Source organism: Vanessa tameamea, chromosome 2 (assembly GCF_037043105.1).
Source record: "Vanessa tameamea isolate UH-Manoa-2023 chromosome 2, ilVanTame1 primary haplotype, whole genome shotgun sequence".
In the NCBI taxonomy this organism is placed as follows: Eukaryota; Metazoa; Arthropoda; class Insecta; order Lepidoptera; family Nymphalidae; genus Vanessa; species Vanessa tameamea.
This window is the reverse complement of record NC_087310.1, coordinates 12454850-12743207: the sequence shown is the minus strand read 5'-3', so window position 1 is coordinate 12743207 and position 288358 is coordinate 12454850. Positions and strand designations below refer to the sequence as shown.

At 32.1% G+C, this 288358-nt stretch overlaps 13 protein-coding genes across 27 annotated transcripts in view; 8 read left to right on the top strand and 5 right to left on the bottom strand.

Annotated features, from left to right (window-relative positions):
- LOC113402132 (chromatin accessibility complex 16kD protein) overlaps nucleotides 1-126 on the top strand; it is a 738-nt gene extending 612 nt beyond the window's left edge. Inside the window, exon 2 of the mRNA XM_026642286.2 lies at nucleotides 1-126. This exon is cut by the window's left edge and continues 304 nt beyond it. The gene's annotated coding sequence lies outside the window, so the exon portion shown is untranslated.
- A 14448-nt stretch (nucleotides 127-14574) lies between these two features.
- Nucleotides 14575-35792, top strand: LOC113402149 (uncharacterized). 2 transcript variants are annotated; one of them, XM_026642318.2, is made up of 6 exons: nucleotides 14575-14827; nucleotides 32211-32378; nucleotides 32887-33084; nucleotides 33472-33614; nucleotides 35129-35242; nucleotides 35659-35792. In XM_026642318.2, exons 2-6 carry the CDS (start codon nucleotides 32217-32219, stop codon nucleotides 35714-35716), a joined length of 675 nt encoding a protein of 224 aa, XP_026498103.2. In that variant the 5' UTR covers nucleotides 14575-14827; nucleotides 32211-32216; the 3' UTR covers nucleotides 35717-35792. The 2 variants fall into 2 exon arrangements, with proteins under 2 accessions (XP_026498103.2, XP_064071464.1); XM_064215394.1 differs by having other exon boundaries at nucleotides 14591-14831.
- A 1885-nt stretch (nucleotides 35793-37677) lies between these two features.
- On the top strand, nucleotides 37678-43083 carry LOC113402124 (uncharacterized). The gene is made up of 6 exons (XM_026642260.2): nucleotides 37678-37845; nucleotides 37945-39391; nucleotides 40501-40567; nucleotides 40744-40867; nucleotides 40953-41090; nucleotides 41174-43083. The coding sequence occupies exons 1-6, from the start codon at nucleotides 37837-37839 to the stop codon at nucleotides 42881-42883; spliced, it is 3495 nt and encodes a 1164-aa protein (XP_026498045.2). The 5' UTR covers nucleotides 37678-37836; the 3' UTR covers nucleotides 42884-43083.
- A 1489-nt stretch (nucleotides 43084-44572) lies between these two features.
- Nucleotides 44573-49191, top strand: LOC113402140 (peptidyl-alpha-hydroxyglycine alpha-amidating lyase 1-like). The gene is made up of 9 exons (XM_026642298.2): nucleotides 44573-44855; nucleotides 44941-45022; nucleotides 45097-45334; nucleotides 45911-46039; nucleotides 46282-46433; nucleotides 46981-47178; nucleotides 47757-47871; nucleotides 48078-48292; nucleotides 48861-49191. The coding sequence occupies exons 1-9, from the start codon at nucleotides 44772-44774 to the stop codon at nucleotides 49001-49003; spliced, it is 1356 nt and encodes a 451-aa protein (XP_026498083.2). The 5' UTR covers nucleotides 44573-44771; the 3' UTR covers nucleotides 49004-49191.
- Nucleotides 49192-56959: 7768 nt separating this feature from the next.
- Nucleotides 56960-61000, bottom strand: LOC113402385 (methyltransferase-like protein 25B). 2 transcript variants are annotated; one of them, XM_026642622.2, is made up of 6 exons: nucleotides 60836-61000; nucleotides 60303-60754; nucleotides 59767-60181; nucleotides 59564-59673; nucleotides 57760-57935; nucleotides 56960-57054 (listed from the first exon to the last, which is right to left on the bottom strand). In XM_026642622.2, the coding sequence occupies exons 1-6, from the start codon at nucleotides 60926-60928 to the stop codon at nucleotides 56975-56977; spliced, it is 1326 nt and encodes a 441-aa protein (XP_026498407.2). In that variant the 5' UTR covers nucleotides 60929-61000; the 3' UTR covers nucleotides 56960-56974. The 2 variants fall into 2 exon arrangements, with proteins under 2 accessions (XP_026498407.2, XP_064072077.1); XM_064216007.1 differs by lacking the exon at nucleotides 60836-61000 and having other exon boundaries at nucleotides 60303-60440; nucleotides 60673-60801.
- A 1155-nt stretch (nucleotides 61001-62155) lies between these two features.
- Pig-z (Phosphatidylinositol glycan anchor biosynthesis class Z) lies at nucleotides 62156-66359 on the bottom strand. Its single transcript, XM_026642314.2, has 3 exons — nucleotides 66063-66359; nucleotides 64697-65636; nucleotides 62156-64618 (listed from the first exon to the last, which is right to left on the bottom strand). Exons 1-3 carry the CDS (start codon nucleotides 66226-66228, stop codon nucleotides 63754-63756), a joined length of 1971 nt encoding a protein of 656 aa, XP_026498099.2. The 5' UTR covers nucleotides 66229-66359; the 3' UTR covers nucleotides 62156-63753.
- A 24-nt stretch (nucleotides 66360-66383) lies between these two features.
- Nucleotides 66384-79527, top strand: LOC113402142 (histone deacetylase 6). Of its 3 annotated transcripts, none has more exons than XM_064216748.1 (19): nucleotides 66384-66451; nucleotides 67075-67206; nucleotides 67791-67880; nucleotides 67993-68123; nucleotides 68896-69079; nucleotides 69285-69484; nucleotides 69897-69965; nucleotides 70046-70238; nucleotides 71043-71102; nucleotides 73467-73684; nucleotides 73923-74173; nucleotides 75048-75126; nucleotides 75666-75812; nucleotides 76033-76156; nucleotides 76241-76468; nucleotides 76866-76991; nucleotides 77431-77560; nucleotides 77866-78599; nucleotides 78923-79527. In XM_064216748.1, exons 2-19 carry the CDS (start codon nucleotides 67189-67191, stop codon nucleotides 79142-79144), a joined length of 3204 nt encoding a protein of 1067 aa, XP_064072818.1. In that variant the 5' UTR covers nucleotides 66384-66451; nucleotides 67075-67188; the 3' UTR covers nucleotides 79145-79527. The 3 variants fall into 3 exon arrangements, with proteins under 3 accessions (XP_064072818.1, XP_064072785.1, XP_026498091.2); XM_064216715.1 differs by lacking the exons at nucleotides 66384-66451; nucleotides 71043-71102 and adding exons at nucleotides 66797-66999; nucleotides 71140-71199; XM_026642306.2 differs by lacking the exon at nucleotides 66384-66451 and adding an exon at nucleotides 66798-66999.
- Nucleotides 79528-82375: 2848 nt separating this feature from the next.
- Nucleotides 82376-88678, top strand: LOC113402145 (mitochondrial intermediate peptidase). 5 transcript variants are annotated; one of them, XM_026642313.2, is made up of 13 exons: nucleotides 82376-82527; nucleotides 83088-83235; nucleotides 83648-83907; nucleotides 84109-84360; nucleotides 84587-84775; nucleotides 85097-85235; nucleotides 85346-85523; nucleotides 85906-86069; nucleotides 86183-86404; nucleotides 86484-86597; nucleotides 86709-86825; nucleotides 87088-87270; nucleotides 87818-88678. In XM_026642313.2, exons 2-13 carry the CDS (start codon nucleotides 83110-83112, stop codon nucleotides 87938-87940), a joined length of 2067 nt encoding a protein of 688 aa, XP_026498098.1. In that variant the 5' UTR covers nucleotides 82376-82527; nucleotides 83088-83109; the 3' UTR covers nucleotides 87941-88678. The 5 variants fall into 5 exon arrangements, with proteins under 5 accessions (XP_026498098.1, XP_026498096.1, XP_064072981.1 ...); XM_026642311.2 differs by having other exon boundaries at nucleotides 83084-83235; XM_064216911.1 differs by having other exon boundaries at nucleotides 82377-82592; nucleotides 83084-83235.
- A 53-nt stretch (nucleotides 88679-88731) lies between these two features.
- On the bottom strand, nucleotides 88732-96322 carry LOC113402144 (cullin-4A). 2 transcript variants are annotated; one of them, XM_026642309.2, is made up of 13 exons: nucleotides 95933-96322; nucleotides 95715-95857; nucleotides 94919-95139; nucleotides 93530-93718; nucleotides 93245-93391; nucleotides 92795-92984; nucleotides 92417-92609; nucleotides 91866-92167; nucleotides 91410-91631; nucleotides 91007-91114; nucleotides 90329-90499; nucleotides 89954-90106; nucleotides 88732-89824 (listed from the first exon to the last, which is right to left on the bottom strand). In XM_026642309.2, the coding sequence occupies exons 1-13, from the start codon at nucleotides 96180-96182 to the stop codon at nucleotides 89729-89731; spliced, it is 2385 nt and encodes a 794-aa protein (XP_026498094.1). In that variant the 5' UTR covers nucleotides 96183-96322; the 3' UTR covers nucleotides 88732-89728. The 2 variants fall into 2 exon arrangements, with proteins under 2 accessions (XP_026498094.1, XP_026498095.1); XM_026642310.2 differs by having other exon boundaries at nucleotides 91410-91613.
- Nucleotides 96323-99462: 3140 nt separating this feature from the next.
- Nucleotides 99463-170397, top strand: LOC113402147 (neurogenic protein big brain). 2 transcript variants are annotated; one of them, XM_064220716.1, is made up of 6 exons: nucleotides 99463-99954; nucleotides 109781-109907; nucleotides 165319-165529; nucleotides 168565-168935; nucleotides 169322-169530; nucleotides 169782-170397. In XM_064220716.1, exons 1-6 carry the CDS (start codon nucleotides 99621-99623, stop codon nucleotides 169907-169909), a joined length of 1380 nt encoding a protein of 459 aa, XP_064076786.1. In that variant the 5' UTR covers nucleotides 99463-99620; the 3' UTR covers nucleotides 169910-170397. The 2 variants fall into 2 exon arrangements, with proteins under 2 accessions (XP_064076786.1, XP_064076790.1); XM_064220720.1 differs by having other exon boundaries at nucleotides 168565-168911; nucleotides 169782-170396.
- A 2292-nt stretch (nucleotides 170398-172689) lies between these two features.
- LOC113402152 (ras-related protein Rab6) lies at nucleotides 172690-194358 on the bottom strand. Of its 2 annotated transcripts, none has more exons than XM_064220977.1 (6): nucleotides 194129-194358; nucleotides 193734-193792; nucleotides 192263-192422; nucleotides 180537-180742; nucleotides 180180-180246; nucleotides 172690-174366 (listed from the first exon to the last, which is right to left on the bottom strand). In XM_064220977.1, exons 1-6 carry the CDS (start codon nucleotides 194196-194198, stop codon nucleotides 174296-174298), a joined length of 633 nt encoding a protein of 210 aa, XP_064077047.1. In that variant the 5' UTR covers nucleotides 194199-194358; the 3' UTR covers nucleotides 172690-174295. The 2 variants fall into 2 exon arrangements, with proteins under 2 accessions (XP_064077047.1, XP_064077085.1); XM_064221015.1 differs by lacking the exon at nucleotides 172690-174366 and adding an exon at nucleotides 174814-177296.
- Nucleotides 194359-195577: 1219 nt separating this feature from the next.
- Nucleotides 195578-197797, bottom strand: LOC113402150 (protein FAM8A1). The gene is made up of 4 exons (XM_026642320.2): nucleotides 197335-197797; nucleotides 197118-197256; nucleotides 196865-196991; nucleotides 195578-196764 (listed from the first exon to the last, which is right to left on the bottom strand). Exons 1-4 carry the CDS (start codon nucleotides 197669-197671, stop codon nucleotides 196441-196443), a joined length of 927 nt encoding a protein of 308 aa, XP_026498105.1. The 5' UTR covers nucleotides 197672-197797; the 3' UTR covers nucleotides 195578-196440.
- A 3867-nt stretch (nucleotides 197798-201664) lies between these two features.
- Nucleotides 201665-285795, top strand: LOC113402151 (beta-arrestin-1). 4 transcript variants are annotated; one of them, XM_064220732.1, is made up of 13 exons: nucleotides 201665-202024; nucleotides 236207-236270; nucleotides 269851-269917; nucleotides 275091-275186; nucleotides 276540-276600; nucleotides 276683-276825; nucleotides 277245-277471; nucleotides 277841-277973; nucleotides 278283-278443; nucleotides 279925-280068; nucleotides 280181-280267; nucleotides 280660-280779; nucleotides 281309-285795. In XM_064220732.1, the coding sequence occupies exons 4-13, from the start codon at nucleotides 275115-275117 to the stop codon at nucleotides 281394-281396; spliced, it is 1236 nt and encodes a 411-aa protein (XP_064076802.1). In that variant the 5' UTR covers nucleotides 201665-202024; nucleotides 236207-236270; nucleotides 269851-269917; nucleotides 275091-275114; the 3' UTR covers nucleotides 281397-285795. The 4 variants fall into 4 exon arrangements, with proteins under 4 accessions (XP_064076802.1, XP_064076799.1, XP_064076793.1 ...); XM_064220729.1 differs by having other exon boundaries at nucleotides 276665-276825; XM_064220723.1 differs by lacking the exons at nucleotides 201665-202024; nucleotides 236207-236270; nucleotides 269851-269917 and adding an exon at nucleotides 270951-271259 and having other exon boundaries at nucleotides 276665-276825.
- The last annotated feature ends 2563 nt before the right edge of the window (nucleotides 285796-288358 follow it).

The following is a 288358-nucleotide window of genomic DNA, read 5'->3' as shown; positions in this document are numbered from 1 at the left end:
ATTAATATTTCTATGTTATTTAAATTTTTAAGTAAACTTGCACTTGTACGAAATGTAAGAAGTATAATTGCATATGTAAAAAAAATACTTCTGTTTAAAACTACATAATAATATATTTGAAAGAATCTAAACATAAATTATTAATTTGAACTTATTAATAACCATCAGAAGTATTCATTCAATTAGATCATTAAAATATTCTAAATGTAATTTTAAAACCTTACTTTTTGAATTTGGAGCATAATATGCAAATTCCATTGATTAGAATTTTAATAAAAAAAAAACTTCAATTTGTTAGGACAAGTTACTAAATCTTAATTATAATCCAATCAACATTAAGATTTACTTTTCTCACTAAAGTATAAACAGTTGATATATAACCAATACAGCTGTTCGTTTGGAACAAAGTTAAAGTTACTGGTGAATTCTATGTTGAATTATAACTAACAACCATTATTGGACACAATATATTCAACAACAATTAGTCTGCTCTTAATTTTTTTTTATAATGTGTCATGAGTAAAAATGAACTTTATTGTTATAATTAAACAAAAAAAAAAAAAATATAAGTGATTTAGTTTAATAAAGCAAATTAGATGTAAGTTCTCAATGACTCATTGTTAAACTGCTTACAAGTTATATTTGCATACATTTTGCATCTTGATTTTGTCCCATTTTGTTTTGTTAATGTTAGTTTAATAAGTATGAAATTAAATTAGTTTTATAATAACACATTAAATTTTATTTATTACTTTATAAAATTAGGATTATTTACAGTGAGTACATTTGTCATCTAATAGCCATGTCAAGTGGATTCATCGATTTAATTTCTAGTGATAAGGTATTATTAATTTTTACTACATTTCCATCGTCAACAATCTCTTTTTTAAATATTTGTTATATGTGCAATTAATACACAAACAATGTCTGGATTAGTCTTATTTAAAATACTGCATTAAATATTCATGAAGAGACATACTTTTAGAATATATAATATATTGAATATCATAGAGGTAAAGAAAATAATTGCCATGAATTATAATGAGTACTAATTAAGGTTATATAACTAAATTTTTATATCTATTCGTTTAATTACAACTATATTACATTTTTTATTAGTTTAGCCATCTAGTGTAAAATATAATAATTATACCTTTACAAATATATACAAGATGGTATCTAAAAAGTGCAATAGATGGCACCACATTTTGTTATAACATCTAAAACGACAACTATTCCAATTTCCAACCATACGAGGAGAAAAGCCAAATAACATTTGACAGCAAATTGACGCGATATAATTGGTCGAGTCGAGCTTGATTAATCTATGATATTCACTATGAATTTGCGAAAAAATGGTGTTTTGAACGTTGAAGAAATTTATCGGTTTTTGGAAGTAAAATTAAAGTGGATATAAGTAGTTTAGTGTAATAGTATTGTATTATAAATTAAGATAAATAATAATCATTTACTCCTAGTAGTGTTGAGTTTATATTATAGTTAGTTATTATCTTTTTTCCTACTTCCATTGGAATAGGCTATAGAAATATTTGTGCTATATTTTTTTACGTTACTTAACTTGGTTAATATAGGCAAAGCAACATAGATAATATCAAGATGATTGAATAAAATAAAAAAGTAAACTAAAATAGTTTTGTTATTGTCCAATCATATATTCAATTAATTTGGTCTTTGATCAGTTAAAATGATACAAATTTGAACGTATAAGCCATTTTCATTAGATTTTGACATTTTGATCTATCTTTCTATAATTAATAATATAATTACTATTCATATTTCTCATTTATGAAATAAATATCCGCATTTCTCAATTCAAGTCGAGTTGGTCGTGTGGTTAGAACGCGTGCATATTAACCGACGATTGCTTGATGATGTGTTCAACCCAGCCAAGCACCGCTGAATTTTCATTTGCTTAATTTGTTTTTATAATTCATCTCGTGTTCAGCGGTGAAGGAATACGTCGTGAGGAAATATGCATATATCTTACTTGAATGAAGTTCTGCCAAATATGTACTTATCCACCAAACCACATTGGAGCAACGTGGTGGAATAAGCTCCAAATCTTCCTTAAAAGGTAGGTACGAGGCCTTAGCCCAGCAATGTGTCATTTAGTAGATCTTACTTTACTTTTACATTTTAATTACTTTGTGAAGCCGGGGTTAATCACTAGTCAAGTATAAGGTATACGATTATATTATTCGTTAGAGCAAGAAGCATAAACTACTCATTACACCATCAATGGGTACATTATTCTACCATAGAACTAAGATGTTGACCTTGTATGAATATAATGGCGAAATAATTGATAGGCAGTACGCCGAATCAGGGCTGGACCGTGAGTTTAGGGGGCCCTGGGCTAATACTACTTAGGGCTACCACTTAAGACACAGTACCTGAACGTAGACTTGAATTAAATTAATGGAATGGAATCCTCTATTTTTGACTTTGGCTTAGCTGGGGGCCCCTTAAATCTACGGGGCCCTGGGCTGAAGTCCAAAAAGCCATACGGTAGATCAGGCCCTGCCCAGACGGCCTGCACAACGCTCTACCATCAAAATTTTATTTTTAGTATAAAGTTTTTAAACTACCACGTAAAAAAGCCCTGGGCGTGCGATATGTTGGACTGACTGCGCTTGGCACGATATTAAAAAAATATCTCTATAGCACAACAAAGAATAAAAAATAGAACGACAATCAAGCTTATAAGTCACTCAAAGGATGTCCACAGAATGGAGGCAAAACAACAGATCTGCGACATAGGAAAATTTAAATTGGCGGAAGGAATCTAGTTACGAGTGGTTCGTTCAGGTGTAAGTAATCTGGTTAATTTGTGCACTAATTGAATTGTGAGACCGTTTTTCTTTAAATTGCTCGTTTCTTGCGATAGCTAAAGAATTAAAACAGAAATGTTTGTGAGAAAAATCTTTGTACATAATATGGAGAAAAAATACGTCATAGTAAACTAATTAAATACTCAGTAAACGTATTATGTTTTTGATGTAGAGAGACGTTTATTTAATTATAATATCAACCTAGAAAGGCTAGAAATGGCCTTTTGTTGGAATCAGATTTCTACTTATAAAGAGAAGACTTATTTTATCTCGCTGCTCCATTGCGAGATGATGGTGCATGTAAAATATTTTTTTAGGTTTTATCAGAATGTTTTCGTTTATTGCTGAACGCGAAATTAATTTCATAAACACATACGATATTCTATAGCCAAACAGCAATATCTAGTATTGTAATGTTTCGGTTGGAAACAAAGTGTGCCAGTGTAACTACATACACAAGGGATACAGCATCTTAGTTCCCAAGTTTGGTGACGTATTGGCGATGTAAGGAATGCTTAATATTTCTTATAACGCAAATTTCTATGTGCGTTACCACTTATCCCAATATTATCTCTTTAATATTCTGTTTATCAATGTAATTGTTAATCCAAAAATTTACATCGCAATATTTTTACTAATACCATAAGGACAAAGTAGTTAATGTTAACTTTAGGGCCATTTTACAGTTTTATCATGTGTATTGTCATAAAAGTAATATAAACACAGTTTAGTCATTACGTCGCCACATATTCCCACCGATCAACTATTGAAGTCACGGAAACCGTTGTGACTTTAACTTAGGATGCTATTGCTTTTGCGCTCTCCACCCCTCTGACTGCGTCCTGAGCCGAGGTGCAATCACATAGAAGACACCATCAGGATGGACGTCTTACAGAGCCCGTGATTCTCAAATTTTAAAGCCGAGTTAATCCCTCACCACCAATCTTGTGCCCTTTTCAGACGATTTATTGATAAATTTTATATTCATTAACCCTTATAGCCATATAGCCAATATAGCCAGAGCCAATAGGATCGTTTTCGCTCCACTGAAAATAAGTCAAATTTTAGAAATGAAAACTACAAATAACAAAGCTCTCGTTGTAAAAAAAGCTAAAGTATATTATTAACTAAAATACAAAAATTGTGCCAAACAGTTATAAGCATCATTATGTAGGGTAATTTGTGAGGCGTTTAAATCCATCATCCTAGTGTTAATAATTTGCAGTGTGTACACCTAGCCTTATTCGAAGACTAAGTAGCTTGTAAATATTTTACTAACTGCACTGAACACTAAGCGTGCTAGCCGCTAGGCCGATGTTTGGTTAGTATAATAAACTCATACGTCAATTAAGGTCAAGTTTGACAAGAATATCGACAATGTTTGTTAAATATCTACGAATTATTTCAACCCTCATATCTTAAACCTATTATTTTTTTTTTTCAATCAGAAGAAAGTTTTAAAAATCAGTACTAACTGCAATTATATCTTTTTAGATAAAATTAAAACATACTTTACTTTAGTAATCAATATTTTCACAAAAAAAATCTCTTATCCTATTTAAATTTGGCCTTTAAAATACTTTATTTAATTTGAAATCATCCAACTTTACCAGCATCTCGGATTTGATGACAAAACAAAATTTTAACTGATCTCTGAACTGAAGCCGTAATAAAAATTAAGGAAAATTATTTGATGCCTTAAATCTTAGCAAGATTAAAATCTTATTAGCAGGGCAATAAGTCATATTCCTTAACATTTTTATCATAAATACAACATAAACTTTTATAGTAAAACAAACACAATTATGTGTAAACTTGAAAGTTAAATAATAACATTGTGTCAAGGTCCAGACAATGTTTACTAAAGAAGTAAAGATTATAAATGAATGATAAATACTAAAAAAACATTGCACAGGTGGGTTAGTACCATAAATGATACGATTACTAGAACTACACATTTTAGCCGTAATAGATAAAAATCTCCTACATAACCATATCAAAGTTGCATAAATAGAGCATTGACAGTAAGTTCATTGTTTGCTATAGACAAAAACATATATGTTCATGTATTGCTGTTCTATTGCGTAAAAATGTTTTAAGGCACAGATACATTTTAAATAGTTAATATAAAGTAACTTTATCTTCAATAATATTAAGTAACATAACTCAATTAATAAAAGAAAAAAAATCTAAATTTTTAAACAAGACATTACTTAAATGGTCTTAAATGTAGAAGATAAGCTTTGGAAATTTATTTTTACTTATTTTTATGTGCGCTTTCTTTATTATATCTATTAATGTCCCGGTATTCATATTTTGAAGCTATGACATGATGTAAAAATACTGCTGTAATTTTTATATTATTAAGGGAAAAAAAAAATCTTTTTTTTAAGAACAAAATAATAAACAATTAAATTTGCAAGATTTTAAATGGTACCCATAGTTTAATTTATTGTGATAAATATTCTTGGCGATCGTTACATTATGCTTCCACTGTCTATGACAGTGGGACGGTAGGAGACAGGCTAAAGTTCCTTACGAACTTTACTTTCAGAAAAACAGTACTGATTCTGAATAAACATAACATAAACTAGTTTATATCTAATAATTTTAGAAGTGAATAACAGTCTTATGTACATCATTTTTTATTCACATGCTTCATCTCATCTCGCAGCCGAAAGACTTCCACTGCTAGACATAGGCCTCCCCAAAGATCACCACAACGACCGGTCTTGTGCAGCCCGCAACCAGCGGCTTCCCGTGACCTTCACCACGTCGTCGGACCACCTTATGGGGGGCCAACCCACGATGCGTCTTCCGGTCCATGGTCGCCACTCGAGAACTCGTCGGCCCCATCGGCCGTCGGTTCTTCGAGCAATGTGCCCCGCGCACTGCCACTTAAGTTTCACATGCTTATAGTATACATTTCTACCTGCGTACCCTCTAAGAAATTGATAATTTTCTTCTTAATTAGACTCGATATTTTTGCTAAAAATGTCCGAAGGACACTTCATCATCACGTCCTCTTTAGTGATTATGACAACTAAGACTTTCATTTGATCTGTATACCGCGCAGATATTCAGGCACGAATGATCAAAACATTAAGATTAAACATAAACGTAAAGCTTGTGCTAGAAGTTGGCAAGACAATAATCCAAGTGGTCAGGATCGAATCTGCGAGTTTTAAATCGTTGAGCGAACCATAAACCGTTGCGGTAACTCAGGGTCCATATTAAATCTATCGTGCACCAATATTGACCATTTTAGTTTCGAAATTTAACAATCACTTAACACGTCATAGATACAGCTTAAGCAAAGTAAGACTATCAAGCTAGTTAAAAATAAAATTATATCAAGGCCAAAGTGTAGTTTCAAACTTTCAATGTTAAATAAAGTCCAACCATCAACCAAGAACTATTGTGACCCTCATTTATTGTCACTTCTCGCAACTCTATGCAGCAATATTTGCTTCAGCTATTATTTGTTTGTATTCAACAGTTATTCCGATTTCTATCACGTGTTATAGTTTATTTTGGCAGTACATATATAAATATCACGTTTGGGTTCCATTTACAATGTATTTTTGTGAATGTGAAGTAATTAGTTTTGATTTTAATGCAGAGTTAAAAAAACCTTCATATTTCGTTATTCCTAAGTTCATCACAACGTCGATACACAATGCGTTGTTAATTAAAGTTAATTTAAACACGTTGCAAAAATATGTCACTGCCTTAGGCTTCATTTACATTGCACATGACGCCGGAGCCGCACTGATGCCGGATCGCAATTTTGTGTAGACTAGCGACGGCGTCATTTAAAGGAAGCCTAATATTGATCTTTGTAAAATAATTACAATTGAATCTCAAGATATATGTAATGTTAATGATTCTCACATAGCTTTATATAAAATATTTTTAAAATAATGATATTTAAAATAATCAGTTAACAAGTTATATCATTGGTCTAGTGGCTCATGGCGACCATTTATTGTTAAGTGAATCCACCGTAAGCCTTGTCAGTACTGCCTACAATGATTTCCTTTCTTTCGTTCAAACATATTTAAATATCTCTCTATCTAAAATTTGATCTAAATTATATTCGAAAGCGATAACTAAAAAAATATATGTGATAAATAAATCACCCTAAATGTTTCTCTAAACTTTAAATATTATACCAACCTGCTATATACAACAGTTTTTTTTCAAAATTAGAAATTAAATGTAAAATAAAGTTTTATTAAATGGGTGTTACAGTTTCAGCAAAGTAAAACGTAGATTTATTTTTGCATGTGAAAAGTCAATGGATCTTGTCTGGATTTGAACCAGCAAACATAGGTTATTACGTGCGCGTAACTTGATCATCTTGGCTCATCTTTACTTAATGACAACTTTACTAGTGAAAGATTTATGTCAATATTATGTCAATTTCGTATTATAGGCTTTTATGTAGATCCCAAAAAACAAGAAAACAAAATAGTGAAATATTATCTTAAAAACGTTCTTCTTTCATATTTTCTATAAAGCTCGTGTTATGCAAAAACTAAATATATTATTAAAATAATTTGATATCTTGATTTGTTGAAATGATAGATAATTATCTTCATAAGAAAATAAATCATTATATATTTTTATATTAATAACATGCTTTTTAAAATATTGTACATTAACTAACATTTAACAATTTATTGCGCATCATTTAAATAAATAATTAAATTATTCGAAATACCTAATAATTTATTATTTATAATAATTTATATTTTTCAAATAACTAGGCACTTATTTAATTATTTTTTTTAATAACACACTTTTAAATGCATTTTATCTGAACTTCTGAAGTTTTAGTTTAGTATTTAATATATTCTATTGACTTGAAATACTTGTAATAGTAAGTTTATTTGTGTGATTATTAAATTTACAAGTGTAGATTAGACATGAGAGTTAATGCAGGAATCCAGTAGCTTTTTCTTCAATTTTAAAAGAAGATTCAATTCAAGTATTTATTTATTGCTTCAAAATCTTTACCATGTAGCATCTATTTGTCTGTGTAGTTTGTCATGGTGTCTGGTTGTAGTAAACTATATCGGTTTACCCATTATTCATATTTTATATATATACTATACTATATATTTATATGTACTATATACTATATATTTATATATTACTATATATTTTATATATATATTCTAGTAAGATATTGTTGACTTTAATGGGTATTGATTGGTAGCTGTAGCGTTATATAAATTTGCAATGGATCTGAAATAATAAATAAATAAATTTAAAAAAATATTAATATAATTTATTGCATAGAGTTGCGAAGTGACAATAAATGAGGGTCACAATAGTTCTTGGTTGATGGTTGGACTTTATTTAACATTGAAAGTTTGAAACTACACTTTGGCCTTGATATAATTTTATTTTTAACTAGCTTGATAGTCTTACTTTGCTTAAGCTGTATCTGTGACGTGTTAAGTGATTGTTAAATTTCGAAACTAAAATGGTCAATATTGGTACACGATAGATTTAATATGGACCCTGAGTTACCGCAACGGTTTATGGTTCTCTCAACGATTTAAAACTCGCAGATTCACTTGCCAACTTCTAGCACAAGCTTTACGTTTATGTTTAATCTTAATGTTTTGATCATTCGTGCCTGAATATCTGCGCGGTATACAGATTAAATGAACGTCTTAGTTGTCATAATCACTAAAGAGGACGTGATGATGAAGTGTCCTTCGGACATTTTTAGCAAAAATATTGAGCCTAATTAAGAAGAAAATTAGCAATTTCTTAGAGGGTACGCAATGTATAAGTATACTATAAGCATGTGAAACTTAAGTGGCAGTGCGCGGGGCACATTGCTCGAAGAACCGACGGCCGATGGGGCCGACGAGTTCTCGAGTGGCGACCATTGACCGGAAGACGCAGCGTGGGTAAGCCCCCCATAAGGTGGTCCGACGACCTGCTGAAGGTCACGGGAAAATATTAAAATAAATAATAAAAATAAACAATAAATGGATATGTTAAATAGAAGGAACTAATTCCCTTGATATAAAAATCAGCAATTATATGTTAAAGAAAAATCTTTGTTAAATTGTAAACCTCAGATCAAGGCCTTAAAGTTTAATAAAGGTTTTTTGTTCTTCTATATTTTTTATTTCTCATGAGAACTTCATTGACAATGAATTCTTAATTATTCGTTACTGCAAGATAAATATGATTTCATTTGCTTTAATGATTAATAGTAAAATTAGCTTACTTATGTATAATTTCCGAGTGATAATATCATGCCAAGGTAGCTTTATTTGGTCCTCGAACACGTTTTACATAGATTTACAGTTTTCACTTGAGCCTTACGCCACATTATATCAACTTTTAATTTGACGTATTAAGTCGATGTTAGTTTCATTTTTTAAAATCGAAATCGTGTTTGAGAATCGCAATTAATGTCAAATAATACAGTTCTCATTGAAAATTAGTTCGTATTACTTACAATCTCACAAAGTAGCGCTAGTATATCTTTAATTCGAGTATCTGAATACCAAATATAGTTTTCATTAAAAATTCCACGACGTGGAATCGAAATATGAGTTTCAGAATCACCTAGCAGCTTAAAAATCCTTTACTTTGTATTACGTAAATATTATTCAAATACTACATAAGTATTTGTAGGTTGAGTTTCACAAACGTATGTGTTAAAAAAGCAAATAAAATTATAATATGACATACGACTAGCCTCGTTTTAAAGAATAAATAAAGTACCTACGCATTGCGAGTATGGGGCAAGCCTATGGATTTAATATTTTCATCACTGTTACGTAGTTATTGAATAAGTTTATTTTATTTATAACTAGCTTCCCGTCTCCGCTTGACCTGGTATAATAAGGGCCTAAACAAAAGGTCCTAAACAAAAGTTTTATATTGAAGGACAAAATACAAAGACAAATTCTTGTTCTTTTTCTTCTCAAACGGTTGAATATTCTAGGAACGGCCAGTGGAAATCCAGACATTATTTTTCCGACAGTAGAGCTAAATGACCACCGTCCATAGACTAAAAACAAGTTTTGAGCTCCTTTCTCTTCTTTCTCTTTCTCAACTCTTCTCTTTTGCTTAAGTCTTATCTAACAGGTAAGCAGTTTTCTTTTGAAACAGTTCCAAATTACCACAACAAGTCTTCCGTCCTGGTCACACGTATAACTAAAACTACACTGATCATGTAGTAAAAAACTTTTTATAATGGATTTATTCTCTTCCACCTTCTGATCTTTCAGCATATCTTCCTGGTATTTTGACGGGTTTTATAATTACCTTAAAAGTAGCTAGTTAGCTTAAGACCCCCCTTAAATTGGTCTACGAATTGCGGGAATTGCGGAAAAAAATAATTTCTTTTAACAAACATGGGACATAGTAAATACAAAAATTATACTTATATACGGAATTGGACTAATATTTTCTCTGAAGCTGCATCGTGATCATTACATTTTACATTACATTACATTAGCAGCCTGTAAATTTGCCACTGCTGGGCTAAGGCCTCTTCTTCCTCTGAGGAGAAGGATTGGAGCATATTCCACCACGCTACTCCAATGCGGGTTGGTGGAATACACATGTGGCAGAATTTCGTTGAAATTAGACACATGCAGTTTTCCTCACAATGTTTTTCTTCACCGCCGAGCACGAGATGAATTATAAACACAAATTAAGCACTGAAAATTCAATGGTGCCTGCCTGTGTTTGAACTAGAAATCATCGATTAAGATGCACGCGTTCTAACCACTGAGCCATCTCGGCTCGAATGAATGCATAGAATGCAAAATATAATTAATAAAAAGAATATAAAAATAAGTAACAGAAAACGATAAAATCATTATACATGAAGAATAAGGTAGCTTTTTAAATTAAATTTAAATATTTTGTGACGGTATTGAATACGTTAACATTTGAGTAATACTTCGATACTGACGGATGTAGAATACAATAAATTTGCGGAAAACACAGATTAAACAATCCTCGTAATTAGCAAATGCAATACCTGTGCAACCTCCTTATTTGCTAGCTATAATAGCTATAAAGCTATTTTCTGAAACTGATATAATATTAGTATCCGTGTTATAATTATAAAATTTCGAAGGTTATTTAAAATTAAAACAAAATTAGCTTTTCTTGTGTTTTTTTTTTCATATAAAACAATAACATTATGTATTATTCTATTGTGTGTGTGCCTATCTCTTTGATTATAACTAAAATGTTAGTGATGAGTTTGACTTATGTCTCAGAACAGCTTTCATAGCCCTTAGATACAATATTTCTGTGGTATGTACTCTCCCTATTAGTAAGTAATTAATGATATTTAAGCATAATACATATATTTGCAATAATATATTTCAGCTAGTTAAAGCATTAAGTGTTTTAACTGCAAAATAAGTAGAGTGTTTTATAGCTATAATGAATAATATTGCTATAAAAACACTGTACTTACACAGAGCTTAGCAATAAACTATAGCTGTCAGTTAAAATAGATTAATGTATTAATCTTGATATTTGTTCCTACTTCTTTTTTCAATTATTAATTATGCAGCTTAGAGTTGCGATAAAATTTGATATGTTATGGATACTCGCTAGAAACTATTAATTTTATAATATTTTATTGCAAGTTGGAAAAGTTTTAATTAGTTTTTTATGATTATGCGAATTCTAACTGCTTTAGAGAGTTCCTAATTTTGTTATATATCATTTACTGTTATGCATGTGAATGTCAGGTTTGAAAATAATTTGATGAAGTTAAAAAATAAAGGATGTGTAGATATTTTTTTCCTAACCTGTTTGTTTATAATTGTATTTAAATGTGGTATGCAATAAAATATATTTGATTTAATTTCATTTATAATCGTCTTAACATAATTTGGATTAACGAAACCAACACATTCACGTGCTAAACATATAAAAATCGAATTGTGCAATGCTTTGCATTGCTAATCTTAATAAATAACTCGACGTGGCTAGAAATAAGAGACGAGCGGTTTTTTAATGCATGAAGTCCTGAGACGGACTTAGCACTTTCGGACGGCATTCATCTGAAGTACATTTTGTTGTCAAAACTAATATATCGCTTAAAAACACGCGAAGTTAAAGCTGATTAATCGTCTAACTCGTAACGTCGTAACTTCTTTCGATACGAGGTAAAGTAGTTGAGACCTTAAGTTATTGTAATTATTATACATATTATTTTAATTTAGGCTTATAGGTAACTCTTGTTTTGTATTTTTATTATAATGAAGTTTAACGTAGGTATACTCTTTTCTTCTTAGCTAATTTCTACTTACATTGAGTTGTTAAATTTATTTAAATCCTCATTGCAAGCGGTCTTCGCCTATAATTATAAAGTTTGTCATAGATTTATACAAATATTATAAGTTGTGGTTAACATATACCTACATAGTTATGCCTCTTTTTATAATCTGCTGAAATATTCACCATGACTCACTTATTTGTATCTTTTGAAATTTTTATTGCTTCTCATGAAATACAAAAAACCGTTATCCAAATAATCCTTATGCTAACTTTGTGATCAATTGAAGTGCTAAAAAATATACAAATAAATCATGAATAAACATACTTTCTTTTATAAAATAGTGACGATTTCATCACCAAACGTTTATCCTTAGATAGAAATTAATTTTGTGTCATCAGACATTTACTCGATACGCTTCTATGATAAGCGCAATGGTGAAACCTTAGGGTTGCAAATCTTAGACACAGTATATGTTCCTAGTTAATTTATAAGGGACGTCATCATTACGTTACATCAATAGAAACATATAAAATTTTTACATACCCGAAGAAATTATAACACAGCCATTTCTTTGCAATTCTTACACGACTACCAAAAAAAGGAATGTAATATTTTCAGGGTTTATGTGTTTTTTATTCAACCGTAACATTCTAATGTCAAATTTGTATGTATTACGTATAGTTAGAATAGTATCACCCCGAACGATACCAGTTATAAATTCGATGCCAAAAATAAAAGGCAATCGATTTTTTTCTAATTTCAGTTTACATAATTTCATTGTATTTTTTCAAAAAAAAATATCAAATATTTTTATCAAAGAAATGTTTGTTCTTATGCATTATTTTTATATTATAGATAAACATAAATATTAGAGTACGTAGACTTCACTATTGTAGTGAGAATGAAGCAAATAAATTTATTTGAAAAAGGGCACTTTAGTGATGATCATGATTATTATCCAAATGCCCGGTACGATTTAAGAAACTCGTCGACGTATAGGAATATTTTTAATTGAGTTTAGGTGTTTGTATCGCATTATAATTTTCCCGGAAATATTCATAATACTGGACCCGTCTCTTATAAGGGAAAAAGTGCTAAGAGCCGGAGGTAGAAAAGTCATAATATAAAAACCTTTATTAAAAGTATTTTACCTCGTCCAATTGCGTGGTTTCAATGGGGAAATGCTGCTAGGATTCTGGCCATGGTGGCTAGAATCGAGGCAGTCATTATTTGTACAGTAGTATTTGTATTTTTTTTATTTTTTATTAAGGTCTTTATGTTTATAATAATTCTTAAGTAATTAAAAAAAACTCTATTATATCATTAGTTTATTTAGTTTATTATTATATAATTAGTTCGGTTTTGTACACTTTCTCTTATTAAACGTCGCCACAAAAGTCTTGTTTCTTAAAACTCAAAAAGAAAGAAAGACGATTTTCGATTTTAAAATTTTATTCCCGTCATCTTCATGCGAGTTTCTCTTGCTATAATTCATATTAAATAATCTAAAATTAGTAACGTTTAAATGTAATTTTCATTACTATTAGACGTTTATGAACAATTAAATAATTAATTAAGTTATGTGCGGTTAAAAAATAATAATTTTAAATTGCTTAAATTTTTTTAAATTGGTTATTTAATCTCGTCAAAATTGTCATCGGATCTTTGCAAGTAAAATAGAGTAGATATAAGTAGTTAAGTGGAATAGTTATGTAGTATTATAAAAAAAAAACCATTTTCTATTATTTAATATATCAGGGCTATTACCATATCGCATGGAATATGCGAATCAAAGTTTGTTTTATTCCTTTTATGCCTTCAATTTATTAGTAATATATTCCCATTGCTGACAACCCTGAGTGGACATCGTTACGTAAACCACCGTAACAGTTATTCCTGGTATAACGTAACAGTTCCTGCTTACAAACACTAAACTATGCCCTCGATTGCAATACCTGTTTTATCTTATTATTTGTAAAGTTTAATTGATTGTTCAATACGCTCCTGCTTTCGTCAATTTGAAATTATAGTATTGATCAAGTATTTTTGGTTTTTTTTTTAAACAATTTTTTTACACATTACATAATGATTATTTTTAAATTAATAATATTAAAAGGAATAGTATTAGTTACGATTAGAATAAAAAAAATATTTTAATTATCTCAATACAAAAAATATAATTAAAATTAAATTGTATTGTTATTTTATACAGCATAATTTTAAAAAGGACTACTGTTTATTAATTTTGTAAAAAAAAAATCAAAGTAATAAATTAATAGTAACTCCAAGTCTGAAAAGAGGTTTGTTGAGGTGAAAAAATGTTTTACTCAACGAGTCTTGTAAATATTAATTTCTAGATAAAATTGTAATTGCAACGTGTAATGAAAATCGCTGGAAAATGAAGGCCAACGCTATGCATTGTTTTATTTTTTCTTGTTTCGGTTTCAACGCTAACGGAAAACGCATTCACGTGCTAGCGGTGCTTCTGAACGCACCTCGAATCTCGAGGCTGTATTGCGACCTGTGAAAATCGCGCGCAAAATTTTGACAATTTTTTTTTTAAACATTAGGCTAAGGCGCGAGTGCTAAAAATGACAATATACAGCAAAATTGTTCAAATTATATTGGTCAGTGTGTGATGAAATTGTACAATACAAAAGTTATGAAACTTCGTCGTGTATAAAAGGTGAGTTTTTAAAAAAAAATCATAAAATTAAAATGTATACTATTTCATTATGGTACCAATTATATATTTTTGTTTTGTAACATTTTTTTAATTTACTATCATTATTAGAACCCAATAACAATTTATTGCGTTCGCACAGTGGTCGAAATTCGACCATAATTATTATTGTAAATTGGAGAAAAACATAATTAAATAAATTTGCGAATTTTGAAAAAATAAATCTTTTTTTTTTAATTGGTGACACTTAAGTTCGTTAATTGCTACCAACCAAACGAAAATCGGTTGACAAGTTGAGAAGAAAACGGTACGGAACTGTTTTGTTTGTTTTAACCTACTTATACAAAAATTTGAAGATAACAACATTGTAATAAAGAATACATTTTATATAATTAGCTAAACTCAGCCTAAGATCTACGATTTTTCCGAATTGGAGCAAAAACTTGATTTTTCTCTCCTCCGAAATCTGTTTCCTTGTTAACATGCAACCCCTTCTCCTTCCTTGTGAATTGATTGAATATGATTATTATATGAATCAAATCAATTAATTAATAAAACTATCAGTATAATAAATTGTATTAGGAACTTACATTAGAAAGGATTAGGTAAAAAATTATATTCCTTTGAAAACATCATAAAATAAAATAAATAAATATCATTTGACAACGCAGACCTAACATCATATTCCTATATTCTCACCCGGGTGAGTGTAAAGTTTGTGATATGAGAGGGGATGACAATATGCCAGAGTCAGAATCGAACCAACTTTCACATCGGTTGGCGGCGGTTACAAAATACCTTTGAGCTATCGACGCTCTCGATATCAATAGATTTGATATAGTTGATCCGTGTACATAACATTGCAAATAATTACACTACATCACTAACAGCAATAGTAATAACATATAAGAAGCATTAACTAGAGATACTAACGATGACTCAAAGATAATTATTGAGGGTATTACCCGAGATCATTTTTCGAAATATGAAATAAACAAATTAATATAATACAATCAGTCTCTGTACGTCAGAGTCAGTTTGCAACTAAACACATTATTTTGTCATTCGCGAGTACAATAATTAAGGTATTATCCATTTAGGTATTACCCATTTATATTCATTTATTCATATCTTTATTTATTGATGCAACACTTTTAAGCCAATTCTATTTAAGCGTAGCTCTATTGGCTAGTTTATAAAGCTGTAGATGTTAAGGACCTAGGTGCATTGATGACCACGATTTTTTTATGCACGTGTTGTGACGGCAACTGACATTAACCGTTGACATACTCAAGACACTCAAGAAATTGTATCAGCGTAGACCTTTCTGAACTCCTAGCTGTAAAATGATTAGTCATTTTACAAAAAAAATATTATTTCATGAATAATATATTTTTTCTCTAGTTTGATTTATTATATTACTATTTTTATCGTATATTAAGCCTGAAAAGAGATATTCATTTATAAGATATTATAAAAACGTTTTGAGCTCCATTTTTTAATGCGGCGGCGGCGAGGCGATTGTTTATACATGTATACACTAAGTAAACTCGAAAATATCACGCCGAAATCAATACAATTACATATTCATAAAGCGTTTTTGAGTACCTAACCTAAGTATAATAATAAAATGTCAGATTATTAGACTATTGATATTCTTAAAAAACATATCATATAACATACCTATATAAAATAGATACAGAATTTTAAGAACGTTTTTAAAATAACATAAAATTGCTTTTATGGACTAACCTGATTTTAATTAAACTTAATTTTAAAGTTCTGGTTTGTTACGAATGTATATGTATTATATACAAATACAATCAGCATATTTACAGGAAGCAGTATCTTCGTTCGTACTCAATGTTATTACTTCTAACTGCAGATCACAAGATTTTCCTTTTTTAAATTTGACTGATTTAAATTACATTATCACTTCAATTATGATTCAACATTGACATTTTTCTGTAACGAAACACTGTCAAGAATAGCCAATGAAAAGACATCCAACAACAAAAGAACACATATTGACTATCCACAGCAGTCAAGACAAATTTAATATCGGGTTTGCGTGTCGTCCGTTATCATAATTCGATAACATCATAAATTAAAATTTAATATCCATCCTCTGTATTGAAAACCACTCAAACTCTACTAACTTCCAAAGGATGCAGAGCCGACAGCGGTACATCGAATAATTATATTGTGCAACGATAACCTATCGATAAAATTGGCTATTAAACGATAAAATTACGACGACACTAACAGGAACACGAGACAAAAGATTGTCGAGAAAGAATAATGATTTGTGACAACAGTCCACAACAACAGAAACCCACGAACACTGATGAGAACACAGCCTTATACGTCATTGAAGACAACTTGTAATAACTCTCAAAATACTAGTTCCACTCGCAATGTATACATATATATTATTGATGTTAGTATTTACGGAAAATACTTAAAATTAATGAATAGTCATTTATATTGATAATGATTGATACTATAAAATGAATCTGCAAAGCTACAGTAAGAAATATTATTCCTCGATGCTCGATACGATCGTACAATGTTGTACCTATTGTACATATAGCTACGTATGGTAACGTATAACTAGTAATCGCCCGAGGTTTTGCTCGCATTTTAATTTTTAGTGGTTTGTGGTTCGATATTAGGTAAAAAAATAGTGCTTCATACTAAATTTCATCAATTTCGGTTCAGTGGTTTGGCCGTGACATTCGAATTTATAATATTTGTGTAGATTTGATGAAATCCTTAATTTTTTTTTAACAGTTAACATTTTGTTCTTGCAGCTAATAAAAAAAATATTATTAATTGACCCAATATAAATAATTATTGCTACATCGGGTCAAGATATTTTGGGTTGCCTATAATATAGTTGGAATAGAATTTTTGAAAGGGCCATCGTTTCTATACTCACTTACCTTGATTTTAAAGGATTTTGTAGCGAGCTTTTATCGAAGTAATTTCGAAGTCTTAATGTGTTTTATAATATAATTTAGATTTAAGTCACTGTGTTGATCTTTACCTCTAACCAAATAAAGCCCAAGTAGGTACGAAAACCTAATAATTTGCCTTCGTGGAAAATTATATATATATATTAGGTACAAGTCAAATACTCATATAAATTATTATAAATATATTCACCGTTTTTTACAATGAATACTCTTAAAAAACTAAAACCATTAAAAAGCGATTAATGTCTAACTATTTATGAATAAGTAATATAAAAAAAACTGAGAAACATACCTAATATTTTTAGGAATCAGTGAACATCGTCCTTTGAATACTGCCTTAGTATGGCTTATGACGTAAACGCTTTGACGAATTTAACGACGCTGGTAGTACAAACCATAATTAACCTAACGACAACGTGTTTGTATCATTTTGTAACAGAATATTCAATTTTGAATTTACGGGAAACACATAAAAGATACCCATCATTGCTCCACATGGGTAGTATGAGGGTTTTCATAAAAAAATTATCGTAACACATATAACTCTATTGGTTCGCGTCGCACATCAAAACTCCACTCCCAGTTGGCATGATTTTTTATAACATATTCAACAATCAATGTCAAAGTTCGGCCAGTTTACACAAATCCCCAAAGAATAAGAAGCGTCAATAGAGCATTGGTTTACGGGCCGCCAAGTGTAAAAAGTCACAGGATCAATCCTAACCCCTTGGGCTTTTGGCGTCCTACTCCTAACAAGTGATAAGCTTAAAAGTAAATAGGAATATTAGTAATACTTTAATTAATATAGGGCAATACTATTCTTTTATAAATACACATAAACTTACCAAATGACTCCGTCTATAGTAGAAAAAACCTATGAAAAACCATTCGTTAGTTTTTGAGTTTATTGCGTTCAAACAGAGAGTCTGAGGAGGTAGAGTTCAAGATAAAAGATTTTTTATTTTTATTTAAAAGTGGTTTACATCGCCTTTATTTTTATGTTTATGTGATGATGACTTTGATCAATAAATATATTGATTTATTAACAATATATAATATCGTTGATCAAAGGATGGTTACAAGCGTAGTACTTATTGTACTGTGCCCTTGTCAGGCAATCAGATAACAAATACCGTCACTGTCGTCGGTGGAGGTTAAGTCCTAAATTAATTAAGTTTCGCAAAGGTACAATTTGTAGTTATAATATATTCAAGTTGACTGCCTATTTATTCTCTTGTCATTCTTAATAAACAGTAATTCTCAATAAAAACCGAAATCGATACTGCCATAAAGTAGTAAGACACATTAAAATATATTTCAGGAATAGCTTGAAAACTTCTGCTACTTCTATTATGAACTTACTTAAGTTTGAAGGTTTCAAATGTATCCACATGAGGCATCCACTTGAATTTAGCCAAATTACTTTTCGACATTTCAAAAACGGGACGAGTATCATATAACATGAGAAAATTAAACGTGAAATTTTAAACAATAGTATATTTTCAAAATACGATTTGATTACAATAAGTTAGCGTTGTCAATATTCAGAATATAAAGTGGAATTATTGACAAAAATATGAGTTATAGATTGGACACATGACCGGAAATACTAGCCCAAGAACACCGGACCTTCTAATTCGTTGAGGGCCGACTCTAACCTCCATGTAGGTTTAACGACGTAAGAAATGTATGGATCCGATGTTGATATTTCTATTTTATGTAATAATAAAATTGTATAAATTCTGGGTCAATTGGGAAATCGAGGTCGACAATTGGTTCAGTTGCATTTCTCGACCATTTCTTTCAATATAATGACTGAACTATAATAATTTGTTAATAAGTTATAATACTTTTACCGAAATAGAAAAAAGTTACATTTTCAAATTATGACCTGAATCTCCTATCTATCGATTTGATATTTGTTAAACTGCCATACTGACATTCTGCTTACATCTTTGTCTATTGTCATATTTTCTGTCTGTGCGTTTGTAATAGTATTCAATTGAAAACATCTAAATAACAATAACTATTAAAATGCAAAACGCTGGTATAATATATACCTACTCATAGTACTCATCATATATGAACTTTTTTCTGTCGATCTACTCCATACTTAAGTCCATACATAATGTAAATGAAAGCAAACTGGCTACATTATATCTTAATCGTGATGATACATCAGTATAATGTAATATTCACAATCATAAAAAATAAAATAAAACGCACGTGAAATTTTTAATAGTTAGTTTCAAAATCACACAAAATTACACTGTATGAAGCTGGAGCAAGGTTAACAGAATCGTGAAGCATAAAAGATGTGCTGTTGGGTTGCTTTGTGGGCACTTCATCTTTACCTACAAGGCTCGTTTACACAGTAAAACAAAAAAAAAACCAAGTCATGTCCACATTAGGATGTTACTCGAATGAATTCAAAGGCAGTCTAAAATTTAGGTTACACTCGTAGATAGTAGTCTAATAGATTAGTACCAAAGACAGTGAGCGACCCGCCGGCCTTGCAGCGAGCTGCGTGCACCTGTGTCATACGATTCACTCTACTGTGTGCACTTTTTTTATTTACTCTACGCTTGACCGCAGTTACACTTTTAAGTTATCGTTTATTGTTATACAAAGTATATACGACACATGACAATGAATTTGTATAATCTATCGCAGTGAGAGGTTCGGGACGTACTATTGATCGATGAACTAACTTATTTACTCTTTATTTTTTATATGGTAATTAATTTCATAAAGAACTCTGAGATGAAACGCTGTTACCTAGAAGATGTCAAATCAGTTTTGCCTAAAAATAAATAAAATTAAAAACATTTAATTGATACGACTTACGAGATATATCAATTAATCTATTTGATTGTAAATTTTCTAAAATAAACCCTTCCATTTCCCAAAAACTACAACGCGGGCAGAGAATTTCAACAACAGCGAGTTTTTTTTAATATTTATTTTGCATTACTTAGTCCCTTTATTGAAGGAGATTATTTAACTTTATTCTACCGGGGCGAAGTAGTAACCTTAAATGACTACTAATATATCAAAGTGTATGAAACAGGCTTACGAATAGCAACCAATATGAAACCACGGAATGCTGATATTCGATATTAATTTAATAATAATTCCCTTTATAAAACGTTTTAATGAAAATATATATATATATATATAACAAAAGTTAGAGATATAGATAAAAATTATACATACCATCTACATATATACCACGGGTATTTTTTATTTGTTATGGTTCGCAATTTATTTTTCTATTACCTCTATTTAAATAATTACAGTATAACACCATCGTATTCATGATACATATGTATATCGTGACTTTAAAGAATTAATTATACTTATTTCCAAATAATGTTTCTGAGCCTCTATTGTAATTTCCGTCGGTTTCCATGCATAAATCCTTAGGCCTTGTAACTGTTTATTTTATATTGATAATCACAACTATCGAAAAACCATATATATAAAAATATATATATAAAAAAATATAAATATTTTTATATAAAATGAACATATAAAATCTTGAATAATGTCTCATAACAAGAAATAGTTTATCATATTATAGGGCAATATTTTGATTTGTGTTATTTTTGGTGTGTGAAAAAAAAATTAGTAATGTATTTATATGGATTTTCATAATTAAATTCGTTTTGGGATATGTTAAATTTTATACAATGTATAAAATGGAATAAATATAAAAAAAAATAAAATAAAAATATAAACTTAATGTAAAAGTAATATTAATAATTTATAATGTAATATACCAGTCTCTTTAGGACTATGCTCATTTAACTAATTAGATATTTTGTTGTTTAGAAAAATAATGCATGAATTTATTTTACAAATAGTTTAGTGTTAGAATTTCGTAGGTATATAAAGTATTCCTATGTCCTTCCTTGAGGCTTGGGCTTTGCTTCAGTGGCTTAGCCGTGAAAGCGTTACTTTTGATACTAATATATCTACTGGCTACCCATTCCGGATAGCTTCATACGAATACAATAAGGATCTACATATATATTTTTCATTGAAGAACAACCATAAAAGGATACTTATTTTTCTCTACTATATGCATGAATTATACATATGAACTCTTGAAGCATTAAAATCAGTTGCGTTAATAGATTTAAGTATACAGATGGCGGAAACTACTTTGTGTTATACTACGTAGATATATTAATATAATAAATGCGAGATGGCATGACCATTTCGCACCACCATCGCGTAAAATGGTGGCAGGCTCCGGGTGGAAACATATTTTAACTGTATCTTCGAAACTATTAATTGTACGGACAATTTGTAAAGACATAATTTGTAGCAAATCGTTGTGGCTACAATTATATCTATATGACTTTTTACTATAAACTTAAAATTTAAAAAGTTATAAGCAAAAAAGTGAGAAAATTTGCTCAAAAATTTTCTTTTTTTTCATTTTGGTCAATTTTCAAAGCTGTTACAGCACTCCAAATGTTCAGTTTGGCCCTAAAATTGTAACATTTCAATGGACTAACAACCAAAAAGGTACGTTCGTAACAATACCTTAACAATGATCTTTAATAAGGATTTTTGTAATCGATATTTGTAGCTGCCTGTTATTCGCGTTCTACCATCCGACCGATGTAACATTGTACAAGCGTCTATTATTTTCAGTGTTTCTATTTAAATTTTATTTTGAAGCAATAATATATAATAGAAAATGTATTAAAATATTCGGATAACGCTTGAATCTTTAGGAACTTTTGTATTATATGTACTTTTTTAAAATATTTTTCAATTTTTAAAATCATTAAATTAAGAAAATAATAAGTTCGTCATTACAAAGTTATGTTGATCAGACAAATTTACATCTGTCAAAAAGATCAAGCTATCTTGGACAGGGTGTAGTGAAGACAATAAGACGAGTTGTTATATATTTTACTACAAGGTACAATTGCTTCAACTGCAAAAAACTATGTTATATAGAGATGACATTGAAGTAAGGAAACTCTAAATTATCAAACGGATGCTTACTTGGAAGATACCTACTTAGAAGTAGGTGTAATTTGAGTCATTGTCAGATCAAAGTCGACATGACAATTTTCATTGTTAACTGGGAACAAAAAAACATTTCGTTTATTTCTGTTAAATAAAACTAAGTACCGGCTAAAAAAAATCTACTGTTGGCAACGCAATCTTGTGTCCTATTGTGTGCGCTAAATAAATTTATATTTTATATATTACTGCTGCTGTGCTGTGCCCGCGACTTCGTGCGCGTTTGAATTTAAGTTATTTCGACATCGCAGCGTGTTTTTTTTTTAAGTTAAGTTATAGGATTTTTTCTTAAGTTAGAAATATGTCTCAAGTTTCTCAAAAATGTAACAACGGATTTCGATTTTATTTACACTTATTTATTTATACTTTTAACTATTTTTATAGTTGGGTGTAGTACTGTATTCCTCGCTAGGTTATAAAATAATCTGTAATAAGGAGTAACAGTCCCGTTCCCTTCTTTGAGTGTTTCTTAATCATTGTGTACATGTGAACACGTTATTAAGATTTACAAAAATTATACGATATTATATTCCATAGTTATTTTTCAAATTTTATTTTATATATAATTCTAAAATAAAAGTAGTATTACTCCTTATTACATCAGCTATCTGCCAGTGAAAGTCCCATCAAAATCTGTACAGCCATTCCAGAGATTAGCTGGAACAAACAGACAAACAGACAGAAAAAAGCGGTTATTTTAATGATGATGATATTTAGATACTCGGTTGTAAAAAAGCTAATGTTTGTATACCATAAGTGTAACTTTTCCCTGTACTGTTTTCAGATAGATAAAAAAATAACTCATTGAGAGCGAATAATAGAGGAAAACGTTTCTGTGTAAATCGTGGTGTGTTATTTTTTGTACCGTTGAGATAACAATTGTTATAAACTTCATACATTATACAAGCTATTTAATATAACCTCTCCATGACCCCTGTCTTATTAAAATTAATAAACGTTTACTTATTTGAATACATACAATACTTTTATTTTGCTCTTTATGATAAAGTCATTGAAGGCTTCTCTCGGTTTATATATGGCGAAGTCGCGCAGACTTAACACTATATACGAGTATATTCTCATATACAGCCAATCGCAGTCTCTGCTAGGCATAAGAATCTCGCATTATAATACATATATAGGCTGACTTTTGACTGACTCATTGTTCTAATGTCTAGTTATAAGGTTGCAGGTCAAAAGGTTCATGGCTTAAACTCCGGATCGGGTCACTAAAGGGTTTTTTGTCAAGATATTCTCAGTAACAACCTCGAGTCTAGAAAATTTAGCAGAGATTACACTTAGTGCCTCGGAAAGCACGTAAAACCGTTGCTTTCCGGTCGTATCAGATTATGAGAGTTAGAGAGTGCACCTGTGTTTGCGCTACACGCTAGTGTATTATATATTTCTGAGAATATCACCAACATATATGTATAAGGAAATTAACTAAATTTAGAATTTATACGATTTTTTTAAATACTAAATTAATCCGGTCTTGAGGGTTCGGTATAAGTTAGTTTATCACCAAACATCAATACTTTTATGCATCCATTCCTGTGTTTCCTCTAAAGGTAGAGTCCGTCAATGCTCTTAGATCTTAAAGATGCCGATGTATTTGCGGTTTTAAAAGTTGTATAAAATAAATACAATAGGTATATTTACTAAAAACAATACAAAGCGTAAAAGATACACAAACCAAATAATATAACAAAAAAACACAATGAGTCGTAAGAATAAAATTAAAAAAAGAACAACAATGACTTCGTAAAAAAGCTATGCCGAAATGTTTGTATAAAAAACGAGAAAATTTTGTCAGTACCACAGTGTGATGTTGTAAAGGGTCACTTAGGTAATTTTAATGTCTACAATATTAGAAACTAGAACTTAATTGAACATATACAATTCATAACAAAAGTGATGTGTTCAGTTACTATCTCGTAATGCGTAAGATGATATATGTTCATAATTGCGCGATTTTATCAAAAGAGGTTTATACTCTGAATGAAACAAAACGCAACGAACCATGAAGGTCTTTAAAAACCTACTTAAATAACTATTACCCCCCGCTTAAATTCTTATACGAAAACACCTATGTACTTTTTTTCGCAACCAATATATTTATCTCTTATATATTATATTTCATTATGACTTTCCGTCTACATGTTTGCTTAATATTCTGTTTTTTTTTTATTCTTGTGTAATGTTTTTTTTACTTTTTTTTTAATAATGTTTAAAGATTATTTAAACTTTAATATTTTTTTAAAGATTATGGTCTCCGAAGTTATTATTCTTAATTCTCTTAATAATATATTGCTCTAGTTCATTTTTAGGGGTATATGATATCATAGGAAAATTATATAAGATCTTAAATAGTTTTTTAGAATTTTTAATTTAATCTCGTGAACCATTCCAATATAATGTCGAAATATCGAGCTCCACCAAATAAAAATAAAAAACATGGTAAATATACCGTACTAAATACTTATACAAAAGAAAATTATACAATATTTCTTAGTTGTAAAAACCTGACCTAATAATTTAACTATCTTCTATCTATCTATATTCATATATATGTTTACATATATAGAATAACAAGTCCTGACTGACTGATTCATCATCGCCGAACGTAAACTATTAAAGTTGGGGCCTTGAAATTTGGTAAGTAGGATCTTTTTATTGAGTAGACACCCACTAAGAAAGGAATTTTGGAAATTCAACCCCTAAGTGGGTGAAATAGGGGTTGAACGTTTGTATGGAAGTCCGTAATTTTTTAAGTTAGGAACATGAAACTTCATTTTTGAGATACTGGTTAAACATGAGTAGATACGTATTTAAGCGTTTCTGGATTTTTGGACCCTTAAAGGGGTGAAATCGTTGTTAAAATTTCGTATAAGGTTTTATCGTTTAAAGTTAGTCTGAAAGCCCGTCATTTTTTATGTTAGGAGATTGGCGCGCCAATAATGTTACTGAGGAATTTAAGACCTCAAAAATTATGCAACAGCACCAAACTTATAGTAAGGGTTCTCTATCGTTATGTCATAGGTTACAGTTATCACTGGATGTACTAAAAGAGAAATAGTGTATATTCCATGAATATCTATGATGACATCAGAATACCCCTTTAAATTCAAGAGATTACAGTTCGCGTTTAATGTATGCTTCACCATGACAATTAATAAAGCACGAGGTCAAATTTCTATAATGGCTGGAGTAGATATAAGAGAAGACAGTTTTTTGCATAGACAGTTCTAAATAGCCTGTTCGAGAGTAAGCTCTGTAAGCAGTCATGTATCTAGCCCACGAAAATCGAACCACAAATAAGGTCTTAAATTAGCGTAATATTTTAAATTATTCTGTAATATAATCAATTTTCACGCGAGCAAAGCCGCGGGCAACAGCTAGTCTGACTATATTTTCATAAATTAATATTAAAAATGTTCATTCCATGGGTATTCCAAAAGAAAATGGACGTAGAAACAATTAATACACTTCATTCAATATTTACTCAAGTTATTTCGTTTATATAAACGTTTTGGAAGTATTAAAATATAAAAGTACGTAGCAATTATTGGTTGAGTTTAAACTAAAGAAAATTTAAGTAACTACAAATCAATATTAAATATTAATCTAGCAACAAGATATATTTTACACTTTTCTTATAAGTCAGATCGTATGTATGTAGTTAAACAATAAGATTATCAGATTTTAAAATCAGTTTTCTTAATATTATATTATGCTAGCAACCGTCTGTACCAGCATAGAATACGTTTATTTATAAAACTTTTCACCAATGATTTCAGCATTATAATTTAAGTCTCTACAAAACTTTTTACCTTCTTTCTGCTCCTTGCCTTTTATTACTCTTAGTACTTTTTTTTACTTACTTAGTTATTTAGTTTTGCCTTGCTTAATTTCTGTTCATGTTAGTTTCTTTTGAAGATGAAAAATTTATCAATCATTCTGTATTAATAAAACAGTAATAACCCTATAAAAAGGTACCAAAACGAAAGAAATATATAATTGGAACGAAATTATTTTACGCGGCTTACAGTACAATGAATCGTCATGTAAGACAAAAGCATTTTGCCCCATCTAGGCGACCTTTCCCCCTCTATCTCTCTCTCTCTCTTTCTCTCTCTCTCTCTCTCTCTCTCTCTCTCTCTCTCTATTGTAAACGGTTTAACTTAAAATACTTTTCGTTTTAATTTACACGGGATTTTTAATAACAACTTTGTCGATATCATGTAAATATTTTAAACGTTCATAATTTATTTTATTGTGTATGTTATTTAATACGTAAAATAAAGCAAAAGCAACTTCGTTCCACGACAACTCTCGATATTTTATAAAAACATTGAATGATCTACAAAATTAATGATAAAATACTACGTGATCGGTCAAGCTAATTTTAGTAGCTTAATTTAATTTTCTTATGCTCAGAGATTAAACAAAGAATATTATGTTGTAAGCTTGCCTTTAGTCTAATAATATTGACTACAGCTGCGGTTAACTCATTTAGTCACAATATGAGTTAAACGCCTGCGTTGCAGGCAAAAACGCGTATTCAGCGAGTATTGAAATAAAAACGTTTACAAATAAATTTTCAAGGATAGTTATTTTTTAATTTTAGTGTAAATAGCGAGTATGATATAAGCCTTACCTGTCATATTATAAAAAAAAAATAATCAATGTTATCTATTTGTAATTTACGAGTGTAAATGACCTTTCATATTTGGTAATTTCGATCGGTACCTACTGGCGTGATATTAAGTATTTGAATGGAATCATGAAAAAAAACCTCAGGCATTTGGTAAGATGTATTACAGCATTTGCGGTTAGATCGCTCGGCTTGTTCATTATCGTTACTTAGACTGATATAGATATTAGATTATTACGTAATATTTTGTTTAGTTCTCATTAGTTCAAAGAATATCACAGGATGAACGTCTATTTTATCCGTGTGAACCAAATACCGATACCTAATGACTAGGTATCATTAATACTAATAAATTAGCCAGATTGTTTGACGTTTGTGATCATAACTCATATCCTAAAGGTCGTAACTTCAAGTTACATAGCATAGAGTTCAGTGCCTTCAAAAATACGAGCTTGCTAGTTTTAGAATACAAAAAATATAAATATAGATGACTCGTCCAAAACAAGACTAAAATAAAAAAACGAATTCTCAAATAAATTAAGCGGTCGCTTACGACACCCAGCACTTACTTGTTTCACCACACTAAATATTACTAGACGTGAAATTATAGTAATTTTGTCGCACTTGTCTCAAAAAATATTTTTATTACAAAACATTTTAAATAATAAAAATAAAGAAACATATCCCCACCCGTTTCTTTTTGTATGTACTCGTTTCTTGTGTCATATAGTTAGCTATTGGGCGTTTAGTTTATTATTGGCCCGACTTGGGGTTTGAACCTAGAACCTCAAAATCTGTGGCCTTATATCAAGCTACTAAGACCAACGAGGCAGGCATGTTTTACGTATGCCTACAATAAACAATATTAACAAGTAACGAAAAATTATGAAAGTATACAAAATTAGTGTTTAAAATATTATTTGAAGAGACTGAATCTTTACGTCTGTCAAATAAATAGCAATAAATTATTTTTACGAATTCAATTTATAAATACATATTAATTTATGTATTTAGTTTTCTTCTTAATTATTCTTCGAATCTGGCAAAGCGTATACTTATGGTCAATGCATTCAGGTGTACAAGATAAGGGCCATTAATATAATATTAAATGTACTTTAGCATTTTGTTTGCTTACCCTAAGTCACGACATTCAATAATTGCTAAGGTTTTAAAGGGCGACATAGATTTAGATCTGAAAGCAAAGCAGTTTCCTAGTTTCTTAGTAATAAATTATTTCAACTAACAATTCTTTAGTAAGAAACATAAATAATGAGCGAGAAACTTGAACATTGTTGTAATATTCGAATAAGACAATAGTTATTAAAACAAAACCAGTGAATAATAAATCTAATGATTACTTGGTCAATACTCTGTCAATAAATAAAAATAAAGATATAAAGATATAAATAGGAATATATTTATGTCTATAATTTAGCCCATTCGGGCAATTCTTATATTTAAAAATATTACACCTGAATTATGATGCACAATCTATTGTCAAAAAACAGTTTTCAATCAATCACACAAACACATAACAAATGTATCCCTGATCTAATTTTACCCATTGAAATCATTTTCATGGAATTACATACATTTAACTACTAAGGAGAAATAATGAGGTATAATATGTAACATTGACTTAACAATGAAATAAAAAGTGTCTAAGTGCGAGTCGGACTCGCCCAGGAGGGGTTCCGCAGCTGCAATTAATATAATATAAAAGTTCTTATAGTTCGTTGTAACTTTGAGCGATGTTTTAATAATAGTCTTTTTTTTTCATTTGAGTTGATTGAATGAAAGTTAAAATGCAGTGTATGACTTATGACGTTTTTCGGTGGAAGTTTTAAAGTAAAAGTAAAAGTTTCTCTAGTGCTATTAAACTATTCCGTTTAGAAAAAAATTACATTAGAAACCTCAATATCATTTTGAAGACTAAACCATTCCATACACGTATGGGTATGATGAAAAAAAAATTTTTGAGTTTCAGTTTTAAGTATGGGGAACGCCCAAAATTTATTGTTTTTTTTTTCTATTTTTATGAGAGAAACTTAATGCGGTTCACAAAATACATCTACTTCCAAAATACATTCACTACCAAGTTTCAACAGTGCAGTTGTTATAATTTCGGATAAAAAGTGGCTGTGACATACGGACGGACAGACAGACAGACAGACATGAGGAATTTATAAGGTTTTCGTTTTTTGCCATTTTACTACGGAACCCTAAAAATGAGATATGAAACTTCAAACAATGTCCAATAGCTAGTTTTTATTATACGATTACCATTGTGCATTATAATTCTGTGCGTTAATGACTTGGTTTATAATCTACGAAAAAATATCTCAATAAATTTCACAAACTATAAGAATATTCTGTTCAGATACTCCGTGGATTGTAATAAACCTCATCAGTTGCAGAGTACTAGAACAGCGTACAGAATACTGTGTAATCATTGTATTTTAGTATCATTTTAATCATGGCTACTGAATTCTTTCTAGTAACGATTGATATGTTACTAGAGGGAATTCAGATATCAATCTACATATTCAATCAATGTGATCATCAAGAATAAATTAGATAGTGTATTTAAAATAACAAACGGTATCCCTTCTTCAACATCTATCTTAGGTCCATTGCTGGCTCCGATTTAACGGTGTATGAAGTAATATCTGAGTTACAGTATTGTAACTGGTGATGAAAAAACATTTGAAACCAGCTGATTATTGCAGAAATAATAAAGTTGGTTAATGTTAACAATTTATGTGTCCATTTCTTCTGAGTAATACCTCTTTGACGTTTTGACGTTTCATGTAAACGCAAAAGTAAAAAAAAAAGGTAATTCGCGTTCGGCGTTACGCTTTTAGTAAAGTCTATCGCAATTGCTCGGTACGTATTCTTTATTTCAAGCACATAGATTCAGTACTCTAGTTTTAGATATTGGCCTTGATGTTATTAATATTAGAAATGTGAAAGTTTGGATGAATGGCAATTAATACTCAATCACGCCAGAACGGCTGAACGGATCTGAATGAATTTTGGTACAGAGATGAAAGCACACCAAAGATTCCCTTTCCCCCCTCACATGGGGGAAAAGCCACGGACGATAGCTCATGTAATATAATTTAAAGCCTCACATACATACTTACTGGTTATTGAAATGTAGTTTTACATTACATAGTAATAAGAAGTAGACTCTCGATGGTGTGTAGTAGCTAATAATTTTAACTCATATGTACAAACCCCAGGAGAAAAACCGTTATTGAGTTTTCGGTCGAAAAATTTTCTGAACAGCACAGGATATCGAAGCTGGTAGTGTCTGAAGACAATCGCCATCGGAAAGCACGTCCATAGAATCCATTGGTCCTGCATCTACAATTAATTCCCGTCGTGTCGGATCTGCCGTCGAAGAGGTTGTTCTAAAGTAAATCTTTTAAAATTGAATAAAAAAATTAGTTATAATGCATCCATTCAATTCTTAGCTACTATAGTATACTTAATTAAAATTACAAAATATAAATAGATAAGACTTTTAACAAAAGCAAGACAAGCAATTTCGTAACAATTGTTCAGTCATAATAAAGATATCAACGCGTTACACAAACCAACCGCAAACACTATCGCCATTATAAACGTTTACAAAGTAACTGACAGGTACATAGCTGCATATTGAACAAGTTATGCCTCTTACTTCGTTCGTGTATAATTTAAATGAAAACTATAAATGACATCCTTATATAATAAACACTGAACTGAACTACTGAAGGGGTTTCCCCCGCAGTTTCAATGTTTTGTATGAATACTTAGATCAATATACATGATATTATATATTGTATATGTTTTATCCTCATTATATCTCCAAATGCCGCACCCGGGATGTAGATAAATTAAATAACTTTTATTTTTTAATCGAGTAAATACCTTAACATCGCATCCACAGAAAAAGACATGAATTGAAATCCAAAAAGTATCAATATCCAGACTTGTTTTTAACAGTAGAGAATCCTACTTATTTAATAAAAAAATATAATATATTGAAACAACTGGATTGCCAAATATACTCTATTTTAATTATATTTGTGTATTTTCTGTTGGGATGTTTTAGTTTCGTCTCTATCCCACTGTACTAGGATACATTTTATGTTATCAGTTATTGTTGTTAAGTCAATGAGGAAATCATATTTTAGGTCATTATTAATTCGCCCATACAGATTGCATAACACTTTTGCAGAACCAGCAACTTCACATTGGGATAAGATCTGACAATAATATATTTATAGGTGCTCTATTATATAAACTCCGTATAGAATTATTGTCACTTTTCGCTATACGACCAAATTTTACATATTTTTTTTTTTATAAATATTGGACAACATCACATACATTACTCTGATCCCAATGTAAGTAGCTAAAGCACTTGTTTTATGGAAAATCAGAAGTAACGACGGAACCACAAACACCCAGACCCAAGACAACATAAAAAACTAATTAACTTTTTCTACATCGACTCGGCCGGGATCGAACCCGGAACCTCGGAGTGGCGTTCCCATGAAAACCGTACACACTACTCGACTATCACTATCTTGGTAAATACTTTAGCTGCCCGTCAGTTTAGCACAGATAGCGGTAGTTCTAGATAAAACGTTTACATAACATACATATAACTGTTGGTTTATAAGGTACACGCCAGTACATATATTTTTTGTTTTAGGTCACAATGGCAGAAACTGTAGAAGCGGGCGCTGGTCTCGCTTGGCGATTACTGGCCACGCTTGAGGGCGGATCGCTTTTAGCTGTAGCCACATCTGCGCTAATTGCTTACACGGCAAGACTGAAACTCACGCAACAGAAGCAACACAAGACTGTTAACAGTGTTCTAGTAAGAGGAATAAATGAATTAACTAAGTCCCATTTAAATTGTCGTAAGCCTTTCGGAAGAAGCTTTTATTTCACCAAAATTTATTCAAAGCTAGAACTCTAGACAATTTTTTCTTGGCCTCTAATGTATTAAAAAATATTTTTATAAAATGAGTGTCATAGGGTTGCCTTTATGGAGCGTACTTGCAGTTTTTTTGATTGCAGTATTTAAAATACTTTTGAGTCTATAAATACAGTTTTAATTTTATGTAGACTGAGAAAATAAATAAGTATTTATTAGTAATCCTCATATAATAATTATAGCAATACAATAGCACATGACCTTACTGGAAAAATACGAGGAAAATGTAACGTTACAATGTTAATCTAATGTTTTTTTTCTAAATAATATTTTTTAGAGAGGACATGCATTAAAAAAAAAATAGTATATTAAAATCTATACTATGCAAAACTGTTCAGATATTCTATACTTAATATTTAAAAATAAATTACCGTCTTTCTAATTACAGATATCGAATACTACAACAATTTTAGGACGTGAATTAAAATGTAGACTAGAAAGTCATGGCTGTATCGTTTCTACGGGCACAAGTGCCATGCCAAGAACAGATAAATTTGATTCGTTGGTAGTTATTGGTACAGAATCTGAAGCAGGACTAGACGGTCTTCTAAATTTGGTCTCTCAGGACGTTAACGAAAATTTAAATGTGAGTATTTAATATATAAATACACATAATTAGAAAAAACTTATTTAAAACCACTCAATACACGTGCAAAACCATTCTACAGTTATACGTTCAAAATTAATCATACACTTCTATATAAATACAACGGCACAGCCATAGTTATCAGATAAAAAAAGAATTACAAATTACAAATATATAATTGAGAGAGTACGATTAATTAGGATCGTTGAAATTCCAACTCTCCTTATAAGGAGCTGTTTTTTTTCGTATGATGTTATCATTCCTTATTAATACAAATTAAATACTTTAAAACCTCATTTTTTTTATTTAGAATTTAATATTTCTTTAATTAGTATTGTTAATAGGTGAAAGTATGTTACGTATAAATAATATTTATATCTTGACAAGTTACTAGAGACGCTGTCCGTTGCTGTGAGAAGAGGGGGTTGCATCGCATGGGTGTGTACTGGAGAAGTCTCCGGCTCGTATGGCGGAGCGACCAGCGCCTTTGACACAGTAGTGCGTGCCAGCCTTCAGCATGTCGCTAAAATGTTAGTCAATACACCAAAACATATTTGAAAATATCTCACTGGGCTAGTAACAAGTAACATTGACTACAAACGAGAATGACTGGAGAAATGATATTTTGGCCCTGGACTATAATGTTATTTTTTTTTTTTACTTTAAAAAGAACATCCTTCATTGTTTATCATATTCTCCAGGTCGTAAGGCTTTCTGCGTGTCCTACCAGTAATATCTTTATGTGCCCTCCAATCCGTTATTCAAACATACATACATCTTTTATTGGTTTCTTCTGTCGCAAAGGTTTAGGTACTGAGAAAGAGGTTTATTTAAATATAAACAAATTTCATGGATCACAATTATTCATTAGTTTTATCTTTCCTCAAACATTCTATATTTTGTACAGGACACAAATAAATAACTAGGAATAAAAATAAAATAATCATACCAATCTTCAATCTCAATTAAATTAATTAATCGTTTTTATGGCACGGTACATGCATCTACACTTCTATAGTAATATTATGAATAGATGAAAGTGGTACCACTCACTTATCAGATATTGTAACGACAAACAGTAGTACTCAGTATTGTTGTGTTCCGGTTTGAATAGCGAGTGAACCAGTGTAACTTCAGGCACAAGGGACATAACATGTTAGTTCCCAAGAATGGTAGCGCATTGGCGATGTAAGGAATGGTTAATATTATTTAAAGCGCCATTGTCTCTGGGCGGTGGTGACTACTTTTTTTTTGAGATGTTAGAGGTGGCAAACAAGCAGGAGGCTCACGTGATGGAAAGTGACTACCACCGCCCATGGACATCTGCATCACCAGATAACACCTACTTACCCGTAGGTGGCCCATATGCTCGTCCGGCAGCCTATACCATAGAAAAAAAACAACTATAGCAATCCAAATATTTTAGTCAGATATTTTTTCCGTGGCAAAGTAATTATATGTAGTTTATAAAAAAAAATATTCAAAGAAAAAACAAACAAAGACTAACTACTGAGTTTCTACGGTTATTTTCGGCCGATTCCACATTCCGAACCGATGGTAGCGCTTGACGTTTCAAAGAGAAATAAAGAGCTTAGATTTTATTTGATTATATTTGATACATTTTTGATTTTGATAAGTTATTGCTCCCAAAGTGCCCTCGTGTCTACTATTCGTTCACTTGCCATTTGCACGTATGCAGAAAAAAAGATGATTTTGCATTAAATAACTTGTGGGCTGGTATAGAGCTATAATAATCGATTAATAAAAGTTACCAAATAATAAAAAAATATGTAATAACATTTACAATATTTGGTATTGAACACCACAATGTTAACTGACTTTTGTTAGAATCTTACGTTTATTAGCTTATGTTAGTGATACTTTTTTTCTTATTTTGAATTTATAATCTGTTAATCGAGGGCGATGTCTTAGTGATTAAGATAATTATTTAATAACATCCATCCAATATCTATGTATATGATTGAATCATAAGCGATTTTGTAATTAATAGTCAGCTAATACTTACAACATTTTTATTTTTCAGTTCGCATTGCGAACCCCTATGGATAGGTCGATGTTCTACAACGAAGCTGGCAGTGGACAAGATCCTCGCTGAACTCCTACCATCTACTCAGCATAGTCCTAGCTTCTCGATCAGGTAACTAGGAATTTGTTGTATGTAAATTATTCAAAACAAAATAATGTATATTAGTTTTTTTTTACTAAAATTACATAAAATGAAACGAACATTTTGTTACGATTACGGACGTAAAGATTCCGAAGTCCGAACCATAGTAATGCTACAATATTCCGCATGAATCGTAAAATTTGTAAAATGGTATTGTAAGATTGCGCGACATTTTTAAAAATGGATTATTCTGGCTTAGATGGGTATTAATTATAAACGATCGATTATTTGCTTTTAATAAAGTATATAATAAAAATATTTTTTAACAAATATGTCTCTTGGTCTACATTCCAAATTCCAAATTCTAATCATTCTAGGATCTGAATTGACACTATTATTCGTTTGGTACAATAAATATATGAACCTGAATAAAATATTTTTTTCAGAAATGCTGCAAACAAAGTGAGCGTATTCCTTGGAAGATGGCTGAAAATGATCACATGAATTGCTATAGTTAAATATATTATATTAGCTTAAGTATAAATATCTTGTAAATAATTTTATTAAAAAGATGACATATAATTCTGCATTTGTTATAATTTTTTTATGTATCGCAATCCTCTTCCAAGCCTATAGAATTTATTTAACAACATACCTAATTCAGGAGACTTGAGCCTACCAGCAACGATAATTAAGTTCTGATAAATCTTCGAAATTACCCGCCATTTCTTCGATGAGATCTGTCGTCGTGAATGGATCAGAAAGAAGCTGGGCCTTGAAGAAGAAGGATGAAAATAACTTGCACGTAGTTGTATATGTAGGGTATTTTGTTAACATAAATGTGTGAAGTAAGATAGAATAAGAAACAAGTATATAAGAGAATGCCTGAAAGTAACGCCAATAATAGAAAAAGTGGACGCAAAGAGGTGACACGTAAAAACACTTACTAAAAGAGTAATGAACATGAGCGTAAAGTGGGGGAGGGGAAGAAACCGACCTAGGCAAACATGGGTGGCATGTGTGAGGAGGGATATGAGAGAGATGGATGTGGACGATCAGATGAGGAATTATAGAGGAGCATGAAAAAAAAAAGACATGCTGCGCCGACCCCAAATAGATTGGGGCACGGGCAGAGAAAAGAAGAAATCTTCAAAATTAGTTGATTTAGCTTTCAAAGATATATAATAGCATGAAATTATATTAAATTCAACAATGTTGCAAACTTTAAACTACAACAGCAAGTCGTTTTAAAGATCTTTTCCTATATCTTCCTTTTTTTTATTTTTCTGTTTATAGGTTTAAGTTAGTTAAAACTTTTAATTTTCTATCTATTCAAATCTTAATAACAAATCATCACACCCAGACCATTACATTACATTACATACATACATTAGCAGCCTGTAAATTTCCCACTGCTGGGCTAAGGCCTCCTCTCCCATTGAGAAGGTTTGGAGCATATTCCACCGCGCTGCTCCAATGCGGGTTGTTGGAATACACATGTGGCAGAATTTCGTTGAAATTAGACACATGCAGGTTTCCTCACGATGTTTTCCTTCACCGCCGAGCACGAGATGAATTATGAACACAAATTAAACACATGAAATTCAGTGGTGCCTGCCTGGGTTTGAACCCGAAATCATCGGTTAAGATGCACGCGTTTTAACCACTGGGCCATCTCAGCCCAGACCATTATAAAAATATAAAAGGACAACCAGCCGATCATATGAATTATGCCATATGAGATATGAGCAGTCATGATTAATCTATTTAGAAAGTTGTTTACAATTGTTTTATTATTATTAATAATTAAATCGTATTAACCATCCTTTACGACACCAATGTCAATTCCCAAATACATTTAAAAGAAAGATTTTGTGTCCATAATGGCTGTAATATACTGGCTCACTTTCCCTTGAAACTGGAACTTAACAATACTAAGTATTGCTACTTGCCGATAAGTGGATGTTTAGTACCTACCCAGGGGAGATTCCACAAAAGTAATTAATGATAGAAGGATACTATTGCTAATGTAATCTGTTATAAAACCAACCATTTTCTTTAACGATCAAATACATACAAATTCAATTATATCATATAAACCTCGTACTAGTTCACAATACCAAACCATTTAAATAACATTTAATAATTTTTTAATCTCTTTCTTATATGACTAAATACAATTTAAGGCTTTTTCTAGAGTTAATAAGTGCATACCTACTAAACTATGTGGTAGGTGTTTTGATAGTAGTTCCATTAGTAATTTGCGTTAGTGTTTTTTATGTGTAGTCAGCAAACGCGCATCCTGCATTCGAATTGGTCATCAAAACTGAAAGCCGAGCATTATAAAAAATTTAATTTGGTAGCTGAGCTACCAAATGACTTTACTTCCCAACTTAATGCTTATCTGTGATATGATTTACAATAGACACTATTTTATTTATCTATGTGTTATCTATGGCTTCGGTCTTGAAAATTGAAATGTAGTGACAGACGTGTCTCTACAACAAAAATGTTTTTTCGTTACTTCTAATGGCTACAGGCATTTAAAATCTCTTTTAATTACAATATTTCGATTATGTTGATTTCATGTTTTATTTTATTTGACCATAATTTCATATTTAAACATGGAAGAGGTAAGTAATAGGTTACCATATTTTTGTTGTGTCATATTTCATAATATCCAGTGAGCAACGCATGCTCAATAGTTATTTTGTTATTATGTTTGATTACAGGAGCTTAGCGAAAATGATTTGGAAGACCAAATGTATGCCATGCTTCACTATGTGGACGAAACTCAGACAAATGTAAACATTAACGAAAAGGAAATAAATGTCGATGAAAATGTACCTCGTATAAAACGGTACTGGCGTACTAACGATGATCAAAATTCTATCTATAAAAAAGTAAATACCCCAAAAGAACCCGCTACAATCAATGATGTTATTGACACAGATCAACCCAAAGCAAAAGGTGAGAAAAATAGTCCTACTAATTCAACGGTAGACTTATCCATTTTTGAACAGCCAGTATCGGTTAATGTTAAAAAAACCATAGAAATACTAGAAAATGAGGATGCAAACTGTATTGTGGAACTTGAATCTAGTGATGAAGATGAGGTTATTGAGGTGGCATTGCCTCCAAAACCAACCATCACAATTGACAGTTCAGATGAAGATGTATGCTCTGTTTCGAATAACTCCCCAACAAAGATTTCAAATAAAACAACACAAGAGAAACCCAATGGTGATAGAGAAAAGACGGCAAGCCCTGTTCCTTCAGTGGTATCGTCAGTTTCAGACGAGTTTATCAGAGGTGATTGCATAGCATTGAATATTTCTTCAAAACATCCTAATAATCAAAGTTTTGACTTTAGCCTACATGCCTCTGATCTATTGGATCAGACACCTTCAAAGAAAAAAAAGAAAAAGAGAAATAAGGATGCAACATCAACCCCAATACCTAATAATTCACCTAACTCATCTACTGTCAACTCTATAGAGGAATGTTTTGCAACACCCAAGAGTAAAGCAAAAAAAAAGCGGCAAAGAACCAAATCATATAGGGCATCTGAAAAGAGTATTCCATGTGCAGATGTTTATGATTCAAGTAGCAATCAATCAATGAATGATAACAACAAAAATCAGAGTCCCTATATAGTAACAGATAAGAGCTTGCCAAATACAGATGTTTATGAATCAGATTCAAATCAATCTGAAAATATAAAAGAAGACACACCACAAATAACACTCTCAGTAATCAGGGATGAGGAAAATTCAGACAGTAGAGTGTTAGATAATACTATAACAACAACTCCTAAAACTGCCAAAAAGAGAAGCAATGAAACTATAAATAAAGTTGTGATTGTTGATCTAACAACACCAGCTTCTACAACCATCGATGAAAACATAGTAATGGCAAATGTCACTGGATTTACTGAAGTTGATGACTATTATGATGAAAATATAGTTCCTCAAAAAGATGTTGCAAAGTGTGGATCAACAAAAATACCAGAAATATTGAATGCTGATCTTGATTTTGATAACTTGAAAGGCAACAACAAAACATGCAGACTACGACAGTTCTCTCTTAATACTCTCAGGGCTGAAATGGAAAAATTTTATAATGAAAGTTGGGGTGGAGAGGAATTTAATCATCGAGAAATACAAAAAAATATGTCAAGTAAGTATTTTTTATTCCATTCTGTAATGCATATATTAAGTTAATAGTTTGACTGAAGGCAAATTTGTTATTTATCACTTAACTGTTATAATAATAATAATGAATTATGTTTTGACACAATTTCTAAAGAAATATCCATTCATAAGTAAGTCAGAACTAAAACTGAAAATAAAAAAAGTTATGGCCCTCCTTTAAAAATCACTACATAGTATAAACCAAAGTCGCTTCCTGCTGTCTGTCTGTCTCCGTGTATGCTTAGATCTTTAAAAATATGCAACAAATTTTGTTGCATATTTTTAAATAGATAGAGTTATTCAAAAGGACAGTTTATATGTATAATACATGCATAATATAGTAGTGTTAATTTTAGAGGTTTCTAATGTGATATCGTAAATAAATACCTATTTTGCGCTTACATTTCAAACGTTGGTTAAACCCTACAAGACATCAAAATAATGTACTACAGTATTGTACACATTAAAAAGGTCTACAAAAAAGTCTGTGATATATAAAAAAAAATTATCCTTTTCTTGTTACAAGAAATAATGGCTTATCTACGAAGCAATTTAAAAGAATATTTTCGAAGACATTGCAGATTTAAAATGTAGGGACATAGCGGTTTGTATCGTCTAATGACAAAAAAGCATGCATGCAAGCAGCATGTACAATGTTGAATATAATAAATAATAAATAAGATATTCTGTAGTATATTTGGTATGAGAATTGCACCCGCGCGAAGCCAGTGCGGGTCGCTAGTATTGCAATAAAAAAATTACCCATCTGTATTTTTTTATTTTTTAAATTGCACCTCAATGTCAACTTTAATATAATTAGAAATTGTCAATTTACACTATATGTCTAGGTCAAATGAGGGGTCATTTGAACAAAATGAATAACCGAACGGTTTATTTTTTCTAAAAACTAAATCATTAATATAAAAAAAATTAACTGGCTATTGAATATGTGTCGCAAAACTTTTAATAAATAATATAGTAGGTTTTAATTAAATCATGACAGATGTATCATTTCAGACTATGAGATATAATAGATAACATATTGTGTGTCTGTAGATTTTATAAATCTTTTCTTATATCATATTTTAATTTTAGGAGACAAAAGTTTGTGGGTAATAGATCCTAAAGACAGAAATCCATCAATGTCAAAACGAAAAATCACGTAAGTAATAGAGACACGAAATAATACCACTCCTACACAGTTGTCATTTTAAAATTAAATCAAAATAAACACTCCTTTAAGAGTTAAAACTATAAATAAGGACATTATTTCATTTAACATCAGAAAGCTCTCCAGAAAATGTATATATAACTACAGTGTATATTATTTAATTACAGCTGCAATTATTGTAACCGTGCTGGACACCGTGATGATACCTGTCGCATGAAGCCACCAATTTGTTTTATGTGTGGCTCAGCTGGTCATTTCGAGCCCCGATGCCCTAGAAAAATTTGCGTTAATGTATGCTTTTTTCAAAATTTGTTGTTCCATTATTCATTATACAAAACTGCAAAGTATCATTAATTTAAAATTATTTTATTTACAGTGTGGATCACCAAACCACTCATATTTTACTATGTGTCGGAATTGCTGCAACTGGGGTTCCATCAAATGTGCTGAATGTGGGCAAAATGGACATCCATCCAGCCATTGCCCAGACATTTGGCGACGATACCATAATACTGTAAGCATAACCACTATGATTTTAAAAGATTTATACCATACACTAATAAAACAATAATATTAATGATCTATGTACATTTTCAGATAAATTTGGACTCACCACTGGTCGAGAATCGTCAATTAAAGGCGTATCACCAAATGTTTTGCAGTGGATGTACTCGTAGTGGTCACTTGATTCACACGTGTCGGGTGACTTTGCCATTCTCAGGATTACCAATAAATTCTCCTTATGTGGCAGTGTACCGACCTGTTTACACTCAAAGTAACCAAAACATTCAACACAATAGTGAACAAAACAAACAAATGCATAAAAACAGAAATGTTATCCAAGATATTACCCCATCCTGTCTTACCGCATCGAACCAGAGGAGCGCACTACTCAAACGTCAGTCTAAATCACCGGTGAGTCATGACTCTCATCAAAATAAAAAGAGGTATAATAGTATATCCAATGATAACATACCATCTCAAGTTACGAAAAGTATGTTGAACAATAATTCGCAAAGAAAAAATTCTCAGAGCAGAGATCAGCCACCACCTATTAATAAGTGCACCTTAGAACCAATTAAAATCGCTAAAAAAGGCGTAGAAAATCAAATGGTTGAAAAAGCTCCAGATTTTATACCAATAACAACAGAAAATCATGACAAGAGGGGACAAATCATTCAAGACAATGAAGTATCGGATACAAGTGAAGTTATTACTTCAGCTAGAGTTAACATTACGAAAAAAATAGTAGATAAGCTTAAGATGGATGAAGGTAAAATGTGGTTGAACGAAATACTTAACAAAAACAATGTGACTCTTGAAAATGAAGACATAACTTTTTATTTGAGTGTTAGAGGAACAGTTGGTAACCAGGAAGCTTTCCAATCCGAATTCTGGGAAGGCATCAGATGTAAATATCTTACTAAAGAACGCATTATGTCTGAGAGCGAAGTCGATTTAACACAAGAACCGAATATCGTCCAAAACGATTTAAGCAATAACATACCTAAAAATAGGAATAATGTTTTGCGTAAACTGAGCAAGGCTTTCGACTCCTTGAAAAAAGAATTAGGTGATCCCAAAGCTATGTATAAGGAATTAGTTTACCTCCAAAATCGTCATCAACAATTGCTTAATCAAAAAGTTATTAGTCCGAAACAGCTCTCCAACAATAGGGACAACATTAATAGTATGCTACGAAAACTCAATATGGTACTCTTGGGTCAGGCTGGTCTCGCAGATGGCTCTATGCATATGAGTGAATTATATTCATTACAAGAAAAGTTGGCTAACTTTCGACAGAAAAATATACCGACAAATCTACGGCAAGAAATCGGAGAACACTTCCACTGTATATTTGCTGCCATTCCAAGAAGCGATTATTCTGACCTCCTTGGTGAATATTATATCAATAAACAAAAACCATCCTTCAAAAGAAAGAAATATGACAAGTCGTTTAAAGTTAGTCCCAAATCTAAAAAAAGTAAAATGTTTAATACGATTCCAAATTATCAGAAGAATATAAATTCTAGAAGGGAAATAATATTTGAGAATGACGAGAATGAATCGTCTTCATTGAATAGACCTGTGGTTAAGAAAACTAAAAACAAATTAGTTTTCTACCACAGAAGACTATTACATTCACCAACTAATGATATAATCCTCAAAAGGATGAGAAGTGATCTTATGAAAGAACTTCATATGAATATTGCTTTATTAAGCAATAAGAATCAAGTTTCTTCAAAAGACTTGAAAAAGATGAGGAAAGTTCAAGAACAAGCACAATCGTTCTTGACTAATGTTTAGGATACGAGTATAGTTTTGTGGGTCGGCGAAGTAACGTTATCCTTTACGTCGACATCAGATCGCTTTAAAGTGTTAGAAGAGTCGCTACTTTATTACATATATCCCACAAGTGGATTTTATTTATGTAATGGCGGTTTTTCGTGTAGGATGTAAGCGCACTTTCATGGTGCATGTGAAAATAAACTTCTTAGTTTAAAGCATTTCGAATTTTTTATTTTTATTCCCTAAAGTGTAATTCATAATGAGCGTGCATTGGTACATTGAAAACAAAAAATGACAAGTTATTCTCTGATGTCAAGAGGACCGGCCATTTATAATGTTCACATAAACCTTATGTATTGTGTAATTATTTTTACACTATCATTTAATATCTATTTGAATAGACATCTTTACAAAATAAAAGGTAAATAATACTTAATAATTTTCCTTTTTTTATGTATAAGCTAGTTTTTTTTTCTCTCGCTGGATAAACGCATTTACGCATTGCCCCACGGAATACCCACTAATAAACCAGGGGTACATACACCTTCTTTTCGGCGGACGTCACGGAATCGCTGGCGCATGTTACCGTACCACCTCTTGTAGAGGGTTCCCGTGAGGGAAGAATATCCCATAGACCCAGTGACGCTTACAGTAGAGGTAGAAGTTGTGCATAGCGGCCACGCCTCATCCCCGGGCATTTCTTTCCGGAGCGGCTCAACGAAAGCACTATCCTTGGCCACTTTCTGCGACATTACACTCGCAGGAAGAGACCAACTCTCCATCCAGAATAAGTTAAGATATCAGCACGTCATAAATTACATTTTTAATTCGTCCTTACCTATTCTCCATCTCCACACATTTATTGTAATGACTCTCTAGCCTCTGCTTTGTAATTATGATATTTTTTTGCTTTGCTTTCATCAGTCAAGGCGTTTCAAATTAAAACTTATAAGACAACTTTAACAGTCAACGTTAAGTCGAATCGTCCTTCAGATAGTAAAATACTTATTCAGGTAACGTTTATATATATATATATATATATATATATAATAATATATTTGTATAGTCGGTTTCCTTGCAACGGATAAAATATAATTCGAACAATTACTTATCGTTTTTTTTATTAAGGTATACACAATGACACATGTAAGTTCTAAGCCAACCGCTTTGCAAAATGAATTATGTGCGGTCTACATCCGCAAGTCGCAATTTGTACCTCCGACATGACGCAAACTGTGAATTATGATTGAAGATGATTTGCCCATGCCTAGTCACAAAATCGATATAACTCTTCTCTCAGATCAATTTTGTCAAAAATATATTTACTCTGAATTAATAAAATCGATTTGCTGTGCTTTCCTTACTCCAATATCGAATGCGAAAGGTTCTACAACTCAGTAAATATTGAAGAACCGAAATAGATAATGAAATTGTGAACCTTAAACTTTTAGCAAACAACGTATCAAACGAAGGCATTGGAAATAGAAATTGTGTTTATTTATCTCTTCCTGATTGAGAACAACCTTAATAGTAAAACTCGATATATAGAGAAAATAGGTTAAAGCCTTAACTTAAAATCAGACGGACAGAATTAAACAGATTCAAAAATGTACTATTTTTTAAAATCCTTCTATGAGAATTTGACTTTTTACGTACTCGTGTCTCATAGCACAACCTCCAATTTAAGAAATCTAGACGACTGGCAACACTGCGGCAAAGTAATTAATTGACAAAATGTTGAGTGAGATGAATCCTCAATGAAACCGATTGTTTATAAAACTAAGTAATGATAAGTGTCAAGTGATAACATTCCTATCAATATTATTTTGTAATACTACGACTGATCTTCATCACATTTTTTGTGTAAATTATAAACGTAAATAGTATACTATTGTAGACTTTAAAAATGTGCAATATCAGTTTCATTAAAAATATGTTCGAAATGTTTGTCGTGATATTGTTATATTTGACTTGTATTTTTGCAAGAAGGGTAAGATAGAAGTGTTTACATTATATAGCTGAATATGTGAGACCAATATGTGCAACTTTTTTAAAATATAGTATTTTTTTATCAGTTTCCGGAAGAAGATTACGCAGGGGGCTACTTCGATAGCCAGTATGCTAGAACAAAAACCGCGCTGGAAAAGTTAGAACACGGTTTGTATGAAAATTATTATCACTCTTAATATTTTGGCTTTTTTCATTTAAAAAAATCTGTCGTAATTTTTCAGCTCCGCAATGGGTTCCCAATTGGCCAGATTCAGCAGTAAAAATGGGTCAGGTATCTGGAGTAGCATTGGACACGTCAGGGCTACTCCTTGTCTTCCACCGGGCAACCAATTCATGGGATCTCAACACTTTCACAGACAGAAATGTGTACCAGGGCATTGGTGATCCTCCAATAGCTGAGCCAACAATACTTGTATTTAATGAAACAGGAGATTTACTTGACTCCTGGGGACAAAACCTGTGAGTGTCTTAAAGGATACTTAAATTTATAATACATATTCAAAGACAATTCAAATAAGGTCTTAGAATAATGATTTAATTGATGAAATTAATTATAAATACTAATAACATAAGTAACCGACTAAAAACATACAACATACAATTTAAACATAAGGTATTATAATATATAAATTAATGAAATAAAAACAATGATACACAATTCAAATCTTTTTATAAAAAGAAAATTGAAAACTTGTTTGTTATCTCAAAATAGTCAATATTTTATATTTGTGCTAAACATCTTAAAACTAAATTTTTATTAAAGCTTCTTTCTTATTTCTTAATTATCTTTTATGAGTAATAGCTGTGACAGATGGATCTTAATTTATAATTAAAACAAACAATATTGAAGTTAATTTATTAACAATAAAGATAAAAAAATAATTTAGCCATATAAAACTAGTTAAACATTGAAAAAGGGTAAGAACCCATTGCTATTTACACAATGTAATTAATAACTGATAACAATACAAGGTTAATGATTGTTTACAATGTTATTGTTTTAATGTAAACTAATATTGTATTTATTTGTTATAGTTTCTACATTCCTCATGGCATCACAGTGGACAATAAAGGCAATGTTTGGGTGACAGATGTAGCTCTACATCAGGTCTTTAAGTTCACACCTGACAATCGAATTAAACCGGCTATGGTGCTCGGGGAAAAGTAAGTTTTATATGTTTACTGACATTGCAACAGTATGGTATACAAAAAATTATTATATAATATAGTATTGTAAATAACATACGTTATTACCATTCAATCATTCAAGATAAAGGTTAATAACACATTTAATATAATTATTCAAAAGGGTTATTTTATTAAAAATAAGCAAACCACAAACAGTCTTTAATCAGCCATGTAAGAACACCTTAACATTCTAAATGCAAATTTTTATCTTGTTACAGATTTATACCAGGAGATGATGATGAACACTTCTGCAAGCCAAGTGCAGTGGCTGTTCACTCATCTGGTGATTTCTTTGTAGCGGATGGATACTGTAACACACGCATTGTTAAGTTTGCAGCTGACGGTACTAAGATACTGCAGTGGGGGAAACGTGAGTGAATGTAGTGAACATTATGTCTTTTCATTTTATTTACATGCTTGTTATCATATAATAATATTGTTTGGAATGAAGTTCTTTTAGGCAGCTTATTAATAATAAGGAAAAAGTGCTATGCCCCAAGCAACCCGCCCCTTTATAGAGAGGACTTTATCTTTCTATGTTACATGGTTATAAATATATATTTAATCTTATTTAAAGAACAATTTTATTTTTTGTCATTTAATTAATCTTAAATGTTGTTTATTTATTTCATTGTTTGTCCGTATATAGTGAAAGTAACACAGTTCCAACCCGGTATTACAGGACATCTCTCTCTCTTTTTCGTCTGATTATTCATTTTGGTTTAGAAAATTGTATATTACATATTTCAACTATTTCAATGTTAAATATAACCAACTATAAGGGTTATTTCTGTCCTTTAATGTTGAACATTAAATTGCCTTTCATTAATATAATATCATATTATATTGCAGTATTTAAAAATCGCAAGAAGTTAATTTAACTAATTTTTTTTTAAGCTTTGATATGTATTCATCAGGGTTCGGCGACGGCCCGTTCGTGCTGAAGGTGCCGCACGCGCTGGCGCTGGCGGAGGACCGCGGCGAGCTGTGCGCGGCGGACCGCGAGCACGGGCGGCTAGCGTGCTTCCGGGCAGACTCCGGCGCCTTCTCCGTCGCCTTCAGGCACTGGCTCGTGGGACCCAGGCTCTTCAGTCTCGCCTACGCGCCCGTGCACGGTACACGCTTTTCCATCGGTATACCGGACTGTCAACCCCCTAGACGCTACATCTGTGTCCGATTAGTCATCAAATTTTTCTGTATCAAAATCAAAATATTCCTTTTGAATATACATGTTCCAGTGTTAAATTAGGTGCAAGGCTACCGCTGGTTTAGTTTACATACATATTCGTATATACTGTAGAACTGACATCTCAAGTGTTGCTCTTTTCAACGATTTTTATTACAGAGTATTTCAATAAAACACAATTTAATCCTTATATATCCTGATTAGAAATCAACAAATATTAAATACAACATACAACAAATACTAAATTCTTGGTTTGATGACATTTGGTGTGGCGGTTAGTAACAGATTATGTCACGTAGGATATATATTCCTATATTCTATTAAAAAAAAGCCAAATAAACAACATTTGACATCGAATTGACGCGATATCATTGGTTGAGACCTTGATTAATCTATGATACTCACTATGGATTTGCGAAAAAATTGTGTTTTGAACGTCGATGAAACGAATATAGATAACAGACACAGGTGTAAAATTAATGACATGTATTACTTTTATTGTGACAGGCGGTCGTTTGTACATCGTGAACGGTCCGGCGCTGGGAGGCGGCGTGCCGGTGCGGGGCTACGCCATAGATTATACATCGGGGAAACTCATACAAACCTTCGCACCGGACGATGGGTATTGTATAATTTTCTATCCTACGTAATAAATATCGCATGTACATATGCCGTTACCGTTACCAATGGTGAAAAAAATCTGCCACTAAAATTTAATGTAATTAATTTATGATTACAATTAGTATCGTGAGGAAATCTTCAACAACAATTTCGAAACCTTCTATTCAAAAATAGATACATAATAATCTCATATACTGTGTTTTATAGGTTCAGCAATCCGCACGACATCGCAGTGACGCCGGACGGCAGTGCCGTGTACGTTGCGGAGCTGAACCCGCCACGCGTCGTGCGTTTCTGGAGCGAACCCGCTGCGTCCGCCACACGCGTCGCTGGTGACGCACGCGTCGCTGCCGTCGCGTCGGTCGCAGCCGTCGCGTCGAGCAACGTAACACACGTCACGGCCACGGCTACCGCCATTGACGGTAAGTAGGTTTGTATTTTTTTCTGTTTTAAAGATTTTTGTTATTTTTTTTATCTGTTTTTGATTTTGTTTTAATTATGTTGGCAATACATATTGGCTGTTTGATTATATTTCATATGTTTATATTGTATAGGTTTCTGTATTTAAAACGCACTGTCTCGGAGAGTACTATATTACATAGTGACTTGGCTGATCTTTCAGTAACTATAACAAGAAAATGTTTTATTTTTGTGTCTATTTTGTATTCGCTATTGGCCCCACTGGCTTCTCCAGCGTCACCGGGCTTGGAAGCGAGTACTAGACTCAGCCTTGAATTTGGGCCCCTTCATCCTGAGGTTGACTCGTATGAGATTGCACCTCGGCTTAGGACGTAGTCGGTGGGTGGGGAGCGCTTCTGCTCATAGCATTATTTAATCGACGTCACGATCGTTTTCGTAACGTCAATAATCGGGGACTTCGTTCCCGCCGGTGGAAACGCTGGAGGTGTGCGGGGTGTAGTGTTCCCAACGAAGGGAGTCAAGAAAATGTCTGTTGTATTATAGTTTATATGTGAGTTCCGCTCCCGGCAGAGGGCGCGTGGTGGGGCGCGTGGAGCGGCGCGCGGGGTGGCGCGGCGGGGGGCGCGCTGGCCGCGCTCGGCGCCGCGCTGCTGCTGGCGCTGTGTCGCGCGCGCTCTCGCGGTAAGCACGCGCGCGAGCCGCTGCTCTCGTAGTGGTATGGCTATGACACGTGACTCGATCGACTACTGACCCGAATGCTATTTGAACTGATTCACGATAAATTTGAAGCAACGTAATGCGGTACCGATACAATGTTGCTCTTATTGATTCGAGTTGAATGCAATTATTTATTAAAGTCTTAAAGCCTGCGATGGCAAAAAACTCGTTTGATTTATGTGTTTCATTGTCGACGCTATTTTGGACTCGTAGCGCACTGAATTCTTCACATTCCGCACATCTTGATTACCGATTCTGCATCAATATATTTAATTGATGCGATGGAACGTATAAGTTACAAATTTATTTATATAAAAAAAAAAACGAATGCGGGTCAGTTAAACAGTTAAGATTGTTCACAAATGACCAATTGAAGTATAATTTTCATCATCATAGTTGAAATACATCTCACTCATCTGAAATATTTTATAAATATTATAAATGACACTGTTATCACAAAGTTATATACGTAAATAATACTTTTTTTTATTATTTAAGTGGAATTAAGATATAAGTTGGTCTAAGAATACACATTATAATTACAACATGAATCAGCAGTTATATGTGATATTTAAAAATAAGTCTGTTAGTTTATTGTTAAAACAAAATTTAGAAAAGCAACATTTTATTTATTTAAAAGAGGGAAAAATCTGCATCACCAGTGTTGCCATTATAATTCCTATAAAAATAAACACAACTACATTTTACACGTAGTGATGATCTCCTTATCTTAGATCTGAAATTAATAATTGTGTACAAATATGTGCCCAATTAGGAATCTCGTTTTTATTTATTTTATTTTCGAAAATAAGAAAATAGTTTGTATATTTTGTTGTTTTCATAATTAATTGCACTCATTTTTGTTATTTATTTTTGTTTTGTGAATGTAATAATTGATGATATATTATTTTTGCTTATGTGAATAAGATGTAAAGAGCATTTATCGAAATATATTTATTTACTGCAGCTTTTCTTGTTTTTATTTTCTGCACTCCTTTATTATTCATTAAGTTACATCATCACAAGTCACCATTTACACTGCTAATAAGACTCATCTGCGTTTTTGTCATTTAATACGTACCTAAAATAATTTCCCTACAGTGCATTTTATACGATATAAAGATATATACAAATCAGTTTGAACGATTGACTCTCAAAATAATAATAACACATAATGCATTGTGCTAGACAATTTAAAAATTGCAAGAATTAAGAAAAAAGTCAGTGTAGAGTTAGGAAAATTTATTGTTTTTCTAAACGTATCGTACGTATCTCACCAAGACTGTTTTCCTTTACACTATAAGGGCGTTAATTAAAACAAAAAAGGAACGAGGATTCAAATTATCGTATTAAATAAGTAATAATAACTTGTTCATATTAAAAGAAAATAAATATATTTTATAGTGATTGTAAGGTATTGTGGATCGAATGTAGGTCGCAAATCAGGCAGCCGTCGGCGTTGGGACTACGGTCACAGCGAGTTTAAGCTCCGCCGGCTGTTGGAGCGCCGGCGCTTCACCCGCGTGCACTCCGACGACTCGGAGGACGAGCCGGCGCCCATGTTGCCGCCGCCCACCGCCTGATGCCGTATATAATCTGTCCATTGTTATGCAAACATGCGTCTAATGTAATGCACGTTATTATTGTACGTAACTAAAGGCTATTTCAATGGCAATTTATTTGACATCGTATAAATGAAACAACATCTTGCGACGTATGTTCTTCTATAAAATTCGGGTGAAATCTAAAATGAGTACCGGCCGATGATGAATAACAAATGGCTTTAATTTAAAAATACAACTAATTATTTAATAATTAATTTTCATTTCTACTGCCAAACCAAGAAACGGACATTTAAGTTATTAAATTGAACATAATGATTCGGATTATAGAGTTATCACAGAAAAAAAAACACAATGTAGTTTACATTGTGTTTTTTGGTTGGCCGAGTTGTCGGTTTTATGCGAATACTAATTACCAGATTCAACTCAACTAAGAATATTTTTTCTTAGGTACCTCCGCGGTGCGTACGCAATTGTTTCGTGAAATAGTGTTCATTACATTAGATTATTTAGTTTGATGTTTTTAATCTATCTGTAAACCTCTGTGTCATTTTATTTCCTATTCCTAGGGTATGATTCGTTGATTATAGAAATAATAAACATATTACTAACAGTATTTAAAACGGGATATTTATCATGTTTTTTATTTTTATTTGGTGGAGCTCGATATTTCGACATTCGTAGACAATGTAAATACTGTTAGTAATAAAAATAACCATGTTAATTTAAAACCTTGTAGGAATTGCATTCTACATTATTGTTCATACATGCGTCGACGTCCAGAGACGCGCTCCGACTAAATTAAAAACCAAATTCGGGAGCTATTTATACTACGCGAAAATCGGCAAGCGCATACGGCGCTTACCCAGCGCGCTCTATCGGATTTTCGTGTCAACACACGAAATGAACATACGAAATTGCGACGTCGTCATTGGTCGAAAAATCGAACATTTAATTCGTAGTTTAATTTCCAAAATATTTTCAATTCTAATGTATAACTTTTAATTGGCTGAATCATAATTTTTATCATTGTAAATTGTGTAACTTTCTATTGGTAGAAAAGTAAGCGTTTTCTTTGGACGAAATAATTTGTAAATATGCATTGTAATTATTTCATTGGATAATATTATTCCTAGTTTCTGTATATATATCGACACATTTTTAAAATAAAATCATTCCGATCCGACCAGCAAGAAAGTGTTCTTTTACTCAAGAAATATCTACGAATAGTAACAACAAGTAAGCTAGGGACCAGTACCCCTACAGTGGTGACCTGCCGACTCATAATGGAAGAAAATACTGCTCAAGACTGCAGAATCCCTGCTGAAGTGGACCTCGCTGCAATCTCAGTCCAGTCAAGGATCCTACCCTTCTGGCGAGACCTACCACGAGCTTGGTTTATACAGTTTGAAGCAGTCGTCGACCCCTTGAAGACATCTGATGACCAGAGGTTCAGATACGTCCTGCAACAGCTGCAAACAACAGACCTACAGCACGTCACTGACATACTGTATGAAACACCCGCTACAGAAAAATATAATACATTAAAGAACCGCCTACTCGCGGTATATGAAAAATCTGATGTTAAAAACTTCCAGAAGCTCATCAGCGGTCTACAGTTAGGTGATCAAAAACCTTCGCAGCTACTGCGCAAAATGAGAGAGCTCAGCTCCGGAATGATCACCAACGACGGTCTCCGGATCGAGTGGCTCAATCATTTACCCACTCAGGTACGCGTCGTACTGTCCGTCAACACGGAATCGTCACTAGACACACTCGCGGCCATGGCTGACAAGATGGTCGAATACTCCGAGCCTACGACTATAGCTGCAATCTCAACATCAACACCGACAAACGATGCCGTGTCTACTCAGTTTGCAATATTAACAAAACAATTAGAAAAACTATCACTTGAAATAAACGAGATACGCGGTCGCTCAAAATATAGACATCAATCAAGACAACATTACCGCTCACAATCACGATCTCGTCCTAGCTCGTCATATCGCAGTAAATCAGCTGTGAAGCCCGGCGACGCAACATGGGAATGCAAATATCACTACCGATTCGGCGACAAAGCAAAACGTTGCGAATCACCGTGTTGCAGGCGAATGAAAAAAGATACTACAAATCATTTAAACTAGCTCCGACATCGACGACGGCGGATCTCGATGTCCCATTCACAAGCAACCGCCTATGTGTCTACGATCGCAACTCAAATGAACGTTTCCTTGTGGATACTGGCGCAGACATATCTGTTTTAAAAGCAACAGATCGGAACAAATCACAAATTCAAAGCGCCTGCAAATTATTTGCCGCAAACAATACACCAATCAACACATATGGTGTAAAGACTGTCAAACTCGACTTAGGCTTGCGACGTAATTTTCTATGGACCTTCATCATTGCCGACGTTAAAACATCGATCCTGGGAGCAGACTTTCTACGTAATTTCAAGTTGCTAATAGACTTGCACAAAAAGAAACTCATAGATAAAGTCACTGATCTCTCAGTTGATGCTATTGAAATATCAACAGGCGCTGAAATTGAAACAAGAACATTACACGTTATCGGGACTAACCAAGCCTACTATCATATATTGAAGCAATATCCAGACGTAATTCGACCGATGTCTCTCAATCAACCTTCGAAACACAACGTCGTCCACCATATAGAAACAACTGGCCCACCTCTCTTCGCCCGACCACGTCCGCTTCCGCCGGATAAGTACAAAGCTGCGAAGACTGAATTCGAGAATATGTTGGAAATGGGCATTTGTAAACCATCTAACAGTCCGTGGGCTAGCCCGTTACATGTTGTAATGAAAAAGGACGGCGGTTTAAGAGTCTGCGGTGACTATAGGAGATTAAACGCGGTCACTCAACCCGACCGCTATCCAATACCACGCATACAAGATTTTACCTATCAACTGCATAACAAAAAAGTATTTTCAAAGCTTGATTTAAAAATGGCGTACTACTGGATACCAATCGCTGAAGAAGATGCACAGAAAACCGCAATTATAACCCCGTTCGGCCTCTTCGAATTCAACTGCATGACTTTCGGACTACGCAACGCAAGTCAAACATTTCAACGATTCATGCACGAAGTTCTCAGAGGCGTGGAAAATTGCTTCTGTTTCGTAGATGACATTCTACTATATTCAGAAAATGAAGAAAAACATATTCAATTATTACATGAAGTATTAAAACGATTACAAAAATTCGGAGTTACATTGAAAATCGAAAAATGTGAGTTTGGAAAAAACAAAATTAATTTTCTCGGTTACGAAGTCTCGGCAGAAGGAATAAAACCTACTCAAGATCGCATCGAAGCTATTTCAAAATATCCGAAACCTAAAACCATAGTCGAATTACGCCGATTTCTCGGCATGCTTAACTTCTACCGAGACTGTCTACCACATCAAGCTGAACTTCAACACCATCTCAATAAGTACTTACACAACCGCAAAAAGAACGATAAAACACCGATCGACTGGACGCCGGAAGCCGATGCAGCATTTGAAAATTGCCGCCAAAGCATTTTAGAAGCTACAACCCTGACTCATCCAGTCCCCGGTAGTGTTCTCAGTATCATGACGGACGCTTCTGATCATAGTCTCGGCGCCGTAATACAACAAAAAGTTAATAATACATGGAAACCACTCGCCTACTTCTCAAAAGCAATGAGCGCTACACAACGCCGCTACAGTGTATATGATCGCGAATTATTAGCAATATATACAGCTGTAAAACACTTCCGACGACTCATCGAGGGATGCGAAGTAAACGTGTACACAGATCACAAGCCGCTCGCCTACGCATTACATTGCCAAGCTAAGAGTACCGACACACCACGTAGAGAACGACAACTACATTTCATCAGTCAATTTTGTTCATGTATTAACTACATACAAGGCGAAGAAAACAAAGTCGCCGACGCTCTTTCTCGCATAGAAGACATCCAGTGTCCAACCATAATTGATTTTACTCAATTAGCAATCGACCAGAGTAATGACGAAGAATTAAAGTCAATTCGAAATCAACCGAACTTACGGTTTACAACTATCGCGATGCCCGGAATAAGCCAACCAATCACGTGCGAGCTGTCTACCGACACACCGCGGCCGTACCTGCCGAACACATATCGCTATGCTGCATTCAAAGCGCAACACGAACTATGTCATCCGAGCGTACGGACCACAAGAAAACAACTAACCACGAAATACTTCTGGCCCAACATGAATAAAGACGTCGGAATATGGACTAAAGCATGCATTAATTGTCAACGAGCAAAAATACATCGACACGTCGTAACACCCTTAGGCCAATTTCCACCGTCGCAGCGCTTCGAACATGTACACATCGATATAATTGGACCGCTACCACCGTCAAACGACCATCGATACTGCGTCACTATCATAGATCGCTGTACGAAGTGGCCCGAAGCAGTACCGGTGCAAGAAATTACCGCCGAGAATGTAGCTAAAGTTTTTTATGAAAACTGGATCGCACGATTCGGTTGCCCGCTACGCATATCTACGGACCAAGGCCGCCAGTTCGAATCCGAGCTATTCAAATCCTTAATGAAAAAATTCGGAATAACAAGAATTCGAACCACTGCATATCATCCACAATCTAATGGCCAAGTCGAACGATGGCATCGAACATTAAAAGCGGCACTGATAGCACGAGAAGCCATAATACAATGGACGGATAAATTACCCACCGTGCTATTGGGCTTACGCACGGCGTTAAGAAAAGATAATTTTAGTCCTGCAATAATGACTTACGGAACAACATTACGAATACCTGCCGATTTTTTCGTGCCTACACAATCAAATATAAATGACACAGAGTACGTACGCCGCCTAACGGAAACCATGGCAACGCTACAACCAGCGCCACGCAAACACACTTCTCAACATAAACCATTCGTGTACAAAGACCTAACAACGTGTACGCATGTGTTTGTGCGCAATGATATGGTTCGAGCTCCGCTTACGCCGCCGTACGATGGTCCTTATAAAGTTTTAAAACGCTACGATAAATTTTACAAAATTCAATTGCCCTTACGCACATCAGTCGTTAGTTTAGATAGACTCAAACCAGCCTACTACAATACGAATCCATCACCAGAAGAACTACCTCGTCAACCCAATACGACATCTGAATATACAACAAGATCTGGAAGAAAAATCAAACCTAAGGTACGATTTTCTTGAAGGGGAGTGATGTAGGAATTGCATTCTACATTATTGTTCATACATGCGTCGACGTCCAGAGACGCGCTCCGACTAAATTAAAAACCAAATTCGGGAGCTATTTATACTACGCGAAAATCGGCAAGCGCATACGGCGCTTACCCAGCGCGCTCTATCGGATTTTCGTGTCAACACACGAAATGAACATACGAAATTGCGACGTCGTCATTGGTCGAAAAATCGAACATTTAATTCGTAGTTTAATTTCCAAAATATTTTCAATTCTAATGTATAACTTTTAATTGGCTGAATCATAATTTTTATCATTGTAAATTGTGTAACTTTCTATTGGTAGAAAAGTAAGCGTTTTCTTTGGACGAAATAATTTGTAAATATGCATTGTAATTATTTCATTGGATAATATTATTCCTAGTTTCTGTATATATATCGACACATTTTTAAAATAAAATCATTCCGATCCGACCAGCAAGAAAGTGTTCTTTTACTCAAGAAATATCTACGAATAGTAACAACAAGTAAGCTAGGGACCAGTACCCCTACAACCTTAAATTGTTTATTTAGTATCTTTTTTTCTTGTTCTATTTAAGTACATATATCACAAATTTAAATTATTATACTTAACATTGTGACCTTCCAATACTTGATAAGCTTGTTGCAATTCGATCACGCTTTACGTTGTCTCTATATAAGAGATTAAGTTCAATTAAAAAAAAAAACTTTATTTTATCTGTGTGTTTGCTTAAAGGAAAGACCACAATGGGCGAAAAAACACAGTATAATATTGTTGTTATACAAAATCAAATCGTATAAAAACTTGAATATTTGTGAAAATAGTAGAAAGCAACAAATATTCTTTTAAAAAGCTTCAACAAGACTCACAGATGAACAGTAAAATAGGAAAAATTCACTGAAAAAAAAAATTTAAGATGCCCAAAAATACCGGTAACTCAAACATTGCACTAGGACTATAATATATATATATATATATATAATGCTGTCGCTCCACATCAACTCAAGGGCATTATAATTATATTAAATACAGTACCACAAACTGGAGAGTCCTGGGTCGTTCCTTGAATGGATATTACATAATTGCATATCACAGTAAAAACTTTAATATATTTTTTGTTTTTAAGTAAATATTTAGCAAATAAATAAAATGACCATTATAATATTACAAATTAAGACTTTATTCCAACAATTATGTGATTGCGTGGAGATATCTTCGGATCAAAGACGGGATATATTGCACAGGGTATACCTGAAAAGTATTCGTTAAAACAAAGTTACCAAAAAAATCAAGCGAGTATTATAAATATGTATAGGATACCTAAATATTTGAAAAGTTTATTTATTTAACTGAGGAATATCGACACGGACCAAAGACAGAAGTATTATTTATAAATGTTATTCTACAAAATATGTGCCAAAAAGATTTTTCGTTGTAAACCTATGTTGTCGTTGTGAATTCTTAAGTTTGAGTGAATTGTTGTTGTACATCTGTACATAATCGCGATAGATGTGTAAAATATGTAAATGTGTTTCATGTATTTTCTTCTATTAAATGTCTATACGAATGAATATTATTACTTTTATTTTTGAACCATTGTGTGTCTTGTGACATTATGTAATTAGCTTAATTTGTTATTTATATCAATCTAACTGTCTCGTTGGTCCAGTGGCTAGACAAAAGGCCGCAGATCCCGAGGTCCTGCATTCTAAACCCAGGTCCTGCCGATAAAGTTCTCTAAGTAACATTTAAGCAATACCCTAGCTATTGATACCTCATTATTTAGTCCTCATTTCAAGACCAAAGCGGAACTCTTGGCTGGTAGTTATAAATTATACTGTTATATAATTTTGATAATTGGTTTGTCATGTTATTTTTTCAATTACTGTAAAATGTACCATTAAGTTACGTAAAAGTGTGATTCGTTCATAAGAAAATATTGCATTAAATACATACCATGTTCTAAAATATATAACAGCCTGTCCAAAAGGATGACAGTTTCGACAAGTGGGGCGATCATGAGGCGCAACGTGTACAAAACAACTACGCGTTTCCATTGCTTCAATTCCTCCTCTAAATTTTTAGTTTGCAATGACTGGAGAGGAGAATGTCGAAGAGCTGCTTCACAATAGCTGGAAAGCATAACAATAATTAAAACCCTCACGGCCATAACTACAGAGACTAATAAGCTAAATTTCGCACACAGGTTGACTTTATAACATAAGCATAGCTAATAAAGGATTTTCTAAATTTCAATGTCAAGATGAGGGAAATGGTCAGTTTTTAAGTATTTTAGCCCGCACAGGCTAGGACCCAAGGCAGATAAAAAACGAACGACAAGAACGACGAAAAAATTAACAACGAGTTTCCGTCGAAACATTTGTATTACTCCATTCTGTCACTTTCTGCGATGTAATGTACTTAGTTACAAATTAGAGTAAATTCATCAAAAACTTCTGTAACTTTATCACAGTTAATATATTTCTTTTCAATTAATACATCAAAAGATTTTTGGACGTATTTCCATGCGTCATTCCTAAATCGGCCCAATAAAATATCTTCATTTTTCGGTAAGAAAGCAAGTCCACTGCTCCAGATATTCACGGCTTGTTTTATAAAATTCTGTAACAGTCCTTTTTACAAAGTCTTCATCTATGTCTGTATGTTTTTCATGTATACAATTATCTTTCAATTTCACCATTAAATGATGGACCGTAAATGGAAGAAACTGATTAGTCTGTTTCTGAGTCAAACATTTTACGTGTTTGATTTCTTTTACTGCATCATTGCCGATACGGTCTGCCCTTCAAGTTTCAATACAGCTTGATGAAAACTTTCAGACTGATCGTGTAAAAAATAAAGCCACAATTCGGATGCGGAATCTTCAAAAAATATTTTTAGTAACAGGGGACATTTTTCAATACTCAAAAAGTAGTTTTTTAATGGCAGATACATTTTTAAAACGCTTTCCGAGGCAGGCATCAGAGCAAGCTATCTGGTTTTACCATAGCCGAGCATTTGTTGGTATTCCGTTTCAGTTTCGGCGCAAAACTCTTTTAGAGCTTAAACTCGAATCGTGTAACTATAGAAAAATTTATATATCTTCACAATAATGCTTTCATAATCTAAGGGTAACCTGTCTGCAGCAGATTTTATTGCATTGTGAATTACATGGGCTCCACATCCAATACCTATTAATGGCTTTTTCAGAGATCATTGTAATTTCGTTAACACATTTTAATTCCTCGTCTAACCGTGCCTCCGAAATTGACGTTCGCATTGTTCCCAAAAAACGCCACGCCTTTTGCCGTCAAAATATTATAGGTCAACACTTGGTTTAAATAATTGACAATGTCAGAAGTCTCACCTGGTTGGTCTTGAAGATCTAAAATTTTTACTTGCACACCTACGTAAGGTTGAAAAAAGCGCACTACCGGGACTCGTAATCTTAACAAGGGACATCTGGTCATGTTAGTGATGGCATATTTTTGTAATATACAAGATAAACATAGTAAATTTTGAATAAAATTAACTATAGGCCCCCAACATGGTTAATCTGCCCCTAAGTATTATCATTCCGATTTTCCATATTGTGATGTTATATCTTTTGACTAACTGAAGAATAATTAACTGTTTTTACTAAATTTATAATAATTTAAATTCAATTCAATTCTGAGTTTAATGGCTTTTAGTTGTGCCACAGGGCACAGATTATTTCACCAATGTCACATAGGAAATAATAATTTCAATACAATATTACCTTTCAAATGACATGTCATTGGTGTGCTTCACATTTCTGATTGGCATATGCTTGAATTCTGGATCCATTTCAACCAATATTTTTTCTAAAGCAGCTCTGTAGGCATGTACCTACAATATAAATATTTCTTTTTACTATTAAATACTATGAAATTATGTGGAATAGTTTTGTATGTCAAAATATTAAAATAAAAAAACAGTTACCTTTAAATCTTTATAGTCACCTCTGCATAACTTTTGGCAGTATGTCTCTATTGCATGGCAAGCTATCTCTCTACTAACATAAGTCAGTGAATTATCTAACTCCCTCACATATGTGCTCATTGGGTAACCACAAGGTTCATTATTGCATGATAACTTCATGTAACAGCAACCAACAACACATATAAACTTCACCTTGTTACTTTTAACAAAGTGTTTAATCAATAATGGACCTAAATCTCCACATGGATGAAGACCAATTAAACCATACCTTTTAGCATTTTTTGGTAATGATATCTGATGCAACTGATCTAATGACGTCAATGTGACATTGCAATGTGTTGGTCTAACAAGGTTGGTCATACATTCATCTGTTAAATGTTTTTTGGCAGTATATTCAAATTCCAAATCAAGTTTTCTGAAAATTACTTTAAGTTTTTAAAGGTATTCTGTTTACCACCTGACTATAACTTCTCCATTTTATTTTTCTAATATTTTCATACATAAAAACTGGGTACATACATACCAATAATACAGACCTAGCTTCCTCTGTCAACTGTGTCTGCATTTCAATTCCCACGGCTGATAAGTTATATTTATAGTTGAGTATTCTTACTAGGTGTCCCAATCCAGATCCAAAATCTAGTACTGTATTACACTTACTCTTTATAGCCATACTATATACGAAATCAGACATCAAACTGATTTCATGCCTTTTTTTTAATTTAACATGTTTTAAATATAAGTTTTTTAGTTTAGGGTGGCCTATATTACGCTCTAATTCCTGATTAAGTATTGTATATTTGTATGAACCAGTGCGGGGTATGTTAAGACTCGTAATGGCTTTTAACAAAGCTAAGAAAGACAAAGGTAATATACATTTAGTTTTTTCCCCATTTATAATATCACCCAAATCTTTTGGGTCCATATCTCCAAAACATCGTTGCCATGACATTGGTAGTTTCATCCAATGATTGTCAACAAAGAAATCCTTAAAATAAAGATTATTAACAAAAAATCAAAAATATACTATACATACATACTATCTACAATCTGCACAAGCATAACCTACCAAAACATAGAGATTCAAGAGCCATTCATACATTTTTATGACTTTTAAGCACATATTCACTGCTGTTTTTACAGTGTCTTCTTGGTTACTCATACTTTATTTAAAAAATGCCTTCGAATTACAAAATAATAAAATATAACGAGATAATAATGTAACAATATTTGAAGTTCAAGTTGTTAGTTGACTTGACGTAAAGAGGTAGGATTTATGACACTTATGACATAAGAGACTAAGGTTCGTTCGAACTTTGACGTATAAAGTTACCACTGAGTAAAAAAAAAACATAAAGCACGATATTAATGGCGTAAAATTATTTTTATGGATTCTGTCCTAATCCGAATGCAAATGGACCTATTTTTGATCTCGATGGAAAAACGCATTATGCGTTTCCCCCACAAGAAGTGTGGGGATAAATGGGACTCACTAGTGCCCAGAGTGCCTAGTGCGTCCTGTTACACCCGAAATACCCACTAAAAAACCAGCGATACTCTCTCCGTTTTTTCGGTGGAGCGTCACGGGATCGCTTTCGCATGCTACCGTGACTAAAACCACAAATGCACCTGACTAACGAGACAATGACTGAAATATGCTATGCGAAATTTGTCATGTAATTTAATGTCACATTAAGGATGAAAAAAGGATTTAAATGTTCAATCTCCATTATTCTTAAATAATCATTATTACATGAATATCAAAAATTGATTGAGAAAAGTGGAACAATGTACAATTCGACGTACATAAACTTATTTCTATTTCGTCCAATAGAGCCTAAAGCTTGATCATTTAAACTATTGAATATTTTTTTATTAGAGTAAAATTATTAATGAAAAATATTCGTTTCCCAAGGAAGTTTATTTTTTTGCAGCCTAATACAGTTCATAATAAAGTCGTTGCTTTCGTGTCTGAAATATTTTAATGACAGTTGAGTTCTTTAAGATCAGTTAGGCCAGTGTGAATTAGAAAGGCTCTTGAAAAGTCGGAAAACGCAAAGCGTTGACTAAAACACAAAATAATTGCTTAAGGGAGTCCTGCAAGCGCTAACATGCCTTTTTAATTATTAATTTAGTGAGGTGGTATAGTAAAAGGGTATACAAGTATACATACATCATCATCCTCCTGGATGTACGTATACTTCTATAGCCCTTATCCCAATTTACTTGGGGTCGGCGCAGCATGTCTTCTTCTTCCAGACTTCCCTACCTGATGTCATCTCACAAAGTATATGTGAATATATATATATTCACAGTATACATACATAGTTGGTTAAATTAAAAGGCCAAATATTGTTTCTTTTTGTATAATTCATTCATTAAAGATACGTTTACTAAATTAAACAAGATATAACATAAAACAAAAAACCAACCAACACTATAAATTAATACAGGTAGGCACTTGTATATGTTTTATAGGTACATTTATATGGCATTTCATAAAATTGAGTATTTTTTGCTAAAATCGTGACTAGTGACTTTCGTTAAATTGTTAGATCTAGAGTACATTTTTCAAAATCCACTCACAACGACGGCGTAGGTCTCATATAACAAAGCCAATTTAATTGACAGTAAATGTAAAATTTAACCGTCGCAGCCGACTGGTTAATTTGGACATGAAACGATAGCCATTTCACTAAACGCCTAGCCGTTCAACGGAAGATGTCTATCAGGCCGCCGGTTGAACGGGTCATTTAGTAAATTGGCAAACATAAGCTGTTAATTAATAGGCTAATTGAAGTTGTTGGAACAACATAAACAACTACGGAATGCGAAATTAAGAATTACATAACATGGAATGTATTTGATGCTATCTGTTGAAGTCTAAGACTTGGCAGTTCACCATTACACTGAGTTAGATATTAATAGTACTCTGAACATAACTATAAACTTAAACAAAATATAATTAGTAAAATATTTCTGAAAAAAATCATTATGAATAATTTTAATTTATATACCTACGTACATTTTTCTTTATAAAATTTGTCAAGTATCAAATGTAATTACTATAGACTACAATGGTTAATCCAAAATAATTGTTTATTCATATATCACAAATTCACAACAATAAATAAGAAAAGCAATATTTTAGTGTTACTTAGGAAGTTAAGTCTGTGAAACATGTGCTAAAATTAAAAATTCTATTCATATGGTAATCGTGGCGAGAGTTTAAATTTAGTGAATATCACAAACAACGCAGGCGCAAGTGAAATGAAGAGCCTTAGGCAATTAAAGCAAAGCTCAAATATAATTTGCCTTCAAATAACTCTTAAACTATTTATGCTATAAGTTTTGAAGTGTCATGTTTAGTACGTACTTTTTTTTTTATATTATACATTGCACACATAGACATCGTCCCGTTTCATTGTTTTATGCTTAACTTTTATACAAATGCTCCTATATTTACAATAACTAAGCTTATGAAATGTAAACCAATCACTAGCTGAAACCGGTCCCAGAAATGTACTCAAATATTTTAAATATCATAAAATATCACGTTTTATCATAAATTTGGAAACATTTGGTATCTAGTCAAACAATATAATTACCGATGCTCTATTTTAAACGTTCATCAGTATCAGAGTGTAGGTTAATAACAGATAATAGATATGAATTTACATCTTGCACTGTGCAGTACAAAATTCAGTCATATAAGTGATGTCACCCTACGTGGACGACTTTATTTGAAATAGTTCTATATTATTTTTAAAAAAAAAAGAAAATCTATCGATACAGCACTGTTAAACATTATATATTATGTTACATCTGATAAGATATACATACGTACAGAAATAATACTATATAATATATATTCACAATGAGCTAAAAATATTTAAAGCATTTGAACCCATATCTAAGATCGGCATAACAAAATAATGTCTTAAAAAGAGATCTATAATCGAGCAATATTATACGAATACTTACTTACTAATAATCGATTACAAAGTTCGTTGCGGGACTTATTCGATATACTCTTAAACAAAATCTTTTAAAGTAACATGAGATTCGTTGATACATTGTCAGATCGACAGCGCGAGATGCATTTGCTCCTAGCATGTTATGTTCAGAACAGAACTGATCATGTCTGGTAGGAAATTCGGGAAGTGCTTCCGAACAAAAGTGAGGGTAGTAGGAAAAGTCCTCCCTCAGATCGATTTGAGGATATTTACTACTCTCGTGACTTATTTTATGCTCCAAAGAACACGGTGAGACAAGATAAAACCTATACTGTCTTTCATATTTATGTAATAATTTTTCTGCATTGGTTAATACTTCATCTACTTTTATAAAAATATTTTCCATCGGCATTGAACCATATTTATTCAAAAAGGTCGTCGGAGCTAGTTTGTAGGTATGACCGCTTGACTTGTCTTTATAAATTGTATTCGTACTTTCCAATTGAAGAAGAAAAGTAGGTATACTGTAACTATGAGTCGTAATAACGTGCGTATGCACTCCGTAAGAACTTTTAATTTCCCGGTGAAGATTACTCACAAATGGATAAATACCACCTTGGTGAATGAAACCGAAAAACAATGTTAACACTATGTTTAGGATATACCACACGATGCGAAGGACTTTCTTCAATAGCTTAATTCTTTGAGCATCGCTGTCGTTTGGGTATAAATTATTACCGTACAAGAAAACCAGTGGCACCAGTACAGGTATGATGAAGCGAGCCTCTTGGTGTGGGAAAAGAGATAATATTCCAACAGGAATGATAGTTGAGAATATCATCAGCCCTGTGATACTTTGTATCCTCGGTAACTTACTGTACTGCCCGCGGACGAATCTGAAATCGAAGGGCTAATAAATTAACTAGTCGACATTGATCACAGTACACTCAAACAATTTTTAATTATAATGTTACCTGTAAATATGTATCGTTATTGTGAAGAAAGCCATTAGGCCGATCACATTAAATAGAAGCGGTACATTGACGGCGAGGTGGAGCCACCGTGGATGAAGTCCGTGTTCAATGAGATTCCTCATATCGGAATTATATCGTACGAAATTCAAGGGAGTCACGACCCAGTTGTCCCAAGACACTTTTAAGGATTCAATGTCAGCCATAGTTAGATAGCCATAATAGGCAGAATCAACCAGTATCAGTAAGAGAACTGTAGGAATTCCACATAGAATTAATAAAAATATTCTATAATGGAAGTCCTTAAATCCGACTACTTTGGATCCCAAGCCCCTGTGTAACCAGAAAAATATTGGAGGGAATGCAAAGCCAATAAATGTTGGACGATTAAATATCCCCATAACTACAATTGTTGCAATAAATATGACATGATTCAAAGAATGATCAGGTAAATGAGTTATCAGTTTGAAAATTTTAACTTTTTCCACTAATGTTTTTGCTTGCTTATATTTCTCATTCAAAAATTCCCTGTGGTATATTGCCACATCTGACTTGTACATACATTCTGCTACTAGAAATAGAAGGATAGAGAAAAATATCATTTCAAAGGCATTAGAGAAACTTCTACAGCAATATACAAGTATAACATAAGACGTAGCAAAAATGTTTAGTCTATTTCTAAAATTCTGTCCATACATAGCACATACTCTATACAAACAGTAATCATTGATGAGTGACAGGAAGCAAATAAATAGCCTCGGTAAAGTAAGCAAGTAGTAGGGGGTTTTCAAGTCAATATTGATAAGGTTTTTTGTATATGGGTTGAGAATTCGTATAAGGTGAATGGGTGGGCCTAGTATGATTTTAGGTACAAAAATATTTCGTACAGGAAATTTAGGGTTGAACTCCCACGTTCTAGCTACGTCGATTGTAAATATATCACCTGCAAGGAAAAAAAATGTTTATGATATGATGTAGTCAATTGCTTTTTAAGATAAGTTTGCAATAAACAAAAGAAACAAGGATATTATTTTAATAGATATTAACTTTATGTCTATAATGTTTATGTATAATAAAACAATTTATTATAAAGCATCCAAAGCCAAAATCATTCTGTGGCTTGATTGATTATAATCTAGTTAATAAAGTTTTCATTTTAAATGAAGTGATAGTAATAATTGTAAAGCAATAATTTGTTTGTTTCGCATCTAATACAAACCACTAAATAGATTACTGCTTAATTATCTTTAATATATCAATTATTGTGTTTTAGGAAACTCAGACGGTTGCCTCGCAACTAAGACAACAATGATAATAACAATACTTTTTCAGTGAGATCAACTTTTGAAAATACTATAATGATACGTACCTGAAATTACTTCTACATTTTGAAAGAATTCATCTGGGTGTATGTATCCTCTTTGCGGTATCAAAGTCAAAGCAAACCTTATAAAAACTAAAATCCAATACGAAAGAGGTAACTTCACTGGATTTTTAAATGAAATTGCCTTAAAAATCTGCGTTTTCAAAAACATTTTATCTTCCCGCCTTTCACCTCTGATAAAAAAGATAAAGCATAAATAAACTCATATCAATGAAATATACTGATAAAAGATAAGAAATCAGTTTTCTATCCAATCGCAACCATCTCTACATTCGGTTTTGAAGTTTGAGCATTGAAAATTGAGATTGACTTGTTTCATATATGACAGTTTTGACATTTGAGACGAACACCAAACAGTAATTTGTTTGTAGGCGGTGCATTAATTATCAATTATAATATGTTTATGATTTTGCAATTTCAACGTCTTTGTTCTTAATTATTATTATTTTATTCACACAATGTTTGATTGCTTTAAAGTAATACAAAACTACAATTGTTGCCTATGGCCTAGTTTTTCGTAATTCATTATTAGATTTAAATTCTTTTATTAATGAGAATAATTCAATTGTTTTTCTATTACTACTATAAAAACAAAAACCTACGAATTTAGCAATTAGTTAAACCTGAAAATTATGTTTGACAAGTAGTGTTACTTTGTTTACATTATGATGTTTTTAACATAATTATAATCTGTTTGTATATCATAATCCCCATTGAAAATAAGACAAGGTCAAAAACTTTTCAGACGTCAAGTTTGTTTATGTCTTTTAGAGGAAAAGGAAACTGGAAAAGTCATCATTTAATGCTGAATAGTGTTTTTCTTTATATTCATGTAATGATGACCATGTAGATTAATCTTAAATAGCAAATAGGACTAAATTCTTGTAATTGTGTCTCAAGTCATACATATTTTTAAGCAATGGTAATTATTTAAGTTATATTCTCGATAATCACTATTCAGTTGCGGTTTGTTTATTTTTACATTTGTTGTGTTTAGTCCGATCCTCCAAGTGCGCAGACGCGCCGTTCAACTGGGGATTTAAAGAAAACTCCCCCGTCCTCTGTTGTAACAAGAAATGGTGCAAGAAAAGCGAAAATTCAGACACGTGCTATGTCTGCAGGTGTTAAAGTAAGAATGGTTAAGTGTATTAAATCATTGTTTATAATATTTTTTAGGAAGGGATTTCAAATTTACTGCGTTCATTATGCAAATATATAGAACTAACTATCATAAACATTTCTATTACAATAAATCCATTTTTAGATTGTTAGTATCAATTCATTTGTTGACAAAAATAAACAGCTATACATGTATTCAATTAAAAAAAAACTTCACTAAAGAGAGAAGAAGTTATTTATAATTTTGGCATGACTGGTCAATTATGTTTAAAAAATATGAAGTGATTACTTTATAAAAAGATTTATAACATTGATAGTACTCATACAGCTATCTTGATAGCTTGTAATATGTTGTGATATAAAAGATTATAAATGGAAAATAAAATTTAAAGTACAAGAACAATTCTTATTGCTATAATGATAAGTTATATAAATAAGAAGTTAGTGAAATCGGGAAAACAATTGTAATTATATAGCATCCATATAATACGCACACTTTTGTAAACAAAATGTTAAGCTGATAATTGTTTATCTCTTCAAAAGTAGGTAATGTGAAGTAAGGTTTTGTAAAATGTTGTTCTGATATTTATATAGCCTTCAGCTTCAGTGCTAGCTGCCAAGAAAAAGGCCCAACAGAAGAAGAAGCAAGCTGTTGATACAATATTGCGGGATCCTTATCAAATTGTAAGTACTAATACTTTATGTAGTAACTATTTAAATAAGTTATATAATAATTTATATTATATTATATTTATTTAATTCCTGAAGTTTTTAATAATAATTCATACTTTGAAAGGCAATGGAGTCGAAATTGAAAATAAAAGGACCAACTGGATTTGTTACTGAGCCTCGCATGGCAGAGCACAGATGTCTGTGGGATGATAAATATCCAGAATGCCCCGAACGGCTGATTAGTGTCATTGACAGGTATTGAGACAATTTTTAGTTAAGTTTCCACAAATTGTTGTTGCTATAATGTATTAGAATAGATAGATACACTTTTATTATACAAATAAATGTAATATAAGATCTTATTGTTCCTGAGGTTATTAATACTAAAGTATTCTTTGAAAGGCAATTTACAATAACACATTTGTACAGTATGCTAGTTCTATATTTGATATTTTAAGCTATATTGTTTTATTGTGCTCAAACTGATATTTATGTTAAGTTTATTTTAAGCTGCTTAGAAGACAAAGTAGACATATTTAGAGATGCTTAAATTGGATGGATGTTTGTTATTCATTCCAACCAGAATACAACAACCTATGATTCCAACAGGCTATGATTTGAATGAAATTTATCAGACAGGTTAAAGTCTGGAATAACACATAAGATTACTTGATTCCTGGAAAGGCACACACAGGGATATGTACCACATATGCGGGTGAAGCTTTGGCCGGAAACTATAAATACGTACAACTGTTTAAAAAAAAAACACACACACATATATAGGCATATACTCAAACTCATTGAATATGTACATACATTTATTTTATACTAGTTGTCACCCCAGGCTTTCTCGGTTTAGGGGTTAATTGCCAGGTATTCAGATTAAAATTGTGGCCTATGTCCTTGCTTGCAATTTAAGCTTGCTTCATTCCAAATTTCATCAAATTCTGTTTAGTGGTTTGGCTGTATACATAAATTAATCTTGAATTGTTTAATCACTAGTTCAATGTATTATATAATTTTACAGGTGCAAAGAGTTAAATTTAATAGAGCAATGTAAAGTATTAACACCGAGGGCAGCTACAAGAGAAGAAATAGAAACATTACACTCTCCGGCAGTTATTGACATGTTAGAAACCACACATCAGAACAATGATGTTGCATATTTAGAAGATCTGTCCTCGAAATACGATGCCATATATATTCATCCTGTAAGTTTGAAATATTTTTAATACTTTACAAACTGCCTTAATTTACTCCTTCGAGGGGCGCTAGATGGATGTCTATGTTAAAATGTTCCCTCAACCCTTTCGGTTGCGCAACTTACTGGCTTATTTAAAAGTAATTTGTTTATTAAAATTACAATGAATTTGCCTTAACTATTTAAAGAAATGCATTACGTATACAATGTTCCAGAGCACGCATGAGCTAGCTCTGATAGCGGCGGGCTCCACACTGGAGCTGGTGTCGCGCGTGGTGTCGGGCGAGCTGCAGAACGGAGCCGCCTTCGTGCGGCCGCCCGGACACCACGCCATGCGCGCGGAGCCCTGCGGGTACTGCTTCTACAACAACGTGGCGCTCGCCGCCCGCCACGCGTTGCAGCAGGGAGTGGAGCGGTTGGTTCCTTTAACTATGTGTATTGATAGATTGCCAACATGAGCAATTTATGTAGAAGTTTGTGATATTTAGTAAGTATTCTATAGGTTTTTTGAATGGATTTTTTCAATTATTTATCAGTATCAATATTACGTATTAACTTATTAAAAATAAAAAAAGGCAAAAAATCACCAATGTGAATGAATAATGAATAATAATAGTAGGTACAATAGATTCTAGGCTTTTCTCAGCTAAATGAATATTGGTAAATGATAGTGCATTTACTAAATTAACTAATTGAACTATCTTAATATTTGTATGGTTTACATATACTATATTTTTTTATTTTTGTTTATCAATATAATTTAAAGTTTTATTTGTTGATATATTAATTATTAACATAGTTATGTCTTTTTTTGTTATTATTTTCAGGATATTAATCATAGATTGGGACGTGCATCACGGTCAGGCAACCCAGCAAATGTTTTATGATGATCCTAGGTAAACAAGTCTTCTATTAAAACTTTTATGTTCATCCATTACCGAATATAATACTTATCTACAATCTGTGCTGTATACAGGGTGGTCTACTTCTCGATCCACCGCTACGAGCACGGCTCGTTCTGGCCCAGCCTGCGGCAGTCCGACTTCCACTACACGGGCAGCGGCGCGGGCGAGGGGTACAACTTCAACGTGCCGCTCAACTGCACCGGGATGAAGGACGCCGACTACTTGGCGATATGGCACCAGCTCCTACTGCCCATGGCACTCGAGGTAAGAGGCTCGAGGGCAAATCGATTTTATTTTGTTTTTTTTTGGGTTGTTAAGTATGTTATCGACCTTTTTATACTGATTAAAATTAAGTTATAGTACATTCTACGAGTCGGAAACCTAGGGAATAAAATACTTGGCACCACATTGGTCGATGCGCGTGGCAAATTACAGTCAGTCGTTGATCATTGAATAAGCGAGAGAGATTCGGCATTAACGACAATTCTAAGAAATGATTTCGCCATCGAAGGTCACGCGAATTAACCAATAAGTGCACAAAGGTAATTTTCTTTGGGAGCTTGGTTTTTGGAATGGACTTCAGATGTCTTTCTGCTGGGTAAAGGCTTTTTAGGAGAAGTTTTGAAGCTTATTTCGCCACATTACTCCATTCATTGGTGGATACGCATGTGGCTCTATATTATCCGATATAGATTTTCTAACGATGTAACCTTTTGAGCATGAGCTGAAATATAAACCCCTTGTCATTAATTTATTTTCATAATTTAATTCCTTATTATTTTTTTCCAAATCTACCCTTACTTTCCAATTAGTACAAAAGCGAATTGTAAACTAAATGTAACTTTACCCCAAAGATGTTGTACTCAACTTTATATCGTAAGCGTCTCCTATACATTGATTCTTGATTAGTACCTTCTTAGAACAGTGCATATATTATAATAATTCATAAAATAATAATGTTATTTATTTAGTATCGTAAATGAATACTAGTAATAAATATATCACTAACATTCCTGTGGTCTATTGTGAAACAAAATTTGTTAATTTTTGTATGAATTTCAATCGCAGTTCCAACCGGAGCTGGTGCTGATATCGGCGGGCTACGACGCCGCTATCGGCTGTCCAGAGGTACCGTGGCTCTATATATCGAATATACCTCTTACAGTTCTCCCCGCAGCTCGTCATTATCTCCGCGGGGTATGACTCGGCGCTCGGCGATGAAAAAGTGAGTTAGATTTGGGTTTTAATTTTAAACAAAATACGCATTAGTTTATTATCTTAACATTTAGTAAAAATAAAAATATTATTAACAAAACAAAATTACTTTTAATCATTTTTTTTTTTACAAGAATATAAAATAATAATAATTAATGACAACATACAAATTTTATCAATTTCTGGTTTGCTTATATTATTACAAAAACAGTATAACAATGATACGCCTGACCGTATATTTCGCGCTGCCTCCCGCCAAAAGTGAATAGATTTTTAAACCACTGCTGGACAAAATTTTTTTTTTTTTATTCTAAAAAAAGAGCTTTTTCCTGGTTGAGGATTCTTAGGAGGATGCAAAAATAATATATATTAAACTTAAAACTATCTTAATTAATCACAGGTCTATGACTTAATTTGGACAACATTTTTGCGAGATTTGACGTTGGATCTGCCAGAATGACATTGCATTGTCCAATAGACTTTATATCTAAATTAAGTGTAGTTTTAACTGATTCGTTCTGAGCACATTCCATCAATACGTGCAAAAGATCATCAGGTACATTACAAGTTGTGCAGTTCGGAGATGTTGTTTTCCGCATAAGAAAAGCAAACTTATTGCATGGGATGTGCCCAGACCGAAGCCACAGTATTAATTTAGTTTCATTAAAATTGATGTTACTGTTCTCAATCCAAGGATATCTGCATGGATGAGGCTGGATCGTACGGTACCAAATACCTTTCTTCTTAGCTCTTTCGTCAAAGTACTCCTTCCACAAATCATAGCAGTGCACTTTTAGCATGGGCAAGTAGCTTTCAAAAGAAGGTGTGAAGAAGACTTCAACACCGTCAGATATAGATTCTTTGGCTAGTACATCTACTTATTCATTCCCTTCTATGCCTACGTGAGATGGTATCCATTGAAAGAGAATAACTTTGTCATCTGATTGTAACTTAGAGAGAAGCTTTAGAATCGCGTAAGCTACAGGTAACCCTCGACAGATCGAGGTACACCGAGCTAGGTGTTGAAGCGCGCTTTTGGAGTCTGACAAGATCACTACTTTACTGTAGCTTGTACACTCAATATAACCTAAAGCCTCGAAAATAACTACAAGCTCGGCTTCCATGATAGATACTTCTACTTTAATTTGGAATTTAGAATAAAAGTTCAAATTAAAATCCAGAAATGCAGCTCCTATTACATATTTGTCTTTCGAACCATCTGTAAATATTTTTTTGATAGTAAATAATAATTGGAATTTATGTATTTCATACAAATATTTCGCAAACTAATTGGATGATACTCTCGCTTTGAATCGGTGAATCGTTCTATATTTGTCTGTAGAATGCGTCACATCAATACTAGTTACCCATTGATCTAATGAAAACATTGCCTAGACTTGAGAAGGAATTCCATGGTTGAGATTTGTACTTCTCGGAAATTTGTGTAAGTAACGGTTTTTTCTTGTTAGTCCAGAATCTGTTTTGAGTCAAATCTGTTAATTTATTAAGTAATGTTAAAGAAGTATTATTATGGAGTGATCTGTTTTTAAGCCAAAATTTCCCTGCCAAATATAATCTTCTTAAATACAAAGGAGGTAAACAAAGTTCACTCTCCATCACATGTATGGGAGTGGTCCTTATAAACCCTCCAATGGTTCGCATTGCTTGATTTTGAATTTTAATAAAATGATAAAATGTTTTTAATATTTTTTTATAAAATGATAAGCGATACTCACGATATACTACAAACAATGAAACGCGTCCAAGCAATATAACAATTACTCGCACACTGAAAATTTTCTTCTACAGTTCTTTATTAATTAAAGACTCACCCACTCATCAGATATCCTAACTAAATTCTCGCCAAACAGTAGTACTCAGTATTGCTGTGTTCCGGTTCAAATAGTGAGTGAGCCAGTGTAACTACAGACACAAGGTATATAATATCTTAGTTGCCAAAGTTGGTGGCGCATTGGTGATGTAAAGAATGGTTAATATTTCTTACAGTGCCATTGTCTATGGGCGGTGGTGACCACTCACCATCAGGTGGCCCATTCGCTCGCCCGCCTACATAATATATCTTTTTTTTTTTAATTTAATTTACAACATCCACGGGCTCCAGTTTGCCGTGTTTTTTTTACATTTTGGCGTTTTATATTTTTACTTAACATCAGCAGATCTTCGCTGGACTTCAAGCTTGTATATATCATAAAAAAAAGTTAGATTTTTTTCCGTTACGAAATGTCAGGTACTACTATGAGTGTCATGCAAACGCAGGGCGAGATGGAGGTGACGCCGGCGTGCTACGCGTGGCTGACGCAGCAGGTGTCGTGCGTGTGCGCGCGCGTGTGCGTGGTGCTGGAGGGCGGCTACTGCCCCGCGTCGCTGGCCGAGGGCGCCGCGCTCACGCTGCGCGCGCTGCTCGCGCTGCCCGCGCCCGCCGCGCCCCTCGCGCCCCCCGCGCCCGCCGCGCCCCCCGCCGCGCCCTGCGACCAGTGAGCGCACACATTGTCTACTTTATTTCGTATCGTGCACAACTGTATTACACGTAGAGCTAGGGGAAGGCAACTGGGCAACTGCTCCGGGGCCTCGACTGGAGATGAGCTCCGCGATTCACATAATTCCGACGAGCTAACGATTTAAACCTAATATATTTGGAGATATACGTACATACATAGTCAAATTAAAATAATATTATCCTTTTACAGTCTTGAAAATATATATTCTATACAGGATAAGAGAATCGATCCTGAACTGCATCTACGCCCACAAGAAGCATTGGCGGTGCTTCAACTACCAGCCCACCTACAGCACGGGCCCCACGCTCAACGTGTGCGACGGACAGAAACTTAAGCACACGGTCCAGGTGCGATGGGAGGGCGACGAGACCAGACCGGAGCGCTTCGCCACGAGGGACTGCTACCCGCTGCAGGACGACCGCACCAAGCGAGAGATACAGGAACGACTGAACCATTTGCGATTGGGTAAATACAAATTGAACATTATACTTAGTGACTAACAATAATGACAAAGTTTTGAAAATTTTCATATGTAATCGTATTCAATATTTAGTTATATTTCGAAACTTATTATGTAACATTTACAAAGCATTTTAACCATTACTTACATATTCATTCATACATTTATCAAATTTAAAATATTGCATTGTTGAATTTTTTTTTTCACAAACATTCACATTCCTGTAGGGAATTTTTGATATAACAAATTAAGATTTGCCTTAAATTTTAAATATTTTATAAGTAATACAAAATATTCTAAATATTATGTACTAACACTCCAACTGAATTAAATAATCATTTGTATATTCCAACGGCAGTAGGAGTAAAGATAGACAAACCTTTGATTTTGCATTTGTCATTGTCACATAGACATTGTAATAAGACATTCGATTTTCTAATAGCTCTGCTGTGCTAATGTATAATTCTTGTTTAATATCATATTATATTAACCAAGAATTATACATGAACACAACACAATAGTGTTGCTTTAAGAATAATGATACGTTTATTTATTATTAAAGCAACACTGTTCCACCTAACTGCTTTTATTCCGTAACAAATTTTATGTTCCGATATAAACATAGAACATGAAAAAGTGTTTCTTTAAAAATATTTTAATCAAGAATTACAGTGATGCTGTCGTTCGTCAACGACATTCAAAAGCCCACCCTACGATAATTAATATAATTCCTTTGTTTAAGATCTCGACCAATGATGTCACATCAATTCAAGGTCAAATATGTTTATATATCATTATGCCTTCTGCCATCGGAATCAGCTGACTCGCTAAGTAACATTTTGAGTTTCAGAAGTAACATTTTAATATTGTTTATTCTAGTTACGGAACTGAGTCCACTGAAACCTGTATGTTACATCTACGACCAAGCCATGTTGAAACACAAGAATATTTGTGAACCGTAAGTAAATTTCATCGTCATGTAACTTTCAAAAAAATATATGCTTATTTTTCGAATGTATTTCTACGTACAATTCATATATTATACTTGAATGTTCAATTTCCAACTAGTAGTAACAACTTGCCTAGAAAAGTATAATTAGATGAGGTTTCAAAATACTGTTATTTTAATATGGTAACCACAAGGCGTAGGAATCCCGGATGATATCAGATATATCAATTTATCATGAATTATTATAAAAAAAAAAATAACTGTGTTAGTTCGTGTCCTGCGTATGTACCATCTACTGTTTCATTACTTAACTGAGAAAAGAGTTCGTTTACCGTGATGAAGTCATTTGCCGGTTGTGTTATGAAAACAATATGCATATAATATCTATAATGCAATACGCGCGATTTAACTTGACGGAAGTTATTTTAAACTCACGAATGTCGTAGAGTGCCCGATTTCAGTTCGGCTAGTACTTCGCGTTTATTGTAAGTTATATTGCTGAGCTTATTTATGGTCAGTGCATTATTATATTCATTATTTTTCATCAGAGGTCACGTTGAGTGTCCTGAGCGGATAATGCGTATTCATGAGAGACTTCGGGACTTTGGTCTCTTAGAGAGGTTGCATCGATTAGAGGCCAGGCCCGCTACTGACGAAGAGATCCTCGCTGTCCACACGCGCAAACATTTGGACAGGTATTATAACCGAATATTTGATAGGTGGGGTAGGTTGGTGGATATTTCATACATACAAACGGTAAAGCAACTACTGTGAGCCTTGATTGATTGCCCATATGTTTTTTTGTGAGCTATATTGATTATTGTATGAAATTTGTTGGTTTGCACCTCTATTTCGTTAAAAAAAAAATAACGAATCAGTTGGTTACGTCATTATACTTAATTTTTTCTCCTACAGGTTAAAAGAATTATCACATACCAAGTTAAGAGATCTAAACAGTCAGAAGGATGCTTACGACTCCGTATACTTCCACCCGGACACGTTCGAGAGTGCAAGCGTAGCGTCCGGTTGCGTGCTACAGGTAATATAAATCGAAGCGATCGAGAGTTGCATCAAGAGGGTGTCGGACGTATGTCGGTTGTCGGTAATGTCGGCCGCGACGCAGATGGTGGAGGCGGCGGCGGGCGGGCGCGCGGGGCGCGGCGCGTGCGCGGTGCGGCCGCCGGGCCACCACGCCGACGCCGACAGCCCGAGCGGGTTCTGCGTGCTCAACAACGCGGCCGTGGGCGCCGCGCACGCCGTGCGCGCGCTGGGCCTGCGCCGCGTGCTGCTCGTGGACTGGGACGTGCACCACGGGAACGGCACGCAGAGCCTCACCTACGCCGAGCCCGAGGTACTCGCTCCGAGTCGATATACTCGATACATATTCTACTGTCAAAACGAGAGCATTATTGTGTCCCGATTTGAAGAGAGAGTCGGCCAGTGTAACAGGCACAGTGAACATTTTCGTTTCTATTTTTGGTAATGGCGGTGGTTACCACTTGCCATCGGGTGGTCCATTTGCCTATTATTTTCTAAGTCACCATACGGCAAAAGAGTAGATTTATTTGGGAAAGTGTGGAGTAACAACCAATTAAAGAATTAACCCACCCTCAAACCATCTGCATCCGGATACAGTATCCTATATCCGGAGATTTAGTTGTGTGCTTTGATTATGATAAATAACTTTAAAAAAAACTATACATATGTCATGTACTCTTATTTACAATGTCCATTTTGTTTCATTCTAGATATTGTATATATCTATTCACCGGTACGACAACGGCACTTTCTTCCCGAACTCCAAAGACGCGGACTACACGGCGGTGGGGGAGGGCCGCGGGGAGGGGTTCAATGTTAACATACCTTGGAATAAGGTAACAGAATCACTGTGAAGAACCTTTAAAAAAGAACATATGATAACAAATACATTTCTGATCCGTAAAGGTTGTAAGAACAAATTATTAATTTGTAAAGTGCATCCATTCTAATATAATAAATTCGAAACCAACACAGCTAAACCACTGAATCCAAATTGATGAACTACTTTTTATGCCTAACATTTACGATAAACCCCTTAATAGTGAGCGAAGCCCCAGGCGACAACTAGTATTTCATATGTTTCAAACACAATCATTGCAAGCTGACTAAATACTCCTTGCACAATCTCACTTTTTGCACCTACTCAGGTTCAGTTGATGTTTTTGTCATATGAATAAATTGAAAGGTATTTTAATCTGTGACTGGTCTACAATATAATACTACTTATACAGTAGTGTAAGTATAGCTTAAATTAACTGATTGCTTGTTTTTTAGCGCGGAATGGGTGATGTAGAATACATGGCAGCGTTCACTCAAATTGTTTTGCCAATCGCATACGAGTACAATCCGGAGCTAGTTATAGTTTCGGCCGGCTTCGACGCCTGTGTGGGCGACCCGCTGGGAGGTACGGTATACTTTCATAATAAATTTTAATAAATTCCTTAGACGAGAGATCCATTGTTTCATGTATCCATTGTCATAGCTATGATACTATAATTACATTATGTCTTGCAGTTTATTTTTATCGAAGAGAAAATATGTGGTAACAATTTTTTTTATATAATGTACAGACAGATATAAATAGCCAAATTACAATAAATAAAAAATATTTTTAGAGTCTAAAACATAGATTTTATTGTTACACAAAGTTGTACTTTCAATAGAATATCTCAGTAATGCTAGGACTACTAGATATGGTCTCTGTCGCAGGTTGCAAGGTAACACCGGAATGTTTCGGGCGAATGACCCAATTCCTGACTGGGCTGGCGGGCGGGCGCGTCGTGTTGTGCCTGGAGGGAGGCTACAACGTCACTAGCACGGCCTATGCCATGGCTATGTGCACCAAGGCTCTCCTCGGTGACCCCATACTACACCATTACGACCCTAAACCTGTCTGCCATTGGTCTGCCGTAGAATCTATTAACAACGTTATCAGAGTACAAAAGAAATACTGGAAAAGTCTCAAGTTCCAAGTCGCCCTACCGATAGAAGACGTGATCGAAAAACCAGTGCCATCTAGAGGATTAATTGTTAAAGAAGACGCTTCCTCGTCTAATCTAATTAATAATTCGAAGAATCAAATAGAACACAGTATGTCATCTGTTGAAAATAGTATGACAAATTTGAACATAGAGAATAAGTGCCCTGATGGTATTCACTGTGGTACCGATGATGAAGATGAAATGGAGTCTAAGTCAAACTCTTCGAAACCGAATGAAAACAAAACCGAAGACATCAAGACACCAGCGACATTAGTCGACTTCTTAGCTGAAAATATGCAAGCTATAGTTGACGAAGAAATGTTTGCAGTGGTACCATTGCAGTGGTGTCCACATTTAGAATCACTTTACGCGATCCCTGCTGATGTTAAGTTTGAACAAGGAGTGAAATGTGTTAGTTGTGATCACACTGATGAGAACTGGGTGTGCTTGCATTGTTATATTGTAAGTAATTCAATTGTTATATCATATTTGTATATATGTATTTCTTGCATTCCTCCTAATCTGCAAAAGGCTCTCACCTCTTGCAGATTAGGTTAGAAGTTAATACACTCAGTTAATACGTGCAGAAGATGTATTTTGTGAGAAAATTTGACTCCACTAGTAGACCCATTCAAACTTATGTAATTTTTGTTATACCAATGTAAAATTAAAAAATATATATTTCGTATTATTTATCAACATGTGCTATATGAACTCTTAATCTGTTGTAGTCTAAGACTTAGACACTTAATAATCATTAGTAATGATATGACATGTGCCCGCAGACCGCGTGCGGGCGCCACGTGGGCGGCCACATGCAGGCGCACTACCGCTCGGCGCAGCACCCACTGGCGCTGTCCCTGCGCGACCTTTCCGTGTGGTGCAGCGCGTGCGACGCCTACGTCGACAACGCGCTGCTCTACGACGCCAAGAACAACGCTCACCGCTGCAAGTTCCAGGAGGACATGCCATGGTGTTATCCCACCGATACTATTCATATGCAATAACGTTCATTATACTCACTCGATCTACTGCCAAGGGACTCGGACATGCTACTTGTTTTCAACGACAGACGCACACACATGAGACTATCTACGATAACATGGTTAGCGACGCATTGGCGGTGTAATAACTCGTTGAATGGTGAATACTTACCACCAAGTATACCGTTTGCTGGTCAACTTATAAAAAAAGCATTATTTTGGGTCTGGATAGTATTGACTACCCACCGGCTACGAAAGCAATTTAAATGTTACCACCTACTACAGTAGGTATTCTGAGCAAGTATAATCAGCAGTGACTTGATATTGTTTATCTATTAAGTTAAAGGAATATCAAATGATTTAAAAAAAAAGAACAATAATGTCATATTTTCCAACTTAAGTCTCACTACTAAAACATTGTATTATGTAACTCTAACATTTATTTATTTTTACTATACTTGCTCAATTACATAATTTGTTTTTTTTTTACTAAACTTTTTAAAATGTGTATACACATTATATTATATTTTTTGTTTTCATACAGACGAAAACAAAAAATAATATTCCCAAATGAAAATATAATAACTTGAAAAAACTTACTATATTTGTTCAATATTGATTTACAATAAACTCAGTATATTGAATATATATAATTCACTATCTAATGACTTTAAAATATTAAATTATTTATCAATATTTTAGTTTGTATTAATTGTACTATAAATATGTACAAAGTTATACGTTTTTATATAATTATTGTATAAATATTTAAAATATTCTTTTATAAAATTCTTGTCTTAATCAATTCAATGAATTGTAAATAGTTTCTGTTGTGAATTAAGACCCAATTGAGTCTACTAGATAAATGGTGTATAAGTTATATACTATTTTACATCAGATTTGCACAACATTACACTGAATTAACATGCAAATTTGTAGAATAAAAATGTCTTTATCATATAAATTGCTGAAAAATGGATGATGAATGCAAATTTATGAAAACACTGTATGTACATCAGTATTAAAAACCAAAATATGTATTGGGCATTCAGCCTGAATGAAATAGGAACAATTTTGATTCTTAGAATAACTTAAAATGTATGTATCAAAGTGTTTGTAGTATTGTATCATATTAATTTTCAGACTATATTGTCTACAAACATATTTGTCGGTCTGCAGCTGTAGGACAATTCTATACCGGTTCTTAACTTTTGTATTATACAATGTAGTAGCAATTTCATGTTATGTTAATCAAATAACAAAAAATTCTTAAAATGTACCGTTAAGCACATTCACATGATTTGATTTTAATTATTAACTTTGTTTATCAGCAAAAAAATTAGAACAAGTGACAAGGCAATATTTTATGTAATTCATTTTTTGGTTTTTAAATTTATTTGAGTTTCTGCACAGATGGTTCAAATTAAATTTTGATTAAACAATTGAATAATTAAATTGACTCATGTGAACGATGCTAAATAAAAACTATACTCGATAATAAAATAAATGGCAGCTCATGTGCCAAAATAATTTTGCTCATTAAATAAATCAATAAAAAAGTAAAATCATATCATATTTATTAACAAAATATTTTGTTTTATTTTCACATTATACTTACACTTCCGTTTGGAAACAAAAAAAATCTAACTTTACTTGAAATATTATGGCAAAAAATACAATCGAGATATAAAATGATTAGTTTCCGACCGCGTTTCATGGCGTCAACCGATGTTTTGTACAGTCAGAATAAGAAAACCTTCGTCAGTTTTCAAATTCATTCCTTTATCAAGTCTTAAACTCTTAGTACCTTTTGAATCTAAAGCACTAAACAGACAACTGCATATAAAATTAAACTAACATAGTATGATAACTTGGTTCAAAATAGTGTAGCATCTTTGGACTACGTCTAGTGTCATATCAACATAAAAACTTTTTTATGGCCTAATTAATCATTACAAGATTTCAATTAAATATGATATCTTCTACTGAATTGTCAGTCTATCAGTGTCATATATTTTCTTGCAATATATTGCAATCTTAGAATAAAAACGCTTGTAATATTATTCGGCCGTTATTTTAAGTGACGGTTAAATTAATGACGTGACGTGTGATGAGTGGTTCCTTCGACACCGGCAGTGGTGTTCATTCCTTGGCCTGCAAAAGCGGTGGATATATCCTATTGAAAATCTATGAGGTTTGATGGTGCAGCGGTGGATAAATAATAGCGATAGAACCAAAGCAGCTGTCGTAGAACATTGACGAAGTGTCTGGGAGGGCTTCAGAGGAACCGACATATGCTCTCGCCTTGTTGAATCAATGCGACAGCGACTCCAAGCCTTGATTGATACGAATGGCTGATATACTCGTTTTTAATAAAATAAATAAGATTTGTTTGAATGAATAAATTTTACCGTAATTACTATTTACTTTTACTGTTTTATTTACTACTTCCGTCCTGCGGTTTCACCCGGGTTTACAAAGATTTTATGTTTTCCCGGCATAAAAAGTATCCAATATATTATTCCAGTACATATTCTATCTGTATGCAAAATTTTATCCAAATCCGTTCAGTAATTTTTACGTGAAAGAGTAACAAACATCCATCCACACCTCAGAGAAATCAGCCAGATCCATACACACAAACTTTCGCGTTTATAATATTATTAGGAACTAGAATTACTACTACGCACTCTCTTTTATAAGAGACAAGACAATGTCCTAATCTCCGATGTTACACGAGCATTCACGAAGGCCTATGAGCATAGATAATACATATATACTGAAATGCCTATGAGGTTTCGTGAAAAGTTGGTAATTATCATCCGGATTGACGGCTTCTTCTTATTATTTTTATAGTTTTTAAACGCTATTATACTCTTTGCTAGATGCGACTTATAATGTCATTGCGACGCAATATGTCATACTCAATCGGTAAAGCAGATTATCGCTCATACTGAGCACACGAAAATAGATCTTAAGGTGACGAACCTTTTCTTACCCCGACTGTACATTTCTCCAGTCTACCTTTGAACCAAATTTTATTCAAATCTTTTTTTAATTTTCTTTTGGCGTGATTGAGTAACAAATATTCATCCAAAATTTCGGATGAAAAAATAATGAATTATTATATAGACTTAATACCAATATTTTAATATTATCAATGAAAAAAATGTGGGTATTTATTAAATTTTGTGAAACCAAGATTTCTAAACGAAATCTAACCTATAACTTACGTATGTTGTCAATGTCAAATGTGAAATGACAATTATAATGAAGATGTTTTTCGAGTTACATGGATTATTTTTAAATTTCATAAGAAAATCGTAAAATGCATTTTAAGTTTTAAGTATTTTATTTTTATTGTAGGAAATAACATTTAAAATAGGATATTTTCTCTTGTAGTTGAGGTCGGTACATAATTATTTAAAATTACTACCAGAAATACTTTTACTTTCAATTTATTTTTGTAACTGTAAGTAAACAACTTGCATTTGTCCTTGCATTTTTGTACTGCTATCATTAATTAATATTTTTTTTATGAAATTTGATATCGTTACGTAATCATTAAAATATTTCTTATATCCTAATATATTATTTATAGAGAATTAAAAAAAACAATAACGAAAGTTCCGCTCACAAATTACGATAAATTAACTTAAAAAGAAATTAAGAGTAATTAAGAACCATAACACTGATTATTAAAGAATTGTATTCTTTATATATATAATTTAACTCAATATTACTAAGAATATACTAACACATGAAAGAATGAATTCATTGTTATGAAATATGTATATGTATATATCATTTACTCTTAAATCCTATTAACTTTAGAAATATCAAAGTCCTATACCAGATATTTATTTTAGGATTTGGAATGTGTTAACTTGATTTGGTAATAACTAGAGAGAAGAAAGTTTAGTAAATACCTTGATTAATTTATGTTTACTTTATTGTTTTTAGATAGATATTTATATATATAAAGTGACATGAAGCTGCTAAAGCCACTATGGGTGACAGGGAGAAGAAGAGTGAGCACATGGTCACCACTTGCCACAGCATTCAACACAAGGCCAACATCAAGGCCCATCTTTGACTCCTTAAGAGAAAGAACTGTAAGATTCAGTAATATTCACCAGCATCATCTTTAAAAATAATATGTATATGTAATAATAGCTTGAGTTAAACATTATGTACTGAATTACTTTCAAAGTGGATTGCTATTAGGCTATGTACATAAAAAAAATATTTACTGTGACCAAATATGAAATGATGAATGATTGGATGAATTACGAACCAGGTTATCTGTTTAATAATTCTACTGACGGTAAGGTTTTGTGCAGGTCTATGTGGGAATCTTCCACTGACTCATTAGTTATTCTACTACCAATTCAAAGCTGATTTAAATTGACATAATACTTCTATTACTTTATTGGGTGCCCCTCACCACCTTTGCCATTGGCATATCTTTAAATAGGAGTGTAACCTATTACCATCCAAAAATTTAATTTGAATTGTTTTCAACAGGGTCTATTTAACAAACCCGAACTCACTAGTTTTGAGGGATTTTACACGCTTAAAGAACAAGCTATAGCAGCCACAGACCGCCTCATAGAAGAGGCGACCTCCAATCCCTCAAGGCCAATGGTGGATATTTTTGATGAGCTATCAGATACACTATGCAAGGTTGCAGATTTAGCTGAGTTTGTCCGTATAGCACATCCACAATCACATTTTGCAGGTGCCGCTGAAGAGGCTTGTATCAGTGTTAGTGGAGTTGTGGAAAAGTATGTAAAAGTACTAAAAATAATTCTAATAAAGCTAAAAAAACATTTGACCAAAACAATATAAAACTACAATATGAGTACATAATTTTTTTACTTGTGGTATTTTATGCTGAATACTGTTATAAAAATCCTTTATTTGAACGACCTCCTGAGTTTTTGAGAACAATCAAAATAATTTTTATTCCTTCTATTATATTCTAGACTAAATACTCATAAAGGTTTATATGAAGCTTTGCGTGACTCAGTGGAGAAGAACACATGTGGCGATCGCCATTTAGCTGAACTGTTCCTGTTTGACTTTGAACAGAGCGGTATACAGCTGCCTGACGGACCGAGACAACAAGTAGTGGCTCTCAATGATCTTATCCTGCAAACCGGTCAACAATTTATGGCAGGAGCGGCCAAGCCCAGGAAAGTTCCGCGGTCCGCTGTACCTCAAAATGTTAGACAATTGTGAGTAATAATAAAATATATTGACTGATTAAAATTCCTACACATTTATACTTCACGCATTTTAATTTTCGTTGTAACTATAAACATAATAGTGCACTTTCATTGAATAGTTATAGTTTTTGTGTTTGCAATTTGACAGAAAATCGCTAACAATTTCGCAACACAAAAGATTCAAATGATATTTCCTGTTGTAAAACTAAGATGAGCACCTGCTCCTGGATTGCAGTTTTAGCACGGAGGGTGACAACGTGATAGTGAGCGGCGTGTACGCGGAGTGCGACGAGGGCGCGGCGCGCGAGGCGGCCTACCGCCTGTATCTGGCGCCCGACGTGGGGCAGGAGCGGCTGCTGCTCACCACGCTGCACGCGCGCCAGCGTCTGGCGCAGCTCTGCGGGTTCTCCTGCTACGCAGACCGGTAGCTATGACCATCAGCTCGATAAACGTTGAGCCGACACTTTTTATATGTCGACGGATCGAACTGAACCAATCTAATTATAGTCTTAAAGATTAATTTTCATAGTTCATTTTTACATTCTATCTTGCAGAGCCAGCTTAAGGTGTTTTTTATTTTTAATTCTCTTTTGTATTCATGCTAACGCTGCCGTTGTCTGATCTTTGATTATGATGATTCAATGGTTTTAGCTTGTACTTACTCCTGGTTTTTCTTTTGGAAGTCAAAAAGTGTTTTATGTGTACATGCAGATTCCCTTCATTACGCGGATGTGTTTTCTTCCAGAGCGATAAAGGCGAGCACGATGGAGACGTCGGCTAATGTGCGACAGTTCCTGGACATTCTGTCGGACAACCTGTACGACCGCGCGAATATTGACTTCGAGGCCATGACACGCATGAAGAAGAAGGAGACGCCTTACCTAGTACGTTTGTCACATAAATACATATTTTAACGTGTTTTTATATTTAGTAGACACTAGTGTCAAAAAAGCTATCTGCTCGGTATTTTTATTGTCATTGTTTTTTTTATTAGGATACATTAATGTGCTGGGATACTCCTTACTTCACGCACAAAGCTAAGACGCAGTTGCTGAACGTCGCGACGTCGGACTTCAACCCGTATTTCTCACTAGGCGCCTGCATGGAAGGTCTGAATATGCTCTGCCAGGAGCTATATGGCATTACTTTGCAGCCTGAGGAGATGTTGCCAGGTTATTATTATTGTTTTGTTACATTTTTTTTTTTATTGTTACAGGATTTTTTGTTAGTTTTATTATTTTTCATGACCTTAATGCTTAGTCTTAGCTGATGATTGTTTCACTAAAACACTTTTCCCAATACTGTCGTAATAAAAAAAAAGCGGCGTATAAAAGAACGGATGAAGAAGGAAGACGTTTAAAGTTAATTGAAAGACTTTTTCATCTTGATATTATATTAATTACATTAGTTCATGGCAATAATCCGCCATTATTTCACTCGTTGGCCATTAGTTCACTTCGTCTCTTAATGTTTTGTGTTAACGCGGTATGGTACATATATTTTAGTTGAAAGAGTCAGCAGGATTGCATTGATGGGATGTCGGTATGTTCTCAGGCGAGTCGTGGTCACCAGACGTGTACAAGCTGGCAGTGATGCAGGAGAGTGAAGGTCTATTGGGCCACATCTACTGCGACCTGTACGAGCGGCCCGGCAAGCCGCACCAGGATTGCCATTTCACCATTCAGGGCGGGAAGCTGCTCGCTGACGGGTCTTATCAGGTAGTGTACTCGGTCACTACCATCTAAATTTCGTCATTAACAATATTTATAAGCTCGAATTTTAATCGTCACTACAAAGGGAAGATTTAATGGAAGAATTACTCCGGTTGTAGAATCCAATAGTGGTGGTGATGCTGTCGCTGAGCGGCGGACATCGGTCGGGGCCGGCGCTGCTGGGCCCCGGCGCCGTGGACAACCTGTTCCACGAGATGGGCCACGCGCTGCACTCCATGCTGGCGCGCGCGGCCCACCAGCACGTGGCCGGCACGCGCTGCGCCACCGACCTCGCCGAGCTGCCCTCCGTGCTCATGGAGCACTTCGCCGCCTGCCCCAGTGTGAGTCGACCCCTCCCCCACCGCCTCGCGCGCTTTGTGTGACAGCACCGGTTACATGAATTGTGGTAATTTGCTGTAGGTGGTCCGTCGGTTCGCGCGCCATTTCCAAACCCGCGAGCCGATGCCGGAGGATATGTTGCAGCGCCTCTGCGCCTCCAAGCATCTCTTTGGTGCCAGTGAGATGCAACTGCAGGTAACTGATTTGCACATTTGCTCCTTTATTTTTCTACGTAATTATGTTTTCAAAGTCTTTACTTAATTAGTATTCACTGACAAACAAGTATACATAGCGTGAAACTGTTAGGTGTTCTACTCCGCGTTGGACCAGCGCTACCACAGCGAGGGAGCTCACGAGGACTCCACAGACGTGCTGCGACAGGTCCAAAAGCGGTACTACGGCCTGCCTTACGTCGAAAATACGGTGAGCGATCAGCGAGACCATTTCGATTCTAAATATACAAAGAACTCCACGGAACTACCAAATTAACAAAAAAAATTCATAGTTGTGAGTAAAACATTACCTGTTCGTAACATTCGTTGTTTTTGATCACTTAAGGATAAATGAAAAAGCTTATTTTGACCAAAAGAAATTAGTGTTATGCCTGTTGAATATAATGTCATATATAGCCACCGAAGTGCTAGGTCTACTGTATATCATATAAACGTGGTCCTTCGGTCGCAAGGCGTGGCAGCACCGCTTCAGCCACCTGATCGGCTACGGCGCGAAGTACTACTCGTACCTGATCTCGCGCGCGCTGGCGTGGTGCGTGTGGCGCCGCCACTTCGAGGCCGCGCCGCTGTCGCGCCCCGCCGGCGCCGCGCTGCGTCAAGGCCTGCTGCGCCACGGCGGCGCCGTCCCGCCGCAGGTAGGCGACAGGCGGACGGGGACCGGCGCGGGGCGCGAGTCGCCGAGATCCGTGCCAGTCTGAAGGAATACAGACGAGCTTTCCTTTTAAATATATAAATGTGTTCTAAATATTTTGAGAATATTTCAGTTTAATAATTATAATTAATTTACCGTCTATATAATACTTTAAAATATATAGATCTATTCATTCACGAAGACGCGTCGCTCCACGTTAAATTCGTTTTTTTTTTTTAATAAACTTAATCTAAGTTGTATTTTTTTGCTGCCTTTACTCATCTTAAGTCATCTAACTCACGCTGACTTATAAGGACGAGCGTCACCCACTGTTACTAATACAGCACGTCTGCACGCCAATAATATCTTAACGTGGGGTTCAGCGACTTTGGGAGATAATAGATCTATTCTTAAATCATAAAAAAAATGAAACACACATATAGACTTTACCAGTATCGGTGCAAATAAAAGTAATATTTACTTAAATTAATCTACAAATTATTGATGAATTGTTTTTCTAACACAGTTATGTTATCACAAATATTTTACAGATTCTGCTACGCGATTATCTAGAGACAGAAATAACTCCCAATACACTGGCGATGGCGCTGACCGAAGAACTGGATTATCACAAGGATCACCTCGATACAGTGTTCAAAATAGTTGACAAGTAACATATCAAAAGACTCTTAATTTAGTTGAAACGAGTACCGTTAGCCAAACAATCCAATGTTTATCAAATCTACTAATACAAGAGATAAACGCGAACTTTTTCATTGACAGATGTGACTTTTTACAAATATAGATAAAGTTAGCTTTTATGTTTTTAATAATTGAGGCAGAAGTGTTTTTCTTATCAGTAAAGTGCTAATAACATATTGAATACTTATTAATAATATTTATACATACACAAAGTAGAGATATTTAATTTGATCGTACGTTTTTTTTCAACTGTCAATTTATTTGTAGAACAAATTGCACGTTTACATGCAGTGTCTTAGTTATAAAATATGATTGCATAATAAATGAAGCAATAATCGACAATCCCCTTTATAACGAAATACCTTTAGTGTTTCGACTAATTAATGTCTTCCCAAATTATTATTGTAAGATATATGTACTTTAGATGTAATAATCTGTAATTGATCTGCCCTTAGTTTAAAAGTCGTAAAAATAGCATTCAAAGACCTATTTTTTTTTTATTGAAACTTGGGTTGAAGAGAATATTACTTTAATTATCGTTCAGTCATACATCTAGTTAAATTTATATTACTCGACTTTAGCATAAATATGGCCTTTAATGAATCGAATCCTTAGACTTTTAATGAAAATATAGGATACAAGGTACTTAATAATAATACACAATTGAAGTACCTACCGAGTTTTTTTAAATGTTATTTAATTGGAATAAGTATTAGACATACATCCTTTGTGAATATAACTTGAGAAATGATAAATAAAACAATTTCGGAAAATTATAAATAGTTTTATTGGTGATCCCTCCTGAAACTAAAGACACCCAAAGAATTACGAGTACAGTTCAGTTTCTTTTTGCTTCTAACTAGAGGTCACAAAGCGAAATTATATAAAATACAAAATGTACAAACACAAATGGCGTATTGTGTGACTTAAAATGCTTTGTCGATGCAACTTACACGCCTGTATAATACATGTGTTCTAGCGAGGGCACCTCAGGAGGGTCATCGTCTAATATCACACGTTATGCCGCTAGTGTGTATGGTTGAGGACCTTTTTTTTAGGTTTTCATAGACTTCAGTAAGGGTCTTACACTTTGGTAATATTTTCTACCCTCAATTGTTTCGTTACCTTTCTATATTTCTTTCATGGATTTATGGCTTATACTATGTTTTGTTTCTTTTAATGTGTTTCTGAAAATGATAGCGGATAATAAAAACAAATGGACATTTCAAGTCACCATCGATAAAATATCAAAGAATGGCTGTTGGGTGTGAGAGCCCAATTCACACGCACACAATTATTTTTTTTTGGCTTTTATTTGTGCCGAAAGGGCACAGATTATTTCGCCAATGACACGTGCGATGCAGAAGACACGATAGTGATTGATCGGTACGGTCCAGATTACAGGCTCAATTTAATTATAAAATAAATACAATTTATGTTATATTATTTAATGCCTTCTAATATTATCATTTCGTATGTACACGTACAACTTGAAAAACTCTTAAATATATTTCGATTATTTCAAGCGAAATTTATATATCATTTTAATTGCATAAGCTTGAGGTAAGGTAGAGTTTGTGAAGTACATAAAAAGTTCAGGAAAACGAAAATTCGGACATAAACCCCTGTCATTATCCTACAAAGCAGACTACTTTCGGATGCTTCTGATATATGGTAGTATTTGTTACTGTGAAGCCGTCGATGGTATGTTCTGAGGGTAGAAGTATGAGATGTCGTGAGGGTGAAGGGGAGGGGGCCCACTACGCGACGTAGTTGTACTGGTTGGGGTTGTCCTTGTCGCGTTCCATGTAGTCTCTGTCGATCAGTGATTCTATGCGCTTCTTGAGGTCGGCCGGCTGGAAGCAATTTTTGGATAAAAATATATATTTTGAATATTAATACTTTTAATTCAAGTATTGCTCAAAAATTTAATAACTAATAAAAAAATATAACTATTTAGTGTTTTTTAAGTAAAATTTGAGCACCTTGACGGGGAATTTGAGCTGGTTATAGAGCTCAGAAATCAGCAGGTTATGCGACAGCGCTTTACGCATTTTCATAACACGAACGATGGCTGCATCGATTTGGTACTGACGGTCCTGGAACACGCGCTCCTCTGTCGCCTTCTGTTCCTCGCTCTGAAAACACGACAAGGGTTCATTAGTTTCGGTTTTGTCAACTTGTATTAGTGATGTACGTAATCACTGCGTCGAATGTAAGAAATTGAAATGTAATAAAATTTATTAAATTTTGTAATTTGTTTCAAATAAATTTAAATTCTCAAAATCTTTTCGAAAAATTTAAATCATCATGAATTAATAATTAACACAAAAAACGATTATGGAGTAGCGAGTACTGACGGTTTCCTTCATCTGTATCTGATTGATCTTGATGCGGAACAGCTTGTTGGTGAAGTCAGCGTGGAAGGAGAAGTGGTCGTCGTCCTGCACGTCCCGCCCGCGCGGCGCCTTCAGCAGCACGCGCGCCTTTCCGCACGCCAGCGACTGCAGCGTGCGCCGCAGCTCGCCCTCCTGCGCACCGCGCAACGCGCTGCCTTAGTCGGGTGTCTGGTGTCTAGTGTCTAGTGCACGGGCACGAGGGCCCGACCCAAGTAACCACATTTGACGTCGAATGGACGCGAGAGCTTGAGTAATATATGATATTCCTTATGGATTTGTGAAAAATATGGCCGTTTTTTACGTCGCCGAAGCTGTTATCGAATCTTTGGAAGTAAAATTAAAGGGGATAGAAGTACTTAAGTGGAATAGTAGTGTATTATAAATAATGGCATATTAATTAAGAACCGTTAGTAGTGCACAATATAGCTGAGTTATTAGTAAATTGCATAGAATACGTAAATTGTTTATTATTTTATTACTTTCGAATGGAATACTATACGTATCGGACCTTTGATGTATTGGTTAGTCAATAAAGTAGCTCAGTATCAGTTCCACGTCTTGACTTTCGCTTTAGATTCAAAACACTGGAATGACTATCTACTAGGTGATTGTAGGTCAATTGTGGTTGTATATAATTACCTCTATATTTGTGGCAGTCTTAATTTCTTCAAAGGAGAGATTATCTCCATCATTGAACAGTAATAGGACGAGAGCTTGGAATAATGAAACCTGTAGCTCTTTGTTACCCTGAAATTGAAATTATTAGGCATATTATACTTAAAAATATTCTTTGTATGATGTTTAGATAGTGTTTTTTAAGGTTTTTTAAAGGAAAATTACAATTTTCATGGGATTTTATTTTGATTTATGTGGTAAATTAATTATTTCAGGGATGTAATAAAGGTGTTAATGCATGTGGTTCAATAGCAATTGATATATTTGTGTATAAATAGTGAGCGAGTCTGTTGAATAATGGGTCAGGGTATAATGACTGCCTCTGGGTAGAAATGCTATTGATTCTATTTAAATATGACATGCATACCTGCGAGAAGTGAGCCCTGAGCACGCAGTGGCCCAGCGTGGCCTGCCACTGCAGCTTGCGGCCGGAGTGCTTGGCGAGGTAGAACTTGGCGAAGTGGTCCTGGTGCCGCGTGAGCTCGGCCGGCAGACGCACCTCCACCGGCGGGTAGGTCGGCCAGAAGCCCATCGTCAAGATGTACACCGACAGCTCCAGCCCGACACCTTCCTGACTCGCCGCCAAGTGCTGCATTAGATCATGTACCAATTTATTTCATTTTGACAGTCGTCGATCTCAGAGAGTATTTCTTTTAGCAAGAAATAAAGATCGAGATAAATAAATGGCCGTAAATAAAGCTTAAATACGTTTACAATTAAGAATAATTATCATTATGTCCTAGTATGGTCGGGTGTCTATATAACATAAACTAACTCATATTCATAAGGGAGTTAATTCTATTATTAAAATTTTGTCAATTACCTGTTTGTAAGTAATATTAATATCCTTGGACAGTTCCATATCCTTGAACATGCCTTCTAGTTTACAGGTGAAACCTCCCCCACATTCCTGTTTCAATTTACTAAGCATTGACTTCTCAGCATCTACTGATGCAGATTTGCCCACGAGCAATCTTTTTGCTAAATCTTTTTTATAAAATGCTTCAAAGACATCCTTCCCATGAATGAAACGGAACAGAACCATTATCTTGTCTAATAGCCTCTCTAATTCTTCCTCAGTGGCTTCTTTGTTACCAGCTCTAAGTTTTAAGTCAACAAATTTAGCTGAAATGAAAGAAAACGTTACATTGTTAAGTTTAATTAAAGAATATTTACAGAAATGAATTGTTTATATTCATATTATACAGTTTTGGACTTTCATTGTCCAATTTGAAAAAATCTTACTTTGTTAGTTATCAAGTAATTTTTTGTACTAGCAGTAAAGTTATCAGAGAGACAGCGACAGCAAGAGCGCAGCAGCTTGCGATTTATATATAAAAAATTAAGAAAGAACAAGTGCCAGCAAGATCATACCAATTAGTTCTGCAGGTTTGTTTTGTCTTTGATTAATGAAGTACTCAAATGCTTCCCTCATAGAGTAAAGGAATCGGTCATTCCTTTGGAAGCAGGTGCTTACGACATTGTCCAGTTGTTCCTTAAACTCCAATAGTTCGGCTACCATTGTCTTATCACGTTCTGGCTCAATTACTATAGTACGTCCTTTTTTCTGAAAATATATTTGTAAAAATCACTAATAAAGGTGCTGTAGACTATTTAGCAATGGCTTACTTGAATTGATTTCACTCTACACACAAGTCCTTTACAAATCTTCATATAAGTTGTTATAGTAAACACAAAAATATCGAAGTATCATAAATTGATGCAAATAGAATGTAAATATAATTTAAATACCTTGATGTAGGCATTGAAATGGTTGCACAGCTCATTAAGTCCCAGTTCCTTAACACGACTGAACAGGTTGTAGAGTGTGGTCAGATCATGGAGCCGTGGACCATCCATTAGGGATTCAAGACCTTTGCTGAGGATACCCGTCAGGTGCTCGCTCAACAGCTGTCGCTCGATAGTGTGGATTAGTTGCCATCTGAGGAGGACAAAGGAAGTATTGACAGATGTATTTCATATGGTTCCTTGATATTGATAAGTTTCATATTGCAAACACATTTCAGATGTACCGGTATTAGAAAAAATATTTTAAATAAAATGAATTAATTGGATTAGGCCAATCCCAATTCAAAGTTTCTGAAAATTTGTTTTGTCAAAAATTTGATTGTTATGGACTACATATGTTTGCAACAAGTTTATGATATTATACAAAATGTCATGATCACTTAATGTACTTACTTAGTGCAGGGATCTAGGTAATGTAACAGTCGTTCATTTTCTTCCCTAAGTCTTTTCTCAACATGAGCTAAGTATTGAGGAACAGCCAATTCTCTCATTAATCGTTGACCTTCAGCTGCATACAACCGTTCTGTTGCTTGCAGGAATCTGTAAAGGAAACAGTTTACATAACATTTATATATGACAAAATTATATTAATAGCAAAACATACTATCATAACTACAAGTTTTCTTGATGTTTGAGTAGATTTCTTTACTTATATTAATGTACATTGATTTTACATACTTGTGTTCAAATGCGTCTTGATATATCTGCAAGTCAGAAAGCATCCGTAGCAAGCTCTTGAGCAGTGAGATGTCCACCGCATCTCCACCGCGCTCGCGTTCTATTAGCAGCAGAAGTCCATCCACCGTGCGCGTCTGAATTAGTGTGTTCATTGCTATGTGGTGACGAAACAGGTCGAGGCCCATATCCCTGTTATTTACAGATGACGATTGTTGTATTTGTAAAATAATATATTTTGATGCTCTATGATGTTATTTCTTTTGACCCTCTAACAAAACTGGTTCACTCACCAATTGAAACGGAACACAGTTATTCAAATCAGTGATGTTTACCGGTAGAATATACAATGAGCAAGTGCTACTCACCCAGGCCAGCCTGCATAGAGCTCTACTGGTAAAAATGTGGGCATAGGTGTTTATTTGATATTTCCATTAGTAACTTTTGCTTTCAGTTGCAGTTATTTCCCAAGAATTGTATTACATATTTTATGAATAAATGAATTAAAAATTTTTAAAACAATCTTTTTTTAAACAAATCTCCAACTATTACAAAAAATATTGTTTGTTTTTGATTGAATTATCTATTACTGTCTTATTATTTTTGTTGTTAGTTATAAATAATAATAAAAACTGATTTCAAATAGGAGAGATTTTTTTATAATAAATTCAAATTAGGCAAACTGTATATCGTACTAATAGAGCAAAATCATAAATTTGAAAAAGAGCATAAAGACATTTAAAATATATATTTTTTAAATCTCATTTACAGTCTATACTATATGTATGTTCTATTTCCATAGAACTTATCTTTATTTAGTTTAAATGTAACTGAGAATGTACTTGGATTGTGTATTTAACTACAACGTCATTTAAAGTTAAAATAATGAAAAGAGGAAAAATTAAGTCAGTTAATTATTAAGTTGATTCAATGATTTTCAGTTAGGTGTGTTCAATGTCAAATTAATTAATATTTTTAAACTAAGAAATCTATTAACATGGCACTATAATAGAAAATAGAAGAAAATATGTCAAATTCTGGACTCGGTGACTATTGTTCTATGGAGAAAATGTATAAAATAGCTAGACTAGACTTTAAATGATAACTTAAAACGTGAAAGAATCAAACAATATTATTATAACTTATGTAAACAGGATTTTTAAAACACAATTTGATATATGACAAAGTATTTTGCAAGTTAATTAAATTAAACATAACTTATATGAGTAAATTCATTTAAGTAGGGTAAAGTTATATTTTTATGCCAACTTGTACTTAAAAACTTTCGGTATCTGATAAATAATAAATCAATCAATTTAATTGATTGATAAATTGATAGACTTTGTTTGATATGTTTGTATTGAAATACCTTGTGTCAATATAGTTTCTTACCATATAGAATGTATGCTAGGATTCTGTAACACATAGGTACGGTCTAGGTATAGAAAGATGCTACGGATCATGATCATTTGGCGGCAGTGTGCTCGCCAACAGTCATCCATGCGTTTGAGGAACACTTGTCTGTCCATACTTTCAGAGAGGAACTGTTCAATATTGGACTTTACATGCGCCTCCACTAGGTTTGTCAGATTCACATACAGTTGTGATGCCATCTTAAAAATAAACAGGGAGAATATTATAATAACAATTACATAAAGTAGTAATTATCTGTCATGGACTGACTTATATACAATTTTTAATTCGTTTTTCACTATGCCAAGTTATATCATTGTCATATATATGTTGTATATTTATGTTACAAACATTCAGTTATCAAAACTATTGATGTTATTGTAATAATTTGTGTAAGACTCTGAGTTTATAGAACCGGTGGTAGCTCAACATTTATTTGACATTAAAATTGTCAATTTATAAGTTTTTGTGAGAGTCTAGAGATAAAAAGGTTTAAGATTTAAACAAGAACTGATTGAACTATTTATAAGATAGTTCCTTTTACCAAGGTTGTTAGAATATTTTATTTATGAGTAAAAATAAATCAAGGTAATTGTTTCTAAATGATTATCCAGTACTGGCTAGCCTTATTTGTATGATCTATACAAATTTGAATTGCTGGGAAATATAATTACAATCAAGAAAATAAAGAATCTTTTGTGGATATTAGTTTGGTTCATATTTACTAGTTTTAATCAGTATTTTAATTATTCCAGCCAGCCAACTATTTATTTACCTTATGGCTGCACATATTTTCAACTGCTTGATATAATTCTTCTAAGGAATAGGCAATTGCCTTTGAGGTTTGTATAGCTATAACGGCCTCCCGAAGTTTGCTCCATGTTGTCTCCTGATAATTTTCTGGAAGATTCGGTTTACCTGCAAAATATTCGCACTCATTACCAGATGTCACAGAGGTTATGACATGACCAATGGAATCAATCGTAAACACACTTTTAAAGTTTTTTATAACTAGTTTCTTTGTCGCTGCCCCAGGCTTGTTCATCGATGAAGATGTCATTTTTATAGTACCGTTAGAATTCGGGTTCAACATTGAGAAGTTTGATTTTTTTTCATTTGCACTCATATCGTCAAATTTTGTTCTTTTGCTGCACTGATCGTTGTTAGAACTTAAATGAGAACGTTTTCTAAACTGATTACCACCCTCCTCAACCAAAACAGATGTTTTAGATACGCCCGACATAAGCAAGCATGATATGGCCGCAGCCACAATATAAAATAATGTGATTAAGACTAATAAATTACAAAATACAAATAAAAATAGATGCAGTCAATATTCACTCCGATTACCACCATTACGATGTGTATTTTATTTTTACGATTATAGAGGGCGCTATACAGTTATCTATGATCTTGTCATTTAGATTTTTCTAAAACATGGCTTGGATTCTATATTTTCAGTGATACGTAATATTAATCAAAATGTTGTAAGTTCTTTAAAAAACAAATATTTACTATGGTGACTATAATATGAATAAAAAAATTGTTATTTTGTTTTTTTTTCTTCATGTTTTGCACCATGCTTTTTTGTATTATTCTGAGTATCACAGACTCTTGTAATGTTGCCATTTTATAAATTATTTTTAAAATATCTAGGTCCGCCAGGTAGTATATAATGCATAGAAATAGTGTATGTATAATTAAGCTTTCTTGCGTATACAGTTTGCTTAGCAGGTTGCATTGTATAATTGGATACAAAAATAAAAAAAATGTGCGGCAAACGTGTGCGTCTAGGGACGTTCGACAGAAGTGATAACTTAAGCTGATCTAAGTTAAACTCTTTAATATTGAAATTGTTTAACTTGAGAAAAGCTTATGTTATTACTTAAATTTTATGTATATTAAATATAATATTATTAAATACTTTTATTGATTATAAAATATATTTCATCTTTGTTGTAATTAGTACATATTCAAGAATTGTAACTAAAAATATATAAGGGAAAAGGAAGCCAGACAGACTGGTGCCGTAACGCGTTACGTAACAAAGCGGTTTATCCTCCCATAAGAAGTTAAGAAGTTATTTAATTTCCATTTTATAGGTCAAATTCAAAATGACCGAAACTCATTATTTTTTATTAACAATTTTGTTAGTGATAATAACATTTGATTTTATATAAAGTCAATGACCAAGTGGTATGAAATGATTTTGCTCTATTGGCAGCCCTGTCAATAATTTTTTTTCAATAATTTTCAATTACATCCAAAGAGTAATACGTTCAGTAAGTATAAAATACATTCATATTTTACCCTTCATTTTTCCTTACTCCTTATATAAAATAAATATTTATGAGCGTGGATCCTAATCATATTCAGGATTCAAATCTAGAAATTAACCATTCTTTCATATCCATCCCTTTATGTAAAACATTACTAGGTGTAAAGCTATTGGAAAAGGGTTCTGTTTTTTTTATGGCATTGGTTGGCTGACGAGCATATGGGCCACCTGATGATAAGTGGTCAACACCGCACATAGAAAAAGGCGCTGTAAGAAATATTAACCATTCCTTACACCACCTATGCGCCACCAACCTTGGGAACTAATATGTTATGTCCCTTGTGCCTGTGATTACACTGGCTCACTCACTCTTCTAACCGGAACACAAAAATACAAAGTACTGTTATTTGGCGGTAGAATATCTTATGAGTGGGTGGTACCTACCCAGACGGGCTGGCACAAAGCCCTACCACCAAGTAAATTATATCTGTTTATGAAATTTATATTACTACTAAGTTTGTTTTATTTATTATATATTGCGGTGTTCGTTTCAAATGGAAATATAAGATTGTTTAGCTGGCAAAGCCACATTAAGTATCTTTTAATGCTCATTAGCAAAACCTAATGTAACTTGAATTATTTTATATCAGGTCGGCAGGGTAAAGATAAATGAAGCATGCGTGTGTTTGTGTATAACAATGCCTTATGTCAACGTGATATTTCTTTTCGTTGTTACGTCACAGGTTGTTTTTTGTGTTATTGCCTTCTCCTTTTCAGTAGAAGATTTGTAGCTTATTCCACTACGCTGATTCATTGTCGTTGGGTGGGTAACATATCAATTTTCATCCATCACATGCAAGTTTTATCACGATGTTTTCCTTTAATGCCGAGCACGAGATGATTTATTGTATATAAACACAAATTAAGCACATGAATGAGCTTGGTTTTGATCCCAGTCATGGTTAGAACGCATGAATCTTTCACACGTTCTAACTATTGAGCCATTGCTTCTTCTTCATGTATCTCATATCTGTTCGCAAATTTCTTTCTGTTTTTCCCTAAGGCATTTGAACTATGGCACTGTTAACGACACACTTAAAAATGTGTTTAAATCTTCTTCTAAATATTTATAAGTTAAATAAATATGTAGAACTTGATAGGTACAATCATTACGAAAAACAAAGGAGGCCTGTAAATGCCTCAAATAATGGTGGTCAATATTTAAACTTCCGCAAACAAACTAAATCAATAAAAAGTAAAGTGTTAGAAATGCTTACACGATTGTTTCTACCTTCGATAAATTAATGTTTTGAATTATCAAAAGTGAAACATTATAAAGATAAAAAAAAAACTAAATGATATGATAAGGTAACGTTTATTTATTACTATTATCGAACTACATCGCCATGACAAAGGTAGTTTAGCAGATTTAGCGTCAATGATCACTTCCAGGCAAACATTGTGGCAAAAATAAATACTAGAAAAACAGAAGAAATAGTTTAAACAATAATAAAAAATATTGTTTGTTGGTGATTATAATCGATCGATAAAACTGGCAGTGGTATGTTCATATTCACAGAGAGACATAAGTTCAGACAGGAACTATTGTATTTTAGACTTAAATATTATACTAATTTTATACAGTGAAAAAATCTCCTTATTTAATATTGTCTTTATCTATTTTCAGATCTGGACTATATGTTATAGGATCTATATAGGTTAAAGGGATGAATTTGCTACCTAATTATATACTTAAATGAATTAACTTTTCGTCAACATATATTTTTTTTGACATAACTAATTATCTAGCAATTTATGACGTAATTCGTTATGATTAATATTCCTTCCCAGCGAAAGCATTTGAAGAAAAATGATATATAAATATAAAAGAAACCCAAAACAATTGTTTGATAATAAGGAATACGATGGCTATCAAATGTTATAAAATAAAAGAAATACACAAGGTTTTTAACAATATAAAACTAAAACTCCTTTTTTAACAATATAAAATCAACGCTGTTTTGACCATACGTTTGGTGTTTTAAAATAGGTCAATGTAATAATTATAAAAGATAAAAATTACGTTACGATAATAGCATATATAATTAAAGGCAATTGTAATAGTGGAGCGGCAAGTTGGTGATTTTATTACACCCTCGCTGAAATGCACGTCCCGGGGCGGGGGCGTAACAAGTGGCGGCCGCCGAACATGTGCCCCCGCTCCATTCAGTCTTCGCTCATTCACTTGCCGCGACGAACCACTCCGAGCCGGTTCTCTGTAGTGCGTGGGTGTTCGTTCAATACGATCTAGCGCGCGAAATACGTAAATGTTAAGTCAATACTTTATTGTACAGTCGATGTTATGTCGAAACATTGATTGATTAAATATTAAATTTTATAAAAATGGGCGAACAAACGTTCAATATAGATGATAACAATTTGGAACAGCATATAGTTACTTTATTCGAAAAGTTAGAGTGCCTAAGAAAGGATGCGAATTCGAACAGTGATAATGTGTTGGCCGGTAGAGTGCCGGCTAGGCTTGAAGTGCGGACACTCTCGTTATGGAAGGCTGTAGTGGCAGAGTGTGCGGCGTCCTTCCTCTATGTTTTTATAGTGTGTGGAGCGGCGGGCGGAGCGGGAGTTGGCGCGTCCGCCTCAGCTGTGCTTCTCGCCACTGCACTCGCTTCCGGTTGTGCTATAGCCACACTAACTTTATGCTTTGCTCACATATCTGGTAAGGTTCATTTTATCATATTATTGCAATATTTATTAAATTTAACAAATTTATATATCCATTCAAATAAATTGTTAATGCTTACGGTAAATGCTATACAAGTCTACACAAAAATCTTTTGTGTACAAAAAATAGTAGTTTTCAATTGTTATAATTTTATTTAAGGCGAGGTTACACCCGAACTATAAACCGCAAACGTGCGCACTACCTGCTGATTATAGCCATCGTTATCTTTGCCCAACATTATTGTTTAACTATAATACAATATAATATTCGATGTAATATTTACGTTCTCTTGAGACTATTATTATCTAAAACATTGAAGAGTTCAATATTATTTCCAGTATTATATTGACTTTATTCATGTCTTATTACATTGATAATATAATTTAAAAAAAAAACCTTTTTACATTTATAGAAAACTTAATATGTAATGTATAAAACCTGGCCGTATTATGTATAGTCATAATATGTTAGTCAGTTCTCTTTTGTTACAGTTACAAGCAGATGTTCGTCATTAATTTAACCTTTTTTTATTCCGACGATATCTTAACCTTACTCATGAGATCTTCCATCTAAGCGAGAGTTTATTTCAATGTTATAAAGGTATAATTAAATTTAATAACAAACATCTCGCTATTAGTTCAACTTGATATATAATTGAAATATAATTTATTCTATCAGTTTATTATTATTACGTAACCTAAAGGACTATATTAAAAAAAAGAACTACAATGATGTTTCCAGAAATTGTAACGTTATAGAGTGACCTACTACAAAAATAAAAAAAAACGTGCCAACTTAATTATCTTAGTTGCGTTGAAACTTTGGTATTTTTTAATATTATATTAATATTTATAATAAATATAAATAAATAAATATTGGACACTCATACATCACTCACATACATTACTCTGATTCCAATGTAAGTAACTGAAGCACTTGTGTTATGGAAAATCAGAAGTAACGACGGTACCACAAACACCCAGACCCGAGACAACATCGAAACTAATGAATTTTTTCTACATCAACTCGGCCGGGGATCGATCCCGGGCCGTCAAAAGCTTCGTTTGACACTCGCAAAACTTCGTTCTATTATGCTAGTGTGCCTGTACTAAGTGGCCACTATTTTTTTCGACACGTTCTCAGTTTTGACAGTTTATCTAGACATAAATAATCAATTAATATAATTACAAAAAGTAAATTTATTCCAAAGGTAAAACCTGTTTGTCTTATTGAAATGTGTCCAGCCGAGTCGTTCCGATCGTGTTCGATTTTCGATTAAGTAATATGAAAACAAATAAAATTCCGTATTTATGATGAAAGTAAGATAATACGCACTTCATCCGTGATAATGTTAATGTATGTTAAATTAATTCAATACAAACACTTTATATCATGTCCACACGTGTACGCCCTTCACCCTTTAATCGCTCATCATAATTTTATAATAGCGGTCATGGATAGCGGCAACAATAACATTTTAAATTATGTCACGTGGACAATGACGCGTGTCCGGACGCTCGCGTCTTTACAATCGAGCTTAATTCTCAATAATGCAAGCGAGTTGGCAGCAATAAATCTTGAAATAAAAATAATATATCGCGGTCGTCGACGTCGCCCTAAATTTAATTTTTCACTAATGTCCACTTCCCTATTTTAAGCACAGATTATCGTCGTATAGTAAAGTCCATGTGCCAGATAATTATGTTAATATTTTTACAATATATGAATAAAAAAAAATATTAGATTTTAATTTTATCGTGAAATCATTTTGATTACATTCCATATCCCTTAAGTGAAATTTATTAAATTTGAGCAAAAATAGATTTCTATTAGTAACTCTAGATAACATTTTCAAAATTAAAATCGTTTCGAGAATAAACGTATGAATGTAGGTAAAAGAAAAGAATAAATTAAGTTTTATAAATCCTCTTCGGAATAAGAAGTTTCACGACAGTTTTTAATATGAAACCCTGTTTTAAAAACTCTTTGGTACAACACCCATGGGTAAGAAGCGAAACAGAATTTAATCAAAAGTTAAGAAATAAACTTTTTCTTTCCATAAATGTAATTAAAATTGCTACAAGTATAAGAATATTAAATTAAATAATAATATTCACACTACTGTCTGTAACTTTAACTAAAAATCTCGAGAAATCTTAACAATTACCTCTGATTTTTCATGTGCTTAATTTGAGTTTGTTTCAAATGACGTGAGGAAACCTGCATGTGTCAGATAATATATTGCCGTACGTGTATCCCCCTATCAGCACTGGATCAGCATGAAGAGAGGAAATTGTTACAGTTCTAGGACATTTGGGCTCTTATTTATAACTTTTAACGTATTTATAGCTACGTACCTAGCGAAATTTAATAATTGAAAATGTATAATATAATTTAATAACTGAAATTATATGTATGTGGGACGCGTAGAGCCAATTTTGTAATTAAATTTAATCCTAACGTTTTCCGGACATAATCTGCCTGTTTATATTATTTTGAATATTTAATTAAGATTTATTTGTACGTAAAATTGGAATTAATTTTGTGCTTGGTTCTTTATACAATCTATATTTGAATGTTGATTAATGTATCCATACGTATTTATAAGTACAAATATAATAATATATATATAAACTCGTGTTAGTATCCATGTAGCGTGCTACATCTGCCTTTTGAGTTATAATATGAGTAGTCAGCATTTTTTAACTAATCAACAATGATATGTAAGGCGGTAATATATTGAGAAGTCGCACTGCGGGGTAGGTTAGGTTAGGTAGGGCGTAGTTTGTCTTAAATATATTGAGCACGTTGCCGGTGCTGTGTCTTCAACCGAGTACCTACTTACAAGTTATTACGTCTGTCTCAGTACCTACAGAAAGTTAAAAGCTACTTGAATAATAATTTTAAAATGATCTTGAATATCTTTGTGATTTTAGTACAGTTCCAGACTTACATAACAGAAAATTAAATTGAAACGAATTCTGTATAGAAAGGTATGCGCTATTTGAGAACTATTTTAATGTACTTTTGCTGTTATAATTTACTAGCTGTGCCCGCGACTTCGTTCGCGTAGTTGTCGGAAACACTATCATGATTATCGTTTGATTGCTCACGTTGGTTTTTGTTATTATAATCGTCAATAAGATTTAATAATATGTTTTACAGTACTTCAGCGTAGATTATATTTTTAGTTTTATTTTCTTGTGGTAGAAGAACATACTGATTTTGCCCGCAACCCGATCTTGACAACGCGATATATAGTTGGCCGTGTGAAAAGCAGTCTTGACGTAAATCGATTCCTACGTGTTTAAATGTTTGGCCCTGTGATTTATTAATGGTTACGGCAAAAGATAACTTAACGGGAAATTGAATTCTTTTAAAATTAAAAGGTAAATCATTTGGAATCATTGGGATGCGAGGTATAAGCACTGTTTGACCAACTGCCGGACCAGTCAAAACTGTTGCAACGATCACGTTATTGCGAAGGAATTTTACTTGAAGGCGGGTCCCGTTACATAAATTTGGTGGTTTAAGATTTCTGAGTAAAATTATCGCAGCACCTATTTTTAACTTCAGGGAATGTGGTGGAAGGCCGCTCGGGTTTAAAGAATTGAGAAACTCTTGTGGGTAATGGACAGCATCTTCTTGATCCATTACATTATCAATAGATGGGTAGGTAGTTATATCGCCTGGAAGTTTGGTTAAAATTAGGTCGTTAATTTCGTCAACGCTACTATTTCTCGCCGCCAATATTGCCCTTTGACACATCCATTGGTAATCTTTATTTTCTATTTCGACGATATTAGGGTAAACTTTTGATATTAAATCCTCTATGCTAGTCACTTTTTCTCCTAAATCGCGATCAATTTCAATTTTATTTTCAGAATGAGGTACTTTTCCATCTCCTATTAAAAGTAACTTTGAAGGAAAATTTGTACTTCCTCCCCCCAAATGTGCTCTCATATTCGTAGATAGTTTTAAGGTATGGACAAATTTCCATAACGGTGAACTTTTAAGGCAAGACCTTACAATGTCTGCTCTAGTTCCTCTTAAAATTACCGGTAAAGTTTGTCTAAATAAATTACCAACATCTGTGTTTTTATTGCTTATTGTTATACGGTCGATTATGACAACCCTTTTCTTAAACATAAAAGAAATATTGTACAATAGTGTACGATTGCGAATATTTTTTTGTTAACAATTCGAGATGGCCCAGTGGTTAGAACGCGTGCATCTTAACCGATGATTTCGGGTTCAAACCCAGGCAGGCACCACTGAATTTTCATGTGCTTAATTTGTGTTTATAATTCATCTCGTGCTTGGCGGTGAAGGAAAACATCGTGAGGAAACCTGCATGTGTCTAATTTCAACGAAATTCTGCCACATGTGTATTCCAGCAACCCGCATTGGAGCAGCGTGGTGGAATATGCTCCATACCTTCTCCTCAAACGGGAGAGGAGGCCTTAGCCCAGCAGTGGGAAATTTACAGGCTGATTATGTTTTATTTTATGTTATTCGATGCTTGTGTATCGACATCTGGATGTAAGACAAAAGAAAAAGTCAATTGTAAATAAATAAATCACAAACAAAATTCATACTCTGCCAAAACAAACAAAACGTTCAACAGGAAATGTAATAGTAAATCTGAATGACTTTTCTTTGTCTTGGATTAGGAGAAAAGTTCATGAATTGTAATACCTGACGGTAGACATGTTTGCTTAAACACTCAATTTTGATTCCAATTTTCTGTCATTATATAGGACCACTATGTACGTATAGGGTTTAAAAAAACATCAAGAAGAAGTGTATTTATCGATAGACCAGATTTACAAATTTGGAGTATATCATATATTTACAAACCTACCTTGGCTGACACCGCCTCCAAAAATAACAATAATTTTAACTATAATATATTATCGTAATAACTTTGCTGACTTTTAAATAGTCTAAATATTTTTAATTTCATTTTACATAGTATAAATCTAAAAAATATTGTGATCATTGTTTGTTATTCATAGGTTTGTGTTAAGTTAGATTTAAAGTGGGTAGGTACATACTTATCTCCTTGCGTGGAAACACAGAACGTACCTACATATTGGTAAGTAGAATAAGTTACTTGATTATTAAGTTGTAGAATAATAAGCAATTATTTTTTACTTTTTAGAGCATATTACTTTTTTTCTCTTTTGAAGTCGATTTTTTTTTTGTCAAAATTTTTGTTTCTAAAAGATTCGGCCGAGTATCGCTAACGTGCTCCTTAGAATTGTTCCGTTCCCTTCCGTACCGTTACTTTGTCAAGGATCCTATGCTCAGAACCTTACCAAACTTTCACCATAGTACCCTTGAAGTATATCCTTTATAATAAAAAAAGAATCATTAAAATTGGTTGGCACAATTTTGAGTTATTCACCTATTTATCGCGCACATACATAATGCACATTTAAGACTTATATCGTTTTTATAGGGATACCATCATCGTAACAGGATAAAATTAAAATGGGGCCCCACGGGAAGCACTACCTTTCAAACAAAAAAAAAATATCAAAATCCAGTGAAAAGTTATGAGGTAACAAACATATAAAAAAAAAACAATACAGACGAATTGATAACCTCCTCCTTTTTGAAGACGGTTGAAAACAAATAATATTAACTTAAGCGTAATAAGATAAACAAACCGAACAATAAGAAGTTTAGATTGTTTCTCCTTTGGTGTTATTATTTCATAAGGTGATTATAGTACAACCGTGTTGAATATGCTTGAACGTAATAGAAATTACTTGAAATATTGAACTACTAATTTATTTGTGTAGTCATTTTAAACGATATTCACCTATTTGCTTATTTGCATAATTTATTTTCTCAGTGATGATTAATCTGCATCGGTGAAAGTATCGCTCGCCATTTTGAACTTTTTTACGTGTGTAATGTAATTTTTATACCTTATTTATACTGTGAAACGTTTGAATTGTTTACTTGCAAAGTACGAAGGAATGTTCATTGAAATTTTATCTTATATCGTAAGTTAAAACTACAGCAGATTATGATTTAAATGTAATCGATTTTAAACGATAAAAAATAATGAGCAAATAAGCTGATAACAAAACCTAATTTTGATAAATAATTTAACTATTAAGAATGTTAATTTTTTTAAGTCGTTATGTGCATTGCTACTTCGCAGAACTACACCGCGGGTGAGAGTGGCGAGCGCGGCGGCGGGGCTGACCCGCCTCCCCCTCATCCGCCGCCGCGCCCCGCCTGCTAGCACACTCTTAACAAATAGACATATAGTGTCACGGACTTTTTTTTATTATTAAAAGAGGAATATATCTTTTATACACATTTTTTGAGTAACTTAAAACGTTTATGCTGCGCACGCATCGAAAGTCCATAAATGTGAATAATTTTCCCCGTTTTTGCAACATTTCTCACTGTCGCTGCGCTCCTATTGATCGCAGCGTAATGTTATATAGCCTAAAGCCTTCCTCTATAAATGGACTATTCAACAAAAAAAGAATTTTTCAAATCGGACCAGTAGTTCCTGAGATTAGCGCGTTTAAACAAACAAACAAACAAACTCTTCCGCTTTATATATTAGTATAGAGTATAGATGAAGCGACTCTTAATTTTGAATATATGTACAAAGCCGAAATCTTTCATCTATGTGAGAGAAATATTTCAGACCTGAGACCGACTAGAGAATAAGTAATCGATGATTTGGTGTACTATAAATTTTATAATATTATATTTTTGAGATTGTGAAGGTGATTATTTCGTTCCCGTATCATGTAAAAATTAATTTCATTTCATTTCATATCACAAAAATTCATTCATTCATTCAAACAATTCTACCTAAATTGAATAATGAATAATATTAATAAAAATCGATGAGAAACATGTCGTATATTTGTGAAGGTCACCTTTCTATTAAATCTCCTTCGTACATCGTGGTGTACTCGTAAGCTAGTGACTAATGGTTTGTAACAATGGAAATAAGAAGTATTAATACAACATGTCAGAGTTAAAATCCGTCTTGAAAAGTGGCGGGTTGAGCTATTTTATTCACGTCTGTTAAACTTATTCAACACAATACAAGAGTAACTTTTATTTATCCAGAGTTAGGGTTATATCATTCATTTATATTGCTTAAATATTCTCTGTTATTAAAAATCATAAAACTTTGACTTGGGATGTATTTCTTTTGTAATTTAGAAGGTTCACCTGGTGATACAATGTACTCGTATAATTGCCCATTTCTCAATAAGCTGCATTAGAAGTACTTTCACTAGAATTACATCGAAAAAAATAGTACTGCTAGAAAATCGTATGTAAAAATGTTTAAATTTAAAATATAGAAACGTCGACTGTATCTAATCGAAATTTATAGTTTTAACAGTTATCAGGTTAAGATAATTTTTCGTTATTCTAACGTAGAGCTAAAAATATATAAATGATGTTAATGAAACAACGGTACGTCTAATTATACATACGACCTTTTATGCAATGTAATTTTAGATAGACATTAGATAAACGATAAACGCTCCCCTTACAATTCAATGTGGGCAGGAAATCGTAGCGTAATAAAAATATTCAGTTTCACTTAACAATATCCATTTATTTTTGTTCTGCTTGCACTTTTCCATCTATTTACGAATTTAGTTGAGTTTTTGGAAACTATTATAAGCTACAATCTTGTAGTCATATGTGATGATAGTACACAATTAGAATACTCTATACCTATTATTTCTGGTAAGGCCTTGTCCAGACTTGACGGAAATGGTAAAACAACATCAATGTCTCAGCCAAGCATAAACTTTTCGGGCAAAATTATAATTATATCGGGGCAATTAATTTTTAAGCTTAAAACAGCCTTCTCCATAACCGATACATGAAACAATAACACGGATATGTATATTTTTTACATCTGAATTGTAAACATTATGCATTCGTAGTTGAGCGTTCTCTTTGTATCCCACGAGATTGGTTTTTGTGTGTGGTAATTTTGCTTTATGTTTTATCGCACTGCAGTATGGAGAATTTGCAATTTTTATGTCCCCGAGGCATGACTTTACTTTTGTTTTCAGTTTGTTTTTTGAATACAACGATATAAACTCGAACTCTATTAATTTATATTATTTATAAATATAATAATGATATTATAGTAAAATTTGCTATTGTTCTGTTTTGCAGGGTTGTGATGTTATTGATTATATTTTTATATATTTCATTAGTTTTCTATATTTTCTTGCGTCTGGGTGTTTGTGGTATCGACGTTACTTCTGATTATCCATAACACAAGTTCTTTAGCTATTTACATTGGGATCGGAGTGATGTATGTGATGTTGTCCAATATTTCATTTAATATTAATTATATATTGTTTTTATTTATTTATGTAATTATATTTTTAATTATTTTTTTATACCAAATAATTATCATCGCGTACTGTTTTAGTTATGATGTATCGATAATTCCATTAAAAACTTTAAAAAAATACACAACAGACATACCTTAATGAAATAACAAATTGATAAAATATGTATGCGAGTTTATTAAATTTTATTATGTCTGTTGATGTAGCTCACGATTGCGCTTATAAAAATTTATATCTTCCTTTAATTTATACGTTTAACCTCAAACAGTTATGCAAATGACTCTGGACTTAGCGGTTAAGCTTTTGATAAAAGCGTACATACAGTTGCAGCTGGATGGTCTATTTCAGTTTTGCCTTTAGTCGTATGAAAATTTTATCACGTCTATTTTTAAAGTTTACATAAAAATACTATTTAAATTAGATTTTAATGACATTTAGGTCAAGTTGCACATAAAAATAATATTTCAATATGTTTTCGTTTTAATTATCTTTTATTTAATTACGTTCGCTAATTGCTTGTCAAAAAAGCGGACGTTTTGGAAAGAAATATCTCAGACCAGATAAGAACCGACGAAAGAACCTCAGTGAGACTTTTTTTTAATAACGCACTTACGATTAATATTATTATAATATTTATTAATATTTATTTCGTTTCTTAAATTTACATTTGGACTTCCTAAATGATTATTTTAAATCGTTTTTTTGGGATTCTGATTTAAAACTAGTACATTTTCATTCGAAATACTAACCGCGTGTATTTAGGGTCAAGAGCTAGTGAGTTGTTAACTGTTTCTTGTATTATTAGTATGAAGGTCTCAAATTATAGGCAATATTGTTATGTTTTACCAAAATACATTATCTTATGAGAATCGAGGGAAACATTAATTTTTGTATAAAAAAACATTAGCAAATAACAACAAGTTAATAGCTGTCTTCTGCAAGATAAAGATTGATATCAGGTCCAATGAGTACTTCAAATTAGAATACCATAGGACATTACTTAAAAAATAACTAAAATACAAGGTAAGCCGTATCCACATGACTTAATATTCTTATTTTTTTACCGCGAATGCTTCCGAGCTGAGTATACTCGCCAATCCATTAATGTGGGGTTCCATTGTGACTTAGCATCTATAGTAATACCGAGAAAAACTGTTATGGGTATATATACTATAGTGTGTTCTCATTTGAGAGTACATTCGTTTTTACACATTTTACATTTGGAGAAGAAAAAACATATTTTGTTATATAGTATATTATTATAACACCAGACCTACGTACTACGTTGTTCAGACATTTAAAAAAATTGTTAACTATAATTTTATTATTAGCAACATTTTAATTAGATTTTTTTAAATATATGCATAAGATACAATATATCTTAAAGGTTCGCGTGACAGAGCCATAAAAATCTCTAAAATTGTTTTTTTTTTTTGTTTGTTTTGGTTTAGGCGCTCATGTGAACCCTGCGGTCTCCGTAGCACTGTGCGTACGACGCCGAGTATCGCCGCTACGGACGGCGCTGTACGTGGCTGCGCAGTGTGGAGGCGCCATAGCCGGCTCTGCTGCTATATACGGGTAAGTGTTGAAAACTATGTAGACTGAATAAAAAAGGTTAATATTTTATTATTATATATTTATTTATAAAATAATTAAACAAGCTGTTCTATACAAAAAGTATATAGTTGTATTTAATCAACATAATAAGTAGATACCAATTCAATTTTCAAAGCAAATTTACAAAGATTTTTATAATTATAATATGTATTTAAAAGTACAAAGTTTATATGTACTTGTACATTTTACATTAATGTACTCGTTCAATATTATAATATAAGTATTTAAGTTTCAAAACCGTAGTAAAAACGTTTGACAGCGAAATGTTTTTGTTTGAAACGGATTTAATTAAAGATAACTCAATAGAAGGCCATTATTCAATCTGATAAAAAAAATCATCGATCAGATGGAAATAGCCGAATGGCATTTAAATTGCAGTTTTTCACTCAAATAATTTATCAGGATATTGGAGCAGGGCTACTATCTACTGATACGCGATGCTGAGATATTAATGGAACACGAATAATTATCCTCAAATTAATGTTTCTAGACCCATTTTATATTTTAAATTATCTCTAAAACATGATAAAAAAATATATATAAGTTATTTATTTAGTATTGTTTTATATTTAATTGGTTCTTACGCATATATAGTTCCGGTCTTCATCTTCGTAAAATATTGAAACTCAGTATGTTTTGAAAAGGACCAAATTTAAAGAGTCTCCGAAGGCCTGCTACATAAAAGTCCATGCACTCATTAAGAGTAATAATAACATAAATGGACATACAGCTAATGTGAATAAAACTAGGTTACATTAAATAGGGCGGGAATAACTCTGTGGAAATTTTCAGCGTCATATTCAGAAAAATCCAATGTCTGCTTTCTCATTGGTTGGTTCTGATTTGAAATATTTAATGTACTTTTTTTTTACGGTTTTGATGAAAATGAGGTATAAATTCAGAAAAACAATTTACTATGATTTTTTAAATTATAATAAAAAAATAGTGAATAGTTTTTGTTGTCGTTGAATTTTATTATAATAGTTTCCGAGAGGTGTCCCCGTGGGTACCTGAGGCAACGCGTTTAACAAAACTACATCATGGTCGGTTTTATAGTTTGGGCAAATACTGACATTTTTTTATAGTTTATCACTTAGGTCTATTATAGAAATGTAGAGAATAACATTTTCAGTTATTGCAGAATAATTTATTAATTTACATTGACTGTTCTTTTTACTGATTTTTATAAAATATAAATAGAAAATTTTAAATTTTAATACATTTAAACAATTGTAAATGAACTTACTTAAAGTTGTGTATTCATGAGGCTATTGAGATTTTTTAGGTAAATATTTAAACATTTAATCAGAACAATTGCTTATTTCAAAGTCAAATGAGAGGATTTAACGTAAACAAACTAATTTCGAGCAGCGAGCTCTTCCCACTACCACCCTCGACGATTCTATTATTTTGCGTGAAACAACACACACTCCAGAGATGAAATTAAAATAGCTCTTTGAGTATTTACTATATTCGAGTAAAACCCATATTTTTTATACTAATTATAATTATTATATGAATGTGTATGTATTTCTACGCTGCAAGTATCTTCCATAATTTGTAAAAATATATTATATATTTGTATTTTGCTAAAATTCATACTTTATGTATTAATACATTTAAGCATGTATGGTTCTTTTATGTATAGTATAAAATAAATAATAATATAAATTTCAGCTTATTTGATTAGGCGGAAATGGTGTAAAATTTAGTGGTAAGGTAACATAATAATTGTTTAAAGTTTTTAAACAAACATACAAATGTAACCTTATGTTGAATGTTTTTTATTATATGCAGGTTTCTTCGCGATGGTTGTCTTCGCCACCGAGCAAGAAATTCATTATTATAAACAAAAAAATATTTTGGAGTTATTCCGAGACTTTATCACTAGCTAGCAAACTTTAGGGATACATAAACCAAACACATAAAAAACCGAGGGTTTTCTATGCGTCTGAGTTGACTGAGTTTTAATTCAAGGAAGTTCATTACAGTATAGAATTGATTTGGAATCGTTTTTCCATTCGTAACTAGAAATAACGATACTTCCTTCCAATTTTCCGAATAGCACCGGTAATAAAGGCTGCCAATTATCAGCGTCGTCTCATTACATTTACTCAATAAAGAAGATTTTATAGAGACACGAATCGATTCAATGGAATTTAATATACATTACTAGCGCTCTATATACTGTTTCAGTTCTGTGGGTCGTTGAATTGTCCATGATATGTTACAAAAAAGTGCTATCTTACGAAATGTATTTTTAATTAAATTCTAGATTAGAGATAAAGCACTTTCAAACAAACTTTTTAGCCTTGTTATATTCAATATAAAATGGCAAGTGCATACACATTCATATATTTACGTAGGTACTTAGAAAATGTAGCGTATACTACCGTAATGTACATTACATTATTTTTAATTGAAAATACTTACGTAATCATAATAATAACCATCAGCGAATTAGCAAAATATTAATTATATATAATTATATTTAGGTAAAAGTAATATACGGAAAATGTAACTTTTAGTATAAGATTGTTGCTAAGTTAAACGCAAATTATAAATATAATTATATCAATAGAAACACTCAATTTGTCTAAAAAAAGGCAATTACGTTTAATGATCCTAAATATAAAAAGGATGAAGTCGAATACTTTAATTAAGTGGATTTACATGAAAATATTTTAGGCTGAAGGTCTAATTAAATTTGTGACGACGGGAAATTTTCGTCCGCTCAAACGACAGGAACCTGGAAAAGTCAACACTTAATTTAATCAGTATAAGTGGAATGAGTTTGGGCGTTTTATTGCTACATCATTACCTTACAATCCGATTTTTTTAAATAGAATTGAATATATTTTTAATTCGACATAAGATGTGGGCTTATTAGAGCCACCCGAGGTTAAGTGGTTTACATTTTGTACCTGCATTATACTGGCTCAATTATTCTTCAAGCCGGAACACAGTGTAATACACATATTATTATACTTACAAATAAAGATGCTTCTAAGCAAAACTCGTATATTGTTTAAATGTTTTAACATTCATGTTGGGTTTTTCGATCGATTTCGTTAACGTGACAAATCATTGGACAAAGTTCAAAATCATGGACTGTTATTATTTACTTAAATTATCTTATTTATTCTCGAACCATTAGTAATATTTGTATTAGAAGATTGGGATAAACGCAACTCTTCTGATGACAGTTTTTATAAACTACTTATATTAAAATATACTTTTTGCTAAATACGTACAAAAGTGACATTTAGATATGTATATTGGCGCTGTTGATCGCAATAACTTTCCATTCACAGTATAACCTTCGCCGGTGAACAAGGTTTAACTATAAACAATACATGCTTTTTTTAAAAAAAAATGCTGCTAACATTTTGATTAGCCGACAAATATAAACGTAACAATTTCAAATTAGATATGTTTTCGAAAATGGAAACATTCATAGATTTAAAGTCATGTAAGTATTCAAAAATTTAAAAATTCCGTTCATAAAGTCCTTTAGACTTTGCAACGTATTTGGAAACTAAAATTTTAGATTTCTTTGCTATTTACATGCAATCACCTGGATACTGATTCCGATCGATAAGATCCGATAGTATCGATACAATCGTGTTTGAACATGTCTGATGTTTCGATATTAGTTACACATTCGACGAGTCCAAATAATTTGACATGTTTACTCGAGATTATTATGTTGGTTTTGATGATTGAAGTGTTTGTACAATTTGACATTTTGTATAAAATTTTATCTGACGTATGATGTAAAAGAATTGATGTACTTCCTTTGTGAAATTAAAAAGTTTAATGTTTGATAATATATGAAACTCAAATTCAAAATTCTGATCACATTCAATTGGAAAATAATTTCAATATTAAACATACATTGCACTAGCATGTTGCATTTAACTTATTTATTGATAGTTAAAATAAAAACGACAGTCATTTCGATAAAAGAAATTGCATAAATCTGATACACCTACAATTATTTAAGCGTCAACAGCTCAACGATATTCTACATATTAAATCTCTTACAAGTTTGATGTTGCTTCCTTGGGTTTTTGATCGTATCAGCTTCTAACACTCGTTTTATTTTTAATTACAAAAATTAAGAAATTCCTTGAGAAGTTTCAACGTTTTGTTTTTTATGCCGTTAGTAAAGTTGATCACAATCTCTTAATTAACGCAATCTGACAAACCTACAAAATTTGCTATCCTTTTCGAGTTCATACGTGAAAAAGAGATAGAGCTATATTTTTGGTACTGCCAAATTGGTTTATAGGTTTACATCAATCGATTTGGTAACATATTGTTCATGTAGATAATAATGGCCCAAGTTTACTATATCGTTGAAAGATATTAATATACAGCCAATAAAGTGAAATTAAAGGCGTAAAGGTAAAATATACAAATTTTAATACAGAAATATGGTAATATGTCGGTTGTGTTTGTACGAGACATTATTGTTTTAAAAGTTGCAGAGGATAAATTTATCACATCTTTTATCATTAAATTTAAAAATACAAACAAACAAACAAATAGATTACAAATGTCTTATATAAAATAGTTCTGAAGAAATAAAACAATTTAATTTTTGTGTTCGTCGTAAAAGTTAACATCATCATGAATGAAAATGAATAAAAACATCTTTAATTAATAACCTATAAATATACATTAATATAATTTTAAAATGCACACGGGCAAAGTTACAGGGTACAAGTTAAAACAGTAATTTTGTTTAAGCGAATAAACTCCGTAACATGTTTTTAAAAAATAAATGCAATATGAACAGGTTTCCGAGGAGTTGTAACACCAGTTATATTTGTGCATCTGCTGGGTATATTTAGGGCGCTATAATTTAATGTTCGCTTCAAAGGTATGAATTCCATCGAAATTACATTTTCGATAATGGATTTTTTTTTTTTGTTTTTGAACCATCTATTTAGAGACGTTAATGTGTTGGTTGTTTTATCGTGTTTATAAGATAATCAAGATTAAGATAATCATATTCAAATTAACAATTGAAATTTTGGTATTATATTCAGTCAATAATATCAATTTATTTTCGAATAAGATTATCTATTTAATATTATTATTAGAGCGGTCGTCTAATATAAAAATAAAGTAACAGCCTTTAAAAGCCCACTGCTGGGTTACTGGGTTTTCTTTTTGAGGAACAGGTTGATGGAGTACACTAAACACGTGCGTGTTTAGTCACGATGTTCTCCTTGATTGATAAAACATACATTTTATTAAACTTTTATTTTTCAAAAAAAAAAAAATGTTTATGATATATTACAGAAATGAAAACTTCTTTTTATATTATAGTATAGTACTAGAGCGATGTCTTGAATCGATCACTTTGTAAAACCAGCTGTTAAATTGATATAATATTATTTAGTATGTATTAAAAAAAAACTGATGTCTCCACTAGTAATACTTTCAAGAGTTTTGTATGTCGTTTGTTACGTTATTGGAAGTGAAGCTAAGGAATCTTACCTAAGAGGCAGCAATCTCAGAATATATAGATAACTAGTGGGCGCCCGTGGCTATTCTCGCGTTTTTGGGCATAGTGGCTAAAAAAGTAGCCTAAAGGAAGGACTCCTTTGGCTTTCTTAATAGAAATATCATAAAATTTGGTTCAGTGATTTGGCGGTGAAACAGACAAAGAGACAGATTAGAGTAACTTTCGCATTTATAATATTATTGTAGATATAAGTAACGCCCTGTAATTATCCCACCGCTGGGCTAAGGCTTCCCCTCTTCACAAGGATGGGGTGCTGATTCCAATATCCTGTTCTATTACGGGTTGATATTTTGATATAAAAACCTAACAATCCACACTGTATTATACCTATAAGTTCTACAACTCATTCAACGTTCAGAACTTATTTTAGCAGATTCAGATCATGTACGCTGTTGATCTTACGTAGGTAATGAAAGTTTTCTACAAAAAAAAGATATACACACGTGTAACTCGGCTGAAGTCCCGTCTCTGATAAGAATATGAAAACAGCGGTCCTCGGATAGGAAAACGAAAATCCCTCGAGATCCGATTGCCCTAATAAGGAAGGGCACTCGTACGGTTACCTGGTCGACTTTACAAACGTTCTTTATTTCATTCAAAAGTATTAGCGTTATCATGAATACCGGCTTATACCCGATTTTATTTTATATTGATACATGGAGGATTTACAGAAAGACGTTTTATATAGTCTTGGCTATTACTCTAATGGACTGGTTTTGTGAAAGGCGTCAGACTGTGATACTGGGCAGAGTTCAACTTATTTCACGATTACAAAATCAAAATAGCAATACTCATAATTTTTTCTTCTTTTAATAATTTATATGAAATATGTTTAATCGAATAACAACAGGTAAATTTGAATCGTCGCCATAATTCTTGGCTATGTTACCGGTTCGGAATGTCGGATCTGCCGAGAAGGACGGACAAGTCTGTTATTTCAAGAACGTTTACGATTCGTATAAACCGTAAAAACAATGAATGCTGTGCATTATTGTCGTGTCTGTTTATATATAATCATGTTTTATTTATAATATATAATAACATATTTATTAAATACGCTAATATATTATGCTAAAAAAGAATGAATGAATGAATTAATCATACGTAATATATTAATTAAAACTGAATATTATTTTCTATTTGCATGTTATTTTAAATATAATTTAAATACTTCTAGTATACAGTTTATTTCAGTTTCGTGACGGCTTTTGTGATATTAAATCATCCTTATAGTACAATTCAATAATAACAAAATAATGTAGAAATAAATCTTTATGTATTTACATCGAAACAAGTCGAATAGCATATAAACCGATTGGCCTAAAAGTCAAAGATGGCCTAGCGGTTGGCACGATATGCTCCTTAACCGACGATTGCGGGTTCAAACCCACTCCAGCACCACTGAATCTTATTGGGTTTAATTTGTTTTTACAATTCATCTGCTCGGCACTGGGGGAAAAAGGTGAGGAAGTCAATTCAATGAATTTAGCTTCACGTGTATCCAACAGGTATCAATTCCTAAACTAAACTTCACCTCGAAGGGAGAGGAAGCCTTAGCTCAGCAGTGGAACATCTACAGGCTAACAGCTTTAGTTGTTGATGATGATGATGCCAAAAGACACGTAAAATTAAATATTTCAAATAAATATTTAATGTTCCACAAGCGAATATTTAAAACAATTTCATAATGAGTACAAACAAAAACGTTCTAATAGCTAAGTTAATAAACATTAACAGTGTAAAAGTATACACAATTAAGTCGTAACCCAACCACCGTCACTACCTGTTTCTCCTGACTAATCTTCTAATGTATTTCACACAGGTAGAAAGACTTTGCAGAGAACGAACTAGCTTTCTTAATACTTCAATTTAAAGCTGAGTGTTTTGTGTTATTATTATATTTTGTGGCGATAATAACACACACTAAGCCGCTCCGCGTTCGAAACCTGCAATATTTAGGTGATTTTGAAAACTGATTAAAATTACACCCAGACGACACGTCAAGAATATAAGTTAGTAAGAAACAAAAGTATTTTACAGTAATCTATTCTCCGCATCTGCACGCAGTCGTCAAAAAAATAGCCGGAAGCCAGGTGTGAGCCACAAATAACTTAGTTTTTGTGTATCGATAACTAGTCAACATTAAATTTTGAGTTTCAAAACGAATCGTCACTAACATATGTAATATTAATATAATTTCATTTTCTCGTTTTATTGTGGCTTAGCTTTATTGCACAACTGTAATAAAATATTAATGTACTCAAATAAATAATACCCATTTACCGATGAAAATAAATATTAAAAATATCCTTAATGCTGATATTAAAATGCTAACTTGACTGCCTCATTTGTCTAGGTATTATAAGACAGTAGACTTCGAGGGGCGAAGTTCAAACCCTAGGTCGGGCTGATAAAGAAATTATTGGGATTGTCTTAGTATGGTTCAGAGCAGGTAGGTAGACCCTGCTATTGTTACCGACAGCAACGCAAAATATTTTTGAAGTAAAATAAGGGCCATATATTGAATAACGTTTTACAAAGCCACTCTACTTGAATAGTAAGCCAGACCTATGGCCAGGTGATTCATTCGCTTATGTCTTTGTACTATGAAGGCAAAATTGGATAAATCATCCTACCACACTGATTTAAACTGTTTTTATAAATAATCTCGTACTTAAAGATATGGACAAAATATCGTTAAGAGACCAGTATTTGTTGGAGAATATTGTCACAAGTGTATACACCGAGTTGCATTGAAGCAGCACGGTGGAGTGAGCCCAAAAACTCCTCAATGTCTGTACGCACTTTCCCACGTTTACGCTTTTATACGCACAGAAACGTAAAACCACTTTCGCCTTTATTAATTAACTTATAAATTAGTTTTACCAAAACTAATTATATCGAATAAAGATAATATATGACTAATAGATTATCGAGATACAAGTGAAGCAGACTTGTGCAATGCGAGATCCGTTTATTGTTGAGGCAAAAAGCCGCTTCTTTGAGCTTTACTTAGAATAAAATAAAAATAAATTTAAAATTTAAAATAATTTAAATTGTTATCGAATTAGATGTCGGCTGTGCTATTTGCTACTAGCGATACTCGCTTACAGAAATATTTTTATAGAGCATATTGATGTTTGTTGGAACTCTTTGTTTGTACAGTGTTTCCATATTCATGTCTAAGCATCTTAGATGTTGAATGTGCCGTCCTTTTAGATATTGGCGAAGTTATAAAAAACAATAGGCACATGAGAGGAGGATAAGATATATTAGACCAAGTGTGAAAATTATCTAGGACTCTAAGTATGCATATACCTGTTTCATGAATATATTGCTTTTGACGTAAGGTTCACATGGACACGCCAAAAAAACAATTTGGAATACGACACTACCATTACTCGTCATTGTTACTGAACACCTGCTCCATACCATTGTGTTAGTTACATTTACAAAAGCTCTTTCCATTTGTCAAAGCTGCTACACCTATTGTGAGAAAAAAAAAAATTACCTGCCGTGTTAAAATGTGAGTCATAGTGTAAATTTACGCAATAAATCTGGACAGAAGTTGCCAAGGTTGACATTCTCTGACATGCTTGTAAAATTTCTTAAAAAAAAAAAACTAATAATGCAACCTTTTTTGTTAAACTACGCACTGACCAGTACATTGTCATTTACTAAGAAACGAAATAATTTAAACATATAACTTTCATTATACTATATATACATATGCATTTCAAAACTTCGAGTTAGTTTTCAATTAGCGAGCAAAACCGTGAAATGAATAAAACAAGAGTTGGAAACAACAATTTTAACTTTATGTCAGTAATCTAAATAAACACAACTCGCAGTTCCATTGAACAAATAAAAGTAGTATTCTCAAAACTAAACGTAACAGCTGCAGTTTGATGTTTGAAATTTAATCTTCTAATTAAAAACTGACAACGTGCAGTGAATATATAGGTAGTGTAGTACAGAAACATATTTTAAATATCCCACTTGTGGACTAAAAACCTTCTATGTTGGTAGATATACATGTGGAAGACTCTTGCTATCCTCACAATGAGTCACTTCACCGCCGAAAGCGAAATTTATAAAGGCGAAAGTAACTCTGTACCTTCACACATATAAAGAAAGAAAGAAATGTTCATTAGGACACGACACAATTATAAAAAAAATAAAAAACATATTAACTTATTATTAATTATAACTACTAACTTAATCTACAATAAAAACAAAATAAAATAATGATAGTTAACGTGTCCTAAAGGTGTACCATTCAGCTTCCAAGTTGGGTTCCAAGAACCCAACGCTGTAAACAGCTTAATCGATTTAGATGAGATTTTGTATGGAAATAGTTTGTGTTGTAGGGCAAAGGCTAATTTTTTTAATTCACTCGTCGGGGTAAAATGTGAGATGACGGTTCGTCTGCTATAGTTTGTTGGGTTTGATACCGCAATCATAGGTTAAAATTCACGTGTTCCCATCTCTGGACCATCTCGGCCCTCAAATTGTTATTATTTAACATAGCTCAACAACAGAGCGATCGATACCTCAAAAAAGAGAACTTATGAAGAAATGGAAAAAGCTCGCTAATGCCCTCTAGGGTCCTATCGACAGTTTTAACTCTGACGATATTAACTAGAGCAAGATTTAAGAAATGAAAACTCATTCACGGTAAGAGTACAAACTATTATAAAACACGTCCCTGCGGGTAAATACGGTGGAGAATGCTAGATAAGTTTTGAATTTCGTGAAACTTACAATGCACCAGTGAGTCGAAATTTTCGCTCCGTTAGTTACAAAGCCATTTGAGAAAGAGCTGTCAGAAATGTACCCCACAACGTGATTATAACATTTTTTTGTACATTCATTATTATTTGGAATAATATTACATGCTGTATGTAAATTATTTGGGTACGTTTTAATGAAAATAATATATCTATGTGTTTGATCAAATGGTGAATACGGAATAAGAGTCGGTCTTCATATTTTCCTGCTAAATAACATTATATTTGTTTATTTTAGATTCTTTGTGGTTATATGTTTATATTCTTAAATAAATGTTATAAAATCTTTATATATTTCATTAGATTATAAAATTAAATGACTACTATTTTCGAGATTTATAAAGTTATGTTCACAAGCAAATAGTGAGCAAAACTATTTAAATAAATTATTAATTGAAAACAAAATTAGCTTAAAATTTTATAATCTATAGCGTTTAACGTCTTTGTCTAACACTTCATTATCTAAATTCTAAAATATCTTAAGGATCTCCAAAGTGCACTGAACTTGCGGCAGATGGGCACACGTGCAGGCTGCGCTTACGCACGTGTATCCCCTCTACAGACATATGCCTGTAGACACCATACACCCTTTTGTAGCGGCCATATTAAATTAGACCAAAAAATAAGAGTGAAGTTATATAAATTCCCAATAAGCTGAAAATCTGTGAAATCGTTCAAAATATAATTAAAATTATTTAATTATAAGTAAAATTAGAAAGTTCCCCATCCCTCCCCTGTTTGGAAAAAAAATTATTCAAGGTCAAAGGTCGAAAAAATGAGTTTTTTTGATTTTAAACAAAACGGTAAGATTTATCATAAAAATACCTCAGACAAAAATTGTAGGTCATACAATTATCTATAAAAAAGGAATAACTACTTTTTTTCATACGAGCCACTGTTTCTGAGATATAACGATTCAAAAAGTTGTTAAAGTTGTAATCGTCATAATATGCACACGCCATTCCACGCCACCTATGAGGTAGTGTTATTGCCATCTAGCGTATTAACATTAATATCAGCATTGTTCGCTACGTATTGAATAAGTGTGCCACTTTCTGGAGGTAGGACATGAGGTGGACGATGAAAAACTGCTGCTGCCTCGTACATTATTGTATCATTGTAAGACGCACATAAACCAAAAGAAGAAAAGATTTCTATAAGACGTTTAGATCCGAACCTTCGATAAAAAAAACTGCGAGGCCTAATTGTAATTTTGACTTAAAAGACCTTGGTCGAACAGCAGTTATGATACTATGGCAAAGATTTGTGCATATTAATTTTAAATGATCTAAATTTGATCGTTTATTCTTTAAGATCACTCGTTCCACAAAATATGTTAACGTTTCTGGGATTTCATTATTTAAATCTTAAACATGCGACCTGGTGGAGGGTAGGTAGAATTATCAAACACTACAGTTTTAATATCTTCGCGAATAATAGCTGCAGCTGCGTCTAGGACTCTGAATTGTTCTTCTTTTTTATTAATTTTTTTTTTCATTAATATAATATAATTATACACTCACCATACTTCAATTAATAAAACTCTGTAAATTTATAAATAAAAAAAAAATCTATTACATAATGAGAAAGCCGAGTTAAAATCTTATAATAAAAGTGTATTTTCATGACTGTAGTCAAAATCGTATACATTATCGTATCAAAATAATGTATTCAAATTCATAAATAATTTATCGTTATAACGTTATTTTAAACGCACGTGTATAGTAAATGTACGATCAATTTTAAGCAAAGACTTATAGTAATATTTATGTACTTACCTCGCAGATCACATTTCAACATTTTAAATCATTTGTTTTTCTTTATATATATATATAAAGCTTATTCACTACACCTGCTCAATTTCAAGCTGTCAAACTTTGCGTAATTCTCAAAGATTTACAAAGATATATCGTATACAAAGGATTTGAATGTTCTGGTGAATTTTATGACAGATATATTTTGTAAAGAAGTATGACACTAAAGTTATACATATTTCGAGCATGTATATTGCTCTATGAATATAAAGCGCTCTTGAATTTACGTGAATTATTCCCTTTTCCCGTATTGCTTTAAATAATTTAACTAAAATGTTCATTGTAATCCTCATTCAAAGTTTATTCAAATGCACTCTTATCAATTATTTTGAATATTAATTTAGCAATTTTATTTAAAACTTGAAATCAGCATATAGATGATACGTTAAAGAAACGGAATTTTCTATTTTATACGAATTATATAAAAAAATAAAAAAGTTAAAAATTCTTCTAAATGTGCCACTTCTGGACTAATAAGACTTTCTCTCCATGCTCTGAGTACACGAGCTACTGTAAGCTCGCTGAGCAGTCATGTACGTGTGCATCAATGTAAGCGTTATAAGTGGTGCATTATGCATCGAATTGGGTCGTTTGGGCTTTCTGAATCTTGGCTGGCATGACCAGGAAAAATATTTCCGGAGATACACAATGTGGCTTTAGAGCTGGAATAGATATTTTAATACGCATATATCGATATGTATCAGAGATATGGGTGAAAGCCATAAAATGCCCCAATAATGCATCAACAAATCTGAAATCAGCAACAGGTCATTAATGAATTGTTACAGGCTAGAAACTACTACTAATATAAATATAGATGATAACCAACCAGGTTATAAATGAGCGCTTAATTTTTCTGCGCGTATATGTGTGTGCTTATAGACATAATATTTTTCAAGACATAATAGAGTGCGGAAAGGTGGGAAGCCTTTGTTGATAAATTGATCGATGTGTCTTCTATCATCTCATATGATGGCTATTCATAGGCATCTCTGATCCTTTTCTATACTGTACTCAATGTTCATTTTAAGAATAGGCTGTGATAACATTGTTTACAGTTGATTGTCTTAGTTTAATTCTTTTTTAGTGCAACGTGCAGAGCAACTTACTACACATAATACGAAAATCGTACACGTAGACGAATACTGTATCGATCACACGTGGATCGATTATGGGACCATATTTGTATTTGGCTAAAATACGATTGCATTTCTATATTTTACAAGTTTTAAATTTGCTTAAAATTTATCTCGGACTTTTCAGTTGATGAAAAACGTTTCTATCGGTAGGAATTTTAAGCCACGTGTTACTGTCAAGTCGTCACTAACATTCGTTCAGAAAAAACACAAATATAATACTTTAGGTATGAATATCAATATTCTATCCCTTTTTGTTGGGGTTCACAGAGCAAAGCCTATCATTTTTGTTTGCATCAAGCGTCTCAAGTTATAAATAAACTAAGAAAAAAGGTTTCTAATATAAACTAACGCCTTCATATGGTTAGGGTCTAGAATAAATAACAGAACAATAAAAGAATTTTCAAATAACCCAAAACTAAAGACTTGTTATATAAAATCTTCATAAAATGTTTTGTAATATCAGTAAACATCCCTTCAATCATCATAATCATTCCTTCAATCGCTGATCACGTCATATGTTCAGATTTTTTGAGAAATAAATAATATTATGTAGTCAATTTTTATGTTTATCACAAGAAATGTTTTCATAAATGAGACAGTTAAACATTTCCAGTTTGTTTCACAATAAACAACAATAATAACAAACTCGTAGCATGGATATGAATGCATGTGAAGTTTCGTTGGAAGTAGGTCTTGCATTCAGCATTCTAAATTTCGTAATGTGCTGCGGAAGTCATTAGCATTAACTAGTTTTCAACTGTATCACGTGAAAAGTTCATACATTATTATTTTGATAAATTTTAAAAATAGAAGCCGATAATATTCCCTGAATATGTTAAACATGTGTGTTGCCTGCTCATAATTAAATATTTCCTGAGCATTATAATGTTGTGGTCTTAAAATTATATTGTTTAAATTTCGATTGTTTTGGTGGCTGAAATTAAAACCATGTAGACATTTTATAAATAAAGTTAATTTTATCATAGCTATCGTAGTCGAATCGTTAAGAAAAAATAAAAATAAAACATCAAAGAATTGTAACTTGTCCCTTCAGACTTAATTTGTACTTACAGGTATGATTAAGATCAAGCATAAGCCTATTTATTATTCATTAAAAAAAGCTATTTCAGACAAAAATAAGGATATTATTATTATGTATTTTTTGGATTTGAGAATACTTACTTTACCTTTTTTATTCTTAGTTACTTACTAATAAGTTATTCATTATTATTAAATAACAATTTGTACTTACAGTCGTAATATATGTATTAAAACTGTTAGTCAAACTTTTTGTGTTACTTTATTTAGAAAGTTCAATTGAAAAATTACTTTTACGAGCAACATAGTGGTTACCAATCAAGCAATTTAGTTTAACTATTAAAGTGGTTCAATTGTTGAGCAAAATGTATTGTATACCATCTTATGTCCTCCTAGTTTATTATTTTTCTAGTATTGAGTATATTTCATTTTCGTTCTTTCAGGTTCGTTTTTGTTTCGAAATTGTACACACACACACAGAACACAAAACCACTAATATAAAATCCTAAATACCAATGACTTAAAAGTCGGATATTATTGCATCTGCATCTTAAACGAAGATTTTGGGTTCGAAGCCGGAAAATCATTGATAAGTTTCATATGCTTAATTTATGAATAAAGTTCACGTCATGTTTTGCCATAAAGCTGAACACCGTTTTTTCTCTCCTCTTGAGAAGGTTTGCCCAGCGGTGGGCCATTAACAGGCTGTTACTTTATATAACACTAAAATTGTGTCAGATTTATAAAATACTGTAAGCCAGCGCGATATCTATAGGTAAGGATCACTAGTGCTACGTCTTTGTCAGCCTGCCTCTTGACATAGAAATTGTACGTCACAAAATCTCCTACGGGTCTGATGCGAGACTACTTTTATAGGTACATACGAAGGTTTAGGAACAAAAGTATAGGCTATATTCTAAAGTGCTCTTTTCAACGATCTAACAATAAAAGTGCCTACTTCAACCCCGCTTTTAAAGGGCTCGAGACTTGAGTGAACATTCAAGATAGTCGTTTTGATTTTGATATCTTAACGACATTATCTTTTTAGAAAATGAGTTTATAATTGTTATTCATTAATTTAAAGTCATTAATTAAAAGTGTTGCCAGCTTACATAAATAAGAATTTCCACATTTTTTAGTTATTACAAAATACATGTAATCATAAATATTAGGCCAATTAATGAATGGATTCCTTATTTATTTTATTGGAATAATGAATCGGAAGACATCACCACAACTTTGTTATAACAGATAGAAAAGTTCCCTCAGAATGACGAAACAGTTCGGATTAAATACCAAGTTCTTAAACAAAGGAACTGATAACTCGGCAAGCGACTACAGAATTAACGGCCGCGAGCGTTTGTCCGTAAATTGAGTTTATGTTATGTTTGGGTGGATTTTATTTCGTTGATTTTAACGTCAAAGGTTACGCTTAATTCGTTTTATTTCTTTTTTTTTTTCATATTCGCCAGATGTTGTGTTTTAGGTTTTCGTATTAGTAATGGGCCAAATATTGATTTTACTGACTATAAATATTCTGTAAAACTTACTAGAGAATTTAAAATGAACCAATTCTGTCCATCCTTGGTTTATATTATTATGATACCTAATACTGTTAAAGTTTTTGTCTAATGAAAGCATAAACTTGATCAAATATTTACGAGATAGATTAAAATAATGTACTACAGTAATGGACACCTTAGAAAGTTCTATAAAAAAGTCCTCAATGGTAAATGTGTATCTCTTAGGGAACCCACATTGCACCCGTGCGAAGCCGGGGCGGATAGCTAGTTAATGTAATATTCATTGTCTAAATTTTCAATAGACTCCGATATTTACTAACCAAATAAAAAATTCCAATATACGCTTTATTTAACAGCATTTTTACACGGTGGAATATCCTATCGGAAAACACTGACGATGTTTTCCTTTCTTACAAACTGAAATTCATAAATCGATTTCCATATTTCAAATTTACATCCTGAGTTTCATCATGATCGGATTTTTCTGTAAAGTCTGTATTGAGCTCATTATCATAGACCAACATACCCATTTCCTAATTTTAACATCAAACATATGAAAATCTTTGACCCCCTTAGAATTCCTGTACATAATTTCATCCTATTAAACCCCTCGGTATAGGCTAATCGTAAGTCAGTCAGTTTAAAATACAGATAGACATTTTAAAATTCTATTAAATATATATCCTGTTTTATACTCGTTTAACTCAACCGGTAAACCGATAGTTTGATATAAGATAAACTAGCGCGTGCAAATCATTTATATGATGCGAACTATCAAGCGCTTCAAGTAGATAATTAAATGAAGTTTATATTCATAGTATCGTGTATGAATTTCAGTATTCAGTGCGATAGGGACACGGATCGATATACCGCTTCATTGGACGTGCCGCCACATGTTGCTATTGTGGAAAACTGTTGGAAACGTTTGAAACTCTCTCCGATATTATCATGAGCTAAGGTTGTCAGATTAATTTATGTTATTGATATTAATATCGAGGTATAATTGTAGCTTAGACCGTCTGTTTGTACCAACCAGGTGCCATATGCTGCCAAACTATAATACTGTGCATTGCTGTGTAGATGATGTATGAGCCAGCCAATTACAAGCTCAAGGGACATAATATCTTACATTCCGTGATTAGCAGTACGTTGACGGTAGAAAAGTATGGTATATGCTACTGTGTCTATCAACGAAGATGACGACGTACAATGAGGTCGCACGTTTATTTGTCTGCCGTCCTGAAATAATTAAACAATAATAATAAAAGATAACTGTGACGATTTGATATCTATATTTTTCGAGATACGAAACTATATGCCAATCATAATCATAGTATAACTTTATTCTAAATATAGTATTTTCGAATTAATTGTCCAACTGTTTTTTCGTGATTTTAAAATCAATGACGGTTAGTTTAAAGAATGACAAGTAATCCGCGGTACATTGACAACCCTATGATATTCGTACTCGTAAAAGTACTCATACATCGATGTGTGATTGAAGCGAAATCATTTTACGCATATCAACGATACTAAATCTGGGATAACGTTAAATGAAGTGATAATTTTTTTTAAAACACTAGTACTACATTCTTTGTTAATTTTTATGAAATTCTAGTTTAGTGGGGGGATTCTTAGTATTCTAGTGGGGTAGGCTTAAGGTATAAAAAAAGTCTGTTTTTCTTTGGGGTTCAAGTAGGCTGTAAACTAATTTTCACTAAATTCGGTTCAATGGTTTAGTTTTGAAAAACTTCGGGCACGCTTGGTTAGACGGCTTGTGGTAGTTAGCCTACTATAAATCTGGGAATATATCCTTGTTTCAAGACAAAGTTTAAAGTTATACTAGGGTAGGACGATAGATTATCAGGTAAGCCACTTTCAGCACATATGGTTACCCGCATTCCATTTTATTATTTAGAGTAAAGAGATGCAATGTAATACATATTTGAATGATTACTATTAAATAATTTATTTTATAATTCTGTATACAATATTTTTAGTAATCCATTTGTCCATCACAGGCCTAAATATGAAAAAGCAATTATAAAATCCTTAATAGAGTTTGTTTGTAGTGAAGTTATTGAAACTTTCTCATTTTAATTAAAATAATATTTTATACTTCATAAATAAAAAAAAGCCAATGTTTATGTATGATAACGTAGAGTTAAAATTCAGAACGCTGTGCATGATAGGCAATCCTTTGTTCTATTCCACTCAGGCGTAAATTAATCGGTCAGCCTTGTTATCTGCGGTGCAGAATATGAGTTACAACTAAATCTATCCAATATTCCATATTGAATTAAGATCCCCTCGTTAAGGGTGTGTAACAATATTTTTTTATTAAGGAATAGAAATCATAAACAATTTATATTGACTTATTATTTTTATTGGATTGTTCTCGAAAGTAAAAGGTCGTTCATTGATGAGCCTAATATAGCCAAACTGTACTTCAGTCTGCTGAATCCGGGTGTCTTTATTTTGTTTACACCGAAACTGAACCTGCTAATTTCGATTGGGGCAGCCGAGCTATTTCTCGATATGTTTTACATTTCACCACAAACACATTTGCACTAACTATAACAGCTTATATAGTCTAGATTGCAGCACACTTATCTAGATTGCGCGCTAATCTAAATACTACGGGACTGATTTGAAAAATTATTACCTTGTAAGATAGATTATTTGTGGAGGAAAGGCTTTATACCATCACGCTACGACCAATATGTGAGGAGTACCAATGAAAAATCTTGCAAAAACAGACGAATATTATTCCTTTTGAGAGTTTCCTATGGATGCGCTGCGTAAACGGTTAAAGTTTCGCAAAAATCATGAATGACAGAATTTATAATATAGCCGAGTGAAGTTAAGTCGAGCAGCTAGTATATTATAATTGGATTATAGTTCTTAAGAAAACCAGATGTCGCTGCCGGTAGAACTTTCCACATATTTACTGTGCACACGAGAAATAAAGAAGTCAAGCGCTCCGTGCCTGTAGGTAGAATGTCGATGACGAAGTGTAGTTATTTTCATGAAGAAATTAAAATGGCCACATTTATCGCTCATTAATAGTGGCAAAGAGACATTGGTTTTGAAAGACACACAAAACATTCTTAACACTAGCAAATGCGTTGCCCTGTGATCTCAGACTTATAATCAAACTAGATAGATAGACAGTCAAACTATTATTATTTATTTGTGGGTGGGTATAATTCGTAAAACGAGTTATCACAAGAACATGCTCAACTACAGAATCTTACTACTCTGTTGCTATCTTTTCTGAAAGTGATGGATATCTCGTAACCACTTACTTTCTTGTATATAATATAACATCCACTTACAAACCAATATCATGGGACAGCTTGACGTCATCAAACTAATTTATGAGTGATGTTGTTTGTTAATATTTTATCCATGTTCACGATAAATTACAAATCTGATTACAGAGCATTCAGAATTATATCATATATTTCGCAACGAATTGCTGTCAATTAGTATTAAAACTAAAAACAGTAACCAAAATAATAGTACATTTTAATATTTATGTTTTATAAGTTTTACTGGACCAAATAATTTATTAAGTAATTTTTAAACATTTTCTGCAATTTCGTTTATTTTTATACCAAGTTTTTAAGATATTGTTATTAAAAGTTTATCAAAAACGTCATAATAATAAAAACGTAGACGTGCGATGTGAGCTGTTATCACTTGAAGTGTGTAACTTTTAATTGCTGGGCAAAGGCGTACTTTTCTGTTACGGAGCTTATTTCTCCACGCAGCTCCGCTACTGGTCCATATAATGAACATGTGGTGGATTATACTTAAAAAAAAAAAGTTTCTTTAGGGCGTTTTCCTTCATCGCCGTGTGCATTGCGCGTGTGTGTGTGTATGTGTGTTTTAATCAAATCAAAACACTCGTTATTCAAATAGTCTCATAAAAGCACTTTTGAATCCTCATGTGTTGCATTGTTGAATTTGAAAAACACGTAAAGCTACCACCGATTAAGAATCGACAAGAAACTCAGTAGCTACTCTTTCGAGTTAAGCTAAGAAAATAAGCTCATGAAACAATTTAGTGTTAGCTCGGATTTGAATCTACGTTTTTCGACTGAATGAATTTGAACATTTTATCCACCACCGTTACCGCTTTACTTGTTTCTATATCGAATACGAATAACCTCGTGTGTAAGACAGATAATAAGGATATAAACATTAGTCGTAAATCTTGGATAAGTCTGTTTAAGAGGTTTAGAGAAATCTCATTTCGTAAGCACACTTGAAACATACATCTCCAAATCATATTAAAGTTAGTTGGCGTATCAAACGCGTTCGAGTTCGTTAGAAGCGACACTAAATAAGTCAACTTCCAAACTTTATTTGTTTCAAATTGAGATAAACTCGCACTAATTAAGCTCAATTCTATTTATCTTAGTAAATAATAAGGGAAGTTTTTAATGGAGATCACCTTTCCTTTATAAAGCCTTCTAAATGACCTTCATTTGTTTAGTTACTTAATACGTATATACAGGTACATTCGTTTTCTTTTGGGCCTTATTTCATCTCTCAGTAGTGTAAATATACCAGCACTCAGAAATGCATAAAGCGCTGTGTAGTATTTTATATCGTTTATAAGAATTTGAATGTAGATTATGTCCACATATACCTAATGAGTTAGTAACTTTACCACACATAGGATCGGTTCAAAAAGAAAAATACTAATTTGAGTAAAGTACATCGTAGAGAAAATCCGATTATCTTACTACAGGTATTCTGCGTGGCGAAAGCTATCATACTGAGTAATGTTAACACTAACACGTACTCAGCTATTTTCACATGATATACTACTATAATAAATGAGGAAGAAAATATGTCTGTTGCATTTACACAGTTATAAGCTGATCGTATTTTAATGAGAATATCGGATTTTAAGTCCGTTTCTAAGAACGAAGGGCATTTACAGATAAAACATCGTTGATTTCAATTCCTTTATATCTATACTAATATTATAAATGCGAAAGTGGCTCTGTCTGTTACCTGTTCACGCTTAAGCTGCTGAACCGATTTAGATGAAATTTGGTATGGAGATAGTTTGAGTCCCGGGGAAGGACACGGGCTTTTTAATTCAACCCTTGAAGTGGAAAAAGAAGGGTGACTGTTAGGTTTTATAATTTTCACGCGGGTATAGCCGTAGGTTCAACTAGTACCTATGATACGGTAGATATATTTTAAACTTGAAGCGTATAAAATAAAAAGCATGTTTGTAAAGCCTTAATTGAATTACAACGCTCTACTATTTTTATGTATGGAAAATAAGGATTCGATTAAACAAAAATAAAACTTTATCAATAGTGGTGTTGCCAATTAAACTACTCATAACAAATGCCATAACTTACAGATTAAATAATTTTAAAATTATTTTCTTATTACAAACATTATTATATTTAACTTTAATTGAATTGACATAAACAGATACACGTTAATTGAAAGTTAAAGGTCTAGGTACCTAGTTCATGATAGGTACATAATTTTCAAGTATAGCTTTTTTATGGTAAGAGACGAAGTTAGTCCATACGCTCTATGATATCGTCTTAATATCTGGATTAAAGTTTTTGGGAACAATAAAAACAGTCGACAGTACGTCGTAATCGTACGAAACACTGGAACACAACGTGTTTATCAAAAGTTATAATGTTTACAAAACACGAAAACTTCCCACAGTCTAAGTGTAGAGAGCTAAGGAGTGTACAAGTAATTATGTTGCCTCTCATTATCGCTGGCTACACGCTACGCCTACCATAGAGTAACGCTAATCAGATCTGCCAACCGATAAATGATGTTTGTTTAAAAACTATCATATTCGTTATCCTTTTAACTAACCGTTTAGGTTACTTTATATAATTTAAATAAATTTGATATGATGACATTCACGTTTCATTGATATCATCACATCGCTATAAAGTTGTAAAACTATTTTAAAGTGCTTGTAATAGATTATATTTATATAGTGTGTTTATGACTTGAAATAATTGTATAAGTTTAGTTGAGTTCTTTTGATTTTTATATCCGAGAAATAAGATCACATTTCATTCATTAGAAGTTGAAATCAATTGCCCGCTGTTCATAAGAAACATTATTATTAAAATTTTGTCGTAAATATATTTTCGTATCGTAATTCTATACACACATCCTTTTCATTATTAATTTATTTATACTCGTATTCTTTGTGTGTACCTCTAGAATATACTTTTGGTAAGTTTTTAATTAGAGGCATGTATTTGGAATATACATGGAATTAAAGTTGAGTAAGATAAAGTAGCGATGAAGATTTAGAATTCTGATGATAAAATTAAATACTATTAAATTAAATGCAACACAGAACGCAGTTGTTATGAACCTAAAACTAAAATAGTTATGTTATGACAATATGTACGTAATTAGAATTTCCATAGAGCATATATGAAATAAAAAACCACTAGATGTGTTATGTAACTTCGTATTATTAATGAAAGGTAGTCCCTTTCTGAGAAATAATCTTCTCTCGGAACTTTATTTTTGAGACAAAATGTACTTATACAATACAAAATATTAATAAATTTAAATTTTACTAATATCTTAACATAATTTCATGCAGATTATTTTATGGGTAGATTAAATTATAACATATGGCAACACTGTTCGTTCGAAGTGGAGCGTGAGAAAGTTTCGCTAATACGCTGCATACGCCAACGCCGGCTCATCTTATTTATTATTCAACCGGTTTAAGATATAGCTTACACACAAGGATTAATGCCATAAACGGTGGAGATACTGTTTCTTGTAAATACTTGCATATTAATGGGTACGTTATAGCTTAAAATATTGCGAACGATTCATTAGTTTCATTTTTAAAAATATTAGTGCTATTAATAGTTATGAGGAAAATAATTATTTTTAGAGCCAAGATGACTTACTCGATGGAACACATGGATCTTAACTAAAGATAGCGATGTCAAATCCGCGCAAGTCGCACTAAGTCTTCATGAGCTAAGATATTAATAGCATTTCGGATTGTTATTATATTAATAGCATTTAAGAACTTTAAATTAACAATAACAACGTCTTTGTTACAGTTCTTACAGTCTTACAGACTATATATTTATAAAATAATAAATATGCTTGAACAATGAAAAAAATAGATTGATATAATATTATCACGTGTAATGATATATGTCAATGATAAAAGCTCAAATCTATTGTATGTGTTTGAATACTTCTTTCTCCCTTTAGATAGCAAAATAAACAAACGTTGAATGAACCTATGGCAAGTATAAACTATATTGAAAAATATTTTATAATTCGCCTGACATGAACATATCGTAATTGATATCAATAACTTAATTTTAATTCTATTATTCTGTTAAATAATATTAGTTACGTTATTTAATTATTGCAATCCTTTGTGACTTATGCATTAACAGCCTGTAAATTTCCCACTGCTGGGCTAAAAGCCTCCTCTCCCTTTGAGGAGAAGGTTTTTGGAGCATATTCCAACACGCTGCTTCAATGCGGGTAAATTTAGTTGTAAATTTAAATCAAATTATACATTACTGTTGATTACAAATAAATCATAAATCATCATATTGCGTTAGTTGTGGTTATGTAGTTCATTAAACAAACCGAAACCTAACCAATTACTAATTTATACCATAACCATCAGTTCCTGCAACTAGTTTTAGTTACCAAAGCTAATTGCAATAACAATGTACGAAGTTATGGCTAAAATATCAAATAATAAATTTGCATACAGCTACAAACGATCTAATAACAATTTATATTCAATTAAAATTATACTAATAGTTAGTATTTTAAGATTTAAATGTCGAACCGGGATGACCAAATCTGTACCCAACAACCCCGGTTCGAATTGATGCGAGCACTTTGGAGCTTTTGCTCAATTTCTTTTTAAAATTCGTTTCGTTATCGGCGTAAAGGAATACAGGAAAGTCTTAAGGAAAACTTTTGTCAGATGAAAGTCTGCCTTGAGTAGGTACTATACCATACTGAACTGTACGGTTCCTACCAATTCACAGTGAAGCTGAGCTGAGAAATAACGTATACCTTCTACTTAACGTTATTTTGTGATAAAATTGTCTTAGTATTTTAAGAATATCTATATCTTAGAAATATTATAGAATATCTATATCTTAGAATAGATAGAAACGTGAATCTTGTCCCATACCTTTCCATTAATAAAGTCGCTGCTTTCAATGAGCTTATAAGAGTTGCGGGATTTATCATTAGCTTGCTGATTAGTTAAATAAAGAATTGTACACCACCATGGGGTCTACCTAAAAATAATGCAGTTTAAATCATCGAATCGGTCCAGTCGTTTTTGTGAAATCGGTAAATATGCATAAAGAAGGGACCATCTAAGTCGGGTAGAAATAGTCGTATAGAATATTGTCAGTAGAATAGCCATCGTGTCAAGAAAAATTCTCGTTCATATTGAAATTTATAGCAAGGTGTTTGTGTAACGTGTAATGTCCAAGTAAAGATGTACGTTCACCTTCTTTAACTAACACAAAGTTGGTCGCGTTTTAATTTTCACGAGTTAAATGAAAGTAGTAAAATGTCAGTTAAAAGATATTAAAATTAATGAAAAAAATAAAAGTTGATATCCTTATTTATGAACCTCATTTATAACATAACACCGAGTATGTAAACTACGACTAAGCAGTCATGGTTTATAGTATTAAAGCTTTATCGACTTATAAGCCGTTTACGATAGGAAGATCGTGTAAATCAAGTTAATTTGTAGTTATAAAATAATAATTTATTATATGAATGTCATGTTCCTGTCGCCTATAATTAGGTATACAGGCATATCTTTAGTTATTTTTCAAATTTTATTTTTTATCCCTATATGTAGTTCACGTGTTGAATTACTGGTTTGTGTGTGGTACTCAGCCAGATATACCATGAAAAGGCCTACTACCACCAAAAATACTAGTTAAACAACCCCCCCCCCCCAACTCAAGGGTTATACTTTCTGAGACTATTTGAAAGAACAAGTATCTTAAACAAAACGAGAAAGCGAGTTTCGAAACATCAAAAATGTGGTTTAAGTAACAACATCGGCTACAATGTCATCGAGGTGCATCAATACAATATATCTTTTATCTAGGTTATTTAAAAATCTTATCAATCGTCGTTTTGTAAGTTATATGACAGTACTACATAACGGTTCGGAATGTCGTCACTAATGGGAATAAGTAGGTGTTTAACCTGTTTGATTAGTTGAGATGCATACATGATTTTATTTCTCACAAATAATAATAATAAAATCTTGTGTATACAAAAAAATTCTTAGTTCATTTTCAAATTGTATTCTGATATAGACATGAACATTTTTAGAAGTGACAAGTATGAAATGTTTGTGGTATTTCATTATAGAAAATACTCACTGAATACTCAGTTCCAACATTTCGAAGTCGGAAACTCGCTATTATAAGTTTATCCTTCCTTCCTGTTTCGAACTGTTCGTATTAAAAGTACAGAGTTTTTAGCCTTAATACATATCCAACTTTGATGTAATTTATTATTAGACTAGATGTCGCCCGTGACTTAGATGTTAGGTTTAAAAAATGTCCTTCCTTGAGGTTCAAGCTTAGGTTTAGGTTTAAAGAATTTTTTATATACAAAGACATACATTGTCACTTATGTGATAACAATAAATTCAAGTAATGTTCACTTGCAGTTCATCGTCGTAGCCATTATATGTAATATTATATATATAATATATATGTATAATTGTAGGTACGTATACAAAACAAAATTTACTAGCAACATCAAAACAATAATCAAGTATAATTTATATGTTTAACTTTGTCCCACCTCATACACTCAAATTAAATTTAATTGTTTTACAATAAATTAGATCTAGTTATTACTCAAAAAATAATCTGATAATTGTTTTTTAAATGTATGTAATGAGTCAACATTTTTTATATGTGAGGGTATGCTGTTATATAGCCGGGCTCCGTTTGTTGTTATCACTGTTCTTTCGTATGACGTGCGATGTTTCGGTACGATTATGTAGCTAGCCCGTCGACTGCTGCGATCGAAAACTTGGTTTTGTTTAGTGAACGAAAGATTTGTATGGATATGGATAAGCTTGCTTCAAACTAGATTCAGTTTAGTGGTTCGACCGTGAAAGCGTAACAGCGAGACAGAAAGACAGAGTTACTCTCACATTTATATTAGTATTGATTATGTAAAAGATACTCCTTACTTACACAAAAATTGTAGTTTTTTTTAAATATAAAGGAGGAATGCGATCGTAGAAACGATCTATCTCATCAAAAGCTATTATTGCGCTATTACACATAAACTCTGTTACAAAAATAGATAAACTAAGTCTTAACAGCTAGATTAGCAGTTGTAGCATCAATTACGTTATATGTATTCAGACTGCCTTAAAAGCCCCACCTACGGTCAAAATACATAATATTCGCATAATAGCAACACACAAATATTTGTAACAAATGCAGTGGTCTCGTTCCAAGCGATCTCGGCTATCTATCACTCCGCAGGAATATATTCGTACTGTGGTACGCAATAAACATTATATCGCGTCGCAGTACAAATGTTAACGATGTTTTGTACAACGAAATAATTATGTTCTAACATTCTTGTCGTGTACTAACATTACTAACCTTCCTAATGTATATGTTGTATAATATATAAACATAAAAGATTGTATCATTATACCTTTGTTACAGCATCGGATTAAATATACATATATAATATCTATAAGAATATGTCTATAGATTTTCTTTTTAGCGTCAAAAGGACAAACATCTGTTAGGAATTCTATGTAATCCTAGTTTTATTTTCGTTGATTTTTAAGAAAGAAATATTTATACTAATTGCCATAATAGAAGAGTCGCGTGCTAAATCTTTGTCATTTGTATAAGTCGTAACAGAAGGAAACCGCTTACGACGTAATGGAACTCTGGAAGCTGTGAAAACTAGTTCCTCTATCTAATGACATAATTTAAACACGTAAGTACATATCGTGATCTTCAACATACAGCCAAGATAGTCTTTTTTCATAATATCCGAATAAAAGATAAATATAATTATTATTAAAGTATAATATACTCCTATATAGAATTCTAGTAAAAGACCGTAAAACCCCTTTATAAAGTTTACAAAGGACTCTCGTTTAGAGAGAGGTTTATATTTATTTCATCATGTTAGGTCGGTGGTATTATTATACCTTATGGCGAAATTATATGCGACATGCATATTTCCTCACGCCATTTTCAAACAAAACTTTATTATTATTTTATGTTTACATGATATGAATTTGAACCCGCTATATCCGGCTTAAACATAAAATCCAGCAATCCGATGTGTGGCAACTCGTCTCGATACGTGTATAAAATAATCTATAATAATATAAAATAAACGGAGCCGTATAAATAAAAGCAGTAAGATCAATGCTAATTGAAATAAACACACATATCACAGTATCGTATCATCCAAAGGCGAATTTCAATTATACTCTAATCAAATCTGGTCATGTTTAAATGTAGACAAATTTCCACAATTTTACAGACAATCAAAATATTGCGTGTGAGACTAGATAAACAAACGTCTATGTAGCGCGAGAAAAAAACCACTGGACGAATTTAAATGTAACTCAATCATGAAAATAACAAAAGATATTAAAAAAAACAAACAACAAAACAAAATTCTGTATCCAATAACGTTTTTCAACCGAACAATCGTTCGTAATCTAATCATAACACGAAACTTGTTGTCATGTGAAATAGCACTGACATCCCAAATATAGCTAAAAGTAGCATTGTGAAATGGGCATAATTACAGTCGTAATAACTCTACACGTTGAATGTTTAATGCTCGGCCGACGTTCCAGCATCCAGCCGGTCGCTGCGGACCGACGGAATAGCCACTTGATGAATTATGCAGCTTTACGCTGCCGCTAACCGATAGCAATAATTTGTGTATCACCGAAAACAATTGACGTAAATTTACATGCCATATTTTGTGTTTCATTGATTGGTTTCACGCTTCGTGCTTATCTACATATTAACTTTTTTAAATGTATATTTGTTAATCTTCATTTAATTTATCAATCTAAAGCAATCTGATCTAATCTATTAGTGGAATTACGTGTACGTAAGGCTCTTTTCCTCTTATGTCAAAATATATATAAGTCTGTTGATTGATCTATTAGAATAGTTTTATTTTACTCAAATCGTAATGCATCGAAAAAAATCTAATATAATTCGATATATAATCGTTACATGGAATATATAGTCGAATTACTCGATAGCTAATCGATGAAGCTAGCCCTCTCCGGATTAAATCGTGCAATCGACTAGATTTACGATATTCGTAAGATTATTTATATATTCATTCATACCCACTAAAATGTTTAAACTAGAAGAGAATATTAAATAATCAAAAATCGATAAACCTGCCGTACTAATTAAAGTCCTGAAACTAATTACCTACACGTAATTTTGCTAAGCTTCTGACGAGGCATAAAACATTTTCATTAATTATCAAGTTACCCGTCGGAGTCCTAAAGGGGCATAACGATACGCTCTCATAGAGGACACGTATACTTGATCGTTAAACTGTGGCTCTTATGTTATTGTATATAAGAGTAATTTTCCTTAGCCATAGTTTTATATATACAACACATTATATGTCAAAGAGAGGAAATTATGTAGTTAATTATTTATTTTTTCAAAACATATGTGTCACACATGGGTCGCACTTAAGTTCGTGACAGTATATGTATAACAGTATATTTAATTCAACTTTTTTCTATTTTTATTACTTTTATTACTCTTACTTATTTATTTTTTGTTTCCAGTTCTGACCAACCATGGAAACTTAGATAATATTTCTCCTTCTGTAGTTGCACTGGCTCAGTTTTTAGACCGCAACACAACAATCTATTTAAATTAGTGTTGCTATTTGGCTATAAAAAGTGTGATGACTTGGTCGTACCCCTCTTGCGGTTTACACTAAGCCATAAAATATAATTAATTATATTATTTCATAATCAAAACAGACGTCTAACTGTATTATCAAGTGACTTAATATATTGTTTTATTGAGGATGTCTTAAATATATATAACATAAAATTAAATTAAGCAGTTGCTTATAATAAACCAATATTTAATTAATATGTCAGCTTTTATTAACCGACTATCAATTAACCTAACCGATTGATAGTATGCACTTTCGTTGCTGCTGAAAATACATTTATTTTATAAATCGATAATATCGTTTAAATAAAATCGATTTATTTTATACGACACAGACTATAATAAAAACTCGTCGTTACGAAGGTCTTTGGTACTAAATTAACGACATACTAATAGGTTATACACATAAAAATGGAAAAGGTAACAAAATGAAAAAACACTCAAACTTGAATACATGTTTATATTTATTTTAGATATCTTAAATACTGACCTAAGTACGTAGAAAATAATATTGACATTTGTGATATTTATTTCTAGAAAATAATATCTGTATCGCTACCCGTTGCCTGATCTAGCGTGATAATTGACCTAATTAGCTAAAAAGTAAAGACTAAGATAAGCGTTACTTTATCGATTAATTTACGTGAAAGTTTTACACGCAGTTTATGAATAAAAGAATTGTACTGATCACAAAAACACCGATTTATTGTTATAACTTTCTAGAAAATTTCTTATTCGTATTTCCAGGAACAAACGACAAGGACAGACAAACTGTAGTATCTTGTACTAAAATCTAATTTGATAAAATTTATCAAGGTATTGTCCATTCAAGTGATAGCAGTGTTATTCTATGGTTAGTTATCACCTCTACCGTTGGACATGGGCCAAGGTATCATTACTGAAACTGCTGTTAATCGTGCGGCTTTTTCCTACATAGTTGGGACACTAAAGGCTGTTGTTTACAACAAAGATTAATTCGCTTTTTAACATTAATATATGTAGTGGAGTGAGAAGTTATCAATAATAATATCATAAATGATGATATTTTTATTGTTTGTAAGGAAGGAAGCTAACCCAAGCTACGTCAATGTGCCTCGGCACGGATTTGGATGCTAACTGCTCCGGCTTACAGATTACATGAAAGGGCTGCGATGACTCTGCTAAACTCAATGTCAAAATTTAATTAATTTGAGGATGATACTTTGCCAAGAAATATTTCTAATTCTTTCGCATGAGTGGAGTACGCTTACAAATTTTACACTAATTATTTTATTTATTATTATAATAATTAAAAATAATGTTGCCAATGTAATATATATATATATATATTTTTATCATAGCCGCCGAACAAACCTCCACGTTTTAAACAATATAGAACCAAAATATGGTAATTTGATCAAATCAAAACCTGCAGTATCTGTGTAGGTTGTACAGGCATTTGATTCATCAATTTACAGGCCTGTCGTGTCAATTAAATGTGACGCTGACTACTACGAAGGTGGCTCGGAATCAGGGGCTTATTTACAAAACGTACTGCCAATCAGCTGAACAGAATCGTCGAATATGTAATAGATGGATTACAACATTATTAGAATATAAAATGCAACAACAACTTTAATAGAATATGTATTCAAATGGATATCTCATTTATACGCGCCATACTGATCGCTTTCGATCGTTTTCATTAAAATATTATATTTTCGATATCATAATTTAGCATCGCAATTGAGGACCTCTTAAATTCAACCCATACCCAACAGTTACAGTTGGTTAATATTACGCTTTTCAAAATTATTAATACCAAGTCCTCCACGTATAACTGTCTAAAATTAACTTTTATAACAATTAGCAAGCTTGCAGCGCATCCTTCACGAAATTTGAATATTTTTGTACCAGGTAAACATATATTGTAGGAACCACGCGTATTTTATCACTCGCTTACCCGATTTATGAAAAATACATTTTTAATAACTCTCTGAGTCCCTTTGTAAAGACTATTTGTGTTAAAATAAATTAGAAAAAAAAAATTATATCTGCATTTGCAGAAGTTATTCCGCCTCCGGAAATTTGCTGCCGTTCTATGACAGCCTAGTTAGCCTATTTAAAAATCTGACAATGTTGAAATGTAGATTCTACCTAAAATAAAAAGCAAGAAATTCTGAATTTAATTATTTTCGATAAAAGCTGTACGTAAATCAATGTATTAAAATTATAATCTAAAATAGACATAAAACTGTTTTAAATAATTTATTTGTTAAATTTATTATTTCCTAATGAAAGTTATATAATATCTTTAAATCTAAATTTACGATCGAGAAAGTTCGATTTTAACGGTTGACAATAACAGATCCGTTCGCAGAGATAGCATTAATCCAGTTGACGGTAAATAGCATAAACTTGGGAGAATTGCTCCCGAGTCGGGTTACCGGAAAAAGTAGGAAAGAGGTCGCAAATCGAAGTTAATTTATAGGAAATAATGTTTTCGCTATTTGTTTATCTGTGACACAAATCAGGACTTTATCGCATTAATCTATTTCAACTTTCAGTAGGTTTAGAAGTTAATGGTTTTAGTGGAATTTATGTCATGCTACCAGTTCTGTGTGAATGTATCTATACAAAATCAAAATGTGCGCATCCATGAAATCCATCTTCACTCTGAAAGTGTAACTTCTGTAGAAAAGAATAAGGATAAGATCCAAGGTCGAATTTGACTCATTTCTTACGGAAAATGTTTCACTCGTCACAATATTCAAACTCTGTTAATTTTAATTTGTCTTACTATTATCTGCTTACCCTGAACTTACTTTAATTTTGAATATATCAATAGGACCGTGTTACACACCTCGTTATATTGGAAACTAATGCGATACGGATACTCCCTGGAGATTATCGTTCCTTTACGAATTGCCAAAATGTTAATGACCGCTTTGCGAGTAATTACTGTTGTATTGCTTAATCTATTTTACACAACAAATTATAGTGATTTCGTATTTAACTAAATGTGCTGAATTTACTGTCAATAAAAGAAGATTAATATAAGAATTTGTGGACTTTATTATTTTTTGATTCAAGTTAATTGTGTATGGAATATTGATTAGTATTTTCAATTATAAAACTGGTATAAGTACATATTTTTATCTCAAATTCTAAAATTAAATTCTTACTTTAAACCACTATAATACGATGCTGTGATGATGACAATTTTTAAGAAAATATAAGTTAGAATTTGGGTCTTTCACAATTTATCTACCTTTTATCAATAAAGAGAACATCGTGATTCTTGTCACGTTTTCTGTCTAGTGTAGTTAGTCTTCTCAGAAGACTCTTTTCTGTTTACTTAGCTTGGACATTTTAATGTGTGGCAAGTTTTATTTTCGGACCAGATACATTTCTACTTCTTGTTTTCTTTGAGGAATATTATAATATACATTTAAGCCGATTAAGGCGTAATTAAGATCGTAATACTTCTTTACGATCTGTCATTAACTTAACCTATAAAGCTATTCTGTAAGAAGAAACTCGAAACTCCCCACAAAACACAAGCGTGAAATATCATAAAGTGTAGGATACACATACAAAATGTGTAGAATACACGTATCATAATATTACAGAATCGTACTGCTGTGCAATGTGATTCTATTCACTTTGTACCCCACTCTTGAAATCTTGACAACCGACTAGTCGTGATACGCCATTTTGATACGTATAATCTATAATATTATAATTATTATAGTCAACGTTACATATCACTTTTTGACTTCTGACCTTCCAGTTTCTTCTTACCGAAACCCCTACTAGTAATGCGTTTGGTTCATAAATTATTACTGAATTTATCAAACCAGGTTTACCCAATCGATCGACCTGAAATTTTCCACACACTATTGCCTCTGGTGACAATGCAATCTAGTGTAGTCGTTTTAGTCGGTGTAAATAAAAGTTTGTTTTTAAAAAGAGTTTTTTATTAAACTTTTACTCATGTTTTATTTTTATCTGTGGATCTTATTATACCAATATATTATGTATAAGTTACCTGTTGTACTGATTTGAACAAAGAGCCGTCTGTTAGAAATTCATCATTAAATATTAAATATAAGAGTATTGTCTGCGATGTTTGAAGTTAAAATGTATTATTAATGGGTACATCAATTGCTTTACGTGAGATCGTGGTGTATCTCGTTATGAAATAATAAATAACGGACAAAACTTACTAATACTTTATTGAAGATCCAAATTACTCAGACTATTATGCCAATAGAAATCTAAGATAGCGGCTGGTAGATGTAATTTCGTTAAGCCTTTTAATGGCTCTGTCATCTGTTCTAGATACGACGTTTTACAAACCTAATTGCTTGTAGCTTAAGCCACGAAATTTATAAATCGAAACATAACGTATACATTTAAAAGAATACTTTATTTTGTAACACATTCCTTTTTGGGACAAGACCACCTATGTACCTACATACATAAACTTAAAATAGCAATAAGTATTATTTTGTTGGTGTTTATTTTTTTCATTTGTAATACATATATTAATAATATATACTGGCCGAATATATTAGACCTTACTTAAACTCGGCTAACACCAAAAATAAAACAAAAAAATAATCATAAAACAGGATTGCCCGTTTTCTAACTAATCTTTTTTATACGAATGTCTTAATGTTTCGCAATTGAGCTAGCTTTAAGCCGTAATTACGCGTTGAAGAAACTTTCAGGACACTTTTCTCGAGGAGTTTTCTGTAGAGCCACCGACATGGAGTTCATTGAATATTCAAATTTCACTTCCCAGTGGAAAAAGAAAGTACGCTTTATGTTCCTTCATTATATTAATAATAATTAAGGTTAATTAAGGTCTATGTAGTATAGGTCTATATAAATGCTTATTTAAACATCTTTAAGAAAAAACATTTAGCAATTATTAGTTGAAGTTGAATAGAAAATGTTTCCTTATTTCAGTTCAAATAAAAGTCGTAAGAAAAACGCTAAAAAGTCTTTCATTCCTGTTTTTGCTGTTGCTACCGTTAAAAAAATATTTTGCTTTCTTTTTAAGAAAAAATAAAAGATATGAGAATATATCTACCTGCTCTGTTATATTGAAAATCTATTGCTATACACTAACCATTCAATTAACGCAAAATTTTCATACTTTGAAAACATATTAAATAATATAAAGATTTCGTTATAAGTCTGAAAAACATATTTTTAAACTTGGTCATTTAACATCATTTAGGATCCTCCAAATTGATCCGTGTGAAATCATAATAGAGTACAATTTCCCTTGGCATATATTTCGCTTTCTTCGTGCATTCTTTCCGAAACTGCTTAGTAAGCTTGTTTTTAGTATACAGCATTACCATTTTCCAGAGGGAATTTTCCTTCAATATTTCTCTTGGCTATTTAGAGTCCTGTAGGTGGCTCTATATATTCACGTACATGTAAAGACTCTTATCGTCTTTTATTGTGACGTATCGCGCTTTGAGACGTTCTTATATAACATTATGCCATATCTTATTATAACATAAATAGTTGATAGAGCTTCATGCAAACTCGTACCTATTTTCAATTATTATTCTACCGCTAAACAGCAATATTTGCATGGATATGTTTCACAGATACAAAATGAATTAATTCTCATTAGCACTTTTTACTCTGCTTATGTCTATGGTCGTGACAAAAATGTCAGTATGACTTTATACGGAACATTCATATTGTGCTAGTGTGTAGTAGGTAGTTTAACATAATTAGGATGTGTATGTTTTGCTTTAATTCACATAAATATAATAATAATCTGTTAAGTACCATTTGTAAAAATTTTTTGAGTCATTTCGTTCATATAATTGCGTTTCATTCGTGATAATATGACGTTTGTATCTTATTGTTATTATCTCATACTGTTAGAGCTCATTCATGTACATGTTCTAAATAATTACTTTATTATAAGCACATTATTTTTTATAATACTAATATTTATTCGGAAAGCACATTTCCGTATACGGGAAGCTAAAATTACGAGATTTTTTATAAAGTTTTCTAATGGTGACTGTGACGGGTACATGTAACCCATAATTATTTTTTTTTATATTCCGTGTAGACCATATATGATAATTATGACTGACCACCTGATGGTAAGTGGAATTTTCTGGTTCGTTACGTATCTAAGTTAATTGAATGTCGCTACTTGAAAAAAAAAAATCATATTAGCATTACGTACAACTGTAATCTCTAAAAGCACACGTTCAGATCAATGTCAAGCGACACAATGTTTTTAGGTCACCGAGCATCTCACGTGTAGTGACACATTCATAAATAAAAAAATACTTTATCCTAATTTAAAAAAGTAAGTGGGACATTTATAGGCTGCATATCCCACTGCTGGGCTATCCTTTTAAGAAGGTTTTTGAGGCGCATTATCCCACGCTACTCAGTGCGTATTTGGATACACATGACGTATACTTTAATTCAAAACATAACCTAAAATCTGAAGAATCATGTTGGTTGTGCTTACTCGGGTTTGAACCTGCAGTATCATTTTCGATACACGTATTCTAACTACTAGGCCATCTCGACTCATACTTACGTTAAAATTATGATTATTAAAATAAAATTATTTATCCCAATTACGAAATTATATATATTTTTTTATTTCAGATTTTTTTTATATTCGAGCGAAACTAAAACCTGCTGGTTGAATATAAAATTAATTTAAAGTTAAACTTAAATTAATTTTAAGTTTATACATTAAAGCTGAACACATACTCAGATTATATTTACCTCAAGGGAAATAGAGAGAGGATGACATCTTTCGTCTTCCGTTTTATTCAAACGCTCTTGACAGTCAAACATTTTAGAAAAAGTGACCTTTTCGTATTGAGTATGGGAACAGTCAAATGAGAATTTATCGGAACAGGTTAGAAAACTCAAATATTAAAACTAAAAATGAAAAAATACCTTTAAAAAAGTAGGGCAACTTAAAATTTCAAATTGAAATAGGTATCGTGTCAAAAGTATATTTTTTTATGTATAATCGTCATTATATCACCACTTGCTATCTACGAGAGCGTCATTTGTCCTGTTGGATATTAAGACTCACAGTTTTTGTTCATATTCTTAAATAACCGTCCCTTCGAATGACAAAAAAGTATTAGCTGCAGGCGGTAGAATAAAAAGTTGCCGGGTGTATCCAATTATGTTAGATTTTAAGTTATTTTTAACCATATCGCATTCTCAAGCACAGATAATTATTATTATTTTGTAACTCAATAAAAAATAGAAAACCTCCTTGTATAATAAGGGAATTAATTATTCCGTTTTGGTTTGTAACATAACAATAAGAATAGCTTTTCCGGGAAGCCCTTTGAATATATTTCTTCATATAACAAAAACGGGATTATATCAAGAATTTTTCAATATTTTAGTAAACATGGCGTATGTTTAACATGCACTCAATTCTCACATTGAATTCTGATGAATACTGTTAAAATATATATTGATTTTACTTATAAGCTAATTATAATTAATTTGAAACTGAACGAAATTATATACATATTTAAATTCAGTCGTATTGATTATCTGTATCAACATGAAAAAAAAAATTGTGCATCAGCACGTGACAACAGAAAAACCTTTTACAGTTTGAGAAGTTACTTATCAAGAAGTTTTACTAAAAAAAATATATATTTTACAATAATCACACTAAAAGCCATATTGCTTCAAAAATACTATGATTATTCAATCCTTAGTCTTTAAAAATCAAATATGTGATAAATATATTTATATGTATATTTTTATATAGTGAGTTCAAACATATTTTACTTAAATGCGTATTTTGCATTGAAACTAACGCGCTATTGTCTTTCACGTAAAAGCAATGTAATTTATAAAGAGTACCTAACCGATGTAACGTTTACGAAGGCGTTCACTTGAATCGTGCGGTCGAGTACCGAGCTCTCGAACTAACTTTTACATAGTTACTTGGAACTTTGCTATTCACAAGTTTAATACAATTCTAGATTCTATTAATTGCTTACATTGTATTATTGGTTTCTTATTAAGTATTGATGGAACGATTTACACTCATTTTAGACGCACGTGTGACAAAATACACTGCTGATAAGTGAGTTTTGAATTGACTTCTTCTGACTGCTGTGCTGTTTTCTAAGCACCTTCGTAACTAATTCCTGCAATGCTAAGCCGACTTACGGTAGTACACTAATGGAGTGAGTGCATATTTTATTAAGTGCTAAAATTATTATCATTAATATCACACAAACGTGTTTTGCATGTATTCTTGATACAATAATGTTAACATTCTGCAAAGGTTTTATTTCTTTTCCTTTAAAATAAGGTTTGAGTACAATAAATCAGCCAGTTAGTAACATAATATTGAGAGAAGTACACTTTCAATTAAAAAATAATCCGAGATAGAAACATCACGTCCTATTTACGTTGCTGGCTGGTTCATGGTTCATTGGGGAAATCTAATATTACAAAGATATTTTAAATAATTATATTATATATAATTAAATTTTATTGTGAAATGTTTTAGACGGTATAATATCTGAGACATACGAAGGCGGAGCTGTAATGATTATTGCGCGTGAAACTGCGGGGAGCAGCTAGTACAGTACAATATACATCTCGTAATGAAGTTAGTTATTATTCATGAATATACATCATACCGACATCAGTTATTAACATCGCATAGTTCGGATCAGTGCGCGATAATTGTTAATTAGTATTATAAGACAACACTGATTTGTAGATGTATTAATTTATTGAAACATAAATCAATTATAAATATAAAACAACCGGAAAATCATTAAGACAACGACAATCAGTTATTGAAATGTTTGTTTCGTGAAATGTGTGTCTATAAGTGTCTGCCGTTAAGTAGAATATAGTAGTATACCCGAGATGGACCAAGCTAGAACAAATGAATCTCGAGCGAAGATTACAGGTACGAACCCGAACAAGCACAACTAAATTTTGGGTTTATATTTCATCTCGTGCTCGGAGGCGAATACTTGCATATATCGGATCTTGTTAGGTACCCAATCATTATATTCTACCGCCATACAGTTATACTTTGTATTGTTGGCTGCCGGCTTGAAGGGTGAGTGAGCCAGTGTAAGTAAGGGATATAGTTTCCAAGGCTGTTGGCGCATTGGAGATGTAAAGAATGTGAAAAGATGTAGTGATGTCTATGGGTGGTAGTGACCACTTACTATTAAGTGGCATATTGGTGTGACCGTCTACCTATTTCATAAAAATATATATGTATATATTATTGATATTTTTAAATTTTCAAATAAAATAAAATATGAAATCCAAGAAAAACTCAATAATATAAGCAACACTGCTTCATTTTATTCGATGTTTTCTGGAGCGCAGATCAACGATTGCTGTCTTAAAAATATCAACTAGCAACCACAATTATAATTATTTTATCCTCTTCCGGTATTAAAATGGCGTCAAGATGTATTACGAAGCACATTATTCCTACAAACAAATCAATACATTAACATTTATGAACCAAATTCATTTAATAATACACGTGAAATTAATTATACAAAATTTTATTAAAATTTAAAATTATGAAATAATTACCGTAAAAATATATTAATATAATTTAATACTTTTATGTGCCGCGATTATTCTTTATATATATTGCAATGGTATTATAAATACAAATTGCAATGGTTTTCAAAATAACAAAATAATGATTTAACAATATTAAAATCAGCTTTATAAAACAAAAAGGACTTTACGGACTTTTTATTTTAATAAAACATTATTGATACCTAATTGTGATTACGTAGGCGCTATTGAAAAAGCAGATACATTTTTGAACAACTCCTAGATTATTTTCCGCTTATTTTGTATGAAAAATGTAATTACCGATATCCTGAGCCCGGATAAAAGCAATTATAGCGCCCAGTTGATAGGTATTGCACGTCCAAACTATTTTTTTAAATTGTTCTCGTTATTATTTATCGTGATGAATTTATATTAAAATTTTATAATATTTTATTCTAAATATCTTGCCTAGATTTGAGTCAATTAGAAGCTGTTACTTATTTAATCAAGACGGTTATGTATCTACAATTAAAACATTCTCACACTACATTAATAAGTCCGTAAATAATTGAATTGAATTAAGAAAACTGCTACACTAAAATATATTCGAAGAAATAATAGGAACTACTAACTAAATTCAACTAAAATCCTTTTATCTTACCTTTTAATAATCCATCGTTCAACATCCTTTTAGTAATAGTACTTAGTGCCAAAATATTTTTTGTTATATTAAATTTTTGTCAAATATGTTTTATGTCAAAGGAATCATGATAAACATATTCATAAAATACTTTAGTAGAATATTTCTAGCCATTCAAGCTTGATTTAAAAAAACTATCGCTAATATAAACTTCACTAAATAATTAAAAAAGTATTCATGTCCATCTTAAACTCTAGTACAATTAAAATTCAGTACAGATTTCTTTACAAGAATGTTTTCAAAATTCTTCTATATTATTTATCTGCGATAAAACTTACCTTGCATTATTAAATTAAAAAACAATAAAACAAATTTACGAAAAAATAAAATCAAAATCAAAATAATTGGTACTGTTTTAAGAGTAAAATTGCGATCTATTCGTCCGGATTGATTGCCATCTATAAACTAATTATTTCGACATCGAGTTACGGTTCACCAAACTTTGTTTACAAAAAATATATTTTGTTTTTTATTAATCGACTTAAAAAAAAGAGGAGATTTCCAACTCGTCTGTAAGCTCGGGGATAACTTTTTTGTTTATAAACCCAATACGATTATTCTTTTTGCGTAGGGTTGAGTATAGCTCGGAGGTGGTCTCATATCAAATTCGTTGGTATCGTTAAGTTCTCAATTTCAATTGGTCACTGTTATTTTTCATATTTAAGGCAATTTTTATGTTAGTTTCTTATTTTTATTTCCGTACCAACTTTTCGGGCGATTGGGCATTTGGATGCTAAATAGCCTCCATTATATAAATTGATACTATTAAATATAGACCAATCCTCACCGTTAATGACACGTAAACAATGGGATCTAAGATGTTATATCCCTTATGTAATTATACTGTGTTCACCCTTCAGAACAACAGAACTAACTTCTTTGGCGGTAAAATAATTGATGAATTTGCTGTACCATCAAGACGAAGGCCAACCCCCTATTGCTAATCAAAATGTTGAAACAAGATAAACAACGTCTAATTAATTATCAACCTCAATATAACACTTGAATGTAATTTTCTAACATGATTGAACTGCAACGGTAACTTCATTAGCGTCTTGTACAAGTCTACTCGAGAGTCACGAGAGAGTTTATTTGGTTACGCCTAATCCAATTACGAGTTGTTTGTTGAGTAAACCGCTATTGCTCATGTTCTATGTCATTACTTTACAACATTCAATTAATATGTATGTATGTGTGCAACATACGTCGATGGCAATTTAATCCAAGGGAGATATTATTAAGATGGATATTATAGCGTGATTAGCAGACTGAAGAGGCAGTGAGCTGGCCAAGTATGTCGAAGAACCGATGACCGCAGTGGAGTAGACGAGTCCTAGAGTTGAAATCACTGATCGGCAAATGCAGCGTAGGATACCCATAATATCATTTCGAAGGTATGTGAACGAACGGAAAGCCTCAAGTCGGTTAACTTAGAAATACGAATGTAAGACGCATAAATAATTGATTACTTCGTCAAGCTAGTGTTATTATTTCCTAGTTTGTGTCAGGCTTAGATGTGGATACGACATTAGTATAAGTAATCAGGATCGAACATGTGTATTTTACATCGCTAGACAAGACCGTGTACCGTTGAGCAATTTATGCATAATTGTTATTCGGAGCTTTACTCTGTATTACACACGTTGGTTATGAATTATAAAATAAGACGACTATATAAAACTGAATAAAAATTGATTGGGTGTTTTCAATTTGACTTAATTAAAAAATATATTTATTATCATCGCACTCACGTATTACAATGTTCCCAAAGAGTTATGATCGGGAATTATAAAATAAATGCCTTTGGGACCCAGTATATTTCCCGCTGCTGGGTAAAGTACTCCTCCTCGCTATTTTTTTGCTGGCATGTGAACATTCAAGTGGCAGAATTTAATCCAAAACGTGCGGATATCCTTCGGTTAATATCCACAAGTTTTAGCCAGTACTCGACTCGAAAATAAAAGAAAACTTGAAAATATGAAACTCTATTAACCTTCACTCGCTGACTGCGACTCACACTCACCATAAGGGTGAGTTAACTACGTTTTTACATATATTTATTTCCTACAAGCAAACCGTTTGACAATAATGATATTGAAATAATGTGATGAGTATTTTCATGAATACTTCGTAGAACATAATACTAGTAGCAAACTCAACAAAGAGACGAAACTTGAAACATTGTATTTATGAAGCCCCAGCGTCACAAAGTTTAAAATTTATTGGACCTCCTTTATCCATATTTTATATTATGTTGTTGAAGTTTTAAAGCTGTAAGAATATTTTTACACTTCAACTTTTATTCCAACACTTACCACGCTGGTTAATTTTTACTTTTTTCCTAATTTCAGTAAATAAGCTGGATATATGCAATATTTTTTATTGTTTTGGGCTATATCCAAAATATAAGTTATTTTTCTAAGTATCCAGTTAGCATATTTTTCATTACTTATATTAGTTTTTGCTATACTTTAATTCGATCATTTGGAAGTTTTTAATGAACTATATATATATATATTATGAATGATAAATAGGAATAATGAATTCAATACCTAGAATTACATCTACTAAAAGAGGAAAATTTATTTAACCTTAAAAATACTTGTTTTCGTAACATTTTTATTTTATAAATAGAAAATCTTTCTTCGTTACATCTACAAATAGCAAAAGTTATTCATAATTTTAGCTTGATCGTAAATCATGTTTTCGAGTTGTTCGTAACTCAATTATAATATAATGTAAATAAATCATCGAAGTCAGTGTACGTGCTCATGTAACCATTTTGAACATGTGCCGCACAAGGACAGGTCACCCATTAATCTGAAGTCTGAACGGTTAACTCATCTTGTAATTAGTTTTCTTACTTGTTTAAATTTAAAAAAAGTTTTAAAAAGTAATTGTATTATCATGTGCGTGTTAATAAATTTAATATGTAAATATATTTAAAATTGCAGCGAGAAGTTTTAGTACCAACAATAACATAGTGCCGTATATATTTAAACTAAAACATTCAACAGACTAAAACATTTTGCTTTATAGTTACAAACGATGTAGGAATCTTCTCGAATAGCGCTAAAAGCACTTCTGCATTACATGTGCTAAATGCTTGTTTAAATACCGGCCTTTTACACCCAAACGGTCTGAAAGCGCAGTAATTCTTCTTGTTATTTAATACTATATTGTATTAAACTTCCTTGTGATGCAGCCTGCCAATCTTATGATAGTGCTTTTATCAATATAATGATAAATATAAAGTAAAAAAATTATAATATAATTTATATATTATAAATATATTATAAATTTATATATAATTGTCTATATCTTAAGCTCATTGTCTTTAATAATAATAATAATAATAATTTATTTTATTTCACACACAGAAAACATCTATAAAACTATTACATGATTGCACTATGAGTAAAGACTTAATGTGTAATATAATATGGTCATCAAAAGAAAAACAGGTCAAGTACTGGCTATCCTAGCTAGGCTAAAATTAACTAGCCTGTGTTAAGGATAATCAGTCCTCTCCCCGAAAGTTGTGATAATTACGTCTTTGGTTACTATCTATGATTTGTTAAATAAGACGATAACATAAAATACAAATGTACGACAAAATCTTTAGATAATGTCAAATATAGTAACTCTATTTATTGTATGTTAAAATGAAACTTAAATTTCTAGATATCTGTGGCGTTTAAGTATATAAATAATTTTCTTTAGAAACATTATTAAACAAACGTTATTTTAAACTTATTTATATCCAAAATATTTTAAATAATTTTATTATTCGTCACTTTTGTTATCTTTCTAGAAACGTAGGGTTTTTTTATACAGTAGGCAATAATATATCGAAGATTTTACGTTTTTGCTTTACAGATATGTATTTTGTTTATCATCATATACAAATTTTAGAGGGAGCCTTTATATTTATTATCAGTAATGACAAACAACATGGACTCCAAGAAAAAGTTCATATCCAGGCAAGCAATTCATTGTTAGTCGTCAGATTTGTATAATAAAAGCAGAAGTTTGGTCTGCCTAAATAAAATACAATAGGTTAAGTATTTACTTAACATTGTTATATACGTAAAATTTTAATCTTTAATTCAATGACGAGAACGTCATATCAAGTAATGTATTTGTCTGTCCGTGGGATAGAAGCACAGATTTAAAGTTAATGAATGTTTAAATTAATTTAAATAAAGACTTGACGAGCTCCGGGCGAAACAGGATGTTTCAATTATACGAGATTCGAGCGTCATTACTCTCTCTCCCTTATGCGGGCTTAGCTTAGCCCTTTGATTAATATTTATTTCACTTTCGCCATGGACCCGTCCTATCTTAAAGACCTTCATTTAAAATAGAATAGTTTGTATTAATGATCAAAGTACTAACGATATACATATATAATATTTAAAATATTGTGTTTATTTTATGTAGCGCTGAAAGCGCTTTGTAAGCGTATAAGTATTCTGTCACGTGTGATAAAGTCTGATAGGCTGTCATTTTTTTAGACTTTCTACCAAATAGAAGGATCTAAAATGGCATACAAGTAACAACTTTTGTTAAGTCGCGCGCAACGCCAGATACTTTCTCTCGTATATTACCCACGAAACGTTGCGCTGAAAATCGTTCTTTGAACTTTAACATCAATAATCTGTTGTAGTTTTCAGATCACAAACAAGTTGATATATCATTATATTTTAGTTGATATATTTAATAAGTAAACAACCCTCACACATAATTTCATACTAAGTATAGGTCTAACTAAAATACTTTGTACGGAATGTGCCCATATTATTTTACTAAGCGAAGTTTTCTAGTTAATCGAGTCAATTAATTATAACTAAAATAAAAAGAAAGAATGTTAATGCAATTTTCGCAAACGAGCTTGGCAAGTAAACAATGATTAATATTGTATCCCTGAATAATGAATAACATAAATTCGACCAAAAACACATTACTGCAAACTGGCCCTTTTCCAACACGCAAATCAAAGCGGCCTCTTTTGTTTATCTAGAAAAAAATCCACCGGTGGATACGACCCACTCACTAGTCATTCTACCGCCAAACATCAATACTATAGGCCGAGCCAGTCTAATTGCCGACACAAAGGACATAACAACATCTTAGATCCCATGGTGTACGGTGTAAGAAGGTGACATTTTCTGACCTGCCTGCTTAAATTGATTAAAATAATATATATATTTACCTCCGACATAAATATGTACTATACTTTTTAAAAATAGCAAAAGTGCAAATATTACCACAATTAAAATTAAAAAGAATATTTTGAGATCGTAAAGAGTATAGAGTGAATTGAAACATTTCTCAAATATTTCGGATGATATTTTAGAATGGATCATTCCAGTTTTGGTTCGATGAAAGGGTTAATCCCTCCAGTCGGATACTCGTGATGGATACCCAAGCCATTTGTCAAGCAATCGACGTCGTTGTCCGCTTTGATTACATTCAACAATATAACGGACCTAACTTGAGGGTAATTTTTATGAATTATTAAAAGATCACTAAAATAAAAAGGTCTACCAATTTTGTTCTGAAATTGCACCGATTCATATCCAACAAAAGGTATAATACGATCGATTTAAACAGGTTTTATTCTTTTAATTTTCTTCCCAATACATTTTATCAAGAATATAAAATTCCAGTCTCATGTCTGTATTTCGTACAGCAAAATGTCTTCCAAGTGGCCCAATAACTTCATAATGCATAGCTTTACAAGATATGCAAATATATCTCCGAATCGCAAAATCCTATCCCGGTATTTCAACCATGCTGGAACAGATTATTTTTGGCAGCCGACAGATATACAGCGGGTCGTGATAGCGCACACAAACAATACCATATGCGAGAATTATGTATCTAACAATCCGAAAAATGCCCGCACAGACATTCGCAATAAAAACCCCATTTCTGACAATACAATAAACAGAAAAAACCACAGTCGGAGGGCATATTTTTGTCGCTTTATCAACAATCACATCGATATAACGACCTACACAAAGTAGCTCTTATGCGTTCAGCAATAAGAGTTAGCATTTCAACTTCTTTTGCAAAATTGACCCTGATTTTACTCGGTGCGATTCTCGGTTTCGCGCCACCGCGAGGACATGTGTCGCAAAGGGTTAACTACGGGTTAAAACACTTTTGTTTTCTTTATGGTTTCCATAACAAAGGGCAAAGGGCAACGAGTTCGCGCCCGTCACCCGCTGTGTCTTGTTATTTTAGGAAAAAGGGTTTATGCCAAAAATATGGGATGTCTTTATATAAGGACATTATCCCATTGAAAATAAATAGATTGCAAAAAAATCGCTGGATTAAAGGATTGCGTAACGTTACTTTCTTTCTGTTTGATTATATGATTAGGGCGCTGGCTAGCATTATGGTATGTGATTTGGTCGTGATTTATTACGAAACGTATTTAAATTCAGATCAATGAGAAACAATTAGGTTGAGTCGCTAGTTTTAAGAATGCACTACAACGCTACAAATAAAAAACAACTGGTCTACGTCATTTGCACATATCTGCCTCAGGAGATGAATCGAAAAGGACGAAATAAAAAAATATTTGAAGCGTAGCAGTAAAAATGAAGAATAAAAATCTGGACTATTTCATTAGTTACTATTTCATTGGTAGTCTATTTGAATCATAAGACTCATCAACGTAAGAATATTGATCGTAAACTTTTAGCGGTCAACCGATTTTTCGAAATACACGGAATTAATCACAGATAAATTATAATTTTATAATGTTATTAACCGATATAGTTTTTTTTCATTGATCGTTTAAAAAAAGCAAATGCCTTAAGAATTCAAATCAGCGGCCTGGATCTGCCTAATGTATTTTAATCCTATTTATAAGGAATTTATACTTTATTTCAGATATATGAGCGGATAATAATTATGTACTGTAGTTACAACAAGTAGCAAAGGTATAAATATCATGATAAAATACGTAAATTATATTTATAAACTTTAAAGTAAAAATAAATGTGCAACAGGCACAGCCCATATATCCCTTCGATTTAATAAATAAAATTTAATGTAAATGAAATATGTATGTAATATATAAAATAAACTTTGTATATATTGTATATATATAAATATTTTTTTTTAAATAAAAAATCGCTATATTTCTATAATCATGTGATAAATATAATTTCTCTGTAAAAAATATAATTAAGAACCATCAAAGAATTCGTATTTTTTCAGACATGGCAATGTTCTATATTTTTTAGTACCTATAAATAATTATATGTAGATTCATTATAATATAGAATATTGTATTCTATGAATCTGATAACATATTTCCTGAATATAAGCAAAGCGATTATAAAAAAATTAAATTCATTAATGAAATCCAATGTAAGCGATACAATAGAGAATCAACTGCACATTAAAAATACAAGAGCACTTTTCCCGCAGCTCCATTTCAATGATCACTTCAAGATACATCGGAAATATAGTTCGTATTGCGAAGGGACAACATTTATAATCGCTCGTTTTATTCTATAATAGTTTCCGATTATTCGATACTCTTTAACAAGTGCCACTTCATACAATTGAATTTTAGGAGCGATACCCTCTCAGTTATAATTTTTAACAAATGTCACAGTTTATTACCGCCTAAAAAGATAGCTTTCGATTCGTGGGGCGGCATATTGCGATACATTAAAAAGTGCATCGTTGAATTAAATGTAATTGTTCGCTTGTTAATATATTTTGGGGTCGATTTCGGTTACTTTTTATTGATAATTTAGTTCTTTTTTTGTATATGGTTTTATATTCCCTTCGTTTTTTAAATGTTTGTTGTATATACGTAGATGTGAAGTATTCGATTTAAATTTAATATGCTTTTAGAGCACACTGGTGTAATCGAAATAGTTTTTTTTTTACATAAAACGCTTGTATATACGCTTCATATTATGTAGAATATATATTTTTGCAACGCAAGGTAAAATATTATCTCTAAAGATGTATGAATGTATTTTTTGTGTAAAAGCATAATTAAATACTAAAAAAAATCTAGTGGTGTCTTTTTTAATTGATAATAATTATTAAATTCATTTTTTTTTCCGAATCAAAATTTATGCATAGTTTTAAGGTTATATACCTAAAAAAAATGTATATTATTATCATATACTGCAGGGAGACAGTAAACAACAATAAAAATGACTAAATTAAGAAGACCTAAAACGGATAAGACTATAATATTATGTATGTATGTACATATATATGTATATCAGAAATAATAGTATTTTCTGAATAACGCTTCAAATGTCACTTATTTCTGTTTGCTGCATCTCTTATTTGCATTGTCATCCCAAAATCTATGAATCCCACTCATAAAAAGGTTCGTGCTAATACGTATATTGTTCTCTTGATATTTCGGTCCAGTCATCGACATAAGGTGTCAATGTTCGCCAATTTACTGACCATTGACAAAACGGATAAAAGATAGCCCACCCTACCATAGAACATTTGTCCCACTTGACCCTAAGCGCATAAATTATGCATAATCATCTCATACACATTTGAGGGATGATTAACGTATGGAACACTTTTGATGAATACCAATATGTACTCGCTAAGTTTCAATATATTTTGTCGGAAAAAATTGTTAAAAAATACATTTATGTTTAATTTTCCTCTTGGATAATAAAACAACGACTCGACGCGTTTCTTCTGTGAATTGAGAAACGTAGTCACAACAAGTACGAACTTTTTTATAACAAATTAATTCATGAGTGAATAAAAAAATAATTAAACAAAAGTTTCTACTTTTCACCTCTTAAAAAAATATTTTCAATTCAAATCTTAGTTTAATGGCTTTTAGTTGTGCTGAAAAAATATTTTAAAATATTAATAATTATATTTGATAACTGTAGATAACGTGACAAAGACAACTTAAGAAAAGCGTTTGTATATCATAATGGTTTTATAAAGAATGTAAAGTAAATTACTTTTAAATCTTTTTATTACAGCACATAAAACCTCTTTCAATATGTTTTTACATAAAATTTAAATAAAACGATGAAAGCAAATTATGTATAACTTTGACCCAAGATTATAGCATTTATATAAACGTGTATCGTCAGCTCAGTGTGTAAACATTGAAATTGTATACGGTAATTATTTTTATCTCACGTTTAAATCTCAGATTTTCCCCGAAATTGACAAAAAACGAAGGGCGGCTAAATTAATCACAGTTTCGTCCGTTCAAAAACATTTAAAAAAAAGCTCCGAATTACACGAAATAGGGGTATAATCTCGTAACAAAGGTATTAGAACGGATGTTAGAATATCTAATGAGGGCTATTAGATGCTATCTAACGCAGGTGCAGCGTTTTGCATACTTTTTTGAGAGTTAAATGTTTGCTGCGGTGAATATCTTTTCATGAACGTTTTGAATTGAATCGAATGTACATTTTAAATTAATTGTAACTAAATGAACAAATTATCGATATCTATTTTAATTACGCTATGAATAATTTATGAACGTAACTCGAATAATTAATATTCAATTAATTGCTTAATGATTGCTTTAACAACAATTAAAATGTTTCTTTAATTTTTAAGACACTATTTTTTATTCAGCGAACAGACCACGAGATCAAAGATTAAGTCAATTGCAGGGCTTTATACTGTAATCGACTTGTAACTGCTTTGTCGGTAATGACAATAACAAGATCTCCGTCTGAACGTCGACATCTGAATTAGAACTCATAGCCACTCAGCTTAAATTCCATTGAAATACTCCTCGTGTAAAATAAAATGCGTTATTTCATTTCTTAGAACAAAATTAGACTTCGGAAAATAGGAGGCCGAGAATCCTTTTTATTTATTTATTTTATATTATTTGTTTTTTGGTATCTGATCTTATTTATTTTATGAAAATGTTATTCTCTCAATTTTTTTTTTAAATTATGGTCACTAAAAATATAAACATTGGAAATAGATTCTAGATAAAGGCTTAGTGTAGCAAAACAGGATAAAATATTTTTTTAAAACCTCACGCGCAAGAGCTATTTGCATTTCGATACTGTTATTGTAGTTATGTTTAGATTAGTATGTGTACAACAAAGTTAATCTAGATGATTACAAAAAAAAAGGATTGAGTTTTTTGGTTTTAAAGTACATAAATTAAAAAAGTGATTGCGACCAAAATTTTAATTATATCTTACGAACTGAAGTGTATTGCTTAGTTCATTACGATATATGTATACATATAAAAATTACACTTCAATATGATTCATTTAGTAAGAAAAAAACAAATTAAATAATTTATTAACACCGAATGAATATAATTATTTTTCCAAAAGGATTCAAATAGTATTTTTTAAATTATAAACCAATTTCATTAAAGACAAAAGGAGATAAACAACATATGAATGTACAATAGTCCTCATAAAGGACCGTCTTATACACGTTACGAGTTTTATAAAATGAATCGTAGAGACTTAGCGTACTATTATTATACAGTCTGTGGTTGCGGTTTATAAAAAGTAAATAAAGGACCTCATTTCCTGGCGTCGTGTGTTGAAAAACGTCGCAGAACGTCCGGTGTAGTTTTATTTTATTGATGGAAAAATTGGGAGATTTTTTTCGGCCTCTGGTTGTAATGGGGACGTTTCCCTCGAGCTACCATTGATCTTGATCGGAGCTCTGACTTCATCAATAACTCACCTGATCCTGCAGTAACATTGACTGTGATAAACGAGCTACGGAGGTAATCACTGCATTATTTAATCACTCAAGTCGGTATGAAAGCTTTATCTTAACGACGAATATATCTTGCGATATTGTTTAATAAATATAGTTTAAGTGTTGGTTAATTAAATAATTGAAGAAATTGTAGGAAAGGTAAACTAATATATTTAGTTTATGCTTCTTAGGATAATAATAAAACATTTTATGTTATGGTTTTTACCCTTAATAGGCTTGCGTTTGACCGTTATCTTGTCTGATGTTAAATATTGACACGGTCTACGATGTAGCACGCTTGCCTAGGCAATATGATTTTTAAACAAAATTAAACAAAATATCAATTTAATTGAACATTTACTATTTTTAAAATTAATTTACAGAATAATAAATTTTGAGATTTCTTAAAATTGCCTTTTCCTAACATAGCGTTACGTCGTTTGTAATATTTCTCCTCGATGTTCAAATGTGATATGAATGAAAGTGTGGTAATTTCGTTCTTTTGAATCTTATCTTTTGACACATCGAGGATCTAAGGAAATGTTTATGGGTCGGCAACTTCGCAGCCGTCGTACCACAATGATGCCATTCATCCGATAGCGAACTCAATAGCCATTGTTAGTAGGTAGAAGCGGATGAACTAGTTTCTATACCAACTATTACTGGTCTTCCCTATAAACAAGATTTATTTTTCGGTTAGCTAAAATGTTGCGAATTTATAAATAAATAAATATCTAAAGTAATAAAAACTAAATTAAAAATAAATAAATAATATTAATTTATATTAAATTCTTTTAAGTTATATTAATAAACACCACTCCTTTATTTAAATCTCATCCTCACTCACCATTACCAACACTGGTTTGTCCTGCATTTCATATATTAGATACTCGTACGAGTATTAATTAAAGACTAACATCTTGGCTGATTCACCCAATGATTGAGTCCCGTAGGTTGTGACGAGAGGGCAGATGCGGCGACGGTTCGGAGTCATTGCGTGTCCTACCAGTCGAGGCCGCTTTGTTAATAATTACACAGCAGCTGACATTACTTAAGGTCGGATCAATTGATTTTATCAGATCTGTTTTAAAACTCATTTTATCTTTCAACTGATAGATGTTTACACTATATTTTGTACGTAACTCCTGATACACAATCCCTGTTTATTTGGTAATATTATTTACTGATTGCCATTCACTGATTCATCACGAAATCGCCGAAAGTATAGATGGGAAAGGGTAACGGTATATGAATTACAACTTGTATTGATATATATTTAAACATTACATTATTTTATTGGAAATAAACAAATACCTATATTTACAAAAATCAATGTCGCTCTAAGCGAAGTTAATTTAAAGTCTTTTTTTTTTTAATTTGATAAGTTTATTAAGAAAAATGTTACGTGTTGTTAATACATCATACTGTATATGTATGTTAAAACAAACATTCTGAATAAGAGACAGTCCACCTAACTTCTATACTTATACTATTTGATAAAACTATGATAAATATGATACTCCTGACCGATTTTGACCACCGTGGCTATTCGCAACAGATGCGAGATATTATAGTGGACATGCATATACGTAAATACAGGTGCATATTCATGCCGATGAAACGGGAATGGAGAAGGGGTACAGGACAGTTTACGTGCCTTCCACGGGAGCGTAACTGCCAACTGTTAAATCCAAACTATTATTGAGATTTTCTTGATAAATCATTCAATAACTGTTACTGCCCCGACCCAGCCATTAGGCGAGGTTATCAATCATAACAACAACTTGATTCAACCCTATTTTTTATGATAACGTTCTAAAAATCTGACTCGTAAAATGTTTGAGTACGTTTAACACGAACTGTTACAATTTCCAAGCTTTCCAGCTCAGGAGGAATTTAATTCTACTAATGTTTCGATGTTACAATTCACACATTCACGTGTTCGCAATATAATTATAGAGGTCCACTTAAGGCCTCTTACTTGACCTCGACTAGATATAAAAGGACTGCACGTACGTAAAGCTCGAACTTGTGAACTAACGACATTGCACGATTACTACTGGCGTTCATGGAAGCGAATAAGCTTTGATTTACTTATGAAAATTATACCAGCTTTCATACAAATTCTATATTCATTACATCATTTTTTTTTATTGATCGAAATAATTAACCGCTTTAAAGGTCAACGATCTTATAAAAAAAAAAAAAACAAAACATTCGCTTTAACATTAAGTCCATACGTAGTTATATAAATATTAACAAAAAAATAGTAACTGTAAAAATCTAGACCGCAGGGATTCTTGGTGGGAAGAAGACGTTACTAACTACCTGGAGTGTCTGGCCCAATACTGGGCTTGAGGCATAGATTTTAGAGAAGAAGATTATATGGTGCTTATTTGACTGTTTGGCTTGATACCAAACTGAAGGCACATTTTCATCCATTGAATATATGACAACGCACCACATATGCATGAGATGAAGAATCCACTGAGGACGAAGTGAATTATAAAATACAATGTTGGAAATCCACTTCGGCTTTATATATATTATATTTATTTGTATATAACGACTCTATATAGATAATAGGTATATACAAATAGATAACTTTTATATACTTTCAGCTTTAGTTATATATAAAATAGGACATAAAAATTATTCGCAACTCATTCCAATGAATGAATGATATAAAATGTCTGATCCATTTCATCTTTAAGATATTGTGTCAAAATGAATATTTAATTGGATATTTTATTAATATTTCATTTTGATAGGTATTTAATTAATTTTAATTATTAATTGACAACATAGAAAATAATTTATTAACATAAGAATTAATAACATTAAATGCTTAAATATGTACAAATATGAATTAAAATTAAATTATAATCCAAATTAAAAAATATATATTAAAAGATAATGCCATATATCAAAAAATATATTTTTCAATAGTACTCTTACGATGTCGTCTTAAATGTCGCTTTTTACATTTTAACATTTATATTATTGAAATCGTTATGTCATAGAAAATAAATTTCATCTACGGCTTTCCAGCAAACCGTGTCGTAAAAATCCCAAAACGACGTCGTCGTAATGATTCTTGATATTAGTAAACCTGTAGTAGATGTACGAGTAGCTTTATGAATAATGTCACATAAATAATAAAGGATTATTATCGGAGCTTCAAGCAATGCTTATAGGCTGAGGAGAGAGAGTGTAGTAGGTACATAGGTAAGCTGGTCATAAGAAGACGCGGACCTCGGGCCCCCTATATACTTACTACAGCCTTATTCCAAGCGAAGAAAGAATAAAGACAAACAAACCTTAGATTTGTGTAATCCATGCAATTTGCTAATAGCTCAGCTATATTTGATTTTACTAAAAGTTCTTGCTTAATATATATTTATAATATAACATCATTTCACCTACTACATTTATCAACTTTAATTTTACTTCCAAATTTCCGATGAGAGTTTAGTCGACATTCAAAACGCCATCTTTTCGCAAATTCATAATCATAGATTATTTAATTTCTTGAATAATTATATGACGTCAATTCGATGTCAAATGTTGTTTATTTGGCTTTTGTCCTCTTGTGATTGGAATACAATTGTGACAACTATTTGACTTGTATTCACCAACAAAAGCCCTCCTTAATACCAATACTTTTATTCTTAATTATCTCACTTTACGCCATACTATATATAGGTCATATTTCCGTTAACATATATTATGTTATTCGAAGTAATGGCCCATACTATTATACAAAGTTACCAAAACAGGCGTGCTTGTATAGAATGAAGGTAGAATATTTAATGAGTTTTTCACGGCGTGGTCGTTTCCCTTCGTTTATGGAAAGACACATTTATCACAACTTATTTCGCTTTATCTCATTAACTTTCAATTAACACGAAATAAAAATCTCCTCCTTGGAAGAAATGTGTATGAGTAAATAGATATCCAGCTTATTTATACTTAATTTTCTACATAACATTGTCAACGTTTTTAATAATTGTCATACAAATTACCATAATAAATCTTAAAACTGCTACAAAAGTAGACTAAAAGTGTAAAATGTTTCTCAGAAAATTACATAAAAGTCAAACTTGTCACGGAATTAAATAAACGCGTAATGGAACCATTTCTTTCCGTGGCTCACTATTTCTTCTGTAAACCAATTACACGAAGCAAAGAAGAAAAAAGTTATAAATCTCATTCTTTTGAAAGCAATTTCAAGGTGCTTCTTTTGTAATATTCAAAGTATATAACATATACATTTAACAATTAACATGTACATGCAATAGTCGTAACCTATTACAATTGCATGACATTATTGATTGAAATCTAAACTAATTTATGATTCAGTATAGATTCGTGAAAAATGGTGAAGCTATCCGAGCTTCCGAAGTAAAATTAAAGTGGATATGCAGTTAAATGGAATAGTGTTGTATTATAAATAAATAAATATTTATGGAGCATAATGTTTATCTATAATGTAATATCTGTCAACGGAATATTATATTGTGCAGCTCGCGTCCCTCATATCGTTCGTTAACTGTACGTATTACGTCAAAACCTTCACTCTAGTGAACTGAAATAAATTTGAAATAAGTTTGGTTATATTTCTATTTTTTATATATATATTTTTTTCATAAACCGTTTTGTTTTTTTATCGTATTTCATAGATATCTTTATTTCAAATTTCGATTTTCTTCTGAACACAAGACGTTACATAATAGGTATGTATTTTTAAAGTTTTAAGTTTATCAAAGTTATTTAGCAAATTCTGATATCTGCAATCTACACAGAAATTGTTGATCAATTTCTGTGTAGATTGCAGAAATTGTGTAATAAGCTAAGTAAACTGATGAATCGGAATTAATTATATTATAAAAATAAACTTATTTTTAGTCGCTTCTGACCTTTTGCTTATTACCCTTACGCATTTTTCGTACATAAGACAACAGTATTCTAAAAATTTTTTTTCCTTCTAACGTTTTTGTATATTCACTAATATATCTCGAGGACGGTAATTTCGTTCGCATAGTATATGTTCAATGAGGTTTTTAATTTTATATATCATAGGTAAATTATCTTAATTACAAACTTTATAAAGACTGTAAGGACGTTCCTAGATTATAGCCTTGCGTATTAAAAAACTAGGAACATATATATCTCATTAGTTTTAATATGATTATTGTATCGCAGTGATGTAATTTACTGTTTCCTGCGACTTTGTCTGCGTAGTAAATTCTGTAATTTATGTATACGTCTTCATGCATGTATCTGCGTATGTCTTCATATTTAATTGCACTTTTATCGGACCAACTTAGGGTATGACCCCAAAACCTTGTTATGTAAGGCCTTATATCAAGCTATTAGACCAACGAAGGAGTCAATTTAGCCGTAATTATGTAACAAATAGACGCACATCTTTACTTTGGCTTTTGTTATGTTAGTTTCTTTACCTAAAATAATCGTAATAAATGTGATGTTATAATTTGTACGTTTTTTTTTCCAGAGTAAGTGTTCCCGGGTACGCGGGCGGTTTATCTGCGTCGCTGCCTGGAGGCGGTGTTGCCGGAGCAGGCGCAGCATGGGAGCGTCTTGGCGCTGAGCTCCTGTTGTCGGGACTGGTGGCTGGCGCCTACTTCGCTGCAATGGAAAGGAGATGGACCGGTGCAGCACCCGCGCTTCTTGGTGCCGCATACTGTGCTGCGAGTTTTGTATCTGTGAGTAGTCGACTAAAATATACTTACCTTCACCCATACCCAGATACTACCCATAGGAGTCGACGATTTGAAATGATACTTTAGTAATTTACTTTTATAACATAAAATAAGTAACAATACTTACGCCCTGTATTGATTATTTTTTACAATTCGCTTACTCGATAAATGTTGGTTCTGTATAAAATTTGTCTTGCAAAATTGATCAATTTGGACTTTATCAGTGACTTGTCGATAATAAATTGTATTTATTTTACCAATTTCCAAATTTTATCGTTTCAAGGCATGTAATATGTAGGTATGTGTAAACGACTCCTAGCGGACCCAGATAGAATGCTCAATGGCGTCCTTCCATTACTATTCTCAGTACACAAAGCGTATCCACCCGCGACACTACCTGCCTTTTGTGAAGAGAATCTTCACCGGCAGATGTTCGCTTTTTACGCATCTGTTTGGACAAAGTATTGCCAACAAAAACTCAAACAAGAAAAGATACCTTCCATATCTATTCAATATTCGCTGAACGAAATTGCGATTTGTTTAAAATGTCCGTCCCTACTCCTTTGGGCTCTTCGTTGTATATTGTGTTGGATACCTGAATACATCTGTGATTTATTGACCAAATTCAATAATATATATATGACGGCGCATGCGTAGTGCCATATGTTGAATTACGTCGGAACTAGATTTGACAACTACAAAATCGTCTCTGTCAAAATCTAGCGGAGCGTCGTGTGGATGGTTAGCGCAGACATAATAGCGGCATTCAACTGGGAAGAGAAACCGTCATTGTAAATGCACCACAAATACGACGAATCGCTTTTGTTCCGTGTAATCTACGATGGTTTTTGTTAATTTCGATTCATTTGTAATATAAAGTGAATATTGAGACTATTAATTTGATTTTTGGACTAAACACTGATTTTAATTTTATTTGAAGAAGTAAATTGATTTTGACGTTTTATCTTGTTATCCAATTGCATCTAGAAGTCATAAATCATGGCTAATCCTGACAAAGGTGATCTCTCGCCTTTATATATATTTCTTACAAATAAATTTATTTTGCTTTGTCATTTTATTCACATAATATATATATATATATATCTATTACTAATAAAATATAAAACACGAATATGTATAGTTCGAAACTATAATTGCCTACCGTCAATAATAACACTGGTCTGTATTATTATTCACCGAATTGAATGGTGAGTGAGCTATTGTAGTTATATATACAACGGACGCTATATCAAATTGATGTATCTGATATCCCATGGAAATAAAGGATAATATGGGTAATTATTATGTTTCTAATAAATGACAGTCGATGGAAATCTTTATTTTTTTATATATTCTTTTTTATATAATGTTGTTAGTCAAATGTATTTATATTCATTGAATTTTAGCGTAGCTACAATGGAATATAATAATTGTTGGTTGACTCATCATTCGGTCCCCCCGATCACATCGGTCGTAAGCACTGTTTCTAATCTTGAGTTACTTTTTTGCATTGTTTCTATGAAAGAACATTGAAATATTAAAATTAAAAGTATTGTTAAGAATCTAAGATCAACAGAAAGTTTTGCAATTATAAAATGAGCGAAATGACCCATTTTCTTTTATCGGAGCTCTCGCGGTTACCAGGGATTGTTTCGACCGCAGATACAGTAGAAACCCCTTTATGCTGCAAAGTTGTATCTGCCCTAATTACAGCTAACAATCCTTACCAAATGAAAAGAAGATGATTTTTATGCAAAAATCCCCGCAGGTAGGACGCCATTGTTGTCAGCGTAGTGAAGAAATAGCACGGGATCCTTTCAATGGGGACGTTTTTTAAATCGCTCGCTCATTTCCGTCTCAAAATAAATGTGAAAAAATTGCACAAATTCTCGTACGAAAGTGAAAAGTTTCCTTTACTTAAATTTATCTCCTGTCCTCTATGGTATAGAGACGTGAATGCCTTACGACGCTGACTCGCTTGTTACATTGAATGTAGTGCAATCAAGCCGCTTGAATTCTTTACAATTGAAATTGGAAGCGATGGCTTTGCCGAGTTTGTTGTACACGCTGTTAACAATGATGACGTATACAGCCATAAAAATTAAATTTTAAAAAGCTATATAGATAGATATAGCAAACCAACATACCTATACATTATATAAAAATATATCGATGACTACGTATTTGATCAGAATAAAAGTATCGAGTTTCCTGCCGGGTCTTCCCAGTAGAAACAATAACATCCGTTAATCTGTCTATCCCAGTGTTTATAAGAGCCTACTAGATATGATAATATTTTGATTTTAATTGAAAAGTATCTATCGACATTAAGAATAATTATTTAAATAAATTCGAAAATGCAAGGTTTAGAACCAATCTGAGCTAAATGTTCATAATACATTTGAGGAACGTGCTACGAATGCAAATTAGTGACATGTAACAATATACCATAAATAACGATTGATCTGCAACCATCTATTACGACGAGGTATCTTACGCCAAGTGCACCTGAGACCAGTAAAGTGGATTGCGGTTGGAATATTACATTGCAATGTAGATTCACGTACAGTTTAAAGGCCAATGAATTTACCGAATGTCTTCTGATATCCGAGATATTCTGAGATGTCCCAGTGGATAAAACGGAGATTCTAATCAAAGAAACGAACCCACCCGTAAATGTCTTGCGAGCTTTATAAGTTTTTATTTTGTATTCAAATATCATACCGCTATGCAAAGATTTTCGATCTTTAAGAAAATTTATTCGTATTAGCTGCTTAATAAAATTTAACAAGATCTACGCTTTGGTACTTAAGTTATTTTGTTCATAATTCCTAAATGCATTTTTAACAATAATTCATTTAATAAAATAACAACCTAACTTAAGTAACAGTGTAGCGTGTCCAAAATAAATCGCTCTTTCCTTTGTTATACTAATTTTCTTTAACTTAAATATTCATAAGAACATAACAAATAAGTCCATTTTCTCATTTCACCAATTGTGTCTTTGTTTTTTTAATTGTTTTATTTCATCTTTTCAGATGCCGTCACTAAACCCGGCTCGGTCTTTGGGGCCATCTTTTGTTCTATCTCGCTGGGAAAGTCACTGGGTTTGCTGGGTCGGGGGCATCGGAGGCGGCATCGCTTGCGCACTTCTCCACGAATGGGGCACGCGGCGACCGCGAGCTAACTCCAACTCTCGTGCCTCCTCGCCACGAGACCTCGACGAACTGGACAAGCCGGCGTTTCCTTCTCATCATCACTACCGCCACGCGCCGACTTACTGCTCTGCAGCAGCTCCTAGACCCGACACAACAGAGCCGCTGTACTCCGGAACCAAGTCTCTCTACTGTCGATCCCCACCACCGGCTCGTCACACCCTCCACAGGTCTGATGGATCCACGTGTCAAATGTAATTATTGATGGTTTAAGGCTTATCAAGCCTAGAATGAGTAGACGTTAGAGTTTTCGCTTTTAGAGTTTCATTAGTCTACTCGATACATTATTTAATTAAGAGTTTTTGCTTTGTTGTATCTTATCTGCTACAATTTATGGATACTTTAATTTACATTTTAAATAAGATCACTTTATTTTCATTTATTACATATATGATAGTGTAGAGCAGTAGTCAGTGACGACTTTCCGTTGCAATACAAATTCGAACCTTGGTGCATACAGAAAGATATAAACCGTGCATGGCATCTAAATCTTTTTTAGTAATTCAAGCTCATATTTTTACTATGGATCGCTATCGGACGAAGCTCCACAAACAGTCGGTAATAAGCCGCCGCGTTCCAGGTCCCAGTCGGTGTACAGCAAGAGCAGCGGCGTGGTCGCGGGCGGCGCGGTGGGCGCCAGCGTGGCGCAGGCCGGCGCCGCGCTGGCGGGCGCGCAGTCGCTGCTGCTGCGCCCGCCCGCGCACACCGTCACCATGAACCAGAACGTGCACAACGCGCAGCGCGAGCCCGCCTACGGCGCGCCCAACGGCGTGCGGCCCGGCCCCGCCGGTCTGTATATGAGCCCCTCGAGTCGTTTCATTTCATTCTCGACCCACAAACGTACGCATGTAACAAACACCTCATCCAAACCGTAATTCGATTTGGGAATCTTCTGATCGTTCGAGCCGTCGATTTCGAGGGCTAGTGCTCGTCGGTCTCGTCTTTGTCTCGTATTCTTTGAAGGAACTCTGTAATCTAAGGTTCATACATAGAGTGAAATCTGCGAGGCACAAATGTACTAACGATTTGCTTCCCACCAGGCGCCGCGGTGCAGGAGCGGCGCGAATCGGTGTACGGCGGCAGTCGGCGCGGGCCGCTGTCGTCGGAGGACAGCGCGTACGGCAGCTTCGCGCCCGCGCGCGCCTACCGCCCGCCCGAGCACTACTAGCGGCGCGCCTCGCAGCACAACATTGCGCTGCTCTTCGACGTCTGAGCCCTCGTGGGCGGCGTGCCTGCGCCCGTGGGACGTGTGCGCGTGAACTCGTGCCGCGCGCCGCGGGGCCTCGAGACGTGAACTCGTGCCTTGCCGAACTAATCCCGTGGCTCGTGACGTGAACTCGTACCCGACGGTTTCGAAATGTGCACCGTTATTTCGATGACGTGAACGTTTATTTCATGAACGGTACTTGTTTATGCTAAAGCGCACATTGGCTGCCGGAGCCAATAAATGCGGTAGTGTGACAAGCCTTGAATTGGGTCACGTACTCTACACATCATTTTTAAGCGCTTTATTCTATGTATGTGTACTTACCGATTCTATAAAACGACGACAAACGTTTAAAAATGAGCAATTTTATAATATTGCCAATTTTTTGTGATTATATAATCTTAATAATAAGTAGATTTTACTTTTGATGTAACTAAAAAGACAACATTATGTGTAACTAAAACTCAATAACAAATAGTTGATTTTTTTGTAATATTTTATATGAAAATACTCCAAAGTCAAAATTAAGTTTTTTAAACTTAATTATAAATAATAGTAGAACTGGTATAATATCTTTAACTATTTGAAATTCAATTCGAGGCTTATAAAACATTTAAAAAAATATTTATACAACATGTGACACACAAAAACATTTTTGCTTTTGGCAATGATAGTAACCCTAGCGGTATTTCGCAGAACTATTTTATGACAGATAACGGCACCTACACACGTATCGTTTGATTTAGTTCTACAAGCAGCCACTGGGGAAATCTACCTATTTATTGTGACAGATTTAATTTTTATTTCATCTAAGTATCAAAGGACCAAATAATACATTTTTAAGACCTTTGAGATATATTTAAATGTCATTTCTATTTTTGTTTGGAAATAAAAATATAATGTAAACGACAAAAGATTTAAAGTTGTAAGATAATTTAAATATAAAATAGATAGGCGTTAATTTGTAAATACTCTTGAAAATACCAAATCATTGTACTACTTATTATCTATTTAAACTTAAGCAATGTTACGTAGGATTTCTCAATAAAATGTTTATCAATTTGCCAATGTATTTATTGTAACTTTGAATTTGTAATATTAAGAATTTCTACAACGAATAGATAGGATATTTGCAAATGTGTAATGATAAAATGTACAAATTTCTTAATAGTTCAAATGGCTATCGTTAGAAATAAATTGCTTGAGCAAGATTTTACCTAGATACATAATTATCTATTTCCATTTTTATACCAGATTAAAAAAAAACAGTTGAATTATTCCCCTATGTTGTTATAATGTTAATCAATCCGTGTTTAAGAATGTTCAAATTAACATTTCAAAATACTCACTCTCTAAAGTAAATTCAATACTTTAATTAATAAGACTGTTACCTCTAATATTATTTATGGCTTCCAAAATAAATTTATTTAGGCAATACTTTAGCGTAAAAATGTGTATATATTCCGTTTGCAAAATAATGTCGATCAAATTTTGTTTCTCGTATCAAAATGTTACTTATGAAGTGTATACTTACCGTTTGAATGTTATGTGTGATTTTATATGATATGTAAGCTAACTTGTGTTACGCTTCCATTTGGTATCTGACATATGGCGACATCTGATGGTATTTATCGAAACTATTTTAAAAAGACAAGATATGCTAGAAAATTCAGAATCAATAACAATAGTAGTCTTATTACGGAAATAATAAATAATGTAATTTATTATAGAGTATATTTCAACAAGTACATGGTAATTGTCTTTAAACTCTACTTTTGAACAATTATCATGTCAAACTAAACACTAAGCAATTAAGATAATTGGGAGGAAAAGTGATGTTGCCTTATATTTCCCTATTTTGTTACAGGACTTGATTTTAAATCTCTCATGTTCTACAATTTTATCAGGCAAGGCAGGTAGCTGCAAGATACACTAAATTTAATTATAATTCAAAACTAACTTAATGTGAGCCATATTTCTTATGTCCCGCCCATGTATCAGACCCCAAAAAAACATAAAACTGTTGTATTACTAATTTAAGAAAGCTCAATGATTAATGCTATTCCTTGTTTTTGCCTCTTCATAGTATTATATATAAAATACATAAATTGACAACGTACACTGTAATTGATAAATAAATATACTTCAAGTTACCAAATATGCTGTTTTTATTCAATTCTGTGGCCTATTGCTAAAAGGACCAAGGTACATTTTTGAGTATATTGCTAACTACATTTTGGCATTTTCCGAATAATTTATTGTTCTGTGTTGTGCTAAAATGTCACCCATAATGAACTATCTCGTTGATTTAAAGTTTATATAGAAGGCTGCAAATCTCGTGGTTCAGGGTTCAAGGTCTAAATCGGAGGCTATAGGTAAACATCTGTTTGTAAAGGTGACAAAATACATCAGGCAATTGCTCGTCTACATTTCTAAAATAAATATTTAAAAAACTAATGTCGCCACATAAGCCATTTCCATATTGTATACTATTCACAAGAATAATTATGATCCTACTAATCATAATACAATAATTTCGAGTAAATTATCCCATACGAAGACAAAAGTTTTTATGTAAAATTATAATTAGCCAGAGTTGCAGTATCTATGTGGTCTTGATTGTCACGTTTATTTTCCAACCACGCCTATTAACTTACTATCAAAAACAAAAATTAGAAACTGTCTCTTACTTAACTTGCTAATATATTTTTAGTTAAGGGAAAAATAAAACGAACGCAATATTTATTTAAAATGCTTTATTATCCGGAACATTATGCTAAATTCGAATAACCGTAAAACAATGATTTCTATTGACGAAGCTAAAGCACATGGCATTACAAAGTAAATCACTTATTCGTTACCGACTCGACGACTATAATATTATTGCATATAAAACACTATAAAAACCATTTATTCATGTTCGTTTATTCGAATACAGTAACATGGAATACGGGTTCTAAGAAAGGTAAGTATGTAATGTAAAAAGGAAAAACTTGAACTACATCGGCAGTGAGCACGATTATTTTTATATGAATTTTAATATATTGAAAAATTTCTAATTATACGAAGTTCCAACCGTTCTGCACCGAACAGCATTTTCTAACTTAATATTAACTAGCAAGTTAGAATACTAATTGTGCTTTCAATATAATCACTATAGATGAAGATTAAATTCTTAGATTACGAGTCTTAAATGTCACCAGAAGAGATCGCGACGACGCCAGTGTCGATCAAACGTTTTCAATTTAAATAAATATAACAAACTATGTACACAATATCAGAGATCTTCCCTTGGTTTCGTCTAGCGCGGGAACTGGACGCGAATGATATACGATTTAATGATTGAAATAAATGATTAGCAGTCATTCTTTACAGGAGCGGGTTTAAGTAGGTATTTAATGTACCCATTCCGAGTAACTCTTCCCCTTATTATTCGTTACAAACAGAAATTATTTCCATTGAATATTGTAAAACATTTTAGTTAATCTATATTAAACAGAAAATAAATTTCAATTTAATATTTCAACATTTGACTGTACATACATACACAGATAAGCTTAAATTCGCTCCCGATTATTTATAAAAAAAATTACGACTAAAATATGAAAACAAGTATACGGAACGATATAAAATCGCGTCCAAGAACCTTCTAGCGCTCGTTCGTTTCACAATTAAGTCGAATACAAAACATTTGCCTTACATTAAACATGTCCCCGTCCCGTAGGTAACGTCACTCGTAGTCGAGATAACTTCCAGTAATACAATGTTTAAGCTTAAACACGTATACTTTACGGAATAACTAAATATATTAAAATAAATAAGTTCACAATGCATGTTAAATATAACGTGAAAGTGCGTGTTTTCCAAAGGCACAGTTTTAGGCAACGAATGAATATTTTATTAACCTTTCGTTTTTTGTTGTTTTTTTGCTGACGATAAATCTAAACAGCAGAAAAATAAAATAAAATCGTCATATATCACATTTTTACATTTTGTATTTAAAATCACGATATTAAATTGTAAAATACTCAAAAATGAAATCACACGTTACCTCCGCAAACTATTAGAAACCATCAATATATGTATGTTACTGTATTATAAAACCAATTCAACTAATTTTACCGTTATTTTTTTATATCAGAAACTAATCTTGTCTCGACTACGTCAACAAACACCCCTAAAATTCTACGCAATTTCAAATGCATATTTTTAACTTATATACGTCAAAATTATAGATATTATCCATGATGGCAAGCGCGAAACGTTCTGATACGCGTAGCTCCGTGAAGCGGTGCGTGTGTGCGGGGCGGGGAGGGGGCAGGGCGTGTTGGGGGGCGGGGATATAGTTCAGCAGACGCAGCCACTCTCGTTGCCCTCTTGTTCGGAGCCCATAGGCGACTGGGTCTGCAAGTCCACAGCTGTTACTGGAGTTAAGGAGTTTTAAAATAAAACATTCACATTCTAAAGTAACAATTAACATTACCCTAGTTTCTAAATTGAAAACTTATATGCGATAGATACCTTTTTTATTAAACATGATAACAACATGTCACCAATAACTTTAAATGAACAAAAAAATAGTCGCTGGGTATAAAATCCAAAACAATTTTGATAAACGCTAAAAAAAAAAATAGTAAACAAAAAATCCAACTAATTACACCTTCGAAGATTTTAAAGCTTATAAATATTTTCATAAATAATGTTTGAGAAAACTCAGCTACAAGATATGGCTAAAAATATTAAAAAAACAGTATTATTAACCTAAATACCTTTAGTTAAAATAAGACTACAAAATGAAAACAGATATATTGTCCGTTAATGATATCGATATTTATATATAAAAATAAAGAAACAATAAATACGAATTAGTATTGTTTTAAATTTTATTCAAAATATCAGCGTGAGATACGGGTATTTACAAACAAAATCACGAAACAACGTCCATAGACTATCTGCATAGCTCGACGTGTTACTACACAAACGCCATACAGATGTCGACCTTGAGTCTAAGACGTTGTAAATAACAATATATATTCTGTGGTATAAAAAGAAAAATTGGCTGTCATAAATCCAAGATATGTACCAGGAATATTGCGTCCGAAATATCATAGTCTGTGTTACTTTATATATCTTCTTTTGTATACTATATTATGTCTCTTAATAATTGTTATTTGAAATTTAATAACGAATTCATCATTCATATTAAATAAGTAACTTTTTTATATAAATCGCAAAAATCCGATGCAATATTCTAAGCACAGGATATTGTAAATAATAAGTACATTAATCTATTATTATTAAAAATAAATTTAAATAAACATTATTTTTTTAAATTAATAACTATCAAATTAATGTATATAATATTAAATCATTTTTCCGATCAAATAAATCTTATTTTAATAATAGTTATTGCTCTTGGATGTTGATATAAGTTTATTATTTATTAATATATATAATATAATAATTACAAAAGCTGGAATGAACTATTTCAAATATTACAATGTATAAGTCATATAAACCCGATAAAAGCTAGCCGTGAAAATCTCACTAAATAAAAATATTAGTTAAAAATATAAGAATCATAAGATTTCGTTCTTAAGCACTAAAGTAAATAAATAATACTAATGTACACAGGCCGCGCCACCTCCTTATATACTCATTATGTTATAAGTAATTCGATATTACATTTTAGTCACTAATAAACGTTAACTATAAACTTAATATCAATTTATAGAAACGAAAATAACAAAACCCGAGTAAATTTCAAATATAATCTCAATAAATCCCTTTGATGCCCCGTTTATGTGTTAAAAATTAATTATATAAAAAAGTATGGCATAATTTAGGATACGCGAGGTGACTGCGACCAGATGCTATATACAGCCTTAGGGCAGTTCAACGAAACGCTAAACCTACACGCTTGGCGCATTCACTCTCTGCAACTGCATTCGGATTCGTAGATTTAAGCCCTTCTAACCTCTCGCATAGGCTCATACAATACGTCACTATATTCTTAAAATTATAAAAATGAAACAAAAACAGCCCACTCACATTCCACTGGGCGAGGGCTTCCAAATAGATAAAATATAAATATATAAACAAAAATATCAATCGTAAAGGAACTGTTAAAATACAAAATGAATTTAATTTGAAGGAATTTGCCAATTTCAAGGGCTCGCCAATGATCAGTCTCATAGACTAAAACGAATCCGCGACAACACAAAAGCGACTCCAGCCGTGCATAAAGGTGCCTCCGTGTTTACAAATATACCAAACGCATTGAATCGGCTCGACCGAACCCAAGCACGATTGTGCATTACCGCGTTGAATGCTGGATGTACATTAAAATCTAATATCACTTTAAATGCTAACACACAAAAGCACAGCGACATGTCAGATCAGTCTGTCGCCCTGAATGATTGCGACGGGCGGACGCTTTCGTGCCGGTTACTTTATTCAAGAGACAATTCGTTATACTTACTTTATACATACTTGAAAAGTAGAATTGCCCGAGGCATAATTCGGAAGTTAACATTGGCCTGCTGTTTACGAATCAAAAGATCGTAAGAAGCATGTTTGAATGCAAACGTCAATAAGACAATTCTACGACCCATAAGCAAAACGAATTATATCTGGAATGATAACTGGGCTTTAGTTATAGTGTTACGATCGTTCGGACTCCATTTTGAAGTAACGAGCTATCGAAGAATAAAGAAACGTCCGAGATATTTTCGTTCAATGAATGAACGACCCATACATTTTGTCATTCGCTTTCGATATTTTTAATTACTCAGCTGCCATTTTCAATCCCTCACTAATCATTCAGAGCGACATGGATACACTAAACAACGTTTGTTACTTCAACTTATTTTCATTCAAGTAATCGCTATAATGCCTTTGAATAACAGCCATCTTCCATCGTGATAAAAATCGGTTCTAATCAGAATATTTATTAAGAAGTGAAAGTCAGACAAGAGAAAAATGTATGAATTTACTCCCACTCCGTACAAACCGGATACATTTCTCGTTTGTAGATATTTTTATAAATCGATTAATTTAGTACATTCTTTAAACAAAACACTACCGATAGCTGTCAAGGAAAGTTTGTGCACATTTAAAAAAAAAAATGAAAATTCTTTACATATTGAACGGCTAATTTTGATATATCTGTTGAAGGCTTTTGTTAATAACATTCGGCAAAATAGCGTCAACTTCGAGATATAACCGGCCCTCGTCGAGTAACCAACGCTGTCGAGTACCGCGGCCGACGCGCAGGCGCCCTAGCAGGCGCAGCCGTTGTCGGGCTCCTTGTTGTCTCCGGGCGCCTGTCGCAGGATCACCTCGTGCACTGAACATATATTATTAAGGAAAATAAATTAAACACTACGGAAATAAAACTATAGTTGGAATCGATGTAGTTTCGTTAATAAAGCGTCTTCCATTTCAATTCTTGTCGTTGCTGTGACATTGTTTACTATCTCGATACGGAAACTATTACATGTGGTAGTTTTATTTATACTGTGAAGTTTATTACATGCTTGGAAACAATTGTCGTCTTTAAAAAATATCTATATATTAACATAACAATTTGATTTTATTGGTAGAATCCCAAAATGTAAATGAAAAGATTGGAATAGGATACAACTATCACGTTTCAACTTTAAATTTAACGTAATTAGTATACTCCATATTCAAATACAAAAAATAAGGGGTGGATGAGTAAGCCAATGGTAAGCGGCCACCTCGCCCTTGCACGTTGGCACTGGCAATCATTTTAACCATTATTATCTCATCGATCTAAATCTATACAAGTATTATAGATGAGAAAGTTTGTCTGTCTATGTGTTGTTCTTTCACAATCAACCCACTGAACCGAATTTGATGAAGGAGAAAGACTTTTTTTATGCCTAGCACCTGACGACCTACCCTTAAAACGTGATCGAAGGCGCGGGCAACAACTAGTATTTAAATATATAACATGAATCTATCGTTACAAACCGCTCTCTCTAAGTCGCATATGCTAAAAGCATCTGGAAAAGTTCGCTTTTTAGCGATAAAACCCCCTCTGTATATCTTCCCTAGCCTTAGTTATATATATATTTTTAATGTGCTGTACAATGAAGTGAACTTGCATTTCCTCTCATGATGGTCGCCACCGACCACCAGTCTATAATTACACTGACTTACTCAGCATCAGCGATTAATATTAGATAATTAACATATCACAAGTAAACACCCATACAAGAAAGACGCTTTATTAATATACATTTAGTAAGGATTCAAAATTAAAAAGAAGTTTCAACAATACGTTTTCAAGGCTCTAGATATATTTCATTTGAAGATTTTTAAAGCTGTACGTAAAATATAAAAGCAAAGAAATTACCTACAGATAACATTAATTACTTGAATAAAATAGTTTTGAGTTGTGAATGTGACTTATGAAAATGAAGTTTAGTTAGACTAAAATATAATTTATGACTTTGCTATTAGTAATGAAATTTGATTAACATTCTCGTTCCTGACTTCATGCAACATGCAAACACATGCAACGTAAGCGAAATTTAAGGAAATAATTAAATAGCGTTTATAAATATTGTTTGATAATAATAGATTTTTTTTTTTTTTACTTAAATGTTTTTTTTTTTGACTGAGATCCTAAATCAAATACTTTAGTATTTTTTAAATTTTACAATATATAGGTGCGTGAGTAAATGGACCACTTAATGGTAAGTGGTCACCTGTGATTATTGTCATTGTTCCCGAAATCATTTTTAACCGTTCCTTACATCGCCAATGCGCCTAACCTTAGAAACTGACATATAACGTAAATCGTGTCTGTAGTTCTGGCTCACTCACCTTTGAAGCCGAAACATAACAATAAATAAGTATTGCTACTTGGCGGTAGAAAAGATGAGTGGATGGTACCTACTCAGACATACAGTAATTTTTTGGATATTTTTAGACAATTTAAAGAGGTAATATTAATTGGCTTGATGCGGTTTTCTCGGTCTTTATCGAGGATAAAAAAAAAAAAGTGAAGCAGATGTCATTAAGCCATTTTGGTTTATTTTATTATTATATAAGTAGTCTTTATAGAAGAGTTGTGTCGTCCATTATTAAAAAAAGAAGATATTTAAGACTATCAATAAAAGTCATGCTAAAGCCATATAATAAATAAATAAAATTGTAATAAATACGATATCTATGATAAGCGAAGGAAGGTGCAAATAGATAAAGCAGGCAGGTAGACAAGTACATATGACATTAGTAATGTTAACTTTACTTACAACACTTGTTAGCTCGCTACGTTACCACCACCCACAAGGACGAGTCCGGGGGACGTCACTAGTTACCGAACGGTCGTGTGTCAATACGTGTGAAATTCGCTACAAGTTTGCCGCGGTACTTTTAAACTTGGAATCATATAAACATTCGACTTAATGACATTTATCACACGTATTTTTGAATATTTTTTTGGAACGAAGTTCTTTTACGCGGGTTTTATGCGGCTTACTGTAGAGTAAATGGCAAAAAAAGCGTAACCTCCCCCTCTCTCTCTATTTTATATAATATACCATCTTTAAACTTATTTTTTGTCATTGTTTTAATCAACAGGTCATTGTTTTTAATAAGAATTTTATTTAATGTCGTTTAATTATTGTCAAATATTGTTATTCATATTGTATCTGTTATTTAATACACAATATATAGCAAAAGCAACTTCGTTCCAACCGAGTGTCCCACGACACATCCGGTTTTTTTTTTTTAAAGTTTGTTGACCTAATCTTGAACATATTCCTTTTCAATAATGGAATATATATAGCTAATTTCACACAAAATTAATAATCATACCCCAAAACGACAACCATGATTAATAATGTAACGGGATCACCATGAATGCCTTAATCTAGCCGCATACAATAATACCATAACAGCGGGTATGACACATTTATACCGGTACAAAAACAACATTGTACAAATATATCGTGTTCAGTGCGTGTATGGACTGCGTGAGATGTTCATGACGTGTAATAATTTATGTATAAAAGTATAATATAGAGTTTGAGGAGAAACTTCTTTGGACGCCATTAATGAAAAAATCCAAGGTCGAGTTTGAACACAACGTTTCTAAAGTAACGTTAGTGACGCAAAAAGGAGTTTCACTTCTATCACGTGTACAGAGTCACAAGAGCTTGTATATTTATTTTGAATAGTTTTTTAAAAAGGATACTGTCTTCCGGTGGCTTGCTCTCGGCAGAGTCCATGCCTGGCAGCGCCGCGGCTACTCTTCGGAATAACTGTAAGTATATACAAATATATGATGAGCATAAAAATAAATCGACCAACAATTTTTCATTCATCGAGCGAAACAGGTAAATTCGGGATTATATTTTATAGTTCTTGACCGAAGAACGCAATATGTTCACATCTGCCCAGATTACTGTAATTTCAAATGTATATATTGTATTTATAATTTAAGTCTTGCCTCGTAATCTAGTAGGAGATCAACATTGGGGTAATAAACCCTTCTTAACAAAAATGTGGGGTAACACTTAGTCCCAGCGGTTGATCTGCAAACTATAATTACCTGTTTGACATTATATCCAGCCTTCGCGCTGGTCTCGATGAACATAACGTTGAGCTCCTTGGCCTTGCGGTCCCCGTCCTCGGTTGAGACCTGCCGCTTGTCGGACAGATCGGTCTTGTTGCCAACCAGCATAATGATCACGTCCGACCCGCGCTCCGTGCGGACGTCATCGATCCATTTCGATGTTTGGTGGAATGAGTTTGCATCTGAAGAGATCAAATAATAATTGATTAAAATATATTTATTTTCAAAATATCATAAACTATCCTTGCGAAAAGTTTAGTTTTGACCGAAGCAATTCGAAGATTAAGTGTATCGTACATTTATATAATACTCCAATATGTTTAAAACATTGTGACAAAATTTCAACAAGGCTTGGATAAATCTAGCCATTCTGTTTAAGCCTTAATATAGTAATGATTATTAACATTTTACAATAGTAAATTTTATACGTCAATACGGATCGAAGAATCTTGCTTGTACAGAAGATTAGTGAGCACTAATCATAGTCGTTGGGGCATTAAATACAACTTTGGATTCCTTTTTATTCTACATTTATTTTTACATTTCTTTATTTGCATTAGACACACGTGGTTATTTACTAATCTGTGTCTGTAAAACTATACTGCAAAAATAGGATAGCAATAATAAAACATGGACACATTTGAGCGAACAAGAAAATGCGAAAAGGCGATGTTACATATCAATCGTGTTCTAAATCCCCGTCTTATACTCGTGGATTTATAGCCTTACATCAAATTTAGTCCGTCGCTAATATTTTTATTTGGTATACGAGCAAATAAGCAACATAATCCTTATCAACGACGTTGTAAGTATATATAAAACATTCCGAACACCAATCAATGTCTCTTGAACCTATAATTACACTGGCTTACGAAGCCTTTACAAAACACAAACATCGATTGATGTTTGACCAAAAAATATCTGACGAATAGGTACCATCCCAGACAAACCTGCAAAAAGCCCCGCCCCCACACAGGTGTGATCGATTCTTAAGAACCGTCGACATATCAATCGCGTTTCCGAAGTTATTACAACTAGATTTTTAGCAAGATAGCTCAGCAATGGCCTCTTGAATTATAGATTTAAACATTGACGTCATCAGAAATCGGACGATGTTATACTCAGTGAAGGATATTGTATTCGGCCGTGTTAACAGTAATTTTTTTCTTCATCTACGAAACTATTAAATTGGAGTTGAACTCATACAACATAGTCGAACATAATGGAAATTCGAAACGTAATCGAAATTGTCGAACGGTGATTTATACTAAGGAATCAGGAATCGACCCACCTTTACCGTACATCATAATCTTTATGAAGACAATTTTATGAGCTTGGTTTCGATTTGTGTAATAGAACTAAATAAATATGTTTTTCTGAAATGTTGTATTATTCAATAAAATAATGTATACATAAGCATCTATCAAACAAATAAATTGTTAGCAAATAAGTGTGAGGTTGGTTTTTATTGAACGATTCCATCGATTTTTTTTTGTACCATGTATACAACTAGTACTCTCAGCAATTAAGAATAGTCAGTTTTATAAATGACGTATCGATACATTCGAATAATCATCTCAAGTGGACACTGGGACGTGTGACGTCATCAGTAATCCAATATGGCGGACAGCTGCCGGACGCCACTAAAACTGTGCTATAGCTCAACCATCTGTAATATTTTTAGTCATCTACAAAATTTACCCTGTATTCTATTCATTCGATTCATATTTACTTAAGTTGAGACCTTGAATAAATAATAACAATAATGTTGAATTTAGTATTTTATGAGCAATCAGCTGGTTTATCGCCTTATCCGAAACTCTAAAAAACACATTAATGTTCAACGTCGAACATTGTGTTTATGTAATCAAACTGAATGTGCACTTCTTAGTAAAAAATTATAATTGTAAAACAAGGATGATAAAAAGTCCGTGTCAATGCAAGTAATAATGTGTCAACGAGGTTAGATTAATAATTGCACAGGAATTAATAAAAGATATGTTCTCAAAGTAAAATTGACATTTCTATTTGTCCTTAGAAGCGTATAGCGCTTCTAAGATAAACATCATTTTTTAATTATCATCATACTTTTGTGAGTTATTCTGTGTACACCCGAGAAGGTTCTTAGCCTAAAAACAAAATGTTTTTTTGTATGTTCTTCAAAAGATGTTCTATTTGCACCCTTATTTACTCGTGCGAAGCCGGGGCGGGTAGCTAGTTCTTATTAAATTTATAAATCCTACATCGTATCGTATAACTTGTTTCATTCTCTTGGCCCGTCGAGGGATTGTTCCTAAGCTATATATTATCCTTTGAAATAATGGACCGAGGCAAGCAGCCAAGAGAACACCGGGTTTTCCAAACCGCGTTTTTAACAATAAAACAATGTAAAACATGTTTGTAATTTTACACATAAATAGTAATGTTAATATTTATTTTCGACTAAAATAAGCTGTATATATTAAACAGTAACTATTTATTATATTCAATAAATATTTATTCCTATTATTATGACTTCATATATATATCAGAAAAATAAAAATTGAACTACTAGAACGGTTATAAAGTAATTAAAATTCTATTTAGGTTACAAATTAATTAGCTAACTCTAGTTTAACAGTTTTATGTCATTCGAGTCAATATCAGTAACGCTTAACTTAGGGGTAGTTTGTGCCAAATATTTGAACTGGCGGGACGACGAAGGTCACCAGAAACACATCCAATGTTGTTTGTCACCGCCGACACGAATGTCTTATATTTAATTTTATGCCTTATACTCTTTAACTTAAAGATCAAATTTATTTCATACTAGATTCACTCGCGAGAAAGTGAATTTATTTAATCGAAAGGCATGCCGGCGTAAAACTTTATGAAATTCATTGCGAAAGATCTACATTTTTGGGCTATGATTCTGTAATTTATATGAAAATCTAGTTCATTCCATGAGATACAAAATAAAAGAAATGGTCTACAATATCATTCACTTTATGACGACTTTGTATTTTGTAAGAAGGTGAGATTATACACAGTTTATTATTATTAAAATCTTGGTTTAGTTGGATTGCAAAACATTGGCACTATTATATATGTATACGTATGTAGTATTCATTTAATAAGTAGCGCAAGCACATATTTTTCTTTCTGTTGTTGTCTATACTATATAATACAGCGTAGCGTAAACATATAAATATATTATATAAGCTATTAGCTATTAATAAAGGCTACAAGGCTTTAATGATTATAACATTTAATTTTTAATTACAAACCTTTTTCGTGACAGTTAATAGTCAGATAAAAAATATATCAAATTTCAAAAATCGAATAACAATATTCGTCGAGGAAGGATGATAAAATAGTACTCTTTTATAATATACACTTCTTTGTTATATGTTTTGCAATATTCAATGTTACATCTCAAAACAAAGAATAGCATTATTGATATATTTTTACACCTATTCGGAATCCAACCTTCTGTTCACGAGGTCATTGGCACACTTTCAGTATTTCAGGTGCATGCAACCGATCCGTTGTAATCCAGTCTTTTGTTACTGGTATTTTATTCAACACGTTTTCTTCAGGCGGATTGCACAAAGATAAAAAAGTATATATCTTTGATGTCGGTCTCTTGCAATGCACTGGGACTGAGATAGCAAGACGGCTATGTAGACAAATAAAATCTATATATATATAATAATTTTTACAGACTCATTAATGTGAAGTTTTATAGTTCAATGATAGACGACGTTTATTATTTATTTTGTATTATAAAACATGATATCTCCAATCGTTTGTCTCTGACGAATCGAAACGCCACTCAAACAAGACTAATGTCTATTTCATTTGAGTAGATATCAAGAAACATAAAAAGTTGTATTAACAAAGATTCCTTCATACTTAGTCAACGAATGTTAAGTCTCATGCATCCATACATTGACACAGGCAATATAAAAAAACTAAAAACCATTCATAAAACCGTCAATGCGCCGCCAACCATGAGATCTAAAATGTGTCATTCACCCTGCGAACCAGACCACAGCGATACGCATTGACGTTTGTCGGTGGAACAACTGTTGAGTGGTTGGAGCTGGGAGCTTACCCACGGCCTTGCATAACGCCGTTAGAGCACACCACAACGGAAGTTGATTGATGTCAGATTGAAAAAATAGAGAAATAAGAAAGAATATTGTTTGTTTTAGGCAAGACTACTTACGTAAGATATACGTTGAAACTTCTTAATTCTACTTATTTGAAGACGGGCACAGGCTATACAGTATGTTTATGTCGCAGCTTTATCCTGATATAGATCATTATGTCAACGAAGTCGGAGATAGAATTATCCGGGGTTACACACAAAAACTATGTATAAATATTTGCAATTGTGGGTAAGTAATAATGCATTGCAGTAAAATAAATATGCTGGGAGGTAATCATTGTGGATGACAGAATATACAAAGCATAAAGAATTCATATGAATTGAATGTATAAAATAAATGGCAAGTGGCGGACTTTCAATATAGCCTTAGCCTACGGCGTTAAATTTCCGAAGGCGAATTAATTTCCCCGACCCGTGATTTTGATTTAGTTGAATGTATGTGATAAATTATTATTCTAAGTAACTCTAAATTATCATTTACTGACCTTTCATATTCCTTTCTTTGTTTAGTATTTTTTTAAGAACTAAGAACGTGGGCAATGACACATTTGTAAATGTGCCTCTATACAACTGAATGTAATACATATTTTCTTTAAAAAATTGGTATTACTAGACGTGTATATTTTGTAGACTAGGTCTTACATTTTTATATCTTCAGAGAGTCTCACTGCGAATTTATGACGGGATTTTATTTACATTTTTACGACTGAACAAATTAATTTTTTTCCAATAAAAGTCACGAAACACAAGAGATTATTTTCAATCATGAGAAAGGCCCGCCTATTTTCAATAAGAATCTATTTTACTATAGATACCAACCATTCTAAGCAGCAAACTTAAGGTAGGTGGTGTATTGGCGATGTAAGAAATGGTTAATATTTTTTATAGCGTCAATGTCTATGGGTAGTAGTGACAACTTAATATCAGGTGGCCCATTTTTTCGTCAGCCTACCTCTATCATAAAATAATAATAATAATAGTACGTCAATTACGTAAATTATATGCATATTATTTAGAACAGCAACAACGGTACATCGTTTCTGGTGACCAACTATTTCAACTTGCGTAATTTATGCTACTTAGGAACGCTAACGTTATATTATAAATTGGTTGCGTATGTAGTAATACACAATTAAACAGATTTAGAATTCTTACTTAAACACTTGCTATTTACCAATGAGTGGTTGGTGGCGACCACCGCCTACTGTAACTTTTTTTTCGAGAGACCATTCACTAAATAGTAGAGTAAAAAATATTTTGGTAAGAACTAAAAAGTATTTATGAAATTCCTCTTAAAAAATAAGGGTTTAGTGGGGGTGAAATTTGTCATTTCTATATATAAAAATGGAAATTCTCGTTTAGGTATTAATTTAAGCCAATTCCCTATCTAAAGCTTCAATTGGAATTGCATATGAGTACAATATTTAAAAAATTACCTTAAACTTAATATTATAATAATTTGATGCTGTCTGGTAACAAAAACTCGAAACATTTAAATAAAAAAATATACAAATTAAAAAGATAAGATACACCAAAGACCGAACAACATGTCTATGGAAATACAAATTATAACAACAACAAAAATTACATCTATTCGCAGTTATCAGAAAATGTAACTAAATTTTTTTTTTTACTGTATTTTTGTTCCATATAATAGAAAACAGCATAGTTATATATCCTTTTGTTTGAAGTATCAGCGGTATGAAAAAGCGAACAGCGAGCCGGATGAATATTGAATATAAAATCCATTAAACAACAGTGAGAATAAAGCTGACTATGAAAACCTGAGCTTGACACATTACGTAATTACTTTGGTAGTAGGTGGAGATCATCGGAGTGACTCAGTTTATTGCAGGCAGTTTATTTTTCAACTGCCTCGTTATTAATTTAATACTTTTAAATGGGTCGCCAACTGATGGTTAATAATCTCTGTCCACAAGAAACATAGGCCAGACCCGTTAAGGGTCAATCGACAGCCACCGTAAGATTTAAGATGCTATGTTCCTTATGTCCGTTGATACAAACACATTGGCGTTCTAACCCTTTCAACCGAAATACATTTATACAAACTATAGCCTATTCCAATCACAAGAGCGAAGACAAATAAACAGATCTGATAATTAATTGACTCGATATCACTGGTCGAGATTTTGAATAATATATAAAAAATGCTTCATATATGTCGGCAAAATGATTGTTGAACCTTCGGAAATAGAAATCAAGTGGATCTGAGTACCTAAGTGGAATAGGGTTGTTTTATAAATAAAGATATATTAATCAAAAACTTTTTGATAATATAGGAAAGCTATTAGCAAATCGTCCACCTGACCAATTCCAGTCACGGCGACTACTAGACTAGCCGACTACGGAGGCAATATTAAATATATATATATAGTGTATTTACACAAGTGTATCCACAAACGCAGGTTCGTTCTACAATCTACAGCAGGCGTAGCAGACTAACAAAACAGTAAAGTTGTAATATATATTAGGAAAGTTCTTAATTTGAATTGATTTATTTGATTAAAGAAAAGTTCTAATTAAAAATATATTATTTTGCGAGTTTTATTCGACTTAAAGAAATCGCGTTATTCGTATAATTAAATCGCATGTCACGTGTTCGTAAAGTTTGTTGGATTCAGCATCGTAATGTTTAATGCATTTAACACACGTACTGATAACTGGAGCGACGAAGAAATGAGAATTCATACTGTTATAATTCGGTAATTGGAAAAATTTGATACAACTCTGATCCATGATTTATGAAAACATGATCACATTTAACTATGGAGATGACGTCATATAATTTTATACAGTATACTCAAGTATGGTACGATTCCATCGCTTTAATAATAAATACAATTTTCGATATTCCAGTACATATTGATTTATATATGTTATATAGTAAGTTTATTATGAATGACTCGTGATCATGGATGTTTTCATCTTATCGCTTAACCGCAAATAAGTATGGTTCAAGTATATACTCAGACGTAGTAGTTGAAGTAACGTGCCGTGAGAATTTATGGCGTTAATAATAAATCTAATAAACCTCTACATTTTAGATCGAATATTTCATGCTTCATATTTCAGGCGTAGCGAGGTGTACCATTAAATCAATCGACGGCAGAACATTGCAATATTTTTTTTAAAAATATTTTTAATTATGATAATAACTTTGTAATTAAATTTTCTCTATAACTATTAATTTTCGATTGAAACAAGAATGAATGTTCACATGCAAACAAATGAACGCTTGAATGTAAAAAGATAGACAGATTTCATAACTTACGTATTGATTTTTAAATTTAAAACTACCACTGGTTCCGAATAAAAATACCCCAAACTGCGAAGAGTCAATTATAGAAATTCAGTGGTCAATTTGTCAGAATTTGTAATTGCAAAATTGTTTTTAATATCTTTAAAAAAGAAAGAGTCAAATAAATTGACCCAATTTAAATCTCAGATAAATCGGCACAAATAAAAGCCAAAATAAAAAAAACCTCAGTTAAACAGCTATCAGGCAATCGCATATAATTGCAATATATAAAAAAACAATAATGTCGTCGTATTCACGTTTGAGGCTTATTTTGGTTGCGCGTCGACATCCGGACGTCCGTATTGTATAATGTAGGTTATGCATATGCTTGACACTCATAACTATGGAGGCGAGTGTTAGACCGGTGAGTGGGAGGTCGTAACGTTACACCACATCATCACGTAATATTACACCGAGAATGACGCGTGAGTCATCTTAACTAATGTGGACAAAACATATACGTATATATTAGAACAGGTTTTCGACACGGTCAGGTTATTGTTAAGAGGACTACAAGAGCTAAGTGCCCTTGAGAATCGCACGCACACACTTACGAAATCGACAAAAACGGCAAGCCCGTGAACTAAGGGTTAAGCGAGGTAACGAGGTTACGCCCAAATATTCTAATAGATGGCGCCAAACCGAGCGAAGTAAAATCAATCATAAATCTCATAAAAAATAGATAGGACAACAGAATTGTTTTTATTTCTTTCGATGTTAGTTAACGAATGATTATAAAAAAAACTGATTCAATTAAACTTACAATATTTTTATTTATATTTTGTACACAATAAAATAGACAGTTAGTTTTAACCTTTTTTTCTTTTATTTATATTATTATACCTACCACAATTAGTTCTTATACTAAATATTAAAACATACCAATTTTTAATATTTTATAAAAGTTTGATAATCTATTTATATAATAAAATCGTAAGTGTTCGAAACCTGTAGTGTAGTAACCGTGGGGTAACATATAGCGTAGTGTTTGTTCGTTTTATTAATATCGGTTCACAAAGAAAAAAAAAAATTCAATTAAAACAAAAACATCTAAATATTTACAAGAAAAAAATGTCGTCAAGTCGATTTGGTTGAATCATTGGTTAACTAGGTTAATCATACTAGGTTTAATTATAAATCTCATAAAATAGATAGGATATTAGAATTATTTGTTTTGCTTTGGACTGTTATTCGAAAATGATTAAAAAATAAAACTGATTTAATTAAACTTAAAATATTTGGATTTGGTACTACAAAAAAAAACATTTAGTGTTAATTTTTTTATTAAAATATTTTATTTAATTTCACTTGTATGTATGAATGTATGTACATATGTCCTGAAATCTTGCAATCAATATTACACCTACTTCCATTGAAGCTATGGAGCTGAAAGTTGGCACACATATTTAGTCTCGATGACAATCCACGATTCATGAATTGCTTCCATTTTCAATCTAATATGGCGGACGTTACTAAAAATTACAATTTTTGAATTACGTACAAATGACACTTCTAAATATTCTAGTTCTCTGGTTCACAACAATTACATTATTTTTTTTATTATTAAAATTAGTTCATACATAACTTTAATTCCTATTATAAACAAAATCGATAAAATTAAACTCTTACGCAATATAAATAGCTTCCGTGTTATTGTTTTCGACTTTCTTTATTCTGTAAAAAATAAATATATGTTAGTAATTATATTTTTATTAATTATAAAATTATGTATTTAAAAAATATGTATCTAAATATGCCCCATAGTACTTTTAATGAAAAATATCAAATTGCTTCGAGATCATGGGGATCGAACGTAGTCACTCTCAATTGATTTTATCCTTACTTTCACCAAATACTCTATCATAATATTTGAAGAACAGCTCGAAAAATCTGATTCTATGCGAACTGATTGCACATTTTTTCTAATAGATGTTTTCAATATTCATAATTTATAAAAAAAAAATATGTTTACTAAAAAAATACTCTTACCTTTTAATATCGTTCATATGTATGTTCGGCGCTTAATTTATATAAACGTTTTTTAGTTTTCCTCACGCGTTTCACTTCATTTCCCATATTTACACAATTAAAATTTATGACAAATAATATAATAAAAAACAAATGCCTAATTACTACTACATTATTTTAACTTAATTTATTTATCTACAAGAAAGAATAATATTTATTATAAGAAAACATGAAACAATGAATTTACAATTAAAATTACAAAAAAACATTTCGTAACGTAATGATGCTCGTAACGAAAAGATCGACACGTCTGTATAGCATCAGGCCTCGGCCGGCAATGTCTGTACACGGCGTTTACGCACACATGCGTACGAATTTTGTTCGAAAATAAGAATATCTGATTTAAAAAAAATCTATTGAAGTTATTAAAAAAGTGACGCAGAGGTTAAGTAATATATTGCTTGTAGAATAATCTGACAAAAAACCAGAATTATTGAATGTATATAAGTATAGTTTTTATTTATTAAAAGATTTTTTTAGAGGTAACTTTGTGATTTTTTTCTATCGTACCAAATTAATTACATCATGTTTTCAAAATAGCAAATAACTAGCATGTATCCTGAAGATTATCATATATTTTTTTCATTTGGTTTACTGCATTGGATCATATACTTTTTTGCATTATAAAACTTGCATTTAGCTCATGTAGTCCCCTTAACTATGACACATAACTTGAGAAAACCTTATTCTTTATTTAAACAATATGTCAATGTGATTATATAACAAAATCTAATTAGGTAGTTGATTTGTCACATGTATAAATATACATAAGTATTGTATACAAATATACGTATTCTTACATTATACGACTTTATTATTGGGAAAGGATATGTTATATGATGTAATAGCGTGCTATTGTTACAAATAAACGCTTAATATAAAAAAGTTAATTAAAAATTTCGAACGATAAATCCTACGCTAAAATGTTTCAATCAGTTTTATTTTAGCTGTTTTTAGAACGATAAACCTGTTTACCTCTTCTTTTTTTAATACTTTGGATCTATTTCTCTTAATATATCCGAGTAAAAGAGTAATACTATAAGTCTAAAGTATTAACAACTCATTATTAAACGACCTATTTAAAATGTACATTAGGTTCTATATAAAATGCCATCGTAACATTTGACGAAGTAGCAATGAACCCTATAATGGGTTGAAGTTAGCAATTAACCCCATATTCGTGCCTTCACTAGAACTAACATCCGCTGAATCAGTTAAAAAACTATAATTATTAATTCTCTTTAATGTTTTAATTACCGAGAATATGTAAAAAAAAAATGTGTAGTCAAATATCGAACGTATAAAAAAAGTCTAATTAATCCATTTGAATATCAGCTATTCGTCTCATAGGTCTATAGAGGTTGGATAGATCCAGCAATTAGCGAGCCGAGTGCTCAGGACGCGGGGTTTGCGGTCAAGCACTGCGGGGTCGGGCGAAAATATGAATTATACGATTACCTATTCAAGCCGCACCATTATTAAATATGTCGAAAGAAATTGTTAAAAATAAGATATTTATGGTCAACTACATTCAATAAAATTAAAAGTTATAGTTATTTATGACATAGGTGTATATACACTGAGTAATTTTCAACTACAAAAAAAGTGATTAATAAATAGAAACGTTATTTTAATGAGTTGAATAAATATTTCACCTTGATTTTCGCATAATTTGTTTAATCGTTACATATAAAGGTCGAAAGCATAATTATTTTTTTATAATCCTCATTATAATATGTAGTTTATTTTTCTAAGAAATGATAATAATAAAGTGAAGGATAACATTAGAAGAATGTATGTTTATTATGAATTTCCTGATGTATCTAAGCAGTAAAGTATTTAATAAACTTAAGGCCCTTATAAATTTATATACATATAATATACTTATATCTCAGAAAGCAAGATTCCGATTAGATGATAAAATAACTTTTCTATTAAGCAGACAATTAAAAGCTTCCTATTATATATGATCACAATATCATTTTAAGTATCGAAACAATACACACACGAGTCAACTTTTGGACAATCTATAGACTATTACTAGACTAAGAATTTACAAGATTAGATACATGAAAATGAACATGAGTGAAACTACAACAAATCTGACTAAATTTATACATACTAGATAATACTAGTGTATATAAATGTAGTAATCTACTCAATGCTTTACTTAACAATAGTTTTAATATAAAGTCAACTTACTGGTGATATCATAGACGACAACAGCAACAGTGGAGTCCCTGATGTAAGAAGGTATGAGAGAGCGGAAACGCTCCTGGCCCGCAGTATCCCACAACTGCAGTCTTACTGTACGGTCTTCCAGATACATGGTCTTGGACAGGAAGTCTATTCCAATTGTCGCCTATATAACATAAAAATCAGCTCAAAAATAATTATGCAATATGTCTGATCTAAGGATACGAACTATTTATAATTCAAAAATGTATCGTTTCTACAAATACAGCACAAATTTCATGTTCAATTATATTTTTTGTATGTTAAATATACAAGAAATAAATGTTTTACATATATAGTTTGTATTAGATGAAATCAACCCTTAGAGCTGATCTATATTTAGTCCTATATTGTGATTAGATTTAGTTATTTATGCAACATGGTCATATCTAAGAAAATATAGTTATAGTTAACTTTAACTATCAATAAATATACAATTCTAGGGGACGGACAATAAATTTTCTGATTAATCTCGACAAGTTGTATTTACTGTAATCGAATTCCAATGACATTAAATAAAATAAATAAAATAAATAGAATGTACATTTTATTATGCCCTTACAAAGATTGTAGATGGAATAATAGTAGTACTGATGACCCTAATTCACGGCTTACCCTAGTTTGGTAGTCTAGGGTAATTGAACTTACAATTGATTTAGTGGTCTAAAAGAATATTTAGACTCAATATATACATATTTTTTTTAGTTACAAAGTACAATATACAAGCTTAGTTACTTTCACTGTACTAAGTAGCTCCTATATATTTTAATTTAAATAAAAGATAGTTGTTTGAATTTTATTTTTTGAAAAAAACATGATCCTTACAAAGAGCAGTCTTGGGAAGATGTTTCAGCAGTATTTTCAAAGGTCTATTGAATTCTAAAGCAACATCTTCATTGCTTATATTTTTGGTTCAAAAGCTAGGTGCGAACTTAATAAATTATAGTTTTAATTTTTGATAGGTAATTAGTTCCGTACACTATACTGTTTATTTATTTGCTTGTTATTTATTATAATAGGAATTTATACCTCCAAATATAAATATCATATAAGATATATATGTAAGTTATTATTTGTATTATTTAACACATTTTTTTTGTTAAATTAAAATGATTTAAACACAATATAACACAATCATTGCAACCAGTATAACTTTATGCTTTACCAGGTACAAGATCAATTAAACAAACATTTTGCTAAAATTTCATCTATATTATTGAGACAAGGCAAACTATATTTATATCAGTCAATATATTGCCCAATAAGTATTAAGTTTATCAATTACAAATATTATTAAAATTATCTCTAATCTTATGTGTACAAGTGATATCTTTTAAGGAACAATTTAAAACAAATTTACTCAATTAGAACACTTGACTTGTTATTGTTTCATGCTCCAAATAATTTTAATAGTAAATGACCATAATTTCTTACTCACCTGATAAGTGTTGTCAAAACTGTCATACATGAACCTAGTGATCAGCGACGTTTTTCCCACTGAAAATCGCAAATTGCGGGTCAATGCACCTTTTAATTACATATTGCCTATTCCACTAGATAACGGGAATAGAGATCAGAGAATAGCGTGAGAAGTGTAGGAACGACAGACGATAATGATACCAATAATCTCTCGTAACCTACATCCCTTACAATACGTAATGCATAGTACCGATACTTTAATAAGAACCAGTGCTAATCAAACTATCGTATTCTATACCAAGGAGTGATGTAGGTCAAAAATTCAATAAGTCTAGACAAATCTATATACGTGTCTTAAATTCAAAAACTGTATTAAAAATGTACGACTGCTAGGGCAATTTGTCTTCCACTTACCACTCTGTTCTCCAAGGAACACGAGCTTAAACTTGCGTAGAGGATTACCGAATTCCCCCGACGTAGACATTATGATTGTTATAATTAATTACTTTGCTAAACTATAAATTTCACAGTAATTCTTATCACAGAAAACTACATGAACAATGACAGTTCGGGCCACTCCTGCGGCACACACGAGCGCAGCGCCGCCACGTTACGGCAGACTGACGGCGCTACGCAAAAGCCAACTCAGCAAAATGACATCATGCCGAATATAATGCATACTTTTAGAATAACTAATTTCGCTCCTAATGACATTTTCAAAATAATATAAATCAATGTAATTAATTTTAAAATATTTTAAAGAAAAAAAAATAGCTATTTAAAAACATATTTTTAAGATGGCAACACTTTATGTTTTTTAGGCCGTTGATGCTATCATTGAATTAATCAATCCATAGTCTAAGAATAATATCCAATATATATTTAAAGAAAATATATAACATAACTATGTACATCGCCCTACATAATATTCTATAATATTTGAATTTAAATTGTTAGCGCTCTTATCTGCAAAAATAAAAAATATATTCCAGTATGCATTTTTTAAGTATATTTAATAATTGAGTTTTGTAAACGTGTCTATCATATATTAGAATCAAGAAATTTTAGAATTACTAAAAAGGAATATATCCATAGTACAACCATTTTTATACTGGCGATTAAATTAACTTCTCGCATACCAAACAAATCAAGCTGCGAGGGGATTTTCTTCCCTGCCGAGCAAAGAGCATGAAAAAAATCACAAAAAATTAATAATATGAAATTCAGTGGCGCTTACTTATTTGCATTTGCGATATTTTGTGATGAACGACGTTTTTTATCCGCTGCTTCATTGTGACTCAATAAATGAGAACTCTTAAATTCCTATTTGTATCGTCTCATTCGTGTACAGAATTCTACAAATTTTGAAATCATATTATTTTTCAGTGGTAATAACAATCATTCAAGATTGAATGACTGATTGGTATTGGATATGTATTTTTTCTAGGGAAATAAAATGGAAGGTATTGAGGGGGTTAGGTAGTAGTCCAAATTAACGTAGTAATTGCGTAATAGTTTTAAATAAGTTTCCTTAATATTCATTTAAGTTACTAAATTTCTGAAAAAATCTGAGTTCCTTTTCGGGAAATAGGGACTGTCTTGTTTGAAACGGGACGACAGGTCATACTAGGTATCAGTTAAGGAGAATAAAGTTATATTTAATATCAATAGCGTGGAATGGAAGAATATTTTGGTCTAACAGGAGTAGTAGTATTTTACTATTTGTAAATGTATGTTATGCCGAATGAATAAAAAAAAAACGCGACATAACAGATAAAAAAAAATTCAATGTTAGGGTCAGCTCCAACTACATATTACTTACTACAAATACAGATTGTTATATTTACAATAAAATAAAAGGCATTATTTTCCAAATATTTATTAAAATAATGTAGGATTATGTACAAAATAATAATTTACAATTATCACAAAAATATGTAACCTCAGTAATTAATAGTTAATTAAATAATAGGATACATACTCATATTTAATTTCGTATGAAATATATTTATAATAGTGTTTGATAAAATGTTAAAAATTATCACAAATCATTCCTATCTGAGCTACTGTACCTACACATTAAAAATATACAATATTACCCCAGTATTTCAATGTTCTTAAATATTTCTTTAAAAATATTTTGATTCTAATATAAATAATAAGTTATGTTTAATCAGAATGATAAAAATTACCTTAACTAAAATATTTTTACAACAATATTTTACTAAAAGAATATTTGAGTGCATAACAACATTTATTCTGTTTCCTAAAAATAGTACAATATTTATTCCTTCAATTTACGATAACATTTCTATATTGCATGAAGCAATGGCACAATATATTATTATCAATGCTAGGAAAATGAGAGAATTTATCAAAAGATTACAATGAATAAAATAAAGCCTTTGGCTCCTGGCAATGCTTAATGTATTTTTATATAAAATGATAAATTTAAGGTCAATTTAATAAAATGTTAATTAATTGAACATAGTTTTACCAACTAATTTTTGAGGTTTGCATAACATTACTGATAATCATGAAACATCCTACAAAAACATGCTCTTCTTTATCATACTGCTAATTGTTTTTGGTAGCTTTTTCCAGAAAAACAGACTTCATATTGACATATTTTTTTTGTTTTATTTAGGTTATATAGAGATATTTTGACATAAAAGCTTGTATCAATATATTTTTGCAGGATGTTTAATTTATTTTTATATACAAAGTTATGGTGCATGTCGTCGTGGTGGAAACATATTTTCTTCAACAACTACAACACCACACAATAAATCATACCCTGTACGATTATGACGAAAAACGAAAAGCACAACACATAGAGGAAACAAAAGTGATATTAAGAAATTCTTCATTAGTGATCTGAATAATGCTACAATGAAACTGAGTGGTTTGCCAGGGTATAATATTACTGTTTCTTTAGGTCTGCCTTCAACTGGTAAGACAGCAGATGCTGTGACAACTCTTAGGCCGAGTAATGCTTTTCCAGGAGTTGCACCTCCTGTCCTGCCAACACTTCCACTTAAGCAGAATGCCTTAAACAAAATTATAACATTTTTAAACTTTTGTTTACATATTATTATATGTGTAAATACTGTTAAAAATTATATATATATAATAATAGTAGTAACATACCTCAAATATGCATACTAATATTCTGTATATTATTTCTAAAAGAAGTATTTCTGATGTGAGTTCCATGGCATACTTATAATCATCATAATGTTCACTGAATTTGTAGAAATCAAACTTATCAAGATCACTGAAAAAAAGTTTATTTAATGTAGTTGAAGAAAACTAGACTTCCTCAGGTAATTTAGCTTCATGAAACATATTCTTTAATTTTTTCCTAAAATTAGTGAAATTTATATATAAATTAACTACTTACATTAATTCAAACATGTCTACTGCTATGAATGTGACAATAAGTTTCAGAATAAACAGCAGCATAAAATCAATAAACTCTGCCAATAGCCTCTTATACAAAGGTGGAATAACATACTCAAATCCACCATGTCTCGCTATAACTGAAATTCAACATAAGAATTTAATAAAATTCAATTTTTACAATGAAATATTTTTGTACAGATCAAGATTCAACATACTTTCAGCTGGAGATAGAGGGTCACCTGGAACTTGATTTTCAGCTGCTTGTCGAGGAGGAATTGGTACTTGGAAAGGAAACTGTTGTCCTTGAAATTGATAGTTATTATTGAGTAAAGGAACATTCGTCGGGCTGTTTTGAAGTCCCTGCAATGTCATCATATAGTAGGGGAAACAAGTTGATATATTTTGATACATCTGTGCCTGCTGGATCCATAGACGAAGTGCATGAAAATATGCATCCCGTTCTGATGTTGCTGGCCGGTCATCTTCAGACCCAGTATTTGAAGTTTCTCTCGAAGGGCCACCATTGTCTACGAGCCTCTCGGTATCCGACATTGTGTTTATATTTACAAACTACATGAAACTCGAAATTTCTCAATAGTAATACAACAATGAGTACACGTCAGTTTTGTTATTTTATTGAAATCTTGCAATATAATTGTCAATGTCAAGTTGTCAAGACTGACAAATTGACACTAAATATTGTTATCGACTTTTATGAATGTTATCAGTACCCCTAGTACGAGTTTCAATACTTCATGCGTTAATAACGTATCGACTTCTCGAAAACGTTTACGAAGTATTTGTAATCGGTAGTATGAGTTTGACATTACACGTTTGCGTTAAAACCATGGTAACCGTCGAACTAGAGCTAAACCTCGAAATAGACTACACCACAATTTATATTTCCATCTCACTTACACGCGCAAAAAAAGGTGAGAAAAATATATTCGGCCATTTTTATTGTATTTGACATTTGTCACAAAGTATTGTCTCTAAAATTTTGGAGGTTATATTATCTTATTTTACAATGTTTATTTTATTAAAAGAAATAAAAACTGTGAATGTTTAATTTGTAAGTGTTTTAGTAGTGGTAAAAATAGAAGAAATTATATTGAAGCTTAAAGATTAATTTATCGGAGTTTCAAATTATAAAATTCATCAAGAGATATGTAAACATAAATTTATTATTCCGCTTTATATACAATACGATCCGTAATAATTGTAAGGACCTTAAATTTATAATAGAGATTAGAAACGTTTTAAAGACTTATAAACAGTCATATCATCCTCCTGCCCTTATCCCAATTTTACTTGAGGTCGGCGCAGCATGTCTTCTTCTTCCATACTTCTCTGTCGGACGTCATCTCACAAGTAACATTCTTTCTAATCATATCGTCTTTCACACAATCCATCCATCGTTTCTTGGGTCGTCCCCTACCTCTATATCCATCCACATCCATTCTCAAACCTTTCTCACAACATGGTCCTCATTCCTCCGCATAATGCTCATCATGCCCATACCAAGACAGCCGGTTTCCAGATAGCTTCTCGGTTACCGGTGCCACTTTCAAACTTCCTCTTATGTACTCATTCCTTACTCTATCCATTCGCGTCTCCGCCACATGCAATTGTCTTTCAGTCATCCCTTTTATAGTCCAACACTCCGATCCATATAGTACAGCAGGTATGACCATGGTCTTATAGATCTTCCCCTTAAGTTTAAGGGGAATACAGGGGTCACAAATTGTTCCCGTAACCTGCCGCCATTTCATCCACCCTGTGTTAATCCTGTGTTTCACCTTCGATCTATTTCGCCATCGCCTTGAATGAGTGAACCGAGATACCGGAAGTCGGAGCAGACTGGAAGGGCCACGCCATCAAGCGCTATGGCTTCAGGACCGGAGAGACCGCCGAAATCGCAGAACATGTATTCAGTCTTCGTATTACTGATTTTCAAGCCAACATTCTCCAGTTTCTGTTGCCAATCTTCCAATCTGCTCTGGATCTCAGGTCCATCTTCACTAACCAGTATAATGTCGTCGGCAAAAAGCATGCACCAGGGTGCCTCCTCCTGTATGTCCGCCGTTAGGCCGTCCATTATTAGCAGGAAGAGGTAAGGACTTAGAGCCAACCCATGGTGCAACCCTACAGTCGTACTGAACTGGTTGGTGTTGCCGGCAGACGATCGGACGTATGTACAGGATCCCCTGTACATAGCACGGACTAACTTCACATACTTCCCGAGAAAAACTTTCTCTTTCTATGCCCACCATAACACATATAAACCACATATAACCACATATTAACCACCACTTATAAACAGTGTATATTATTTTAAATATAGAGGAATTTGAGTTAAACTGTAACAGATCTAACCTACAAGTATTGTAAATTTAATTTCCTTACAATTTTACGTTGATATACTTATACATATTTAAATTGTTGTTCTAATTTGTTTTATTTGAAACTAAGTGGCTTAATTCACGTTTAATTGTGATATGTCTTGTGTGTTAATAAGCAAACATACATAGATTAATTTTATAGATAATATCTTCTTTTTTGTGTGAAAAATTCCATAATACATCAAACTTATGTTTAAATGATTATGTTATATTGATAATACCTAAATGATGTTTGCGTTTCAGTCTATTATAATAATAAGCATATCTAATTATCATTAAATATATAGACCTAATATCTCTATTATTAGATTATAATTATTATATGATGGTGATTATTTTATGTTTGTGAATGTTTTAATAAAAAAATATTGTTTGCGATTACAGTTCCAAAGAAGAAATACTAACCTAGACACTACTACAAATACATCCATACTGCATTTTCCAGTGTGATGCTATATCTATAACTTCAAGAACCTTTGTAAAAATATAGTTTAATATATTTAAAACAAATAATAATTATTTTATAACTTGTTTTATTTTTCCTAAAATATAATTATATGTACTACATATGTACATAAACTTTTTATTTCAATTACACAATAAAGTTATTAATTTATTATTAAACAGACAATTAAAACTATTAGTTAAATAGTTTTAATTGTCTGTTTTAATATACCCAATTATTGAAAAAGTATAAATAACAACATAGTATTTTACTAAACAATAAGAGTGTTTTAGAAGTTGATTATTTATTAGAGTATTCATAACAAATCACAATAGTGAAGAGTATTTATATATATGTATAGATGTTTCTTGTATAATGATGCAAACATTTGAAATAATTCTTAATTCAATTTTATTTTATAAAATCACAGGAACCATATATTCAATAAAGAGACAAATCCATTTATTAGTATATTTATTGTTTGAATTAAATAAATAGGAAATTATGTAGAAATGTAGATTGCAGTTCAATGCATGGTCACTTGTTTTTTGGATGTTGTCTGCACCAAATCATCATTAATAGCATACTATGCTCCAAATAAAGGATAGATACACTGATAGCCTGAAAAATATATTTATTTTATTTTAAAATGATTACATTAAAGAAGAATAGTTTATTAATAATACTATGCATGATCCCAATCATATCTTCAAAGCATTCTCAACTGCCATAAACCAATGAATATAAAAAAAAAAAGTATTTTTATTGTTTTTGAAAATACTCATTTAAAGATATACATCTTTTGTTTTAATATTTTGTTCTTTACTTTAAGTAATTTAATGACATGATAGTTAAATTAAATTATCTTACACAATAATCATTTATTTTCAATGTAATTAAATAACGTGTTAGGATGCCATTTAAAAATAAATTTTAAATTTAGACTCACCTTGCGTTTGTATCATATTTGTAAATATATTTAAAATAAATTAATATGTATTATTCATTTCTTCTTCACATGTTAACACAAATACTTATTAACTTATTCTAAGGCAATTCTCAAGTAAATATGTTCGTTTAAAATACGGCTAATTAAAGATAAATTTCACCGCAGAATTCAATTTCGTTGCTTTTTATTGTTATAAAAGGCTACCACAACGGTTGTAGATAGTCTTCAAGCATAATATTGCCTCACACGCTTAATAGTTAATTTTTAAAATGAAGTTTCGCTTGCTCTCCCTTAAATAAATCAAGTGAGTTCAAACTCGATAAGAAATTAACGAAAACGTCAGTTTACATGCGTAAATCTGTCAAAAGTGTTACTCGTACTACCAAAATGTCGAAAACCGCCCGTTTTTTCGACTTCAAACTCGATGACGTTAATTATAAAAACTCTTACTACCGATTTTAGTTCCTCTGCGTTTACGCTTGGGGAGTTGATGGGATTTGTATGAAAAGAAAACTGAAAGTAAATTACTTGAAGTTAACTGTCAAACTCGTACTAAGGGTACAGTATATTATAAGAGGTATATACGGTATTAATACCATCTAATCAAACAAGAACAAAACGATGGTAATTTTCTAAATATAAGGAGCATTCATTATCTAGTTGTTACATTTATGAGTATATTTATTATTCAGAGTTAAATAGTGTAATGAAAGTCAAAGATCGAACAGTTATGCTGGCAAGTTTGTAGCAACGAGCCGTCAAATTGCGCTTGTCATCCGTCCACCGGATGCGTGCGCAATATTCCCTTGATTTTGTGGAGTTTGGTGTGGACATTTGTGTAAAAGCGATGGGATTGTTCGTATAAACGCCAATTGTATGTTTAAAGTTGTTTTTAATTTTGTTTCTTCTGTAGTTAACGTTTCAGCTGAAAACAAAATTTTGGTGTCTGTGTATACTTTTTTTATAAATTCGTCGTAAACGAGAAACAGTTGTGAACGGATCAATCGGTAATTTACTGTATTTTTCGCCCAGTGCAATGCGATGTGCCCAATGGGTGTCTGTTAATACATAATAAATATAAAAAGCAGTTGTGCCGTGAGCAGCCACACGTAAGTATACTTTTAAAAACAATCTTAACTACATAAATATTATCAGAAAAGTTGAAAGTTTAAAAATTACCGTTTTCATACCGAAATTATTATAATCTAAAACAATTTTATCGACAATAATATTTTAGGTTACTAAAGTTAAAAAAAAATATAAATTATCATGGTAAACATATCTTAACAAGCTCTTTACGTGAATACTACGCGTGATATATCTTGTAGCCTTGAATATACTTTTTGCTCGAGTACTTATGTGGGTCACTGTACCCTTTATTTGCTGAATTTAATATATCATTTTTTTTTTATTTACATAAGTCACTATAAAATATTCTACCTTATCTTTTTAGTATTATATCTCATTGATAAAGATTAAATCACTTTAAAAAACTTTTTATCTTTTTACTTCTCAATTGTAGAACATTACCAAGATAATGAGGAATATAATTTTGTCATTTTATGTTAAAAGAACATTTTTTTTCCTTTTTCATGTTCTTCTATTAAATAAACCTAGGTACTTGATAAAATTATTATCTTTATATAAAGCAGAGCCTGTGATTTTGTTTTTTTATGGACCTATCAAAAATTTTTAAGGAATTAAATTATATTAAAATAGCACAAATGTCAATGACCATCAAAAATTTTATATAAGAATAAATGTTGATGTTAAATAAATAATTATTGTATGTAGTTTGTGTTCAAAACATAATTGAATTAACATAAAAAAAGATTCAGTTCCAAAAAATATAATATGTAATCAATTCTCTTCATCGGACATCAACTATTAATATTTCAAAAAAAGAATACCTACTAAGTTATATGATACATTTTTACATCATATATTTTAGAGAGATATTAATTTTGTCTCTATAAAATATATAAAAAAAAAACTAACTTCACATGAATACACCCCGGTTCAGTTATTGGTTTTTTTACATGCCTTCAGAAAATAATAGATTATTAATCCTTTATAAGATAATGTACTTCATAATTTTTTTAGTTATGTGAAACACTCAAACTTAACTCTTTAACTAGCTGTCACACTGACAATGCTATTAATATTTTGGATAATATGTAACTTTTATTAATTGCAGCACATTTTGAATGTGATGCCCTTCAAAATTCAAGAAGTTGGCTGATTGATATCTTCGCGGAAAGTTAATTCGCCGATTGGCTAATTCGGCATATTTTTGCCCGATATAATCATTGACCATGCGTCATCGTGAAGCGTATCTCATGATATCCGCTCTACGAATCGTTGAACTATGAAATGTCATGACCAACGAAACATATTTGTTTCGTCCAATTACTTTAATTTTGGTTCACTTATAACAGTTGGACGTTCCGCTATTTCCATTACGTCATGTTAATGTTATTATTAAACCACTATATCATTATTGTCAGATGGTTTACAACTTAGTGTGTTATAGCCACAGAGATGGAATGAGTCTCGGATGGTTCAAAGAGTTGGCGCCGATTGTCCTAATTAATATTTACTGCGCACGCGGCGGGCCTCGGCTGCATTACGCGCCTCTTACTCATGGTCCGGTCGTGACGTGAATTATGAGTTACAATACGAACCCTGGAAGTGCCCCGCGTATTTGCTCGGTTTTATAAAGGTTACAAATTTTATTATAAACATATTTTGTTTATGCATTTACACTGTAAATTTAGCCATTAGTGACGATGTACTAAATGAGATGAAATATACGTCAGATATGTTGGTATTTCGTTATAAAATATCAAGCACGGCTCGTATCATCAATATTCGTATGTTGATTACACCTGATAAAAACACTTGGCTTAATAATTTTTGTTTAAACTTTAACGCAAAGATAGAAATAGAAAAAAATAGTTAAACTCTTTCCTTCCCATTCTGTAACGATTTTTGTTTTATTTTATGGAGGTCTTTAAAAGATAAGCGATGTTGAATATTTTGAAAATCACGTCAAAAGAACTACATATTTAAGGTGCATTTGTGATTCACCAAGCAACGATCCCCCTCATTTGCTTGCACTTTTCCACCCTACAGAGGAAAGACTCCCTTAATTACGATATGCGCGTCTCCGACTACGCACTTGAAGCCTATGATTCACGTTGCGATGTCAAGATTTTGGTGCAACGTCGACAGTTTTAAGTATCACGGAGTATTTACTGCATAGTAGCGTTAAACGATATTTTAATTTTGCATAAAATAATAAAAAATGAAGCCGGAGCTTGCCATATTATTGTCAAGTATAAAGTATTTAAACATTGTATTAATGCTATATTATATAATAAGTTTCTAGGTTTACTACAAATGCTTTTCGTTGTCCGTATAAGCTGCATTGATTATGTAATTCATTACTTCAAAGAATATTTTTTACTCTATTGTTATAAAAAAAGTTTTATTTGCGCAATACCTAAAACTGCTTATACAATTAATACGAAATATTTACAACGAGTATTTGTCTTTATATATAAAATAAAAATTATTTAATTTATACAATATTTTTCTTATAATCTATTAATAATTTAATAAACGATTCATACGCAAACTCTATGATTACACAGAACTGACCTCTCACATTTTGTATTCGAAATATCGTTACTTAGGAAGATCCCTATCCAACAGCTGAGTCATAGCACGACTGGTTATCTGATTAGTGTATCAATAATGTTAAAGACGAACGTTAATTTATTACTATTTCATCACACAGTACTGGTTTAGTTTCCTCTCTAATTAAAATTGTTAACTATATCGTGGGAACGGTATGATTGTTTAATTACTAATAAGGAACCGCTCTGGCCTCGCACGGGCAAGTACTTACTACGTAGAAAGAAGTGCGTATTTTTTTCTAACAATTTTGAGGAAATAATTTGCAATGTATACAATTGTCATATAAATATACAAACTATTTTCATATACAGCGCTCGCAAAGGAAGCCCTCAGGTGCCACGATATTTCCGACTTAATGGACAAATGTCATAACATTAGTTAATTTGCATACAATGTTCGTACTCGCAATGTATACATGTATACAAATAGACCCGGCGAAGGACAGTAATTTATAAATGTATTTCATATTATAAGTTTATGTAAAATGATCGAAATATACAGGTAGAATCTTATTTTAAAAAATAATTGTTGAAAAAAAATGACGATAAATTCAGTAGGTCATCCTTTTACTAATCTAATTGCATAACATTATACGTTTCAACTGTTTACAATTATACGTATAATATATATATATTTTGCATGAAAATACACAAATACTAACACGGTTTGTTATCATCAGTGGTATAATATTATATAGAATGTATGTATGTATGTATGTGTTTTCAATTAATATTTTGGTTTTTAATTTATTAGGAAGGTAGAAATATTTAAAGAGCATGAACGCGAATGCAGATTCGGACAGGCAAAGGGAAAAAACATCTGAAGTCCTGATGGAATATCAGCAATTTAAGAAGTGCCTTACTTCTCTTAGTAGTAAGACTAGAATCTCTGAACATAGATAATTACATAATGATAATATTATGCGATTTCAGTTCTACCTTATTTGCTTGAAAAACGTTAACGACTTGTTTAAACGAAAACTTCTTGAGACATCAAAAACTTCAATGAATAATAACTAAAATTGGCGGTCTAATAAAACTGCCACTTCAAAGACCTGTTTCGAATTTCAAGTTGTCTTTGGGCGAACTCAATATCTTTAAAACTCATAAAGGATCCTCTAAGAGTTAAATAACTTTAAGCACTTTCGAATGAAATTAAGTATAACGGAATATTAAAAAATGTGTAATATTTTGTACAAAAATAGTTTTAGCATTAATTATACTCGATAATTAAAATTTATTAATGTAAAAAAAGCAATAAATTATTTCTATAATTACGGACCGACCGACCTCCGAATCCTGCGGTTTCAATCTGCGTCGTCAGTTTAATTTTAGATAATGGAAGTTATCTTTTTATCTTTATGTATTTGTTAATGATACCATTTTAAATATTAAAGCACGCTTACCAAGTTATATCAAGCACTTCCTTATTTATATATCTAGAATCTCGACCAGACCTAGTTTAACATTTTATTCACGCGGACAAAGCTGGATTTCAACGTGTAAGATAATAAGATTTTAAATAGATACGAATTATTATAGAAATTTTTAATTTCGACATATTGTTAACTTATAACGTCTCTTGTTTAAGTAGTAGGTACTTACTAACATTTAGTCGCAACTTCGTCTGGTTGGACTACATTTCTTTTTTATTACCGTGTATTGCATCTGTGGTTAGGTTATTAGTAGATATGTATATGTAACACTGGTCTCCTAAAGAGTAATAAATAAAGGCCGCGTCTTGTTATCTTCAGTAGATTTAGCGTGATGCGTACCTAGAAATGTACCGAGATGCCATTTTGTTTATATTTATATGATATGTATTACGTAATCGATAAGAATATTAGAGATACATGTGAAAATTAAACATACATTAAAATGGTAAAAGGTATGGCAAAAACAGATGAAACTAATTACCTATACTGTAAAAGGTATGCGAGCCACGCCTGAGGGATTGTAAAAAATAACACCCTTAGGGATTCTCCCCTTGGGTGTGACCATTGTCAACTTGAAAAGACGCGGTTTAAGAGAAGTGATAAAAATAAAAACATGTACCCTCTATTCCAACCATAACAGGAAAAAAGTCAAATTCACAACATTTGACAGTAATTTAACGTGATGTCGTTGGTTGAGCTTGATAAATCTATGATATTCACCATGGATTTGCGAAAAATGGCGTTTTGAACGTAGACGAAACTGTTATCGAAATTTTGAAAGTAAAATTAAAGTGGAAATAAGTAGTTAAGTGAAATAGTGTTGTATATTATAAATAAATATATTCTACCAAACCCTACGAAAATTAAATAAAAAATAAATAACACGAGTGGCTAATCTATACTTATAGTTCTTTATTTATTTATAATCGAATACAATTACAGTCAGTATATAACTTTAATCAACTACACAAGAATATTGCAATACATAGAGAGTTAATGAGTATATAAGAATAGTAAATACCACGACCGATACGAACAGATTTGAACCTAATCGACCGACAGACAACCGAACATTAAACCCGTTACTAAGCGCTCTTCCGTATTTATGTGATTCCGCTCGTTTCAGGCTGAGGAGAGGGTAGTTCTTGTAAGAATATATTAATCATAAACTCTTAGTAGTGCACAATATAGCTAAGTTATTAGCAAATCGCATGAGATACGTAAATCTAAGTTTTGTTTATCGTTTTACTTACTTGCATTGGAATAGGCTATAGACGAAGTTGCGAGCAAATATAAACTAAGTGAGCCATAATTAGGCGCCAAGTAATGCGGCATGTTTGTCGTAAATGGTGACCAAACATTTGATTAGTTTATCATTCTCAACGGATGAGTATTGTATTTATTTTGTCGTGTTAGATATTTTCATTCATTCACCATATAATTGCATACGATATGAATACATATACATAGTTACATTACATAATTACGTTACACTCTTTCTCACTCAGATTCTCACCAAACCATTATAATTACGAATGTGTCTAATTTTCAAAATATCGTATGTTTATTTAATGCAGGATAAATTATTATAATTTAATTGTATTTATTTATCATATCTATATAATTTAATTCAATTAACTGTGATGGTGGCGATGGCAACGTAGTTAAGTAAAATTAGGAGTACATAGTATTTCACCTGTGTGAGTTTGTGTGTGTTTTATTTTTCTGATTTGTACGTGTTGTCTGTAAATGACATAAAAAAGCAAAGATGATGTATATGTATGATGTATTTATACGTATCCTGTCGTAATGGTAGACGTAATATAGTAACAGTTGAACTTGTCAATTTTCATTTGAACACCGTGACTTTGATCTCTGTGCGATTTGACGTCAAGCGCAGAACGACGATGTTTGTTTTTTTTGTCCATTTTACGAGTATTATCTTTACTTGATGCCAGATACTATTTTACGAATGTAGGTACAGCCATGAATCAATTAGTCCTAAACTTTGAAAGAAGATTTATGCTAAAAAATGACTGTAAACATGTTGAAAAAACCCACAGTTAGATATATCCAAAGTTAATTATAAATTTTGTTTCTTTGATCTCATTTTATATTGACGTCGGCGTTGATATTATGATGTCAAGACATATTTGTTTGAATTACTTTATCATTTAATTTGAATACAGGCGCAACAGTACGCGTTCAAACAGATATTGTCAATATTGGGATAATGTTAAATTATATTCACACCGAATAATATATATCTGTACATGTTCTGTTATTATTAAATACATTTATATTTGATATCGATTCATTCCAATTATATACAGATGAGTAGACAGTATGGAAATGCGTTTAGATTTAAAAAGGAGTTTTAAATTAAAAATAAAAGGTTATGTTTGGACGGCGAATCGTTGTTGTCTAACCATTCTTGTCGTTTAAAAATGACGAAATGAAATATTTTAACATAAACAACTTATATGTACAATAGTTGACTGTAGATAAAATTAGTTGTTTCCGGCCACCGCTGAGATCGACGTAAATTATTAGTAATGTAATTTTTTAGTAATGTTTTTTTTTTTGTATATTGGTGTACAGTAAAGCGAGCCCATCTTTCTTCTGACGCTGCAAATTATATATTTTCTTCTGATAGCAAAGTTGGTATGTAAAGCTTAAAGTATAATGTTCTTTCCAAATAAGTAAAAAAAACTTTTCGGAGTTTAATGGTGTTATTTACTGTTCGACTTTGAATTTAGTTTGACAAATAGTGTTAGTAGTAGTAATTAATAGTAATAGTGAAAATGAATTTACTTAAAAATTGTACTAAATAAAACAAAATATAAATAGTTATAGTAATTAGTTCAGAATACTAAGAGTAGTCTTAGTCAAGAATATAGATTTATAGGAAGTAAGAGATAAAATACATAAAGTATTTTATAAAATGGATATATTTTATTGATCCACTTACTCTTCAAGCCGTACAAAGATACAAAATAATGGTCATTGGTGGTATACTCTCCAAAAAATTCCGATAATGAGAAGCAATATAAGTAAATCCAATATTGTTAAATTGTAAACATATATACGTAGCCTACCCAACTTGAACGATGAGGTAGACAATGAACTCCAATAAAGGGAACAATTCTGAATTTGTGTGTTTGACTGCAAGACACGGACCACAGTCGCGAAAACAATCTATAAAATGCATCATACCAGCCCAGAAACACCATGAACGATCCTCGACGAGATTCAGAGTCGTGCAGGAATCCGAAAACTGAAATGAAATAAAATGCAGTGAGAAGTTGTAGCAAAACAATTTCTTTAAATGATTTTAAAGTTTATTTTTAGTCGAGTGTGGTCTTTTCCGTCAAGACGTACTTTAAAGAGGCCGCTAGTCTGGACTACTGATACTGGCTCTAAAAAGGCCGATATTTTATAAAATGAAACAATACTTTCAAATTAAATACATAATATAATGGTCAAAATGGCATGTCCATTTTTATGAAGATATTCCTACAGAAATGATAAAAGTATTTCATGAAACACGAGAGGGAATTGGGCAATTTCCGGTCTGATTGTTTTTTTTTTATATTCTACGACATTTAATCAATTTTCGTACCAAATTTTATTTGAATCCATCCAATCATTTAAACGCGATTGAGTAAAAAATAGCCAACCAACAATCTCATCAATGAGAGATTACGTTTGTTTTTTAATTTGAAATTTGATATATGGTTCTTAATGAAAACCCCACAGTCCTTCCTTTTAATCGACTTTTATGTTTCTATTGCATGTTAATATAAAACGCCATTGATCACACCCATACCCTAAGACGAGTTTTCCTTCCTTATTAAGGTAAAATTATCATTTATAAATTATGTTTTTGTCAACAGATTTTGTTGAATAGATTTTAAAATAGCAGAAAACATTAATCTGCATGAATATTTTAACTGTAAATCATAGCTAAAAGAACTAGTTATTCGTAGAATGCTTATATAAATGTGATTTTTTGTTACTGTTGTTTTTAAATGTGTAACGAAGCTTGGTATGTATGTATGAGAACTGAAGAAAATATAGTTTCTAAAACTAAAATAAAAAAGTAGTAAATCAGATATTACGTTAATTTTATTCATTATTTACATCACTTGGAGATCCGTTCTAAATAGATGTAGGCGTTTTAGATACAAATCATCCAACCGAGATTGATGAGAACAACGATCCCATGTCGGAAACGAGGTACAGCGGGGATCATCATGTTGTCAGTCATGGGTCATCAAGAATGCCGCAAGTGATTGTTTCCGGAGGGTCTTACTGTAGCTTTTTCTGATTTCAAATGTCACGAATTCAAATTCTAAATTATTTATTCATTGTACTTAGAAGCTTTGCACTTATTGATTGATAGTCGAAATGAAAATTACCATTGGTTCGGAAAACACCTTGACCTGCTAAGAACTAGGGAAATCAATCTGGAAGGCTTTTTATGTTAAATATTTTATTTGCTTAATATTTATATCACTTTATTGTTCGAATTTATTCACAATTATGACGTATAAAAGTGTACCGTATCTTAAGTATAAGAAAAACATCAACTGAATTTTAAGATTCGAATATGTAGTTATCTCTTGAGTGGAACGGTTGTTACGGCATATAGTTGTAACGTAAAGCACTGAACTATAAATATAGAATAGGGAGAAGTACTCAGTGGAATGCGCTCCCAACCGAAAACAGATAAGCGTTACTCGTGAACACATCGGTGACGTCACACCAATCAGCTAGCTCGTTACGATGCCGAAGAATTCCACTAAAAATTTTACGCTGTTTTCTTTTACTGGTAATTTTGATGGATCCGTTAGGTGATGTACTTCCTTGATAACATCGAGTGAATTACAATTTCAAACATTCCACTTTTTATCACGAGCGCTTTATGCTTGGTGTAGTCAATTGATTGTTTCCAAGAAATCGAGTACTTTATTGTAACTTGGATTCCAGTTCTTTCGAAATCTTTTTTGTATTCATCAGGTCAATACTGTATACAAAGACATCGCCGTGTCGTTCCGTTAAGGGAGCAGTGTAAAGCATTTATACCAAAGCTTTTTAGTAATTAATGAAAGCTTAACTTGCTAATGAGTGTTATTTCAATTCATTGTCGTCTTTCGTTTTTACGTTTTGTTTTTCGTTAGTTTATTTTCGATTACAATTAAAACGATAGTTCTTTAGATTAATAACATAATAAAATGTAAAATAAGTGAAGGTTTAGTGCTTTTACGAAAGGATTTTCATTACTACCCGAGTGCTGTATATGTATTCTATTTATATACTATAAGATATTTTAAGTATTGTGTTTCAAACAATGCTGTACTTAGGCTTCGTGTACATGACCCTGCAACCGCATCGGCGCCAAATCGTAACTCATGTTAATGATATATATAATATATTGTAGTTTCCTGCCGCGGCTCCCCCCGTCCGAGATCGGGGACAGATATCCTTTGTCCTCTCGGGCTGTTCATTATCCTATGTTCTTTTCTGTATCCCTGACAAGAGGTACGCAAATTTCATGATTGTTGGTTAAGAAAGAAGAAGTAGGACATGAATACGTAATAAACAAATTCACTTTGTGTCAATTCAATTCAATGCGGGAATTAGCGGTTTGGACGCGTCGCCTGCGGTTCGACTGTGTCGCTATATGCGCGAAACCCTACATGATACTTGTTTACAAAATTACATATTATATAAAAACTTTTAGTCATTAATACAGTTATCAAACGGGTCTCAATAATTGTGGTCTTGCGTCAATGGCGGTTAACCTCTTTTCCTAACATTGAAACTACAACATTAAGAACTGATCACATCACTTCTGTTATTATTAATTTTCGATACGAAATAATGATTTATTTTTATTAATAAGTTTGAAATACATACATACTAAAAGCTGTCCATCCATGCGAATTTTTAGGTACGTTTTTATGTAGCATAATTTATTAATGAAATCTGAATTAAACTTATCAGTCCAGGTGCTTAACACTTCAATACGGTCACAATCATAAGGTAAAGGAAAATGCTGTGACATCTTTGTGTACCAAATAAGTTGCTACAGCATATATTATTAATTGTGTGGAATTAAGTGAACGATATCTTTAATTCAAAGAATATCACATTATAATTATATATAAATACGAAATAAGTTATTCATTATATATTTTATATACATGAAAACTGACATTTATTCTTTGAAAATTTGGCAAAATTTGATCAATACTTTCGAAGATGTTATACGTTGCTTAAAAGATGTATGACAAAACAAAACCGTCGGAGGTGTAGTAAAATGTATTCACTTTTAATACAGTACGGACGGGTCGATCGCTTGGCTCGACATTTATGGCTTAGATTTATATATATATCTAAGGCTAAAACAAACGGACCAATTTTGGTGTGAGTGACAGCGTCATACTAATTTATTAGTGTGCTTGTACTTGTTGCCCAACTGATGGCCACTATTTCGACAGTCTATCTACACAAATAAATCGCAATAGATTTAATGTGTATATTACACATGTAATTATTAATAAAATATCACATGGTAAAACCTTAATATCAGCCAACCTCTTACTCCATATCCTTAAGATATAAATATATCTTATACTAGCTAATACTCCCTATACATGTATATTGTATAAGGATAATAAAGTTCCATCAAAATGTTTTAAACACAAAATGGTATTCGGTTCAAATCCAATTAATTTACGAAATATTTTAATAAATACGAACTTTTATTATTGTCTATACGGATGAAAATAAATTAAATCTCATTTCAAAGTTACTTCGCTGTAGGCGGAGTAAATTATAACTAGAACCTTCCTATAATATGAAATAAAGGTATTTCTTTCACTTTTCTCTTAAGAAGTTGCCGCGTTCTTAATTAAATATTTGCGCAAAGACCGGCGGTGGTCGTAATTAATTTTATTTTACAGAAAAATTAAAAGAATCCTGGTATTAGCTTGTTTGTTTAAGTTGTTAAGAGAATATTTTGTATACAATAAATCATGCCAACGTGTTTGTTATTGATGGTATGGATGAAGGAGCAAGTGAAGATGGATCGCGTTCATGTTTGTCTACCCTCCGGTTTATTTTCGTTTTACTCGTACGTGACCTAACACCGATTTAACGTGACCGCAGTGCCATTTTAGACTTGATTACTTTGGAACTAAATCGTTATTGCTGTTATCTATAAAAATATAAGATATTGCTTATTGATATTTTTAAAATCTCTTATTTAATTTCATATGTTAGTATTTGATTGTTGAATCTTACAACTGAATTTCAAACTACAGTCAAAATCTGCTATAACGACATTGAAGGGACTACTCATATTTAGTCGTAAAAACCGATAGTCGTAACAACCGGTGATGCTTATTTTTTTTATGAAGTATTATTATTGAATGTGTAGGTCAAAGGTATTAATAGGCAAAATATATTCATGTATGAAATTAAATTATATTTCGTTTATTTCAATCAAAACGTATGCATATTAAGAAAGAACATAGTCATTTTCCTGTATGCATAAAATCTGTAATTTTAGTTTGTTTGGAACACTTCTGTCTTGTTTACACATTTTGTAATCTACTTTGGGGTTTAATCAGCGTATCGTTATAATTTCCCTGCATGTGAAACTGTTCATTAAAAAGAACAATCTTGCGTAATACACTAACAGCATTGAGGCCATCATTCAAAGTTGCCACTGTAAGTTGTTCATTAGTTCGTCAATTTCTTCTTGAACTTCTCGTACAATATCATCTTTGGTAGCCAGTGCACAAATCGCAATAGACCTATCTACATCAATGCACTTGTCTGCTTCAGTAGTAATTTAATTAATTATTAATTGTTTACAATACAGCTCAGCTGGTTGTTCTACAGGTATAATTATCCAAAAACATTAGCCAAATGTGGTCGTTTAAATTCGATATTTCGTGCGGTATTTCGTATTAAGCAATGTCGTACAAAGCAATATTTTTGATAAGACAGTTATATAGCATTCAGCCGGGACCTTTGATTTTGGTCAATATAACCGATATGTTGTTCTAAACGATGTCGTCATAAACGGTTTTAATTGTAGTTTTGATTGAAGTGAAAATTTTCACGCAGGTTTGTTGCTGCTGACAACCGACAATACAATATTATAGTATAATGAGGTTTAATTGTTGTAGTACATGGAATAAATGAAGGGCATGTTTTAATAAAGGATTCTCAATTTATTTTATTATGTCACTAGCGATCTTATTATGTATTCGACGTGTAAAGTTATTCTTTATATACTTCTTTTGCTTTATAAAATCAGACCCGGATGTAAAATAAAATTAAAATAGTCTCTTACAAGCATACATTTGAATCATTTTATAATTTAAGCGTTCTACCAAGAGACATCAGCGAGAAAATCGGCAGCTACGAAACTTTAAATTATTTTTCTTTAAAAATAATACGTACTATTAAAGTACTTACATGAATTAATAAAATTTCTCTTATTTGTAATGAGTACTTAAATAAAGATACGTTATAATTAAGCCATTCATTTACCAATTAAACTGTTCAGATAGCATTAAAACTTGTACAACATAAAAGCAATTACGTTTTAAATAAAAAATGTCATCGTAACACTTTATAGCCGGTAGTTAAATTAGTTCATAGGGTTATCATAAATGCTAGTAGTTGTTCGACATATATACGATTCATACATTTAATGTTCTACTTATTTATCTATGAGCTATTTGCTCGTGAGTATTCGCGTGTAATAATGATGAAATCTTCCTTACCAAGTTTCGGCCGTGTCAACTAATCGCAATGAATTAGTTCTGTCGATGTGTACGCCACAGGCAATTTGCACGGTTGAAATTATTTTATACTCGTTTGTATATGATGAGCTAAGTAGGTATAAACTATAATTGTTAATCTTTTATTCGAGGGTAACTAGTAGAAAAGTACGATGATATATACAAGATAGTTTTATAAGTAGCTACATAATTTTATTTTATGAATATACATGGATTTTTAACCGTTTTTGGTGAAGCTGTCAAAGTCTAAATCTCAGATCTATTCAGAGATTCAAAAGTATTCATCTGCCGCTGTATCTTTGATGACATATATTTATCACATTTATAAGTTTCGAATACCCATATCTTTCTTAATGAAAATAAATATTTTAATCTTCTTCTTTTTATGAAAATTAATATTTTAGAGAATAATTAAAAAGATATACGCATTCATTAATATTAATAGACTTCAATTTATCGATATGGTGTGTTTAGAGTAAAATTAAGTAAATGATTTTTTGTTAAATAGTTTTGGTTTAAATATGATTGAAATTGAGCGAAGTGAGTGAAAAACCATAAATATATTCTATTAAATAGATGCTTAAAAGTTGTTTTCAATCGAACATCTCACAAGTGATTCTTAGTATTCATATTACATTAGTATATAACACGTGTGATTGTGGAAATGAACTAATTCAGTTGTGGTTAGTTATAATAACTTGATCTTTCATCTTGTAGCCCACTGCACTCGGTCCGACTTTTACACCCCCTACTCTCACTGGCTAACGAGGTTACACGTTGAAGTTGAAACTCTCCAAACAATATAACGCGCGTCTTGTACGATCTGGTTAGTTCAGTAGGCATGATTCACTTATGATTTAGTTGGGCATGGTGACTGCGATAGGATACTTCCTCTCGACGCGACAGTTTCGAGTTCCGATTCTCACATGCAACCTTGCACGCGCGGCTAACGAGATTACGCGTCGGTGTGGATCTCGGTAACTTTATATGCAGTTGACGGTTTGCTTATTCTATTTGTAGATATAACAAAGCCGATGGCCAGAATAAATTCTGGTATTGATGTAAATTAAAATTAGATTTGCTTGTTTTAACAACTCGTGCGCTTCAAAAGATCATCAAACATCCGAACTGTATTTCGATTCACGATCGACGTAAGCGCAAAATTTACTGCTTGGCGCCGTTTCGCTCTTTATGGCGCAATATAATCAGCGCGCCCGTTCAATGAGCAAATTATTGGAGATCCGCATCTATTTCACGCCCGCGTTGGCCCATCTACGTTGCGATCCGCTTCGATTGTGCGGGGGATTTATTGCTCCGTTTTAATAGAAAAATATGTTAACTGCACATTCATGCTCAATAATAATCCGCCTATTTTTCATACACCCATAATAATACGCTCTTTTGAAATATAGCTTGGATATTCGTAAAAAAACGATGTAATACTTATAAATTGAATGAACCGATGTTTCATGCTAAACATTACTTTTTCAATAATAAAGTTAACATAAGCTACATTATTACAAATATTTCACAACAGAGAGCCTTGACGCAAATATAACAATACTGATCAACTTAACACGAATCGTAAGTATATCTTAATACAGAAAGCTAGGAAAAAAATGGTTAATTTATTTGAATAGCTATGTTCGAGGAATTCAACACGATGTCAAAGGTATCCTTTTTTTAGCAATCGGAGTAAGTCATCGGGGTAGAAGACTGTGTTTATGAAAAAAGTAAATTCCAGACGCCGAGAGCAGTTCAATTGTCGCCTCGTTTATTCGTTGAATACATAACGAGCTGTCTTGTGTCGTAATCTATAGCCTGTTGTAACCTATTGAATGATGATACGGTCAGTCTAAGACGTCATCATTTAAATTATTATTAATATTATTTGCTAGGTATTTGAAATAGTTAATATCAATCCAAACAATGAAGTAATTTTTTTGATAAAGCTTACGAAGATTACCATCACACCCATTATAACTGTATAGTCAATACCGTACCTTATTATAATAATTATTGCAACTAACTCTTAAGAATATAAAAACAATATGAAATATAAATATACTTTTTTTTTCGATCAGGGTTTTCGTTTTTCATTGTTGTTTCGAGATAAGTGGCATGCGTAAATAAAAACAAACATGGGATTACATAGTAGTATAAAGTTCATAACCGTTTGATTGTATTCAAATCAGCCACCATTGTTTGTATTCTGTGTTTTTTTTTTTCATTTAACAGACTTAAATTTTAAAGGTATATGAAGAACTAGCAAGTGCGTTATAAGAGTATTATGTTAAGTGTGGAATTACGTTTCAAGCAATTCAAAGAACGTAGATACTTCAAAAGGCGTTTCGAGGAAACACGGTTCAAGAATTAATTTCCGAACAGAATATAATACATATGTCGAGGAACGAGCAACGCCATTTGTTAATACGATCAAGAACTATGCCTCGGTGTTGCTAGTTAATAAATTCTCGATATCGAAATGTCAAGTGGACAATTGGATGGAATCGATTTGTTGATGGAGCTGTTTCATTCATTCATTATTAGCGATTTTATTCCGTAAAAATAAGATATTGAGAAGTCCGTTAACGAGTTTATTTGAGCACCGAGTAATGGAGTAATAGCGATCTGAGCCCGAACGTGCGGAGGATGCGACACATAAATAAAAATATCTTTATTTGTAAAAATAATAATAATACTTACATTGAATGTGTTATAGTAGTTCAATCAGTAAAATAACAAATAACTATTTGTTAAACCTTCAATATACAGATACATACGTACTAAGAGTACGTATCGAAAAACAACAAAAACAAAGTTAATATTTATTTTGAATTTGTTTACTTTAACAGTCGGTTTCATATTTTTGATGTTATCGATATTTTGTATTATTACAATGATAGACTACAAAGGTAGACATCAATATTATTCCGATACAGTCGAGTCCAAGACATGTTATTTAGTAACTGTTCGGGCAGTGTCTCTTGCTGTTGATGTTGATTTTACGAAAATTATTTCATTTTTCGATTTACATATATTTTTATTTAAAATATATTACATGTAAATGAATAGTGATAATAGCGTCGGATGAGCGCGTATCACAAGCTGATATGTGTTTATCTACTACGTAATGGACTACACTGATATCGTGTTATACAACGTACTGGTTATGTCGACCACTCAAATATGTAAAATAATAAGTTAGAGTGGACGGACCTACTTTAGTGCAGTAGTAACAATTTGAAAATTCGCAGGATCGACCCTGACTCCTTAGACTGTTGTCATCCCCACTCTTAACACAAGTTTTAAGCTTAATTTGAGCGGTAAATAGGTATATTTGTAATTTCTTAAAAACCGCATTTTAAAAATGGTACTTACTATTCTATAAAAAAAAAAACAAACAAATATTAGGTACGGTATTCATCCGGCTCTAATGTGAAACCAGTTGCGTTGAAATTCTAAACATTTATTTTTTAAAGACAATCAATAAAAACTAAATTTATATTTCGGAGTGTGGAATTGTTAACAAAAAATATTTCCGAATCATTCATTTTCTTTTAGTATATTTGTCGAATTAGTACATATACGTTAACATGACTAACGGCTACACAATTCTCTGTGGACCTTAGCCTCCTACGCCTTGTCCATTTGGACACGTTTCAATCCATAGAACCTTATAGTTTAATAAATTAAAACGTTAAAATTAGGGAACCTATTTAAAAATATTGGAAACCGTAATAAAATGTCGAAAAGACCAGACTGGTCTTTTCAAAGCGATTATATTTATCAAACCAAAGAGTTCTTTGGTTTTATAAATATAATGTATGTATTGTGTTGTATATGTATATTATGTGTATATATTTCAAAAATAACTTCTTGAAATATATCTTGACATTTTAATAAGCTGATATGAAGCCAGCTTTTAAAATGTCATTTATACCATCTATTTAACATACAAAAATATGACAAATTTTAAAGACGACAATATTATAATAATTGCGTTTTTAAAAATATTCATATTTAAATAACCGACTTCAAAAACTCGTCAAATGTAATATTAAAAATGTTCAATATTGTTGAAAATGCGATAGCACAACCTTAGACATGGGAAAATCCGTTGACAAACAAACACGTTTCACATGAACATACATAAAAATATATATACAGACGAATTGAGAAACTTCTCCTTAATTGAAGTAACATAAAAATTAGTAAGAATGCGAACGAATTGACCTCTATAGTAGGAATGTTGTTCTCGGTTCAGTGTTCACACAGTCTACGATTAAACGATTAAAACAGAAGTTACAATAAAGCCAACACCGAAACAGACAACACCACTCTGCAAAGGGTACTCAAACGGAAATACATGTTTCCACTGTCACTCAGAAGCACAATTAGAATTATGTATGGCAAATAAAACAGTACTGAGTTGTTATTCTCGCTCCAGGACTATTTGACCTGACCTATATTCTTGGAAACATCAGCTGAAAGCAATGGCAGCTTACTGCAGAGAAGCACACGAGAACGTCCTTTTAATTACTTAACACATTTTCTATTTACCGATCGCCCTATCGAGCATAGGTAATGGTCTCAATTGTCTTTAGTAGCTTAATCTTGGTTTGAGTAAGTGTTGACAATACGTAATCGCCGTATTCAATTTCTAGATTTACGGGAAATACCGAATGTTTGTATGTTAAATCTACGGGCATAATTAAGAAAGTCATAAGGAAGAAGTCGTGAATAACAGGCATTGGTGAATAACCAAAATACAAGATTATTTTTTATACATTAATTTAAAAAACGAGATGATTCTGTGGAAAGAATACCTGGATCACAAAATGAAGCACCTCGTTTAAATTTTTTCTCGCAGTCAGTGCTTTGTGGTATATCAAAACAGCCTTAAAATCTTGTCATGAGTTTAACTGGCATGGTCATGTATAACCTCGCACTGCCCGGGATGTCTAGCAGGCGGTGGATTTTTATGGAATAGTTTAATTTTTATTTATTAAGTTATGTTTCTAACATACAAATATATTTAAGGTCATAACTATATTTTACATATTAAATGGTTTGTATATTAGGCAGACAGAATATATTTATGTAGAATCCCAAAGGATTATGCTAATTATTATTCACGGCAAAGTCGTCCAGCAAATTTTTGCATATGAAATTATTCAACACTATTCTTGGTCTAATGAATATTTATAATGTGATTTACGTTTTTACATAATATAGTCTTGCACGCAAGTACGCATTACGCCTTTACAAGTATGACCTGTGGTGAAGATTGGCGCAAATTCTACTTCAACATCTTCAATAAAACGGTGTACATTTATGATAATAATAGGATTGAAAATTAGTTTACAATAACGACGTTTCATACTTAAAGGAATAGTAAATAGCATGATATCGTAAAATATAACAGCATTTGCGGTTGATTGGCTGGGACATATTGAAGAGTTCCGTTGCCTGTGTGCGAAACTCATTACACATATTTAAGAATTTTATAGATACGTATGATGACATCCAAATTAAGACCTCCTAGAAGTCGGTGAAAATTAAAAGGCATTATTGCGGTTAAAACTTGAATAAAAAAATATCAATAAATATGCAAATTAAATAAAATACAACAAATTTATTTCTTGATCATCAAACTTAAATGTAAAAAATACAGATAAGTTTGAAAAGTTGAAAATAAATATATGAAGAAGGCAATGTTCAATAAAATGTATTAATGTGTTTTCTGTTACAAACTATCGTTCAGATCGATTTTGAGTATTTCGAGAATTTTTGATCAATTACCATGAAAAATGGAACATTTGTTCACGCAGAAGACTTTTATAGTATCCACTTTGTTGTAACGCTGTTAAATCGAACTAGGTACATCCCATAATCTTCTATATTATTCCGATGACCATGATAATTGGTAAAAAGTAGTTCTAATATTTAAGGAATACTTTCGAGATTACTTGCTCAGAAACAAATCAATGTATTCTCTATTCAAGTACACACTAATAAGCAAATTGAAATCATCATGTTACTCGTTTGTAGTTTTGATTATACCGACAAGTACCGACAAGAAACTGAGAAGTTACTCTATTGCAAAAATTTTAAAAAAACTTGCAGAAAAATCAAGGAATGCTAACTCGAACCTTTTAACGTCTATATTATTTTATTAATCAAACTACATTTTTGTACCGTGCACTACGTAAATATTATAATATTTTCAATATAATCAAAAATGTCATGACATGGGATGGAAAACTCGGCTCAATAAAAGATTGTGATATATTGCGCCATCCCGTAATCCATTTTCATAAATCACTTTCTCATGCCTAAAAAGATCCAATTTGTATCTTCAATATATTCGACTATATTTCATAAATATTTTTTAAAGTCAATGTTATTTATTTTCGAAAATGATGTTAATATGCACGTGACGTGTTTTAAACAATATGTATTCGTTATAAAGTATATACAAAATTCATTTTACAAATTGAAGACAATTTTAATGAATTGTCTAAAATACTTTTTGGAGGAAACTATTCAAAACTGCTTTTAATATTAAAAAGAAAATCGTTGATAATTTTTTATAAGCGGACTACAAGTTAGATCTATTTTACAGATAACACTATTTATAATTTTAAAAAGTTGATTATATAAGGGTCACACACACATCTAAAATAATAATTTACTTGAGTTTGGTTTCCTTTGTAAGTAGGAACCACGTATCATACCAGTTGCACAACGTTGACACAGGGGTAAGTGTATGATGTTTCTAACAACTTTAACTTTACTAGAAATAAACATATCCATCCTATTTTTGATTTTATAGAACAGAGTGATTTATTACTTTCGGGTTATATTTTTTTTATAGATCTTTGGTAAAAAATGAATATTACATTACGATTTAAAAAAATATTAAGATTAATTTAAATGTCCATGAACCATGATGTGGATTTATCATTGCCGTCCTCCTCGTACTCCAGTACGTGTTGGTGAGTATGTGTGATAGAATTTAATTGGACACATTTAGGTCTCCTTCCGATATATTCCTTCATCACCGAGCACGAGATTAATTATAAACACAAGTTAGTAACATGAAAATTTAGCGGCGCTTGGTCAGATTTAATCCTGAAATTTTCGGATAAAATCTATCTGTTTCCATTGAGATATGCCAGCTTCTAATACTTAAATAAATAAAATAATTCGTTAATTAGAATTACACGACGCGTCGCCCATGTATTATTTTATTGATTTCGTGAAGTCAATACGTGAACACATTAATAAATCAAAAAGTTCGAGTAACTATTTTGTAAAATACAATACCTGCATACAGACCATACAAGTCATCCATTACGGTATGGTTCCACGTGATGCCGTCAGTGCAGACAATTCATTACAAGCAGAGGATGTGCATGCTCATATTAATGAACCTGTGTGTACTGTCGACGTATATAACTCCTAACTAGTATTGCTTATGAATTGTGAATAAGATCGACACTCGCAGCGACCGTCGGAGACTCGATTTGGAATTGCTTACATATGTATGACAACTGACACAATAATAAAGAAGTCGCAAAAAAGAAAACAATTGATTTTGTAATCCTGAAATGTTAATTTGATAATTAAAAAACTCTGGAATATAAAATTATTAAACTCCTTGAAAATAATAAAAAATTACACCCAAAAGCCAATAAATAAAACCATATATATTTATTACCGTAGAGGTGATTATTGATACTTAGATGTATTGCACTCCGACAACTTTAAAATATGCATATAGAAATACAGAAATTAGAAAAATATGCAACAGGTGGCTTTATCGCTAAAGCAGTTTCTATCTATCTCTTCTCGACGACTAAAATTATCCTTGTCTGGTATAAATTATTTGTAAAAGATGCGAAAAAAAAGTCTTATTTAATATTAGTACTCAATGTTGAAGTTATTTCTCAATTCCCGGAGGACCGCAATTCAATTTCGGCATCTGCCCTAAATTGAATTCTACATGTATTTATATAAGTGATTCTACTATTCATTACAGAATGTTTGTAGCCGAAAACGATAAAAGGTTTAATATGCCTAGCCCAAGCAGGTATCTCATTTTGTTTTAATGGATTTCACTTTGAATATTTGAACGAAACCATGTCGTAACCTTGCAGTTGGAAAAGGGAACACAAGCAATATATCGGAGTAAAAGTTAGAACGCTTAAAATTTAAATAGTAACGATTATAATCAGTTTCTACTTAATGATTGTAAATTTAATCTGCAAAAATTCAATTTTTACCTTCACATCGAACTACAAAAATAGTAAACATTTACAGTTCTCTGCTGGGCTTAGGAGTCCTCTCGACGACAACCACTTTAGTACTTAAATATTCAGTGGTGCCTGTCCTAGCTTGAAACTGCAATCTTCGGTCAATAATCACGTGTTTTAATCACCATGTCACATCGGCTAGAATTGTGAAAGTTGATATATGTAGTTAAATATAACTAAAAAGCAAGTATTCGACAGGTGACCTATTAAATAATGTTGACATAACTTATCGACTTTTTCATTTAATTAAAATTGTTAAATACGCCTTTTATCGAGCATTATAAATGTAAATTATAATTAATACTTATAATTATAAGTAATACTAATAATGCAGAAAGAACTCTAGTGTGTTTCAGTAATGTAGGTAACATGTAAGAAATAAATAAATTATTGTTAAAGTTATGTTAAATGTTAGTTCGAAATGCACTTTGTGCTTGCATTTTGCTCGTATTTAATGAGTTTTAGTTGCAAATATCACGAACTGGAATAGCTGCATAATATGAATGTGGAAATTATTGTTATGATTCAGAAGAATCAAAACGCTTACGAAGGTTTTCTTAAACCGATTAAATTATAAAGGGAATAATTCGTTATAATAATATATGTATATATTTAATTCTATATAAAATATTGATTGTGGAATATTGTATAGTTATAGAATATGTGGATAGTAATAGATACGATGTCTACTATATATAGCATTTCTGTGGTGTCTATCTCAGAAAATATACTGACCTACTAGCCGTGTCTATGGTATTTTAAGTCCTATACCTAAGCGTAGACAAAAATGTACAATATACATTTATAACTTGAACAAAAACTTTTTAACTTTAATATTTTCTAATATGTATATCAAATGTAATAACTTAAATAAGTCGTTAGTACGAAGGTAAAAATATGTCTCCTGAGTGATATACAAAAGCACGACCAGGCGAGTTATAATTCTATCTGAATAATGTATTAGGAGCAAAGTACTGAATAATATACAGAGTCGGAGCTGTCCGAGCAATTATATCGTTACGCTGGATATTAATGACACGTTACAAGAAGATTGTTAGGTATAGATAAGGCAAAAGAAAAATTTGTAAAGTGTGGATGAGATATTATGTGGTAATAAATTGAGTTTAGATTATATATATATATATATATATATAAATTTAAAAAAAAACTGCTACCCAAACTTTCATCCGCGTTTAACGTAATTGCTCCCCTTGGGTTGCAGCGTTATAAATGGGCTATTTAATGCAAAATATGTTTTTACATCAGACTGTTAGATCTTAAGCTTATGCATACAAACAAACAAACTCTTCGGCTTTATGTAATAGGATATTTATATATCAATACATAGCTATTCTCCTTTTTAAAAGGTCAAAGGTTAATACAGGCAACGTAACCTAAAGCTTTGACCTATCTACCTGAACTAAGAACTATTATATAATATGTTATTGTATAATATTATTATTATCGTTTTTTTAAAAATCAATATACTTTAAATAACTTGAATTTGATGTGATTGTCTATAAATATTTAAGGTAAAACTCTACATACAAAATAAAGATGATTCCCCTCCGTCAGTACGTTAGATCTTTTAGACTACACAACAGATTTTAATGTGGTTTTCATCAATAAACAATAATATATAATTTAGAAAAAGTAAGTTCGAGATGAAGGTTTATATGCATAATACATGAATGACATTATAGCAGAGAAAATGCATTATAATAGAAAAAAACCGAGAATTTCATCTTTCCTAGCCAGAAAAAAGATATTTTACCTTTTTTTTGTTTGTTTTTAGTCTAAAAGTCGTACCTATATAGATATACATATAATACCCGAGCGAACGGGACGGATAGCTGTTGATATAATAAAATTAATTAATTAATGTTTATGTACTTGTATCTCAGAGTTATATAGTTCAAACAAATATTTTAGTTTAGGTTCAAGTCCGTTTTTATAATAGGAATCCATTAATTCTCCAACTAACTTGTTTAAGTCGTAGAAGTTATTATAGAGACAACTTTTGAGCACAAACAACTGTTAATATTTAATCTTAAAGTATTTATTATAGTGGAAAAGCCGGTCCATTAAATTAATTAAATGAGATGATAAATTCCAACAATTAGATTTTTTACTTATTTAAAATAGGTAGACTAGCAAAAGGGCCACCTGATGATAAGTGGCCATCACCCCCTAAGATATAGACACTGCAAGAAATATTAACCACCCCCTAATATCGCCAGTACGCCACCAATCCTTAAAACTACGATGTTGTGTCCCTTCTGTCTGTAGATACACTGGTTCAATAACGCTTTAAACGGGAAATAACGAATATATGACGAGTAGATGATACCTACCTAAACGAGTTTGCACAAAGCTTACCACCAGGATACACTTGCTCACTCACCCTTCAAACAAGAACAAAAAAATACTGCTGATAGACGATAGAATATGTTAGAAGTGTAACGTAACTAGATTGGCTTATAAAAAGCCCGACTACCGAGTCAACAGTTTCAACAGTCGATATTGAATTAAAGATTAAGTAGGGTTTTGTTATAGTAACATTATTATTACTAAATGCTTTGCTAGGCTTTGCGTTCAATTTCTCTGTTTTCAATGTCTAAATATAGTAAATAGATTTGATGAATGGTCATCACTGCCCAGAGACGTTGCCGTTGTAAGAAGTATAATATAATCATCCCTGACATTGTTAATGTTTTGCCAAAATTGGGAACGTTGTGTCACAACCCTAGATACAGCATATGTATATGCTGGTTAACTCAGCTGGGCATCCCTAACGGGCTTGTAAATAGCCCTTATACCAGTTGTAATAAATCAAATATTTGTTGGTTTATATATAAGATAAAATGCGTTTCAATTTTCGCACAACCACACCTGCATACAAACCTACACCCGCATACGAACACACCCAAAACACAGCCACTCACACATGGTTCAATAAAATTGGTCGCCAAATTTATTTTTCATAACATTTTCAATTGTTTTTTACATCAGTAATTACGAGAACAAGGAATATGACGGTCTGATTGGTAAAAATATATATTTACGTTACAAGTAAAAACCTTTCTTGTTAAAAAAAATAACTTACAAAGCTGTCGGAAATAACAAATCATCAATTAGTCCCACGAAAGTAACCCTGAACTTTAACAAAGAATATTCTACGAAACAAAGGATCGAGATTCCGTTAAATTATATTATTCACGTGTGTTCAGTCGACGTCAGTGAGACGTAAACATTTCGTTGACTAAATTCAATCATGACATTGAATTACACAATCGTTTAATTGGCAAGAGCAATGACCTATCAACGGGTCAGCTTTGGGGCCACGTAGAGATTTATTTGTGATTCTCTTGCGTCATGACTAATTATATAGGCATGTTGGAATCTTCTTTTACGTTCTTAAAATAAAGTATAACGTATACAATACTACATTATAGAGATAGCATTGAGTGATTGCAAGAATATAAAGTTGAATGGGAAATATTTTATGTGCGTAATAATTTGAAAACTTTTTTAGTTTTGAAATTATGAGGTTGAGTTGATAATCTTACTATAATGTGTTTCATACGATTAAGATATTCTTTTAAATAAAATTTCCGCTCAGACAACCTGTCTTTTGAGAGAAGTGAATCCTATTCGCGTCGGAAACATCCAATTCGGTCTTTAAATTGTATTCTCATGTCAAAGAAATAATAAAAAAATTATAATTGTTGATCCCATATTAATTCTCTACTTTTATTGAGTCAAAGGATTCGTATAAAGTATTCAGTACGTCACTTAGTGTATTTATGTGTCATGTCGCGTGCATCCGATATAAGTCACCTGCGTGCTGACGTCAGCGAGCGCGAAGGCGGTCGAATGCGTAAATACTTAAAACATAAAAGGCTACTCGTAAGAACAGTAAACGGGTACATTGTATTACGACTGTAACTACTTTTGAACCTTTTAGACTTCATCGATGTTTTAAATAAATGTGTAACAAATCTTGGAATTGATCAAAAAATAATAAATTAATTGGGAGGTTGTAACAGCTCTGTGTTGTGCTGCTTCGATAATTTTACGTAGAGTAATAGTTTTTGCAAGTCCGATCTCTACTCATATGGAAGGAACTTAATTCCTTTCGGATTTAATATTTTGAGAAATTTAAGTACCAAGTAATAAAAAAATCCAAGCGTTAAAGATTAGAAGAAGTCGATCGAAGCTTAAATAAATTAGAACTTTGATTTTATTGACGGTTTCTGATATCAGCTTGTGTTACAAACACAATAGAAACCAAATCTGTAGTGTCAGATACCGTACAAATTAATTACAACGTTCAAACAGAAATAGTTATAGTTAGAACATTGGAAATTGCCTATCAAACTTTACATAGAATATAATTACAGCGTTATTGTATTGTATTTGTCTATTATTACAGAAGCGACTACGACTAAGAGTAAGATTATTAATGAAACTGATGGTTTCTGTTTACAATTTAAATAATTAAAAGATATGTGTATATCTATCTGTTTCTTAATTTATAAAGCCGAAGAAAGGCTATTATACAATTAGTGAGTTTACGGTTGATAGCGTACATTGGGCATGAAACGATCGCCTCCTGGCTATTATATTTCTTGTATTGAATATTTGAAAATAATCACAAATTTACAAAAAAATAGGACCTGCTGAATTTCTTTCGCCGGTTATTCTCAGAGTATTTTTTCCGCATCGCTTGTAGCTTTTAATTCGACAATCAATAAGTAAGTGTAATGCTTCTATATTGAATATATAAATTTGAAGTTTCAAGTTTCAAGCAAAGTACGTACTTTGTACAGCGAAATAATCAGTGAATGCGAAAAAGTATTTATAAATTGAAAAATTCGTAAGAAATTTCCTATTTTCCCTTACGCTCACTAACAACGTATTTTATTGAAAAATGGCTCAATAGGGACTCGACTGGTCCGAAACTCCACCCCCGCAGTAATGTTTGCTTTGCTGCGTTTATTTATTCATATTTTAGTTCTACTTTCAAGTTAAACAAAGACGAGAGGCGTTTATATCGGATCGCTTGTTTGGTTGACGCTGATTGTTTTATTTAATAAATATTAATACTTTTGAGGATGGACGTGTACGTATTATAATATATATTCTTAGTTATATTAAAATATATTTTTAGATGTACAAGAAAATAAGAAGAATATACGCTTGTCATGTTAGCACAGTAGGAAAAGTCGAATGTACCTTTTAATGAAAATCCCAATTTACTTGGTTTTACCTTTCCGTGCATCTTCTCTTATTTCTTTTAGGGGATCAGTAGAAATCAGAATAAATTATTAAGAAAACAGTAAATAAAATAAGATAAACAATGATAAATTGAAATCTAATTTTCACAACCGCACAAACTTTGTTCATGATTATCGTTTAAATAATATCTAATGTGTTGAGTACATTGATTTGCCATTTAATCGATAATCGTTATAAAACGTTATCTAGTTCATTATCGAGCTGTTGTTATGGTATTTTATTTACGATGCAGAATTACCAACATAATTATGTAATATAAAATATATATAAAATACTCTGAGAATAATCAGCGAAAGACATTCAGCAGGTCTTATTTTTTTTTGTAAATTTGTGATTATTTTCAAATATTCAATACAAGAAATATAATAGCCAGGAGGCGATCGTTTCATTCCCAAGGTGTGCTAGCAACCGTAAAGTCACTAATTGTATGATAACCTTTCGGCCTTATAAATTAAGAAACATATATATGTATATATTTTTTAATTATTTAAAATATAAACTGAAACCATCAGTTTCATACCAACATAACGCATGTTGCATCAATTCGATAGCTAATTTTCATATAACCTCCAGTCGTGGAAAGACTTCCATTATCCACCATCGTTATGAATAATTTAAAAAAATGCTCAAGTTCAAGCTTTACTAAATGTTATCAAATTTAGCAGTTTAACCAAAAAAACGTAGACGACAAACATAAATTGCGTATTTATTTTATATTTTAATATTGAATGTGAAAACTTGAAGCGCGTGTGACACATAAGGCATACGATGCTTTATTAGTTTTGTCCTTAAAAGCCTCTCCCGGTATTGATGTTAAGGAAATCTAATTACGATACGAGAGCCAAGACTGTGAACCTCATATTATATTTTGTCTACGTCGAGGGTGAGGCGACGTCGGGAGTTTAATAAAATTGTAGCTACATCTTCGTGCCCTAACGAAATTGTGAGTGAAAGTACAGAAATAAATAATATAGGTGGCTCTATAGACTTTTTGTGTGTGTTAACAGATTTATTTTTAATTTAAAATAAATAAACGTAGACAAATGGCCACTCATTCGTATATTATAACTTTGCGTGTAGATTTTGACGCCTTAGAGCCTTATTCGCATTATTTTAGTATTTTATGGAGTAGTAAAATAATTTTATAATAAATAAGCTAAACATTATACACTCCAGTGTATAATGTTTATACAAGTAAATATTGTTGATATTTACTTGAATAAAGAAGCGCGCATGTCATTAATGTTATTAGGTAACCCTTATACGCTTTTCATTAGTTATTAGCTTTGCCCACGTTTTAGAACTACTTTTATTTATAAAAAAGTAGCCCATATCCTTTCTTGGGGTACAAGTTCATCATAACAAATTTCATCAATTTCTGCTTAGTGATTTAGCGCAACATTTACAGTTACTTTCGGATTTATAAAATTAGTATAGATTAAAAAAAAAGCTTGTTAAAAGGAATAAAAACGAAAAACAAGGTACGTTTTGTTTTGAAAATCCCCTAGGTAAGGATCTCCTTAATCGAAAGATAGGAAAATTATAATGATAAATAATATATAAGATACAACAGTAATATGGAGGAGAGAATTAAATTTAAATTTTATGGTAAATTGTTTTCATTTTAAAGCAGAGTTTACGATAATGATTAAACCTGAACGTTGCTTATTTGTTCGAAACGGCCCGTAAAAGTCACACCGCTAAACTCCTCTCTTCTTAAAGAGAAGGTTATTGCACCACGCTACTCCGCTGCGGGTTAGTAAATATATGGGCACGAGGCAGAATTTCACCAGAGCACCAGATGAATTATAAACACTCATTGAGTTTAAGCTGGTCCTTTCAATAGATACTTGTATTGAAGCCAGAGTAGGTGACTTTGTAATTGTATTCTGTGTTTTTAATGACACAGTTCATTGACATTATCATTGCATGGGCAGTGGGCAATTAAAAATCTATAACTAGCGTATAATTTTTGTCGATATATAAAATTCTACATTATCCTACGCGCATGCAATGCCAGGCTTCAAGGTTACATGATATACAGGCAGGTGATATGACACCTGCTTTATAACATCTTGTACGTCATTTGACCTGCGTGCATATGAACATTGTACTTATTTACCTTTTATTATTTAATCATTATTATTCAGTATACAACTTCGCTTAGAGTTACGAGAAGAATTTCATAAAGTAAAAGATGATCGTGACTATATTAATAACCAGCTCATTCGAAATCACGTTTCGCTGTGTCTACTTATTATGTATATATATTGGTGTAAATAACACTATTACGGGTTATACATATATTTCAAAGAAATTGCGGAATTATATTTAAGTAAAACTAAGTACAGCACTTTACTCGAGTAGGCTATGATCATGTATATGTGATGATGTCATTATGAATCATTTTAAGTTGTTTTAGAAATAAGTTAAATACAAAGCTAGCACAAAATACTAGTTTGAAAAAATCTTAGTAGGTGGTATATAAGGAGTAGACAAAAGCTAAACGTAATTCGAATTCAAAATTATGAACAATCTTATTCATAACATTATTAAGATTATATAGAATAAAAAAAATCTATTTAAATAAACAAATAATCTCAAAAGTAAATCACCGCATTCAAGTGTTTAATTGTATGTATTGCAGATATTAAACAAACTGACATAAAATTAGATTAATTGTTTCGACTGCATGCAAGCTTACATCAAACACGGGGCTTGTGGCCGAGTTACGGGTACAGTTGAACTGTGCTCACAGTCGCGTTTGTTATATCAATATACAACGTACACAATTAAACGAAATATTAGTTTAATAATAGATCTTATACTCGAAGCGATAAGGATTAACCAGCAAACTCGAATTTAAAATGGTTTTACCGTAGTTTGGCGAGTCGGACAAATATTTGTGATGTTTAATACTGGCGCCGTAATAATTTCGACTAACTAGATAATTTAAGGAAATACCTATCTAAAGTTTGGCTTTGTTTGAAATTTGAATATCAAGGTATCAAATAATACACCTTGAATTCTAGTTGAAATTGTTTTCAACTCGTAGCGAGCTATGTTCCCCGGCCAATAATTATTGTATTGGGCGTATTTTTAACCGTACATTAAATATATACATATTTCTTTAAGTTTACAAGTTGTCCTTGGAAGCTCTCGGCTCTTGATTAACGCGAGCCTATCGGTCCCGGTTGTTACTCCGCAACATTTTAAAGTAATGACTAAATATATGTGTACAAAACAAATATCAATATAGTTAAAACAAAAGTTATTCGGTGGAATAGCGTATTATGACGTTCCAAAATTAAAATATACTCAATTCAAGTAGAATCATTTCAATCGATTCAGAATGTAGATTGAAGTAGGAAAAACCCTTAATCCCAAGTAGTTACTTTTTATCAATTATATTACATGTACATACATTATATTATATTTCATTACATATATGTCCGCATGAAAATCAACGAATATGAAGCTTCAGCTATAATCGAATTTTTAAATGTCTTTAATTTCTTAATTTGAAAAATATTTTTTAATTTCAGCATAAATACTAATTACTTATGAAATACTCATTACAAAACATTGTCTCTTAAAAAAAATAAGTAGCAAATAGCAATGCGTTTGTGCACAAGGTCATATTCATTCAGCCGCTTCACATTTACACAGATGGTGTGCATAATAAAACGTTGAAATTAGTTATGGAAGATACAGAGCTAAATATAGATCTGTGGAAATTTCCTATGTTCCTATCACATTTGTAATCAGTCGCTATGATATCGATATCTATAAAGCTTTTACTTTCGAATAAATGTTTGTTAGCAAATGAAAGTATTTGTGGGTTCGTATTCAGCTGTAATATATAATAGCTAAATATGATGCGCACATATTCTTATCTTTTATCTGTGGTTTCTATTTTACTACTGACTGATTATGTCAACGCAAATAAATCTCCAATTTTTGCAGTTACAAGATTTGCAGAGCTCTTGTAATTTTCTGGATTCAATAGTGCCTCCATAATTCCTTAAAATTAAAAAAAATATATTCACGTAAACAAATAATCGGTATTTCAAGACTACATAAAAACAATGTAATGCTTACAAACAAAACAAAACTAAGGTGGTTTGGTTATTAATTTTTAAATTATTATTAATTTGGTTTTGACAAATATCATTTTTTTAGGAAAATGGTTCTCTTTCAAATAATACGTTAGGCTTATTTTTATGGTTCAAATAATGCGTTTAGGGGAGGATAAGGAAAAGTAAACTCTGTACTTAAATTTATTTTGAAATATACATAGATAATATTAAGCTTAACTAACTTCCTCATAGTCACAATGCAGCTGAATCAGTTAATTTAGGCAGAAAAATTAATGTATACATATTTGAGTTCGAAACGAACGCGCTGCATACGTTGTAGAGTTTTTTTTTTGTAAACATCCGACAATAGGTCTATTGTACGCTGATGGTACTACGCCAGAAACCTTCACACAAGTGCCAACAAAAACTAAAAATCTCCATCTCTCTCGGATGAGCGATGCGTGAATGCGTAAAATACGAACATAATACAAACACGCTGTTACAAACCGTTGACATAAACTATGCCAATAAGAATTACATGGTCATTCGTTTCTCTATTCTTATTGGACAAAATATGATTTGTCTATGTATTAATTACACTGTGGTGTGGTATTTACTAGATGAACGGCGAGCTTGAGCCCAAGGTCGTGAGATCCTCACGCTCATAGTTCCGCGAACAGTTTAAATGGATTCCAAAAAAAAAACTGTCGGTTTGTTTATGACACACGTTTCTCGCAAGTAACTCAGCATAAACGGCCGTCTAAACTGTAAATTGAAAACAAACTTCGGGCCCATTTCTAGGAATTAAATACCGACAAAGACAACTAAAATGAAACAGGCGTTTTTTTAACGTCGTAAATTAAACTTCATAGGTGTAATACGTAACAGTCCGCCTTTATCGAACAAACTCAAATGAAATGCATCATTAGTCCATTACATTAGCAACGAACTGCTTTGATTGGAGATTCATTGATAACGATTCTGACAATTTCAATCAAAGTTATCACTTTTTGTAATTATTACGAGCGCGCACTACGATGTGTTGTTTTTTAGATGATAAATGAGTTTTGAACTAGTATTCGTTGAACTATATATATATATATAATTATAACTGTATATCAAACTTCAAATTTAACTTCAACTTTTAATTGTACATAAATTCAGTTTCGTTGATCAAAAAGAGTAACGACCGAGTGTCTTGCTGATTCAGTAGAATCTATTACCAGTGGTGACTTTACATAAAACTTAATTATGTAAAATTATATTTCAAAAGCGACCGTAAAAGCCTACTCGAATAACGTATAGTTTGAATTTATTGTTTTATACCTATTATCTCATTTTTATTTCATAATTTTTTCAAGATATTATTCGATGTTAACTGGACATAAGTGTGTTTTCCTCAACATACTTTTGCACAGCAGAATTGCGAATGCTATGAGTATGCTTGATAGGCGCTCCATGGCTTGTCGCTATTTCACTGATATTAAAACTCAACTCCACGCTTTTAAAGTATACTATAGTTATATATTGTATGTATATATACTTATTTTGAAAGATAATTCATTGAAAAACATTTTCAATTTCATATTAAACTGATTGATAATGTTCATTCAAAATCCCATGAAAGTTTGTAGACGCGATAACATTTGAAAAATATAACAAATCCCTCTATAATAGCTCCAGATGTAAGATAATGTTATATAATATGATAGCTCCAGAATATAGTAATGTGATAAATGCGAAAGTCAAAAGAGTGAAGAGTGAACAGTAGAGAGAGCGGGGTACGGACCTCGGGGCTTGCCTCCTTGCCCGGGCATGTCCTCAAAGGTAGCTTCTTAGCTACCGTGTCCTTGAGTTTTGATCCTAGTATCTACACTTGATATTATAAATGCGAAAGTCTGTCTGTTTGTTATGCTTTCACGGTTGAACCACTGGATCGATTGTATTAAATTTGGTTCGAAGCAAGCTTGGATCCCAAGGACGTGCATGGCTACTTTATTTCACCCTTTTGAAGGGTAATGTTGGGTACAAGGAGTGGTATTCAAGTGCTTGGAGCATTTTCATCACAAACTGACTTCCACGTAGGCAAAACCGCCAGTTCAACTAATCATACATATAAAATGTATTTCTTGAAATACATATTAAATATTTTCAATAATCTCGTTGGTTGGTAGCTAGCTTATAAGGAAATTGAGGCTCGAAATTTAAATCTCAAATCCCTGTCGGGATAATAATGTTAATAGGTTTATATGAAAAGAAATCCGTAGTAGTAAAAGCTGGCACTTTTACATTCCTGGGAAAGTACATAAATAATTGGTCTTGCGCTTGATCTCTCCGGTTTGATAGAATATTAGTGTACTGCATGTGTAGTCACTTATATTATCTTCAGTTAGTGTATGATTAGCCGGAGCTTGGTCAGCAGGATATTATGAAATGTTTAAACTACAACCAAATATATTATTATACGTTATTTTTAGTTATTCAAAAATTTGATGAACATAAAAATATTCAAAGAACACGATTATTAAACGTAAACAGTGTATGTTTTATGGAAATTTGAATAATTCGAGAATCTTCCAGCTATTTTCATTCGCAACGCATACCATAAAATAACTAACCTTGACATTAACAATGGCAAAAATTATTATTCCATCTACATACAAGAATCGTACCAACTTTACGACTGACACTTCTATCTAATTGCATTGGACCATAAAGCTCCTATCTGTATGTTCGCTATACTTATGGTACAGGTTCTCAAAGCCATGCTGTATCGTGAACAGTCAAATCTTGACTTAAAAAAATAACTTAGTGGTAGGGCTTTGTGCAAGCCCGTCTGGGTAAGTACCAATCACGCATAAGATATTCTACCGCTAAACAGCAATTGTTGTATTTCGGTTTGAAGGGTGAGGCAGCCAGTGTAACTACAGACATAAGGGACATAACATCTTAGTTCCCAAGGTTGGTGGCGCTTTGGTGATGCAAGGAATATTAACTTCTTACAGCGCCACTTGCTCGTCCGCCTACTGATATCATAAAAAAAAATCAAGTATACACTGCACCAGTAGTACACCAACCGCAAATATATGTATACACATACAAAATTGTATCCTGATAAATAACCATTAGTTAATATTTTGTGCTTCTCATTTAATAAATAATGAAGTAACTTACTAAATAATAAATGTCTTTTTATAAGAAAAATAATGCCCACCAGTGACGGAATACAAGATTTATAGATATAGTACGTACTTTCCCGGTGAGGTAAAGTATAGTTTTGGAGATTGATAGCGGCTATAAAGGAAAATGTACTTTGTATACATGTAATAAGGCCTAATATTGTAATGTGATCTAAGTTCAGTAATCTAAAATAGTACGCAACTCTTATTTATGTTGAAAGGATTATATTAAAATTCACTACGGGGAGTATAAATTAAAACATTTTTGGACTTTCACAGTTTAATATTTAATTTACATTTTCTCTTTCATTATTTTTTACGCTGTGTCTTAAAATGCCTAAAAGGAACAACGTATACCAAATTAAAAATACGTTTTTTGTTATTAACGTTTAAACACGTATAAAAATATTTGTAGGTTTTTATAAATAACAATAACAATTCATTTGCAGGTGGATGTTAGCGCCTTACACAAATACCTCAACGAGATCGCGCCGCGCAGCCGCCCTTTGAGTCGTAAGTTTAATTATTTTTTATTCAGAATATCGTGTTAAGCATGAAACCCGCCTGATAGTCACATGACATTACGAAAAAGCAGGTGTTCAATGAATACGTTAAGCAAGACCGAATGGGTGATGCAGGAATATTATGATGATAAAACCATTATTGGTATAAATGTAATAAAATATAATACTTATACTTCAAAACATTTTAAATCAAATTTTACTTTTAAAACATATTCAATGACATTCAAAAACCTGTTGCGTATGTATTGTTAATCTTACATATTTGAAGTATATAACGAAAAATGTACTCTGAGATTGCTAATCTTAGGTCTAAATTTGCTCGTGTTATGCTTACTCGATGCCTCGGTACTACGGCAAACAGCGTTAAGATCCCGCCGCGTAGCCCATCCATCACACATGAGGCTTCCTTTACACATTCTGGAGTATTCACCGTAATCGTTTATGTACACTCATCCCGCTTCGAGACACGGAAAAATGGATGACTTGCAACTTTATTGTCTAATTTAAAAATTACGCTATGGTTTTATATAATTGCAATTGTTTGAACCGTTTCTTAGAAAGGAACAAAGCCTGTCTCTTTTGTGAAGTAGCTGGCAATAATACTTACTGAGGATAACGTGAAAAATATACTGTTCGTTCCGTGGTATTATTTTTAAAACTAATTAGTTTCAATTTTAGGTAATTTTGTATGTAAAAATGTAATTGATCCTATTTTAAAGAACTTTTTTTTTTGCTGTTTTGTAGGTACTATCGTATTGTACAATCATATCGATGTTTTCGACTTTGTTAGTTTAAAAATATGTAATACGTCTTATCAAATGGAAGTCTTGAAACGATCAAACAAATCATTGTAGGTAAATAAATGTAACAAGATTGTTGCAAGCGTGTGATTCATTTTTCTATAGAATATAATATACTCTGTAAAGTTGTTGTAATTTTTTTTAAATATATTGAGATTGAAAGCCACGACACGACAATGCTCGTATCAGTCACACTGTTCACAAACTTTGATCACTCCGGGGAGTCTTTGGAATCCGAACTGAAGGTTGTCCTCATTTCCGTCGGGGAGAACTCTTGTTGATAATCTCCGAACTTTACCATTCGAGTAAAAGTTTGTTTTACTGCTGGTAACCTCAATTGGTTGTTTATTTTCCTTGAAATAAGCTACGATCAGATGAAAAGTCTTCTAGAAGAATCGGTATTTAAAAATAAATCAACTTCAACGATTTGTTCTATTGTATTTATTTTGTTTTATATATTTTCATTGGATATTCAGGTTCCAGGAATAACAATAGATTATGTGGACAATCATGAGTAAAACAGGTTATAACCAAAGAACTATGTTAAGTCGAACGTTTAAAAAAAAGTTTTTTGGAGGATATAAAAGAAGTTGGGACTTCCAGTGAGCGACCTGCGTTTAAAAAAAATACTGAAATTGTAATTCAGTTACAGCGGGCATTAGACACTTACTAAGTCCACTATAGTATCAGAGCGATTGGATATCATTCGAATATAACACTGTAATAAGCATTTCCGTATAAACGAGATATGCCAAATGTATATACCTAATGCATTCACGATTGATATAAAAATACTGCACTGCAATTAAGGTAATGGAAATTGGTTTCGCGATATATATTATTTTTTTCTAGATAATATCGATGTAGGTACATTTCATTTCGCTGTTTCATTCCCACGAGGTAACCCGGTCATGATATAATGTATCTATGTATGCGTATCGAAGTCGAGTTCGAGTACGACCTTTGTATGTAATATTCCTTACTTTTTTTCTTCAAAGCTATTTCGACCTGCTGAATCATAAACCTTTTGTTTTCCTAATTAATGTTTATTAATAACTTTGATTTAAAAAAATAAACATTTCTCTAAAATTTTTCACGTGTTTTTATTTTTACAAAAATCTTTGGTTTTCGTATCTGATTACAATTAATTTATATACATAACTCTACACTATACAAAAAAAATATCGTTCAGAATGGTTAAAATGCGTTGTCTAATTTTATTGTAATTCGTTTAAATTGAATATTTCTAAGTTAACATTCGGAAGTTATTGAAATCGGTACGATTTATAATGTAAGAATTCAGTCACTGATGTTAAAATCTGTGTATTTTAGAGGTATTATGTGTGTATATGTGTGTATATACATATCGAGAATAAATATGTCATCGACAGCAAATTATTTGACTTTACCTAATACTCATTACATTTTAAATTAACATGGTTATTTTTATTACTATAAGTATATAAAACGAGATATTTACCATGTTTGTTATTTTCATTTGGTGGAGCTCGATATTTCGACATTATCTACGAATCGATATCGATAACAAGACATTCGATTTTTAATGTAAGAATCTTAACAGAATATCCCGTTTCAAATACTCATTACATTCAATTGAAATTAGCCGTTTTTGGGTTAATATGTGATTGTTTCTAATGACGTCAAATAGATATTTAATAGAGTGAGTAGGTCAAATCTAACTAGAATAACTTGTAATTCGACATTTGAATCATATATTATTTAATTTCCATATAATAAATAAAGAATTAAATGTACGACAACTTTTGATGTTCTCATATTAATATACAGTTAAAGATAAAATCGAAAATGATCAAAGACTTTGATGTTTAGATAACTGTAGCACCGGATATTTGAAATTCTAAATCGATGTATAGTACGACACAACTTAGATGTAGCATCGGCAAAACCGATCACATTCGAATTAAGTGCGTCTTAAAAATAATCTATCTTTATTTATTTGTTATGCGAAAATGAACTTAATGCAAATGTAATAATTTGTAATGTCATATAACCAAATACATTCGCCAAAATGACGATTAATTGCTTTTTTTTTAATTCCCCATGCTACATTTAAATTGTGTCGTACTATACCTATTACTTGAATCAAAGTTCCCTATATTTTACCAATTTTGAGGATAGCTCTGTGTGTGTGAGTGGAATACTTAACTTGAAGTTAGATAATAATCAATAGTAACAATTTTCATTCTAAAATTAAACAATAAATTTTACTTCGTAATTATGACTTTACAATCGTGAATATTTTTTTTGATCTGAAGGATTTTTATATAATGCCCTTTTTTGGATTGATTCATCACAAAGTTGCAAGTTTAAACAGATGTCATTTATAAACAAAGACATAAAAGTCAATGTTCTTTGAAGTAAAAACGTATTACAACACTTGTATATAAAATAGATTTAATTTAACCTTTCAGATTTCTAAGGGTAAGTATAAGTATTACAGAGGTAGTTAAAGCGTCAGAATTGTAGGAATAAAGGAGACCCTTGAGTGAGTCGTTACTCGGATTGCGCGTCACGTCCAAAGAGTTATTAAAGAAAATCTTAATCACCTCTCTTTCTTTTCGCGCTCGTATCAAGCAGTAACGCCCAGTTTGAATACTGTCCAGCCCAATGGAATACTAATCAACTGCTGCCTCCGAACTTTTCAATTTAAGTCCTAAAAAGTTGAAGGTTTCATATTAAATAGATGAAGTTGAAATACGATTACGCATCGATTGCGTTTTAATGTGCAATTCTAGTGATTCATTGTTTCCCCTTTTTTGAGATAATTTTAAAAGTCCGATGAAATCTCATAATTATATATAATATAATTGGTGTTTAAAGTCGCGCTAAATGAGATTATTATAACCACAATTACAAGATTTTTTGGGCTTCAAATTAATGGTTCATATTTGTTTATTACGTGTATGTGATTATATTTGGTATCTTGGTAAGAGTGACTTAAGATGATCAGGAAAATTAGAATGGAACTTAATTAGAGCGTAGACAAATAAATGAAAATTTAATGAAGATCAAATTGTCTAAATACAAGATCAAGTAAATAATCAAAGTCAAGTGGGACATTAAACGAGTCGTGTAATTACGAAATCTCATTACGAAGCGTTGTAATTTGCGTATCGGAATTTACGAGCGACTAAACTTTAAACAAATGATAAAATAAAGTTCTAGATAATTTGAATTGGACTGTCTATAATTAAAAAACCACAGAGTGTGCTGAAATTTTATAAAAAATGTGTTTTTTTGTAAAAAAAATTAACGAGAAAATGAATTGTAGTTTTATAATAATAGTACTTCGAGATTAAATAAAGAATGATTCCTTAATATATATGAATATTGTTGAAATTTAAATAAATACTCAAAAAGAAACAATATCTGTTTCAATTCATTACAGACTAAGAAGCGTTCAAATCGAATTAACAATAAATAAAACGATTGCTCTCGTCTGTATATTTCAAAACTTAGATAGTTATTTAATTAAGACTAGAAACAAGTGACAAAATAATTTCCTCTGAAAAGACGAAACTTCTAACGTGAGTGGTGTGACCTTACTGCAAGTGAATCGAATAATTAGTTACGCCAGTAGGGCGTCTCCCTTTGTTAAAAGTTTCTATATTTACCTATTTATAAGAACTATTATCGCAAGTGATCGAAATTATCAGATTCGCTTTTTGCTATGAAATTTAATCAAATACTAAAATATTACAGGCACTGTACTTATACGTATATAAATATGTACTTAAGAAAATAAAAAGGTTACTTTTTTGCTTTATGTTATAAATATAGTATGTTGAAATAATACCAGATCTATTATATCTATCCATAAACAGGATGTGAATGGAATGGCATTAAAATTTCAACAACTCTTAAAATATTTTTAAGATAATGTGAGAATTATTTACGTATAAGTTCACTTGGTGGGCTGAGGGCTTTGTTTGATTACGAATAATTTTCGGTTACGGCTTCGCACTCGTCTTAGCGGAGGGGGCAGCAGGTACTCAGTTATTTTTTATAGTTATATATTTTATAATACAGGTAGGCGGACAGGAATATGGGCCATGGTAAGTGGTCGCCATCATCCATGAAGCGTGAAATCGTAACAGACAAACTCACTTCCGAATGACTGTTAGCTCAGAACAATGACATTTTAATTTTAAAATTGAATAAGAACGAAGACCAGGAAGCGATGTGAGTAAAAAATTTCAAACCCACGAGTAACTATCTATTAATAGTAGAAACATCCGCAAACTCGTAAATTTTATTATAGTCTCGTGGAAAATATGCCATTCGATAGTAGGTAATAATTAAAGTTGTGGCTGTTAGCATCAGATAGTGTAAAGTATTTTTTTATATGGTTCTCTACATCTCGTGATCAAAGACCGTATTCGCAAACTTAATTTCTACTACTTTTTCTGTAATTTAAAGTTGGATAGCATGTGAAGTTGAACGCGCTTATCTCAGAAACGATCAGTCCGATTTCAAGCATTATTTTTGCAAGCAGATAGTCCTTTTGCTAAAAAAAGTTAAAGAATGTTTTTTTTTGCGAGCATGTGTCCCTGGATGGTTTAAATTGTACCCGGTAGATGGCGCTGCGGTAAGTAAATAAAAAAAAAAAACCTTATTTCACGTTTTTAAGTAGTTCATCTAGTTATTGATATACGAATAAGATAGATACATATATAATATAGGTTACTACCAAAACCATTTAATGTGATCGTTTTAACGGCATATGAGTAGATGTACTGGAGCGTTTGTCTGGGCGGGGGTATATCAAATAAGAATGAAAATCTTGTAATTTAATAGTCCATATGTCAAGTTTTATTCGATTCGGTAAAACAGTGACGAAGTTTAGCAACCTCAAACAGATACGAGTATACGAACAGCGCAGAGCAATTACTATAAGCTCGTAATTAGTAAATGAATTAATTATGTATATGAAGCAAGAATGTCCTATGTATATTTAATGTTGGTAATTAACCTATTTTGTAGCAACAATACAACTGAATTAAAAAGGCCCCATCTAGTCTTTTTTTTTTTATAGTATGTAATTCTCATGCTTTAATAGAGATAATCAGTTGTAAACACACATATATTGGAATATATGAAAGGGTTTATAAGGACAGTGGGTTTAAATTTGGTTAAGCTTTTATTTACTGCGCCATAATCAACGGCATATATACACTTTGTACACTTGTCACGTGAAATTTTATGAAAGATTATCTTGAATGAAAACCCGACGGTGATAAGTAGTAAAAATATCTGTGGCACTTCACTATGAATTTATAAAACATTCCCGTTTAGTCATCCTAAGAGTAACTAACTAACTAGTTAGTAGTAGACTAACTCTTTATGTTGTTTTATTTAAATTGTGAATTAAATAAGATTTTATTTTTTATTTTTAATAAGATTTAATCACTTTAATTTGCTTTATATATGAAATATATCGGTTTTAGATTTAACTCTTTTTTAAATAAAAAGTCGCTATACCTCAAGGGTGCGGAGGGTTGTGAAGTTATATAAAAGGCGCATGCTTAATCCTGATCCCTGGGGCTATTGTCGTCCCCGGTCGTAAGTGTAACACTTACTTTACTCTATACTACAAGTGAAAATACAATACTACAAGTGAATATTGCTTATGTTTATTTTATTTAAAATCCAGTATGTTCATTTAAAATATGAAAGGTTTTTACTGATATAAAATATTTCAGAATAATAGTTTTTTTACTTAAACTAAGCCGTACCGTAATTAATAGCTAAAAAATACAGTAATTCGAAAGATAAAAAAAATTAGGCTCACCTAGAGTATACCTCGTAATTGTTACAATAAAAAAAAAAAAAACCAAAGAGGAATGTCAAAAAACGAGCTATTGATTTTTTAGTTCACATGACGTGTGTTGTCATTGGCAGTATGAAAATAAACTATTATCGTTTTATTTTATTTAAAACATTAAAAAATTTAAAAAATGAATGAATTCGGTAAAATCGTTCTCAAAGTACTTATTGTGTACCAAGAGAAATTGAGATTCATTTTTATACATAAAGATAATGTAAGATTTTAAATTAACATGATTATTTTTATTACTAACAGTATTTAAAACGGGATATTTACCATGTTTTTTTATTTTTATTTGGTGGAGCTGAACAAGACATTCGTAGATAATGTCAAAATATCGAGCTCCACCAAATAAAAATAAAAAACATGGTAAATATCTCGTTTTAAATACTATTAGTAATAAAGATAATGTATTTTAAAACATATTTTAAACAAATGTTTAGTTTCGGGACTGCTAAAAACTAAAGCTTTAAAAAGTTGTCAGAGTTTTCTCTTCACGTAAATAATATGTATATAGATACTTAACTCTAATAAAATCTCGTATAAAGTCTAGCTCGCTATTTAATTCACTGCAACCATTTAAGGCCGCTACAGATATTGTTATTTATTAGCTCATAAACAGCAGACAAGTATATAAGCGACTACGTCATATACGTGTGTTATCCTCTAATAATATTAAATATATTGAGAAATGAGTACGTAAAATAATTTTGCAACTTATACGTGTTGAGATGTTTGTATAGAAACCGTGATAATTTATCTTAGACTTCGATTTATTTCTAAGCTAAGCAGAGGCCATTTGATCCTCCAAGTTTTAAAAATAATGCTCAGGTTACTGAGTAATAAATTCGTTACCCATTTATATTGTTGTTCTTTTAAAATCGGTCTTACGTCTGGCTATGAAATAAATTATTTATTTCGTTTACAACTAGTAAAATTATGCACGAGGCGTTTAGGAAATACCAGTAGCTTTTCGGTTACGAATCAGAATGCTACTGGTAACGGATATCAGTGCAAATGTATAAGCATGAAAGATAAGTAGATACTCGTGTTTTAATAAACAGTTTAAATGTCGCGCCCATCAGTAAATTTAGTCATTTACCAGATCCAGAAATCGAATATAGATGTAAAAAAAAGCACTGTTTTGTAGTGCTGCTTATATTTTTACTTAAAATATTAGTCAAAACGAATGCGTGACAAGAAGCACAGCTGACACTAAATATACTGAGATGAATTGTCCTATAAGCATTATAATCTCTCCATAGTTATGTTAATCCCGTATACGCTCACACTCTGTGTGCACTCTGTATTGTTTATTTGAATTTGCATCTTCAGAATAATCCATAGAGGTTATTCATGCATGCCACTACACATAACCGTGTCCATGTAAAACAATACTAGCTACTCCGCGCGGTTTCAACCGTGTTAATTTTTATTGCTCCATATTAACGTAAATAACATAAAAATATTGTTTTAATACTGAATAGCTGTTGACATATTAGGTGTATGAATAATAGCTATCACAGAGCAGTAGCAAATCACCTTTTTAAGGAATTGCTAATATTACCTTCAATGAAGCCTAAAGCATGTGCTAGGAATGGAGACGACTATAGCCCAAGGTATCAGGATTTGATACCTGTGACAATCCATTACTTGCTTGACTTTTCAAAAGTAATACTTTACTTTGCTGTGATCCGGTTTGAACGGAGAATAAGCCAGTGTTACAATCATCTTTGACCACGTGGTTAACGATCAATTGCGAGTGTAAAGATAGATCCATACTTTTTAAAGCTTCAATTTGTATTGGTAGAGGAAAGCCCACTTACCGTGAGGTGGGAAATTTGTCCGTCTGCTATTCTGATAAAATAAAAACAAAGCACTCTCACCTTGTAACTGAAACTCGTGAAAGTCTTTTATATGAGATGAAAGCATTTCTTAAGATTCTTTTAACAATATGATGACCTTAAAGTTAATTGGAACAATCTCATATATTTAATATTCTCAGAAATATAATATAGAATACCTATTTGAATTTCGATCTATTTCCAGACGTATTGTGTAAATTGATAACATCTTATGAAGAAATTTCTGTTAACTAAAAGCCGTTTTTGAATTTTTTTCCTTTCCAAGTCTATAAATGATTATTTACTAAGATGAAAAAAATCTTATTTAACAGTGCTTTGTGTTTTTAAAGCAATTACTCGTGAAACATCACTGCGGTCTTTTCTATTTTTAATTTGACGTGAAATAATAAAAAGTAATGATGAGTTCTGAAGCCGCAGAAATATCCCAAGAGTAATTTTAGATGTCAAATCGCATTTTGAATTCGTTTAGGTTGACGTGAAATTTAATAACAAAAGCAATTCTGCGGAGCCACCAATTCGCCCGTCTTTCGTCTAATTTTACCGCCTAATAAAATAATTCAATAACATAAATATATAATTTATCAAGATGTTCTCATCTACGATGTCATTATAGTTACCGGGACTGTGACTGAATGTTAATTGTCAGTAGGTTTATTTGTGCGTTTCTTATATGACGAGTATACATTGGCTGTTAATATTTTAATTCGGATGAGTAGTGCTATATATCTATGATTTCTATCTCATTGGTAAATCTTAGCAGATGTTTTCTTGTTTATACAGATATATCGTCAGTGGAAAGGTAAATACTAAATCGATAAAATGGTACGTTTATATACGTTTATATTGGGAAATGAGGTTTACTAACTTAACTTCTAACATCATTTCTCAAAAGTACCAAGTTGCTGCTGTATCGATTCTTTTCACTGACGATATACTAATATTGTCATAAAGTTCGATTAATCGATATTTAAAAGTGCCGAAGCTTCGTCTAGCGGCGAGTTGCAAACATTTTCCACGAAAAAAATAACATGTATGTGACATTCATGGTAACTAGTCAATTAATTACAAACATACATTTTTGTGCATAGATACGTAATACAGTTATATCTCGACGATTCTACAGAGCCGTGAGCACAAATGAAACTAAAATACAATAAATATGAAAATTACTCTCTTTAAAATATATGTATTGATTACATAATATTTGAAAGCCAAGAATGCGTCAGCATGGAAACGTTTATTTAGATTTCAACGTGAACTGGCATATTTTGAAGTATACCGCGAAATGTTCGTGGAACACAATTCGCTTCACACAACGGAAGAAGCCTATACAACTCCTTTTCTAAACAAAACTTGCAAAACTGCTTGGAACTTCTTGCGAAGTTTTTTGTTCTATTTTTATGGTTTCCAAAATAAGTCTGTTGTTAAAGCAAAATAAATGGCCGCTGTATTGTGAAGCAAGTCGTTGTTTTGAAATGAAATTAAACATAATACATAATGTAAATGTATGAAATGTGTTATTTATTCGTGAATTCGTAAATACGAGATATTCATTCATTTTTAGGACTTGGTCTAGCTCATCATGCAGTCGTATCGCATCTGATTGGTTCCGTGTGATGACTAGTAACTTCTTGTTTTTGTCCAACTCTTCATATTTTGTGCTATTCTAGTACCTCGCATATTATGTGCGAAACCGGCCCCTCGGCTGGTTCCTTTCATCATAAAAATATTATGTATTACGTAGTGTATTAAATATGTACATATATATTACGTGTGCATTACCTGCTGACAACTTATTTCTGCAAGTATTTATAAAAAAATCAGCAATAATATAAACAGATGAAATACTTTACTTTTTTAAACACACTCACTAAAGCTCTATTAAATGATACGAACACGCTTGCAGCAACAGTGGTAAGTACTATTCTGTGCAGTAAATTAACCAGTTTTACTTCTTATCCTAACTGCCCTCCAACACGAAGATACCGAGACAAGTCTTGGTGAACAAAGAAGTGCACATCCAGTTGTAACGATCGTAAACAATATATATAGCCTTATTTTAAAAGCGTACTATTTTTTTTAAACACTAGCAATACCCAACAGAGACGTACCCGTATGATAAATAAATACCCGTATAATAAATTAAAATAAATTTATTTTAATGTATTATATATTGTTTATATGTTTTTTTTTCAATTTACGAATTATCCCTAACATAACGTATGTATATCTATACGTCGTCGTGCCGGACTTCATTACAGGCCTTTTGAGGTAGGTTTCGTAAGAAGCTCATTCGCTCAACTGTATTTTCGTCGTTACAAAATTGTTCTTCACAAATAATGCTTTTATATTAACGAGATGATGTATATGATTATATATGTTCAGGCTTAAGATTGATTTTATATATTGTTGAAAGATTTTTTTTAATCCAGGGAGTAGCTTTGGACATTTTTGGCCAAAATATTTGACTTAAAATGTAACAGCAACATTTGATATCCGGCCGAAGTTTTAACTTAATCTATTATATCCTATGACAGGTTTAATTGAGATTGAAAATGTGATATTATTCGTTGGTTTTCATGCAGGATATGTGCATTTCGTGGTATATAAATCATGATTTTCGTGGTATATACATCATGATGTAATTTAATTAATAAAATTGTACATAATATTTATTATTGTCAGTATAATTTACATTGCGTGCAGTGGTAACTTTGCATTTCATTTAATCTACTATGATTTGATATTACTTTGACGATTCAAAATTCGAAAGTACTTGTTAGATTCTATTCGAATAAAACATATTTAGATTATTATATAAATAGCAGACGAAATACACGATTGCTATACAAGAGTAATTATCGAAACTAATTTAAGTAAATTTTATTTATCTTAATAGAAACCTTGAAACTAATACCTTTGGAGCTCGAAGAAAATTCATGCTTATCAGAAATTGTTTGACGAAAGGAAATAGAAGATATTTGGAAAGGCTTTAAACACATATAAACTTAACTTTACTAGTCGATTAATTAAACTTAAGCTAGTTGAATGTTATAAAGTTGTACTATTTATGTATTCTATGATCGAATGCATCAGTCGATAACTTGTCTAGGCACGGCAGAATTTATTTGAGAAACGAACGCCGGAAACATACTTGACATTCAATGGAAAAGCGTTGAGCGTATTAGCACACGAAAGGAGCCGACCGTGCGAGTGAGCACGTGACCGCTTTCATTGAATTTTACTATCGGCATAACCTAGCGCCGAGATTCGCCAGCGGCCATAGGTCGAGTACCGGCTCCGTCTCCGAGCATGGTTTTGATTATGATATGGAGAAATATCATAAATGATTTATGACTGACTGAAAATAGAGGAATGTTTTAGAGATTTATTTTTATAGTTAATTTCTCATACACAGATAAAATAGACGTAATTTTCAAGTAATATATGTAAAACAAGTACTTATTGTAAATAGTTTAAACATAGAAAAAAAATGTGGTAACACTTACAACATTATATTAATTAATTTTCTAGACATGTTGTCGTAATTCGTCACTCGCCAGAATATTTGGGAATATATGACACATTCCGATTTAATTTCAATAATTAAATTTATAAATTAAAAACTAAAAATTTATATTTTAATAATTGAAAAAGTTGTCGAAATTGATTTTAAATAATAACAGAGTTTCACAGACAAAATCGTTAAAAATATTAATAATTGGAATAGTAACGACACAATCATTAAAATTATTGTATTGTAATGTTTAGGTACATTACATTTTACTAGAAAGCAATATAATCTATACTTCTGTTTCGCTTTCTCGGCTAAACCCATGTGATGAAATTTGTAAAAAGCAGGTTTGCGCCTTTACGCGGGCGAAGAATAGTATCATATATACTGTTCCATTTTTAAATTAAAAACAGTTTACCTACCTATACTTAAAATGAAATTTCATTATTCATTTAACTTTCAACTTTGTATAAATATTCCTATTTCTAATTTTCGAATTAAAAACTTCACTCATGTCATGTTTTAAATCACGCGTGTTGTATTCATTGAATAATTGTAAACATATGAGCACAAAATTAAAAAAAATGTTAACATGTTCAATACTGCGCGCCTCACACGCGTGTTACATTACAAACTGTAATTAATTGACTAGATGGGAATATTATTAAAAACGAAATTAAAAAAAAAAAAACATTTATGTCCACGTGAAATTTTAATATTTTAGGTATTTTTTATTATTCTGGCTGTATAAAATAAAAATAAGACATTTCGATAGCAAGTTACCCACCTCCACTCTCTTCCACCACAAATAGTAATTTTCTTATTAAATAATTCATGATAATGAAAATTATTTTCTTTTTCCCAATTTATTTTTTATTATCTTAACGAGCAAAGGTATTATTTGGGTAAACAATACAAAGCTCTAAAAGTATCAAGTCAAATCTATCGGTCTATCGAATAAATTTATCTGACGGCCATCAAGATACATTTATATTACAAAGAAATACTGTGATCATTTTCAGGAAAGGAACCCAGGGTTGATTTATTCATTGAATTTTATTAATATATTAAAAACGGTTATCAGTTCAATCGTGATAAGAAATAGGGTTCCTCCTCCTTCCAAAGGATTTATTATAATCAATTGTGTATATTTTTTAAAAAAAATTGGCAGCCGTACTGATAACTCTGGCATTGTAATTTATATTTTTATTGATTTAATGTAACTTGGTATATAGGTATAATCGAGTTTAAATTGTAAAGTCGTCACACAGTATCCTTTTGAGTATGTAAGAATATTTTATACTGGGGTATAAAATAGTTCTCAGAGAAAAGTGTAAAAAATGTTACGAGTACAGCAAACGATAGAGCGAACACAATAGCTCGTGAACACTAAACAGGTAGCTAAAGCTCGTCATACACTTGCCCTTTCCGAAGTAAGTTGCCAGGTGTGTTAGTTTGTTTGCGATCATGTTATATTCATGCAGGTATTTCGAGTTAGTTTGCCAGCACAATACGGAATAACTTTAGTATCGATACGAAAGGAAGCCTTGCCTAACTTATGTGGGTCACAATGTTTATCTACAAACATGTTACAGGTTACCGAGTTAAGCGAACGGTTTTAATTGCAACGTATATCAATCAGACCGGCTATGAATCTCAGATTATAAAAGAAAAGGCCGATGGAGCGCGCCGAACATTTTACAACAACAATTAGTGAAGTAACAAAAGCGAATACAAAATCAAACGAATGCAAATCTCGCTAGTGCCGCTCGACAAAGAGACGCTTTATTGATACTTCAAAAGATCTGTCAACTTAATTGTTGATTAATGACGTATTCATATATTGTTAATTACTTCACTCACTAATATATTAAACTTTTTTTAGAGTTATATGTTTTTCATGCTTAAAATGGTCAATGTCGGTAAAGCTGAACCTGCAGCTTTACCTACGCCATATTTATAAAACTTTATATGTAGTTTATATATATATATATATTTAATTCACCCCTTATAGGTATAAAACTTACCTTCGAGGGGTAAAATAAAAAGTAACCTATGTCCTTGTCCGGGACTCAGACTATCTCCGTACCAAATCTATATCGTTTAAGCGGTATAAGCGCGGAGAGGTAACAGACAGAGTTTATTTCGCATTTATAATATTAATATAACGTCTGTCACGTTATATTAATGTCACTACGCCTATCAAAGCTTCGTTACGTGTGAGAGCTGAGTAAATTATAAATGTTTGACGGTAATCATTTGACAGTGACACGTAAATTAATATTACTTCAATAATATAATAGATTTCTCAGACAATTTATATTATTTTTTTATTAGTTAAAAACAAATAAGTGAACATAAAAGGGACGTTTTAAAAGTAAATATATCTTTGCATAATGACAGCTTGAATAAAGTATTAAATTCATAGAAGCTAAATATAAACAGAGGGTGTTTCGCTTAAGTAAAATAAATATAATTTATCGTTGCGCGAGAAAGACGCCTGTCCCCTTCAGGAACTCAGTTATTATTGCATTAGTTTTGACGCAAGGAGAATCCCTGCGAGGCTCCCTAACCGTTAGGCTGGCTTTCCACTGATCAGTGATAGTGGTTAACTTCATTTCGAATATAATCAAAATAATACATTCGTATTTTTATCTTCAATGTTGGTATTTACGGCGAAAGTAATTTAAGCGTGGATGATTGTTTCTTATGGCATCGTTATGCGGATGGCCAAATGGGCCACCTGATGGTAAAGCCACCTTTGATTATAGACACTAGTGCCGTATGAATTTTAATCATTTCTTACATTATCAATGCGTCACGAACCTTGGGAGCTAAGATGTAATGTCCTCTGTGCTCGTAGTTAAACTGGCTAACTCACTCTTCAAACTGGAACAGAACATACTCAGTATTGCAGCTTAGCGGTAGATATTACCTACCCAACTGGGCTTGCTCAAAACCCTACCACAAATAGGTAGGTATTTAACAAAGATTTAATATGTCTTGAATATTTTTCAGAACAGACAAACTATTTTAATTTGCTATAATCAAACGAAATATATTTTACACATTTGACTCTGTAACACTATTAGGCATAAGAGGCGCCTAATAGTTTTGTGAGACAATATCTAAAATATATTTATATTTTGCTTATTTTTATTTTAATAAATTATAGTTAAAACATAAAATTAAATTTAAGTATCCCCAAAGATAACGTCGCTTACCGTAGCGGTACTCAGTCGGTCTAAATGTGTCGTCACAAATTATGCCGCTGTGAAGAAATCTATTATCTTCAAGTCAACATTTGTTATTTTTTATTCATTTTGTTACTCTTATTCATCTTCTTACTATTATTATTATTATTATTTAATCATAAAGTATAGAAGTAATCATATTTAAAAGCAATTGAAATAAATAGCTTCTTTAGTAAAAATATATATCTGTATATATTATAGTGGCCATATTTTGTCAAAATATATATGTATACAAACTTTCCTCGTTTATCGCTCTTTCTATTATTGAAAATATCTATTATATCTGTATATTAACGCATCAATGTCCGTTCGTCGTTCATCCGTTGGTCAAGAAGGAGTTAGCGGAGATACAGACGAAACAGAGAGCGACTTTTGTTTTGGTAATAGATTACACAATTATGAAATTATTGCACTTTATTATTCTGTTATTTATACCCATGAGTACTTTATTGATTTTTATAAAACAATATCTGCTGAGTTATTTTTCAGTAAAAATCAACATTTAAAAATGGGTTGTTACAGTCAATTAAAGTACTCGTAAAAGTGTAATTGAATACAAATATTTTGATTAGATTTTTTTATAAATAGATATATTAATTAATTTGTTTTTTTTTCTTCTATGAAAATCGGTTTTTGTTTTTTAACGAAAAAGGTTTCATATGCACAGATTGGTATTAGCGTGCAGTAAATTGAAAAATCGAAACTGTCTCGCATCCGTAACGAACTCCACATGCACAATCGATTGACATGTAACGTAAAACATATGTATATACTTTCCCATTAGATTCAATTAAAAAAAAAAAACCAGATTTGATATTACACTGGGTTCAGAATTATTTTTTTCCCGATCCCTCTCATTTCTCTCTCAGCGAACTAAATTAAACATAATTAAAATTATATGAATAATCTACCTACATAATTATAATTTTGATCGTGATTCTTATGTAAAGTAAATTCATTTGGCTGACCTTTACGAAAGTACTATTCAAATTCAAGGATTCCTTGAGAGATTTTATATTTAAGTCGCAAAATTTCTTTCAGTTGTTATAAAAGGTATTTTCGTATCTTTGATACTTTCGTTTCATTTTTTTATTTTCAGTTGAATATAAACAACATGTCATACTACAAGCTTTTATTTAACTTGCAGTTTGCTTATTTCGGTCTAATCATACGTGAATTAGACCGCGTCTTTGAGGAGTTTAAATTTTACATATTGATGTAGTCAATCCTTAGTTAATCTCCTATCCAATGGCAACCTTGATTCTACACCATGGATTGGCTCCAGGCCAAAAAACTCAACAGTTAACAGTATAGACATGAAACTGTGTGTACTATAAAATGTATTTCTTTTTTTAAATTAGTTTTTACGATTAAATTATTTTAGTAAGCAACCTAAATTAACGATTATGTTTAATTTGAAATTTTTGAATGTCGCCAACTTGACGTGCAATAAGCGCACTTACTCTACTACAATTTACAACTATCATAACCTCACAGAGGTCAGACACCGTGCTAACATTACACTAGGCCTCATGACGCCAATGCCTTTAATGAATCCTGCGAACATACTTTCAAATTTCCCCGGTAACGTTAGGGTGTCCTTTTATTATATTTTGACACGATTTTATGAACGCTATAACGATGTTATATGATGTCATAAGGGACTCAGGGTCTGATCAAACTTATTCGCGCTTATCCCTCCTAAGCGGATTTAACAAAAAAAAACTCCAGCGGTAAATAAGCCCCTTGGCTGTTACCAGTCAAGCTCAGTCATCAGAACATAAATAAAACATTGGAAGTTATTAGATTATTTTTTTCAATAATTTACCGTAGTCTAGTATACAATATCTTTATTGATTTATAAAACTAAACTACTCATCACTACAAATGATTGCGATTAAATACGAAGCTACCTTGGCTCTTGAGCGATAGTGGTGCGATTTATGATGTATTATGAAAGGCGAAAGATTGTAATCCAGCGTTAGAAGTACATTGAACGCTTAATACCAGCAATAAATAAGCAAACCGGTTTTGATCTTCTATGAAACTTGGCCACGGTGTAACTGCCGCATACAATCCTAATCCATTGTGCCCGTACACGGTTTTAATAGAGGACATAAAATGTGGACGGCACGCCTTGCCCTGGGATCAGTAATGAATATACTTTACAACCGTTTTATTGTTACCATAGTAATTATACTTGTCGACTCATAAAAAACTAGCGTTATTGCCTTTACATTGACTGGTCTCCTTGTAGTTGCGTTGTCTCATAGTCTGTCTTAAGATTTATTTAAATTATACAGCTGTTATTTTATTAATTACACATTTGCTATTTATATAGAGCAATAAATTTTAATTGTAAAAATTAAAAAATAAATACGTTTCAGTATTTATAACAATTATTTTCCCGTAAATAAATCTAGGTAGAATCTAGATGAACAAAAGCAATTGTAGTTTATTTTTTAGTACGTATATGTATAATTTTTATAACTTCTTAAGAATTTCAATGAAAATGTATATAAATACATATATGAAAAAAGATGTCGGCCGCTTCTTCGCTCTCGTTTAAAATGTAGCCCGTGTCCTTTCCTGGTTTCAGTTTGCTTTATAACAAATTTCATCAAATTCGATTCAGCGGTCATGCAAGAGCAACAGATAGACTGAGACAAAGTTACATTCGCACATGTTATATTAGTATAGATAAGTATATATGTATCCACTGCCTTTGAGGTTTGACTTGATAGAATTTATTAAATATTTTCTAACATTATGGAACGTTCTAGACCAAGAAATCACCCATTTAAGCAAACGATAGCTCGTAGTTTTAACAAGTCTGTCGCTAGACACGATACTAAACATACCAATAAAACATTTTAGTGTTTCTACTTGCTGTCTGCTGATTTACGTTTTATCTTATTCTTTTATTAAACCACATAAATCCGTGTTTAGAATACCTAGCCGATTTTCAATAATTTCATTGTAATTAGCTTATTCGAAAGTAATCTATTCTGTCTTTCATATGTTCACGGCTCAGTATCATGAGCTCGATGACTTTGTCATAAAATAATATAATATGATTATTTCATGTGTGTCTTTTGATTGACGAAAAGAGTACTTACTGAGCTTATACTCATTGTTGCTTTACGTTATATTTAACATTTTAAAACGACAAACCAAGTGTGTTTGAAAGAGCCTATTTGAATAAAGTATATTTTGATTTTTGCAATAGCAGAAAACTAATACACCAATCCTTAGGTAGGTAACCTGTTTTTTTGGGAGTGAGTAGTAATTTCATTTATTGATTATAAATATACGATAATCATCAAAGAGTGCTAATCTTCCATATTAATGAGACTGAAAGAAACCGTCAAGGAAAACATATTACGAAAGTTGTCCAAAGGTTTGCTGCTTTTAAATATAAATTTATGATAGTTGATGTACAAAAATACGCTCGTTCAGCCATCACATTTATCCTCTTGCGACTCTCGTTTGTTTTCAAATAAAAAAAGAGTTAAAATTCCAGACTACAATAAAAATCAAGGAGGCTCTTTCGACTCATTTTGAAGGCAAACAGAAAAATGTTTATATTTAAGGATTGTTAAAGATACAAACCCGATCTGTAGTAGTCAATATGAGGAAGGTTATTATACTGAAACGAAAATTGTTTTACTCGTTAGTGGACTTTTTTTATGTTGCTATTAATATTTCGTTTTTTTTTTTGACATTGAATAGTAGCAATCTCCCATTTTAATGAATTACTAATAGTCCTATTTTCCCCTCCAATTAAGCTTATGCTTGTGCTAGGAGTGTGGACGACAATAGCACAAGGGGTCAGGATGAACCTGCGACTTTTTACATCGCTAGGGCCGTAAACCATTCCGTTATAAATATAAGCTACCGATATCTATATAAAGTCCAGAAAGAAAAATTGAGATATTAACATGTGTGGTTGTGAATATTTGTAAGTGTATGTTATGAATACCCAAGTAATCAGGAACGTCAAATAATTAACAATAATTAATATAGTTTACAATATCTATTTTTCCAGTTATTGTTACAATCATCCATTTTCTTCCATTTTTCAACCCAGATTAACAATTACCATGTTAAATTCAAAAATATTCTTTTTCTTTTTTTTTTTTAAATGTCAAACCAAAAAGTATTCATTACATTTATATAATTCTGTGATTGAATATAACTCAATAGCTAGAAGCTATACAACTTTTAATGATTATTTATAAATATTTTATATAAAATAATTTATAGGCTTACTAAATAATAATAAATGATTTATCTGGATGTGTATGGACATCAACACTGCCTTCAGTGAACGTGACTCTGACGTGCCGTATTTTGCTTAATACATTTTCGCCTTGTTATTTTACTGCATAATATCTGACACTGATATGTAGAATCCTATATTCTACGTCCTATTACGTACTCATTTATATGCTGGCTTGCATACGTCGTCATCTTGTGTTACCGCTTCATTATAATATGTTAAAATAATATAATACATGATTCTGTACTTGGGGTACTTGTACTTGGGATAATCTTTTGTTGTCCCGGTTTCATTTAATTCCCGGTAATTCCTCTTAAGCTTTTAATATCTAAAAAACATGGATTTCAAAAGAAAATTGGACTAGAACGCGTTAACTTTTTATTTTATGTTCGAATGACGATCTCTCTAAATATCTGAGGAAAGTAATACATTTACACTAAAACTGTATTTGTATTATTTAGATTCCAAAAACGTTCGATTGTGTTTTAATGTAAAACCAAGACACCGCCCAATCATTACATTACTAAAGTTATATATTATCTGTCGAATAGCTAATCTAATATTCTATAATATCTTTATTATTTAAACCTCATCAAGTTTTTTACGGAGATCAAAGCAACGTTTACGCGATCATAATGCCGAGTTTCATTACATTCCACCGAGTTATGTCGTATCATACATCCCACAGGGATTTACTATGATTATATATTTTTTATATATAATAAATGTATAGTTCATAGAAATAAGTAATATGAATGCCAGAACGATTATATATCAAATATACATACGAATATTCGTCGTCGATTTAACCGCGCATTTTTTAATAAAACGCTTTTATTAAATCTAAGTAGTAAAAAATATATAATATGTTGTTTCAAACAACATAAAATGTAAAACTTCAGCTCAATCGGTATGGTGGACCTTGTTTAAAATTATTTTGCAAGATATTAACTGAAGGCGAAGTAAAATAAACGCTTGCAAAAACATTTTAATGTGTGAGACTCACGCGATAGGTTTGCCTATCTTATCGTAAAAATGTAATAGTTATATTTATAGAGGTGTATAGTTGTGTTCTACTGACGACTTGATGAATCGATTTAATGAAAATCAAATTTTAAAAGTATTTTGTACGATTTTTTGTTCCAATTAGTACAAATAAAAATTTCCGTTTATTATGGCTTTCTCGTTCAATCTCAAATAAAATTATTTAATCTCACATAAATTTAGCAGAAACGTAAAACATAGTCGTAATTTTATGATGAATGATGTACATATATGTATATGTGTCTGTGCGTTATAGTGCAAGAACCAGAAGCACGGAGGAGCAGTGTTCGTGTGTCCCAGCGCTCGAAGCTTCCGCCAATACGTCGCCGTCCATTGTAACGTCGTCGTCTCATCGGCGAACTATTGTTTCACTGATAGTCTTTTAGTTTATCTATTGAGATGTTAACGCACGATCGTTTATTAATAGCACGTGAGTGATTACTACTTCAATATTTGTCTCATTTAAAAAAGTATAATTTAGGAATGAAAATGTATATATATATATATATTTATAGTTAACTTGTAACGTTAATGTAGTAATATTTAACCTCCTTGTTTTTATATCATTTTATAACTTATGTCATATGTCACTCTTAAGAACTATGTACTTTTATTATGTAGAATAAAACCGTCTATACGAGGTGTTATCTTATTACAATTTATTCTACATAATATTTTAATGTGTTTACAAGATGGATAAATACTTGAGACCTGATCGCTTAGATATTGATCCCTCCAATAGTTCTGCAGCGAAACATTGGGAACATTGGAAAAGGACATTCGAGAGTTTTCTATCGGCTTCTGATTTTTCTCACATGTCAGAAAAAGTACTGACTTCTTATAAAAAACTTGATTTACTTATAAATCATGTATCTTCTAATATATATACATACATCAGTGAATGTTCCACGTATGAAACAGCAATAGCTATATTGGATAAAATATTTATAAAACCCAAAAATATAATTTTTGCAAGACATGCTCTAGCAACAAGAAAACAACAAATTGAAGAGTCGATAGACAATTATTTACAGGCATTAAAACAATTAGCAAAAGACTGTGATTTTAAAAATGTTGATGCAGAAACAAATAGAAACGATAACATACGCGATGCATTTATTTCTGGAATACAATCTAATAAAATAAGACAACGTCTCCTTGAAAATTTAGACTTATCACTCGATGACGCTTACAATCAAGCCTTGTCTCTAGAGGGAGCAGAAATTAGTTCTCAGCAGTATAATATCAGCGTTAATGCTATTGAAAATAATAAATCTAGAGATAATAGTATGTTTGTACGACCACAATCATCTGAATATGATAGTAGAAAAAGTTCTTCAGAAGCAACTAATTATAAACGGAAATGCTTTTTTTGTGGTGACCGTATTCATATTCGCAAAAATTGCCCTGCACTAGATGTAACTTGCCAAATGTGTGGTAAGAAAGGCCACTTTGCTAACGTTTGTCGCAGTAAAATATGTAATAATGCGGCAACAATTAAACAATTCGAATCATCTGCATGCATAGTAGCTGCTTCTCCAAGCTCGTTAAAAAAAGCAACGTTGCCTGCCTACATAAAGGGAATTCGAGCACACGCGTTAATTGATACTGGAAGCTCAGTGAGCTTTATTAATGATAATTTTTTTAAGCTTTGCGGATTAAAGAAATTGCCTAGTAATCAAACTATTTCTATGGCATCGACTAATTTCACATCACTAGTTGATGGAAAAACTATTGTATCAGCAAAAATAGGAAATCACGATTACGATGACTTAAATTTATTGATTGTAAAAAACCTTTGTGCTGATTTAATTATAGGTCACGATATACTGGAAAAACATTCATTTTTAGAATTTTCTTTTGGAGGGCCTAAAGAGCCGATAATAGTTTGTAATGTAGCAGAAGCGTCAATTCCTGCCGTTCCTTTATTTGCAAATATATCTGCCGACTGTAAGCCGATAGCAATAAAGTCTCGCCGATTTAGTCAAGATGACAAACAATTTATTATTCAAGAAATTAGAAAGCTTTTAGCTGAGGGTATAATTGAAGAGAGTTCTTCGCCCTGGCGAGCTCAGGTCTTAATAACAAAAAATGAAAATCATAAAAAACGTCTTGTTATAGACTATTCACAAACAATAAATAAATATACGCAATTAGATGCATATCCGCTTCCTAATATAGAAGAAATGATTTCTCAAGTATCGAAATATTTTTTCTTTAGCACAATAGATTTACAGAATGCCTATCACCAAATACCGATACTTGCTAAAGAAAAACAATATACAGCTTTCGAAGCAGATGGAAATCTGTATCAATTTCGACGTATTCCCTTTGGAGTTACTAATGGCGTTTCCAGCTTTCAAAGAATCATTGACTGGGTGTTAAAAGAAGAAAAACTCAAAGATACATTTGCCTACTTAGATGACATTACTGTTTGTGGTAAGACATTAACCGAACATAATGAAAATTTAGAAAATTTTTTAGCTGCAGCTAGAAAGTATTGTCTCACTATTAACAAGGATAAAAGCAAATTCTCTCAAACAACGATAAATATTTTAGGATATAATATTAAAGATCAAGTTATAAGACCCGATGCTGATCGCCTTCGACCTCTAACGTCTTTACCACCACCAAACGATTTACCATCCCAACGTCGGATCGTTGGAATGTTTGCACATTACAGTCGATGGATACCTAATTTCTCTGAAAGAATTCATGCTATATCTCATAATAAAATATTTTCATTTTCTGAAGAATTAGTACAAAGATTTCAATCATTAAAATCAGACATAATTAAATCAGCTGTGTATGCAATTGATTATAGTCTTCCACTTACTGTCGAGACCGATGCCTCTGACCATTCTATTGCTGCTGTTTTATCCCAAGATGGTCGACCTGTCGCATTCTTTTCTAAAACATTAAATCTAACAGAACAAAATCATTCAGCCATTGAGAAAGAAGCTTATGCCATAGTAGAAGCTTTAAAAAAATGGAAACATTATCTTATTGGTAAACCTTTTCGACTAATAACCGATCAAAGATCCGTATCATTTATGTTTAATAACAAATTGACAAATAAAATTAAAAACGAAAAAATACAGAGATGGCGTTTAGAACTGGCACCATTTAAGTACGATATAATTTACAGGCCAGGTAAGCAAAATGATATTGCAGATGCATTATCACGTATTTGTTCCTCAGCTCAAGTACAACACACAAAATTGATTTCATTACATGAAGCTTTATGTCATCCTGGAGTTACAAGAATGGCTCATTGGATTAAAACAAAGAATCTACCATACACTATAGAAGAAATAAGAAACATGATAAAATCTTGTCGTGTTTGTTCAGAAATAAAGCCTAATTACGTACGGAATCCTATTCCTAGACTTAACTTAATTAAAGCAACAGCTCCATTTGAAAGATTAAGTCTAGACTTCAAAGGACCAATTCCAAGCAATACGAAGAACAAATATATATTAACAATAATTGACGAATTTTCGCGTTTCCCATTTGCATTTCCATGTGCCGATATCACTTCAAAAACTGTTATTAAATATCTAAACGAAATATTTCTTACATTCGGTATGCCATCTTTCATACATTCTGATCGTGGTACAGCATTCATGTCTTCTGATTTAAAAGAATTTCTTTATAATCGTGGCATTGCAACCAGTCGAACTACACCATACAACCCGCGAGGTAATGGTCAAGTAGAACGCCTTAATGCTACTTTATGGAAAGCTGTACAATTAGCAATACGTTCGAAAAACATGTCTATTGAGAATTGGGAACTCGCCCTGCCTCAAGCATTACATTCTATCCGCTCTCTTCTCTGTACTGCTACAAATTGCACGCCACACGAAAGAATGTTCACACACACAAGAAAATCAGCAAACGGTGTATCAGTACCTAGTTGGTTGATAAATTCGGAGCATGCACTTATGCGAAAATGCAATCGCACTAATAAATATCAACCACTAGTTGAAGAGGTGGAATTAATACACGTTAATCCAGATTATTCCCACATACGTTTATCGGATGGTAGAGAAACTACCGTTTCAAATCGTAATTTAGCACCTTTAGGCCAAAGTCAAAGAGAATTTGATGTTTTAAGTGAAAATGAGGTACCGATTGATGAAGAACAAAATTCACCAAGGGAAGATAATACATCAGATTCTAATTATGAATCCACCGAAGAGCTGCCACCTGAAGGAAATCGATCCAATTCTATGGAAGAGGAAGCAACTTTGCGTAGATCAAATAGAGAGCACAGACTTCCTACACGACTGCAAGACTATGTTTTAAATTAAAGTGTGGGTGAATGTAGTAATATTTAACCTCCTTGTTTTTATATCATTTTATAACTTATGTCATATGTCACTCTTAAGAACTATGTACTTTTATTATGTAGAATAAAACCGTCTATACGAGGTGTTATCTTATTACAGTTAACTAATGGAAAGACTTGCTGAACGGTACCGCTATCTATACTAATATATTAAGCTGAAGTTTGTACGTTTATTTCTTTAATTTTTTAACTTATCTCATAGCCCATTTATTGAAAAAGACTATAGACTATAAAATGTCATGCTACAACTGAGTTCAATACCTAATGACTGAGTGACACCTAGGTTTATTCTATCAAGGTACACTTCTAACTTTATTATATATTTTTAGAATAAACTGACTCATAATATAATTATACATAGTTAATATACAACAATTACTTATATATACTATATGCATCCCATAATAGTAATAATTACAACCCTAAATTAATCATGTTAAAAAAAAAACAACAAACAATTTTAACGATAAACTTCTCGGTAGAATCCATATTTCGGTTTGATTGTTGTTTCGCTTTTAATTTGGTTGCTTGATTTGTTTTGTAAAATCACAATTCTCGTATGAGCCCACTTGAATAAAGAATGTTCCGATCTATTATTCAACAATCGCTCGCTGATTTAAAGTTTAAAACGAGTCTGCGCTTTTTTCTGCGTATACGTGAACTATATAGATGAGACATAATTATTGTTGCCATGGTTAACGAACATGTTACAAAACAAACAAACGATGGATTCCCTCTACAATAAATCCGAGGATGCATTTGTAATGATTATACATTAAAAACTTGTTTAAAATGTATATTTATTCGAAAGTACACAAATTGTATGCCGTGATGTCCCAGTCGCAGTGGTAGGGGCAGTGGCAGATGGCAGGCAACACTGATATGTCATGTGTTTAATAAATCTCGTGTTAAGCGATGAAATTGTTTTCCTTCGTGATGAAAACCCTTTGCCCAGCTTTGGGACGTTTACAGGCTGTTACATAACTTATTTTTACAAATGATAAGTAACTATACAGTTGACTGGAATTAGACCTTAAATTTACATAAATGTAACAAAATATTAAGGTCCAGATCTATGTGCAACAATGGTGTTGCCAGTGAAATTATTGTTCAATTACATTATACTACGGGTGATAGATAAGGTTTTTAAAGTGATTTTAAAAAACCATTCGTATAAAGTAGTTATATTTTTAAGTCTGTGTGTACCTAAGTTGAAAGAAACTCAGCTATACTTAGTTTTATCACAAATTGTGTTCTTTTAAACGTCTAGATGCCGTAGCGGTGTACGGTACTTCCTCCCCGTTAGGCGCTCCTCGATAGCCTCTCCTGTCGACACTCGAACGTTCTCTCACTACGCCCTTCGTTCACAATAACACTATCCATACGACAGATTTTACACTTATATGACGTAGAGTTATTGGAAAAGCATTGACATTATATTTTACAGTGACATTATTAGTACCCGGAACATAGGTAACCGTCTTCATTCGCGGAGTTATATTATCTAGGACATCGGTTTAAATTTTATTGGATACTAGTTGACGCCCGCAGCTTCGCTCGTGTTGGTCGTCAGGCTTTAGCCATAGAAAAGTATATAGAAGTCCTCCCTTGGAGTAAAATCTTGCTTCATACCAAATTTCATCAAATTCGGTTCAGTAATTTGGCCGTGAAAAAGCAACAAATATACAGAAACACAGAGTGAATTTCGCATTTATAATATTAGTATGTATATGCAGTTGTATTATGAGTTGATTGTTTTTTTGTAAAAGGAAATTCTTTAACCAAGGAAACGTAATATTAAACGTTTTGTGTATTACAACTTAACTAAATATTTTCACTTGATACTTTATAATAGTTAATAATATATTTATATACTTACTTACTTTTGGACTTTACCATACAAATAATTCCTAATTGTATTAAACAGAATCCAAAAAGCATGTTACCGACTCAATTTAGGAATTAGATCGAATATATATTTACTAAGGTTTTAAAGGCTTTTCAAAAAATTTTGAGACCCATATATATTTATTAACAATTGAAGCTAATAATATAAATACATTAAATTCATTTTTTATATCTCTTATGCCTCCAGTACACGTTGTGTCAGTGTTTTCGGCCGACGTTGGGGCAAATCTGCTTCGATACAATAATTTCACTCCACTACAACGTGTATTACAGGCTTTACAGCTTACCCTAACATGTGTTCTAACCGACATGAAATGGTACGTGGTTACGCTTCTGCGATTACCAATTATCTTAAGTCAGTACCTGGAAGCGTTCGCTGAAACATTACTTTGATTTTTTGTATAGTCTGAAACATATTTAGAAGTATTTCTTTTACGATGGTTTTGTCTTTATTTTTAACAGCATCAAGTCAAAATTTGAATATAAATTAATTTGTAAATAATACAAGCGTGAGTTGTTTGCAAGTCGCAACCTCTCAAGTAATCCCGGAGCAATAAAAATATATTGGCAAAATAATTAAATTCAAACCGTCTCGCTCTTAATATTTTATTAAGACTTTACTTTAACAACATTAATATTTATTAACGTTAAAATAATAATGGTTTCTATTGCTGTTTCTCATAAATTTTGGCTAGACTAGACTAGACTAGACTTCTCTAAAGAACAGATTATAGATTCGCGTAATCTAAGTATTGAAAAAGTTTCTCTAAAAATAACTAAATAAACCTTAAGTAAAAAGCTAGTAAGCATGACTGCTACTAGGTTTGACGACCTTACGTTAAAAATATCTTAACCAAATATAAACGAAGCAGAAATATAAATGAAATGAAATAATAGTATTATTCAAAAATTATTGACGAAGCGACAAGAAATACAAACTAACAGTAGAAAGAAATAGCTCCGGGCGCCGTAATGATATCGATAAGAATCTGTCACATCTCATTTTGCTCAGAGTATTGACACAATTACGTGGACGTATCGCACTAAGAGTTCTCTTTGTATTGTTGTCGCAACCCCCGCAGAGTGATTTGTGACTGATTGTACTCCGTTCGACAATACATTTAGGAGATTCTCGAATTCAAGACACGCGCCAATGTTTAGTATATTGTCTTTTGGTAAATGAAACTTAATTGTCTTGACAGAGATTCTCAAACTTTTTGCGAATAACATCCGCATTCATAAGAAATAAGACGCAGTATTTTTTCATGTCAAATATTGTCGTTTATCGTTGTGGATTTTTGGTTTGAAATTGATATAGCTTCAGAAGCTTAATATCTCTTCAGAGCTAAAAAGGCTACAGTCCTGCTCTGCCAAATAAAATCAAGTAATACAATCATCATAAGATTATTGGAGTTTTTATAAAGTGGCTGTAATATAATTGAACAGCTACTTTGAGAAAATAACATTCTGCTAAGTTACAACTAACTAATAACAAACTAAACTAACTAACAACATTACAAAAGTAACATTATAATCTTTAATCTGTTTGGATGAGAAATTGTTCTATATTTTTTTATATATACGTTAAAGTGAATGTGTATATGCGTCAAGCTTAATCTATGCGTTTTTAAACCATTAATCCAATCGCGATTAAACTTTGAGAAGTCGTTCTGCGACTGTCGAACCGCGAGAAAATTATAGAATGTCATAGTTGTGCACCAAAAAATGCCGAGTGTTTGTGTATAAAAGGCAAAAATCAACCGCACATGGTACCCAGAACATAATATATAGTATATAGGTACCTAATATTAACACTTATCACGGAAATATCAAAATATAGTTTTAATTTTTTATCAGTGATGGAAAACCAATCTGGATTCCGTTCAAGTTTAGTTGAATGATTTCCGTAACATATGTTAAACGTAGAATCAAATTGCGTGGTTAACGGGGGTAAATTGTTTAAAAGTTAGGTTCATACTAGATTTGTAATACGGGTAACGTCTATTTCCGTATAGCAGCGTTAGTTGTTAACGTTGCGGTTTGCGCAGGATAATTGAAGTTGAAAACAATTCCGTGAAGGCTCGTATCAGACGTATGTGGAAAAGGTTCCGGACCTATGATGTTGAAATATTCCATCATAGTGCGTAAACCTAGAAGTTATTATCAATATAAGTGAGGAAACTATTAGGTACATCCAGTATTGTCATGACGACATTTTGCTCAATCAGGAGTAAAATTCATCAATCATACCAAGGTGAAGTTTAATAACATTTTATAAAATATTTGGTATTTTCTCCATTAAAACAAACGTTTAAGACTAATAAACTAATACAGGACCGCCTGGGTGGGTACCACCCACCGTTTCTTTTATGGCTGCAAACAGTTTTATAGAACGTATAAACCCTTTTCATAAAACGTAATTGAGTTATTTTTCACTTTTCAGTGCAATTTCTGTTTTGTTTTTTTTTTTATATACGTTTAGTTGTTTTTTCATTTTTAGTGTATTTGGCATAGAAACTAGTAGTAGTGAGCTGAGAAAGCTGTTTTATCCGTAGTGTAATCGGATTACAAGAGTTAAGCATAATCTTATATATTAATAGCGAAAGCTGATTTTTGTCCCAGTGATTATGGGACGATAATGAAAACAAAAAAATCTGTTATAGATTCATTTTAAAGACCTCCAGTCGTAGACGTGCAGAATAAAGAGGATTCTTGATTGCAATTTATTAAATTGTTACTATTTTCAAAGAATTAATTTTAATTTTTATCGTGCGAATAGACGTCGGCTTACAATTAAATTAAATAAAAAAAAACCTGTCATAGTTTTCCAAATTTGTAAAAATCTGTTGAATAAACGAGAAGTTTCGCGTGCGACCCACTAGTAGCAATTTAAGTTAGCTTAAATTTTATTTCAATGGCTGCGCTATGTAGAGCGAAAATATTAAACGACGTTGCATTTTATAATATCAAGTAAATACTAACAAAACAAACCTAATGATATATCCGCCCGGACTCACTGTGTTAATTACATATTTATTTTATTTTAACACTTTATTGCACACTAACACAAGAAAACATAATTATAACACAGGATATTTGTCAGGTTAAAGCGCAGTGCAAACGCGACCTATTTGTTAAAACCGAACTGTTCCGGGCAATCACTTCTTACTGAATGTCCCACGTGTTGCTTCTCATCTTTATATATGTAATTCTTCTGTACATGTGTGTGTCCGAAATATTTTGATGGTTTTTCATGTTTAAGCATACAGTATTTATGTGTCTGTTGATGGTTTATATACCCACCCACACGAAGTCGGTACGGAGCAGATAGGTTTTTGAAAATATCTCGTAATGTCACTCATAGTATAATTCATATACATATATAGATATTCTCAATGAATCAGGATCAACCAAACCAACGATTCAATTTAGGTTTCATGTACGATTCTATCGTGCCGTTTTTGTTTAACTTTTTAGTAACATACAATATCTGAAAGGACTGGTGGAAATTTTAAAGTAAAAACGTTAATTTTAATTTACGGAAAATTACGGTTAATATGTTATTCGTGTTGATAAGGATTACTACTGTGTCAAATAATCTGATCGGACGTATAATTTTTGTGAGAGTGGTCTCCCTTTAATTATAATAATCGATTATAAGTCGATTAAAAAAAGGTTCAGGAACAAAATGAGCACGTGTAGTGAAAAGATTGAATTGTGCGGTATAAAGAATTCGTTTTTCAAAAGGATATAGTATGTGAAGGAATGAAATCCGAGTCGTCGAATTTGTCATTCTCCTTTGTCAACTTTCGCTGACAAAATTGAGCGGGCTCCACGAAAACTCCAATCAGAGCGGGGTCACTGGTGACGGATGTTCAATAAAGGGGGAATGAGATATAAATGTATGAGTAAACATATGATGGTGAACTTTTATCTCGAGTACGACAACTGCGATGTTTTCCGACGCGGTTTGTGCGGCCTTCATTTATTAAATGCATTTATTTACTAATCGATAAACCCGCCCTTATAAAAAGTACTTATGTTATTCGAATATTAAATCCGTTCTCTGTTTTATTTATTCCTGTACACGAATAAATCTATTTTTATTGTTTATTGACAGTAATAGTGTTATTTACTATTCGATTAATAACTATTAAAATACATTGATATAAATAATATATTCCTAACTTTCTATATCTAAAATTCCTTGGTTGTTCTTTTATTTAGCTGATTTTGTTGTGACTATACATCTCTAACATATAGATAATACTAAAATAATATATACATATCTAATTTCATATTCGTACATAGATAAGTGTCTAAAGAGTATGTCGCTATGATGTATTTAGTATTTCATTTAATGAATTGAATTTTCTTCATAGGAGAAAATTTTGAAATAAACAATATAGTATGAAATTTGAATCTATATTTAATGATGTTAGTGGCGATGTTGCAATGCTGAATGGTTACCCTAGTGAGTTGTCGGTGACCGGGCGACGATCTGATTATCCCATCCGATGCCACCCACCCTCGCCACTCGATTGGAGCGCGGGACTAGGTAATGATCGAGTGTCGAAATGTATCAAACTACACGTTTCGATAGATTCACAGCTGTAATCGCTTCATTTCTAGTTGCGAAATACGTTTCAGCGCTAACATGTGATGCAGGTACGCTATTACTAATTAAAAAATTGTGCTTAGATTTCTGTCTTTTCCAATTGTATCGCAAGGAAGCCTTCATCGATATGTTTTGACACAAGATTCTTTAAAAACACTTAAATAAAAATAATAATAATATATACTATGAACTGCTTTTCCGTCTCGTCTCGACTATAGAGAATTCAAATTCAGAAACAAAATAAACGACCCCGTGATATGATGATGTGTTATTAAATAATATATATGTACAAATATTAATTCTTTTCGTTTTTATTCAAATACCTTTTAATATTTCCTTGTCATTTTTAGCTGTGTGACGAATTAAACTAAATATGTCTTATATATAACTGATAGATATATATTAAGACACACTTTTTCGTAGACATTTTAAAGATGTATTAACTTTCATAAAAAGTTTTAAGTACACATCGTGTACCTGTAAAACTATTAATTGCCTCCACTTGAAAACCGCCCGATGCGCAATTTTCTTCGACTCCTTTGACATAATAAGTCTCATACTAATAGACAACATATAAACATACATATGTATATATCATATTTCTGATCTGAATCTGATCTGAAAGTAACTCTGTCTGTTACCTCTACAGGTTCAAACCACTGAACCGATTTAGATGAAATTTGGTATGGTGATAGTTTACTTTTTACTCATTAGGTTTTTTTTTTAATTCACTCCTCGAGGAAAATAATAGGGGTTATTTGTGCGATAAAGACATTTCGTTTATTAAAGAAGTTTATTATTGTATTTATGAGATTATTATTATTATTAACCAGCTGCCCGTCGCGACTTAGTCCGGGTGAAATTAGAATTTTATTTATTTCCCAATCGCAGCGCCGCCTACCTTAGACTAGACTCTTGTTTAGTATTTTTTGATTTAATATTTAGCTTACAGTAACTATTAGAAATCCCGTGTATAATGCTCATACAACATAAACGATTTTAAGTTTTCTGAAAAGTGCCAATTTTCTTCGCAATTCTGTTAATATTTATACCTAAAAAATAGATTAATGAAATCAGTAAAGACGTTCTCAAGTTATGACGTGACCAAGAGAACTATAGATACATTTTTGTATATATAGATAGATTAAGATTATTAAGATTATATATATAGATAGATTAAAACGCGTATCGAAATAGCGGGATGACTCGACTATTTATTGTTGTATAGCGATGGCAGATTTTAAACTAAAAATATTATGAATAATAGAGATACATCTGTTAGCGTTTACTTGATATATAGATTTCTTTTATCTTTCGACGACAACGTTTGTATAAGATTATATTTATTCACACATTATAGTTTATGATATCGAATATACAAACGTCTCTAGAAAAATATATAATGCGTAACAGTTTGCCTTTATGTTCTTTGACTACTTATATATGATGATATCCTGAGCAATTTCAGTCACAATGGGTATTCTTAACGAGCCAGGTAGCCTGCGCTTGTCATGCTCTATTGCACAGAGTGTGCACAGACATAAGTGCACAATATCTGTTCCCTCACTTTTAATCGGATAAGACGGTTCGCCACGACCCAAGAGAGTCCAGGCTCAGGACCAACGACTTTTGCTCTTCCATTCCACGGGAAGCATAAATCAAATTCGTGGCTACTATTGCTACAGTGAAATCTTAACGGAACTGTCTGTACGTGAAATTTCATTTCATCTTTAAAACTTTTTAAAGATGAAATCTAGAAAATATATGCTATATTTTCTATATTTCATCGCTTACTCTTCTTAGGAACATGGACTAAAAATGGAATTTGTTTAATATCAGTATATTCGTTAACGAAAACTATCATTTTATTAAAAATATAGCGTCATTTCGAGTACGCAAATACATGGCTTAATTGTGAGCGTAGTTTGTAATTAAAATATATTGAAACGAGTATAAGTTTTATTAAAAGAACACCTGAAACGGCGGTGTCGTGTATACAAATGTATAATAATAAATACATTTTTTAAATAACATTGATTATTAAAACATAATACGTTGTTTCAGGGCGGTGCGGCTGCGCAGGAGTAGTGTGAGGGGGTAAAGCGCACCCTGGAGCCGCCCAGGGAAATCTGTAAGTATAATCACACGATTGTTACTAATACCAAAGTTTGTGTGCAGATGCTCGTAAATGCTGGAATAATTATGTAAAGCACGAGAACTTATTTCAATATTAACACTATTATGTTATGATTTTTTTGTGAATCGCTGCTAGCTGACGGTACACTAAAGTAAAACCCGCGAAACGCAGACAACGTAACATAATACGCAGACCAGCAAAAACTTACATTTTTTATTTTATAATAAACATTTATATTGTTCATTTTATATGTTCACATAGATTTGTCATTTGACACAAATTTTGTAAATTACTGCTCTTTTACATTACAAACGAAGTCGTTGTAACCGAGGAGAATTTCTGAGAAGTAACAAATAATAGTAAACAAATAATTTCTTCGGCATGATTCACAGACTCAATTGGCGTCACAGAACCAAGCCCTGCTGTCATATATTCGGATAACCATTATTCTTCAGTATTTACCTTGTTGGCGTCAAACTGTCTCAAATTATTTGCTAATTTTTATACGTAGGTAGCCAAGTGAATAGTCTGCGAGTGGTTCTGTTGTTTTCACAATTTTCTCGAATGATTAAATGTGATGCTTCGGACTACAATCACATCGGCATAAATTTTATATCGCCTTCGGATTGAACTCGTAAATGCATTTTCTAGTGTCAACAAAAAAGGATGACACTAAGATATGATATTAATAAACCATTGTCATAATACACGTTAATGTTATTCAACGTAGCATAATGTTACGCTACATTGGTTAATCATAGTTGTGACCGATGCTGGAGTTAACAGAGATGTCGACGCGACATTAAGTTGATTTGTTTCGTTGCGTAGCATAACCAACACGTTCGGTGGAAAGGACGCCGTTCACAGATACCACGTGAACGTACCTCGTTTCCTGGTCTAGTCGCTACTCGGAATGTTATTCACTGTGACATCATATTGTGGGTATGTTTAACGTTTTGTGTTATCACGCTGTGCAACATAATTGCCAGTCCTATTTATTCCTCGATTGGAGTCATTCACCGGTTAGTCGAGAACTGCATCTGTCCGAGCGGCTCGCTTTGAGTTAATTAATATTTTAATGTAATACCGTGATATATTTGACGCGTGGAAACAATTATTTATTGATATGTGATTGAATTTAATTAAATCATTGTGTTGTATTTCAATATTCAAGCTTCAGTAATTCATGTGATTTGTTGGATATTGTAATCCGATTGATACATTTTTGGATTTAATCTTTTAATTGGAATCTGTTTACAATTGTTAATATTTAACTAAATCAAGTGTATGGCGATATTCAATGACTGTGAAAAAAATGGTCCATTTAACAAAGCAGGTATGTTTAAAGTGGAGTTTTTTTTTAAGTGTTAATTTCCTTTCGAGATTAGGTTAGCCATCTAGGTTCTATCTATCTAGGTCCTTGATATAGATGGCCCAAATGTGACATTGATAAAACTCAGTGTTTCGCTGAAATAGTTCTTGTCGTTTACGAATCGTTGAGAAGATTGGGTTTTATTTTAATTTTCATAATTATGTAACTTGAATTCAACCGTATAAGGATACTGAAGTACAGCTGTATTGCCTTACTATCAGTAATACATATGATATATCCACTCGCAAGCGGAACTTCTATATTCTAGGTTACTGCTAGCATTTTAATTATTATTGAAAATTTAAGCAAACATAATATTATGTTAATTTGCATGTTTTGAATATTTCCTCTACTCTTTATTTCCGATTGCTTTTTATTCCTAATTAAAACTCATCAATACATATTAAAAAAACTGTCTTAAACCAGATAAGTAAAAGTTACTGTAGAGGTAGTCTGTAAGAAGTAACTCGAAACTCACCGTAGAACTCGAGCGTGAATTATTAGAATGTAATATGCGACAATATTAATGATATTATGACTTCATTAATTATAAAAGTAGGTATCATCGTAAGTTGTTTGTCAACATTTCACGAATGAGATACGAATTTAATTCTTACAGAATCGCAATGCAGAATTGTTTTATCATTGCCTATATGTTTGTAGATTTGGAAGGCAATAAAAAAATTAACTGACTTAACACATACCTTGTGCTAGTAAAATTGTAACCTTTGAAGAAAAAATCATTTTAGTTCTAATTAATTATAACAGTCATCACTTACAAATACCAAAGATTTAGGTCGTTGTCGTTAAATATTATTATTATAAACATATCAGTATTTCATATTCGTATATTATACACAAATATTATTACATAGTAACTGATTTAGGATATTACTAAATATAAATGTAATATATTTATCTCTCTAAATGCGAGCAACAAACAATTTTCCGGGCGGTCGGCAAACTGGCCGTAGCGTTAAATAAAATCAATTTCGAGTCGAATCCTAATGCTTTTGTTATATAAGTGTCGTCCCGCCCTTTCGCATAGACACCTATAATAACAATAATTTATTTACTAAAACTGCCCTAGAGAAAGCTTAGGTAAAACTAGATCCTCTGTTTTGGTAGTGTGGTCTAGTCATTGGACTAGATGAGTATTAAATTTAAATATAGAATTCGCCGTTGTACTTAAGTATACTTAAAAATAAAACTTTTCTAACATATTACTTTTGTTGTGTGAGTGTGTTGTGTGGTGCACTGCACTTTACTTGAATATCCAATAAATATAAATTGTACTTTCTCATAAAAGGTGAAATTTGTTTACGTCATCGTTATAACTTGTGCTTGTTTTGTTTTTAATTATTCTTAAACTTACCCGCTTGGAAAACGAACTCAGTTTAATACATGGTTGAAAGGGTTGTAAAATTTCGTCTAATTCAATTGTTTAAACTACTGTTTATGTAATTGTTCTTTAATAGCTTTGCTAAACACCATTTAATATTTACAGGTGGTAGACTGATTTTATACTCTGTACAATGTCTGCAAACTTTTAGATCCAGTTACGGGCCAACTTATCGATTAGAATGAAAATAACTTTTGTACGTACATTTGCGACAGTTTAAATTAAATGTAAACGTCAAAATGTAAGGCGCTAATATCGAATTGTGTCAGTTGGATATACTCATTTATATTGTATGTATGTATGTATATACATTATAAACAAATACTACCCTTTTATTATTTCACTTAATGTTACCTTTTAGAAAACTGATCTATTTTAGAACATTGACTGAATACATGGTGTATTTGTTTTTTCAAAATCAATTCTTTTTTTTTGGTATACATCAAAATTTAGGGAAACGCCTTGTGGCTCGGATTTGGCTTATCACGGCTTTTCGGAATATTCTTTCTGTATGATAATAATTTTTTCGTTTTTGCTATACAACTAGCTGACACTACGGCTCTATCCACGCGAAAAATATAAAGCTTTACCTCTAGGACACAAATCATCGCCCCGAATTTAAGCCTCTCGAGTGGTAAATTAGTTAAAAGTCTCTACTATATCTACTATATATATATATCACACCAAATTTTACCTAAATCGGTATATGGAATATGGAATCCTATATAATTTACAAAACAAACAGTTTTGAAATATCATTAATTAATATTTATAATGTAGTCATTACATACATTTATTACAAACAATTCCTCAACTATTTCCTCTAATTAGCGGTTGTTTAATTCAAGTTATTTGTATTATGAATTCAATGTGGTATATGTATGACATCAATCAACCACCGGCCCATAATGATACGTATGGTTAATTGGTTAGTCTATGACTTGTATAATATCTTAAGGTGAATGATAAGATTAACGGGGATCCACGTCCTGGCTTTATCGTCACATCAGCTCGACCGTACCGATATACCGGTACTTGCAAAATTTTAAATCGTTCTGAAAATAAACTGTGTTTTATTAATTATTAAGCTAAATCTGGAATTTAATTATCAAAATGTATATATACCTATATTATTATACATATTATGGGACAGCTATATTAAAATTATATATTCAATGCTTATCGATCGCAAGGTTTATCTTATAGTAAGTAATAATGATAGTTGAACACAGCTTTCACTCGTATGAAGCCCCAACAAACAGCAACGATGCATCAAATCAAGATATTCTTATTCAAGTAGGCTCATGAAATAAAATAAAATACCACCGGTGCGGAATGTAGAGTCAATCGAGAAAAACCGGCAAGAAAGTCAATAGATACTCGTCTATACATATCATATAATTGGAGTGTCTGTTTGTAATATTAAAATAACCCATTTCTACTAAATGCATATGTATGTGTACACGGTACATATACCAAAATAACGTTTATTACAATTTGTGTCTGTCTGTCTGTCTGTTTGTTCCGGCTAATCTCTGGAACGGCTGAACCGATTTCGACGGGACTTTCACTGGGAGATAGCGGATGTAACAAGGAGTAACTTAGGCTACTTTTATTTTAAAATTATATATAGAATAAAAATAAACTCACGCTACAATATCCAAATAACTTAAATTCAAACAACGCGCACGAAGTCGCGGGCACAGCTAGTTTAGCATATTAGCATAATAAGACCTTATAGCCAAAATGTAACCTTATTTTTATAATATGCAATGTTTATTATAGTTAACGATTCTTTTAATAAAAATAGTAGTCTACTCATAACCAGACCGCATCGTATGCAAGTGTGTATAGTATATTAAAATTATGCAATTTTTTAATAATGAAAAATTATATACGATTCGTGGAAATTTTATGTAATCTTTTAGTCGTTTATTTAAAAAAATGTAATATTATGTACATACATATATAAGAGACGACATTCGGTATACCACTGTGTTTTTATATACTTGAATTGTCTTTATAATTCATCCAGCACTCGGCACTGAAGGACATAATCGTGAGAAAACTTTCATGTGTCGCATACAATTCTGCCTCTTTTCTGCAATTCAAGTGAATATTCACTAAGCCCGATAGTAACGAAGTAGATTCCTGAATTAGGCTCGAATTCCTACACTTTCACAGTAAATGAGGTCTTTGCTCAGTTGTGGGATGAATGTGCTACTTTTGGTAGCTTTACGTTAAAATAATATAATTCTTTGAAATGACAATTCAAAAGTTCTTGTATAAGTGTATTAGAATGAAGTAGATTTAGTTTTAATTATATGACAATATATTGTATTTTATAGGTATATGCTATTTTATTTAGTTGTATAATTATATTTGTTGTTAAGTGGTGCGGTGGGCGCGGCGGCACAATGGACGACGGAGGCAGCAACAAGCAGCGTCAGGCCACGCGAGTCTTCAAGAAGAGCTCGCCGAACGGCAAGGTATTATATATATATTATATATTTAAAGATAACTTTACGAAAATGTTCGCATGATATTTACATTTTTATCACCTATAATAATAGTAGAGTTGATATAGCCTATTCAAATCGGAGAATTCGAATATTTAGATATATAAACTCACATATATATTCCATGGCTATATATTTGCTAAGAATTTGTAAGCTCTATCACAATCGCAACTCCAATCACAACTTCGCCGATATTCCGAACGTCATTTTTTCGCGAATCCATAAAACTATCAAATAATATCGTATCATGAATAGATTATTATTCAAGATCTCGACCGATGATTTGGCGTCAATTAAATTTCAAAGTCGTTTATTTGTCTTTACTCCTCCTGTGATTGGATAACCGAATATATTTATTGAGGTTAATTACGTTTTATTCAATTTTATAATAAATAATATGGATTTAAAAAATATATATATTCATACTATATCCTCATATCATTTTAGATTTATAATAATTGGACTGTCATATACCCATCATATATTCGTTAAACGTGTATTCAAGTATTTATAGATATATAATTATCATCTTTATTTTAATGTCTCGTTCTCATTTTAACGGTATTTATAAAATCATTTCAAAAACAATGTTTTTAAATAGAATACGAAACGTTTAATGACAAAGTGGAGAAATATAAAGACTGTTGATGTTATCAGATCGTTCCGGACAGGAGATTAGTCGCTACGAACTCGAAACAGGATTGAAACATTTTCGTAATGGCTATTAAAACTTATGTACTTATGAATTCATTCAAATAATATCTAAAATAGCCCAGTGATTAAAACTTGTTTATCATAAACGAAAATAGCAGCTTCAAGCCCGTTATAATCAGCTTCAAATATATTTGCGTTGAAATTTAAATCAAGGTTTTGCATGATGACAGTGAAACAAGACAAGGGAACAATTCTGCTACATGTATATGCCGCTAAGTAACAGCGTGGTGGTATAAGCTCCAACAATTGTTCCTAAAGGGATTTCAGTAGTAGGACAAGCTGTAATTATTTTATAACAAACTACAATCTGAATTCACGATTGTTGAGTTGTCGTCTTGTAAAAAGTTACAAGCTTTTATTTAACTTGCAATGTATGTACGGGTGAAATCGCGACAAATTTTTATATCATATGAATGTGTCAAATGTGACGTTATAAGTTAACAGTAAAATTTTTAGTGAAAAATGTTTTTTTTTTTTTTTAATTTTTAGCTCATTTAAATAAAAGCTTGTTTTTTAAAAGGTGGTTTATTTTTAATTTAATAAAATTAGAATTGTTACACAATTTCCTTTAAAAGATAATATCTTAAAATGTACTTTGCCTTGTTTCAGATAACCGTATATTTAGGGAAAAGAGACTTCGTAGACCATATCACACATGTAGACCCAATTGGTAAGAATTGATGTTCCTGTAACAATGTGGAAGGTAACATGAAAAAATAACACTGTAATAAAAGTTTCTGATTTTGTTATAGACGGAGTAGTTTTAATCGACCCAGAGTATGTAAAGGATAGGAAGGTGTTCGGGCACGTGCTCGCCGCCTTCAGGTATGGGCGGGAGGATCTTGACGTGCTCGGGCTCACCTTCCGTAAAGACCTCTACCTCGCTGCCGAACAGGTAACGTTGAATTAATTCACGTGTTCTATTATTACAAAATGGTCTGTTGCTCTAACTTTGTTGTTTGAATAAACAAGCATAGAATACAGAACTAGCGTAGCGTCGCTTTGCTTTGCGCGTCGAGGTGTGCGATATGATTTAAAAATGATATTGTATTATTTCTGGCATGCAATGAGTTCTGCAAACTTGTCCGTATTTATCCGTTTAACATCAAATTTGTATCGCTATTTGGACTTTGATCAGTGAGTGAGCTAGTGTAAGTACAAGTACAAAAATTTTGAGACATGTCATGAATAGGTCGGGCTATTGTTGTTATACCGACTTCATTTTTATGGACAATTAGTTCGTCGGTGGAACTCAGCGAAGACAGCAATAAAATTTAACTTACCATCAGATTAATATGAGTAATCTCTTTACAGATATACCCACCGACGAGCACTCCAAAGCGACCGCTCACACGGCTGCAAGAGCGTCTCGTACGCAAGCTCGGTCCAGCAGCTCACCCCTTCTACTTCGAGCTGCCACCGCACTGCCCCGCCTCCGTCACGCTGCAGCCCGCCCCCGGGGACACCGGCAAGCCCTGTGGAGTCGATTATGAACTGAAGGCGTTCGTAGCAGATTCGCAAGATGATAAGCCTCACAAGAGGTAAGGCATTACAACATTTCCGGCGTAACAGGACACCACGCACCACTCCACTTATTCTCACTGAAGTTTTCAGTGTAAGTCATAGTTCCTAGTTAAATTATGCCGTACAATTTGGTTCTTAAATTTTTTACAATTAAATATTAGGAATATTAGTTAAACACTACTTCGTATCGATGCGTAATATCTTTAAATATAATATTAGTGGCATTCGTTCAAAGTCTTCTATTAATTAGAATAACATTTGAACTTACTTAAATGCGCTCCGACATTCGGCTGATTTTAAATATTTGTAGGAATTGCCTGTCTCGTTATTTACTTGCCTGTTACTTTCGAAAGATAATAAATAATATATAATTTACTTATTTTCAGAAACTCAGTCCGTCTAGCGATCAGGAAGATAATGTACGCGCCGAGCAAACAAGGGGAGCAGCCGTCCGTGGAGGTATCGAAGGAGTTTATGATGAGCCCTAACAAATTGTACCTGGAAGCATCTTTAGATAAGGTAAACGTGCTTACAAAGCAAAGTCCATAAGTGTTCCACCACTGATTTCCTCTTCGCCCAGAATATTGTTTCTTTTTGCTGCAACTTGGCGAATATGGGTACATTTCTCTCAATTTCCAATAGTTATCCACTCAAAGTTCTTGAGAAAGTAAATTCTATAATCATACTAATAAGACATAGTAACATACATGGTAACTCTTCTCACCAAAACTCTTAAAACAGCTTCGTTTCTTCGCTATAGAATATCAGGTGGGATTTGTGGAAACGATGAAATCCTTTTATCGATTTTAATTTTAAACCTCGTTTTAGGAATTATATCACCACGGCGAGAACATCGCCGTCAACGTGCACATAGCGAACAATTCGAATCGTTCCGTGAAGCGTATAAAGGTCTCGGTGCGTCAGTTCGCCGACATCTGCCTCTTCTCCACCGCGCAGTACAAGTGCACCGTCGCAGAGGCGGAGAGCGAGTGAGTAATGTACACTAAGATAGCCGAGTAGCATTCATTATAATTATATACATTAGCATCCACAATCAGGGTACCTTTATCTACGGTTGATACTCATGTGTATTCTATCGACATATCTATCTTCACAAGTGCGTTGTTAAAATATTTATCGCAACATATATGAAAAGTTTTTATCGACTGCATGAACTGCGACATTAAAAAAAAGCAAGATTTATGCCAATTAAATTATCACAATGGGTAATTTAGAACGGCAATAATTCAATTTCGGTTTCCCACAGTAGAGTATAAAGTAAAGAACTATTAAAATCCCCACTGTAAGATATTATCTTAATACGACCCTCAGAAAACTCCCAGATACCAAAATAAGTAGCGTTCTCGGCGTAATGATGTGATTGACGGGGAGTATCACATGCATCGCACCTCGTTCGGCTGCGACGTATTCGGATTGAAACATAAAAGCTTTGAATAGATATTTCTCATCCAGGGAGGAGTCCGTGTGGAAAAATAAAATTCCTCTGATCGGATTGTTCAATAAGAAATTAAAAAAGTCCGTGTAAGTGATTGCGCGTGATTTCATTACGCATGTATTCAGACCTGCAAATTTTTATCAGTTGGCACATTATTCCAAATTATGTTGCGTTACTAATTCACTCACCGGTTTGACTTTGGCTGTAGCTTATGTTTTGTATTTTTGGATTGCTAACTTGTAAAAACATTATAGTTTGATCTATTGCTGAAAAAATTCATCACAGGTTGTATGACGTCACAGACCAATTGATTATTCACAATGCTAGTTTGTTAAGAATTGTGTAAATATTCAACATTATTTTAGTGATATATTTATATAATGAGTCAGTGTGGCGTGTTCTAGCTGAGTATAAATTTGGTTGTATTTGTGTATTTGGATCATTTGTGGCCATATTAATAATAATATCAGACGCCGTGACTAGTGATGTGCTGGACAGCACGTGAGCACTGCATCCCCTCTCCTGCGGAATATGTATATGTAATTTGTATTTAGTTTTTGAGATATGTCTCCCCTCCAAATATATACGCACGCCACTGTTTATAATAATCATACTGTTTGAAACTTTAATTGGCTTTTTTATTCAGTAATTGCGATTGGTTATTTGAATGGAAGTGCATATTTGAGAACTTTTGACGTCATAATGTTAAAATCAGATTTAACGAGATAGATAGCTGATTCGTTTGGTTTCGTTTATAATTTATTTATTTTCGTTCACATCATGAACAGCGCGTTAACATTATGACGTCACAAACATTTATATAGCATTTTTTCGTTACGTAATAGTTTGTACATTTTTAAATTTTTTAACTAATCGTATATAATTTAATATTTATAAAAAATGTTTTCCAATATTATTTATGATAATATATTGATAAATTTTCATTCAAATATCCAATTAATTACCACATTAAACCTGAAGAGATTACAGTTATATTGTTTTTCTTGTTTCCAGGGAAGGTTGCCCCGTTGGTCCTGGATTCACACTAAGCAAGGTGTTTACTTTGACGCCGCTTTTAGCGAATAACAAGGATAAATGGGGGCTCGCTCTCGACGGTCAGCTCAAGCATGAAGATACAAACCTTGCTTCTAGCACATTGTAAGTATAGTGTCTGTTAACCTTAGGTTATATGTATATAAGTGGAATTTCATGTCGCAAGTATTGTGTGAAATATGTCAGTGGATATTTATCATTTCTTGTCGGTTTTCAGAATCGCAGATCCATCTCAGCGCGAGAATTTAGGCATTATAGTACAATATAAAGTTAAGGTGAAATTATGTCTCGGACCTCTCGGTGGGTAAGTCGTATTGCTATTTTTTTCTTTTGTAATAATCTACAAGTTTCATAGACACCAAAGTTACTCTTCATTCACGTATATAGACGCTATAACTACAATGTGTTGGTACGGCTTTGTAGGTCCGTCTTGGTCGGTACCATACGCTCATCATTACAGGCACAAGGGATATAACAACTTAATTTCTCAGGTTGGTGCCGCATAGGCGATGTAAATAATGGTTAAAATTTCTACAGCGCCAACGTCTTAAGCCCATCAGGTGGTCCATTCGCTCGCCTGCCTATCAACTTTATTACGATAAAAATATTTTGCTAAGAACAATTTCGATTGATAACTCAGTTGAACAAACTGTTATATAACCGAACCGAGTGTGAGTATCCCCTGCCCCGTTGCAGCGAGCTGAGCGCGGAGCTGCCCTTCATCCTGATGCACCCGAAGCCCGAGGAGGAGGCGCCGCGACCCGCGCCCGAGCCCGCGCCGCTCGACCACGACCTCATACAGCTCGACCCGCACCCGTACGTACCCGCGACGAACGGGGTTACAGAATGTGTAATCGATAAGGACAAATAGGCGGCCTTATTGCTAATAATAATTTCTGCGAAACAATTTAATGGTAGAAGAGGAGTATTGCTATATAAAACGGTACAGAAGTAATTGGCATAACTGTATAATTATTCATATTAATAAAAAAAGCAAATAACGCACACGGTGTCTCGGCACGCCCGACAGAAGTAATAATTTAAACTGTTCAAAATACGCCTACCGTTGCCGTATGCGTAAGAGAAAGGGAACCCAGTCAGACTGGCGCCGTAACGCGTTACGTAACGAAGCGGTTATGTATACCTAAACTGTTATTTTGATAGATGTATACTATATTAAATAAAATGTAGACCAAAATAATATTGTTTTATGTACGTATAACTAAATATATATTTACTTTATACTTTTGATTTCAAGTCGTACACACATTCTTGAGAGAATCGTTTGATACAAAAAAAATTAAATTGAGATCAAATGAATATAAAATGATATTTAAAATTGCAGAGACGAAAACGGGCAGGAGCAAGACGATGACATCATATTCGAGGACTTCGCGCGACTGCGGCTCAAGGGCGCCGACGCGGACGCCTGAGCGCCCCCCCCACAACCCCCGCGGTACCCCTTTGTAACTTCTCTTTGTTATGTGGAAATATATCATAGGACGTAACGAGTTTCTACACGTATACCGGATTATAGGACAGAGGCGATTAACCCACGCCGAGTACGAAGCGTAGTATGAGCTTGGATGCCGGTTGAATGAGACGTTGTAAAGACGATTTGCATGATTTTTCCCGATCCCTGTACAGTGTAAATGTTGATGTTTTAAACGTCTTATCAAACTTTTTAAGTTATTAATCATAATTAAAAAGATCAATGTTTTCATAATTCAAAGAATTTCAATTCCAACTCTATAATACATTCGTATGATTTTCGATTCCTTCGTGTGGGTGACCTTGCTTTGCGCGGATTTGAATTTAATAAAGAAATGGACTAAATGAAATTAGGAGCCTCGTCGAGGGTGCGAAGTATAATCGTATTGTTATGAAAACTTAATGTAACATTTGGTGTATATTATATGTGAAATTTTATTTTAAATAGGATTATTGATCAAATACGTGAGTACAAGTTTAGGTTTTACTTGTTTATGTTAATTTACAAATCATTGTCCATCGAGTTTGTTCGTTCGTTAGGGAATCATAGTACAATGTGTTTGGTAATGTGCATTTATAGAATAAACATGTTTTGTACCTTAATGTTATTTACTTCTGGGTAGCGGTGTATTATGTATTGATGGGTAAATAATATTTGGGCTTGATCAAATTGTATGGAATTAAAGGCTATTTTTGTGTGGCAATTTATACTTATATGTTTAAGCACAAAAATATATTGTCTATAAATGATAATGTAATTTATGTATAAATATTTTCTCTGAATATCATAAATGTAAATGTTCGGTGTAAATCACGTTTTACATAATCGTTTATAATTAACGATTGATGAATAAATTGAATACTAAAAATAATAGTTTATTGTTTATCTTACTAAGTTTATTTTGATCATAAAATTTCTATAAAAACGTGAGTTTGTATTGATGAACACAAAATACGCATGAACTAGTTCTGTTTACACATTGATTGCATTTTGAAAGTCTCTGTGAAGTATAAATGATAATTTTTTTTATTGTATGTAAAGAAATAGTCTATGTTTTACTAGTAACATAAGCTGTCGGCGCTCGATGACGCCGTTCTTCTGATACCATTGTCTTATAAAGACTACGACTGTGAATTTATACATTTGTTTTCTTTCTGTACAGTTGATAGTTTGTAATGATGGCGTGTTTACTTGTAGACTAGCTTTGTAATGCACAAATTATTTTACTATTCATGTTATATCTGCATAGGGAACGAGTATTTTATTTTTATCAACTATAATTTTCCTTTAATTCGCATTTTTAATTAATCAGCCGCCTACAATCCCGATATTATATTTTCTCAATATGGACCTGTGAGTGTTATGATCAGACGTTTTCTATTTTGTGATTTTTCTCATCGCAGCTATTTGTAGTGTTATAATGTAAGAACTAATTTCATACTGACATTTTCGTGTCATATTACCTTTTGTATATTTTCGAAATCATTTATATTATTCTGTTGTTGAATTAAAATTTATTGTAGACTTTATCCAAACCATTATGATTAAGATTTTATTTTTATTGATGTTTACTATTTGTTATATGTAAAGTGTTCGGTGGATATAGTAATATTAAATAAAATAAATTGAATATTAAATTGAAATAAAATAATTTAATACATCTCGTCAAGCGATGCATCTTTATTAGTAACGATCCTCATGTCACCTTCTGTCCAGATCTCCTGCGTCGTGGAACTTCTCGTAGTAAGCGATAAACAGGAGACGGAGGAGATAAATAATGGTACTGGATTGTCTGTGAATTCATAGAAGCATCACGTGGTCTTCTCAAGGCGTTGTTAATTATGTTTTTGCTGACCCTATCTGTTGCATTTCTAAGTTAGACGGTAGTAATGAGAACGTAATGCACTTTTTTGCAAAGGAAATAATCTAACCTCTTTCTATCCGACAGACGCGAAAGATCCTGCTTGTAAAGTGTAAGAAGATTCACTTATCTTCCAAGGTCTTCTTTAAGTACGGATCCCTTATTACCCGTGGTTTAACATCTGCAAAGTCACACTACTTGACCTCTGTTCCCGACCCAAGTTCGCTGAGTAAACTCTGGATGATCGTATACGATGTTGCATGGTTCATCTGTGATACGATATGGCTTCTAGTGCGGAAGCCTTCTAGGAGCGTGAGATTCGTCACCAATGTCATTCGCGGTTTTAACTTGTACCTAGGTCTTGTCATCTCTCGGAAACAGCTGTTAAAACTCGTGTATCAATTTTTCTTCACCGGATGCACTACATTAACTCTTCTTCATGGAATCCAGAGAGGACTCCCCGCGTCACAGGAGGCAAATTGCGTATCGTATGGGATATTCATTTTGAAACGGGAATAGGCTATGGTTGTCATGCTATAGTTGCAATATTCTCCTCCTCTGAAAGATTTATGTCAAGTTTGTTTTTTACACTCTATTCCTAATCAATACATCCCGTATGTTGTCTATTGTGGCAAGTATGTGTGCCAAGTGACAAGAATCCATCTTCCAACCACAAGTTAACCACTGTCTTGAAAGAGTACCTATAGGTAGCAAAAGTATGTACAGTTAAAAATAGTCATATTTAAGCTCGGGGAACAAAGCGCTTTCGATAGGTAACAATTGTGAACGGACTATGAAAGTGCTTGATCATTCCTGAAAATAGAGGGCGAGCCAGTTTGCCGCGTGACCTTCAGCAGCGATAGAATTGCATCCTCTCCGTCACAAACCTGCAAATAGGATCGCTACTAATAAATACGTGTCCCTTGTCGATATGTTTATCGAATTATATAATTTTTATTCTAATATTATTGTATTTGTCGAACATTTCATAACAATTATATGTCTTAATTATTATTAAATTAATAATATAACTAAGATATCAACAGAAATAATCTTAATAATAATCATGTTGATAAAATATACAATGACAAACATGGACATTTTATACATATACAATAATAAAACTAAATTTGGAAATACACAAAAGACAATGCGTTACGAAATGAAATATGAAAAGAGTTTTAAGTTACCGTGCAACCTCATTGCTAAAGTCTTGATTCAGGCATAAAGGAAGCTAGTTTGAATGTACTGTTAGGTGATTCGGCATATAGTAGTATCCGTAATATATAGACAGATAGACCGATTCAAGCGACCCTAAATATTGCGCGACTTAGATAACACTCAAATATCAGTTACACTACATCCATTACAGACACTTCAGCAACCTGTACTCAGGCCAGATAAATAAATGGTCAAATGGTCTACAATCAAAATCTTTATAAAGCGATCAATCTGTCACCGGAGACCATGCCAATGATCAAATAAGGTCAGAGCATGAAGTTACCTAACTTTTTTATTGTAGACCAATGTAAGACCGGGGCGTCTTTGAATGAGGATGATGTAGTGTAACTTAAAAAACTGCTTTCATATTATTATAATATGTATATATCATTTTATATATATATCGTGTTATTGTCTTTTGTATATTTTCAAATTTAATTGTATTATTATGTTGTTATGTATAAATTATTAACACCATTATTATTAAGATTATTTTTATTGATACTTACTATTTGTGTTATGTAAAGTGTTTAGTAAATATATTAATATTAGAATAAAAATAAATAATTTATATATAAACATCTCGACAAGCTACGCATCTTTATATCTAGCGCTCCGAGCGAGTCGGAGGCGCCTATGCAGTCGAGGCTGTCCGATCATAACCGAAGGGCGCGGCAAACCTCGGCGCGAGATCATGCATGCACTTTTAGTCCGCTCACAAACGAACGCACATTGTAAATATTATTCTTCAGTCTCGTCATTCCTATAATTTTCTTAAAAACTATTTTGATCAAATAACCTTGCAGCGGAAAATATGTTACTATTATATTGAGTGAATTGTATTATTATTATTTAATATTTAAATGTTTAGAACATGTATAAAGTATTTACGACTTAATTAATTCTGTAATATGAAATAGAACAAAAAAAGACCAGCACTTATATTATAGTTAGCCTATGTTTATCACCAGCTTTGAGTACTATAAAAATGCAAAATTAAACGTAATATTATTAAGAGGCTAGCCTGGCGCGTAAAAATATTAATTTGATACAAATTTATTGATTATTTTATGAGAAGTATATTTTTAAATGCTGACAAGCAAGATTATAAGTACACAAACGGTTGGTGTCCATAGAGATAAGCAAGCGTCGAACACAGAAATGTTGAACATAAAACGCGCAAAGCTACACATTTGTTTTTTAATTTTACATCGAAAGTTTTTGATGTATACTTTTTCAATAAATATGTAACCAATAATGATGAAGTTTTATTTTCATTTGACAGCGACGGTAAATCTAAACTAAGTTTGCAGAGTTAAAAAGGTCAACAAGACAAATCCAAACAGGTTTTACAATTGTCTGATGAGTCCTGAGATGTTTCATAAAGTCTTCCTTTGATTAAGAACTTGCAACGATGTGCCATCCTCATTTATTTGTTTTTACTATAACATCAACTGTTATTAAAAATGTAGTAGTATTTGACTATTTAAAATATAAAATAGTATTTGGCCACTAAAATGGACGGACCATGGAAAAACACATTCGCTCATGTGCAAAAGGTTATGATTGATGAGTGTGTAATGGACTAGTCATCTTAGTCAAAATTAGGTAAGTATCTCTGGAATTCGAGATACCCAGCTATAAACTTGTACAAACATTTATTTTGACATCGTAAAACTTATCACAAAACCTACATATTGTAGGATGTACCTTTGACCCCGAAATCATGGAGTCCTGGAGACAAATGTCGTTGATGATGATAATGTTAGAGGAATTTGATATTCTTCAGCAACTAAAACACAATTATAATTATTATTTAATTTGTTAACGTTGACATGTTGCATAAATGTATGAAATGATATTTTTTAATATAAACATTTATTAAAATCTTATTTATTTTCCTGAAATTTAATTATTTAAAAAGTAATTAGAATAACTTTGACTAGAATTTAATATGATTTAAGGATTTCCTTCAATAACTATCTATTACATGAAAGGTAAGTGTTATTACATAAATTAATACTTCATTAAAAATAGATATGTAATAAAAAAAAATTAATTATATTAACGACGACGACTGACGAACTCATAGTCTGCATCAAAGTTCAGGATTACTTTCGAATTAATATTATTATTAAGTATGTAAACTTTTTAAATTAAACTAAATTACATTAATAAGAATAAAAAAAAAACAATATTTGAAAATAGGACTGCAGTCAAAGATAAAATTACAGTCGACAAATAAAATTATACATAGTGTCTGTCTGTTTCTGTATGACTTAAATTATTGTTATATTTATAGCGATAGTATTGATTATTATTGTTTTCAACTCGTCAAAAGTTTTCCATAAATGTGGATACTTTGTGCGAATAAGCTGCTCATATTGTGGCATTGTTGCGGGAAGGCTTGGATCAACGAACGATTGCTAGATTTTTTTATTTAAACCAGTTTACGATCAAGTTTATAGGCGAAAATTTTACTGTAATGCAAGATAATGCCCGACCCCCCGCCTATGCACAAATTCGACAATACTGCGAAGATGTTGGGAATTGGGATACGTATGATGAATTGCCCGCACTAATCTTCATCACTTAATTCCTTTGAGCATGTTTGGCATAATTTAAAAAAATTGTATATGCGAGAAATCCTGTCTGCCCATAACAGTGGCAGCACTAAGAATAGCAATTTCACAAGAATGGAACAATATGCCACAAGGCCGTTTAATAACCCTAATCAGATCTATGCTGAACCGATTAGAATCTGTAATAAGGGCACGTTGAGGCAATACACCTTATTAAAAGAAAAAACCTGTTTTTTTATTGTTAAGCCAACTTTTGTTACATTTACCAATTTTGTTAAAATAAATGGTCTTTTCCGGTATACAAACATTAACATGATTATAGCAAATGTCGTGCCTACGCCTAGCCTGCCACCCTGCGAATTCGACGACGTCCAGTGGCATTCGCCCTTGGAACTTTCCGCCGCGTTAGTTCTTTATAATTTTGCAATACACATTAGTGCGACGCGGTACTTAAAAGGGAAAGATCGACGTTTTGTTTGTTCCTCCATTCCTGCGCTCGTGGAGTGAAACGTTTCTTTTATTAATATTACCCTTCTTGTTTTGTTCAATTACGTGTTCATTTGTACTGAATAAAAGTATATTTTAGTAATTAAAGTATTTAATTGCAATAATATAGTACTATATACGTTGTTATTAAGTTATAGGTTTCATTTCAAATTTGTATAAAAAGTTTGAATACTTGGTTAAAATGTTGTTGTTTATGAGTTGTATTTATCAATCAATAAAAAGTGAAATACCACTCACTGTTTAATCATGAAATCTCGGAAACTATAACACCTATAAACTTGAAATTTGGCACGTAGGTTATAGGAATCCGCTAAGAATTTTGAATGGATTTTACGAAACTATCCCTAAGGGGGTAAAACGGACATTGGAAGTTTTTATGAAAGACCTATCTTTTTGAAGTTAGAAACTTAAAATTTAAAATGTATGCTCTATAGATGGTTTGAAGGTATACTAATATTGTGTCTTTACAAATCAATCCCCTTTTGGGGTTAATACAAGAGGTGGTAGTTTGTATGAAAGTTCAATGTTATTGAAGTTAATGTAATTACGGCAGAAGGATTTTAAATGGTATTTAATTATATGAATTATTGAAAACAAGTACTTACAATTATAATGAGGGATGATTTATTATAACAATTAGAAGTAGTTTAGTGTGGACCGTGCGGTCCGAGTCTAACCGACCGAGACCGAGAATAATATGAATAAAGAATTATTTGTTTGTAATATATAAAA

Excerpts from the sequence above, each read along its gene's own strand:
- LOC113402149 (XM_026642318.2), top strand. The coding sequence starts at position 32,217 with ATGGCAGAAACTGTAGAAGCGGGCGCTGGTCTCGCTTGGCGATTACTG. Across the intron at positions 32,379-32,886 it reads AGACTGTTAACAGTGTTCTA|ATATCGAATACTACAACAAT; the intron begins GTAAGAGGAATA and ends TTCTAATTACAG. Across the intron at positions 35,243-35,658 it reads AGTCCTAGCTTCTCGATCAG|AAATGCTGCAAACAAAGTGA; the intron begins GTAACTAGGAAT and ends TATTTTTTTCAG.
- LOC113402124 (XM_026642260.2), top strand. Across the intron at positions 39,392-40,500 it reads AATACAAAAAAATATGTCAA|GAGACAAAAGTTTGTGGGTA; the intron begins GTAAGTATTTTT and ends TTTTAATTTTAG. Across the intron at positions 41,091-41,173 it reads GGCGACGATACCATAATACT|ATAAATTTGGACTCACCACT; the intron begins GTAAGCATAACC and ends GTACATTTTCAG.
- LOC113402140 (XM_026642298.2), top strand. The coding sequence starts at position 44,772 with ATGTGCAATATCAGTTTCATTAAAAATATGTTCGAAATGTTTGTCGTG. Across the intron at positions 46,040-46,281 it reads GCTATGGTGCTCGGGGAAAA|ATTTATACCAGGAGATGATG; the intron begins GTAAGTTTTATA and ends ATCTTGTTACAG. Across the intron at positions 47,872-48,077 it reads ACCTTCGCACCGGACGATGG|GTTCAGCAATCCGCACGACA; the intron begins GTATTGTATAAT and ends TGTGTTTTATAG.
- LOC113402385 (XM_026642622.2), bottom strand. The coding sequence starts at position 60,928 with ATGAGTAACCAAGAAGACACTGTAAAAACAGCAGTGAATATGTGCTTA. Across the intron at positions 60,755-60,835 it reads TCTTGAATCTCTATGTTTTG|GATTTCTTTGTTGACAATCA; the intron begins GTAGGTTATGCT and ends CTTTATTTTAAG. Across the intron at positions 57,936-59,563 it reads AATGACATGTCATTTGAAAG|CTATTGTGAAGCAGCTCTTC; the intron begins GTAATATTGTAT and ends TATGCTTTCCAG.
- Pig-z (XM_026642314.2), bottom strand. The coding sequence starts at position 66,228 with ATGTTTTTGAAAACGCAGATTTTTAAGGCAATTTCATTTAAAAATCCA. Across the intron at positions 65,637-66,062 it reads AAATGTAGAAGTAATTTCAG|GTGATATATTTACAATCGAC; the intron begins GTACGTATCATT and ends TTTTCCTTGCAG. Across the intron at positions 64,619-64,696 it reads ATAACGATACATATTTACAG|ATTCGTCCGCGGGCAGTACA; the intron begins GTAACATTATAA and ends CTTCGATTTCAG.
- LOC113402142 (XM_064216715.1), top strand. Across the intron at positions 68,124-68,895 it reads CTGATTAGTGTCATTGACAG|GTGCAAAGAGTTAAATTTAA; the intron begins GTATTGAGACAA and ends ATAATTTTACAG. Across the intron at positions 71,200-73,466 it reads CGGCGCTCGGCGATGAAAAA|GGCGAGATGGAGGTGACGCC; the intron begins GTGAGTTAGATT and ends ATGCAAACGCAG.
- LOC113402145 (XM_026642313.2), top strand. The coding sequence starts at position 83,110 with ATGAAGCTGCTAAAGCCACTATGGGTGACAGGGAGAAGAAGAGTGAGC. Across the intron at positions 84,361-84,586 it reads CCTCAAAATGTTAGACAATT|TTTTAGCACGGAGGGTGACA; the intron begins GTGAGTAATAAT and ends CCTGGATTGCAG. Across the intron at positions 86,070-86,182 it reads TCGCTGACGGGTCTTATCAG|AATCCAATAGTGGTGGTGAT; the intron begins GTAGTGTACTCG and ends CTCCGGTTGTAG.
- LOC113402144 (XM_026642309.2), bottom strand. The coding sequence starts at position 96,182 with ATGTCGGGCGTATCTAAAACATCTGTTTTGGTTGAGGAGGGTGGTAAT. Across the intron at positions 95,858-95,932 it reads AGTTATAAAAAACTTTAAAA|GTAAACCGAATCTTCCAGAA; the intron begins GTGTGTTTACGA and ends AATATTTTGCAG. Across the intron at positions 93,392-93,529 it reads CAAGACGCATTTGAACACAA|ATTCCTGCAAGCAACAGAAC; the intron begins GTATGTAAAATC and ends TTTCCTTTACAG.
- LOC113402147 (XM_064220716.1), top strand. The coding sequence starts at position 99,621 with ATGGGCGAACAAACGTTCAATATAGATGATAACAATTTGGAACAGCAT. Across the intron at positions 109,908-165,318 it reads GGCTCTGCTGCTATATACGG|AGTAAGTGTTCCCGGGTACG; the intron begins GTAAGTGTTGAA and ends TTTTTTTTCCAG. Across the intron at positions 169,531-169,781 it reads CGTGCGGCCCGGCCCCGCCG|GCGCCGCGGTGCAGGAGCGG; the intron begins GTCTGTATATGA and ends GCTTCCCACCAG.
- LOC113402152 (XM_064220977.1), bottom strand. The coding sequence starts at position 194,198 with ATGTCTACGTCGGGGGAATTCGGTAATCCTCTACGCAAGTTTAAGCTC. Across the intron at positions 180,743-192,262 it reads TGTCGTCTATGATATCACCA|ATGCAAACTCATTCCACCAA; the intron begins GTAAGTTGACTT and ends TGATCTCTTCAG. Across the intron at positions 174,367-180,179 it reads GAGCAAGCCACCGGAAGACA|CTGTGGACTTGCAGACCCAG; the intron begins GTATCCTTTTTA and ends CTCCAGTAACAG.
- LOC113402150 (XM_026642320.2), bottom strand. The coding sequence starts at position 197,671 with ATGTCGGATACCGAGAGGCTCGTAGACAATGGTGGCCCTTCGAGAGAA. Across the intron at positions 197,257-197,334 it reads CCCTCTATCTCCAGCTGAAA|TTATAGCGAGACATGGTGGA; the intron begins GTATGTTGAATC and ends GTTGAATTTCAG. Across the intron at positions 196,992-197,117 it reads GTAGACATGTTTGAATTAAT|TGATCTTGATAAGTTTGATT; the intron begins GTAAGTAGTTAA and ends ACTTTTTTTCAG.
- LOC113402151 (XM_064220723.1), top strand. The coding sequence starts at position 271,224 with ATGACTGTGAAAAAAATGGTCCATTTAACAAAGCAG. Across the intron at positions 277,974-278,282 it reads TGGAAGCATCTTTAGATAAG|GAATTATATCACCACGGCGA; the intron begins GTAAACGTGCTT and ends ACCTCGTTTTAG. Across the intron at positions 278,444-279,924 it reads GTCGCAGAGGCGGAGAGCGA|GGAAGGTTGCCCCGTTGGTC; the intron begins GTGAGTAATGTA and ends TCTTGTTTCCAG.